This window comes from Cetorhinus maximus, chromosome 20, assembly GCF_964194155.1.
Source record: "Cetorhinus maximus chromosome 20, sCetMax3.hap1.1, whole genome shotgun sequence".
Taxonomy (NCBI): domain Eukaryota; kingdom Metazoa; phylum Chordata; class Chondrichthyes; order Lamniformes; family Cetorhinidae; genus Cetorhinus; species Cetorhinus maximus.
Window position 1 is genome coordinate 47,894,878 of NC_135898.1, and position 239,571 is coordinate 48,134,448.

The 239,571-nt window shown below is 42.0% G+C and overlaps 5 protein-coding genes and 1 long non-coding RNA gene across 12 annotated transcripts; 3 read left to right on the forward strand and 3 right to left on the reverse strand.

The window, feature by feature from the left end:
* The first annotated feature begins 978 nt into the window (after nt 1–978).
* Nucleotides 979–51,528, forward strand: LOC144695094 (uncharacterized). The gene is made up of 3 exons (XR_013579862.1): nt 979–1,134; nt 1,302–1,571; nt 51,345–51,528. It is a non-coding gene; the product is annotated as an uncharacterized LOC144695094 (long non-coding RNA).
* Nucleotides 46,261–79,020, reverse strand: lgi1b (leucine-rich, glioma inactivated 1b). The gene is made up of 8 exons (XM_078566024.1): nt 78,546–79,020; nt 78,097–78,168; nt 73,510–73,581; nt 73,347–73,418; nt 60,923–60,994; nt 51,001–51,170; nt 48,776–48,940; nt 46,261–48,687 (listed from the first exon to the last, which is right to left on the reverse strand). The coding sequence occupies exons 1-8, from the start codon at nt 78,737–78,739 to the stop codon at nt 47,867–47,869; spliced, it is 1,638 nt and encodes a 545-aa protein (XP_078422150.1). The 5' UTR covers nt 78,740–79,020; the 3' UTR covers nt 46,261–47,866.
* Nucleotides 79,021–84,714: 5,694 nt separating this feature from the next.
* Nucleotides 84,715–176,695, forward strand: fra10ac1 (FRA10A associated CGG repeat 1). 2 transcript variants are annotated; one of them, XM_078566009.1, is made up of 14 exons: nt 84,715–84,813; nt 87,519–87,598; nt 89,223–89,318; nt 89,786–89,831; nt 94,158–94,234; nt 97,256–97,339; nt 98,157–98,241; nt 99,366–99,411; nt 104,549–104,662; nt 105,129–105,171; nt 108,108–108,217; nt 109,070–109,117; nt 111,680–111,764; nt 176,612–176,695. In XM_078566009.1, exons 1-14 carry the CDS (start codon nt 84,778–84,780, stop codon nt 176,664–176,666), a joined length of 1,005 nt encoding a protein of 334 aa, XP_078422135.1. In that variant the 5' UTR covers nt 84,715–84,777; the 3' UTR covers nt 176,667–176,695. The 2 variants fall into 2 exon arrangements, with proteins under 2 accessions (XP_078422135.1, XP_078422136.1); XM_078566010.1 differs by lacking the exon at nt 176,612–176,695 and adding an exon at nt 114,713–115,442.
* pde6c (phosphodiesterase 6C, cGMP-specific, cone, alpha prime) lies at nt 126,012–165,776 on the reverse strand. The gene is made up of 22 exons (XM_078566007.1): nt 165,300–165,776; nt 154,846–154,998; nt 154,667–154,756; nt 152,465–152,605; nt 152,259–152,333; nt 152,092–152,156; nt 151,932–151,998; nt 143,822–143,869; nt 142,511–142,660; nt 140,665–140,808; nt 140,511–140,576; nt 140,252–140,398; nt 139,529–139,636; nt 139,299–139,408; nt 137,371–137,458; nt 137,140–137,240; nt 135,813–135,920; nt 135,655–135,718; nt 131,407–131,481; nt 131,035–131,118; nt 129,768–129,921; nt 126,012–127,671 (listed from the first exon to the last, which is right to left on the reverse strand). The coding sequence occupies exons 1-22, from the start codon at nt 165,774–165,776 to the stop codon at nt 127,568–127,570; spliced, it is 2,619 nt and encodes an 872-aa protein (XP_078422133.1). The 3' UTR covers nt 126,012–127,567.
* Nucleotides 176,696–178,147: 1,452 nt separating the features above from the next.
* rbp4 (retinol binding protein 4, plasma) lies at nt 178,148–203,311 on the forward strand. 6 transcript variants are annotated; one of them, XM_078566017.1, is made up of 6 exons: nt 178,148–178,477; nt 178,931–179,068; nt 179,148–179,281; nt 179,397–179,503; nt 183,960–184,172; nt 203,125–203,311. In XM_078566017.1, exons 2-6 carry the CDS (start codon nt 178,946–178,948, stop codon nt 203,136–203,138), a joined length of 591 nt encoding a protein of 196 aa, XP_078422143.1. In that variant the 5' UTR covers nt 178,148–178,477; nt 178,931–178,945; the 3' UTR covers nt 203,139–203,311. The 6 variants fall into 6 exon arrangements, with proteins under 6 accessions (XP_078422143.1, XP_078422141.1, XP_078422140.1 ...); XM_078566015.1 differs by having other exon boundaries at nt 178,167–178,816; XM_078566014.1 differs by lacking the exon at nt 203,125–203,311 and adding an exon at nt 199,584–199,653 and having other exon boundaries at nt 178,167–178,477; nt 183,960–184,194.
* On the reverse strand, nt 203,129–218,385 carry LOC144695088 (free fatty acid receptor 4-like). Its single transcript, XM_078566011.1, has 3 exons — nt 216,777–218,385; nt 208,580–208,708; nt 203,129–204,197 (listed from the first exon to the last, which is right to left on the reverse strand). Exons 1-3 carry the CDS (start codon nt 217,314–217,316, stop codon nt 203,787–203,789), a joined length of 1,080 nt encoding a protein of 359 aa, XP_078422137.1. The 5' UTR covers nt 217,317–218,385; the 3' UTR covers nt 203,129–203,786.
* Between the last annotated feature and the right edge of the window lie 21,186 nt (nt 218,386–239,571).

Below are 239,571 nucleotides of genomic sequence, written 5' to 3' on the forward strand. Positions count from 1 at the left end.
GCTATTTACACCCCCAGGTGTAAACAGTGACTAATTGGGATTATTACAACAGTACCCCCTCCCCCCTCCTCAATTATCATGGTGACAGGTTGTTTGTCCAATTAAGGATAGCAAGTGGGTTCTCAAATCTAGAGGGCCCTCGACATGGAGGCATGCTCTTTCAAATTTTTTGAACTCATGTATTAAAGAAGTGCCTCTTGCAGCCAGGCCAACACTGTGGGTGGGGGTGGTTCTCAGGTGACAGGCAGACCCCTCTATAGGACATCCTGTGACTGCTCTCACACCCAGGCGGGCAGGGCAGACCTTTCAGGATCGCTGGAAAGCTGCCACGTTGCCCGATGCCCACCTCCAAGCACTTAAACTTGTCCCCGCTGGTGGGGGAGCCTGGAAGCCAACAGGCTCCTTTAATTGGATGTAATAAGGCTCCTAACGCAGCTAATCATCTACTGCCTGTAAAGTTAATTATGCAGTTAATTTTATTTCCTGGAATTTTTTTAAAGCTCAGTTTACAGAGGAATGTGGCAGCAGAGATGTCTCTGGTTACACGTAGTTAGGTGATAGGTTGCAGCAATGGTATGTAACACTACTGGGGAGTGATGTGTCATATGGGCTCCCAAATTTGGGATGTGGGAGCATTAGGGATATAAAGATCTAGACAAATGAAAAGGAAGCTGAAGGAAAATATCTGTTTTAAACATCCCTAGCGACAAGAAGAACATTAACACAAAAGAGAACTTTAATGATGACTAAACCACATTAAACTGGAATCTGAGACTGGGAGGAGTGTGAAATGAAGCTGGTCAGGATCACTGTGAAGCAGACCGGAAGGAGTGTGAAATGGGTCAGGATCACTGTGAACTGGACTGGGTGGAGTGTGAAGCAGGACAGGAGCACTGTGAAGCGGGCCGGGAGGACTGTGAAGCAGGTCAGGGTCACTGTGAAGCAGACCAAGAGCAATGTGAAGCAGGTCAGGATCACTGTGAAGCACATCAGGAAGAGTGTGAAGCAGGTCAGGGTCAATGTGAAGCAGACCGGGAGGAATGGGCAGCAGGTCAGGATCACTGTGAAACAGACCAGGTGAAGTGTGAAGCAGGTCAGGATCATGGTGAAGCAGACTAGGAGAGTATGAATCAGGTCAGGATCAGTGTGAAACAGACCAGGTGAAGTGTGAAGCAGGTCAGAATCATGGTGAAGCAGACTAGGAGAGTATGAATCAGGTCAGGATCACTGTGAAACAGACTGGGAGGAGTGTGAAGCAGGTCAGAATCACTGTGAAACAGACTGGGAGGAGTGTGAAGCAGGTCAGGATCACTGTGAAGTAGCCTGGAAGGAGTGGACGGCAGGTCAGAATCTCTGAAGCAGACTAGGAGGAGTGAGCAGCACACGTAAAGCAGACAGATCACTGAAGCAAGAGAAAGAAGAAAATATCAACTCCTAACATCATAAGAAGGCTGTGAGTTCTAAAGAACAAAGAAAAGTACAGCACAGGAACAGGTCCTTCGATCCTCCAAGACTGTGCCGATCATATTGCTCGACAACTAAAACATTTTCCACTTCCGGTTGATTGGCAGGTGAGTATTGTAGCTTTGTTTCCCTTCCTCCAAAGTTAGGCAATTAGTCTAAGGAGTCAGACTATTGGAGAAAATTCTGAAGGAGAAAATCTATCTCCACTTGGAGAGGCAAGGTTTGATCAGAGATGGTCAGCATGGCTTTGTCAGAGTGGGGTCATGCCTAACAAATTTGATTGAAATTTTTGAGGAGGTAACCAGGTGTGTAGATAAGGGTAGTGTAGTTGATGTAGTTTATATGGATTTCAGCAAAGCCTTTGACAAGGTCCCACATGGGAGACTTATAAAGAAGGCAAATACACATGGAATACAGGGTAATTTGATAAGGTGGATTCAAAATTGGCTTAGTTGTAGGAGACAGAGGGTGATGACAGAAGGATGCTTTAGTGACTGGAAGCCAGTGTCCAGTGGCGTACCACAGGGATCTGTGCTGGGTCCCCTATTATTCATCATTTATATAAACAACATAGATGACTATGTGGGGGGTAGGATTAGTGATGACACAAAGATTGGCCAGGTAGTTAACAGTGAGGTGGAGTGTCTTGGGCTACAAGAAGATATAGACGGGATGGTCAAATGGGCAGATAAGTGGCAGATGGAATTTAACTCTGAAAAGCGTGAAGTGATACACTTTGGAAGGAGTATTTTGACAAGGAAGTATTCAATGAACGGCATGACGCCAGGAAGTTCTGAGGAACAAAGGGACCTTGGCGTGTGTGTCCATTGATCTCTGAAGGCAGAGGGGCATGTTAGTGGGTTGGTGAAAAAGGCACATGGGACACTTGCCTTTATCAATTGAGGCATAGATTACAAAAGTAGGGAGGTCATGTTGGAGTGGTAGAGAACCTTGGTGAGGCCACAGCTGGAGTACTGTGTGCAGTTCTGGTTGCCACATTATAGGAAGGATGTGGTTGCACTGGAGGGGGTGCAGAGGAGATTCACCAGGATGTTGCCTGGGATGAAACATTTAAGTTATGAAAAGAGGTTGGATAGACTTGGATTGTTTTCGTTGGAGCAGAGAAGACTGAGGGGCGACCTGATCAAGGTGCACAAGATTATGAGGGGCATGGACAGGGTGGTTAGGGAGCAGCTGTTCCCCTTAGTCAAAGGGTCAGTCACGAGGGGACATAAGTTCAAGGTGAGGGGCAGGAGGTTTAGGGGGGAATGTGAGGGAAAACCTTTTTACCCCGAAGGTGATGACAGTCTGGAATGCACTGCCTGGGAAAGTGGTGGAGGCGGGTTGCCTCACATCCTTTAAAAAGTACCTGGATGAACACTTGGCACGTCATAACATTCGAGGCTATGGGCCAAGTGCTGGTAAATGGGATTAAGTAGGTAGGTCAGGTGTTTCTCACGTGTCGGTGCAGATTCAATGGGCCGAAGGGCCTCTTCTGAACTGTGATTCTGTGATTCAATGCTGACTGACTCGTCATTATATATACATCTGATTATAATGAACTAATCAATACCCAACACCTGTTCACCTTTGACCTTAAACTACTAGGTATTTAAAATCCATCAACAGAACCTATGGGATATGATCAATTATTTGGCTAGCGCTAAGGAACAAAACAGGCGCAATTACATTGCACATAGTAGTTTATAGGCCACCAACAAGTGGGAAATATGTAGAGGAACAAATTTACAAGAAATGTTCTGAGAAGTGCAAAAATTATGGAGTAGCTATAATGGGGGACTTTAATTATCTAATTATAGCCTGGGGTAGTGTAAATGGCAGAGAGGGGCAAGAGTTCCTGGAGTGTGTTCAGGAGAATTTTCTACAGCAGTCTGTTTCCAATCCAATGAGAAAGGAGCATTTCTGGACCTGGTTCTTGGGAATGAAGTGGGTCAAGTAGATCAAGTTTCAATAGGAGAACATTTAGCGACCAGTGATCATTGTATCATAAGGTTTAGGTTAGAAAAGGATGAGGAGAAATCCAGAATAAGAATAACTAACTGGGGGAAAGCCAACTTCAATGGGGTAAGAATGGATCCGGCCCAGATAAATTGGAATCAAAGATTGGCAAGCAGAATTGTAACTGAACAATGGGCTACCCTTAAAGAGGAGAGAGTTCGCGTATGGTCAAGGTATATTCCCACAAATGGGAAAGATAAGGAAAAGAAATCCAGAGCTCCATGGACGATGAAAGAGATGGAGAGTGAGATAAAGCAGAAAAAGGGTGCATATGGCAGATGTCAGGTGAAAAATACAATCGAGGTCAAGGCTATATATAGAAGGTTCATTGTGGAATTGAAAAAGTAAAAAAAGAAGCAAAGAGAGGGTACGAGAGACTGTCAGTTAACATAAAAGGAAATCAAAAAGTCTTCTATAGACATATAAATAGGAAAAGAATCGTAAGAGGAGGAGTGGGGCCGATTAGGGACTCAAAAGGGGATTTATGCATGAATGCAAGGGGCATGGCTGAGGTATTAAATGAATACTTAGCAGATCTTTTTACCAAAGAAGATGCTGCCCAGGTCTTGGTGAAAGAGAGGGTACTTTGGACTTTTGAAGAGTTTAAAATTGATAAGGAGGAGATATTGAATTGGCTGGTCTCTCTGGACTGGCCTCTCGTGGGACAAGCAATGAAGGAAGTGGGGAATAGGAATCAGTGGAGAAATATTGCTCATAGTGTGGCCAACCTCAGAATGAGGGTGGATGAAAGACATGACAAGATTTTGGATAGACTGTACTTGAAAGTTGATAAGGCACCAGGACTGGATGGGATGTATCCAGGGGTAATGAGCAAAATGGGAATGGATATTGTGGAGGCACTGGCCATAATTTTCCAATCTTCTTCAGACTCAGGGGTGGTGCCAGAGGACTGGAGAGTTGTAACTGTTACATCCTTATTCAAAAAAAGGGTGTAAAGATAAGCCCAGCAACTACAGGCCAGTCAGTTTAAAATCGGTAGTGGGGAAGCTTTTAGAAACAATAATTCAAGACAAAATTATTAGTCACTTGGGAAAATATGGGTTAATTGAGGAAAGCCAATATCGATTTGTTCAGGAAAAATCATTTTTAACCAACTTGCGTGAGTTTTTTGATGAGATAACAGAGGATTGATGAGGGTGATGCTGTCCATGTGCTGTAAATGGACTTCCAAACGTCACTTGATAAGTTGCTGCACAGCAGACTTATGAGCAAAGTTAGAGCTCAAGGAATAAAAGGTACAGTAGCAACATGGACACAAAATTGGCTCAGTGACAGGAAACAAAGCGGGGTGAACAGTTGTTTTTCAGACTAGAGGAAGGTTTATAGTGGAATTCCTCAGTGATCAGTGTTAGCATCCCTGCTTTTCCTGATATATATTAATAACCTAGATTCTGGTATACAGGGCATAACCTCCAAATCTGAGGATGATATGAAACTTGGAAGTATTATGAACCATGAGAAGGATAGTGTGGAACTTCAAAAGGACATAGGCAGGTGGAATGGTTGGACAAATGGCAGATGAAATTTAATGCAGAGAATTGCAAAAGTGATTCAATTTGTTAGAAAGAATATGGAGAGAGAATATAAAATGAAGGGTGCAATTCCAAAGGGGGTGCAGGAGCAGAGGGACCTGGGTGTATGTGTACATAAGTCATTGAATGTAGCAGAACAGGTTGAGAACACGGTTAATAAAGTATACAACATCGTGGGCTTTATCGATAGGGGCATAGAGTACAAAAGTAAAGAAGTTGTGTTAAACCTGTATAAAACACTGGTTCAGCCTCAACTGGAGTATTACATCCAGTTCTGGAGACCACACTTTAGGAAAGGTGTGAAGACATTAGCCAGGATGTAGAAAAGATTCGCATGAATGGTTCCAGGGTTGAGGAACTTCATTTATGTGGATAGATTAGAGAAGTTGGGATGTTCTCCTTGGAGAAGAGAAGATTGAGAGGAGATTTGATAGAGGTATTCAAAATCTTGAGGGGATTGGACAGAGTGGATGGAGAGAAACTATACCCATTGGTGGAAGGATCAAGAGCCAGATGACACAGATTTAAGGTAATTGGCAAAAGAAGCAATGGCGACATGACAGAAAACTTCTTCACGCAGAGAGTGGTTAGGAGCTGGAATGCATCATCTGAGAGTGCGGTGGAGGCATGTTCAATCGAGCTATTCAGAAACAAATTGATTCATTATCCAAAAAGGAAAACTTTGCAGGGCTACAAGGAAAAGGCAGGGGTGTGGCACTAGATGAATTGCTCTTTCAGAGGGCAAACACAGGCATAAGGGATTGAATGGTCTCCTTCTATGCTGTTACCATTCTATGATTCTGAGAAACAAAAATATTGAGGACCACTTAACAGACATTTGTTTGTTGTACAAAAACAGCTGGTAGCCAAGGACATATCTTCAGTTGTTATGGGGTTAGCAGAAATTGGCTGGTACTATCTTGAGATAAGACCTCTTTACACTTCATGACATGTATTGAGGTAGCACCACTAAACTTTGGGCTGACCATGAAAAATAAGGGGAATATGCATGCCCGCAGGAACCAACCATTGAGACATGCATTTGTAAATCACAGAGGAAATTTAGACATAGAGAATATCAGAATTTAATAATTCCAGCTCCTTTACTTCCGTTGCCTCGGGCAAACCAATGGATAGAAGACATTTATAGATTCAACAGGTGATCGTTGGTTAGTCCACCTGGTGCATGAAGACTCCAGGACAGATCTAGATGTATTTTTGTGTTTAATCCATGTGTCAGTGGTTAAACAAAAGGTCTCTGTGAGAACTAGTGCATTTGTGTGCTTCTGTTAAGATGGATTCAGGTCCATGAACACTTCCCAAACACCCAATATGTGTAATGTGAAATTCCCACCATTGGGCCACGGCTGGCACATGATAAAAAAATAGAAAATAAGACTTACAAGTGTTTAGCAGCTTTCACAACATCAAGATATCACAAAGTTCTTTACAGCCAATGAAGTATCTTTGCAGTGTAGTCACTGCTGTAATGTAGGAAATAGTGGCAGAGTGTCAGAGCACAGGAGTGATAGTGGCAGGTGAATAGCACCGGAAAAAAGGACAAATTTATAAAGCACCTTTTGTGACCACAGGGCATCCTGAAGCACTTATAGTGAAGATATAGTATAGACAATGAAATACCTTTTGAAGAGTAATCACTCTTGTAGTATAAAAAATGCAGCAGCCAATTTGCGCACAGCAAACTCCCACAAATAGCAATGTGATGATGACCAGATAATCTGTTTTTGGGATAAATATTGGCCAGGACACCAGGGATAATTCACCTGCCCTTCTTCGAAATAGTGAAAAGGAATCTTTTAAGTCTATCCAGAGAGCATACTAGGTCTTGGTTCAGCATTTCATCCAAAAGACAGCATCTCCAACAGTGCAGAACTCTTCAGCACTAGTCTTGGAAAGGGACCTGAACGCACAACTGATTCAAAGGCAAGAATGCTATCAACTGAACCATGGCTTGCACATATGATTCAATGGTGGTGATTGGCAGGGGTGGAGTGCAGGAGCTTTGGCGCGGAGCGTCTCGGTTCATGTAGTAACAATGGGTCAAAGCTCTAGGGTGAGAATAATGGGAGGTGCATTGCACGATGTCACTGTCAAAAACACAAGAATAAGAATTTTCTTGGGGGTAGCTCAGCAGACAGGAGCAGGGGAGAAGACATGGGCAGAGGAGAAAGTATGGTTGACTAGCATAGGGAGATGAAAGCAGCAAGAGGTGGAAGGAAAAACACAGCAATCAGAGGGAGGAAAAGCACCAGTGCATGAATAGCACAGAAGGGAGAGAAGAAGAATTATTTGCCCCCATTCCAGAACTGTAAAAATGAGTTTCCTTAGCATTGATTTAAGGGAAGCTCTGTTATTTAAACAAGATAACGCTTAATATTTACCTTAAGCATCCTCAAATTGAACTTGCTTTTGACTTGATGGGCTGTTTTAATGAGCTTAATTAGCATTCGCAACAGTGTAAATATGTTCCATAACCAGCAATCTGAAATTGAATTTCTATATGTGAAACTCTGTTGTGAAAATAGGATCATATTCTGATATGCAGAAACCAGAATGCCATATTTTTTACAATTACTGTTATATATCCTGGGATAATTCATTATTAATTGTTAAAAACAATTTTATACTTTGAGTTTTAAACAGGAGAGAACTAATAGGGAATAAAGATTGAAGAGAAAATGGATAAGAAAACAGAGAGAGGTTGTTACGATCCATAAACCATAAACCAAAATAACCAAAGTTACCAAACAACCCCCAACTGAAGAAATTAACAAGATTCCACTTTTTGTAACTTACTTTAATAATAATCAGAAACAACACAAATTAAACATGAATTAACAGGCAAAGATACTTCAAATAAAAAGGTAAATTTCACTTTAAATGGTCGATACAACAAAGATATGTCTTACACAAGCATGAACACCCACATGACTCCCAGCTGACATGTGGCACTATGTAGCTACACAGTTCCACAATATGCTGTTCTTTGCAGAGTAGGTCAAGATTCCTATCCAATAACAGTTTTCACCTTCGAGTTTCATGGTATGATTATCATCAGCAAGGCATAGTCCTACAAACCTTCTGTCCTTGGTTCACAACAGTCCTGATGACGTAGCTTTGAGTTTCTTTTCAACTGATCAACCAATAATACCCCGGTCCATGGGTTGGCTATTTTTGGGTGACATTAGTGTGTCCAAGCTATTCACACAGCTTTCCAAGCTTTAGACCTTTTAGCCAGCTTGCAAAGTGCCTACAAGTATTCCTGTCTACTTTTCGAAAACTGACCTCTTCCTGACAGTGATTTGCTTCTTCTCCTCGCAAGAACTTGGTGTGTTCCTTTTTCTGTCTGTCTCTTTCTCTTTGTGTCTGCATCTGTGCCTTCACCCTCCAGCTCCTCTGCTTGTAGTTCTCCTTTGTGTCTGCAGCTCCTTTCCTGTCTGGTCTTAACTTCCTCACTATTGGTACTGCTTCTAGGTCAAGGTCGCCAACTCACATGGACCAATATTTCTTATTATCTAAGGAAATTGCAATTGATCCCTTTTTAATTAATGTAAACTCTTACAAGTCTTTTTCAAACATTCTTAAAAATAATTCCAGATTCCAAGAATATTTAAAATTAGGTTTCCTTACTCTACTGCTTCCAGGTCAAAGGTCATTGCATTACCCACAGCTTAGTTCCATGCTTCTATTAACCTCTTAATAACCCATCTGTTTATTACTGGCACTGGAGTTAGGTGGGGAGCAGCAACAGGAATGACTAAAGCTGGCAGGCTCTGAGCTCCCACCTGCCCCCCTGTACTGAACATATGGAAATATGGCCACTTATTGAGTTCTGAGACATGTGCCAACAATATTCCAGGCAAAAACACTATCAGCTTTCAGCTGCTCAAAGCTAGAGAAGCACGGGCTGTCTGGCCACAGGTTACTCAAAGAGGTGCCATCCTTGGACTGGGGAAAAATAGACTTCAGAGCCAGTTCATGCAAAGTGGAGAATTGCTGATGGTGTTTGGTTTGAGGGTACAGATGCAGCCTTTGCCGATAGCGAAACTTGTGCATTCGTTCACTCACAAGATTCACATTAGGTAAATCAAAAATGATACCAAGTACATGTGTTTAATGGTATGATTGATTTTTTTTTTACAAAGTGCTTGTGCTTTGTTACAGAGGGTCTGTGAAATTTTTATAACACAGAATGGGGGCCTCATTATGAGAATTGGTGCAGGAATAGGCCACACATCCCAACAAGCCTGCTCTGCCATTCAATACAATTATGGTTGACCTTCAGTCTCAACTCCATCTTCCCACCAGCTCGCACTATCCCTTGATTCCCTGAGAGACCAAAAATCTAGCTATCTCAACCTTAAGTATATTCAATGATGGTGTATCTACAACCCTCTGAGGTAGGGAATTCCAAAGATTCACATCCTATTGAGTGTAGAACGTTTTCCTCTTCTCAGTCCTAAATGATAAGCCCCTCATTCTGAGGTTGTGCTCCCATGTTCTGGGTGCCCCAACAAGGGTAAAAAAAAGACCTCTCACTGTCTACCTTTTCAAGCCCCTTCAGAGTCTTGTACCTTTCAATGAAATTACCTCCCATTCTTCCAAACTCCAGAGAATAAAAACCCAATTTACTCAGCCTCTCATCATATGGCAATCCTTTTATCCCAGGAACCAGTCTAGTGAACCTTTGCTATACTGCCTCCAATGCAAGTACACCCTTCCGCAAATACAGCACACAGTGTTGTAGGTCCCACCAAAGCCTCATACAATTGTAGCAAGACTTCTTTGTTCTTGTACTCCAACTCCCTTACAATGAAGGCCAGCATGCTGTTTACCTTCCCAATTGCTTGCTGTACCTTGCTGCATGCAGAAAGGGTGCGTGGATACAAGACTATGTCTGAGTGAGACATAGATTGAGTGAGGAGTTGGGAATTTGGTTCAGGTGGGAATTCAGAGCAGAAGGAGAAAGCGGTGCTCCTTTACCTACTTTTTTGCAGCCTCCAGTGATTGGTGAGTTTCCTTCCTTGTCTCCAAGCTAGGTGATTGCAACTTTCTATTACTTTATCTGTGTAACTTATTAACTAATTGACTAATTAAATAAATAAGGTTGGACAGAATTGGCAGGGCTGCTGGTGTGCCATGGCTGCAGTAATTGGGGATCTGTGGAATGCACTGCAATCCTGGACAACTATGCCTGCAGAAAGTGTCTGCCGCTTAGGCAACTTCGGCTCCAAGTTGCTGAGCTGGATTCTGAGTTGCAGAAAGAGGTTCTGCATAAAGAGTATGAGGAGCTAGGCACTAAATTGGAAAGCAGAACCTCAAAGGTAATAATCTCTGCATTTATAATAAAACAGATAAATTGTCAGCTCAAATAGAAATTGATAAGCATGACCTGATAGTCATTACAGAGACTTGGCTGCAAGGAAACCAAAGTTGGCAGCTGAATATCCAAGGGATTGTGACATTCAGGAAGGACAGGAAGCTGGGAAAAGGTGGCAGGGTAGTGCTGTTAATTAAAGAGAGCATTAGTACTGTAGTGAGAGATGGCCTTAGTTCTAAAGATCAAGACATAGAATCGGTTCGGGTGGAACTAGGAAACAGCAAAGGGCAGAAAACATTGATGGGTGTTGTTTATAGGCCACCAAACAGCAAGAGTAATGTAAATCACAGTGTAAATCAGGAAATTAGAGGTGTGTGTAACAAGGGTAATACAGTCATCATGGGGATTTCAATCAACATATAGACTGGGTAAACCTAATTTGTACTAATGTTGTGGAGGACGAATTTTTGGAATGTATGTAAGATGGTTTTCTAGAACAGTATATTGAGGATCCAACTAGGGAACAGACTATTTTAAATCTATTATGGTGCAGTGAAAAATAGCTAATTAATAATCTTGTTGTAAAGGAGCCTTTAAAAAAGAGTAACCATAATATGATAAAATTTTACATTAAGTTTGAAAGTGATGTAGTTCAATCAGAGACCAGGGTCTTAAATCTAAACAAAGGAAGCTCTGAAGGTATAAGGGGAAAATTGGCTATGGTAGATTGGGAAACTATGTTAAAAGGCATGATGGTAGACAGGCAATGGCTAACATTTAAAGAACTAATACATAGTTTACATCAAAAATACATTCCTTTAATGCACAAAAACCCAGCAAAGAAAGTGTCCCAACCATTGCTAATGAAAGAAATCAAGGATTGCAATAGATCGATGGAAAAGGCACATAAAATTGCCAAAAAAAATGGCAAGCCTGTGAGTTGGGTGCATTTTTAAATTCTGCAAAGGAGGACCAAGAGAAAGGTTAAGAAAGGGAAAATAGAATATGAGAGACAACTAGCGAGAAACATTAAAATACACTGTAAAAGCTCCTGTAGGTATGTGAAAAGGAAAAGATTAGCAAAAACAAATGTGGGTGCCTTACAAGCAGAGTCAGGAGAATTTTTAATGGGAATAAGGAAATGTCAGGGAAACTAAACAAATACTTTGTGTCTGTCTTCATGGAGGAAAATACTAAAAGCCTCCCAGGAATAATGGAGAATCAAGGAACTAGTCTAAACAAGGAACTGCAAGATATTGATATCAATAAAAGAAAAGTACTAGAGAAATTGATGGGACTTAAAGTAGGTAAATCCCCTGGACCTGATGATCTACACCCTAGAGTGTTGAAAGAGGTGGCTGTAGAGATAGTAGATGTATTGGTGGTCACCTTTTAAAATTCTATAGACTCTGGAATGGTTCCTACAGATAGGAAGGTGGTAAATATAACCCCATTATTTAAGAAAGGAGGGAGAGAGAAAAACGTGGAACTACAGACCTGTTAGTTTGACAACAGTGGTAGGGAAAATGTTAGAATCTATAATAAAGGAAATGATAATAGGACACTTAGAAAATAATGGTAGGATTGGGCAGAGTCAACATGAATTTATAAGAAGGGAAATCATGTTTGACAAACCTGTTGGAGTTTTTTGAGGATGTAACTAGCAGAATAGATAAGGGGGAACCAGTGGATGAGGTATATTTAGATTTTCAGAAAGCTTTTGGTAAGTTCCCACACAAGAGGTTAGTAAACAAAATTAGAGCATATGGGATTGGAGGTAATATACTAGATGGACTGAGAACTGGTCAATGGACAGAAAATAGAGAGTAGGAATAAATGGGTCATTTTCAGGTTGACAGGCTGTGACTAGTGGGGTACAAGTACAAGGATCAGTGCTTGGCCCAGCTATTCACAATCAATATCAATCTATACCAAGTTTGCAGATGACACAAAACTACGTGGAAGTGTGAGTTGTGAGGATGCAAAGAGGTTTCAAGGAGATTTGGAGAGGCTAAGGGAGTGGTCAAAATTTTGACAGATAGAATACAATGTGGAGAAAAATTAGGTTAACACTTTGGTAGGAAAAACTGAAATGCAGAGTACTTCTTAAATGGTGATAGGCTGGAAAGCATTGAACTTCAAAGGAACTTGGGTAACCTTGTTCATGAGTCACTGAAAGCTAACATGTGGGTACAGCAAGCAATTGAGAAGGCAAATGATATGTTGGCCTTCATTACAAGATAATTTGAGTATAGGAGTAAAGATGTTTAACCACAATTATATAGAACCTTAGTTAGATTGTACCTGGAGTATTGTGTGCAGTTTTGGACTCATCACCCAAGGAAAGATATACTTGCCGTAGTGGCAGTGCTCCAAAGATTCACTAAATTAATTCCTGAGATGGAGGGATTGTCCTATGAGGAAAGATTAAATAGACTGGGCCTTTATTCTCTGGAGTTTTTAAGAATGAAAGGTGATCTCATTCAAACACACAAAGTTCTTACAGGGCTTGATAGGGTAGATGCAGCAAGGATGTTTCCCTTGGCTGGAGGATCTAGAACCAGGGGGCACAGTCTCGGAATAAGGAGGAGGCCATTTAGGACTGAGATGAGGAGGAATTTCTTCACTCAGAGAGTGGTGAATTTTCAGAATTCTCTGCCCCAGAGGGCTATGGAGGCTCAGTCGTTGAGTACGTTCAGGACTGAGATCAATAGATTTCTACATGTTAAAAACATCAAGGGTTACGGGAATAGTGCTGGAAAATGGTGTTGAGATAGAAGATTAGCCATGATCTCATTGAATGGCAGAGCGAGCTCGAAGGTCTGAATGGCCTACTCCTGCTTCTATTTCTTATGTTCTTATGTACCTGCATGCTAACCTTCACGTGTTCATTGTATAAGAACAGCTTCTGATCATTAATATTTACAAGTTGCACGCCTTTTAAAAATTTTCTGCTTTTCTGTTCAAATGACCAAAGTGAATAAAGTGACTTCTGGCTGGGGCGCCGCCTTGCCTGCGGCAGGACCTGCCTGCGACAGGGCCGGAAAATCCCGGCCTATTTCTCTTTGCAGCTTCTTTGTGTCCTCCTCGCAACTTACATTTGTACCTAGCTTTATATTGCCAAACTTTGATGCATTACGTTCATCCAAATCATTAATATAGAATGTAAATAACTGGGACCTAGCACTGAACCTTGCACCAAAAGGTTGGGAACCCTTGCACAAGAGGGTAAGACTTTCTATCAGATAAGGTCACATTTAAAAATTAATTGATTGACCTCCATAAAAATGCACCTACAGGAATTTGGTGCAAGTGTGTTAAACATTCATATGTGGACTTCACTTTACTGATCAGGAATTATACCTTCAGATCTTGCTACCGCTATGTGATTTCCAGCTTTCGTCCTTCTCTAATCATTTTTAAAAATTCATTCATGGGATGTGGGTGTTGCTGGCAAAGCCAGCATTTATTGCCCATTCCTAATTGCCCTTGAGAAAGTGGTGGTGAGCTGCTTTTTTGAATGGCTGCAGTCCATGTGGTGTAGGTACATCCACAGTGCTATTAGGGAGGGAGCTCCAGGATTTTGACCCAGCGACAGTGAAGGAACGGCGATATATTTCCACATATAGCCACATAAATACTGTGGCTACAAGAGCAGGAAAGAAGCTAGGAATCCGGCGACGAGTAACTCACCTCCTGAATCCACAAAACCTGTCCACCATCTACAAGGCTCAAGTCAGGAGTGTGATGGAATACTCTCCACTTTCCTGGATGAGTGCAGCTCCCACAACACTCAAGAAGCTTGACACCATCTTGGACAAAGCAGCCTACTTGATTGGCACCACATCCACAAACATTCACTCCCTCAACCACCGATGCACAGTAGCAGCAGTGTGTACCATCTACAGGATGCACTGCAGGAACTCACCAAGGCTCCTTAGAACGCACCTTCCAAACTCATGACACTACCATCTAGAAGGACAAGGGCAGCAGACAGATGGGAACACCACCACCTGAAAGTTCCACTCCAAGTCACTCACCACCCTGACTTGGAAATATATCACCGTTCCTTCACTGTCGCTAGGTCAAAATCCAGGAACTCCCTCCCTAACAGCACTGTGGGTGTACCTATACCACAGCGGTTCAAGAAGGCAGCTCACCACTACCTTCTCAAGGGCAACTAGGGATGGGCAATAAATGCTGACCCAGCCAGCAAAGCCCACATCCCATGAATGAATTTTTAAAAAAAGTCAGGATGCTGAGTGGCTTGAAGGGGAACTTCCAGGTGGTGGTGTTCCCCATGTATCTGCTGCCCTTGTCCTTCTAGATGGTAGTGGTCATAGGTTTGGAAGGTGCAAGCCTCTGACCTGCTCTTGTAGCCAAAGTATTTATATGACTAGTTGAGTGTAGTTTCTGGTCAATGATAACCTCCACGGTGTTGATATTGGGGGATTCAGTGATGGTAATGCCATTGAACATCAAGGGGTGATGGTTAGGTTCTCTCTTGTTGGAGATGGTCATTGCCTGACGCTTGTGTGGTGCAAATGTTACTTTCCATTTGCCAAGCCTGGATATTGTCCGTATTTTGCTGCATTTGGACATGGACTGCTTCAGTATCTGAGGAGTCGCGAATGGTGCTGAACATTGTGCAATTATCAGTGAACATCCCCACAAACATTGTGCAATTATCAGTGAACATCCCCACCTCTGACCTTATGATGGAAGGAAGGTCATTGATGAAGCAGCTGAAGATGGTTGGACCTAGGACACTACCCTGAGGAACTCCTGTGGCGATGTCCTGGAAGTGAGATGATTGATCTCCAACAACCACAACCGTCTCCCTTTGTGCTAGGTATGACTCTCATTGACTCTAGTTTTGCTAGGGCTCCTTGATGCCACACTTAGTTAAATGCTACTTTGATGTCAAGGGCAGTCACTTTCACCTCACCTCTGGAGTTCAGCTCTTTTGTCCATGTTTGAACCAAGGCTGTAATGAGGTCAGGAGCTGAGTGGCACTGGCAGAATCCAAACTGAGCATCAGTGAGCAGGCTATTGCTAGGCAAGTGCCACTTGATTGTACTGTTGATGACCCCTTCCATCACTTTACAGATGAGCATGAGTAGACTGATGGGGCGGTAAATGGCCAGGTTGGATTTGCCCTGCTTTCAGTGCACAGGACATACCTGGCCAATTTTCCATGTTGCCGGGTAGATGCCAGTGTTGTAGCCGTACTGGAACAGCATGGCTAGGGTGTGTGGCAATGCTGAGGACCCCTAGGGCAACTCATTCTCGACCTTATACCACTGTGTCACCACCTGTGATGGGCCTGTCCTGCCGGTGGGTCAGGACATACCCAGGGGTGGTGATGGTGGGGTCTGGGTCATTGTCTGTAAGGTATGATTGCGTATAACTGTGTCAGGCTGTTGTTTGACTAGCCTGTGAGACAGATCTCCAAACTTTGACACTGGCACCCAGATGTTGGCAAGGTGGACTTTGCAGGGTCAACAGGGCTGAGTTTGCCACGTATGCAAAGATACTTCTTTAAACAATGATTTTTGCAGTTGAAAATTAAACAGTAAGGAAAATATAAATCAAGATGCCCTGTCATGATGATATGCACTTTTCAATTGAAAGCAGTTGATGAAATGAAACAGAAACTGTACTTGTTGCAGTGTGGCAGCTGGTCAATGAGCAGATTTCATGGCCAAACATATTCTGTGATCTTGAACATTTACAAAGATCAGAAACAGCATTGTGGTGCTTTCAAATAAAAAAAATTATATGTATTGTACCCTGCTCAAAAAAAGATAATGGAGATTATTGTTTATCACCAACTCCCACTAACCTGTAATTCAATAAACAAAACTCTCACCGGTCTTTGTGCATGTAATACACACACAGTCCAGTACAGTAGAAACGAAACTGGAGCAAGCAGTATTGAATGACAATTCTTATAGTGTAACAACAGAATCTCACCGATGTGTCCAAGATATCTTGTTATTATCATATCTGTATCACTGATAGTCTTAAATGGATTATGAAACCAGGTAAGTGAAATGACTCACTCACTGTATCAAAGGCTGCAGATAGGTTGAGCAGGATGAGGAGGGATAGTTTACTTCTGTCACAGTCACATAGACTGTCGATTTTGAGAGCTGCTCAGTATTGTGGAAGGGGCGAAAACCTGATTGGAGAGATTCAAACATAGATTTCCAAGAAAGATTGGAATGGCTTTGGAAGGCGGCAACATATTCCAGGATTTTGGAGAGGAAAGGGAGGTTGGAGATGAGGTGGTAGTTTGCATGTATGGTGGAATCAAGGGTTGTTTTTTTGAGGAGAGGAGTGATGACAACAGATTTAAGAGAGAAAAGAACAAAACCTGAAAAGAGAGAACTGTTAATAATATTGGCCAACTTGGGGGCCAGGAGGGGAAATTAAGTGATCAGCAGTTTAGCAGGAACAGAGTTGAGGGAGCAGGAGGTGCATCTAATGGATAAGGTGAGCTCAGAGAGGACATAAAGGGAGATAGGAGAAAAACTAGAGAAAGATGCGAGTTCAGGGCTAGGGCAAGGGATTGTTAGAGGAAATTTGGCTCGATGGGCTAATGGAAGGGAGAGATGCAGCAGATGCAGCTAATCGAATGGTCTCAATCTTAGTGACAAGGAAATCCAGGAGCTCCTCACATTAATGGTTGGAGGTGGGGGTGAATGAAACAGGGGATGGGCGGAGGGGGGATTGAGTAGAAGGGTTACATTTGAGAAAGAAAGCCGGAGTTACATTTGTGTTCCAGGATGATTCTGGAATAGTGAGCAGTTTTAGCAGGTTTTAAGTTGTCCCACCGGATCTGGCGGTGGATAACCAAACCAGTTGTCCATCATGTCCTGTCAAGCCTGCGTCTCTTGGACTGAAGGGAGTGGAGATGAGGGCCATAAAAGGGGAATGGCCAAGGTGAGAGAGAGAGTGTAATGATTTTATTTGTGAATGGAACATCAGAAGTGGAGGTGAGAGTACAGCTGAGCAAATCATTAACTGCAGAAACATTGTGCAAACTGAGGGCCAAAGGCTAGATGGGTGGGATTTTGATAGTACAGTAGTAGGTGAATTGGGGGAAACGTTTTTTCCGGGGAGGGATACAGAATGAGGTAAGGGTGGGGTGTGAAGGGGATTGTGGTGGAGAGTGATGCAAAGAAGTGGTCAAAAATGACCTTACCTGTGATTGATACAATAGGACTAGCAAGACTACATGAGACAGCAAGGTCAAGGGGCCAGCTTGGGCAGTTTACATGGAGAGAGATTTAGGGAGGATATGAAGGCAGTGTTGGGTTCCTACAATATGATAAGAACTCCAACACCATATGTTCAAAACTTTATCCTTATTGCTATTTTAAAAAATGGACTTTTTGCTGAACCAAAAAGATGGCTTCTACAAGTCACCTGACCACATAGTTGGCCCTTTGTCTGAGAACCACCGTCAGGAGTTTCAAGAACAAAAGAATTCTTATCTCAGCTTCTGGAATCTTACATCTCATTGTGCAGACCCCATGTGACCACAAAAACCAGGAGGCTTGCACATCCAACCGTGTTATGCCCGGAGAGCTACTAACACACTTGGGACTGTCCAGACCCACTTCAAAGGGACCAGAGGGATCTTATTTACATATGATAAGTTCACCTTGCTAGCAGAGTCAGTGGATCTGCCTAGACAATGGCTTTCCAAACACCAGACCCTCAACATAGATGGTATCTCTTTCAACAACTAATGACTGAGACACTATCAGCTGTAAAATTAAAGCTAATTCCAGACACTGGGTAAACATCCCTTTTTAAAGCCATTGTGGAGAAGTTTTATAAAAACCTATAAGGCTCTGTGGTCTTATTACTACTGAATTCAAAGGCCGCATCTCGAAACATACAAATTGCAAAAATAATTGTGGCAGTTGTCTCAAGTTTCCCTCTGGGATTTGAACAAATCAGCATTTACCATCGGCTGTGCCATAACAGGGATGCAGCCATCACAGTAGACAGCTACGACCTCACCCATAGGCCTGCAAACTCAGGCAGACCCTTTCCAAACCATCCCAATGACTATTAAAGATAAGCAGGGCGATATAGATAGGAAAGACCTTCCACCCTGAAAGGAAAACACAAATGAGGGTGGGAGCAGCCCTCCTGCACCAGAAAAGAGAGCACCCGGCAAGTGGTGTGCTCCCATGCAATAAAATAGGCCACTCATGATCTGAATGCTTAAGGTTGAGAGGGAAACCTTGGGTCTAATAGCCCGAAGGACACCCCAATGGGCAGTGCAGCAAAGCAGGCAGGGATCCTCACTCCGGAAACTTACCCCTTAGAGGTCGTGGCCCTATGTGTGGCTGAGCTGGATAAACTCCCAGAGAGCTTTCGGAGTTTCATCCTTTCAGGCACAGTGTCCCTGCACCTGTCCCGGGATGTGAAAAGGTACGTTGTAGTGCTCCGGGAAACAGGGGCCACTCAGTCCTTAATGTTCAAGGGAAACATAAGCCTACCCCTGAGTCCTCCCTGAAGGCCAAGACACTGATCAATGGAGTGGGAGGAGGATCCTTTTTGTCCCCCTCCAAGGGTCCATCAGAATGTGACCTAGTCTCAAGCCCTGTATCAGTAGGAATTGTCCCCCAACTACCAGTAGCAGGAATCAATTTCCTCCTCAGAAATGATTTGGCTGGCAGTAAAGTGTGAGCTAGTGGAAGAAACGAGGCCAACATCAGCCGGCAGGAATCTGCAGGAGTGCGTGGAGCTGGAGAATGTTCTGAAGCCCTAAAAAGTGAAATAGAATTGCCAGAAGTATGGCTGGTAGAAACCTTCTTTCCAGATTTAAATAGGAACAAAAGGTGTTCCCAAACAGACAAGCAGATAGTGAGTGAGACACCTTACCCAGTTGAAGAGCGATCAGGGAGTACATCAGGTGCTGAACCTCCACTTGGGGGCAGAGGTGTTCCAGCAAACATGGAACATGTTAGGGGAATGCCCATTCCCAAATCAAAAGCACAAGCTAATGAGCCAATGATTGGTTTAGCCAATAGCTTTATGGCAGATGTAAATGGTGACCAGGGAAATTCCCAAAGAAATCAAGAAAGAGTGAGGGCGATACCTCCTTTAGTTGAAGAGCAATAGAGGGTTACAGCAACAGCTGAAAATCCACCAGAGAGCAGTAATGTTCCAGAAGATAGGGAAGAGCTCAATGGCTGCAGTTTAATGGTTCTACACAGTTCAATGTCTCCATGCAGTTCAATTGCTCCATAGAGTTCAATGGTTCCAAAGATGGCTCAAATGGTTCAACATAGCTTCAGCTATATTCAGAGCGCTGGCAGCACTTTATATATGATGCCAGCACCTCCAGCAGTGACACCTGATGCTGTTGCAGCCACCTTACTGCCCATCTCAATTCCAAGACCTATCACCACCAACCCCCCCCCCACCCTCCACCTCAGCCTGCCTGCAAGCTCTTAATTAGCTGGCTGGCATGAAATTGCTTCTCCCAGTTGATCAACTTGAGATCAGCAGCAGCACCTGCTTCCAGTCCCAGCAGTGGGACCACAAGCCAAATTCCAGACAATGATTAAAAATAGAAAATGCTATCATTCGTAGTTTCAATAACAGATGCTTTACCCCAGTTCCACCTCCTAATCTTGACAAATAAACATTGAGACATGGAAAAACAGATCAAAGAAAGAATAACATTATAACCTCATAAAGGTTTCAATCAATCAGGTGTCTGATTGACACTTTGATAAGGTTGTAAGAGCAGCAGTTCTCCCAAAGCAGATTTCTGAATGGATTTTATCTTCATGAGCATTTCAAGACGTGTTATTATATGGCTTATTGGTTCCGTACATAATACATACAGGGGGAGGGGCCTGGGGGGGACAGGGAGGAGGTATAGAGGGCATAGGGGTATGGAAGGGCATGAGTAAGACCTTTTAAACATACCTTTCAGACTATGGTTCACAATTCCTCTGAGGGACCATGAACCATGAGACATGAAGAAGCTGGCCAGACTCCACAAAAGTTGCAGGGAGGTGGTCTGAGTTGCCTAATCCCCTAATGGACCCAGTCAGGTTGGGATTGCAGGGTGCAAGCTTGCCGGTGCAGCATAGGGGTTGGAAGCTCTCTACTTGCACTCATATCTCGTGTCAGCGAAAATTGCCAGCATCGGGAATGGGGCGGAAATCCCAGAATCGGGTCACACCTGCCATTTTTAAAGGCCTCCAGAATCAGAATGGCAGGGTGGAAGGACAAATGCTGCTTTCCTAAAGGATGACAAAAGGTTCATGTTCCACCATGCTCCTTGACGTTGAAGGTGAGGTGGGGGATTGTTGGTGAATGGGGACTGGGGATTGCAGTACTGGTATTACACCCAGATGAACTCCTCATGGACAGCATAGGCAAAAAGGGGCTGTCTATGTACCTCCTTTCCTCTTCCTCCTCCTCCTTCTTCTCACCCTCCTCCTCAGCTACCCACTGAATAAATGGTAAGGACTATCCCCTCATGATGGTCAAGTTGTGTAGCATGTAGCAGGCAAAATCTTTTCAAATGTTAATGGTCCATAAATGGATCGTAACATTGTGCATAGGTAAATTTGAAAGAAACATGAGCCTCTCTGATTCTGGAATCGATGTAGCTTCCAAGCTTCTTATCACTTGTTTCAATATGGACATAGTTGAATCAGGGGAAGAGTCAAACAACTGCTGTTGCAATACTGATAAATCCCAACACCCAGTCTGAATTTATGTTCTAAGTAAATATTTGCAACCAGCATAATCATTTGCAATCTGCTTTCTGGCAACCTCACTTGGCATTTGCTACACACTCGTACTGAGATATAAATATATACACTGAGAGGCTGTTTCCCCTGGCTGGGGGATCTAAAACATGGGAGCGCAGTCTCAGGATAAAGGATATGGGGAGGTGGGCAGGGAAAGTGCAATTGATGTCCATGATCAGCCATGATCATAGTAAATGGTGGAGCAGGCTCAACAAGCTGTATGGTCTACTCCTGGTCTCAACCCTTGTGTTCTTGTGCTCTTCCATAGAGAACAAGGCAATGGTCAGAACTTTACAAAAGTGCATGGACATTGACTGTAAGGATTTTTTAAAGTGAACTACAAATCAACTGGATCATTGGATTAGTAGGAGCAATGAAACATTCAACTGCTGAGGGACATTTTCAATTTAAGAGTCTGCTCTTGATGAGATTGTGGTTTCACTCTCTGAGTAGATAAAAGCAAAATGCAAATAAACAGCATAAGGCCTCCCCGTGAGATTGCTGGATCTGCCAGCAGATTTTATAATCAGCCTGTTTAAACTGAATTCTGTGATTGCAAATTTGGCCTATTGTATGAAAAATTCCAGAGTTAACCTTACATCATAAGTAAAGTCTATAGAACTTGTTTTTGCAACTCACCTGCCAGAAACAAATGTAAGTTTTAACAATTCCTGAGTACCATTATATCCAAGTACCATTGAACCACCAAACATTAGACATGGACACCATATGCTGACCTTGCCTATGTTGCCCACATCCCATGAAAGAAATTTTTAAAAGTTGATCGTATCAACGACTGAAACACAGGCCGGAGTTTTCCAGCCCTTCTGGCCGGCGGGATATTCCGGTCCTGGAGGTTTCAATGGCTCACCGGCCCTGCCGCGGGAGAACCTGCCATGGAGGTGCTGGAAAATTCCAGCCACACAACCTAAACAATTGTTCAAATTAGTTTTCAGATGAAATAACACACAGAATCATAAAGACGCTGTCAAAATACCACACTGCACAATCTTCTTCTATGATAGTCCCTGGGATTGAGGATGACTTGCTTACTCCAGTTCGATGGGTTCTGAAATGGCTGATAAAAAGCCAATGTGCGATCTGCAGACTCTGCCACATGTGGGGCTGGTGATGTTTGGAGTAATGGGCAGATGGGCTTGTAGTAATTATAGTTTTGATAAATGTAGGACTGTAGATTTAAGAATAATCTTGTGTTGTAAAGTCACATGATCTGTCTAAACCAATGAGTTAGCAGCGCAGGGAACCTTTAGTGGAGAGTTCTTTTTTCGTTATGGGCCGGGATTTTCCGGTTCCGTCGTGGGCAGGACCTGCTGTGGGTGAGGAAGCGCCCCAGCCAGAAGCCCATTGGCTTGTAGCGGGACCAGAAGATCCAGGTGGAGGGCGGGTGTGGAAAATCCCGCCCATGGAGTTTGATGCACACGTGTAGTTGCTGCTGCTGTCTTGTAAATAAAGTTAAATGTGTCTACTAAGAAAAGCTGTCTGGATGATCAACTCTATAACAGGGTTGTTTGGAGGTTTGTGCGCTCCCTCCAACACTTTGACTTTGCCTTTGCACATTCCCGATGAAGTTTCTTGATGTGTTTGGTGCCTTCCCAGCTGAGCATTCTCCATTTTGATTGGTTATAAGCCAGGGACTCCTATGAGTCAGTAGGAGGTTTGACCTCTTCAGAAAAGCATCTCTGTTGTCCCCCTGTGAGTCTCTTGCCATGACTGAGTTCAGGTTGGAGTGATTGTTTCACCACTACTCTCCTCCGTCTGGCTGAACTTGTTCTCACACTGAACAATTTCTCCTTTAACTCCTCTCACTTCCTCCAAATAAAAGGTGTGGCTATGGGTACCCGCATGGGCCCCAGCTATGCCTGTCTCTTTATGGGGTATGTGGAACATTCCTTGTTCCAGTCCTACTCCGGCCCCCTCCCACAACTCTTTCTCCAGTACATCGATGATTACTTCGGTGCTGCTTCATGCTCTCGTCGGGACCTGGAAAAATTTATTAATTTTGCTTCCAATCTCCACCCCTTCATCATTTTCACATGGTCCATCTCTGACACTTCTCTTCCCTTCCTTGACCTCTCTGTTTCAATTTCTGATGATAGACTGTCCACCAATATCCATTACAAGCCTACCGACTCCCACAGCTACCTCGACTACAGCTCCTCACACCCCGCTTCCTGTAAGGACTCCATCCCATTCTCTCAGTTCCTTCGCCTCCGTCGCATCTGTTCTGATGACGCTACCTTCAAAAACAGCTCCTGTGACATGTCCTCCTCCTTCCTTAACCGAGGTTTTCCACCCACGGTCGTTGACAGGGCCCTCAACCGTGTCCGGCCCATATCCCGGCATCTGCCCTCACGCCTTCTCCTCCTTCCCAGAAACATGATAGGGTCCCCCTTGTCCTCACTTAACACCCCACCAGCCTCTGCATTCAAAGGATCATCCTCCGCCATTTCCGCCGACTCCAGCATGATGCCACCACCAAACACATCTTCCCTTCACCCCCCCGACGGCATTCCGTAGGGATCGTTCCCTCCTGGACACCCTGGTCCACTTCTCCATCACCCCCTACTCCTCAACCCCCACCTATGGCACCTTCCCATGCCCACGCAGAAGATGCAACACCTGCCCCTTCACTTCCTCTCTCCTCACCGTCCAAGGGCCCAAACACTCCTTTCAAGTGAAGCAGCATTTCACTTGCATTTCCCCTAACTTAGTCTACTGCATTCGTTGCTCCCAATGTGGTCTCCTCTACATTGGAGAGACCAAACGCAAACTGGGCGATCGCTTTGCAGAACACCTGCGGTCTGTCCGCAAGAAAGACCCAAACCTCCCTGTCGCTTGCCATTTTAACACTCCACCCTGTTCTCTTGCCCACATGTCTGGCCTTGGCTTGCTGCATTGTTCCAGTGAAGCCCAACGCAAACTGGAGGAACAGCACCTCATCTTCCGACTAGGCACTTTACAGCCTTCCGGGCTGAATATTGAATTCAACAACTTTAGATCTTAAACTCCCCCTCCCCCCATCCCCACCCCGTTTCTCCCCCTCCCTTTTTTTTTTCAATAATTTATATAGATTCTTCTTTTCCCACCTATTTCCATTATTTTTAAATCTAAAACTAAAACTTTGTCAGTCTTTCCACCCCACCCCCACTAGAGCTGTACCTTGAGTATCCTGCCTTCCATTCTTAATTAGCACTTTTCTTAGACAATATCACCACCTTCAACACCTCTTTGATCCTTTTGTCTGTGACATCTTTTGATTATCTGCTCCTATCACTGCTTGCTTATCTCCACAATCATCCCACCCTCAACTTCTCTCTCCCCCTGCCCCACCACCTTAGACCAGCTTATATTTCACCTTTCTCCTAACTATACTCAGTTCTGCCGAAGGGTCATGAAGACTCGAAACGTTAACTGATTTCTTCTCCACTGATGCTGCCAGACCTGCTGAGTTTTTCCAGGTAATTCTGTTTTCGTTTTGTGATTGTTTCAGGAGTCTGGTGTCGGATATATGAACTACATGTCACACCCAGAAGAGCTGGCTATGAGTGATTAGTGCCTCAATGTTATGCAAGTTGTCTTGGGAGAGGATGTAACTGTTGAAAAACCTGCTGCACAATACCTACATGAGAGAATAAAGGGCGTTAATTGTCTCTTTCAGAAAGTGGCTTTTTTACAACCTGTTTAAATGCTAAATTCCTTTGGTTGAATGGAACACAGTTTTCTCTTGAACAAAAACAAAAATACCTGGAAAAACTCAGCAGCTCTGACATGCTGAGTTTTTCCAGGTATTTTGTTTTTGTTTTGGATTTCCAACATCTGCAGTTTTTTGCTTTTATCTTACAGCTTTCTCTTGTCTTGGTATCCAGACCACAGTCTTTCAGGGAGATGAGGTACTACAGGAAGAATATACGAGTCTCAAATTACTCACATAACCTGGGTACCTTTGTGAGAATGTGCAGACAGCACTAGAATGTTTTACCCATGGACTCCTCTACGTTGGGAAGTCAAAATGTTAGCAGGCTTCATCATGGTTTATAACTCCTGTTTCATAATTATCCACCTGCCTTCCTGCATCACAGTAACCTGCTTCTAACTTTCAGTTTCCCCATCACAAAAACCTGTTTGCAGCTATCTGTTTCTCCCATCAACTGTTTCACACTAGACAGTCATGGGTCATTGCATACTTGCCTGACAAACCAGATACATGTAAATTATAAACATCCATCCAAGCCATTAAAGTAACTTTACTTCACATGTCCGTCCTTGGCTTGCTGCACTGTTCCAGTGAAGCTCAGCGCAAACTGGAGGAACAGCACCTCATCTTCCATCTAGGCACTTTACAGCCTTCCGGACTGAATATTGAGTTCAACAATTTTAGATCATGAACTCGCTCCTCCATCCCTACCCCCTTTCTGATTCCCCCCCCTTTTTTTTCCAATAATTTATACAGATTTTTCTTTTCCCACCTACTTCCATTATTTTTAAATGTATTTCCATCTATTGTTTTATCTCTACCTTTTAACCTTTTTTGATTCCTTCACCCCACCCCACCCCCACTAGGGCTATCTGTACCTTGCTTGTCCTGTTTTCTACCCTTAATTAGCACATTCCTCAGATAATATCACCACCTTCAACACTTCTTTGTTCTTTTGTTTGTGACATCTTTTGGTTATCTCCACCTATCACTGGCCCTCTATCCAGCTCTACTTGTCCCACCCCTCCTTAAACCAGCTTATATTTCACCTCTCTTCTATTTTTACTTCGTGCTGTTGAAGGGTCATTCGGACTTGAAACGTTAACTGTGCTCCTCTCCACAAATGCTGCCAGACCTGCTGAGTTTTTCCAGGTATTTTTGTTTTTGTTTTGGATTTCCAGCATCCACAGTTTTTTGCTTTTAACTTTACTTTAACTGATCCCTAATCAAAAAGCACTTCGACTCCTCTCATGAACTAGGTGTTTCCTCCTTTCACTTGGTAACTAGCCAAGGGCTTCTATTTAATGCCTAAGTACTTGAAACTATGTGAGAAATCCCTATTTTTGACATATTGACATCCTATTACAATATGCTGAAAATTTAATGAAATACTGCATGCTCATTAAATCATAGAATCATAGTGGTATTGCAGAGAGTTTTAAAACAACGGGATCTACTGGATCTTCTCCCCAATCCTGAGAGATTCCAAGTTGCTTGTAATGTATATGTTTAGGATAAGGGGCATAAGGTGAGATGAGGAAAATTTTTGCACAGCAAGTTGTCATGGTGTGGAATGCACTGCCTGAAAGGGTGGTAGAGGCAGACTTAATACAGCCCCCATCACTTAAAACAGCTGCTCATGATGGCCAAAGTGCAATAACCATTAGCTGGTTGCATTAAAGCTAGTTCAAAGTTGCCTTTTAATTACTCCATTTATTTCGGACTTACTTTACCATGTTAAATCTAAAGGTATCAATTTCCTGTGCCTGCAGGAACCAGTTTCTATTTATTAGGTTATTTTTGTGGCAACAATTTCATGTGTCAACTGGCTGCTCTTTGAGAAGATCATTTCCCAGCTGAGCTCCACTGTGTCATATAAGGGCATGGTTGCTGTACTGCTAAACCTTATTGGGAAAAGAGATACACTTTTACCAATGCATGACTTATAGGTCCTCATTTTCCTGAATTTACGTGTTCTGTTTTTTGCAGGTTGTTGGGTTACTTACCATGAGGCAGAATTTAGCATTTCACGGGTGGGTGCGTGCCCTACCCAAACGGGCGTAAAATCGCGCAGGGTGATGTCGGGCGAGTGTCCCGACTTCATCGCGCACTTGCGCGATATTTCGCTCGGCGGGCACACGTAGCAGTTCGAAGAGCACCCGCCAACAATTAAGCGGGCAATTAAGCTCACTAACCGCACAATTGTAAGCGATTTTTCACGGACCGTCCAACCTTAAGGTTGGCGGGCGGGCCAATCGGCCTTTACATTTTTGATGAAGCCTCATCCAAGGGCGGGATGAAATCTTTGTTAGTATATAAAATAGAAAGAAATATCTGGGAGCATCTGCTTTCAGGTGCTTGACTGTCCTGCGTGGACATTTTTTGTAGCATTTTTGTGCTTTCTTTTATTATTTGGAGGTCTGCAGCTCCCGGAGGCAGCTGTTTGCCTTCAGGGAACTCAGTGGAAGCGCTCACCAGCATTCACGGTGACATCAGCGCCCACACTCTTCCCGCCCCCACCAGCAGTGCTGAGCCTTTCTCTGGGCGCATTTCACGCTGGCTGGCCATTAATTAGCCAGCCAGTATGAAATTGCAGTTGGGGGCTGATCACGGTTGGGTGCCCATTTCCTGTCCACTCCCAGGCCCACCAATCGTGCATGCCTGACAAGCGCAAAATTCAGGCCCATCTGTTTATATGTGGAGTAAACCAACCTGCTTATAGTCCTTTTCAAATGTATCCATTCAATGGCTCAACATATTAGTATACATAACCTATTTTGGCACGGGGAAGCTTTCAAAAAATGTATCACATTGCAACTGAAAGGATTTTAAATTTTGGTTAACGCTACCATGTTATACAGAGCATTGCACCCACCATAAGGAGTGGGGGCTATTGTAAATTTCAAAAGGGAATTAGATAAATATTTGAAAAGGAAACACTTGCAGGACCATGGGAAAAGTGTGGTCCTCCTTCTGGGCTACAAGATTCTATGATTCTACAACCTTTTCTTCTGTGAGTGCATCAGCTTAAAGTGCTGCAGTGCAGTGGTTGTCAATACTATTAGTATTTCAGTGACACTTTAGCTTCTTTTTTTGTCTTTGGTGTGCACTGTGTGGGGAATGTGTGGGGCAATCACAATGCCTCCCTGATGTGGTCAGTGAGAGTCCATTTTGATGCTTAAGTGTCATTTACATTGAATCTGCCCATCTGTTTTGAACATGTATAGACAGCCATAGGAGGGCTGTAAGTCCATGGATGCAGCCACAGAGAATAGGCCTGCAGCAGCATGTTAAATGGAAGAGCTGGGCAGGTTAGGATGTTGAATGCTGGAGGGGATTAATTATGGGGCTGAGGTACTCTGATGGAGGTACAAAGAAAGGATGCGGAAAACTTCCCAAACCATCAATTATTAAAACCGCCACACCAATTTTCAGCAATTGCTGGCTCAGGTTGTTTCCTACACTGCACCGTGGACAGGTTTAACCCTGACCAGCTGCCTCACTGATAGTCACCAAAATGACATTGGCGTCCTACCCATATAAGTCCCAATGTGAGTACAGCAAAAAGACCCAGCCCCTATCTAATGGGAGCACTGGCCACCTAAATCGAGGCCTGCCCAAAAATCGTGACAGGAAAAAGGCTGTGGCTTTATTTTTGCCAGGTGTATGGCTAGAATTTTACCGGCTCCTGTGTGGCAAGCTAGGAAGCTCGGGTCCAGTAAAATAGTAAGAGCTGCATTGGTACAGCTCCCTAATGCAGTCCCGCCACCAGGGACATTTCCCAATGGCAGGCTGCAAGGCTGATGGGGCTGCCTGCTCCAAGGAGATGGGCAGCTGACCTCCATGATTAAAGGCGTTTTTAAGGGTAATTTCAGAGGGCTGTCGGCATTCCTGACTTGGAAATATATCTTCTTTCCTTCACTGTCAAAATACTGGAATCCTAACAGCACTTGTGGGTGTACCTACACCACATGGACTGCAGTGGTTCAAGAAGGCAGCTCATCACCACCTTCTCAAGGGCAATTAGGGATGGGCAATAAATGCTGGCCCAGCCAGCGATGCCCATATCCCATGAAAGAATATAAGAAAGGGCTGCCTGCCCCCCTCCAGCCCCCCGAGCCTTGCCATAGGGGAAGGCTGCCAGCTTCATGGCAGCAACCTCCATGTGGCAGCCCAGGAAGCCATCGAGAGGAGCCCAGGGGCTCCATGGCGCAAAGATGGGGAGGCGGGCAGAAATGGCAGTCTCCATGGCCCCGCTGATTCCTCCCCTCACCACCCCGAGGGATTTCCCCCACGACCCTTCTGTGAGTGGGTCAGCTTAAGTGCTGCAGTGCATTCATTGGTTGTAAATACTATTAGTACATCAGTACTAAAAGATTTACTCTGAGGCTGTGCCTTCGTGTCCTCGTCTCTCCTACTAATGGAAACATCTTCCCCACGTCCACTCTATTCAGGCCTTTCAGTATTCTGTAAGTTTCAATCAGATCCCCCCTCATCCTTCTAAACTCCATCGAGCATAGACCCAGAGTCCTCAAACGTTTCTCATATGTTAAGCCTTTCATTCCTGGGATTGTTCTCGTGAACCTCCTCTGGACCCTCTCCAGGGCCAGCACATCCTTCCTGAGATACGGAGCCCAAAATTGCTCACAATATTCTAAATGTGGTCTGACCAGAGCCTTATAAAGCCTCAGCAGCACATCCCTGCTTTTATATTCTAGTCCTCTCGAAATAAATGCCAACATTGCATTTGCCTTCCTAACTACTGACTCAACCTGCAAGTTAACCTTAAGAGAATCCTGGACTAGGACTCCCAAGTACCTTTGCACTCCAGATTTCTGAATTCTCTCCCCATTTAGAAAATAGTCTATGCTCTATTCTTCCTACCAAAGTGCATGACCTCACACTTCCCCACATTGTATTCCATCTGCCACTTCTTTGCCCATTCTCCTAACCTGTCCAAATCCTTCTGCAGCCTCCCTGCCTCCTCAATACTACCTGTCCCTCCACCTATCTTTGTATCATCTGCAAACTTAGCCAGGATGCCCTCAGTTCCTTCATCTAGATCATTAATGTATAAAGTGAAAAGTTGTGGTCCCAACACTGACCCCTGCGGAACTCCACTAGTCACCGGCTGCCATCCTGAGAAGGACCCCCTTATCCCCACTCTCTGCCTCCTGCCAGACAGCCGATCTTCTATCCATGCTAGTACCCTGCCTCTAACACCATGGGCTCTTATCTTACTGAGCAGCCTCCTGTGGGGCACCTTGTCAAAGGCCTTCTGGAAGTCCAAGTAGATAACATCCATTGGCTCTCCTTTGTCTAACCTACTCGTTACCTCCTCAAAGAATTCGAACAGATTTGTCAGGCATGACCTCCCCTTGATGAAACCATGCTGACTTTGCCCTATTTTACTATGCACTTCCAAGAATTCTGAAATCTCATCCTTAATAATGGACTCTAAAATCTTACCAACGACCGAGGTCAGGCTAATCGGCCTGTAATTTCCCGTCTTTTGCCTCACTCCCTTCTTAAACTGAGGGGTTACATTAGCGATTTTCCATTCCTCTGGGATCCTTCCTGACTCCAGTGATTCATGAAAGATCACCACTAATGCCTCCGCTATCTCTTCAACTATCTCCTTCAGAACTCTGGGGTGTAATCCATCTGGTCCAGGTGATTTATCCACCTTCAGACCTTTCAGTTTTCCTAGCACCTTCTCCTTGGTAATGGCCACCATACTCACCTCTGCCCCCCGACTCTCTTGAGCTTTGGGGATGTCACTAGTGTCTTCCACCATGAAGACTGACGCAAAGTACCTATTCAGTTCCTCTGCCATTTCTTTGTTCCCCACTACTACTTCTCCAGCGTCATTTTCCAGCGGCCCAATGTCCACTTTTGCCTCTCTCTTATCCTTTATATATCTTAAAAAAAACTCTTGGAATCTTCTTTTATATTACTGGCTAGTTTACCCTCATATTTAATCTTCTCCCTCGTTATTTCTTTTTTAGTTGTCCTCTGTTGGTCTTTGTAGGCTTCCCAATCCCCTGGTTTCCCACTGCTCTTCACCGCATTGTATGCTTTCTCTTTAGCTTTTATGCTGTCTCTGACTTGCGTTGTCGCCAAGGGAGTCGTCCTCCCTTTAATATGCTTCTTCTTCCTAGGGATGAATTTTTGCCGTGTCTCCCAAGTTAATCCCAGAAACTCCTGCCATTGCTGTTCCACTGTCTTTCCTGCTAGGCTCATCTCCCAAGCAATTCTGGCCAGCTCCTCCCTCATGCTTCTGTAGTTGCCTTTATTCAACTGTAATACCATTACATCTGATTCCAGCTTTTTCCTCTCAAATCGCAGGGTAAATTCTATCATATTATGGTCACTTCCTCCTAAGGGTTCCTTCGCCTTAAGCTCCCTTATCAAGATCTCAGAGCTTCCCACTCTCTAATTGAGCCAGCAGCATCAGGACCCTGCCTGCAACCTTGGACAGCTGGCCTCCTGTGGTAAGATCTCCAAGCCAGTCCTGATGCTCGCCAGTGCAGCCTCAGGACCACTTTCTGCCCTAATGTCGGTGTCCTGTAACCCGTGGTAAAATTCAACCCTTATTTCACACTACCTCCCCATTCTCAATGTAAATGGGGTGGTAGACAGATGACAATCGGGGCTCATGTTAAATAATGAATAAAAAAGATTTTAATGGTATAAAATAACAACCATGCAGAAAAAGTTGTTTGGATTAAAATAGTTAATCTCAAAAAAGGTGGGAAGGACAAATCAAGAACAAAGTTTCACTAGAGGGTATTGTTTCTCCAGGGGATTTGTAGATTAAACAATAAAACATTCATTTGGCTCTTTGTTTTCAGACAAGAATAAGATTAGGCGGGGTTCATTTTAAGATCAAAAACAAAAACAGAATTACCTGGAAAAACTCAGCAGGTCTGGCAGCATCGGCGGAGAAGAAAAGAGTTGACGTTTCGAGTCCTCATGACCCTTCAACAGAACTTCTGTTGAAGGGTCATGAGGACTCTAAACGTCAACTCTTTTCTTCTCCGCCGATGCTGCCAGACCTGCTGAGTTTTTCCAGGTAATTCTGTTTTTGTTTTGGATTTCCAGCATCCGCAGTAGTTTTTTGTTTTTATTCATTTTAAGATCACTATTTAAAGTTTTACACCAATACTATTGTTCAGGAAACCACAAAAGGTACTATGGGCTGTCCAACAGGAACAATTACTTGCTATGAAGCTAGGAAGTATCGAATAATTTATGTGTGAGCCTTGACAATAGCATCGGCATGGTTTTCTTGCCCCGGTGTTAATATAAATGAGCACAATCCTGTCCCCAGCCTGCTGAAACATTGTGCATTGCCTTTAGTTTGGCTATATAGAATATTATCTAAGCTTTATCTATACCATTATTTAGACCCTGATTTTAATTCTGTGACACATTGGGCGCAGGGGGTTATCAATAGCGAGCAGGAAGCTCAGAAATAAGCATGTCAGTGGCTTTTTAATACAGCCACTTCATTATAATTTTACCTCCAGGCTTCCTGTTCAGTCAGAGGCAGCGGGCGTGATGTAGATTCCCCATGATGCAAACTCAACTCCACTATTTAAAGGGACACTCCAAACAAGCAACTTGAATGAGTTTGTGGTTGTGAAGCAAGTGCCCCAATAGAGTCCAGATGAGCAAAGTCTGCATATCATTTCAGTGAAGCCTCCATGGATGTGCTGCTGGGGACTGGGAGGAGTTGGAGAGAGATACTGTTCCATAGCAACAGGAGGAAGACGTCTTCAGCGGGGACCAAGAAAGTGTGGTTGGAGGTTCCCAAGGAGGTTTACAGCAGGAATGTGGTGCCACACTCCTAGATTCAGTGCAGAAGACGTTTTAATGACCTAAGCAGGTCAGGAAAGATGAGTACAGTGGCACATTCACATACATTCTGCTATGCGCATCACCAGATCAACACCTCATTTTTAGGTTTACCTGTTGCTGCTTTTGGCATGCCTTTCTGCACTCTTCATTGAATCGGGATTGATCCCCGGCTCGATAGTAATGGTCGATTGGGGAATATGTTGGGCTTGAGATTGTAGATTGTGGTTGAATACAATTCTGCTGCTGCTGATGGCCCACAGTGCCATCTGGATGCCCAGTTTTATACTTGTACAAGGATATGTCCTTTTCTTTCACAAGATATAGCCACCACTGGCAAGGCCAGCATTTATTGCCCATTTCTAATTACCCTTGAGAATGAGGTAGTGAGCCACCTTTCTGAACCACTGTGTTCCGTGTGGTGAAGTGCTGCCAGTGTTGTTACGGAGAAAGTTCTGGAATTTCTTTGCACAGGTGTTGATGGAATGGTGAAATATTTCCACGTCAGGATGGCGTGTGTCTTGGAGGGGAATGTGCAGGAAGTGGTGTTCCCATGCACCTGCTCCCCTTCTTCTTCTAGATGGTAGAAGTTGTAGGTTTGGAACGAGCTGTCGAAGAAACCTCCGTGAATTATTGCAGTGCATCTTGCAGATGGTACATATTGCTGCCGCTGTGCATCAGTGGTGGAGGGGAAGAGTGACTTGCATGGTATTTTCTGGTGATATGGATATACTGGTGCAACCTAAGTGAATCTTACATTAATATGGGCATCCCAGGCAAAAATGTGATCAGCTGAGGGTACATCACCCTGCCCCGCCTCTTCTTCCTCCTCCTCTGAATTGTCCGAGAGGAAATCAGAAGCTGTGGGATTTGAATTTAGTGGAGTTTATTATTAAGTTCAAGGTCAGGAGATGAACACGGGAAAAGGGAACCGAGAAGTCATCCCTCAAATTGATGACATTAACAAGGGTTTCAACAACAGTTGGGAAGTGCCATGGGTAAAGCGGGTGATGCTTCGGAGGTTTTGGTACTAAACCATTCAAGAGGAGAAAAAGTTCAGTTTGTGCAACATGAGATTTAGCTTCTGATGGTGATTACAGTTCCAGCCCACTCCAGATATTGTTTCTTGTGTGAAGGATAAAAGTCTACTTGCATTTGCAAAGCTTCACTAACTATGAACTGAAACATGACCTTATGCAGAAAGTAACCCGGTAAAAGCATATTCCAGGCAAACAATGAGCCTGTTATTCAATACCAAAAAATATGTAGGAGTTCCACTACATCTCACGTTACTTCAACAGATGGATGATTCAGATATGCCAAACACTTCTCATAACAGATTTTAAAATAAATTCTTAAGATTTGGATGACATGGACAAGGGCACATTTATTGCCCATTTTGTAGCCACTCTGAGAAAGACAAAGGGTGGAATTTATTGTAGGCAACGGGGAGTCTCACCCGTTGGCTGGAGAACAGGCGAGAGCCCCACCTCTTTCCGGAAGGCCAGCTTCATTAAGGGCCAATCAGGCAATTAACTGGGCAGTGGCAGAGCTTCCCTAGGATCAAAAACTTCGGGGACGCAAGTCCCGCCACCCCACTCCCTCCAACCCCAGGAGCTGCTGGCCGATCACCCAGCCAAGGCCTTTAATCATCACTGGATCCCAGGCCACAGGTGACTGATGGCGGGCGGGGAATTGTGGGGTGGTGGTCACAGGGGAGGGGGAGGGGATTGACAGCAACAGCAGGGAGCTGGATCACAGTGAATCCCTCCTTCCTGATGCCAGGTCCTTCAATCTGGCACTGAGTACCTTTAAACGAGAGACTGCTCCCCTGGAAGCCTGCAAACAACCCCGACAGGCCGACTTCCCACCCGCAGCTGGGTGAATACTTAAGGGCTTCAATTTTCAGCATAACAGTAAGGCTGTCCATGAGCCTTCCCACTACAGACTTAATCGGGGTAGATGCCGGAAGGCAGCAGAGTTCTCAAAGGCCACCCCCCTGCCCACCCGATTAAATGTTCCCCCCACTCCAAAACCCAACCTGGAGGGAGGCATTAAATTCTGCCCAAAAAGACCAAATTAGCAACAGGATAGAGATTTCACAGAAACAACAAGATATTGAATCTGGAGACTGGAGACAGTTCACAGAGTTAAACAGACAAACCAGTGTTCTCTGGAAGGGAAGGCATGTAGGAACTGGCAGGAGAGATGTGTGGGTGCTGGTAGGAACTGAATAATGTGACTATGATAGTCCAGCATGAAGCTAAAGGAAATTATGAGGCAGTCAGAACTTGATGTTAGCTGCGCTGTTGAAAAGTATTATAACAGCCTTAAGTCAGGCATGGGGGCAAAGGTGTAGAAATTCAATCAAGCCTGTTAATGTTATGAATATGAGGGTGTCAAAATTTGATAGCACCAAATAACAGGCATGAGAATCATGTTGCATGATTAACTTGCACTCATTCCTTGCAATGAAAGCAGCACACAAACTTTGTGCTGCCTGCTCATTTTAAATGATTGTAGCGCGCAGCCAGTGCTAACCGCACCGAGGGGCTGCACGCCTGAGCAGAGGATGCAAAGACGTGAGAGGTAGCATAGGTTCAAGCCAGCCTGCACCAATTAAAGGTGAGACGTATCCTGGCTGCAGTAGCTACTGGAAGTCATTCTAGAAGTTATGCCTGACCTGGGAAGGACATAGAAATGATATCATAACAGAGAGCAGGGCCTGAATTTTTTGGATGGCGAGGTCTTGCTTCCTGCCATCCAAAGAGTTGGTGGGGGAACACGTCCCTGCCAACTCTGAGTGCCCCGCAGCTATTTCACGCTGGAATGAGCATTAAGTGGCTGCAGGCAGGACTTCCGCCCCTCACTCGGGAGAGAGAGCTGCCGGCTAATCTGATTGGCCAGCAGCTCTCCAGTCCCTGCAGTGACAGCACTGCAGTGGACAGAAGAAGGAATGCAGGAGGATGTCGGAGCCTAAGTCTGGGCACTGGAGGTCCAGGTTGGGGTGGGTAGGGAAGTCCTCACCCAACTTCAGAAGGGAGCTTCTGATGGAAGCACCCTCCCCAACCCACTTCCCGTCCGAGATGTAACTTCTTTTTTGGGCCTCCCCATAGAAGTTCAATCCTCCCACCAGCCTAAATATTGAGGCTGGGTGGTAAACAGCCCTTAAGTGGCAAAGGCCTCAACTGGGGCAAGGACAAACTTCCTGCCCAAGGCCTTGCCCGCTGCAGCATAAAATTGCTGTGTGATTGGAGCGGGTGGGAACCCATAGGGAACCCTGTCCCTTTAATTCACGCTCCCACCCTATCTAAAAACACACCACTGGGGGAACATAAAATTCTGGCCCAGATTCCAATCTCTCTGACACAGTACTGGTGGCTTTGGTGCAGGAGGTGAACAGGAGGAGAGGGGCCAGGGGGCCAGACAAACTCTGAGACGGCAGTGGGAGCAGATAGCCGTGCAGGGTGATGCCTGAAGTGATGTTGCATGGACCTGGATGTAGTATTGAAAGCTGTTCAATGACCTTACATAAACAGTCAAGATCAAGCCTTCTAATTCCATATCCCACCAACTGCACCATTAGACTCACACATTGCCCAATGCACCATGGCCCCATCACTCACCTACCAATTATTTTCCATCATACCTCATTCACAGCTTCACCTTACCCTCATACAAACAGTGCTACTGCAAGCCTCACACCCACATCTGCACACATTGCAAGCTGTTCAAGCATGACACTCACATCACCCAAACGTATTGCAACACACTCTCTCACTCTTACAGTGGCTCACAATGCAGACAGCAGCACCTACCCAGTATAGCACAGGCACGCCTCCATTTCCTTACTCCTATGAAGGAGAAAATGCTCGGTATGATTGAGGAGTGGCCTGCAGAGGGACTGAATGCATCGAAGATGATGATATGCCCATACCTCCTTCTCACATCCCACTTCACTTTCATCACAGAATCTCTTTTGAGATATGAGCTGCAGATGGTGTAACCATGTACCTCTTGCTTGCCTCACCACAACCCTAGCCTTGTGCCTTTCCCCTTTTAAATGCCCAAGAACTGTCACCTCGCCAAGAAGCGGTGCTCGAGTGTGCAGTGCAAGAGGAGGAAAAGGCTGATGGCGATGTACCACCTTCACTTGATCCACCAGATCTGATATTGACACTATCTACTTTAAAGGGTAGCATAGAGGTCCACGAGTGTTCATAGAGTCCGCGAGTGTTCAGCTGTTCCTAATCCCTCTGCCTGTGACCCCCTCAGCTCCAGCTCCACAGGCCGAGGAAGGTGCACTTCCCTCAAGACAGGACACCCCAAGCAGGCCGGGGCCCTTCAGGCTTCAGCCCTCCAGAGGATGCCCTCCAAGATTATCACATTCTGTAGGGTGTAGCAGTCAGCAGCTGCCTCCACTTCTGCTGTGGATATTGGGGATGCACCAAGTCTAGCGGCAGGGTAAGAAAAAGTAAGAAATGCTAAGTGCACAAAAGTGACACAGGTGTTCACAATCTGTATATAATTTACACATATGTAAGTAGAATTTGTAACTGTCAACTTCTTATCTAGTGTATGTCTCTTCAATCTGATGATATGCTCCATGGTCAGCCAAGTGTAACAGATGCCTCCCTCCTCACAAATATCCCGTTGTGTGCCTCAGGTTTATGGTGTCTCGCACCATTTCATACAGTGCCTGATCGTTCTTTGCGCAGCGTCGACATGAATGAAGCCTCTGGCTCTAAGAACTTGGTGGTTGGGCAAGGCATTTCTGAAACCTGCTTCAGAGGTTCATATCATCTTGCCTCATGAGTTTAGAAGTTGCAGGCTGGTTTTGTCTCCTGATGCTTCTGCACTGAAGAGTGCTCAATGTGGATCTTAGAGGATTGAATGGTGACACGTATTACAGTCAATCTTAGTCAGTGCATCTTTCATTGGCCTACATGTAATGTCCATCAGCTTTAAGTGTGGTTTACATATGCACCAAAACTCAGGGCTGTTATGCACTTCTAGCGGCCTGCAGCATTATCTCATGTCCACCTAGACATCTAAACAGCACCTCAAAAGTAGTCCCCACTTGTCCACCTCCATGCTGCAGAGCTATGGACCTTACTGACACATATTAAGCCTTGAGATTCCTGCTAGAGGGTTAAAACTATGCGAGATTGGAGGTGTGTGTAAAGGCCACAGATGCCAGACTTTGACATGGGAGGATGCTGTGCTAGGCCAGAAGGTCTGGCTAGTGTCTCTTGGCATTAACCCTGTGCCAGCTCTCAGATGGTCAGTCGACATGTTTATGTGCTAGTTACAATGGCATCAGTGTGCCTGGTTTCCTTGTGGATATGTCAGACTGGTGGAATGAAAATGTGGAGGCCTCAAATGGGATCAGAGTGAAATTCCAATACACTAATGCATGCACTTTATGATCAAAGGTTAGAGTATTCAATGCCTAAATAGAGTGTCAGCACTTTTGTGCCCACAGATGCCAAGGCTAAGCTGTACAGGAACTTGGGAGACTCCAAACAAAGGCATAAGTGCTGGACAGAGATCAGACTATGATGCTGCTGAAGCTTTCACAGTCCACTGAAAGGTGAGCTGAAGTGCAGGCTCACATCCATGACTGAGAGTTACAGATGATTGCGTCCTGAAGATAGATCTCACACTGGGGACTCAGTATGATGATGAACCTAAACACTTCTCTTGCATGAACGATTGCCTGTGCAGAGATACTGCAGTGTGGATTCAGATTAGACCTCACACATCAAGATGAGAACCACTGAGTGATGACTGTCCTCCTAGAGGTGTCTTGCTACACTGCAGGCATACTGCCATGAGTGCACCGAGGATTGTCGTGCTGCTCCTGCCTCTTGAAGGCTCTGAGGTATTGAAATGTTGGTGAGATGTTTGAAGAGGCTGCTCACAAAACGTGTTGTTGGAGTTATTATGCCATAACAGAAAGACCATATGCTCCAGAGGCTGTCTTGCCTTCCAAGGATGAGGACATTCATGATAAAAAAGTGTAACTACTCATTCAGAGATTGATGTGCTTTATTGAGATGATGAGGGTCACAACAAGGGTGTTAAAGTAGATCCAGCATGGAGGGCTCTGGTGAAAGAGACTCGTATGAGCTAGTCATCATCATCCTCCTGCAACCTGGTGGCTATAAGCATCTCACATGCATGCCTGTCTCGTCTGGTCTGTGCTGTGGCCTCATCCTCTGGAGCCTCAGCTCCCTCGCCCTCATCGAGCTCAGCCCTCTCAACTTCCTCCTCATTGGAGGAGACGTGCAGCTCCCCCATCTTTCATGCTGCCAAGTCATCCCCACTTTGGAGCGCCATCTTGTGTAGAGTGCAACAAGCCACAATGGTACAGGAGACCCTCTGGGGAGAGTATTAGAGCACGCTGTCTGACCTGTCCATCAAAAATGCATCTCAAGATGTCAATGGTCTGCTCAATCAACGAGCGTGTTGCAGAATGAGCAGTGTTGTACCCCTCCTCTGAAGCACTTTGTGGCTGCCGAATGGATGTCACAGCCACATCTTTGCCTTTGTCACTGAGGAGCCAACCCTGGATGCACTGAGGGCCTTTGAAGATCTGTGGCACCAGCAAGGGACTCAAGACATAGGAGTCATGGGAGCTTCCAAGATATCTTGCACATACCTGCATAATCTGCTATTGGTGGTTGCAGACCAGCTGCACATTGAGAGAGTGGAACCCTATCCTGCCAGGGACCTCTTAAAACCACATGTGTGCAGTCAATGGCACCCTACACCTATGGGAATCTGGAGATCACTGCAAATCCCACTGCTCTGGCAGCCTGGCTGTCCTCACCTAGGGAGATCTGGGTGTAATTTTGCACCTTGCTAAATAGGGCATTGGTAACCACTTGGATGCATTTACGAGTGGATGCTTAAGAAATCCCACAGAGGTCCCCAGTGGAGCCTTGGAACGAGTCACTCGCAAAAAAGCTCAGAGCAGCAGTCACTTTGAGAGCCACTGGCAATGGATGCCCTCCCAGTCCCTGCGACGTCAGATCCTCCCGGAGAATGTGGCAGATTTGAGCCACCGATCCACTGACAAATGAAGGCATCAATGGCACTGTCTCTTGCTCATCTGCAAGTATGAGGCGTCTTCAGTATACCCTTGGTATGCCAAACACATCCGTTGAATGGGTCTGTCAGCCTCAGTTTCAGGGTCCTGAGGGAGCCTTGCTGGTGCCTCTTCATCAGGGTGAGGTTGTTGCCCAGCCTGAAGGCGACGGCAGGGAGAGGTGCATGCAAAGCCTGAACCTGGCAGCTGTAGGTTTTAGAGCTTTTTGGGCCATTAGGCAAATGCATTTTGGCCTGTTGCCCCTTTTCAGTTGGATCCTTCTGACACTCGCGATTTCCTATGAGAGGGAGAAAGGAACTTTGGAAGCCAATCCAAAAATGGCACCGATTGGGAATAGGCTCTCGCAAGGATGCGCAACATGAGTTAAGGCACCACAATCCCTAAGTTGGCATTTGACTGTTTCTAACATTTCTCAGTTGTGCTTTCCTCTCCAATTGGTAAAGCAGACATTAGTTGGGTACCCCTTCAATCAGTCCACAAGTACTGTGGTCGGCTCCTCCCATAATCTGATCCTGGTCCACCTCTCCTGGTGATTTTTTTCATAGTTTGTTTTCCAACTGTGTCATTGGGTCATTTTGAAAAATGGTGGCGCTGAGGTATTACTACAAGACCAGATTCCACCGCTCTCACTCCCCATGACAGTGGAAGTCCCTCCCATCATACTGGAAAAGCATCAAGAATACATTTCCCTCCCTCCAATCACTCTTTCCTCCCACTCTAATCCTTGATCCAATAATCATTGTCGTTGATATCCTTGTCCTCCCCCCATGAATCATTTGATGTTGATGTCTCAATGCCCCACGTAAACCTGACTCCTCCCCATCTTGAGGCTCAAAGCACTGTGACTTACTGAGATCCCCCCTTATGAGACCATCAAGTGCCCCTCCCTCCTACATTACCTATTCCCTGTGTACGGACTGCAGATGCCTCCCCTGACTGACTGTGCCCATCTGCAGCCTAGTATCACAGAATCACAGTGCAGAAGAGGCCCTTCGGCCCATCAAGTCTGCACCGACATGTGAGAAATGCCTGACCTACCTACCTAATCCCATTTACCAGCACTTGGCCCATAGCCTTGAATGTTATGATGTGCCAAGTGCTCATCCAGGTACTTTTTAAAGGATGTGAGGCAACCCGCCTCCATCACCCTCCCAGGCAGTGCATTCCAGACCGTCACCACCCTATGGGTAAAAAAGTTTTTCCTCACATCCCCCCTAAACCTCCTGCCCTCACCTTGAACTTATGCCACCTTGTGACTGACCCTTCAACTAAGGGGAACAGCTGCTCCCTATCGACCCTATCCATGCCCCTCATAATCTTGTACACCTCAATCAGGTTGCCCCTCAGTCTTCTCTGGTCCAACAAAAACAACCCAAGTCTATCCAACCTCTCTTCATAACTTAAATATTTCATCCCAGGTAACATCCTGGTGAATCTCCTCTGCACCCCGTCCACTGCAAGCCACCAACCCCGAGGACCAACGTGTGTAAGGGACTGACCATGCCCTGCGCACCATGCTGAGCACGACTAACAAAGGAGTGACAGATCCTCCCGCTCCCTGGACTGGGACTGGGACATGCATGCCAAGCTATCCCTCTAATTGCAGCACAAATCCACAGGACTGATTATGTTTTCTGGCTCCGACTACCTCTTGCACTATTGCCCACGACTGACTTGCTTTCTGGCCCTGACTAATATCCCTCCCACCACCCCAGTCATGTGCCTGTGTGCTCCCTTCCCCAGTCATCCTACCCCCCACCACCCCCCAACCCCTCCACCGTCAAGCCTTTGCCTTTCATCTCCCTTTGCCTCGGTCTTGTCTCACTACCCCAGTCAACCTTTGCCTTCCAGACGCTTCCTTTGCCTCTCTTTTCTCACTCCCCCAGTCAAGCCTTTGCCTCCCAGCACCTTCCCTTGCCTCGCCTTGTCTCACACCTCTCCCCCACCTCCCCAACCAAGCCTTTGCCTTTCAACCTCCCACCAACCTGCCTTCCCGCTGGTCTCGCATGAGAAGCCTTGACTCTGAGCACCCACCCCACTACACTTACCACTAGTGTTGCCTGAGCAGCCTTGGCATGGAGTTGGAGCAGCTGCAAGCACAGCACAGTGAAAGGTAGGCGAGCATTGCATACACACGTCGAGGTCGGAGTGAAGTGCAGTTTGCCAGGTGCACGTCACTTATATCTGGTCATGAATTACGCCGATCTAATTAGCCGGTGGTGTGGCCATTTGATCTGGCGTTGGGGTGTGGCTCCAGCAAGCTGGGTTTTTAATGAGTATGAGATTCAAATGCATGCAAATGCGATTCCTGACATAGTGCACCAGGCTACCTGACCTGCCATGAAAGTCAAGAGTGGAAAATTTCAAACCATTTTTATGCTGGCGGAAAACTGGCTTTTGGATGTTCTCCAAATTTTCCTGTCCTGCCCGCCATGACACCTACCACTGACGGGACCAGAAAATCCCTCCTTTTGTGTCTGTCTTCACAGGGGAAAATACTAAATATATCCCAGAAATAATGGAGAATCAAGCCTAAACAAGGAACTGCAGGATATTAATATTGGTTTAAAAAAAAGTACCAGAGAAATTAATGGGTCTTAAAGTAGATAAAACCCCTGTGCCTGATGATCTACATCCCAGGGTTTTGAAAGAGGTGGCTGTAGAGATAGTAGATGTATTGGTGGTCATCTTCAAAATTCTATAGACTTTGGAATGGTTCCTGCAAATATAACCCCACTATTTAAGAAAGGAGGGAGAGAGAAAACATGGAACTACAGACCTGTTAGCCTAACATCAATAGTTGGGAAAATGCTAGAATCTATAATAAAGGATGTGGTAACAGGATACTTTGAAAATAATGATAGCATGGGCAGAGTCAACAACGATTTATGAAAGGGAAATGATGTTTAACAAACCTCGAGTTTTTTTGAGGATATAACTAGCAGAATGGACAAGGGGGAGACCGGTGGATGTGGTATATTTACATTTTTCAGAAAGCTATTGATAAGCTCCCACACAAGAGGTTGATAAACAAAATTTGAGCACATGGGATTGGGGGTAATATACTGGCATGGACTGAGAACTGGTCAATAGACGGGAAAGGGTCATTTTCAGGATGGCAGTCTGTGACTAGTGGGGTACTGCAAGGATCAGTGCTTGGGACCCACCTATTCACAATTTATATCAATAATTTGAATGTGGGGATTAAATGTAATATTTCTAAGTTTGTAGGTAACATGAAACTAGGTGGAAGTGTGAGTTGTGAGGAGGATGCAAAGATGCTTAGGGGGATTTGGAGAGGTTAAGCAAGTGGTCAAAAATTTGGCAGATGGAATGCAATATGAGAAATGTGACATTATCCATTTTAGTAGGAAAAGCAGAAATGCAGAGTATTTCTTAAATGGTGAGAGGCTGGGAAATGTTGAACTTCAAAGGGACCTGGATGTTCTTGTTCATGAGTCATTGAAAGCTACCATGCCAGTACAGTACAGTACAGTAAGCAATTAAGAAGGAAAATGTAATGTTGGCCTTTATTACAAGAGGATTTAAGTATAGGAGTAAGGGTGTCTTACTGCAATTATATAGAACCTTAGTGAGACTGCACCTGGCGTATTGTGTGCAATTGTGGTCTCATTACCTAAGATATACTTGGCATAGAGGGAGTGCAGCGAAGGTTCACCAGACTAATTCGTGGGACAGATGGATTACTCTATGAAGAAAGATTAAATAGACTGGGCCTTTAATCTCTGGAGTTTAGAAGGATGAGAGATGAGCTCATTCAAACATACAAAATTCTTACAGGTCTTGATAGGGTAGGTGCTGGAAGGATGTTTCCCTTGGCTGGGGTGTCTAGAACCAGGAGGCAGTCTCAGAATAAGGGGCAGGCCATTTAGGACTGAGATGAGGAGGAATTTCTTCACTCAGAGGGTGGTGAACCTTTGGAACCCTCTGCCCCAGAGTTGTTGGCTCAGTTGTTGAGTAAGTTCAAGGCTGAGATCAATAGATTTCTACATATTAAAGAATCAAGGGATACGGGGATAGTGCAGGAAAATGGTGTTGAAGTAGATCAGCCATGATCTCATTGAATTTTTTTATTTTTTATTCACTCATGGAATGTGGGCATCGCTGACATTTATTGCCCATCACTAATTGCCCTTGAGAACTGAGTGCTTTTCAGAGGGCATTTAAGAGTCAACCACATTGCTGTGGGTCTGGAGTCACATGTAGGCCAGACCAGGTAAGGATGGCAGCCAGGCCTGCTGAGTTTTTCCAGGTATTTTTATTTTTGTTTTGGATTTCCAGCATCTGCAGTTTTTTGCTTTTATCTTTGGGTTTTTATGACAATTGGCAATGTGGTTATCATCCAGATTTTTATCAAATTCAAATTTCACCATATGTCGTGGTGGGAATCTAACCTGGGTCCCCAGAGCTTTACCCTGGATTGCTGGACTGGTGACAATACCACTATGCCACTGCCTCCGGGTGGGGAGCAGACTCAAAGGGCTGAATGGCCTACTCCTGCTCCGATTTATGTTCTTATGAAACAGAAAGATGGTTGCTGAATGGGAAATTGGGTTTGTGTTCATTGGCACTGCTGTCAGGTGAGACAATCATGGACAGCCCAGCCAGACAGGGCATGTGCTAGTCATCTTTTCCCATCCTTTTCCTCAGCTGTCTGTGGCATACCAGTTGGCAATAGCTGTGCCCACATAATGGGGAGGTTGTGCAAAATAAAGCAGATCACGATGAATCATGACACACGCTCTGAAGAGTACTGCAGGGCTTCTCCAGAAAGGCCCTAACAGCAGAACCATTGGCTAAGCATTGAGATGGTCTACTCAATGACATTCCATGTGGCAGCCTGGCACTCATTACACATGCTGTCCGTGTGTGCATGGGTTGCACAATGGAGATCAGGGAATAGCCCTCATTGCCCAATAGCTACCACATGGCTTCTCTTGGTTGCTCTATTGTCAATGGTACAGCAGATTAATGCAAAATAAAGGCACAATGACTGCTGCCAGGACAGCGTGCATTAACCTGTGCACTGTGCATGGTCACACACCAGCTGCACACTGAGGGAGCAGAACCCTTTGTGGTTGTAGTGCATCTCTGAATCTAGATGCAATGCCTACAAAGCAGCGTGAGCAGTCAATGACACCCTGCCATGGAAAAGGCCGCTACCCTGTCTCAATTCAAATCAAATTCCAACAAGTGGGAGCACAGTGTGCTCACGCACTGCATCAATCTCAGTCCCTCCATTCTGTCTGCATTCGTAAATAATTGAAATATCAGCACAGCCTGATTTTCATAAACAATGCTGACTTGGCCAATGCTGGGCTGGGGAATTAATGCTGGCTCCCATTTAACAACCAGAAAATAAAAGTTATCCCAACAGTTAAATCAACTTTGAATTAAGATAAAAATTGCGTGTGATCTGCAAAGAACACTTGCCCACAACACATATTAAATCTGGCTTGACAGTACATTGGAGTTATGCTACCCTGTTAACTTCCTTGCTCTTCTTCAAAATAGTGCCATGGGATCTTTTATATACATCCAAGCAAGCAGATGGGGACTTGGTTTAATGTCTCATCCAAAAGACAGCATCTCCAACAGTGCAGCGCTCCCTCAGTTCTGCACTGCATTGTCAGCCCTGATTTTTGTGCTCAAGCCCTGGAGTGGGATTTGAACCTGGAACCTTGTAACTCAGAGGTGACAGTGCTACTAACAGCCACAGCTAGGAGGATGAAGGATAAAGGGTTGAAGGGATATAAGACTGCCACTTCCAAGAACCATTGAATGGTTACAGCACAGAAGGAAGCCATTTGACTAGTCATGTCCCGTGTCGATTCTCTGCAAAAACAATCCAAGTAGTCCCACTCCTGTTTCCCCATAGCCCTGCAATTCTTTGCTCTTCAGGTCCTTATCCAATTCCCTTCTGAAAGCCACAATTGAATCTGCCTCCACCACCCTCTCAGGCAGCACATTCCAGATCCTAACCACTTGTTGCATAAAAACATTTTTTCCTCATGTCGCCGTTGGTTCCTTTGCCATTCACTCTATACTGGTGTCCTCAAGTTTTTGACCTACTGACTGACCTTCTGCCAATGGGAACAGTTAGAAGTCTTATACCACTTCTCTATGGAGTCAGGACAACCTTATATCAAACATTTCACTGTTATTTTAGTGTTACTGAAAAATGACAACCACTTTGCAAAGACACTAAGGGGGTGTGTTTATACTACAATTCAACACAATAGGAAATTCTTAATCCAGTATTTGGTAAAGAAATCTTGTTTAAGCTACTTCTGTATATTTTTGATCATAAGCAAATTTGTTAATCCATTAGTTTGTCTGTGATTACTTTATTATTGAACATTTTTTAATAAAAATGCATTGGTAAATTCATTTATTATACAGTTATTTTGAATTTGTACATCACAGTTACACATAGAATCAAAAATGGGCTAACATTTTAATATTTATCACTGTAATTGATAAGTTACTAAATATTTATAGTTTGTATTGCCAAGTTAGCAAGCATTTGATCATTGAGCAGATATGAGTAGTTTAGTTCTTCGAAGATCACTGTTATTTCTTAAGTAGTTCTTTAATTATAGTTCTCTAAATTCAAATTCTGAGGGGGCATCTTTCAAAATAATGTGAACTCCAACTCAAAATCAGCATAAGTATTATCATTTATGAGAGGTTTTTTAATCTATCAGGGTTTATCGATATCTCTTCTGAACAAGTGCAGAATATTCCAACTACATGATAAGGATATTTGGTGGTGATATCTGAAGCTCACAGGAAAACAGCTGTAAATATGGCAGATGTTGGGAATCCCCTCTCTTCAGAGGAAAGCATATATTTTTAAAACTAGTGATCTGCTTATAACTTTAAAAGAAGCAAAGGCAATGGATTTGTAATAAAGCTGAGATTTTACATATACAGCATACACAACATATACAGCAATCTTAGAAAATTATTACAATTCCAGTTAGTGAATTTCCTGTTTGGGTCTTTCCCATTTATCCAACCATAACTTCAGCAGAAGAGGCGTTCAAATTGCAGAATAACAGCAGAAATTGAACCCAGTATGTTTAGATACAGATTTCTATAATAACTTTCATGCTAAAAGATATTTGTGATATCTATGGACTAACACTTAATGCAATCATAAGGCACTCCTCCATCTTTTATTTTAATACAGAACTAACATGATGATTTAAGTGGGTTAAAGTCTCTCTTAAAATAGTAAACAGATGAATGTCACATGAATGCATTAACCTTTCATCCACTGATAATATCAACATTAATTTCTAGGCTTAAGTCATGGCAATGACTGGGAATGAGGAAAGGGGATGATGAAATGGTAAAGAGTTACTCTGGTCATGTGTAGTGACATTGTAAATCAATTCAGAAAAGAATCATTATGATTTCACTACATAAAGTGACCTAAACAATTTGATCCTTGTTACATTTAGTCTTACTATCTACAGTAAAAAAAAAGTGATATACATTTAATATCTGATTTGTGCACGTAATCATAAACATGGTGATGCTTCAGTGGCCATTTTACAGATCTCTAGTTACTCAACACATCTGGGGATAAGATGTAGTTGCATGAACTAAGGCATCCTTAGGTGACCAAGCATAATTGATCATATATTAACATAATAATACCATAAATTTTAATAGCCGTCCTTGACAAGTCCCACCCACCCTTGGTGAGATTCTGCATAGAGGTGCCAACTGAGTAAGTATAAATTCATCCAATGATGATCCGCTTTAAGTGCTGCACATGTTACTTTACTGTAAGATTAGGAAAAGTAACAGAGAATATTGTTCTTGCAATGTTAATTACAACAGCTTTCATTTTAAAATACAGCATTACAAAATCATGCATGGACTTCATTAACAAATGCAGTTATACACGTGCATTTACTGTTGTTTCAAGAAGTCTTCTGGTATGTGAACACATCTAAGTCAGTATTCTTATGTCCCACTTGTGTCAATTATGATGTGTTCATATATTTGTGTATTTCCTTTAAAACTTGAGGCAAACAGAAACTCACGGTTATCTGCCAATACAGAAGTGAATGCCCTTGGAGCCTGGATGATGACTTCATTAAATTTCATAAATTTTCCTTTGGCGGTGTCCCATTGAAAAATCTCAGTAAATGAATAGTCATTTCCCAGAATGGCATACTGCCATTTATTTAATTTAAGTGGCTGCAATACCATGGATCCTCGTGATGGAAATGTCTGTACTTCCACAAACATGGAGACATTCCATTTCATTATTGTGGAGTCACCAAGGAATCTTGTTAAACAAATATACAAATTGTCTTTAATTTTAAAATGTTTAACCGCATATACATTATCTGTCTCAGGAATATCAATACGCCAAACAAATTCTTTCTTCCCTTTGTTCCACTGATAGATAATAGGACGTTGGAAAAGACTTAATAAGATTAAATGTGGTTTGTTAGCTATTTCAAGGTACTCCACATCTATATCTTTGTACCAACGATGCAATGATTGGTGTGAGTAAAATCCATTTCCACTCCATTTATACACAGTTGTAGTCCCACCCTTGGAGCTATCAGCAACAATGAAGAACCATTCCCCATCTATTTGAAATGATTCAATGTCATTTGGCTTTCTGATTTTTAAAGCATCTATATCCTGGATTTTAATAAACTTGTTGGCAGAAATATCCCTTTTGTATACATGAGAGCCACCAAAGAGCCGGGCAACAATTACAAACAGCTGATCCTCAATGATCAATGGTTTACAGACTACTGTAGAAGAGCCTGTGTAAAGAATCAAAAAAAAAAATCAGAAACAATGCACAAAGAGACAGTAATGATATTTTCCACGTTAAATGAGAGGCATTCATACCAGTAATGTTGTCGAAACTCCTGAAGACCATTTCTACATGATCCCATTCAAGGATGCCGCAGTTCCCAGCCACAGGTTGTGCAATTGCTACATAAATATCGTCCATGTAAGTGAAGCTTTCAATTGACAAAGACTGAAATTTTAAGGTCTGGTAAACAACAAAATCTATGAAAAAGAAAAAAAACCAATTATAAAATTTATCTATTCATCAGAATTTAACTATTCATACATAACTGAAGCCAGGATAGGAAAATTGAGCTATGATCTTCTCTGTTAATTAGTTCACCAGCTTAAAATATTCAGGATGACTGAAATTTACCTTTTAATGAAATTAATTTTTGTAATGCTGTAACCAATTGGCCCTAAGGGAAGGCCATTAGGCACTCGCAAGCACTAGTAGGCACTAGGGGATGGACCATTCAGGATAGCACCAATAGGCAGTATGCACAACCGAAATCTTTACAGCAACAAACTCCCCAGCCACCGACTTCATACCTCTTCCTAACAACCATTTGAGGCTGAACCAGATTGTTTGCAACCTTGGTGTCTTATCTGACCCAAGGTAAGCTTCCAACCACATATCCGTGTTGTCACTGAAACATCCTATTTCCACTTCCGTGACATTGCCTAGCTCAGCCGCTGCTTCAGCTCATCTACTGTCGAAACACTCATCCATGCCTTTGTTACCTCTAAACTTGTCTATTCCAATGCACTCCTGGCTAGCATCCCACGTTCAACCACCCATAAACCTGAGGTCATCCAAAACTCTGTTGCCCATGTCCCCACTCCCATTCACCAAAAACCCTGACATTGGTACCCAACTAAGCAATGCTTAGCTTTAAAATTCTCATTCTTGGTTTCAAATCCCTCAGTGGCTTACCCCTCTGAAATCTCCTCCAGGCCTATAACCTTCTGGATATCTGTGCTTTTCCAACTCTGGCATCTTGAGCATTCCTGAATTTATTTGCTCTACCATTGATGGCCATGGCTTCAGCTGCCAAGACACTAAGCTCTGGAATTCCCTCATAAACTTCTCCACCTCTCGACTCTCTTTCCTCCTTTAAGATACTCCTTAAAATCTACCTCTTTGACCAAACCTTTGATATTTGCCTGAATATTCATGTGGGTCAGTATAAAATTTTGTTTGGTAATGCACCTTGTGACATTTTACTACATTAAAGGCATTACATAAATAGAAGTTGGTGTTCTTGGTACTGTCTAACAAAGTATAACCCAAACTGCAGTCCTATGGTGAGAAAAAAGTAAAATAATCTTATAATTATATAAATAAAAGTAAAATAAATAATTAATTTTTAAAAATTGAAAGAAAAACAAAAGGTTTGCTCTAAGAGTGTTAGACTCTGGAGGGTAAGAATTCAGACAGGCGGAAAGCAGCTCTGAACAATGGGGTTATTTACAACTAATGGGTGCGGTTTTCCTAACCACTACCATCATCATAAAGGGTAGGCAGAGCTCTTCAACCTTAGCTACATCCCACCTAGAAGGTACTGAGAAGATAAAAGCCATGAGGAACGTAAGAATAAAAGATTTTAGTTTCTCTTCCCTAGTAAGTGGCTCAAGCATGTCATCCCTAGAGCAAAACACAATAGACAGGTTTGTAAGGTAATGCATATTGGAATGAGAACAGAAAATGTGCATGCTGAAGAGGCGGTTTTTTGAAACAAGCCAATCTAAATGTCGGGTTAGGCAAGCCTAGTCCGACAGGGATACCCCCCAAAGGGGCGAGGCTACTAGAATTTTCTGACGATGCTTTGCCTCAACCAAACAGATGTTTATAATAAAATTAACTAAAATGATCAAACTGAATCAAAATGGTAAATTAAGAAACAAATTATTTAAGAATATCATACAATAGCAAACTACCTCATCTAACATTGCATGAGGGAGGAAGAAATACTGAGAATCAGATCGACAACAGTGTTCTGTTGATCAATCATGTCAGCATTAATAATTGCCAATGGCAACATCTAGAGCCCAGATTGGTCTGCCTCCCACCAGAAAAAAGACCAATGGTGGAAGCCAACATCAGGCATCTAGAGATAAATAGTAGAGGGGAAGCGTAATAAAATTTCTCAATCAATTTTTGTTCATCCAACTTTGTCTGAAATTTGTAAATTTTGAACCAAATGGGTAAATAAAATTTGGAAATTCCAAAACTAGCACTGTTCATAATACAAGGATATCTTTGTGTCTTACTGAATCACCTGCAGTCAAGCAGTCAAATTCTTTCAGTGGGAGGTGGTTTATTTTTGTTTCATTATACTTCCCTGGACTTGCACAATAGGTCTGATCAACTGTTGCGTTGGTGCTATTCAACCATCCTACCAACCATTTCAGTTTGCAATCACAGTGGAAAGAATTGCTTCTAAGATCTCTGTGAAGAAAAGCAGTTTTAATTGGTGACTTATAAAAAATGCACAGTGAAATACTGCCATAATAATGGCTGATAATAATATATGATCTTATTTATTTTCAAAATAGCAATAAGAATACTGCATTTATTTTACGAATTGAAGTATCCCAAAATTTTGTTTCATATATGTGTCAGCCGTGGTTCGGTGGAAGCCGCTCATCACATCCCTGCCAGACAAAGAGCAGCCAGCCTAACCCCACCTTCCAGCTTTTGGTCCATAGCCATGTAGGTTACAGCACTTCAAATGCACATCTAAGTATTTTTAAATGCAATAAAGGGTTTCTTCCTCTACCAACCTTCCAATCAGTCAGTTCCAGACCTCCACTACCCTTTGGGTGAAAATAAATTACACATCAACTCCCTTCTAATCCTTCTACCAATTACTTTAAACCTATGCCCTCTGGTTATTGGCCTCTGTTAAGGAAATGGGCCCTTCCGATCCATTCTATCCAGACCTCTCATAATTTTATACACATCACTTAAATCTCCACTCAGCTTTCCCTGCTCCAAAGGAAACAGTTCCAGCCTATCAAATCTCTCTTTAAAGCTAAAATTCACCATTTCTGGCAACATCTTCATAAATCTCCTCTTTACCCTCACTAGTGTGACTATGTCCTGTAATGAGGTGGCTAGCATTGTACACAGTACTCTAGCTGAGGTCTAACTAGTATTTTACCGTTCTAGTATAACGTGCCTGCTCTTATACTCTAGGCCTCAGCCAATAAATGAAGGTTTCCCATATGACTTCTTGTCCACCTTATCTATCTGTCCTGGTACTTTCAGGGATCTGTGGATATGTACTCCAAGATCTCTTTGCTTCTCTACACCTTCCAGTATCCTACAATTTATTTTGTACTCTCTTGTCTTATTTGCCCTTCCCAAATACAATACCTTACATTTCTCTGGATTGAATTCCATTTGCCACTTTTCTGTTCACCTGACTAATCCATTGATATCTTCCTGTAGCTTTCTTCCTTATTATCAAACACATAGCCAATTTTGTATCATTTGAAAACTTCTGAATCATGCCCTCTTACATTTAAGTCTAAATCATGAGATATACCCCAAATAGCAAGGGATCCAGTACTGAGCCCTGGAAAACGTCACTGGGAACAATCTTTCAGTCACAAATTCACGCACCAACCTACCCTTTGCTTCCACCTCTGAGCCAATTTTGGATCCAACCTGCTACTTCCCCTTGGATTCCATGAGCTTTTATTTTTTGACCGATTTGCAATGTGGGACCTTGTCAAATGACTTGTTAAAATCCATGTAGACTACATCAAATGTAGCACCTTCATCAACCCTGCTTGTTACCACCTCAAAAAATTCAAGCAAGTTAGTCAGATTTCTCTTAACAAATCTGTGCTGTCTTTGATTAATCTGTGTCTTTTTAAATGATGATTTATACTGTCTCTCAGAAATTTTTCCAATAGTTTGCCCAACATTGAGGTTAGGCTGACTGGCCTGTAATTTCTTGGTCTATCCCTTCCTCCCTTTTGAAACAACAGTACAACAGCAGTCCTCCAGTTTTCTCATGCCATGCCTATAGCCAGAGAGGATTGGAAAATGATCTGAAGAAGAATCATGCGGACTCGAAACGTTAACTCTGTTTCTCTCTCCACAGATGCTGCCAGACCTGCTGAGCTTTTCCAGCATTTTCTGTTTTTTGATTGTTCAGATGGGGATATGAAGATGTGCCTGCAGAGACAAGATGTATTGGTCTGAGGAGTGCTGTGCAGGAGATTGCTGGGAAAGTCAGAGTATAGAGGTTGGCACCTCAAAATGGGATGCCACTCACCTTTCCTGCCATTATTAGATCATTGAACCTCTTGGGGCACTGTACCCAGGTTCAAGGGACCACACTCGTGTTGCTCACTTCCTCGGCCACTTCCATCTACACTTGCTTGGTTTAAGAGACCGGCCTCTTCCTTCGTTCTATAGGAAACAGCACTTCACTTCAGTCCTCCAGATCCCGCAGCAGGGCCTCCAGGGAAGGGTCAGAAACTGAGGTACTTTTAAGTAGAAAAACTTTCCTTGGACAAATTCAGGATGTTATCATGTGATTGGTCAGGAAGCCACGGCTGAGTTAAAGAGTTATGGCAAAGCTGACTACTAAATCAAGCAGGTTCCCGAGCTGCCCTGTGCTGCAAATGAGTCTATTTCAATAAGGTTCTGCCCACAGTAACCAATCCCCTCACTTCCTCTCAGAGGAATGGAACAAAGGTCTGGAAATCGGCGCACATTGCACCGTTTTTTCCCCAAAAACATACTTCATTCATAAAATTGTAAACATACATTACGAAGTATTTTAACTTGAAAATTACAGAAAGTACAATGTAATTTGACTTGTGTCGTTATTGCTGATAAAGAGACATATCTAAGCTTTCCGTCTTGCACTCATCAGGACACTGGCAAGAATATCAATATAAGGGGGAAAACAACAAGCTGCCTGGTTTAAATTTCAAACAATGCTTGGCATTTAACTGTCAGTCACCATCAGCGGTGCATTCTCTATGGCAACACCACTTGCCAACCAATCAACCACTCTCTTCACATACAGTATAAATTGTTGTTTTCTCCCTTATATTGGTATTCTTGTGAGTGTCCTGATGAGTGCAAGGCGAAAAGTTTCAACATGAGAGACAGAGACAGAAAAAGAGAAAAAAGGAGAGAGAAGAAAAGGGAGAAAAAAAGAGAAGGGAAGAAGGAAAGAAAAGTTTACATCACCTCCACAAATGAGGTGAAAGCTACCCCTCACAGCTAGTGTACTATTCATATCTATCTGACCAGTGTGTCTCAAAAGGACAGTCCACATTAAAGTAATATACAATCACATATCCCAGACAAAAGTATTGTAAAGCTCAGCCTATGCTAAACAGCCTATGCAGAATCTATCCGAAGCAACAGTTTTGTAATACAGTACTCAACAAGAGAGGGAGAATATAAAGAGGGATTCAACTCTCAAAGAATTCAATTGCACATGTGGTAAAAGGTAAAAAATAAATAACCATAGGGTTTATGTAAAACTTCCGACGATTAGTGCAGTTTGGACATAAGATACAAAGATATTGGCATAATCAACAAAACTTATTGTGTAACAGAACCATCACACATAGTTACCTAATTAAGCATTGAGTACTGTTTTGTCCTGGGTGAAGTCACGATACGACTTATTAAGAGAAGCTACAATTGTGTCCTTGAAAAGGGCTGAACCTTCTAATGGTGTGTTGAAAATCTTATTCACTCCGTTGAAAGTTACATGCAGGCGAGCAGGATGGAGAAAGCCATATTTAAGTCCAGCTTCATGAAGTTGGGTTTTAACAAATTTATATTCTCCACGATGCCACGCTAAATCCACACTAAGGTCAGGGTAAATGAATATCTTGCTTCCACAAAAGTGTAGTTTACCCTTTTCTCTAGACAGACGCAAAATTTCCTCCTTCACTCTATAGTGATGCAGTCTTAGTATTAATGGCTATTGGGGGCTTGCCATGCTGTGGCCGCGACACCAAAGAGCAATGGGCTCGATCCAATACCAGCGGTGAATTGAAACTCTCCTTGCCAAAAACCTCCAAAAGAAGTGCCTCAGTAAAAGTTGCAGGGTTTCCCTATTCCACACCCTCGGGCACCGAAAGAATCCTTAAATTTTGTCTTCGACTGCCATTCTCCAGGTCATCCACCTTAGTCAACAACTTAGTATTTTGGGCTTCCAGCTGGGTGCAGCAGGTCTCCAGATCTAATTGGAAAGCTTTCCAGTTCCCACCCATTGATTGAAACTGTGCTACTGATGTTTGTGTTGAGCAGTTGAATCCGACTGCAGATTCTCTCCCCTAAACCCATTTTGGAGAGCACATCCATCATGTAGGTGTGCAATATTCTGTCAAAGGACTTCTCCTGGTCCAGGTTGATGAAGTGGGTGTCCACACCCCTGCCCTGTACCTAGGCAATCACACCCCTGAGTAGCATGAGGCTATCAGAGATCTTCCTGCTGGGTACACTGCAGGTCTAGCCAGGGTGAATCACCAAATCCAGAGCAGTCTTGGCCTGATGTCCAAGGTAAAGACCTTGGACAGAACTTTTTATTCCACATTCAGTAGTGAAATGAGTCACCAATTTATACTTATCTCCCTTTCCCCCATCTGCTTGTAGATGTGGGCAATGATGCCTTTCTGACATGCTGCCAGCTAGAAGCATACTTTTACACACTTGCAGCAGGTCTGGGTTGATCCAGTTCCATAGAGCTGAATACAAGCTGTCGCTTCCGGAAGCTTTTCTCTTCTCAAAGTGCTTGAGGGCCTTAGTTAGCTCATCCAGAGTTAGCGGTTTGTCCAGACTCTCCTGCATACTGTCATCTAAGACCTCCATGATAAAGGATAGGAAGGACTGGGAACCCATGCTGTCTGTGGGCTTCATGTCATACAGTTTGGCATAAAAGGATATGCCAATCCTCAAAATGTCAGACTGTGATGACGTTACCGAGCCATCTTCTTCCGTCAGGCTGCTGATCACACAGCTCTCTCTGTATACCATTTAGAAGAAGAAATGCGAGCACGTCTCATCCTGCTCCACCGAGCAGACTCTAGACCAGAAGATGATCTTGGAGGCCTTTGAAGCAAAGAACAAGGGTTGCTGACTTTTCACCTCTTGGTGATTCTTCTTGACATTGACTACAGCCGGAGCAGATTCTGCATGCTTTTCTGGAGTTGGGATATTTCCTTCTGTTCCTTTCTAGCCTTCTGAACACCATTGAGGTTGAAAAACCTCTTGATGCTCACCTTGATCACTTCACTCGACTCAAAGAGGGGTTTCATTGTTCTGAAACCTTTGTAATCCCTTTTGAGTTTCTCAATGTTTTCTGGGGTCAACAGTTTCACATTCAGCTTCCATGTCCGCCTGCCAACCCTTTGGTCTTCCTGTGAGTGACAGTTAGCCAGTAGGAGGCAGTGGTCAGAGAAGAACACCAGCTTGATGTCAGTGGATCTGACCGTGAATGCTCAGGACACAAACAGGAAGTCTATCCTGGAACGGATGGACCCGTCCGGTCACGGACAAGTGTATCGACATTGCACTGCATCTGCAGGGTTGCTGAAGACATCATGCAGCTTGGTATCTTTTACTGTTTCCATCAGGAGTCTGGATGTGGCGTCCAGTTTGTTGTCGGTCCTGCCAGATCATCCAGCCACATCAATGATGCAGTTGAAGTCACCAGCCAGAATGACCGGCCTGGCTGTTGCCAGCAGCAGTGGGAGATGCTGAAGGATGTCCAGCCATTCACTGTTTTGAGCCAGGGTGTACACGTTAATTAACTGGAGCGGAGCATTATTGTACATTACATCTGCTATGGTGAGGCGCCCGCCCGCCACCTTCTTAACTTCAGGGATGATGTAGTTGCCTCCCCACAGCATAATTCCCAGGCTGGAGGAAAGTGAGTCATTTCCACCCGACCAGATTGATGGCCCATGGGATCACAATCACGACCATTGCCTGTAGGGCTGAACAGTGGTATCTCACCCATAAAAATAGCTGGTCAGCTTTTACCTTGGCAAGGTAATCCAAGGTCACAACACATAGCGTAGTATAATTAACGCTACGCACATTAATGGAAACAATCTCCACGCCCATTTTAAAGCGTTTTGTCACTTACCAAACCTGTTATCTTTGAAAGTTCCAGTCCTTGCGTCTGCTCTGTAAACCCATAGTGTTCACAAATTGTCTCACTTGTGATGGACTGAGAAACGCATTAGAATTTTTTCGCTCAGGTGACGTCAGGGGGTTCATGCAAGGAGCAATGGTTGGACTGTTTTCTGTTGAAGAAGTCTTTCCCATCCATTCCCCCTTGGGAGCATTGCTGCTCCCAGCTTCCCGGAGCTGCGGTATGCAGAGTGCTTCACTGCTCCTGGCTTCTTGGAGCTGGGGTGCACTGGCCTCCTCACTTTGAGGTTGAAGTTGGGGTGAGCTGGCCTCTTCGCTGTCTCTAATGTTTTGGAGCTCGGATGTCTCCTCCTCCAGCTTCCTAGAGCTTTGCTGCCCCTTCTGTAGGTGCCGCCCTTGTCCTTCCTCCACTGAAAACGGCAGCCCCTGTCGTCTATGTCAGATGGGAGTCGCCTCTTGCCGCTCGGCACCTAATTTACTGGTGCAAATTTGGCACTGAAGAGTCCAACATGGCAGGCAGCCTGTGCACGTTCATTGCACGACACAAGAGTGCTACCTGCCTTATTGGTGAAAGTTCCTCCATCAGTGTCCAGGCTGCACAACTGAAACAGGCGCTAAATTTCGTTCATAAACAATTAGGGGGCCTAATCTTATTTATGGCAGCCAGTTAGCTCAGTTGGCTAGATGGCTACTTGTGGTTCAGAATAATGTCAACAGCGCGGGTTCGATTCCCAATCCGGCTGAGCTAGGGACCTACCTCCTTGCCGTGCCCTGAGAGTGGAAGGCACCACCACTGACAAAAACTGCCAAGAAAATGACTCAAGCTGAAGCACCAGGAGACAATGAGCCAAGAACCTGTCTTCGAGTAGAGTACTCATGGAATGGAATGCCTGATTGTGGCCCACTATGTAAAATAAAATAGTTGTGGAGACTGATATGATATGCATTGATCTTGAAGTAAGATTGAGGGCAGTGACAGGGATCCTGCTTTTGCCAGAGCGCTGGATCATATGCATGACTGTTGTGCATTGAATATTTCAGGCACTAAATTTTGGATTTCTTAAATGCCCTCTGAACGAAAGGTTTATTCTACAGATTTCTTTTTTGGCTCCTGGTTGTGGTTCATTTCTCCACCAGGCTCCCAGAAATAGTATAAAATGGAGTAGACTGTAGAAATACGGAATAACTTACCTGGGCTATACAGCGACTTTCCCTAAATGGATCAAAGCATCTTAACCTTTGTCTCAAAATCTCGGTGTTCTCTGCAACACAACATTGATAAATGTGTATACCTCACTGTGTCTTTCTTTAGGTTTGACCCTGGATGTGTTAAGAAAAATATGAACTGGGTTCTTGGGAATTCCTTAGTTTCCTAAGGGGCATCCATAGGTAAAGTAATGAAATTCACAGAAACACAAAATCACACAATGCAGAAGAGGCCCTTCAGCCCATCAAGTCTGCACCGAAATTGCATAGACAGGCAACAATTGAGGTGTAACCTGCATGGTGCAGGTGCAGGCTACAAATTAGAAAATTTGTCAGGTATCTTCTGTTACTTGAAATGATTCAGTGGCAAAATAATTTCAAGACAGCAGCAGCTCTTGTCCCCAAAGAGGTTTCGAGGTCTGGCTGCAGCAGACCATACACTTCTGTCAAATTCTATAGTGAATCAAAAAGTAAAATACTTCAGATGTTAAAATTTGAAGTACAAAACAGAAAATGCAAAAAATGACCTGTGGGTCAGAAAGCAGCTGGGGAAAAAAGGTAGGATTAACATTTCAGGTCTATGATTCTTTATCAGCTCTGAAGTTGACCCAGCCTGACCTGACCCAACTTGAGTGTTTCTAGTGTTTTCTGTTTTAATTTCATATTTCCAGTTTCTGGAGTATGAGCTTCTTGCTTTTTTGGTCAATTCACTGTCGCATCTCTTCCAGGGATATCCACCTTGAAGAATCTCTGCTCTTCTCTTCAACATGATTTTTGTTTGCCTCTTTTGAATTCTTCACCTTTATTGCTACTTATATCTGTTTCTGTTTGGCTTCTGACAAAGGGTCATGGATCTAAAAAAACTACCTTCCTTTCTGTGCAGATGCTGCCTGACCTCCTAAGACACAGAACGTAACCATAGTTTGCAGCGTTAACTGAGTGCACCATGAACAGAGTGGGAAGTTTAGAATTTGTTAAATAGTCCACGAGTGATTAAGACTGAAATCTAGACTTTATGAGCCAAATCTTCCTCTGGTCTCTGGAAAGCCCAACCGCATGCACTTTCACGGCTCACAAACTGCACATCTAACCCATGTGTGACTTCATATTCTATTTTTGTCTTTTCACAACAAGATCAGGTTCACAGTGCAGCTTGCAAGGGTTTAAAGGCCTGTCTCAGTTCTCCAGCACAGTATCACAGCTCCTAACGATGCTAAAGGCACCCTAAACCTCTCCCCTTGCTTCTCTCCCATCCCCCTGCCAGCTCATGCACCCTCAGATTGCCTATGCCACCCCATGCAACCTCTATGTCTCTCATATATCCTTCATAGCCACTCATCCAGTATGTACCATGTTCGGTCCTCAGATTCCATGCAATATCAATTAAATTGTTTTACATTCCTTGGGGGAAAAATAAGCCTCTCACCATCTAATAAATGCCTCCATTTCATTGATACTGAGAAAAATGCATTGTGCTGTGTGGAAAAAGAACCTTGTACTTGCAATCCTATTAGCTTGTGTCAAGAAAACAGAAACACATTAAAGTCACATTCTGTCATTACAACTTCTTTAAACTGTCATTCATGCTCAGGTGAATGGAACACCTACTGCGCTGAAATCCACTGACACTTGAAACTCAGCCAAGCATTCAGAAAGGCCACAACTGTCCAAACATTATACTGCTCTCTAGGAAGGAAAGAACTAAAGGTGCTCATTTCAATTTCAAAGCAGAGTGCCTGTCAAGCAACGTAAGTGAACAGGTGGTTAGATTTTTTCAAATGTAGATTTTTTTTTCAATGTCAAAACCAATCTTTCTTTAATCAGCTAGAGCTATTGAAATCACAGTAGAAAAGATGACAGCACAGGCTGACAGGGCATTTTGTAACACTTTTCACTGCATTATCGTGTTAAGCATGTGAAAAAATACATAATACAAGTCAATGTAAGGGTCAACTGATTTGTCAGTCATGATCTAGTTGAATGGCAGAACAGGCTAGAGGTGATAAATGGCCCATCATGTTTCAACGACCCTGAATGATTTATTCCTTTGAATAAATCATTAAGCCTACAAGCAGATCTCAGTCATGTGACTTGGCCTGTTGCCATGGGCAGCAGCATATAGATAGCTTTTTCTTGAATGCCCATGGTGAAAAGACCCTTGCCTTGAGTGCCTCCACTCATCCTCTTCTTCCAGATAGAGATGACTCTGCAGCGGGCTGGGTACAATTACAGTTCCCTTGTCAAATACAGCAGATGAGAGATGGGTTGCTGCTTCAAGAAAGTGTGCACACCTTCATTACTGAGAGCAGAGAAATACAAAGAAGAAACCCAAATTGTTGGGTCAAAATATGTGTACATCTCACAACGAGGAAGCAGAGTCCCATTTGAGGAAAAAGCCCAGGCATGGTTGACTTTGGGGCTTAGCATTCTGCACCTGTTTCATGTGGGTGCTAAAATCTATTCAGGCATTATAAGGCCAGCACCTCAGTAACATTTTTTGAGCCTTTAATGAATCTACAACATCTCTGAACTGCAGATCTTTGGTTTATCGACAGGAGGTCTGCAAGCATCAGTGCTTCATAATATGGATAATCTGTGCATGATGTACTTAGCACAACTGACTCAGAGCAGATATATTCACACCTATTGATAAATATACTATAAGCATTTAATGCACATCATTTCTCTCTCCAGAATAAAGCTGCCCTTAGTAGTGCTGAATTAACAACTGAAAATCCATTTTAGAACATTAATAGAGCTCCGTTCAGCAACACTGAAAATTTCTATATACTCGAGACTTCCTGTACAAAGAATATACAAAATATTATGGAATGAAAATATAACTCTCTTACATATTAGTTAATGCATCCAAGCCTTTGAATAAGTCTTTAGGAAGGGTTTGAAGATTGTTATTCGCCAAACTTCTGTTGAAAGCAAACAAAAGTGAAAGACAATATATTAGTAATATATAATTCTTAAACTGTTACCTCAGCAAATTTTCCTTCAACACTCATTAAAATGGCTTAAGACAGCAAGGGGAAAGTATGAAAGGTACCTTGGACCATCATGTTTCTCATTCTAACGCTTAAAAATTTTGAAAGACCAGTTGATCTCCTGTTTTTACTGCGTTCAGGTTTTTTTTAAATTGAATTTGAGTAGGACTCAGCAGCTAGCATTTCTTAACTCTGCCTGTTCATAAATTCAATCTTGGGTAAATCAGGAGTCTAGGCCTTCAAGTTAGCTGGAACTTGAAATTTTAATGTTTACTGTTACTTTAGCAAAGTTAAATGTTGTTATAGCAGCTAAATGAATAGACTTATTTCTACCTACTTAAGTTTCCAGCTTTGGTCCAGAACTTACATAGCTGCCTTCTGCGCTAGTTGTGAAGTGCATCCCTAGTAATCATACGATCAACAAAACTACTTTGGTCAATCGGAAAGCAAAAGAGATCCCTAATGTCATGCTTCAAGGCTTTTGACATTTGTCATAGATTTAAATAAATTACTTTTTTAATGTTTTGTTTTTAAAAGGTTTAATTTTTTTTAAGTGTGCTTACACATTTTTTGGTAAAAGCTCTTGAGGAAATAGGCAATTAAAACATTATTTTTTTCCAAAAATAACTTTATTCATAAAATTTGTAAAAGTACATAACATAAGTTCAAATTTGACATTACATAAAGTGCAATAAAGGTCAGTTTCTCTCAATACAGTACATGAGGTGGCTCAGTAAGCCTGCCATTACAAGTTATATTTATAATGTACATTTACATTTCATGTCAAATATTCTCTGGTGCGTAACGCCCCATGGTTTCCAGTCCCTCAATATACTATGGCAGGAAGGCCTTAGACCGCAATTAAAACTTTAATGAGCTAGCATTAATGTGGTTTTCCCTACAGGATGTGAATTGCAACCAACTCATCAGATCATCTTGGTCATCAAGAAACGATTCACAGCCAGTGACATATTTGATACCTTTTCTGGCTGTGAACAGTGGGATCAATGCAGGTGAATCAAGTACAACATGCTGTGAGACAGTCAAGCAGCAAATGCTAATAAAAGGTTGGTCTGCAGGAGTAAACAGGTGGCAGAGTATTTTTAAAATGGTGATAGTTTGGGAAATGCTGATGTACAAAGGGACCAGGGTGTCCTTGTTACGCCAATCACTGAAAGCAAGTATGCAGGTGCAGCAAGCAGTGAAGAAGGCAAATGGTATGTTGGCTTCATTGCAAGGGAATTTGAGTACAGGAGCAAGGATGTCTTACTGCAGCTATACATGGCCTTGGTGAGACCACACCTGGAGTATTGTGTGCAGTTTTTGTCTCCTTACTTAAGAAAGGATACACTTGCCATAGAGGGAGTGCAGTGAAGATTCACCAATCTGATTCCTGGGATGGCAGGATTATCGTATGAGGAGGGATTGGGTCGACTAGGCCTGTATTCACTGTAGTTTAGAAGAATGAGGGGATCTCATAGAAACATTTAAAATTTTGACAGGGCTGGACAGACTGGATGCAGGGATGACATTTCCCCTGGCTGGGGGTATCCAGAACAAGGGGTCACAGTCTCAGGATACAGGTTAGGCCATTTAGGGCTGAGATAAGGAAAGATTTCTTCACTCAGAGGGTGGTGAACCTGTGGAATTCTCCACCACAGAAGGCTGTGGAGTCAAGTCACTGAATATATTTAAGAAGTAAATTGATAGATTTCTGGACTCTAAAGCTGTCAAGGGGTTTTGAGAGAAAGCAGGAGTATGGCATTGAGATACAGGATCAGCCATGATCACAGTGAATGGCGGAACCGGCTCGAAGATACGATGACCTACTCCTGCTCCTATTTTCTATGTTTCTAAATAATCATGTTTAACTCGGGTCAGATAGCCCTCCGATATGACGAAGTATGAATGTTCTTCATTTTGTATTATGTTAACATAAGTTGTATTGTCTTAATAGACTGCTGTTCTGCAGCTTTTTAGCTTATCGGTCCATATCAGGGCCTGTCTCAGATTGACGAAACGCACTTACAAAAGACATGAATATTCAGTTCAGGTCACAGAGGGTACTATTGTTACACTATAAAGTATATAGGGCAATGTGAGTCATGTTCCACAAAAATAAAACTCTTGACTTGATTTAATGCTGATTTTAATGTTCAGCTGTTTCCTTATACTCATTAAGCACTGTGCGGACACTGCTCCAACAGATTTTAATTTATTTTTATTTGTTCATAGGATGTGGGCGTCACTGACTAGGCCAGCATTTATTGCCCATCCCCTAATTACCCTTAAGAATGTTGTGGTAAGCTGCCTTCTTGAATCACTGTAGTCCATGTGGTGTAGGTACACATACAGTGCTGTTAGGTAAGGAGTTCCAGGAATTTGATCAGTGAAGGAATGGCGATATGTTTCCAATTCAGGGTGATGAATGGCTTGGAGGGAAACTTCCAGGTGGTGGTGTCTGCTGCTCTTGTCCTTCTAGATGATAGTGGTCATGGGCTTAGAAGGAGCTGGCTAGGGAGGGTTGGTGAGTTCCTGCAGTACATCTTGTATATGGTACACACTGCTGCCACTGTGCGTCAGTGGTGGAGGGAATGAATGTTTGTGGATGAGGTGCAAATCAAGCGGGCTGCTTTGCCCTGGATAGTGTAAAGCTTCTTGAGAGTTGGAGCTGCACTCATCCAGGCAAGAGGAGAGTATTCCATCACATTCCTGACTTGTGCCCTGTAGATGGTGGACAGGCTTTAGGGGGTCAGGAATGAGTTACTCGCTGCAGGGTTCCTAGCCTCTGACCTGCTCTTGTAGCCACAGTATTTATGTGGCTAGTACAGTTCACTTTCTGGTCAATGGTAACCCCCGGGATGTTGGTAGTGGAGGATTCAGTGATGGTAATGCACTGAATGTCAAGGGGCAATGCTTAGATTCTCTCTTGTTGGAAATGCTCATTGCCTGGCACTTGTGTGGCACGAATGTTACTTGCCACTTCTCAGTCCAAGTCTGGATATTGTCCAGGTCTTGCTGCATTTGGACATGGACTGCTTCAGTATCTGAGGAGTCGTTAATGGTGCTTAACATTGTGCAATCATCAGCGAACATCCCCACTTCTGACCTTATGTTGGAAGGAAGGTCATTGATGAAGATGATTGGGCCTTGGACACTATCCTGAGGAACTCCTGCAGTGATGTCCCGGAGCTGAGATGATTGACATCCAACAACCACAACCATCTTCCTTGTGCTAGGTTTGATTCCAACTAGCGGAGAGTTTTCCCCTGATTCCCAATGACTCCAGTTTTGCTGGGACTCCCTGATGCCACACTCAGTCAAATGCTGAATGCTTGATGTCAAGGGCAGTCACTCTCACCTCACCTCTGGAGTTCAACTCCTTTGTCCATGTTTGAACCAAAGTTGTAATGAGGTCAGGAGCCAAGTGGCCCTGGCAGAACCCAAACTGAGCAACAGTGTGCAGATTATTGCTAAGCAAGTGATGCTTGATAGCACTGTTGATCACCCCTATTTAGCAAACACAGCAGAGAATATTCTCATTAGTTGAGGCTGTATTCAAACCAAAATTTCAGCTTCCAGAAGTAAAATTATAGTGTACTGAGTCAGAGGATACTGATGTCTAATTTATGCTTTATTTATAGCTTGTGATTTCTACTCTAAATTTAAGGCTGTACACCCATTTGTATTGTAGGTCTAAATCTTGAGACTTTTTTTTTGCTGTATTGCAATGAATAGGTAATTTATTTGATTACTGAAATGAACATGTTACTGATATAGAACAAAACTGTTAGTTGTGAAATAATCCAACAGAATATAAACAACTCAGTTGAGGGTAGCATGGATTGGGCAGAAATCAGGGGATATTTCATTCGTGAACTGATCCCTAAATATTAAATGTCTGTCAGTAATCTTCTGCCACCAATGCAGTATTACGGAGAATGTTCTGTTACGTTACTCGGTTTAATGTCTTAACCAGGAAATGGTAGCTCTGACAGTGCAGCACTGCCTCAGTACTTCACTGAAGTACTGGCCTAAATTATATGTTCAAATTCTGGTCTGTGACTTAAACTCATGATCTTCTGGTTAAGATGTGAGAGTTGTGCCAAACTGACATGCAGACTTTGCATATCATGATTTTCAGAAAGCTTTTACAACATGCTGCATAGACAACTACTAGAAAAGATTATATAATATGGTATTGCTGGTCAAGGAGTATGCTGCATTGGTAATTGATTGCAACCTTGCAGGGAGAGAGTTGCTGCCATTGTGGGGGACATCAGGAGTGGAGTTCCACAGGGCTCTAAATTAGGACCATTGCTGTTCTTGGCTTTTTGAAGATTTGGATTAGAATATTCATTGAATCTTTCACAACTATTCAAATGACAAAAATGGAATTTGTACAGGTGTTGGGAATTCAGTCCCGATCAATAGTTAGCTGCAGGATTTAGGGAGGGAATGGGTTCAAGTGCAACAGATGACCTTGAATTTGGCAAAAATGCAGTGTTATGTACTTGGTTTTAGGAAACTATATAATTGAATAGCATGAAGGGGTTCCTGCTGATGGTTGTGGATCAGGAGGGACTGGAGGATCATAATTTATAAGTAATTAAAGATTTACAAGCTACATAATAAGACTATTAGATAAGGCAAACATAATTTTAGGCTGTACTGCTAATACAGTACTGACCAAAGAACACGCTACTTGGAATACTGTGTCCAGTTCTGGTCCCTACACATAGTGGGGAAGCAGCCTGGGGAAGATAGAGAAGATGGTGACCAAAATTATATTATGTCATAGCTATCAGGATAGGCTTAATGAAATGGGACCATTTTCGCTAGAGAAATGCAGAAATAGAGAGAATATGACTGTAGTCTTTAAAACAATGAAAAGATAAGATTCTGACAGTTGGATTGGCCATTCAAAATTAATGTACAACTAAAGGGTCTGCACATAAAGGCAAAGAGTTAGACTTTAGGAAATGTTCCTTCAGAGTGACTGCACTCAGGGGCAGATTTCCTCATGTCTATTTCATTAATTATAATTACACCTTTTAGGGGTAAAGCTTCTACTTGCCCAAACAAGGTCAAATGATCTCCCAGTCTAGATGTTTCATTATCCCTAGCTGGATGAAAATGAGCAGATTTGTCATTCACCTTGCTTGGGGGAGAGGGCACAAGCCTGGAACTCAACCTGACACTCCCCCCAATCCCATCTTTGTAACATGGGCTGATGGGAATAATGTGGAAATGCTTCCAAGGGTACCCTGGCAACCTGTCGGCTCCTGAGACATACACCTGTCACTATCCACATTTTGAGGCAACTTTCCTTTGGCTGACATTGAAAATGCACCCATAGTGGTGCAATGCTGAGCTCCATCCAGTTTATGCAAACTTTGTCAGAATCGCCAGTGGTTTTGCTGGGGATCAAAGGCCCATCAGCATTTAGGTCAACCTCATCAAAGAAATGTAGTGAAATGATTTGCTCCTTCTGCAGCTATCCTAATTGCCTAGTTAAAGTGCTTTTCCAAATGATCCCTTTTGCTATTCATCAAAGCCTCAAACATTTGTTTCATGTTCAAAGGAATTAAGGCTCACATTTAAAAATTAATTTGGGTGTGGTCATACTTGGTACATGAGGACCAATGGAATGACATAATACAACATGGCGGGATTTTTCCCCCTATAAAATTGACATAGCATTAAGTGAATTTGTGAACTCGCCTGGGAAGGAATTCTATTCTAAGGCAAATGCCCACTTGAACTAGCCAAGTTATTAAGAGATACGGGTAAGGATGCATCAAACACACAATCTTAGAACTCTCAAAAGCATAATTCTAATATTGTTGACAGTTATACTTTGCCAGTTCATGAAGTATCATAGGACAGAATTTTATGTATGACGTGCAGGTGGCGGAGCCTGCATGTCAGCGCTTAAAATGTCGCGCGCTGACGTCGGGCGAGCGTCCCGACATCAGCGCGTGCCATTGCGATATTTAGGTGGGCAGGTGCGCTATAAAGCGCGACGTGCGCCCACCATTAATTAAATGCCTTATTAAGGCCCTTAACTCGGCAATCGACGCCGAATTTGAGGCTCCCATGCGATCTTTGGCTCGGCGCACGGGCAGGCGGGTAAGTGATTTTTTAACAAACTTCATCCATGGGTGGGATATGTGCGCTCAGAGGTGTTGTTAATGTTTTATCTGAAGTATTTATTGCAGAAAATGTTTTAAACTTGCCTGTGTGATTGTTAGCAGTTCAGATCGATTTCCAACAGCTTTTTCTGTACTTTGAAGCTTCAGCTCACCAGTCTGCAGACAGTAACCTTTTTCGGGCCTGCAGCTTTCCGGAGGCCTCCATTTAGCCTGGGTATGGGTTCTGACATCACCACTGGAGGCAGCTCCTCTGAGGAGGGAGGGCTAGAATAAGGAGAAGGCCAGGGGTGGACAATCAGCCTCCAGGGGAACCACCTTTGGGAGGCCAGGCGCAGGTACAAGGGGTGCAGGGCGAAGAGGTTGTCCAAGGTGGAAGGGGCCGCAGAAGATGCTACTATCCTGCTGCCAGGGTATACAGGCGGCGAAGCAGCTACCTCAATATGACCGAGGTGCAGTGCCAAAGGAGGCTCCGACTGTCAAGGGGGACAGTGAACTATATCTGTCAGATGATTGGCCCTGAGATATCTCCTAACTGTGTGGATGGATACCCCACGCCAGCGGCTCTGAAGCTCACAGTTGGCCTCCACTTCTATGCGCCTGGCTCCGTCCAGGGCTCGGTAGGTGATCTTTGTGGTGTCTCCCAATCAGCTGTCCACACTTGTGTCAAGCAGGTTACAGGCGCTCTGTTCAGACGTGCATTGACCTTCATCCACTTCCGCTACGGCCAGGCAAGTCAGGCACAGCAAGCCAGGGGGTTTGCGGAGATTGCTGGCTTCCCCCGCGTCCAGGGTGCAATAGACTGTACACACGTCAAGGCGCCAGCAGGTGAACCCGGTTCCTTCGTCAACATGAAGGGCTTCCACTCCATGAACGTGCAGATAGTGTGTGATCACAGGATGCAGATTCTACAAGTTTGTGCAAGGTACCCAGGCAGCTCCCACGACGCCTACATCCTCAGACACTCCCAGGTGCCGGGGCTCTTCAGTGCTCCAGCTCGGCTGTTTGGATGGCTGCTGGGTGACAAGGGCTATCCCCTCAGAAGGTGGCTCATGACGCCTCTCCGCCATCCAAGAACAGAAGCTGAGCAGCGCTATAATAGGAGCCACGGCACCAAAGGGCTGTGGCGGAGAGAGCCATCGGTCTTCTCAAGATGCGCTTCCATTGCTTGGACCACTCAGGGGGCGCACTCCTAGATTGCGTCTCTGTGATAGTGATAGCATGCGGTGCTCTGTACAATCTTGCGCTGGAAAGGGGGGGATGCAGTTGACGATGAAGACCTTGATGCAGTGGATGAGGCTGCACATGATGAATCCAGCAGTGGCTCAGAGGATGAGGAAGCACAGGGCAATGATGAGGGGCAGCACGCCGACCCGCTACTACACCAAGGAGGCAGGAACATCTGGGACACTTTAATCCAACGAACCTTCAGCTAGCTCCACACACATGTATCTGCAGGATCAGCATTGCCTGGCGCTTCCACACGTGGCACTTAGGTGCTACATCTTCCACCTCATCAGCTGCAACTAAGGGCTTAGTACAGAAACATCAATGTCCACTGAAACACTCATGATATGTCTGTGAAACACAAATGCAGCACAAAGGAAACACCCTCAGCCATGGTCAGAAATGTGGACTTTATTGCCACCAAAATAAACAACAAACGTCGCTCTGACGCAGATAATGAAACATTCCCTAATCTAGGGCCATCACAAAATCACCAGTGACATACCCGTGGAGTGCCTCATGTGCCTTATGCTTACATTTGCGGGAGCTACATCTTGGTGCTGCCCCATTGCTCGGAGTGGCTTCTGAGACAGCCTGCTGACTCTGCTGTCCTGTTAGCCTCAATGACCTTGGCGGCCGTCCACTAGCCGGTGGAGCCTGTGCTGGCCCCGCCTGGGAGGGAGTGGCCAGTTCCAGGACTGGCACCTCCCCAGTTGTCGCAGCCTCAATGGATGCAACGGTCACTGGCAGAGGGGCGGAGGAGCTGCTGCCCTCATCCGGAGCGCCCTGAGAGGAGCTCGCAGCTGCTGCACCGACGTGAGGTCACATTGGACCTCCCTGCTCACTGCAGATGATGGGCGCCGAGCTGGGACACTTGGTGCCCAGAACATCTCCCACATTGCGACTGACCACCTGTGGCCATTAACGTTGTGAGGGCTTGCAGGTCCAAGCGTAACCCAATCAGATGATTCTCAATCTGTTGGAAGCCCCTCTCCATGAGAGTCGCCAATCTCTCAATGGAGGAAGCCTGAAGCTCTGTCCTGAGGTTCATGCCATCACTGACACTCTGCCTGGATTCCTCCATGACAGAGACCAAGTGAAGCACACCCTCATGCAACCCTGCCAGATGCTCCTGCGCACCCTGCCGCTTGTCCTGCAGCTGCTGCATGGCTGATATCTCCAGAGGCACGTCATCACTGCCCGACTCAGCATGTGCCTGGTCCCCTGCAGTCCTCCAGCTGCTGGCGCCATTGGCACTCTCTGTCCCTGCCATCTCCTCCAGCGATTGTGAAGTGCCCTCTCCACTGTGCCCTGGGATATTAGCTGACGTCATAATCCCCACCAATGTGGTAGTCGCTGCGCTGGTGCCTGGCTGGCTGAAATGATGTGACGCAAGTTGCAAGTGATGCCCCTTAGGTGTGATGGGGGGCTCTGGACTTGTTCCTGACGGCCATGTGGTGGTGATACTGAAATTGACAACAAGGACAGTGCATCAGTTAGCATTCAGTCAGTAACACCGTTCATCCCTTTTTCCCCAGGCTCAAAATGCACTCAACCTTCAAGAACCTAAGGAGACGAACATTGGTGTGGTGGTAAATAGTCAAGAGGAGGCCCAAACATTACACGCGCATATAGACAGACTGGTCAGATGGCCTAAAGAATGCCACATGGAATGTTATGTGGATAAGTGTGCGGTTAAGCACTTGGGCAAGACAAACAAGGTACGGGAATACATGAGTATGGTAGGACCGTGGGAAGTCACGACGATTACAGGGACCTTGCTGGGTAGACCCATTAAGGTAGCAGAACAGGAACATAAGGCGTTTAACAAGGTCAAAGCCAGACTTGCCCTTATTAGCCGAGGAATAGAATGTAGGAGAAGGGAGGTCATGTTGCAAGTGCAGAAAACGCTGTCAAGGCCACATCGACACTTCTGCGTTCAATTGTGACCGGCGCTTCATGGGAGGGATGGCATCGGAGTGGGGAGAGTGCAGAGGTTCCTGACCTGGATGCATGCTGGCCTGGAGAGCTGGTGTTATGAGGAAACATTGCATACACTTGCGACATTTGCTGTGGAGCACAGGAGATTGACGGGTCACATTATTGACCTTCATACCATTATGAGGGGCATAGAACGGGTGGACACAAAGCAACATTTCCCCTTCGTGCAGGGATGACTCACGTGGTGGCATTTAGTTAAGTTGAGTGCCATGAGGTTGACAGGTGAGGTGCTGAGGATCTTTTGGGCAGAGTAATGTGGGGTGCACTGGCTGAAAGGGTGGTGGAGGTACAAACCCTCCTAAGATGCAATAAGTCTTTGGATGTGCAGCAGCGATGCCATGGCATGTTAGGCCATGGGGATAGTGGTCACAAATGGGATAAGGTGACTTTGGAAGGTGCTAGAGATGCGCATCCTCAAGGGGCCGAGGGACCTTTGTGTGTGACCCACACGTCTGACTGTATCAGTCTGTGAATGAGCAGTGTTGCAGCATTAATGATTGCAGCAACCATCAGTGCTTTTGGATGGTGGGGAGACAGAGTGGATGGGACTGTGGCCCTCAAATACCTGGCCGCTGCACCCCAGCCTCGCCGACACCTGCTGACCTGGCCGCCTGCCTTCTCCACAGCTCCTTGGCCTGCTCCTCATATGTGGTTACGTGCTGCAGCACAGCGTGCCCGCCACCAGTCCGCAAACGCTCCCAGCTATTGTGCTCTGTTTTTGCCTGCAGAACAGAGAAGAGCATTTATTGGGGCTGATCGCTCATGTACTCTGCACGCGCACGCTGCACCCCAACCACAGTGGCCCATCTGAGGCCTCCAGCGGCTCCTGTCCACACTACTGGTGATCAGTCACCAGAAGATAGTACGGCTGCTCCCAACTCCCTCCCCCAACGGACACCTTGGACACATTTGGCGTCCATCACTTTGAATAACACACGGGGTCTTAGAGCCCATGGCAAGGAGGCACAACTAGGTGTGGCGCCGATGCTAGCAGATGGCTCTTGGCCATGACACCTTGAGGCTCCCCTTCCACCATCTCATCACCATCAATATGACATGTGTTGGAGTTCTGAGTATGTGTCTAGCTGCTTCCCCTGCAGGTTGCCCCCAGACTACACAAATGCGACAAACACCAACATATGCTGCGGGGAGAACCCATCTTCTCCTCAACCGCTAAAGCTGATGTAAGCATGGTCAGTACCCTTTTCCCCACCCAGCGTGCGCCAAATGCCCAATGCAGTAACTACACTAAGATGTGGGGCGGGGTGGGGGGGGGCCTCAAAGGCTAAGGCTGTCTGCTGGGATAAATGGCCAAGGCCGACATGGTACTCACCCTTCCAGAGCGCAACAAATCATTGAAGCGTTTGCAGCACTGGGTTCCTGTGCGCCGCATAGCATCTTGAGAGCTTACTGCCTCCACCACCTCCTGCCACGACTGCCTGGTCATGTGGGGGGCCCTCCTCCTCCCAATCTTGGGAAACAACACCTCCCGACGATTTGACACCTCTTCGAGGAGTGCAGCAAGGCAGGCATCGGAGAACCGAGGGGCACATTGGCCCCCCGCTGGCCTACCCTGCAGCCTGTCCCCCTCCTCCTCTGCCCTGACCTCCTCTGGAGCCCGGTTGCTGGCCATGGTGAACTGCCTAAAGGATGCTGCCTGGCCTTTCTTTATACAGACTGCTGGTTCCCCATTGGAACCTGCGGTCTGTACACGCCTGCTGCACATTTGAATTTCCCGCTCCACACGGGAGTCTGAAACCCGCTGGGCGGGCCTTAATTGGCTTGCCCGTGCAATATGGCGGCGTGGCCCGTTTTGCTGGCGGAGATCGGCTATGCGCCCGCCGCCGATTGGGTCGGGCCCGCCCACCCAACAAACATAAAATTCTGTCTATAGTGACTGGCCATATGCTACATACCTAATCCATTTCAGTGGCCAGCAAAAGAATCATGCTACCAAAGAGCTATCTATATCATAGTTGGGCAATTTTCAACTTCACCATCTGGTTGTGAGGTGATGGGGGTTGGGGGGGTTAGTGGGTGGGTCAGTTTTCTAAACCAAACTTGCAGACCATTTGCCTACTGGAAACAGCACGCAGATGCAAACAACTTTTGACACCAACTGTAAAACCTGTTCTCCTGCATTATACTTTGCCTGAAGTTTTGGGATGCTTCTACCCTACTTCATCCTGCATTGATCCTTATAAAGTAGCACACAACACTTTTTCCTTCACATTTTGCTTCACTTGTCTCACTTAAATGGATTACTCCCATTGGACTTCTTATTTAGAGCTAAAGCAAACCTACTGCCTAATTTTAGGGCCATCTGCCTATGACACCTAGGGATGGCGACTGCTAGAAAGGTGATAATTTTATTGCTAATTTTGAAATCTATGGTTAATTTTATTTTTCCAATGTTGACTGCCCATGTGTGCCAAGTATCATTTCGTGGCTCTTGCTTTGCCATTCACCAAATGCCAATAGACCTCTGTTGTAAATGAGCTATTCCGAGTAAATAAGGCTACCCTGTTCAAAGATAATAAAACTGGATTTAGGGCCCCTTAATCCAATAATGAATTCTCTTTTCCTGAACTCAGCAGCATTAAAAGCAGAAAATTGATCGATCTGGGCAAGGCAGTTCACCACTTGAATACCTGCTGTAGTAAATTATATGCTGATACTTTAGATTTAAGAAATCAATTAGTATAATTATGTATTTCCAGATCATTCAGTGAAAGGCTGGGACTATTTGGCAAATTCTCACAATATAAATAAATAATTTAATGTAAAATATTAAATAAAGGTGAAACATTAATCTAGTGACTTCAATGATTTTGTATTCATTTTAAATATTAGAACCAAGGTTATTTGGACATTTACTAATTAAATAACAGCAACATACTTACAAATGAGTAAGTGCCCTGAGGCCTCGGAAAGCGTGCCTTGAAATGGACTGGATTTTATTGTTCTCTATAAAACTGGAGAAATATTAAGTGTTATACCATATTGATTATTACAAAAATCACGCTAATGTGCTTAATTTTCATTCCAGTAGGAACATTTACTTACAGATATTTCAGGTGATTCAGACCCTTGAATGCATCATCAGCAATCGAATAAAATGTGTTTGAAGTAAACAAACTGTCAAAAAATTAATAGCTGATTAAAGTTTATAAAACCATACATAATTTTAAGCTTAATATTATTCATAACCAATAAACTATTCCTATTTCAAAGCTACACCAAGAAGAATTTAAAGTTGACAAAAAAAGTGTATCATATGAAACATGACGGTAAATTTGTGCTTCCTGACCAAAACCTATACAGCCTAAAAAACTGTTATGCACTTGTACACCATTTTGATGGTAGTATATTGATTACATTTCTCCCAGTTTTGTGATTCTTCCCCCAACCCAGCATATTCTTTATTGACTGAGCCTAACGCCTCTGCAGCAAATAGGCATGTGGCCTATTTCCAGATCAGTGAAGCCAAGTAAGGACCACCCAGGTATAACCATCCCCTCACACCTGCTAGGCATCTCTTGCTTATTCATGCAGATCAGATCAACAAATGAGTGGAGTGGGGCCTAAATTAGCATCTGTTACTGCTCTGTGGCTTTCCATCTGAAAATTCAGCATCACCAAGCCCATCGTACACTTATACTATGCAATGTCTGCTTTGATAATGACTCGTTTCCAGAAATTGTAGCTTTATGTAATTCTTTATGCAAAAACGACATCACTCTGCTCAAAATGTTATAAGTAGATTGGAGTATCCAAACTATTTGATGTTAACAATTATTTGACACCAGTAGAATTGACTTTAAATGAACTCTACTGATGATCAGATCCACAAGTCTTAAGAAGCCCCATAACAACTGAATAAACAGTATCTTAAATAAATGAGCTGTGTTGATTACAAATTAATTTTAATGGCTTGATTAGATGGGTTCATTACAGTAACTGAAATTTAGATAACATTAATGTTAAAACATTGCTTTTCATACCAAGATAGGCTCAATGTAATTACTTGTGAAGTACTGTATTTCAAACAGCTGGCATTTATATAGCACGTTTAATGTAGGAAAATATCCCAAGGCATTTTACAGAGCAGTAAGAAAAGAAAAACAGATGCCGATCTAAAGAGGGAGATATAAGGAAGGGTGAACAAAAGGAAATCTGTAAAAGAAAAGCTTACATAGTCCTTATAAGAGAAAAGATGGCAGGAGGTGCAAATGGGGCATAAACACCGGCATAGACAGGTTGGGCCGAATGGCCTGTTTCTGTGCCATATATTCTATGTTTTGAATGCTGTTACAATCTACATTTTAGGAAAACAACAAATTAATGCTACTTTTGTATAATTCCATATAAACACACAAGGACTGATATAGAACGGAAGACACCTGGCATGCTCAAACATGTTAATTCTCACCGGTCAAAAGATTCTTGAATAGAGATGTGAGACCACTGTGGCCCCAGTGAAGCCAGAAAGTGAAAAGGAAGACAGGAGCCAGGGTATAAGGTGTACACTGTGTTCATTAGACCCTGTGCACTAAAATTGTGCACCTTCTATTAATAGTATATTAATTATATCTGACTGTATGCAGGTAGTGGGCACTAACTTGGGATTCACTTTGTGCTCTTATAAATAGACATCTACTTGAACTGGTGGGGGTGGGGTTAGGAGGTGTATGATTGTAATGTGTAAATCTGTAAATAAATGTTTATAAAAGTGCATATAGGTTGGCTTCAGTTCTAACATTCACCAACTGGCTTCCTGGAATATGAACATTATAACAAAGAATGATTGCTTAAAGATGACAGTTGGAAACTCAAAAAAAAAGGAATTTTCAAACAAAAAACTAAAATCCTAGGGGACATTGTGGAAAACAGCAGAAAACAAGTGTAAATTGAGAGGGTGTGATTATCCTCTGATGTTCTCAAGAGTCTGAACCATATGACTAGTGGAAGCATAAAACTGATCTATGAACATAAGTTATGTTCTTCTAAAGAGGAAACGAGGTATAGCCTTGATGTTGTTGCCAAAAGCAAATTCAAAAGTAAAGTATTTTGTGAGATGGATACTCATAAGTTGGATAATGATGAAGGTCTGGACCTTCTACCAGAGTTTATGGATGAAACCTGCAAGAAAGATGATGTGTTAAATGCTCACGTGTTTTGCGATGTAGGTCCTGAGGAACAGAATATGGTAGATCAAGGGCTGGAGAGTGATGATGCGGGTAATCATGGCACTCTTAACAGAGCTATCACACACAAAGGTCAACTGCCCAGAGTGAGTGCTCAGGTGACATATATTCCAGAGGGGTCTAGTGAATGGAGAGATGCGACAATTATGGGACGAACAAAAAAAGCTACTGACAAGTTTAAATACTGGCTGAATATTTAGACTGAGGCCAAGAAGCAAGGTCAATGGACTGGCAGGATGGGATGAAAGAGTGCAGAGTAAAAAAGCATAGTGCAAGGATTGATAATCACTCTGAAGTGACTCTTGCAATAGAAAACTATCATGTATGGGAGAAAGGACCTCCACTAGTGCGAGGGGGAGATCTCTTGTTAGTAGTCCTGACAGGTATAAAATTGTAAGTAGAGGCAGTATGTTGAATGGCTCAGACAATGAAATAAAGACCACAGAACAGTCTCCAAACAGAACTAGAAGCAGAAGTCCTCACGATCGTGAAGTTCTAGTAATAAATAATAAGACAGGCAAAACAGAGGGAATTAAATAATTGGGGAGAGTTTGGAGTTTATTCTGAAGTACCATATAAGGGTCAACCAGTTTTGTCAAATAGATAGATTTGTACTGAAAAAATCCCTGTAGATGGGATTTCTGAGACTAAAGCATTACAATAGTGACTACATTTCAAAAAGTACTTCATTGGCTGAAGAGTGCTTTGATACACTTTGGTCATGAAAAGCGCTATATAAATTTAAATCTTTGTTTTTAAAGCGAGATCCTAAGGATTTTAAAGAGCAACTAAATGGCACAGGTGTCAGAGTGGATTCTCCTACTCTCCATTACAAAAGTAATCTTGAAAATCTTTTTTAGTTCTTTTGGCCAGATAGTCATGGGATTGTAGGCCATTCAACTTAAAGCCCACATTTCTGCAGGCAATACTTTTCAGAGAGAAGTGTTTCTGAAGCCGCTCAAAAAGGCAGCAGATGTTGAAGAAAATTCTATGGAAACTAAACAAATGCCTTTATGGTCTGAATGATGCTTCCAAGCTGTGGTATTTTTTGGCATGGTCTGTTTTGCTGAAAATAGGCTCTGTTCAACGAAAAGCAATGTGTTATTAGTATCATAAATGGAAAACTTTCAGGCATCTCCATGATGCATGTTGACGATTTCTTATGGGATTGTACTGTGGAACTTGATAAGATTAATAAGATTAGAGTAGAATTTAAAATTGGGATTCAGGCTTGTGAGGTTTTTAAATATATCAATTTAGATTTTAAGTGGAGTTTCTCTGGAATAACTTTAAATCAATAATCCTATTTAGAGCGTGCTCTAACACTGGCTATTATGGAGACAATGGATATGGGATTCTATTTGTCAAAAAAATTAAGTGAAATTCTGTACAATGGGTGTACTTCTTGAATGTTTTGTAGATACTGGTTCATTGTGGGATAATGTACACTGTACGAAAAGTGAGTGAGAAATGTTACAGGTTGACCTTGCTGGCTTGAAACAAATGCTGGAGAGAAAATAAATGTCGAAAAAGGGCAGATGTAAGTCATCAACTGTCTGATTGTTAAACAAAAAGAAATTCTTGTACCAACAAATTGTTAAGGGTCCTAGAGGACGGATGCTCGCAATGTAAAGTTTTGTACAGAATATGGAGGTTTTTGATTTAATTTGTTTTGAAATTTTGGTTGTACATATAAACTCTATTTTCATTTAAAGAGAGGGAAGGGAATCTGTTAATTGCATATTAAATGTTTGTAGGCTGTGGGTGTTAACTAGACTCACTGTGCCCCTATAAATAGACACAGGCTGAAATTGTGGTTGTTGGGTTAAGATCTGTATGATTGTACATAACTCTAAATAAATGCTTATAAATATTTGTAAAGGTAGGCTCCAATTCTATCCTTCATCAACTATCTTTCTGGAATATTAAGAGCTACCCCATAACTTGATTCTTGATTGCTGCACCTAAGTTGCAGCCTCTATGCTTGTGTCCTCCCTTGAAACCCTACCTATTGGTCTGTCCCCTCCCGACAACAAAAAGACAATCATGCCTAGTACCCTTCTCCTTCACACTGGGAAAGTACCCCACATACAACAGGCAGCAAGTAACCATTCACTGGCCTCTACTGCCTAATATCACATCTCTGGCATTCCCAGTATATCACGAGAATGGTACTGAGTGACAATAAAGTAATGCGCTAACCTCACATTATCTAGTGGGTCATGTAGAATCTGCGTAGTGCTGGCAGCAAAGCACTCAGCAGCATTATAAGACCCTGAGTAAACTGATTGGCAAAGGTAGGATAAACTAGCCCCAGTCTGAAGCATTAGTAACTATAGGTGCAGCAATGCTGAACCATTACCAGATAATTCATTCTTATTCTCAAAGAGCACATAGATCCACTTCAGAATGATACCAAAAAATGCAACTTAAGAATCAATCTCACAGAAGCTGGAGGAACTTTATGTTCACAAAACTTCTTTCTGGAATTTCACTGAAACCGGACTTCATGAATGACCTAAAAACAAAATGAACTCATAAATCAGAACAAACAGATACTTGCTGCAACTAGTAAATCTCACTGCACTGGAGCATCATAAATCTAAAACAAAATTGCACACAGTATCAAATAAAGTAGAGTTTGGAAATTTCAATTAAATGTCTGTTCTTTCATTGATTTAAAATAACTCAACTCTAATTGTACATATTCCTTTCCAAAGAAAGCAGCTATCAGTACATTTACTATTTATTGCACATACAAACCAAACCAAACACCAGGGAATCTCCACTTACTAAATGTTAGTTACATGTATAGATACATATGTACATACGGATAAGTTTCATTACACTCAGTTTATAACAAAATTAATGCAGTTCTGGAGATGTAATACTTACAAATGAATTATTTCAGGGGGAAAACTCTGAGGAATCAATTTTCTGTTGTCACACTGGGCGGTTTCTTCAGTACATATACAACTTTCAGGGCATTTCACCGGTCTAGGTCTTCTTGCACCCATTTTAAAAAAAAGGAGGCTCAGTATCCATAATAAGAAAGTGAATCTTACTGCAGATTTACTAGCACTTTCCATTATGAATCCACTCAGCACAACGACTCTGCCAAATATTCCTGAACATAAACAGTTCTTGATGTTTTCTATTTCTTGCTTTCTGGCAAAGCAACTCTTCCTTTGAATGTTTTGATCAATCTGCAGTAGTTACACAATGCACTATGCACACATTAAGCTCCCGTTAGCTCCCTCTCCATTATGATGCACAACTTATGCAATTGAAATTTTCTCTACTTATAGCACAGGGGACGTTCTATTCACAATTCCTTGCATATAAAACCAGTTATGTGAACATGCAAAAAAAAAATAGCCCTTATCTCAACCAATGTAAGTATCCAGAACCACCCCCAGTATTTGTGTCAGTTCAAAACTCTGGAATGGATCACAGAAATTGCAACTGAAAACTTCAAGCTGGTTTGAAAACTTGGAAGGTACAATGGAAAAATAAAATATACAAGTCTGAATGTGATTTATTCTTTTGGATCTCCTCAAACACAATAAAATCACATTTTTCTTATTTCTAAACTTTCAGGTTTATTTTAAAAAAGTCGTTGTTTCCTGTAAATTTATTTTAGTGTGGTCTATTGAACGGACTGGTCAAATGGGAAGCCTGATCACAAAATGTACGACAGTTCCCTACTACCCTGATCATTTATTATTTTCTACCACAATTTACAGCTCAGTCAGCAACCAAATGAGAGTAGATGCAGTGAACTACTTTAGAAATTATTCAATCATGGCTGACCATATACAAGTCAAGGTTACTGGACTCAAATTGCATAAACCTACACTGAATTGGCAATAACAAACAGAATGTTTATCTTCATCAGCAACTCCGCCTATTGCTTTATGATCTAAAAAATCCACTAACATTTTCACAAACAAGGGAATAATAAACATTGCCAGATTACTGTTTTGTCACCAAGTTCAGTTGCTGAAACATGGACCTGGCTGATGTGAATAGGGTATTTTCAACTGCTAATACCTAACAGTCTCATAGGGGAATCATATGACTGAACTACATCCCAAAAAGGGAAAACTCCCTTACACAGATGCTATTAATTTATTTGCTTTTAAGTGTAATTACACATCATCCCCTTGGCAGTGTTTTGAAATTAACAGAAAAATCTGAGAGTAGTTTTCAGAATAAACATATATTTGGTATCTTCTATAGGTCCATTATGTACAGATGATTTTGGTAACCATTGCCCTCAATGCATGCTGATAAAGGGTAGCTTTGTAAAACTCTACATTAACACTCCTAAACTATTTGAAATGTAATTTGCAAAAAACCTCCAAAGAAACAATAATTTGAAGATTGCTGCTGCAATGGAGGGATTAACTGACAATTATTTTTGATTTTTGAAAGTTGCAAAAGTGTTTCACTTACAACTTTACAGTTTTCAGTGAATAAGCAAAAGGTCATTTTCCATGCCTGGAGAACAGATAAGGCAAGAATACAGAAAAAGCAATAGTTCTCATGAACTGAAACATTGGGCAAGGATGTCGGAAAAGGCAGTTCAGAAACTATAAAATTATTTGGGCAGGATAATGTTGTATGAAATTTAATTGTTACACAGAGGAAAGGAAAATAAATGGCACACATGTTCCATGAATGGTACAGAAATAGCTAAAGACTTAGTATCAACATATCCAAGCCAGATAGAGCAGCAACCAAAATATAAGCTGATCCTAATTACAGAATGATACTTATTGTACCTGTGTTTTGCTTCAGTTTATGGTCATTCTATTATAGGATTGTTCAACATACGGCCCACAGGCCACAATCCGGCCCACCATGTCTCTCTATCCAGCTCGCGCACTCGTTGTTCAAAGTGTAAATGAAAGATCTACAAGGAGCTGTTCCACCAATCACAGGCCAGTTCTCTCCCACATTTGGTGCTAATAAGCTCACCCATAAGCCTATCAGCAGCAAATGTGGAACAGAAACAGTCTGCGATTGGAGGGGCAGTGTGAAGGTGAGTAGCCATGGTGCATTCTCTCTTCACCTTTGGTCACGCTCTCTCTCTCTTGTCTTTCCATGCTGATACCAGCCCATTAAAGGAAATCAGGGATCAAGATGGTGGAGCTAGGCAGGGAGGCCATGAGGAACAGCAGTTGCAGCAACAACACCCGCCTGGGGCAGCTAGAGTCTCAGAGGAGAGGAAACGGGTCTCGACACCTTCATAGCAATCTTGAATTCTGCCTCGGCGGTAAAATTTCCAAACCGCGCAGGCCCAGGCGGGGAGTGAGTGAGCCTGAGTGATTGTGCATGTGAGAGTCTGCGTGAAAGTGAGATCCCTGCAACTGGGAGTGAACTGGACACACGCACACCCTTCCCCTCCTCCTACTTTATCCCCAAAAACCTTTCCACAAAGTAGACTGGGAGAGGAGGAAAACCTAGGCTTAAAGACAACCATCTTCTGACTCCCACTTTCGTACGAATTCTGCTGAAGCCAGCTCAGTGTGTACCACCAGAGACAAACGCAAGGTCACTGTTAGTTAAACCCAACTCCTTAGCTCAGCTCCAGTCCCTAACCCTTCCCTGGTGACCAGGACTTGGGGCCTAGTCTGTCTCTCTAGCTCTGCTTCTTAAATAATAAGGCAAAAAAAGGTTTTATTAGTTAGCTCTGCTGCTTGGCACCTTTTAATTGTCATTTTTATTAATTTTTTTTCTTAATTATCAATTGACATTGGGTTTTTTTATTCATGCTTAATGTTGAGCCAAACTTTATCTTACAGAAAATTGCTTATCAGCCCCTTGAGTGTGAAAAAAATTAAAATGCAACCACAGAAAGGTACGTTGGACAACCTTATTCTATAGCTACCACGAGCCATGGCTGCTGAAGATTCTTTTGACCTTCCTTTAAGATTTTCTTCCCTTGCAAATAAGTTTGAGATATGAAGCAAAGTGTAAAGTGGGCATTCAGCATTACTGTCTTCAGCTGATCCAACACCAGCTATACAGACAATAAAATTTCTTTTGATGTGCATAAAGCAGTAACCCAAATGACAACATGCATACAACTGTTAAGCCACTGAGCTCTTGTAAGCCAGCAGATCTGCAGGGTTGCATTGTTTCTACATTGCTGTCATTGGTCAATTGCAAAAGGGATCACTGGCCTTGTTGTATAATGTACCAGACTGTCAGGAGAACAAGGCATTTGGTGACTTTGGTAATTTCCTGTAGGTGTCAGATGTTGTTTGGTAATCTTCCTAAAGATGGTGCAGTTCATCAGTCTGTGGATAAACTCCAGCCCCTTTAAGACATATTACTGCTACCATTTCCAGGTAGCAATGACTGGTAGGTATATTTACACAGCATCAGTATCCATTTTTCTTAAGTTTCTCAGAGATTTATAAGGTGCACCTTGACTTCAAGGCAGCATTTGACTGAGTGTGGCATCAAGGAGCCCTAGCAAAACTGAAGTCAATAGGAATCAGAGGGAAAACTTGCCAGTGGTTGGACTCATACCTAACACAAAGAAAGATGGTTTGTGGTTGTTGGAGGCCAATCTTCTCAGTCCCAGGACATTACTGCAGGAGTTCCTCAGGGTAGTATCCTAGGCCCTTAATCCCCTTGACAGTGTTGTGAAATTAACAGCAAAATCTGAGAATAGTTTTCAGAGTAAAAATATATTTGGTGTCTTCTGTAGGCCCAACCATCTTCAGCTGCTTCATCAATGACCTTTACCTCGCAATAAGGTCAGAAGTGTGGATGTTTGCTGATGATTGCACAATATTCGGTGCCATTCGCAACTCCTCAGATACTGAAGAAGTCCATGTTAATATGCAGCATGACCTGGACAACATTTAGGCTTGGGCTGAAAAGTGACAAGTAACATTCACGACACACAAGTGCCAGGCAATGACCATCTCCAACAAGAAAGAATCTAACCATCCCCTTTGACATTCAATGGCATTACCATCACTGAATCCCCCACTATCAACATCCTGGGGGTTACCATTAACCAGACACTGAACTGGACCAGCCATGTAAATACTGTGGCTTTAAGAGCAGGTCAGAGGCTGGGAATTCTGAGGCAAGTAACCCACCTCCTCACTCCTCAAAGCCTGTCCATTATCTACAAATACTCTCCACTTAGCTGGATGAGTGCAGCCCCCAACAATACTCAAGAAGTTCGACACCATCCAAGACAAAGCAGCCCTGATCGACACTCCCTCCACTCCCTCCGATGCACGGTGGCTGCAGTGTATATCAAATACGAGATGTAGTGGAGCAACTCACCAAGGCTCCTTCAACAGCCTTCCAAATCCACAACCTCAACCACTCAGAAGGACAAGGGCAGCAGACAAATGGGAACACCACCACCTTCTCAAGGTCATTTAGAGACGGGCAACAAATACTGCCCTTGCCAACTTTTAAGCAGCTTGGGTTGTTAGCCTTACATTAAAGGCACTGTGTAAATGTAAGTTGTCATTGTTACATGATATACTGCAGTGCTTCCCAAACTTGTTCCCAGTGTGATCCCACTTTAATGCCCCGGACATCACATGGCTCCAGAGTGAAAATTTGGGGGTATGAGAGTTGTTGAGAGGGGGGTGGGGATGAGTGGCGAGGGCGTGGCTGCTTCAGCTGCTGAGTGGGGCGGTGGGGGTGAGATTGAGCATGGCAGATTGAACATGAAGTGTTTAAACTGCAGGGTTTCTTAAAAAAAAACCTACCCTTTCACAGCCATCTTTTTGCAGCGGAATTAGGCCTCAAAGATCTGTCCGTCAGGTCACCCACCATTAGAAAAAAACTCAGAGGGTTTAAAGGGGCTTGCAACTGTTGGCACTTAGTCCAAATTCTATGGCAGCCAATGTTGCCTTGGAGCTTGCGACCCAAAATCTCGTCTCGAAATCCCACCATTGATCACGACTCCCAGTTTGGGAAGCCCTGATATACATATCTGCCCTTATAAAACAGCACATTCTCTTACTTAAGGCACCCAAGGTCATGGAATATCCACTATTCTAATGAATTGAGACACGTCTGGATTATTTTCACGAGGAAGAGGGTGAACAACTCATCCATCCGAAATAAAGAATTACCCCTGTCATCTGTCTTCTCCTAAAGGCCATTCAATTACAATCTCATAGCAGACGTGTCGAAGCTTTTGATCACCATGTGCCCCTTGGATGTGCATCACTGTGCTTCATAAATCATCGAGTTTAGATCAATGTTCCTGTTAATTTGCTTAGAACCTAAACTGCTGCAACTAACAGAAGTTGCATTCTGACATAGCATTTATCAATTAATCAGGCAACATCATTAGTCACAACTGTTTCCAAACATGAAATTCAAACTGGGCAAATTAAATGAGGGAGAAATACCAGCTTTCATCAGCCTGTTTCCGAGGACTTGGGGGGCTGAAATGGACCATGAATTACAGTTGGGACATTCTGCCATTGACCACCTATACCATAGCCATGATGTAGACAAACCCTTCAACACTGAGAGTTGTGTATCTGATGTGGAGCGACTTAGGATGTTTTGACGCATTTTAGGGGGAGTTGGACAAGCATGTGCGAGAGGAGAGAATAGAAAGGAGTTAATTCGATCGAATTAAATGAAGAAAGACAGAAAGCAGCTCGATTGGAACATAAAAGCCGGCATGGTGGGGCCCTGATAGCCTGTGTAAACACAAGTTGTTATTGTGTGGTCCAGGATTGTCACCTCTCCAGTTCTGGAACAGCCAGGGGAATGGGACGGGGGGTATCCGGATGGTAAAATACAGACCAAAAGTCAGCTTTCCCATTAAAGTCTCTCCTGGAACTCTAAACATCGGCGCGCTCCCGCGACACCGGGTCCCCCCGCCGCCGCACGCGCGCTCCTGCCTCACCACCCGCCGCACGCGCGCTCCTGCTACATCACTCGCCGCGCGCGCGCGCTCCTGCCTCACCACCCGCCGCACGCGCGCTCCTGCTTCATCACCCGCCGCGCGCGCGCTCCTGCCTCACCACCCGCCGAACGCGCCGCGCGCGCGCTCCCCGTCGCGGCTCGATGACGTCACCGACGGCGCCAGTGGCCGCGCCGCCATTTACCGGAGGGGGCGATGAGCGGCCAAGCAGCGAAGTTGGATCTTGTTCAGGTTGTGAGGGTTCACGGACTGTCTGAGATGGAGTGGAGGCAGCGAGACGATAAAGGGACCTGACAGTTATAGGCTTAGCCTGGAACAGCGCTGGGTTTGCCGCTTTAATGACTGGTCTCATTAATTGATCATTCCCCGTTCAGATAGTCTCCCGAAGGTTACTGTTTGGAAAATAGAAGCAGAAAGTGCAGGAAAAACTCGGCAGATCTGTGGAGAGAAACAAGAGTTAACGTTTCAGGTTCAATTTGATACTTATTATTAGACTCGAAAGGTTAACTCTGTTTCTCTCTGCACAGGTGTGGCCTGCTGAATTTTTCCAGCGCGTTTTGCTTTTATTTCAGATCTCCAGCATCCGCAGTATTTTGTTTTTATTATACTATTTGGAAAGTCTGTTTTCAGACAGTTATAGGGAATTTCCAGGAGGAAGGGGGCTGTGCAACCTTGGAGGAGAAAATATGCAATTTCTTATGGAGTTAACTAAAGTACATAATACCACAGCTGAGAAGAAGGAACAGCTGTGTAAAAAATGTATGTATTTATTCTTAAAAGTTGCTTAGTTCCAATTAGTGGATAACTTTTTGTAACTCAATTATCAGAAGATGACTATGTACAAAGTACTAACTCAACTACAGTTCCAGAAATGTTAATCACTGCTGCCTTTGCTTGCCCCATTTCAACTTAATAAATTTGTTTGAAATTTTAAAGCCTAAAATATGGTCTAGTGTGGAGTTACTCTGCCATTTGAAAACCTGAATGACCAGGGAAGTACCATGGAATCACTAACTGAAATTATCTAGAAAGGACTATTACTCCGGGAGTGATGTGAAGCTTCCTTAGATATCTGGGGTAGGTCAGCACTCTTGAAGATGTAGGGAATTGACTCCTCTCCCAAGAGAATAATCTAGAACCAAAAATATTACAAAAGCAAAATACTGCAGATGCTGGAAATCTGGGGGCGGGGGGGGGGGACAGAAAATGCTGGAAAAACTCAGCAGGTCTAACAGCATCTGTGGAGAGAAAACCAAAGTTAACTTTTCAAGTCTGTATGTATGAATCTTCAGAGTTCCAGGGCCAAAAGCTCTGAAGAAGAGATGCTGCCAGACCCACCAAAAGTATTATGATCAAACTGAAAAATGTAAAATTTTTGTATTAAGTAGTAGCTTTAATCAAATGTTAGGGGCAAACACTGATGTGCTGAGAAAGCTATAATCATGTCAAATTGCATCGCAAAAATATAATTGTGTTCAAAGTGAAATGCTTGTTCTCCCTTCCCATCGACCATGGATCGATTTTAGTTTGCTGGAAATGTGTTGACAAGGCTGATGCGTTTGCCTGTTACAGACAATAGGCTCTTTTTATTATGCAAATTGGGATCCTATGGCTTAAAATGGGATCTCTTGCCATTTTAGGAGTATACAGCTTCAGACCTGTTTCAATGGTGACGTTGGTTCTGAAAATCCAAGGTTTAAATTATTTTTGTATGGTCATGAGGAGTTGGAAGCCTCACAAATGTAATCTGTGCAGCTGCTAATGGGCTACCTCGCTGTCATATTGCTGGACTCCATTGTGCTCCTCAACCCCTGGAGCTAACTTGCTGCCAATGTGATGTCCAGGCCAGTTTGAATCTGGCATGTTGTGTCAATATATCCATCTGGAACAATTGGTTTGCTGGTGCCATTTAAATTAGGTGTCATTGGGCAGGCTGCTGGTGCTCTCTGCCAGTCACCTACCTAAAAATTGAAATGCCTATTTAGGGTGGTGCCTCTTTTTGTTTTAAGTAGAGTGACTGTTTAGAATGAAGACATCATTCTTTCTTATGAACTAACTTCAGCCGTAGACCATTTCATCCTATATGCAGTTAGAATAGCAATCAGAAAATAATTTATAGACAAGATATTGTGCAATATAAATAATTTTTAAACTGAAACAACGGCTTACATTTATACAGCACCTTTAACGAAGCAAAATGTTCTAAGGTACTTCACAGGAGGGTTATCAAATAACGTTTGATGCTGAGCTACATAAAGACATATTAGGACCCAGAGTCAAAAGCTTGGTCAAAGAGGTAGGTTTTAAAGGGTGGTCTTAAAGAAGGAAAGCGAGGACGAAAGATTTAGGGAGGGAATCCCTAAGCTTACGACTTAGGCAGCTGAAGGTACGGTGACCATTATAAAGTGATTGAGATGCAGAAGAGGCCAGAATTGAAAGAATGCATTGATCGCAGAGATTTGGAGGAGGTGACAGAGATGTGGCAAGGCAAGACTGGAAGAAGTTTAAAATAAGGATGCGCGTTTTAAATTTGAGACGTTGCTGGACTGGGAGCCAGCGGAGGTCAGCGAGCACAGTGATGGGTGAATGATCAAGATTTTGGGCAAAGTAGCACCAGTCTTTACTGAAAAACTCTTAGAATGAAATATCAAGGAAATGTTGAATGTTTGTTTCTTAAATAAATGTTACATTCTTTAAATTCAACTTAATACATGTTTATAGCCTTATTGTGATTTTATTTCAGATAATTTGAAGAGATATCTATTTTGGTATTAAAGCATGGTGATGGAGACTATTAATCAAATGAACTAAAGTTTGAAACTTCTATGCACATAATAAACAAAGCTTTAAAGTCCTAAAGACAGACATGTGATAATGAAATTAAACTATGCAATACTGCATCTTTGTTGAAATATTGCTGCTTTTCTTTTCAACAGGAGCATGGCCTTGGGGGCTATGATTCAGAATTCAGTGAGGATGAAAATGAAGCAGAGACATCCAACTGTAAAAGTCAAAGGTACAGTGTGTTTTGACCAAAAACACACAAGTACATTGCTTGAGCTTATTTTAATATGTTAATTAATAACAATAATTAGTTTAGTAGTTGCAAGCCTCAAGCATTTATTTTCAAATGAGAACGTAGTTTTGGTTATAAAAATATTCTCAAGAGTTTTAACTTCACTTTTTTATTTAGAAGACATTGTTTTGACCGAAGAATGATGGCTTGAACATAACCGAATTATAATAAGCAAGGAAATCACATGTTATCCGGATAGTAGTTTATGACATCTTGTCTTGGCTTTTTTCTATTAAATAACATAAAAGACAATGCTTGCCAGATTTTCTTTTAAACACCAAAAAAGAGATTGAAAGTAAATGAGAAGCACTGAAAAGGAAAGGAGTAAAAAGAGGTGAAAAGGAGATAAGAATGAAGTAAAGCCTTGTGTACATATGCAGACAGTTGTTTGTTTGAATACACTGGGGAGGAAAAAGAATGATGGACAAATATTGTTGAAGACGAGAGAGAGAGAAGAAATCCTTTTGGCACGCAGCTGGAGTTGGGGTAAAAAAAGAGGGAGATATATCATATTTCATTGTAACTGCTGATGCTGAACAGGAGAACAACACATTCCCACTGGCACCCACTCTGCTTGCACATGCACAGTTTCTCCAACTGTCATCGCTGTGCGCCCATTATCCACCGCCCCCTTGTCGCCCCTCCCCCAAGCCCTCGTGGTTAGTGGCAGCTGAGACTTGAGAGAGGGGTAGAATGCAAGGTGGCGAGGGGTAGTGAGCGCTCAGGAGAGGGGCAGCAAGGGATTAGGAGAGGGGCAGTGAATGGCAGGCAGGGAGGACACTTCTGTTCCAGCTGAGTTTGGTCTGTGCCATCTTTGATGAAGGCACCGCAATTGCATGTGTGGGGAGTGTGCCTTCTGCAGTTGTGGTGTCAGCAAACACAGCCATCGTATTTGAGCATTAAGGAAGCTACTCTAGAGAATTTAAAACTTCACCTGAAAATTGAGAGTTTTACTATAATGGTAAAAGGGGTAATTTTGGAAGATTTCATTTTTTAGAACGTTTTGATTTTATTGCCTGATGAAATTAGTCAAGTGCCCATACTTTTGTTTCAACATCTTACCAAGAGTTTCAATGCATCAAATGCTCGATGTATTGTAAAATACATTCATCTTTTAGAATCACTACTGTCAATATCTGATGATTTTTATTTATAAAACATCATCCATATATATTTATAGTCACTTTAATATAGTTAAATAACCCAAGGTGCTTCACAGGAGCATTATCACTTTGCCATTTTGTTCTAAGTAAAATAAGTGATTTTTAAGCCAAAATACTTTTTAAGTCCCTGGAATTTATTGTGCCTTAATTACTCGGAGAAAAAGAGCGATTTTAAGCTATAGACGTTTAGTTCTTATTTTTATAAGGCTGCAAATATGAACAAAGTAGTGCTTATGATTTATCTTAAAGCATGCTTTTCCTCAAGTCTTGCTGAAGATTTGTAGTAACCAAGTTCATTATTGAGTTTAGATTGTATTTTTTTCAGTTTCATGCCTTCTGTGCTTTATCATCATTCAGTGTGATCTGTTAAGTAGTTTGACATATTTGCTGTTTGCATCTAGGGCAAATAAAGATGCTGCACTACTTACAAAGCCATTCCAAAAGGGAAAATATGCTCAGTTGGCTCACAAGCAAGTTGCAGCTCATGAATGGGACAGGTAAAGATAGTTTTGGAACTTTGGAGATGTCTGTGTGTATATATCTATATATATATATATTTTTTTAAATATTTGGTTTCATTTTAAAAGTTTATCTTTGAAGTTTAGGACTTCCAGACAGAATTTGAACACATCATCTAGCTGACGCTTCAGTGCTGCATTGTTGGAGGAAACCTCTTTTGAACACTCTCTGCCTGTACTGGTAGATGTGAATGATTCTGTAACACTTTGCCAAAGAGCGGGGAGTTCTTCCTGTATCTTGGCCAACATTAATTCCACAGTCAAATTCAGTAAAACAGATGAACTGATTGCTGTTTGTGGGAACTTGCTGTGCACAAATTGGCTGCCACATTTGCCCCCAAAACCAGTGACTATATTTCAGAAGTAATTTTTTGAATATGATAATATGAAAGGCCTGATATAAATGTGTTCTTTCTGTAATTTGTAAATTTTTTTTCTTTAAACAGGGAGGAAGCAAGAAACCGTCGTTTCCACCTTATTGCCATGGATGCTGTATCCTTGAAATCGGGAGAAACCCATCAGAATACAGGAGGGGCATGGGGCCTTGCCCTCAACAGAAAACTAACAAAAATATGTCAATCTCATATTCCCATAAACGTGGGCATTTACATAGAGCATATCCCTATTCAAATGTGCAATCATAACTAAACTGCTGTAAAAAATAAGAAGACTGGACCAAAACTGAGCTTGCAAAATAGATATGCAACTGCTTCAATGCATTTTATTTTACAAAAGCACAGTGAATGATCCAGGCCTTGTTGCAGGACACAAGCAAAGTGAAAAGAGTAAAGGAAATTAGGCAAATCAGGAAATAATGAGATTTGACAAGCTTGAATTTTTCAGAACCCAAACATTGTGGGTTAAAAAAAGATGAGATTGGTAACTTGGAGATCCTGGTAGAAGATCAGCAATGATCTCATTGAATGGTGGGGTGGACTTGAAGGGCTGAATGACCTACTCCTGCTCCTAGTTCTTATGTTTTTAATAATTTAAAAAGGAGACTTCAGTTTCAATATATTGTGGTTATGAGCTAGAAGAAGGAAGCTCAGAAATGCATTAACTGATTATAGTAGTATTGATATGACAAGAAGGATTATGACAGAGAAAAAGGTGGGGGAATGGCGATGGGCAATTGTTTGCCAGGTGACCATTTTTTCTTGTATCTTGTCCAGGTAAAATAGGTGCTATAAGAGTTATCATAGATCTGAGAGTAGTAGTTGAGTCTTGGATATTCTTGTGCTTTATTGGATTTGACATAAATGAGGCTGGAAGATTCACCTAGCTTGTGCTAGAGAAAGAATTACCAGGAAAGAAACCTCACTATGAAAGACAGTTCTGAGATTAAAAGTTCCAAGGCCGAGAAAGGAAAATAACATAAATTAACCCTTGGGAGCTAAGAACCTTAGACTGGCCCCAGGCAAATAGAATATCTACTTACAAGACAGTGTAAAGTATATCTGTCGTGTGTTTTTGGTTTTTCAAAAGAAAAAGGGGATGTTGTGTTTTAAAGTATAAGTTGCCTAGTATTAAGCAAGGAGTGATTTTAGTCTTTTGTTGCAGTAAAAGTCTTAAAACGTAGTATCTTGTGTCATCCTTTCACCTATTAATTGGAAGTTAACATTTCTTTGTTTTTGGTCTCTGTGGAGATTGTAATAAATGTCAAGAGGTGAAGAAGGCAGAGAATTGACTCATCAAAGATATGAGGTCGTAGCTGTCGGTTAGACTTACATGTAAGGATTGAAATAAATAAACTACTTTGCCCTATTGCAGACCATGGAGGAAACTAAAATTTTAGATTGGGATCTTGACCAATTTTGTGGATCCAAGCTCCTGTGATTTGTAGCTTTGGACCCCACAAGAATTTGAAATTATGGAAGTGATGCAACATTGAACGAAGTTCATTAGAGCATAAACAACTGCACTTTGGACCTTGTTGGATCTCCTTTTGTGAAGTTGCTTTGCCACTGTCTGAGATCTTTTCACTCAACATCAAATTAGTGCAAATTTAATATGTAAAATTGGGTGATGCAGATAATACAAGTATAAAGAATACAGTTATTTAAAAGATTGTCGATGTCCCTGTTCTCTTTAAAGAATGCAAGTCAAAACAAATAAAGTACTTTAAGAGAAATGAATGGTTAGCCTTGTGTAAAATGCCACCAAATCTTGAAAATCAGTGACAATTCTTACCGAAAGGAAAACACTTATCTGTACTAATGTTGTTGATGGCTATTCTGGAGGCTCTACCATTTGTTGCATAACTTATAAATATTTTTCAAGCAATACTTGGACATATGATCGAATGAGATGGTTTGCTATTAAGGTTGTTGTGTTCCTCAAATATCTACCAGCAACGTTACAAGTAAAAGATGAGCTTTGCAAAAGTTAGCACACGCAATGATGGAAACTTTGAAAGGATTTTTTGTAATGTTTGGTATACTGCTCACCGGGAAAATGGTGGAAAGTTCATCCTGGATTTAGGTGAATGGACTTCAACGCACAGGGAATCATAGAAGATATATTAATTTTAATGCTTCTACAAAATCAAAACTGTATCCAGCTGCTTGAAGTGAAGTTAAAATCATTTGGCCTCTGTCAATTGGCATTGTTTGCATCACAACTTCAGTTGCAATACTTGTTCAAAGAAGGATGTAAGGGTTAACCCAGTAACTACAACCAGTCAGTTCAATCTTGGTGGTGGGAGAGCCTTTAGGAAGGGATAATCCGGTACATAATTAACTGTCACTTAGATAAGTAATTAAGGAAGGCCATTTGTTAAAGGCAAATCCTGTTCAACCAATTTGATTGAGTTTTTTGATGAGGTTGAGGGTAATGCAATTCGTGTGGTGTATATGGATTTCCAAAAGGTGTTTTACAAAGGGCTGTATGGTAGGCTTGTCACCAAAGTTGAAGCCCATGGAATAAAAGGGGCAGTGGCAGTGTGGACCCAAAGTTGTCTGAGTGACAGGAAACTGAGTAGTGGTGAACTGTTGTTTTGCAGATTGGAAAAAGGACCAGTGGTGTTTCCCAAGGGTCAATACAGGACCCCTGCTTTTCTTGATATATTACTGACTTAGACTTGACTGTACAGGGCACAATTTCAAAATTTGCACCTAACACAAAACTTGAAAGTATTATGAAATGTAAGGAGGATAATGATAGACTTCAAAAGGACATAGATTGGTGGAATGAGTGGACACGTGGCAGATAAAATTTAATGCAGAGAAGTGCATTGTGGTAGAAAGTACAAGGAGAGGCAATATAAAATAAAGAATAGAATTTTAAATGAGGTGCAGGAACAGAGAGACCTGGGGGTTTCTGTGCGCAACTGTTGAAGGTGGCACGGTAGGTTGCGAAACTGGTTAAAAAGGCATACGGGATCCTGGGCTTCATACATAGAGGACAGAATACAAAAGCAAGGAAGTTATGGTGATCCTTCATAAAACACTGGTTCAGCCTCACCTGGAGCATTTTATCCACTTCTGGGCACTGCATTTTAGGTAGGATATGAAAACTTTAGAGAGGGCATGTAAAGATTTGCAAGAATAGTTTCAAGATTTCTGTTATGTAGACGAGTTAGAGAAGCTGGAGTTGTTCTTTGAGAAGAGATATTGAGAGGAGATTTGATAAAGATGTTCAAAATCGTGAGGGGTCCAGGCAGAGGTGATAAAAGAGAAACTGTTTCCATTGGTGAAAGGGTAGAGACCAGAAGACACAGATTTAAAGTGATTGGCAAAAGAATCAAAAGTGACATGAGGGAAAACATTTTTATGCAACAAGTGGTTACGATCCAGAATGGACTATCTAAAGGGTGGTGAAAGCAGATTTAATTGTGGCTTTCAAAAGGTAATTGGATAGCGCCTGAAGAGAAAAATTTGCAGGGCTATGGGAAAGGGCAGGGGAGTGGAACCAGCTAAATTACTCTTGCAGAGAACCAGCACAGGCCTGAGTGACCAAATGGCCTCCTGCTGTCCTGGAGCCATTTTGGATGCTTGGAAAATATCTGTTGTCAAAGTCCTTGCTTGGTTATAAGAAACAAGATGAAGGAGCACTGGTTTAATGATTGAAGTAAAATACTGAAGAAAGCAGAAGTCATTTTTCAAACACAGTTGTAGATACCTTTCTGCCTGCAATTGCTATCGTCAAAAAAAACTAATGTCCTTGTGATTTTGAATCTGACATTTCCAAATACTTCAGTTGCAACAAGTGAGCCTGATGGAATATTACTAGATGGAAGAGATGAATCTGGCAGTGCAGACAACTATTTCACAACAGATAATTTGCCTCTGCATGCACAACTCTAGCAATTTGGCAGTGGTAGAGTGAGCAATATAATTTTTCGCAGCAAGCTTTGGCAGACATGGAGATCTTAGCTACAGAGATTGTCTAATCGTCTCTTCGCACTTCCAAATCTCCAGCTCAAATGTGCCTTTTCAGCAGCTAGAATAATTTTGCAAAACACAGTTTGCAATTGGATGATGAGATGCTTAAAATTCTGCTTTCTGAGGAGCTTTGTCCTACTCCAAAATAAACTACTGTGGATACCCTGTGTTATTTTAGGTGGGTTTTTATGATTGATTGTTAACATTTGAAAATTGTTGTTTACAAGATGTATTACCCAATAAATGTATGTGATGGTATTATACTTCTTGGTAAGCTGCCAACCTTGGTTCAGTGGCAGCATTCATGCCTGAGTCAAAAGGTTATGGGTTCAAGCTCCATTCTTGTTGCTGTGTGTTGCATTCTAATTACAGAAGTAATATTGTGTGACATTTGCTGCCATCTGCAGAATTGTGACATTTTTCTTAACTTTGTAAGTATGCACGGCACAAGAAATACATCAATGACTATTTGCTATATTACGGTGGCTCAAAAGAAGACTTAAAGAGATCAACGTAAGTAATCAAATTTGTAACAACTCAATTCTTTCATAGAGGATAATGCTTGGCCTCTAATGTGTCCTGACACGTCAACAATTTGAAATATAATCAACTATGAGAATATTGAATCTGTTCAGCAACATCATCCCAACTCCCTAAATGTGTTACTACCTTAGAATGCATTTATTTTCATTTTACTAAGTTTTGCACAAACTTGACATTATTTACCACGTTTTACTGTTGGCCCTTTGCTGGTGGAAATGTTATTGCAAACTGCACAGAAGATTTATTAGAAAACCCATCATCAGGAATCATTTCAGTACATGTTACAGGGAATATCAAGTTATTTATTTGTATTATGCATACCCTAATGGTGTATAAAATTCTAACTTCGTTTTGAATTACCAGCATTAGTTGGTTGAATATTTGGCTTAGTCAAATCCAAAATTATGCTTTGTTTAAAAAATGTAAATGATAATGTTACTATATACCTTTCAGTAATTAATCTGTAAAGAAATACAGAAGAAATAAAAATAATGTTGAATATGCTAGGAACCACAGGAACAGATGTAGGCCATTCAGCCCTTCAAACCTGTTCCACCATTCAATTAGATTATGGCTGATCTATTTGTTAACTTCATCAACCAGCTTGGTTCTGTAACCCTAAATACCCATGCCTAACAAAATATATCAATTTGAGTTTTGAAATTTTCAATTGACCTAGCCTCAACAATATTTTGGGGGAGAGAATTTCAGATTTCTACTACATTTTGTGTGAAGAAGTGCTTCCTGACATTATCCCCGAATGGCTTAGGTCTAACTTTAAGGTGATGCCCCTTTTCCTGGACTCACCCATCAGAGGAAATAGTTTCTCTCTATCTATCCTATTAGTTACTTATCTTAAACACCTCAATAAGATCACTGCTTAACTTCAAGGGAATTAAAACCTAGTTTATGCAACCTGTCCACATAATTTAATCCTTTAAACTCAGGTATCATCCTGGTAAACCTGTGCTGCACCCACTCCTAGGCCATTGTCTCCTTCCTCAATCGTGATACTCCAAACTGAATGCAGAACTCTAAATGGGGCCTCACTTAACATAACTTTTACCCTTTTCTATTCTAGGCCCTGAGAGAAAAAAAAGGCTAACATTTCTTTAGCCTTTTAAATTATTTTTCGCAGCATCAGAGCTTGAATTTAAAATCAATTGAATAATGAATATATCTATATATTTATTTGCTGGTCTGCAGCAAAAACAACTAGATCACCAGCAAATTGATGAAATCAGAAAAAAGTTATGTATGAATAATGTTGCAGTTTATTTGTTTATTACTAATATAACAATGTGTAATTGATCTGAATTGAAAATTACTGAGGAGAAACGAGTGTATTATGTAAACTTTGACGTCAATCACCGCAGTCTGTGCAGACAAAGTTCTAAAATAAAAACCTCACCCAAGCACATACTGGGTCTGGTGCTAAGATGCTTCAACTCAACATCTGAGGGATAATTTACCTTTGTCACAGTCACATTGGCTGTCATTTGTGACTTTGGTAAGTGTTAGGGACAAGGAAGAGAGAGCAACTGAAACTCCCAATTGCCTTTCCCTTCTGTTTATAATCAGTGTAATTTAATTTTGATAAGGCTGATGTATGTTCCAAACCCTTTATTAGTGTGTGGTCAATTTCAAAGTCACCAGCAGCATATTTTCATGGTTTTAAACATGGAGTATTATTTATCCATACACACACCCCAGAAAGTCTAACATTGCATCAATCACATATCACACAAGAAAGATGCAATTAAAGAAAGGAGTGCATTTCTACAAGTATTAACAGCAAACAGAACAGTTAGCAGTTCATGTATCTTTGAGAGTCCAGTGAAGGAGGAAGCTTTTCCCACTCTGGAAATTAAGTTCAGGTGGCTGGGGTCAAACTCAGATTAACTGCAGGGTTCTTTCAAAGTATAGATTGTTCAGGTCATGTAGATAGGTCCTGATGGCTGTTGTAACTGGAGGTCCAATTTCTTACAGGTGAACTCGGAGTTGTCCTAAACAGATTGGAGGAGGCCTTTAAAAGACTTGAAGCCTCACAAGCCCTGAAAAGGCAAGATGACACAGCCTTTTCTTTGTAGATGTGTTGTTGTTGCTGGTGGTATGCAGACTGCCCAGTCTCTCACTCAGTTTTTGGATAAAAGGATTTCAAAATCAGAGGGCAGTTTCAATCACATGATGAATGACCATTGATACATGATGGAAGGCAAATGATGGTCTTTCATTGTGAAAAAGGAATTTCAGTCACATGGTCAAAAGCCAATTATATACAATAGAAGGTAGATGGTGGTCTTTAGCACTTCATTGTGAATACTCAGTCTCGATAGCCCTCCTTTGTTACATGGTGTACCTGGACTGAGAGAGCCTGGGACTTTAATGTCTCTGTATTTTGGAGTAGGCCTTGACAGTAGCAGGTGTGAAATTTCACAGAAGTATGCTGTTTGGCCTTGTCCATTCAAGGGAGATCCCTGCCCAGTATCACCCAATTTGGAGCTTTCCAGAAAGCTTGCTAAGTTGTTGATGTTGCAAAACTCAGGTGACCCCCTTGGCAGCCATCTCACAGTTCATCAGGGTACATTTTCAAAAGAATACTTTTTTAAGGTATGTCTTCATGCCTGCTCTGGCATGAAATTAAGACTAAAAGAAAATGTTCTAATTTAATCTTGTGTGAGTTTCTAACCTAAGAAGAATGGCTATGGAAGGATAAATTTCAAACTTCAACACTTGAAGATACTTGACATTACCAGTGAGGTAAAATAAGCAAAACCTTAACTACCAATGTCTTGTAAAGACATATGTGTACCAGAAATCTTGCAGGGCTGCATTTGACTTATGTTGCTGGACAAATTAATCAGTTTCTCTACTACACTTCTGTGGCCTTGATGTAATGTACCAGTTCTGTTTTTGAACCCTTCAATATGCTTTATTTTGTTTTTGCATTTTAGCATGATTACTGAGTCCACTGTACATTTTTGTTTGCAGAGCGAATGATAAAACAGACCGGGACGTAATAAAAGAAAACCATAGGTTTTTATGGACAGAAGATGATGAAACTGATATGACTTGGTAATTGATACTTTTTACCAAACGCTTATAGATAGTTTTTGTCTTTTAATCTTTTATATTTACTGCTTTAGTTGCTGTTTACACTCTGCACCCTGCTGGAGATAACACATGTTTGGGATAACAAATGTAAAGGGAAAAATAAGTATTTTGTACCATTTTAGCTTGAGTTGTGAATTGGAATTGATGTACTGATATATCAGTTCTGGTACTGAAGCTGTTGGGCAGTTCCACTGTTTGTAACTGGAATTGTAATCTACTGATCTCTTCAACAAGCTCCTAGCACACATTGCAAACTTGACAGTAGAAGACACTTGGTAAAATCACACTGCCACGTTTCATGATAAATAGCTTAATAGTCAGAAATTAAAATAGGCAATATCCAACCACCTTTTATTGCTGCTTCAAGCTATTTGAAATCTAATATAAATTATTTCAAGATTCTTGATCTCTAGACTGAGTTTTTACCTAAGTGTACGCCTTGACAGTGCCTCATCACAATGACCTGATAATATGGTAGACCTGATTTAATTATAGACATAGCCAGTGGCAACTTGTATTTACCCCTCGAGCCCTCAGGAAGAGAAGGTCTGGGACCAGGCGTAACTTGGTTTGCAGTGGATTGAGATCTGATAACTTTGGAGAAAGAGACTGACACTTTAAATGTCTAACTGGTTGGATATCTGCCTGCTTTAGATCAGGGAACTGAGGGGAAGCATGTTGATTTGAAGGAAATTCTAATTTTACACGGAAGAATATATAAATGAAATTGGTTTCCTTTTGCTTTAGATTATCTAAACAAGATTTCTCCATCTTTTAGGGAGAAAACACTTGCAAAGAAATACTATGATAAATTATTCAAAGAATATTGTATTGCTGATTTGAGCCGATACAAATACAATAAGGTATGGATCTGAAAACTGTCATAGTTTTGTTTATAAATATGCATAGGTTGAAAATGGTCATTTGGAGATTATAATGGCCTGAATTTTACAGTTGAATAATGGTGACGCTGTCAAATAGCTCAATAAGGATTCTTCAGAGTGTTTGATTAAGGAGATAGGCAAGAACAAAATACTGTGGATAAAAAAATAAAAACAGAAAATGCTCAGCAGGTCTGGCAGATGTTGGAAGGAGAAACAGAGTTAACATTTCAGGTCTGTGATCTTTCGATAGACAGTTGTTCACCAAGTTCGCACAGATCCCAAACCCCCAGTAGAGGGCACTGCACCATTTTGACTCTCATAGAAACTTCCATGCAAAAGCCTGTAGAGATTCTTTGGGTAAGCATAATCAGTGAGTGGTGCCATTCATTCACTGCTAACTGCAAAATGCGAGCCAATCACTTTATAGATAGAAACAAAAATAACACTTTCATGCTAAAACATTGTTATAGTTGAAATGTTTGATAAACTGAGAGCAGAAAATGACTCAGAGTAAATAAAATTGTGAAATCTGTATCAGCAAAGCTGATGGTCTCTGGGAGGGAGTTCCAGGATTTTGATCCAGAGATAGTGAAGTAACAGCAATATATTTCCAAGTCAGGATGGTGAGTGGCTTGAAGGGGAACTTCCATGTGGTGACGTTCCCATGTGTCTGCTGCCCTTGTCCTTCTAGATGGTAGCGGTCGTGGGTTTGGAAGGTGCTGTCTAAGATATTTACACCCACAACATAAGCATTTCCCTGCATCCTCTGACTGTGTGCTAGACACAAGATCTTTGCCAACATGGAAGATAGATATCTAATGGTATTAGTGATATAAACCTTTATACCTTACAATGAAATATCTTATCCCAGTAAAGCTAGCCCTAGGACTGTGCCACTAAGCAGTACAATCAAAAAGTTACACTTAAATAGAAATTCAAAAAAGAATTGTGATAATGCTGTTTAAATGTGTATCAGTAGTCAAATGGTTTTAAGATAACCTTTTTTAATTCAGTCAATTTAACCAGTATACTCTTTTCGTGAATGTTAATTATATACACTATAGTATCGTCCATTTTACTAATATAATTTCCTTATCTGACAGTTTGGATTTCGATGGCGAGTAGATAAAGAAGTAATTTCAGGGAAAGGTAATGTTTTTCCAATGTTAAAACAAACAATAGGGCTTAGTTTTTTATTCATTCATGGGATGTAGGTGTCACTGTCTAGGCCAGAATTCATTTCCCATCCCTAATTGCTCTTGAGATGGTGATGGTGAGCTGCCTTCTTGAACCACTACAGTCCATGCGGTGTAGGTACATGCACAGTGCTGTTAAGAAGGGAGTTCCAGGATTTTGACCCAGCAACAGTGCAGGAACGGCAATATATTTCCAGGTCAGGATGGTGAGTGCCTTGGAGGGGAACTTCCAGGTGGCAGTGTTCCCATGTGTCTGCTGCCTTTGTCCTTCCAGATGGTAGTGGTCGTCAGTTTGGAAGGTGAGTTTGTGCAGTGCATCTTGTAGATGGTACACACTGCTGCCACTGTGCGTCAGTGGTGCAAAGAGTGAATGTCTGTGGATGAGGTGCCTATCAAACAGGCTGCTTTGTCCTGGATGATGTTAAGCTTCTTGAGTGTTGTTGGAGCTGCACTCATCCAGGCAAGTGGAGATTATTCCATCACACTCCTGAATTATGCCTTGTAGCTTGTGGACAGCCTTTGGGGGATTCAGGAGTTGGGTTACTCACCACAGGATTCATAGCCTCTTACCTGCTCTTTTAGCCACAGTATTTATATGGCTGGTCCAGTTCAGTTTCTGGTCAATGATAATCCACAGGATGTTGATAGTGAGGGATTCAGCGATGGTAATGCCATTGAATGTCAAGGGGCCATGGTTAGGTTCTCTCTGGTTGGAGATGGTCATTGTCTGGAACACTTGTGTGACGTGAATGCCTCTTGCCACTTGTCAGCCCAAGTCTGGATATTCTTCAGGTCTTGCTTCAGTATCTGAGGAGTCACAAATGGTGCTGAACCTTGTGCAGTCATCAGCGAACATCCCCACTTCTGACCTTTATGATGGAAGGGAGGTCATTGATGAAGCAGTTGAAGATGGTTGGACCAAGGACACTACCCAGAGGAACTCCTGCAGTGATGTCCTGGAACTGAGATGATTGACGTCCAACAACCCCAAACATCTTCCTTTGTGCTAGGGATGACTCCAACCAGTGGAGCGATTTCCCCCTGATTCCCATTGACTCCAGTTTTGGTAGGGCTCCATGCTGCCACACCTGGTCAAATTTTGTCTTGATGTCAAGGGCAGTCACTGTCACCTTGCTCCTGGAGTTCAACCCTTTTTTCCATGTTTGAACCAAGGCTGTAATGAGGTCAGGAGCTGAGCGACCCTGGCGGAGCCCGAACTGAACGTCAGTGAGTAGGTTGTTGCTAAGCACTATTGATGACCCCTTCCATCACTTTACTGATGACCGAGAGTTGATTGATGAGGCAGTAATTGGCTGGGTTGGATTTGTATACAGGACATACCTAGGCAATTTTCCAAATTGCCATAGATGCCAGTGTTGAACTGGAACAGCTTGGCTGGTAGTGCAGCAAGTTCTGGAGCACACGTATTCAGTACTATTGCCAGAATATTTTCAGGGTCCATAGCCTTTGCAGTATCCAGTGCCTTCAAACATTTCTTGATATTACATGAAGTGAATCAAATTGCCTGAAGACTGGCATTTGTGATGCTGGGAACCTCCGGAGGAGGCTGAGATGGATCATCCGCTTGGCTGTTCTGGCTGAAGATTGTTGCAAATGCTTCAGGCTTATCTTTTGTACTGATGTGCTGGGCTCCCCCATCATTAAGGATGGGGATATTTCAGGAGCACCCTCCAGTTAGTTGTTTAATTGTCCACCACTATTCACGATGTGGCAGGACAGAGCTTAGATCTGATCTGTTGGTTGTGGAGTCACTTAGCTCTATCACTTGCTGCTGATGTTTGGCATGCAAGTAGTCCTGTGTTATAGCTTCACTAGAATTACACCTCATTTTTAGGTATGCCTGGTGCTGCTCCTGGCATGCCCTCCTGCACTCTTCATTGAACCAGGGTTGATCACCTGGTTTGATGGTAATAGTAGAGTGGGGGGTTATGCCGGGCCATGAGCTTACCGATTGTGGTTAAGCACAATTGCTGCTGCTGATGGCCCACAGCACCTCATGTATACCCAGTCTTGAGCTGCTAGACCTGTTCGAAATCTATCCCATTTAGCACAGTGGTAGTGCCACACAACACGATGGAGGGTATCCTCAATGTGAAGATGGGACTTTGTCTTCACAAGAACTGTGCGGTGGTCATGCCTACCGATGCTGTCATGGACAGATGCATCTACGGCAGGCAGGTTGGTGAGGATGAGGTCAAGTATGTTTTTCCTTCTTGTTGGTTCCCTCACCACCTGCCGCAGATCCAGTCTAGCAGCTATGTCCTTTAGAACTTGGCCAGCACAGCCTGTAGTGGTGCTACCAAGCCACTCCTAGTGCTGGACATTGAAGACCCCACCCAGAGTACATTCTGTGCCCTTGCCACACCCAGTGCTTTCTCCAAGTGGTGTTCAACATGAAGGAGTACCGATTCATCAGCTGAGGTGGGGTGGTATGTGGTAATCAGCAGGAGGTTTCCCTGCCCATGTTTGACCTGATGCCATGACAGTCGATGGGGTCCGGAGTCAATGTTGAGGACTCCCAGTGCAACTCCCTCCTGACTATACCATTGTGCCACCACCTCTGCTGGGTCAGTCCTGCTGGTAGGAAAGGGCACCCAGGGCTGGTGATGGTGGTGTCTGGGACGTTATCTATCAGGTATGATTCTGTGAGTATGGCTATGTCAGGCTGTTGCCTGACTCTCCAAATTTTAGCACAAGCCCCAGATTTTAGTAATGAGGACTTTGAAGCGTCGAAAGGGCTGAGTTTGCCGTTATTGTTTCCAGTGCCTAGGTCAATGCTGGGTTGTCCGTCTGGTTTCCTTCCTTTTAAACTTGCTAGGCCATTTCAGAGGGCAACCACATTGCTGTGGATCTGGAGTCACCAGGTAAGTTCTGCAGATTTCCTTCCCTAAATGACATTAGTGAACCAGATGGGTTATTTAAATTTTAATTTTAAATTTCACCATCTGCCATGGTGGGATTTGAACCCAGGTGCCCAGAGCATTACCCTGGGTCTCTAGATTACAAGTCCAGTGACAATAGTACGCCACCACCGCCACCCAGTTGGTGCAATTGGCTGGATACTGGCCTTTCATTTCTGAGATCCGATTCAAGTACAGAATCCAGAAGGCTAACATTCTAGAAATTAGACTGGGTAACTGCTTTGCGGAACACCTCCATTCAGTCCACAAGCATAACCCAGAGTTTCCTGTCACTTGTCCTTTTAATTCACCACCTTGCTCCCACTCTGACCTTTCTGCCCATGGCCTGCTCAGTTTTCCAGTGAAGCTCAATGCAAACTCAAGGAGCAGCATCTCATTTTTTTATCTTAGCACTCTACAGCTTTCTGAACTCAATATTGAGTTCAACAACTTTAGTTCATAACCTCTGCCTCCATCTTGTTCTGTGTATTTTTTCTGAAGTTTTTTTGCTATCTTGTTTCCTTATCACTTCATGTTGCCTTCACACCTCATCTGGACACAGCCTTTATTTTCTTACTATAACCATTCCCACTCCCTTTGGCTTTTGCATCAGGGAATGCTAGTTAATCTCTCCTGCCTTCCATCCTATCACAAACCTTCCCTTTTGTTCCTCCTGCCCCCTCCCTCCCTCCTCCTGGCTCAACAACTCTTCTATGCTGATGAAAGGTCATCGACCTGAAACATTAACTCTATTTCTATCCCAAGATGCTGCCTGACTTGCTGAATATCTCCAGCACTTTTTGCTTTATTTCAGATTTCCAGCATCTGCTGTATTTAGCTTTTATATTGTCCTGCAGTCTTTATGTACATTCACATATTTTCCATATAGAAACAAAAGCAAGAAAAGATCTCTGTCAGTATACAGTAAGCAATATAAAAAGGCCCCAACACTGGCATAGCCAGAACCTCCCTCATGTAGAAGTTCTTAAGAACAGAGAATATTTCTGATCTATCAGACAGTAGATGCAATGCACAAGTGCTTAATCCGACCACTTTTATTTCCATTTACCATTAAAACCAGTGCTGCTTTTACATGTGCTAATTTGTTTTACATTCATAGAAATGTTCCTGCTCATATTTGTGTTAACACAATTGTAAGCTATATCAGAGCCATACTGAGTTTGTATCACTGCATTTGTTTTATGTTATATGTCCTGCAGGCCAAAAATTCTTAAATTTGCATAGCTTAAAAACAGAAATGACTCCAGCATAATATCATGTTGTCCAAGTAGTCCTGCATTTTCATTTTCTTAAAGTGGCCTCAAAATTTGAACTTAATATTTTAATAAAGTTGGTAGATTTAATGGTAATCTTATTTGTTCGGTGATTTGGGGACAAGAGTGTGTTGTTAAAGTCAGTGATAAACCCAAGAGTAATTTGAAATTGGATTGGCACTACTCGTAGCACTAGAATTAAATGAAGATTTACAGCAGAGCCCTTAGATATCCAAGGACAAGTACAAGCCAATAATTGGCAGCTTGCAGCTTATATAAACGCAGCAGTCAATCTGGGACAAATTCAGTTTGTGCTGTTCGGAGGGTTACTGAAACCTGATGACGTACAGCCTGCTAAATACTGTTAAATGGACATTTATGCTCAAATTAGTCATTAGAAATATTTACTTAATCAATATAAATTTAGTTCTGCTATATAAAAAATGTCAATGTCTTCTAATTTATGCACTTTTACAAATTTTCTCAAAAATCTGAATGACCATAATCCCTAAAGTGGCAATGCAGGAAAATTCAGAGTTAGGTGGAGATAGTTGGTCTGTGCATATAGTAAAATGTATGTTCTGAGTAAACAGTCTTGATTTACATGTTAGTAGAAATTAATGCTACATGTGTTTGATTTTTAAAAAAAGTAGAAATTGATTTTCTAGCACTTGTTTTATATACAACACCTGAAATTAATTGACAGCTTTCAATTTTGGAAATGTCTCAATTCTTCCAACTTATTTATTGCCATTGTAATGTCAAATATCATGACCCCATTCATTCTACACTGTTGAAGTACTGATTCTGTTTCATGCCTACAAGAGCAATCGAGAAAATAACAATGTTTCTGTGAATGAGTTAAAGTTTGTTAATATAATTTCTTCCACTTCAGGTCAATTTTGCTGTGGTAACAAACACTGTGATGAGAAAGAAGGACTGAAAAGCTGGGAGGTTAACTTTGGTTACATTGAACATGGGGAGAAAAGAAATGCCCTTGTGAAACTGAGTAAGTCACATCTTTATCATTTTGTTGGGTGTGACAGGAGTTTTATTAGTCTAATTTGAGATCTGGAAATAAATCTGTTGTGCTGATCCACTTAGTTAATCTGTGGGGCCAGGTGGTCATATCTTGTTTATACTCTTATTTGCCTGATCAGCTGAATTCGTGCTGTTAACCATTATACTTGGTTGATTTATTATTGCTTACTAATTTGATTATTCGCTTAAATTTAAGATGCAAAAATATTTAAGCTATGTGACTTTGACTTCCAGTACCAGGAAAAGGTAACAACATGGTCTTCTCTGGTTTCTAAATTCATGTGGATTAGAAGACAATATGTAACATTACGTATTAAGTTCATGAAGATCCATGTAGACTAAATTTGGAATTTGTTAATTTTTCTATTTGATAGTCAGTTTTGTCAAATCTTTCTGAAATTATATTTTAACTGAAGTTTATATTTCCTTTATAGGATTGTGCCCAGAATGCTCCTATAAACTGAACTATCACCACAGGTAACATAACTTATTTAACAGCATTGCTTGAAATAAATTCAAAGGAAGATCGATATTAATTGCCATACTATACCTGCTGTTTACAAATTACCAAAATTGATAACTTTTAAATAAACATAAGTTGGTTATATGATTAAATTACAGTTGCAATGAATTGGGAGTTATTTGCATATACTTTCTCGAATCAGCATTTTTTTGTATGTAAACAAAAATATTGAAATGCTATCTATCTATATATCAAATTAACACTGTTGCGTAGGCCATGTGTAATTGAAACCTGTGGGAATTTCAGTTTTAAAATATAAACACACTTATCTGTAACACTTGCCTGAAACTATTATTGAAACATTGCTAGTTAGGGCTTTAATGGGAATTCTGCTGATAAATGACAGCAATGACCCGGAACAATTATCTGTTAAACCAATACTTGCTGTTATAAATTTTTTACCACAAATTACACAATGTTTTCTGGAAAAGTGTTTATCTGGCTTTTTTTCTTTAGCTAAAATTTCTAATGTACATAACGTACTTTCTAAACAATTGGCTCATTTCACAATATAATTATGCTTTCCCATTGAATACCTTAATGCTTAAGTCTCTCACTAAAGCCTGAGCTTGGACCTGATATTTTTGTCTAGATTTGTGACTATTTGCTCGATACAAATTATGAACTTTGAATCTGTACAAATTACCTAATTTTCCATAGGTACCTTTTAGTCAGTTAAGCTGCTAGGACATTTTTCTTTAGCTGCTAGCAGCTTCTTCTCAGTTACTTTTCAAATGATATCAAGGAAAGTTGGTTATAAGGCCTGCTGTCTCTTGTCTTGCTCTCTTTGTCCTACAACCCATTATGCCCATTACCTCTGGCTGTGCATTCTTCCTATTGAGGATGGAAGTGTCCCCTTGAGTTTCCTGTTGCTATGCTGACACGCACTTCTGTTTCCATCTCACATTTTTTCCTGTTGTACTCCCAAACCTGCAGCCATCCACTAAAGTTAAAAATGCCCTCTTGAAGTTTCAATATTAGACTCAATTTCAAACCAGACTCCAATCCGTATCTCTGTTACCAGCCAACACCAGACCTGTATCTCTTTGCTCAGCCCTCTCACATACCATCCTCCTAGTTGTCATTCTGCCTTGTCATTCAAGGCCGAAAATGCCCACTTAAGTTTCACACCCCTGCACCCCCACCCTGCCAGCGAAGCCCTAGGCCCTGACTCCTACCCAACCTCTACCCACATCTGTAGAGAATTACTGCTATAATTTCAAAGTAGATTGCAAAGTAAAACTGAAATCTAGTTTAAAGATTAAAGACAAATATGGACATAAGCCTAATAAATTATAGTGATAAATCTAACTCGAGCGCATGTGAGTCTGCAACCTGAAGCTTTCACCTTCTGCCTTGCAATAAAATATAATGAAGTTAAAAACACTCATGCCTCCCAAATCAAAGGACTTCTGTTTCTTTGGACTTAAGCCATGTTGAGAAACTGCCAGAGGCTATGAAGTCTTCAGAAATGAAGTTAGTAATGTTTGGATAAAGAAAACAAACCCCCCCTACCCGCCCCCCCCCACCTGTTGTTATATTTTTCCAGTACTTGCATATTCAGTGCTGGCACGTCATAAAGCATCAGTATCTTGCTGTCTAACCGTTTTAATCCATATTTGTAACTAAGTAAATCATAATTTTTGAAAAGAATAAAGCAAAATGTGTACCAGAAAAACATACTCAACTTATTTATTTGCGTACAGTATTAATTACAAGTGTAAGAATTGCTGATAAACTTCAGGAATGTCCCCCTAGAACTTCCAGATCCTGAGACCCTTCTCCCCACTTCTGACAGATCTTGGGTGCATCATCTTCCCATGCTTCTCCCGAGACCTCCCTTTAAGTACTGTTTGATGTACTGTTGAATTCCAAGACCCCTCCCCCAATTTGGTCACATACTAGGATCTTTCTAATGCCACCTAATCTCTGGCCCCTTTACAAGTACCACTAGGCTTTCAGATTGCCCTCATCAGTTCAACCTACGACTCTTCCCCAGTGACACCAAAACCTGAGCTTTCCCATACTGTCACACCTTTATGGTACCATAAACTACTACATTTGAAGTCTTCTCCAGTATTTCCAAACCCTGGTACCCTTTTGATTTAGCCGAAACTCACGTTCCAGCTCTAATTCTGCTAAACTTCAGATCATCTCTTAAGCATAATTTAAAAACTTGGATCCCCAGTGAGTACTTACAAACAACAAGACTTTCTTCAATGCTTCCAGAGCACACAAGATCCTGCTAAAGAATAAACCCCTCCTTGTGCTTACTAAATCCCATATTCTTCATAGTGCTTCAAGATCATAGAAGCCCCATAAATCTACTGCCAAACTTCAGGATCACCCTTCCTTAGTGCTGCAAAGTCATTGCCATTATCTCAAACGTTTCACTGAAAACGAATCACTTTTTGAAATGTCGTCACTGTTTCAGCGTAGGGAAACATGTTGACCAATTTGCAAACAGCAAGGGACCCACAAACATGAGTGAGATAAGTGATCATAATTTTTTTTACAATTTTTCTTGAGGGTTAAATGTTGGCCAGGACATTCAACAACTCCCCAGTTCGTTCTTGAATAGTCTCATGGGATCTTTCCTGCCCACCTGAGAGAAGGGACTGGGGTTTAACAACTCACCCAAAAGATGGCCCTCTGACAGTGCAGTGCTAAACTGAAGACACAGTCTAGATTATGCACTCAAGCCTCTGGAGCCAAGCTTGAACCCATGGCCTTTTGACTGAAGCAAGGGGCTACTACCTTGGTTCAGTTGTAGCACTTTCATCTCTAAGTAATAAGGATTTTTCTTTTATATGTGTAAAATGTAAACTGTGCAATGTTTGCAGGAATCAGTATTTTTATATTTTGCTATTATTACTAAAACTTGATGAAGGAGGAAAGAAGTGAAAGCTGTAAAAAGAAAACACAGAGAGGAACACCACCAAGATGTCCCAGCAGAAAAGAGAGCCAAGACCACAGAGAAGAACAGTTGTAAAAGCAAGGGTAAGTGACAAGAAAATTATCCTCTGTCAGCAATTTTAATTGACGATAATCTTGTACCAAAGCACAGGGTGGTTGAAATTTGATATCCGAGCTGGAAGTGCCATCTGCAGATAATTTCCACAATGGGCACAGAACTTACAGTGGCAGTCATATTCTCATGTTTGGATCCTTGTGATGTTACAGACAATTTGCGGTCCACAAATGTATCTAATTGCTGACTGAATTGTTGTCCAGCAGAGCAAACGTTTTCATTTACTTTCCCATACTATAGCAATTTGGTGGGCTGCCCAATTTCACCAAGTTGTTGGATTTCCAAGAGTCCAGGGAACATTAATATCCATGTGGCCACCTGAGCCTAAAGGTACAGTGTTATGGCCTTTGTGAGCAGAATGGAGGTTGATTTCGTCAATGTGAGACTTATTACTGACCAGTAACACTGTCATACTTGTCAGTGCTTGATTCCCAGGAAACAGTCACGACACATTCGTTTTTGGACTGTGCCCAGCTTATTTGAAGGCAAAGACAAAATGCAAGGAAATCAGGGCACTCTCTTCTCTTCTGGCTAATGACAACCTTGCAGCAGTCACTGACGGATGCAGCATATAGATATAGTAAGATCCATGCAGTTGCCAGGATTACTATAGAGCATAAGACTATTTAAGTATCCCTTTTGGAGAAGCTCAAGTATGAATAACAGTTCAAAGTGGGATTAAAGATCTGGTCTCTTGGTTGAGAACCTACAGCATAATATAGGTAGAGGCTTTGCCCTGTATCTCATTAAATTATGTAACTGAATCTCATATTGAAGTGGTTACCAATTGATGCAAATGATTTTTTTTTCTATCTATGTAGGCAAATCTTCCACAAGCAAAACAGAAAACAATGACGATTCTGACCAAGGTATTTTTTTAATAAACGGTGCCTGCTCTGCAGCAATAATTTGTTGATTTTTTTGCTTTTAGTATTACGTAACTCTTTTGAAAGGTCATCAATTTGGAAAGTTGACTCTTTTTTTCTCTTCATATGTACTGCCTGATCAGTATGATGAGTATTTCCATCATTTTCTGTTTCTATTTTTGATTTCGACAGAACCCTGTAAAGGTTTAATCTGTTAAAGCAATTTGTGTATAGAATGTCAGCTTTGCTTCAGTGGTAACATACTCACTTCTGAGTTCAAGGGCTATGAATTGAAGCCCTACAACAGAACTCAAGCATATAATCTACTAGGATTTCCCCTAGTGTTCTGACCATTTAATCCTGACCCAACATTTCAAAAAACAATTAACTGGTCCTACGTATCACTGCTGTTTGTGGGGCCTTGCTGTGCACAACCTGGCTGCCATGTTTGCTAATGTAACAGTGACTATATTCCAGAGGTACTTCACTGACTGTGAGGCACTTTGGAGAAATATGAGAAAGATAATGGAAGCTAAATATCTAGCAGTTTCTACCCACTGATATTTTTACAAAAAAAAAAATCCTAGATGTGTGAAAAAAATGAAATATTTTGCTTGTGTAGTCTTGGTTTGGTGGTTAGTCCTTTATAGCCAGTCATAATACATAAGCAGCTTTCAGAAAGTTCAAGTTAGAATTCTTGTACAACGCATAAATCAGTGCAATATTTCTCCTAAATCTTTTTCATTTTCTTCCTGCATCTTTTCTCCTTTTTCTCTAATCATCTGACATATTCTGTATGGGCCTTTTCCTGCCTTTCTCCACCAACTACTGATAGATATTTTTATGCTTTTAAAATCTTTTCAGTAACTCACTGAGATGATATGTAATGCCATCTAACAGATTCCTGCTCTTCTGTTCAACCTATTAACAGATATTCTGATCACAGCACAAAATTCTTATTTCTCGCATGGCTTCTCCTCTTTTCCATACTGCTCCTCTGTCCCCCACTTCATTTCTCCCTCCCCTTCACTTGCCCCTCCCCCCCACTCTCCTGGCTCCATTCCCCATCCCCCACATGGTTACCCCTCCCTGTTCCGTTACCTCTGCCGCTCCGTCACCCCTCCCACCCTGCCCCCCACCGGCTCCGTCACCCCTCCCACCCTGCCCTCCTGGCTCCTCTCAGCTAATGGGAATAGTTTTTCCTTGTCTACCTTATCCAAACCTGTAATAAACTTGTACACCTGTCTTAAATCTCCCTCAATCATCTTTGCTCCAAGTAGAACAACCTTAGCTTCTCCAACCTAGCCTTGTGGCTACATTCCTCCATCCCTGGAACCATTCTGGTTGCAGCCTAACCAGAGCTTTATAAAGGTTCAGCATAACCTCCCTGCTTTTATACTCAATACCTCTATTTATGTATACCAAGATCCCACATGTGTTGCTAACTACTCTCTCAATATGTCCTGCACCTCCAGGTCCCTCTGTCCCTGCAGACTCTTTAGAACCGTGCCATCAAGCCCATATTGCCTTTCCTTATGCTTTCTGTCAAAATGCGTCACTTCACACTTCTCTCTGTTAAGTTCCATCTGCCGCTTTTCTAACTATTTGCTAGCCTATTGCAATCCTGTTGCAACCAATTTGTATCATCCTCCCTATTTGCCGCTTCTCCAAATTTGGTATAATCAATTTCAATTTTAAAATTTTACTCTATATTCCAATATCCAAATCATTTATATATATCAAAGAAGCAGTGGGCCTGGCACTGCCCCTGTCTACACCACTGTCTACCAACCTCCCATCTGAAAGATAACCATTAACCATGACTCACTGTTTTCTGCCCTTAAGCCAGTTTTTTATCCAAACTGACACTGACCCTCCTATTGCATGTGCCACAATTTTGTTAACCAACCTTTTGAGGTATGTTGGCAACAACTTTCTTAAAATCCATATAGACAACATCCATTGCATTCCCTTCATCAGCTTTCATTGAAACAAAAAAATTCAATTAGATTAGTCAAACACAATCTGTCTTTTACAAATCCATTCTAGCTATCCTTAATTAACTCAAACCTCTCCAAGTGTCTATTGATATTTTTCTCTGATTAGTGTTTCTAAAACCTTACCCACCACTGATGTTAAACTAATTGGCCTGTAATTAACAAGACTACTTACACCCTTTCTTGACTGTGGATGTCACAGTTGCCACTCCCCAATCCTCTGACATCTCCCCCATATCCAGGGAGGATTCAAAGATTAAGGCAAGCTCTTCCGCTCTCTCCACCGCACTTTCTGTAGCAACCTGGGATGCATGCCATCCGGACCAGGTAACTTATCCACTTTAAGTATAGCCAGCCTTTCCAGTACCTCCTGCCTCTCAATTTCACCCCATCCAAAACCTCTACCAGCTCTGCTTCTACCGATATTTTGTCAGCTTCCTTTTCATTAGTAAATACTGATACAAAGTACTTATTAAATCCTGTTGCTATTTCTGTCATGATATATTATTGAAATGTGACTACTCAGTCTGTTCTGGTACTTATTTGTGAAATGTAATTGTTAAATCAGAGACAGAAGATAAGCAGGATGCAGATGATCCCTCAGAGGCTGAATACTGGAAAGGGCCAGCTCAGGATGTTGAAGATAAAACCAAGTATGTTTTGCTATATAAATTATTATATATATTTAAAAAGCAAGGAGCTGACATTAATATTGCATTTCAAATTTTGCTGTGGTTTATCTGAAAATAATGAAATTAAAAGCCCAGTGTTAATGATAATTAAAAAGGATGTGAGCCATGCAACAATTCAGAATGATCGCATAAGCATGAAGTTGTCACAACTGTTTGCCTTCGCTGTCCCCCAAAACAGTCTTCTCCCCCCACCACCCCCCTCCCCCCCCATTCATTACCTTGTGTGGATGGAAGTTAAATCTAAACTGTGTTCATCTTCCCTCCTCGGAGTTTTTGGTTTTGCCAAATAATTTATTAGGGTTCAGATTTTATCTGCCTCAGAATCTTGAATACAGTAATAAGATCTTTTTTTTCCCCAGTGTAAGCATTTTCAGTTGCATTTATCTTTTGAAGCTGAATGCCCAAACCCTGATATCAGCTTAGCTACTTCGTTCTGTACCTTCTCCCAAGCCGGGAAATCCCCCCTGCAATATGGTGACCAGTATTGCACACAGTCCTTTATGTGCAGCTGAAATGGTTTTCCTATACAAGCACAGTATTAACTTTTTTTTAATATATTTTTTCATGGGATGTGGACGTCGCTGGCTAGCCCAGCATTTACTGCCCATCCCTCATTGCTCATCGCCACCTGGAACCGCTGCAGCCCATGTGGTGCAGGTACACCCACAGTGCGGTTAGGAAGAGCGTTCCAGGATTTTGACCCAGCGACAGTGAAGTGCCAGCAATATTGTTCCAAGTCAGGATGGTATGTGGCTTGGAGGAGAACTTGCAGGTGGTGGTGTACCCATGCACCTGCTGTCCTTGTTATTCTAGGTAGTAGAGGTTGCGGGTTTGGAAGGTTTACTGCCACTGTGCATCGGTGGTGGAGGGAGTGAATGTTGAAGATGGTGGGCGGGGCGCTAATCAAGCGGGCTGTTTTGTTCTGGATGATGTCGAGCTTCTTGAGTGTTGTTGGAGCTGCACTCATTCAGGCAAGTGGAGAGTATTCCATCACACTGCTGACTTGTGCCTTGTAGATGGTGGACAGGTTTTGGGGAATCAGGAGATGAGTTACTCGCCACAGAGTTCGCAACCTCTGGCCTCCCTAAGACTTGTTGCCAATGTCTTTAGTTAGCTCTGAAGAAGAGTCATATGGACTCGAAACGTTAACTCTGTTTCTCTCTGCACAGATGCTGCCAGACCTGCTGAGTTTCTCCAGCACTTTTTGTCTTTAGTTATATCCCCTGAGATCTTGTTTGTTTTCTTCACTTGTTGTATGCTGCACTTGGTTTTAATGAACTTGTGCATTCAGCAGAAGTAGATAACACGAGTGCCATAGCTGCCATTGTGCCAGGCACAGGTAGCTGAATATTCTTCTTCTGTCACAAAATTTCTTTTAATCTTTGACATACAGACTGATGCTAATTGTTCACTGTTTTCCTGTATGGATTGGTAGGTTTTTTTTAATAATTGCCATCTGTTTTATTCCTGCCATGCTTTTATTTAAGAAAAAATGTCCGGGGAATAAGTTGTGTCCAAAATATCAAAATTGTTATTAAAGCTGAAAAAGGCTTATGACACAGTGGAAAGAGCATCTTAGATACTGTTAACATCAATGTGAGATAAAAGAACTGAGAATAATTATCCAGGGACTTGCATTGTGCAGAAAAGGAAGAATCAAGCAATTCTGTCTCTGATGTCACTTCAAAAGAAAGGCTTAATGGGAACTTTACCTGGTTTGATCGGTGAGCTGCCAGTGTGTCAATTGTAATGAATGGAGAAAACATAGTCAACATTTTTCTCCACCCCCACCACACCAGCCACAGAAATCAACCTATCACCCCCTAAACAAATTAATAAAATAAAACTGGATGAAAACTATTGTAGCTGGTGTGTACCCATCTTAAAAAAGATTGTGTTTTGTATCCAAACGCCATTGGATCTTGGGAACCTGCTATGTTCTTCACTATTAATATATTATTCGTCATGTCGTTACTGGGGCAAATTTCCTACTCGCAATCAAAGTCTCCACTGTCAGCCTCTCCCCATCCAAATGACCTCGGTGAGGAGCGTTGTGCACTCCTGCCTCTTCACAGTCCCAGCCAGCTGATGGAGCCAACCTGTCTTCTAATGCAATGACAGCCTCAGTGTGAAGCCATATGTTCCTCAAGTGGATGCAAAAGTTCAGTTTGAGTTCACAGCAATCCCAGGTGCTGACCTCTCCCATCTAACCTTGTCAGTATGGATGAGTGGATTGTACCTCTCCCCACCATATCCTTCCCACATCCAGCAGAAGCCCCAAGCCCTGGACTCCTTTTTGCTTCCCAGCCCACCAGTTTCTTTCTCATCTGCCTGTTCATACTACTTTTTTTTAAGCACTGTAATACTGTTCTGGCTGAAGATTCCACATCCAGCCTGATATCTACAAAAAGACTATCCAGTCTGAAGTGATGGTCACATGTGCATTATCCCTGCCTGAGCTTTCCCTTTATCCCAGTCATAGACCCTGGCCCTCTTGCTCAAACCAGATTTCACTGGGAGGTGCAAATCTTTTCAGTGTTTTTCAAAAAGGAGCAAGCAATGGGTGGGACTGCAAATATATAGAGAGGAAAATGGAAAAAGAGTGACATAGATGTATAGTAGAGAAAAGAAATAGTTGAGACTGAGAGGTGATCAAGGGAAAGAGAGACCTTAGAAAGAGCATGAATGGCAGTTGGAGAGAGGCACAGTGATGATAGCTAGAGTGCGAGATAAGCATGGAAAAAGGCAAAAAGCGTGGAGGTCAAAAAAAGCAGTTGGAAACAGAAATAGAACAGAGGTGAGTAGAGACAGGTGCAGGAAGAGTGTGATTTGTTCCTATTCATGAACAATGCCATAAAAGGTTCATTTATAAAGTGAAAACTATAATGAATCCTGTCCTTCATCTGCAGGGAGGATGAATTTGATGAATATTTTGAAGACATGTTTCTGTGAGCTGTGCTTTGAAGAGGATGTCAAAGATTAATCACTTCATACAATATGTCCCAGAAGAAGTTTCCTCAATTGTTACTTAAATATCTAATTTACCTTTTAGGAATCAAAGTTAATTTTTACAGGCAACAAATTTTATTTTTCACATTTAAATCAAAACATTGATAAACCCAGGAGAATATGAAATTTGAAAGCTGAGAATCCAAAACACTCAATTGTGAACATGACTATTATAGCAAAATATTTCTAGTTAGCTATATAACAATTATCACAGAAGAAGAGTTTCCACCTGCTACGTTTAGTAATTTGGTGCAGTCATCTTGGGAAATCAAAGACATCGTCAATAATCCACTTTGAATTGTTAAGTTTTAATTGTATGAATACTCCAAATGACAGAAAATGTATTTGTTTATTAAGCAGGGCAGCAAGATTAAATTATTAACTTACTTGCTTACTGTTTTTAGTTATTCTGGTGTGTGTGGATAAGGGATTCATCAGTGAAGTCCTATAACATAACCGGTGATTTGTCAGCTTATTCTATAAAGGGAGCATTAAATTAGCTTCTTTATTCTTTTAAATGAAGAACTGATTTATATAGGTGCAAGCATTCTGTTTCTTTGTATTTTATTTTTATTTTACTGTTATATGTTCCCTAAATAAACCACACATTTGAGTTTTTTTAATTAAATGTATTTTTCATAGTGTATAGCTAATCTATTTCTCATCTGTTGTCCACAATCTCATGAGATAAAACACTCTTTTTCTCTATGCCCACAAATGATTTGGCATCAAAGATGGAATTACTGATTGCCAAATTAGAGAATGGCAAAATGTGAAAGATTTTAGCCAAATACACGCAAGTTGAGTGATTTGGTAAATATATGTCTAATATAGTTCAAACCTAGATAAATGTAGAGCAATATGCTTTGGGGGAAGAAGAACGTAGAATATAAATATGTCCTGAGTTCTGATATTCTCATTGTAGTAGAGGAACAAAACAGCCTGGTGAACTTTCTCTGAACTGTTTCCAATGTAAGTATATCCTTAAGTAAGGAGACCAAAACTGTACACAATACACCAGATGTGGTCTCACTGATACTCTCTACAGTTGTAGCAAGACTTCACTACTTTATACTCCATCCCCCTTGCAATAAAGGTCAACATTCCAATTTCCTTTCTAGTTACTTGCTGTACCTGCATGCTAACTTTTTGTAATTTATGTACAAGGACACCCAGATCCATGTGTACTGCAGCACTCTGCAGTCTCTCTCCATTTAAATAATATTCTGCTTTTCTATTCTTCCTGCCAAAGTGGACAATCTCACATTTTCCCACATCATACTCCAAATGTATGTGCCAAGTTTTTGCCCGCTCACTGAATCTACTTATATCCCTTTTGCAGACTTTGTATCCTCCTCTCAACTTGCTTTCTTACCTATCTTTGTATCATCAGCAAATTTGGCTACAGTACAGCCAGCCCCTTCATCCAAGTCAAAGAACTCTAATAAATTTGTCAAACACAATTTCCCTTTCACAAAACCATGTTAACTCTGCCTGATTGTATTCTGATTTTCTAAATGTCCTGTTACTACATCCTTAATAATGGATTCTAGTATTTCTCCAATGACAGATGTTAGACTTATTGACCTATAGTTTCCTGTTTTCTGTCTTTTTGAGTAGCAGTGTTACATTTGCGACTCTTCAATCTGCTGTGACGTTTATAGAATCTAGAGAATTTTGGAACATTATAACCAATGCATTCACTATCTCTGCAGCCACTTCCTTTAAAACCTTAGGATGCAGGTAATTGGGCCCAGGGGACTTGTCAGCCTTTAGTCCCATAAGATTTCCTAGGGCAGAATTTTCTGGTCGACGAATGGAGGCGGGACCTGCTCGCCGACACGTAAAATGACGTGTGGTGACGTCAGGCGTGCATCCCGATGTCACCGCGTATCGTTTAGATTGTCAGTTCGGTGGGAGCGCAGCTGTGTTGGCTGCGTGCCTGCTGAACTGTCAAAGGCTTATTAAGGCCATTAAGAAAGTAATAAAAGTTGTTAAGAATGCTGCCTGTCCAACCTGAAGGTTGGCGGGCAAGCAAAGAGCCCAGGAGGCCTTCGCATTTTTCATGAAACCTCACCCACGGGCGGGATGAGGTTTCAGGAAGGGTTTATTAATTAAATAAAAAATTTTGAAAGAATTAATGGACATGTCCCAGCTCATGTGACAGTTTCACATGAGGGGACATGTCCTTAAAAATTTTTTTTTCCTTTATTAAATTTTTCAGAACATAAACTAATCTCCCTGAGGCACCTGCGTGCCCCCTGTGCAACACCCCCGACAGGGGTAGAATTCAGCCCCTAGTACTTTTTCTCTAGTGATCATGATCGTTTTAAGTTCCTCTCTACTTTTTCACCCCTGCTTTTCTATTCTCGGGATGCTTTTTGCGTCTTCTACCCTGAAGACAGATACAAAATACTTGTTCAAAGTCTCTGCCATTTCCTTGTTTCCCATTATTAATTCCCAGTCTCGCCCTCTAAAGGACCAATGCCTACTGTCACTGCTCTTTTCCTTTTTATAGTGGAAGCTTTTGCTATCTGTTTTTATATTTCTTGCTAGTTTTTTCTCATATTCCAATTTCTCACTCTTTATGAATTGTTTAGTCATCCTTTGCTGTTTTGTAAAATTTTCCCAACCTTATGGACTGCCACTAATCTTTGCTGCATTGTGCATCTTTCAATTTGTTACCTTCCTTAACTTCCTTAGTTCTGAAATATCAAATACCCTTGAATATTCAGGTCCCAGCTGTCGTCGCTTTGCAGCCATGTCTGTGTAATGACTAACATACTCATTTATTTCTAATTATGCTATCAATTCATCCATCTTTTTACAAATGCGTGCATTCAGATGAAGAGCTTTTAAAACTGTCTTTTTACCATTTTTTCCTACTGTGACCTTATTTGCTGGTGCATTCTTAAGTTTGTATACTTTGTCCCTTCCAGTCACACTTTGGTTATCATTACCTACATCCCTGTCTGCACTATTGCCTTGTCCTTTCTCTTTAACTTTCCAAATCGACCCTCACGTTCCTCCCCTAGCTGTTTAATTTAAAGGTCTATCTACAACTTCATTACTCGCCAGCACACTGATCCCAGTGCGGTTAAGGTGAAGACTATCCCAACTGTACAGCTCCTTTTCCAGTACTGATGCCAGTGTCCCATGAATCGAAACCCATGCCCCCACACCAATCTTTGAGCCGTGCATTCAACATTCTGATCTTATTTTCCCTTTGCCAATTTGCTTGTGGCTAAAGTAGTAATCCAGAGATTTGTGGTTCTTTTTAATTTAAATCTTGGTCTATATTTCACTGTCAATGAACTGTCTTCCGTAATCTTCTATTTCTAACACAACAGTTAATTATGACTTGTGATATTGATGGTAACCAATATACTTTAAATAATATTTTATCACTTTGTTGTACCATGCATGTGGATTAGCACTCAGCTGTGATATTTCTGATCTACTTAGCACAAAAAGGTAAAACTAATTCACTAGGCCCTTCTTAAAATGTAATCCTATTGTGGAAGATTCAGAATAAAAGCGCAACATATTGTGATACTACAGCAACATGGTAATATTGTAACAGCAATTCTGTGGAATTCCTTGGCATGTGACCTAGTGTTCACCAACATGGATAGAGCAGAATTGCCACCTGACATGTTTTCAGAAAATTACTTTTAAGCTTATTTCTGTGTCTGTTGGTGTGCAGAATGAACCATATGTGTAATTAAAGGACAGCAATTTGGAGAACTGGCTTCCATAATAGGATTTTCCTCATAAACCTGTCTAGAAGATTGACATCAGAAGGAACATATTTATTAATTAAATTAAGACAACCAGTAGCCTTAAAAACTATGCTGTAAAAATAAAATATATTTCTGAAGGGCAGCTTATAATAAAACATCTTCCTATTTTTCATCAAAAAACATTGTCTCATTCAACAGTTTCTATACATTTATTGCTAATATATTAAAAATCTTAGACTGTGAACACTTTCCATCTACAAAGTCTTACTCGTGTCATGTTTCTGTTGCATTTTTGTGTTGACTTTTTCCATCACAAATTCCTCTGTTCCCTTTTAGATTAGAATGCCTATGTAAATTTGGCACACTGTATTTACATATCCTACTAATGTTGGAGTCGTAATTGCATATCCCAGCCCTTGAACCTGTACTCCATAGAAGCCAGAACCAATTACGGCTTCCTAAATTGTTATAACTTATGCTATTTCCTTGAAAGTATTAAAATGAAATAAAACTATTTTTGATCCAGATCTTAAAAATCCAGTCTGTTGCTTAGGAAGGGTAAACACTGGTTGTTTACAGCTGAGAGTCGAGATTCTAAATTCTAACACGTTATGGGTCAGAGAGATGCAGACAGAAAGATTCAGTCAAACAAGTCTTTCCTTGTTCTACTTTTTAAAGTACAATTTGAATATTGAAGGCAAACAAGCCACCTTGAAAGAAAGGAGGAAAAGGAGCAAAGAAAAACAGGTTAAGAACGACAGAACCTCTAGTCCCTTCTCACCTGCCTTTGATGAGGTTTGAATGGGGGAATGGATTGAGGGTTAAGGGTGAGGTAAATGACAGAGCAGAAGGAGAGAATACAAGGATAGAGTACGTAGTTGAAGTGATTTTAGCTAGGGGAATTAATGGCATTGAGGAGTGGTAGAAGCAAGATGAAGGGGTTGGGATGATTAGAGGGTGAGATGGGAAGGGAGCCACAGAAGATCACTTTTTCACCAGCAACACCAAACCTATCTTTTAATTAACATACAATGCCATGCAATATCCCCCACCCAAAAAGGAACAAAATAAGAAAAATACAAATTGAGGCAAAAATGAAAGTTGTGGGGAGAGAGAAAAAAGAAAAAACAGAAGAGCTGAGACAGAAAAATAGCAACACAAAACAGGTAAGACAGAGACCATATTATGGCTTAAAGTATGTAATGTCATGGGAGATTGACTAGTAGACAACTCCTATTATAAATTCCTATGCCTACATTTATAATGGAAACTATACCTATAAAAATGTTATGCTGTAATTACTTTTTTCCTACTACTGGTGGTATTGTTACACCTAAGTTTTGCAGCTCCCAATTCATATATAAACTTGGATTGCATGCCATGAACTTGAAATAGTCATAAGTTAAAGCAATTATATCAAATTACTCATGTATGTTGTAATTTATAATAACAAGACTATAAAACCTCAATAATCCAATTTGCTGGCTGTTGGAATTGGCACAAAAGTCTTTCCTTTGCATGAACATTTTTCGGAGCCCAAGTGTAATCATGATGACTGTGTTCTCCTGCAGTGCTGCATGTTTTAGACCAAGGAAAAAGTTTAAAAAAGAAAATTAACCTTACCTTTCTAGCCAAAATCAATACTGCTTCAATGGATTTCAAATACAGTTATAAAATAATAGGTGTTGTGCACTATTAGCATAGCTGAGAATGCCAGAAGCATATAGTGGTTATAGATCAGGCTCTTGGAATGCTTTTGTTTTCCTGTTCAAATGCAAATGTGCATGTGCATCTGAAAATGTGCTGTGTCCCTTATGATTTGATCACTATCTCTGGGTATTTCCGTCCTTCTGTACAATAACAAAGGCCAGATTTAGTAATCTGACAGCAGTAAATGTGTACTTTATGTAAGGTTCCTAAATAGTGGAAAGTACTGACCATCAAACTAGATTCATCCAGGCTAAAACCATAAATCTCACATATTTATACTTTAATATATAACAGCAAAATTTGAAGTCCAAACAATATTTTAAACTACACACATCACAGAGAGGATCAATTAGGTCTCACTCCTCATTGTTCCTTTGAAGAATCTCTTGAAGTGAAGAAATCTCTTGAAATTAATCTCTTGCCATGCACCTCATTAGGGAATGTTGCATGAAATATATAAGGTGAGCAGGCATTAAGCTCTTTACTGGTTAGAATTTTGCTTAAGGACTAATGGACCAGTATCCACTTTAACTCCTTTAAGGAAGGAAAAATTCAATGATAGTTATGCAGTGATGGGGAGACATTTTTGTGAAATTAACAGCAAGTTATTTTAGTGCTGCCAACAAGCAGAAACCATATTCTGCCTGATATTAAATGCATGTTATTAATAAAGCTGTATATACACTTGTAGGATGCTATTTGTAACAGGATGTAAATTTTCATACTGTCGAAGACAATTCTTTGCCTTTAATGAGACACCCATTATGTTAAAAAAGGGGCGACGGTTGAGACCCTTTTCAATAAAATAGTAACTAAAAACTCAGTCCAAAACCATTATCACGTTCAAAATACAGGGAGTGATATCACCGTTGAAGTCTGCTATTGTCACTTTAGAATTGGTAAGTTAATCTTCACTAGATCAAAGGCCATTCTTTTACATGGGAAAGAAGCAGTCACCTTTTTTATACCTTCCTATGTTAAGTAGGATGGATTTCGTGCATAATTTGGATAACAGTGAAATGCGTTTTCCGAAACGCCCTTGAAGATAAATATCACCAACCTTCTCCATGAGATTAGGTTATATATAGTGTACTTTGGGTAAGCAGGAGACTTAAGGACTAAATCTAAGTCCATATTTAAAGCTTGGTTAAATTCCCAATCCATTGCAAAGAAATCTGCTTATGCCCGCACATGTATATCTCAATTACTTTGATACATCCTATTCCACAATATTATACACACTTTCAAATTTGCAATAAGCAGCAGTCCTAAGACTGTCATCAAATCAGAGCGCTGAAGCCAATGCTATTTTAATCTGACAGACCTAGACTCTATCATCATTACTTTGGTAATGAAATTGTCCATCACTCATTGTTAGATTTTCCCAATTTTGCTATGTAAATGTGAGCCATGATTTTATGCTTCTGTTAAAAATTGGGGCTGTGATCACTCCTGGCTGGGTGTACCAATTCTGGGATAGGCTGCAATGAGTTCTGCAATCTAAGATCAGTATAATACACCTAGGCACCCTGCAAACAGTGTCCACAGGGAATCAAACCTGTTAACTTAAATTTCTGACAGTCACAAAATCAGGCCAGCCAAAGTATCTAAATGTAAGATAGCACCCCACTCTCCCGCCTAATTAGGTTATATTTTCTTCCAAAAAGCAACATTTGCACTGCTGAATAACTCCTGGAAATATCAATGTGGACAAAAAGACCTCTTCAACTACTACAACTTGCATTTACATAGCATCTTTAACAGTAAAAATGTCACAAAGAAATTTAAGGGGAAAAATGGACAGAGAGGGGTGATCAAGAGCTTGTCATAGGTAACCAAGGAGGCTCCTAAAAGGAGAGAGGGGAAATTTAGGGATGGAATGCCAGGGAAAAATCCTAGGAAAGTGTTGTCACCAATGGTGGGGTGAAGAGAAGGGGTAAGGTAGGGAATAGCCCAGATTCAGAGGAACAGGCAGTTAAGGTAATGGGTTGTAGCACAGAAAAAGTAACAGATGGGCTGCGGTGAACTCATGAAAGGGGTTAAACACATGGAAATATTAGTTTTATGGCCTCAGAGTTAATATAGGTCAGTGAGCACAAAGGTGATGGATGAGTGAGATTTGCTGTGAGACAGGATATTAGCAGCAGAGTTTTGAACAGGTTGAAATTTATGGAGGTTGGAAGGACAACCATTGCAATAATTGAGTCTAGAGGTGACACAGCAAGGACGAGAGTTTCACTGGCAAATGGGCTGAGTTTGGGGTGGAGATAGTCACTGTTACAGAGGTCAAAGAAGAGGCTGTATTTGTGACAGAGAAGACATGAGGCTGAAAGCTTAGCTGAGTCAAAGAAAATATGAAGGTTTTAAACAGTCTGAGACAATAGGTGGGGGAGTGGAACCAGTAGCGATGGTACAAAGTTTATAATGGGTCAAGAATAATGATTTTTGTTTTCCCTGTGTTTTCCAATAGCTGGATGAAATTGTTGCTCATCCAAGACTATGCTGGGCAAGCAATCTGCCAGCCCAGAGCAGTGGAGGGGTCGAGAATATGTGGAAACTGAACATCATCAGCATATGTCGGTGATGGATCCATGTTAACAAATGTTGCCGTGAGGCAGATGAGGAAGGAGGGAGCCAAAGATGGATTCTTAGGAAATTCCCAAGGTGATGGTGCAGTGATGAAAAGAAAATTAATTGGTTGATAATATTCTAATATGTTTGGATAGGTTAGACTGAAACCACACAAGTGCACTACTAACAAGATAGACACCTTGTAGTAATCAAGGTTCGGATGCCTAGGTACAGCAAAAGAGATGCTAAGTCAAAGCGGACATCTTAACAAGGCTGACACTTTCATAAATACCATATTCATGATCTTTAACCATCCACATTTCACACAATCATTAGTGTTTCTGGCACCAATTTCTGCTGTTTTCATTTGGGCGTACAATTTTAAACTGCCTACCAATGTATTGTGGACACTGCTGCAAAGTATTAGGAAATGGAAACAGTCTAAGTAAGCTATATTGGTATTTGTGGGCATTAGGAATGAGTTTTAGCTTTAATGTTTAAGTTTGATTTGTATTTCTGTATTTGTGTTAAGGTCAAATTGAGTTTTAGTTTCATTTTTAAAAGGTGCCGGCATTTCTAATGAGGTTTTTTACAATTGTTGCAGCTAGGGTAAACAAGCAAAAATAGAAGATTTGGACTGTTGCCTAACAACAGGGGTCCAGAGAGGCAGGTCTCTCCCACAGACACACACACAAAGACTAAAAAAACAGCAGTTTTAAGTTCAGTTTGAAACCAGGACCCCAGAGAGACTGGACACTGGGAGAGGAAGCTGCAGATTTCCAAAAAGAACCAAAAGATCCCAACGCCAAAGGAGTGAGATGGAAAAAGGGGAAAGTCCCAAGCGGACTTTCTAGTCAAAGGAAGGATAGGAACCTGGAAAAGGTCCTGTTAATGAAGTTAAGAATGAGGGCAGAGAGAAAGGCTCCAAGCTTCAGTTTAAAGAGACAAAAGCTGCAGAAAGCAGATTTAAAGCAAGAATGGCTTGTAAGAGGCAGGAAGATCCAAATAGACAACTGAAGGTCTATAACTCTTTGCTATGGGATGTGAAGCAGTGGTACTGTTGACGGCTTAGTCGGTGAGAGTGTGTGGAAGACAGCTTGAATGCATGTGGTGACCCGAGTAAGAGGAACATCAGGAGAGTTCGAAACTCTGGAAGTGAACCCTTGTAGAAGCTGTCTCAGAGAAAGTGTTGGTTTGGGAGAAGATTCCAAGGAGAGTGGAGATTGGAAACTCTCATGTGAAGGGTGGACTTCAGTGAGACCAGTTGGCGCTCAGTGTAACAAGCATCGGGTGGGGGGGGGGTTAGTTGATGAGAGATCCATAGCATCTGTCTGGGGTGGCATTTGTCTCTTGGTTTCAGACTGTGGTGTGACTGACCACAGGGTGCCTTTTAATGCATCTATTCTTGCAGTAAAATGCATAGAATTGCTTTGAATGTGGAGTTTGCTGATCATAACTGTTGATAGTGATGTGACTGCCAACAGCAGAAAACTGGTGTAATTAGAGAGATAAGTGCTGGCAAAAGTCTCCAAAACCAGCTTAGCTTTTTGAAAGACAGTGCTCAACAAATTTATTGGGATTATGTCTATAATGTAGAGGATGTGATATCTGTAGTGTTCAGAAAATACAGACAGTCTTTGGTGGGGTTCAAAATATATTACTTTATGATTTTGAAACTTTGCTATGGATTGTTGTTCTATTGCCCAGCACCAGTTTTACATAGGGACAAGAGTAGACTATTCAGTCCCTCGAGCTTGTTCCACCATTCCATCAGATCATTTCTGATCTATACTTCAACTCCATCCTTGGATCCATTTCCCTTGATACCATTAGCTAACAAAAATCTACGCTGTCAATTGTGAAAATTTCAATTCTCCCAGCGCCTGTGGGTTTTTAGTGGAAAATGTTCCTGCTTTTTACTTACCTTTGTGTGAAAAGTGCTTCCTAATCTCACTCCTAAATGGCCTAGCTCTAATTATAATACATTGTCCTCTTGTTCTGGATTCCACCAACAGAGGAAATATCGATCAAGTTTATATAACATGTCCTCATAATTTAACCCTTTAAGCTCTGGTGATATTCTGCGAATTTGCACTGTACTCCCTCCAAGTCAATAAGTACTTCGAGGTGTGGTGTCCAGAACTAAACAGTCCTCCAGATTGGGCCTGACCAAGGTTCTATACAACTGAAATAAAACTTCATCCCCTTTGTTTTCTGACCTCCTTGAGAGAAAGGCCAACATTTTATTAGACTTATCATATCTGCCCACTAGATTTTAATGATTTCTGTACATGGAACCAAGTAGGTTTGTTCTTCCACAGTTCGTAGTCTCTCACGATGAAGAAAACATGCCAGTTTCCTTTTCTTGGATCCAAACCTCTCACTTCCCCACACTGAACTCCATCTGACATTGTTTTACAATTTCCTTAATTTGTCTTAGTCCTTTTGCAACGTTCTGCTTCCATTCTGCACAATTTACTGTCCCTCTTCCTTTAGTTCATTGGCAAACGTGGATACACAGATCACTGTGGAACACCACCTATCATACCCTGCCAATCAGGATTCCCTTCATTCTTTTCGCTCCTACCTGCAATTACTAAATCATGGTACAAAGCTACCTCTTAATTGTGGAGTTTTATTTTTGCTAATAATCTGTTATGTGGAACCTTATTAAAAGACTTCTGGAAATCCAAATAGACAACATCCATAGACAATCCCCATCCGTCATGTTAGTGGCCTCTAAAAAAAATTTAGCTAGTGTAACCAGACATGACCTACCTTTCACCTACCCAATCATGCTGACTCAGATCAGCTCATACTTGTCAAGTGTTTCTTTTAATACCCTGGTGTAAAAACCATCAGGTCTTGGAGGTTAACGTTCCATTCTTTTCCCTATTACTATTTTTTAAAACTTACATTAAATCCAATAAGCTCCCTTTTACTTATTCTTCGGTTCCTTTGTACATTTTGTAATGAACATTGAACACTGTCTAGTCAAGCATAGAATACCAAGCCATGGTTCAGAACAAAGCTTTCAACAATGTGCCTTAACCCTAATTTCACAAGTTACTGCTTCCATGTGACATTTCCACTTCCTACTTAACCATTCTTAATGGCCAGTCTGACACTGTCAATTTAACATGCTAATTTAAAAAAAAATTAAAACACAATTTCTGAAATTCATGATGTTTAATTCATAATGCAACAGAAGGAATATCGGATTTATCTGCAGCTTATATCATAAATCATAGCAAGTTCATGTCCCAGTGCACTCCCATTATAACTATCTTTTTTATGTTATATATGAAGCCATTAGGTTTTAGATTTCATGGACAAACAAATTGAATTATGGGATATATTCCCAAAATATTAATAAAAATCTTGAAATCCAATGTAATAAAAAAATAATTGAACTAATTCTGTTACCTTGGAACAGATCTGTTGCTCTTAGGATTTTAGTCAGGGTTCTATTCCAGTTATAAATTGTTTTTAGTTTTCTTAGTGTGTGCCAGCTTTTTCATGCTTTATGGTGGTAGTGGTGGTGTGTTCCAGATTACTCAGGGAGTCTAAGTTGTTGTGGCAATATACACTTTTACATGCATGTTGTAATCTGGAACTATGGATAGTGATGGTAGAGGCTGCAATATTCTTTCTATCATATGGCTGACCAGGAGCCTCTCCTGGTCTTACCACCTGCTATTGGGTTTACAGGTTGACACCCACCCTGTTTGGCCATGTTATGAATGCACCTTCCTTAACCCACTGAGTCTTGGGGTGGGACTCGAACCCACTCCTTCTGGCTTAGAGGAAAGGACACTACCCACTGCACCACAAGACTGCCATGCTTTGCAGGATGTCATAAATGCAAATTCAGTAACACTCCAATGCATCTATCAATTAGCTTTAAACCTCGTAACTATAAAATAAATGCCTATCAATTTACTGAAATTAATAGATTCCAAAGGCTGAAGTGCTGAAGGGAAGGTTTACTTTCTGATGTGGATAATTACACCACATATAAATAATGGACACAATCAAATGAAAGTTTATTGATTACTTGACTGGAGTAGGATTGGATTTTTGTTACAGTGAAGTAACAGGTTGTTCACTATTATTTTTGAACTTGGTAAGGGGATGGTAGTATACTGGTAATGTTATTGGACCTGTAATCCAGAGGCCTGGGCTAATGCTCTGGAGACATGAGTTCAAATGCCAGCATGGCGGCTGAGGTATTTTAAATTCAATCGATTAATAAATCTGGAATAAAATAATAATCTCATTAATAATGATTATGAAACTGCTGGATTGTCATAAAAACCCATCGGGTTCACTAATGTCTTTCAGGGGAGGAAATTGGCCATCCTTACCCAGTTTGACCTATATGTGACTGCAGACCCACAGCAATGTCATTAATTTTCAACTGCCCTCTGAAATGGCATTGCAAGCTATTGAGTTGTATCAACTGCTACAAGAAAAAAGTACTGTGGGTGTACCTACACCACATGGTTCAAGGAAGCGGTTTACCACCACTTCCTAAAGGACATTTAGGGATGGGCAATAAACACTGGCCTTGCCAGCGATGCTCACACCCCAAGAAAATATTTTTTAAATTATTGCTTAAAAGTTTGTTGAACATGTGCTAGTAAGCCAGTGAATCTTTTGGTGGGTCATTGTTAAACAGTTTGCAATGTGCCTAAGATGTGAAGTTGTGAATGTTCATTCACAAAGTTTTTAAAATATTTCACATGTTCTGGATTTTCCTCCACGTTTCCCTTCATTTCCTCCACGTTTCCCTTCATTTCCTTCGACTCCACCTCCTACTTCTCCATTTGCTGCTGCAGGAAGATAAAGTGAGTGAAATCTCTGTTTTGTTTACATTGATTTTATACATAAACTCGTCCTAAAAAGCTCAAAGTGAAAACATCCTGCCGCAATATGATTATGAGATATAAACTATGTAATTAGAAAGATCTAAAAAGACTTCTTCATTTGTTCTGGGGGTGAGTGTGTTGCTGGAAAGACCAGAATTTATTGCCCATACCTATTTATCCTTGAGAAGCTGGTGGTAAGCTGCTATTGTGAACCGTTGCAATCTGTGTGGTTTAGGCACGCCAATTATGCTGCTAGGGAGGAAGCACCAGGTTTTTGACACAATGACAGTGAAGCAATGGCGATGTCGATGCAAGTCAGGATGGCGTGTGACTTGGAGAGGAACTTGAAGGTAGTGGTTTTCCCATACATCTGCTAGATGGTAGAGGTTGTGTGTTTGAAAGGTGCTGTCGAAGGAGCCTTGGTGAGTTTTTGCAGTGCATCTTATAGGTGGTACACACTGCTGCCTTTGTGTACCTTTTGTGGAGGGTGTGAATGTTTAAGATGGTGGATGAGGTGCTGATCAAGCAGGCTGTTTTGCCTTGGATAGTGTTGAGCTCCTTGAGTGTTCTTGGAGCTGCACCAATGCAGGAAAATAGAACAGAGGCAGTGTTACTGTGTGTTATACAGTTTGAAAGAATAGAGGACTGAAGACGGGAAGAGCAAAGGATTGTGGATTGCTGCTGTTTCAGTGTTGCCAGAGCCAGCCAGACCATTTAAAGGATATGGGAGCCTCTAGGGATTCTGCGTCATCAGGACCTTTGTAAGTCAAGTGAGAGAGGATTCATAGACGTGCACCCTGTTGGTGTGAAAAGTGTCTAGGGACTTCAGATTGAATGTGGCTCCTGGTGAGTGTGACTCAAGGGCCAAAACGATTAGATGGGAAGTGAGAAATCCTACAAAATGGAGGCCGATTTGAAAAGACTGAGAGATTGCACATGGTGTTACATTTGTGTGGGAAGTAATGCAAGTGCTTGTAACCACGTGAGGCACAACTTTGTTGTATTGGCTATTTTAAAGTGAAATTTACCTTTTGATTTGAAATATCTTTTGCTTGTTAATTAATGTTTGAATCATGTTGATTTTAGTTGGTTTTTTGCAGTAAAAGTTTTTTAAAAATGAATCTTGCCCATCAATTTTCTTTCCATTGGCATTGTGAGAATTCCTTTCTTTTAAAAGTTATCGGTTTCTACAAGGATCCTAACATACCTAATAAAACTTCTCTAAACAATAATCGTACTTTTCACATAACACTCCTGATTTATCTGTTTTTTGGGTTCTGCTGTTACCAGTGCTGAGACAGTTTGGGTTTCTGTCATAAAGCAGAAAAAATACATTTTGATTCAGCAATTCACTCTTAACATATTGTGTTTGTATTAAAGAAAAATTGTATTCCATCACCCTGCTCTTACATTTCAACACAGGTAAGTTTGAAAATATATCAAATAATTAGTCACGCTTTCTCTGTTTCTGTCTCCTACTCTGTGACCACTATTAAAGTATGATCAAGAATTTGACCTTAACTTTTCTCTGTCTATTTAAACTATTTTCTTTGTCTCCTCACTTCACACCTTCATGCAGCCAGGGAAGAAGGCATCAACTTTGCCTGTCATTTTCTACTGTTTTCTTCTGGACATAACTAACTCATTTAATGCACTAATTAGCACGTAAGCAGTTCACACTAAAACTGTGCAGTGCACAAGTCTCCCAGGATCATAAGTCCCACAGAATGAAAGTAGGAAGTTGTTTTAAAATATTGAGACCACTGGCTTTACAGAAAAAAATAATTAACTCAGCAAGTTGGCCTTCTTAACACATATACTCTTTGGACTTCCAAGTTATGCTGTGATGTTAGTCTATGGTAAATTTATATAATAAACCTACAAATCCCAAAGTATTTCCTCAATTTCAACATTGCTAGAGCAATAGGTTCCTTTGCTGTTTTGAACAAAGTAAAAATATACCAATTTGGGTAAATTAATACTGGGAGCACTTAACTAAAGTGAGTCTCATTGGAACTCAATGGGAGGAAAAAAATTAACAAATTGAAGAATCTCCTAACCCTTTTTGACAGCCATTTCTTCTTGTTCCTTCCTTTGTTCTTCAATCAGCTTCATCTTTTCATCATACTCATCAGCTCGTAATTTCCATTCAACTCTGTTGTTTTGGAGTCCCTCATACATTGGTGTTATTTCTTTATGGAATCTTGAAAATTCCTGCAAAAGGCACCCAGCTATCAAATGTCAGTTTAGTGATAATTTGATGGTGTTAAAAAGTTAATGGATAAGTGTGCATTATCATGGTAACTAAAACAGAGATCTGGCTCAAAAAGGGCAGGACTGGGTACAAAGTATTCCTAGATATTAGATGTGCAGAAAAGATAGGAAAGGGAAGAAAGAAGGAGAGTTTGCAGTATTGATCTAGGAGAATATTATAGTGCTGGAGAGAAAGGATGTCCTAGAGGAATCAAGGACAGGATTTATTTGGTTAGAATTAAGAAACAATAGAGGTATCATTGCACACCATGTGCATTCTATAGGCCACCAACAAGTGGGAAAGATGTAGAGGAACAAATTTGCAGGGAAATTACGGAGAGATGGATGGAGTACAGAGTAGTAATGATATGGGATTTTAATTATTCTAATATAGACTGAGATAGTAAAAGTCTAAATGCAGATAAGGGGAAGAGTTTCTACAATGTGTTCAGGAGAATTTTTTTGATCAGTATGTTTACAGCCCAATGAAGGGGCATTGCTAGATCTAGTTCTGGGCATCGCACTTTAGGAAGCATATGAACACTTTAGAAAGGGTGCAGAAAAGATTTATGAGTATAGTTCCAGTGATAAGGGATTTTAGTTATTTGGGTAGGTTGAAGAAACTGGGATTGTTCTGTGGAGAAGAGAAGGCAGAGGAGAGATTTGATAGAGGTGCTCAAAATCATGAGGGTCTAGATAGAGAGCGAGAGAAACTATTCCTGTTGGTGGAAAGTCGAGAACCAAAGGACACCAATTTGAGCTGAATGGCAAAAGAACCAGAGGCAGTATGAAGAAAATCATTTTAACGCAATGAGTGGTTAGGATCTGGAATGTAGTGTCTATGAGAGGGTGGTGCAGCCAGATTCAATCATGGCTTTCAAAATGGAATTGGATAAACAACCGAAGAGAGAAAATTGACAGGGCTAAGGGGAAAGGGCTGAGTAGGACACTAATTAAATTGCTCTTGCAGAAAGCTGACACAGATATGATGGGTTGAACGTCCGCCTCCTGTCTGTAACCATTTCATGATTCTAATTCAGACCAGATAGGGAATAAAACAGCCATTGTACTTACCTTATACACAAAAGTACACACAAAGTCGATGAAACCAACTTGTAGTTTGGGGAGTTCACCCCCTTTGTTTCTGTCCATCATGGGCTGTTTAAGGAATAAGCCAAGATTTCAAATTTGATATATGTATTTCATTAGTGAAGCTTTATTCATTGGTATGAAACATAATACTACATTATGCATTCTCAAAGTTATATATGCTGTGCTGCTATATTAGTGTATTATAAAAGTTTAATTCAGAAATGTATTAGTAGTGTTTTGTTGCATTTTTCACAGCTAATTCTTCTTGTAAGCATATATCACTAATTATCCAAGAAATCTAACTTAATTTGAAACAAAGTTAAGTTGGCTTTAATTTAAGTATTGAAATCTTACAATTGGCTGTTGCTGTAAAACTGTTCGTTCCAGATCACCCTGCTCCCAGAATTCATTAGCAACCATTAGTGCAACCTGGAATGAAAACATTGTATGAAAGACAAGTGAAGAAAATATTTAATTGCCAATTTGATGGTATAATGCAAGTAGTGCTCTTGTAGAACATGGTTTTAATCAGGCTTTAAAGAATCACATAGCAAAGAAAGGACATATTGAGGGCATCTTTACGCTAATTTGGCATAAATTAAATTCAAGGCCATTTAAATTCAAACAATATATAAAATTCTTTGATACTTTTCCACACATCAAAATCTGAAAGCTTGAGCTTCTTTTTAAATCCTTGATTCACAATTTCATGAAGAAGTGTTTGACAAACCATCAACACATTTGTTTGTAAAAGAGATGTAAATCACAACAAAATGCATCATCCTGGCTTTTGTAAAGGACACCATGATAAAAATTAAGAGCTCTTTATACACATACTTCTGTCTAAAATACAAAATGGTTTGCTAAATCTCTACGATTCTAAGAAATTCTGGTTTATGAAGATTGAGAAATTTTCATGGAATAAACTCAAGGCAATATTTTTTTGAAATTTTCTTTCACCATGAATTCCTATCAAAAAACACTGACATCCATGTGATCAAAGACGGGCATTGAGGTATGCTAAAACATTTGAAAGAAGAGTAAATCTTTAAGATAGTTGGGGAATTTCAAAATAAATATAAATGCCCTCCAAGTACTTTTATTTTTCATGTTGTTACACTCACACAGTAGAATCTTATAAACTATAAATATGAACTTCTGAAGTATAAATCAGAAATGGACACTTTCCTGTAACACAAAATGGAGTTGAGAGGTCCGGTGACCTCTTTTGCCAACACATGGAACTGTAAGAATACTGAGCTTATTTGCATTTCTGAACAAGTCTTTGTGAATATGCAAACGACCCTTCCTGTGATAATGACTCCATCTAATTAAAAAGACTTCAAACTTGAAATTCAGAAACAATGAGTGTGAAAAGCTCTATTTTATCAAGATGGTATGTGCATGAGTATTATCTGGACTCCATTGTCTGACAATGGCCTAACCATCAGAAACTATTTATGAGGACAATGGGAAGAGATATTCTGGTCACATGACAGAGACAAGGTTGCTAGTAAGGATTTTAATAAGACACTCATGCTCTCATCTGGACCTGTAAAAAAAATTATCAATTTTGCTTCCAATTTCCACCCATCTATCACCTTCACATGGTCCATCTCCTACCCTTCCCTTCCTTGACCTCTCTGAAATCTTTTCTGGCGATAGACTGTCCACTAGTATTCATTACAAGCCCACCGACTCCCGCAGCTACCTCGACTACAGCTCCTCACACCCTGCTTCCTGTAAGGATTCCATCCTATTCCCTCAATTCCTTCACCTCCGTTGTATCTGTTCTGATGATGCCACTTTCCAAAATGGCGCTTTTGACATGTCTTCCTTCTTCCTTAACCGAGGTTTCCCACCCACTGTGGTTTACAGGCCCTCAGCCGTGTCCAACCCATCTCCCCTGCCTCTGTCCTCACACCTTTCTCTCCCTCCCAGAAATAAGATAGGGTCCCCTTGTCTTCACTTTTCATCCCACCAGGCTCCGCATTCAAAGGATCATCCTCCGCCATTTCCGCCAACTCCAGCATGATGCCACCACCAAACACATCTTCCCCTCACCCCCCCTGTCAGCATTCCATAGGGACTGTTCCCTCTGGGACACCCTGGTCCACTCCTCCATCACCCCCTACATCTCAACCCTCTCCCACAGCACCTTCCCATGCAATCACAGAAGGTCAACACCTGCCCCTTTACCTGCTCCTTCCTCACCATCCAAGGACCCAAACACTCCTTTCAGGTGAAGCAGAGCTTCACTTGCACCTCCTTAAATTTGGTCAACTGGATTTGCTGCTCCCAATGCGGTCTCCTCTACATTGGAGAGACCAAACGCAGACTGGGTGACCGCTTTGTGAAACACCTGCAGTCTGTCTGCAAGCATGACCCAGACCTTCCTGCCACTTGCCATTTCAACACACCATCCTGCTCTCATGCCCACATGTCCGTCATTGGCCTGCTGCAATATTGCAGTGAAGCCCAATGCAAACTGGAGGAACAGCACCTCATCTTCCAATTAGGTACTTTACAGCCTTCCGGACTTATCATCGAGTTCAACAACTTCAGACCGTGAACTCTCTCCTCCATCCTCACCCCTTTTTTCAAAATTCATTTTTATATTTTATCCACTTATTTTTATTTATTTTTATTCATGTTTTGTCCCCTTTTTATCCCCCCTTTTTATCCCATTTTCAATCCTATTTTCCCAGCCACCACCCCCTCCCTCCATTCCACCCCCACATAGACCATCTATCACTTCTTCATGTTGTTCTTTTCAGAGTGCTTACCCTTGTTCTGCTATTATCACATTCTGCTTTCTTACCTTGGCCACTATCAGCACCTCCTTACCACTACCATTAACACTCCCTTTGTCTTTTCATCCATGACATCTTTGTCAGTCTCTCCTTTACCCCCACCTATCACTGGCCCTCTATCCAGCTTCACCTGCTCCACCCCTCTTAAATAGTATAAATTTCATCACATTTCTACTTCTCTTTAGCTCTGAAGAAGGGTCATATGGATTTGAAACATCAACTCTGTTTCTCTCTCCACAGATGCTGTCAGACCTGCTGAGTTTTTCCAGCATTCTCTGTTTTTGTGTTAATAGGAGATATTCTGGTCAGACAGGCTGAAACATCTATGCCAACAAACGGAGAAGACCCTGCCTAAGAACACCTGCTCTTAAGCCACATTTGGCAGGGACTCAAGCAGGCCTTGAACTCTCTTCCTAAGGGACCACATCAGGGTTCCGAAATTGCATTTTGATTGGAGCATAATAAGAGAAATCTGCTGCTGTGAACAAAAATCAACAGTTTTTAATCCATTCTTCTAAAGTACTAGAACTGTTCTTAAGTGGACAAAAAGGATTACAGGCCTGGATCATTTGAAGTCTTCATCCCGGGGGAAAGCAAGTGTGACAAAGAACTCTTGAAATCATAAAATATAAACACATGCTACTTTTATGGTCGTGATCTTTTCCTGTGTGTATGTGTATCTGTATGAGTGTGATGCAGTTCCAGTGTTAAACAATAAACATTTACCTTTCTTTTAAAACTTATAAAAACCTCTCATTTGCCTGTTCCTGACAATTAGAGTTAAAACACCATTTTTTAAAACTCGCTTTCTTCAGTCAGTGGGTAGATGAAAAACAAAAGGTAGTCATGCTTATCATCACTCCATCTGTAACAATGTTGACATTTCCAATACAAATCATTTATTGATTTAGGCATTTGTTAATAACTTAAAATGTAATATTTTGTTCTCACTGTGCTAAATTTTCCAATGTCCAGTTCATTGGAGATTGGACATATAACTGAAGATGAATGCCAAGACCAAAAAGAAGTCCTGACACATGGACCTTTGTGGGAATTGCCCATGAAGTTTAAACTTCCGATGGGTAATTCCCCTGTTCCCTGGGACCCTTTGCGAATGTCTCTGACTTTGAGCTGGAGTAGGAAATATTAAACAGATTAAAACCTGGTCTAACACCTGGTTAACTGCATAACCAACTAACCACCCCCCTGCCCCCACCAACACAACCCCCATCACCTCCTGAATCCCCGACTACCCCCCAACACCCCACTCCCCTCCCAACCACCCCCCCAACCACTCCCCCGCTATGCCTGAACAGACCCAATTACCCCCTGACCGTCCGAATGATGACGTGACCCAACTACCTTCCCCGCCCTCACCCACCCACCCTCACCCACCCACCCTCTCACCCAGTCACCCCCTACCCACCTACCCACTTCACCCACTCATCCATTCACTAACATTCACAGATCTGGATCTTTAAACTTACCATACAGCAGCTGATACTGTAAAAAGCAGGCATGTTCTGTCTTCCCTCAACTCTATTCCCAACGGAGTTCACAAGGGATGCTGAGCTGCATATTTCTTTGACAGCCGGGATTGAAAGATCCTGGAAGAAATGCAGCAGCATCGGGTTGGGAGAATCTTTGAGCACAGCAGCAATCCATTCACTATTGCCACTGCTCAGAAGATTCAGGCTATTGTCTCTTCAGACATGTCAACGTTGTTTAGAAATTCAGAGTAGTACATAATGTCAACTGCATTCAGATTAAGATTGGCGTTTTTGCATACCTTGCTTTGCACTTCCCAAGGCTTGGTAATGGCAGACAAGTCACATCCTGTCATCATCATTGCCCTGCAACAGGATGAGAAGGTATTGGGCCAATAAAGCCATAAAAAACAAATTCGGAGCAAAGTAAAAAAATATGTATGAAGAGCAAAATACATACATAACTATTTCTTTCTTGGTTGGGTCGGAAGAAATGTACTTTATGGCCTCTTCTTCATTCTCTGTTTTTTCGACATGGTCCACTATCTTTTGAAACATTGTCCTTTTCCTATTAAACATTTCAAAAATTATATTGTTAAAGTAGCCCATTTTTCAATTCTACTCCATTTAATTTGTTTCCACTGAGAGGATGCCACAGTGTATAGATATCTGGGAGTCATAAATGATTCCATATTCTAGTCGTTTCTTTCAACAAGATGGTTTTCTTAATATCTTCTAAATTTATTTCCATTTGTGTCCTCTTTTGTTGGTTTACTTTGAAATAATTTAGTTTAATTTATCTATACTGTTTAATATTGTTTATACTCCTGTGAAATCCATCTTTACAACCTCTTCTTTCCAGGTTTGTGCTTCTTCTATCTTTTCTCATAGCTCATCCCCTCAAACTTAGGATCAGCCTTGTTGCTCCTTTCTACACATATTCAAATGTAAGCTTTTTTTTCTGTGGGGAAGATAGTGAACAAAGCTGAACATAGTGTTCTAAGATTAAAAAGAAAAATGTGACATTTTGGAAATAATAGCGGGTAAGTCGGTGAAGAAATAGATTATGACACTGGAGTATGCAAACCTTCATCAGAACAGTATTCTAAATGTGAACAACTACTGCAACGCAACACCTTAATATAACTTTTGTAGAGGTTATATTTATGTTCTGAAATACATACTCCTAGATCCATTTGTCCTTTTAAATTGTTTCATCTGATTGTTTAAATACAGATCATGAGTCGCCTATTGATTTTTTCCCCAACTTTCCTTGTTCTAATTCAATGCCTTACCTAAGTTTACTTTGTCCATTCTTTTCCATTGACCATTGATAAACTGTGTCTATCAATTATTCGACCATTGAAAATTCTTTTGCGAATCCATTCCCAGGCTCCAGCAGGGTTTGTGAACTATGCTTTAAATTCCACATCATACCCATCACAAAAAATGCTTATTTCCACATCAGTAACATTGTGCACTTTCACCCCTACCTTGGCCTCTCCATCACTAAAACCTTAATATATCCCTTCAACATCTCCAAACTGGACTCTTCTAATGCTCGGGATCGGGTCATCATTTAGCTATCGACACATTGCCAGAGCACTGCTTCGTGCGTGTCCAAAAAGTTTTGGTTTCCTAGTAGGATCATTCATTAGAATATATTTTATGACTAAAAGAAATGTTTATCTCCTACAATCTCCAGTCATCTGAAAATATGGCTCTTGCACCACTTCAGCTATCGAATTATTGAGTAACAAGAAAAGGTAACGAAAATGAGCGCTTACTTGAAATACAAGGCCAAGTCAGTCGCAATTATAGCAACTTCCATCAAATGGATGACTGTTTCATGTTGACGTTGATTCAGGTTCTGAAAAATGTTTACGCTCTGCCCATTGAGAAAGGAAAGGAAAAGCAGTAACATCAAGATGTTAATTCAGTGAATATTTAAGATAAATAACTTCTCTTTTGTTGTAAGATATCCTGCTAATATATTCAGAAATATTTGGCTTACTGACCTCATCCTGAAGCAGCGTTTTACTGTATTCAAGGTGATGTCTTTCCAAAATAGAAGACCCATGCAATCTTGCTAGAGGTGCTTGAGATCTGTGGTTGAGGATCATTTTAATGTATGATTCAGGATTTATGATATGCTTCATATATCTCAGTATTGTTAATCAGTAATTGATTAGAATATCCTGGCAAAGATCCATGGCAAACATTTTTTTTGTGTGTTTTGGAGAATAGGAAAAGAATTTAGAAGCTACTGGCCTGGATTTTGTGGTAAGCGTAATAGTGAGGCTGTCAGCACTCACCATTATTGAGGAGTAAATCGGACAACAACCTCTGGTATCTGCACATGTTCGATTAAACACTGATATGATGAGGTTGCTGTTTGAGTTGCCCTGATTCTCCACAAGCTTTGCGACATGGATACCTTACCCAGAAACTCTCCATTGAAACACGTGGAACACTTCAGGTTATGATATTTACCACTAGTAATAAACCTGCCAGAAAAAGTTAGGGCTTGTCCATGAATGTAAGTGAATTTTTTTTACAGTATCTTAATTACTACCAAGCAACCTCTCTAGCACTAAAAAATAAGGAATCTCATTCCTTCAGATTTTTCAGCTTGTTGAATAAAGAATTTAGAAGGTATTGGCCTGGATTTTATAGTAAGAATAATAGACTATCAGCACTCACCATTATTGAGGTGTAAATCCTCATGTAATTTTTAAAAAACTTTTTCTTTCTGTCTCTTCCATCTTGCTCTCTTATTAACATCTTTCTTTCCCCCTCTTCATTTTTCTTTCTGTATGTGATTTTACATTGAATTGAATTTCTAACTTACACTTTTTGGTTTACACTTTACATGTATCAGTATGGATTATTCAATGTGATTAGTGAAGAAGTTTGATAAAGGATAGATATTTTCTTCTTCATTAACATTATATTTATTTGTGCTTACAATGAAGATTCTGTGTAGATTTTGAGTAGACACTAAATCGCCCATGTACACCCAGTCCCAGGCCTAACTACCTTCAGCTGCTTCATCAATGACTTTCCTTTCAGCATATTGTCAAAAGTGGGGCTGTTTGCTGATGAATACTCAGTGTTCGGCTCCATTCACAGTTCCTCAGATAATGAAGCAACAACAGGTTTGTCTGATAAGTGACAAGTAATGTTTATGCCACACAAATATTAGGTAATGACCAATTCCAACAAAAGAGAACGTAACCATCTTCCCTTGACATGGCAAACTCTGAATCACCTGCCATCAACATCCTGGAGATCACCATTGACCAGAAACTGAACCGGACCAATCACAAAAACAGTAGCTACTACAGGTCCGAGGCTAGGGATTTTGCAGCTAGTGGCTCACATCCTGACTTCCCAAAGCCTCTCCATCACACTCTTGACGTGCCTTGTAGGTGGTACAAGGATGGGTTTGCCTGGATGGGTTTGGTTCCAAGAACACCCAAGAAGGACAAACAAAGCAATCCATTTGATTGGCACCCTATCGACTGGCTTAAACACCCAGTTCCTCCACCATTTGTGTACTGTGGCTGCGGTGTGTAATACCTGCAGCATGCACTGCATCAAGTCGCCAAGGCTTATGTGGCAGCATCTTTCAAATCTGTGAACTCCACCATTTAGAGGGGCAAGGGCTGCAGGTGCATGGGGACATCGCTACTTCCAAGTTCCCCTTCAAGTTACATACCATCTTGAATTTGAAGAAACTATTATATATTTCTTTATTGCTGGGTTACAATTCAGAAACTGCCTACCTAATAGCACTCTGCAACCGCGCAGTTCAAGAAAGAGGCCCACCATCACATTCTCATGGGAAATTGGGGATATACAATAATACTGGTCTTATCAGTGACTCTCACATCGCAAGCATGAATTTTAAAAGCCATTAGAAATTAACATCAGTTCCACTTACTTCAACTGGTACAAGTTATTGGTGCCTCGGTGATCAATATCATGGCAAAATGCTGCCGTAATCATAGCGAAAGCTTCTAGATCTGAGTAGTACTTCTTTATTTTACCTGTCTGCAGAGTAGATTTGAAAGTTTTTAAAACACAATGAACATTAAATTAAAGTAATATCCTTTCTTAATGGTTGTGTGTTGAAATTGCCAACCCTGATCCATCTGCAGCATTCTTTCTTACCATGAGAAGTGTAAACATAGTTTGTCCCACATTGAATCCATGTCGCCAGTTATGGTAGGTGATATCACGGTAACCTTTTCTGACAGTGTACATCCATCGAGTCAATACCTGATGCAAAACATAGAGCATTTCTAATGAAGATGTTAAGTGATATGAAAAGATAGTGTCTGAGAAATTCAGGCATGCCCATCTTTGGCCATGCAGGGAGAGAAACAGATTAATCCCTCTGCCTGAATGATGAGGCCCAAGGCACCCCCAATATTAGTCTTCAGCTTCATTTACATTGAGCTGGTGAGCTGCGGAGAGCAACAGGCTATAATTACTGTTCTCTAGTTTCCATTAAGGAATCTGCAGAAAAGCAGAATCAAAGGATCAGTGGCAATCGATCATCCCTTTCTCATTAACATCTAAATGTACAAATGAGAAAACACCAAAACCACTTTCATGATGATCCTCTAATTCAGATTCTTGGAGTTTTGTCTATTTGAGCCAACTCTTGGTGTTAAATCTGTACCCTGTAACAAACTCACTGACCCAGCTTTATCTGGATTTAAGAGTCTGCCAATGGACTGCAAGATAACCCAGAATACGGACCTCTGACCCCAGAGACTGGGGCCTCAGAATCCAAATTTAAAGATGAAAGTCAAAAGCAGATAAGATGTGGCCTTCCAAAGTAATTAGTCACATGAAGAGGTACAATAAAACTGGACTGAAAAGACTCACATCTGCTGGTATTTTGAACTTTACAACTGCGTTTATTTCAAAGAAGCACCGAATTCCACTCTTGATTAGGTCAAACTCTGAAACATCCAAGTCACTGAAGTGGAATTCATAGAGCTCAACATTACTTGGATCAGGTAGTTCTTCTTTCTGAGGGTAAAATTCAAGCTACGGTGAGGTATTTGAAGAAGGTTCATGTTCTGCTGTTCCTTTATGCTACTGGACAGCTGGTTTTGTACAAGAGATTACAAATCTAACTTACCAAGATCCTAATCATATCCTGCTGTTCACAATCTGCAACATCCTTGTCCAACTTCTCTTTTGTTTTCTGTGAAAAAAAAAATATTGTCGCAAAGATTTCAATCTCCCTTGTTCTTTCATACTAATTAATGCAAAGAGGCCATTGCTGCACTCACCAAAATGGTCTGAAGTTCTCTGTCGGTGCACTTTGATTGATACATTAGCATTTCTGAAGCAATATCTTTCCTGCTTTCCAGTTTATTCATTTTATCATAAGTATCTGTGTTAAGGAGTGACCATCCCAGGAACTGTGTCAGGGTCTGAAGCAAGCAAACAACTACATTTAGTAAAACTGATTTACAGTTCAAGCATTCTCAAAAGACAATGCCCTAGAATTTCCTGTCGAGAGGTAATCAGCAAGTTGCGCCAAAAGTTTACATAAACTTCACACCCATTTTTCCATCAGCAATTTACAGCAAAATGTTAAAGTTTGAAGCCATCTAAACATTTATTCACATTAGGCACAAAGCGTGTTTAAGAAATATTAATTGTGACAGTGTTTTAGTTTTTAAGTCTGCTACAGTCTGATGCCATAAAAATATTCAAAATGCAGGTTTCACTGGGAAGAAAAAGAAACAATTTTTTGAAAAAAAATCACCATTAGGTTTCAGAAATATGATTGTGGATCCTGCTACATTTAAAAAGTTGGGTTTAAATTTCCACGCACTCTGAACCATGTTACTTTCAGAAAATTCCCATTTTTCACCTCTTATTTGGGGAACAGGACAATAATAATGAATAGTACAGGGTTTTGATGAAGTTTATGAAGAAATGGTGGAAAAGATTAAGGAAATTTGGATGTAACAAGAGAACACGCATAACTTCACTTACAGTCTTCAGAGCTGGAAATTGTATGATAGCACAATTTGTTTGAGCACAAATTTACGGGAAATTTCAAGCCAATATGTTTGATTGTGCTTATTGATCTTTATATATCAATATTTGTGTTGATACATTATGAGCATTTCTTGATTCCCCTTACTTTAATATCAGGATTTGTCTTAGTTCTTCAGAGGTGGTCCTTATCGTTCAATATCTGACAATGTATAAATTACGCAATTAGTTTTGTCCATACTACATCAGTCAGGAGCCTGCATGGTGGACTTATCAGCAGACGCCAATGTTATGTATAAAGTTGTTTACAATTGTAAGCAAATCATTCCCTTGTATTCAATCTTGGATTTCAATGAACAATGAGTTGAAATAAAAATTGTACATTTCCTTTTTGGTTCAATAATGCTACACCACTGTTCCCAGTATCTCCACCGTAATTTCATAAAACAACTGAAAAGAGTTTTATTTAAGTACATAGCTTCTGAAAGGTACGATAGCCTGGGATACAGTGAAATTGATCACTGCCTCTTTCTTGTCGCCCCAGGATTTTCAAACCTTTTTGGGAGGGGCAGTCATGATGCTCCTGCAAGTTTGGGGCCCAGGCAAAGAGTGCTGAGAGAATGTGGAGGTTTGTTCTGTGCCCAAGCCCCCGCTGACCAAAGGACTGTGGGAGTCCAGAGAGGCAGATTGAAGATTCCAAGATCAGACAATGATTTTTAAAGTTTCACACTCCCTGCCTTGCGCACATGCCAGCAGCCACCCCACTAGACTCCCCCCACCACCCACCAACAATTCTGTCTGATTGGGACCTTCTGTCTGCTGATCTTCATCAGAAGAATTCATTCTCAGTGGGCTGTCATGTAGCTGCAGGTTCATGTTTCAATTACCTACTATTTCCATTGACACTAAATCTGTCAATAGGTGAGCATGCTCCACCACGACCACCCCAGGACCATATTATTGGATCAGGATTAGAAAAGACAACAATTGTGGACCTCATCATGAGCAGACCTGGACCCTTGCCAACTAGGGGGAGGTGTCAAGAAAATGTGCCCTCTGAACTCTGAAGTGACAAAAATGTCATCATGATTTTATAAGCCATGTTAAAACATATTCAGTGGTACCTACTTCAGTGATCTGTTCATCATACTCATCAAATGGTTTTCCATCCTTTCTGTTGTAAAATGTAGCTATGCCCACTACCTCTTCTTTCTTATTTACAATTGGCAATGACAAGACATTTTTTATAACCCAGCCTGTTTCATCCACTGGTTCTTTCTATCAAAGAAAACCATGAGAGATTCAGCAAGTGATTGTACAGTAATGAGTTCAAACGATGAAACGTGAGAAATAAAAACACGTAAGCCTAAATAATAAACCCAATCTTTACCTTAAGAACTTTACTATAATAAATCATGACACAAATGATCACGTGCACTATTATTTTCATCTGTTATGCTCAACTGGCAGTCAGTGAAAGTTAGTAACTTGTGTGTCAGAAAATAAATTTAATTTACACTTATTTCAAATTGGAAAGATGCTATTATAGTATGAGAAGAGATGCAAATGTTGAAATGTTTGCTACAATTACAGTTTCATTATTTCTGTAATGCCAATGACAAGTTCAGTAGTGGAAGAGAATCATACCAAATGTACTCAATACATGGATACATGTATTTAATCTATCTGTTTAATTTGAATATATTTTGCCCTTTCTAACTTAATGCAATATTGACCTGTTTCTAATTTTAAACCATACATTACTTCATAATTGGGATATTTTACAATCCTTCATGACACATCAAAAGTAATTAAAACATGAAGTGTGGGAGGGACAGAACCATTTTGCCCAATTCGCTCAATACATTGTGTATGGATCTGCACAAAATGGAATCTGACCTCCTCAGAAAGTTAAGATCCAGAGATAAAATCTCTCTCTGATCCGCAAAATATAATTAAGCAAAAATGCTGCCTAGCATTACAGGCTGTGATATTCAACCATGAGTGATCGTAATGATTACATGACATTCCCAAGTTCCTAACAGGATTGGATCCATAATCGATCTTGTCATAAAACAAATAATCATCCAGCTCCATGTTAAATGAGTAATTGACACAGCATTAACCATTAATGATAGGAAACTATTGTGTGTGGAAAGACACGTATTTAATTTCTAATCAAATTGAGACTTTTATGTTTTGATCATCAGGCTTACCATTCATTTGCATTTGTCTACATAACAAATCCCATTGCATCTCAAAGTAATTTACTGTATGTGAAACACTTGGACCCATTACTTTGAGACATAACAAGATGTTATATCAACAAAAATGTTTTCTGATTATTTGGTTCAATTTCTTGAAATAAAACTGCATGAATTTTAATGACATACAACCATCTGACATAAGTACATAAAACAAATGTATTCTTGCACTCACTTGGAAAGTAAAGTACTCATCATCTGAGGCATTCATCATGTTGCAGATCTGCCAAAGTTCAGATTAATGACAATTAGATAAGCGTTCATACAATGCTGTGTAAAGATGACTATTGCACTTTTATTGCAAAATTAGTACCTTGAATTAGCATTTTGTAAAGGCACGATAATTTTGATAAATTTACCAATCTTTGTTCGGAATCCCTGTGAATAAAAAAAATTGTAGCATAGAACAGGAAGGTTGTGAATGTGAAAACCCTTCCCTCCTGCCTCAAACATTAAAGGAGAGCAGGATAAATCAGGAAATTACAGACTGTTGATCTCACTTCATTTGCTTAAACTATAGAATCATTAATACGGCATCAAATTAGCAAGCATTTAGAAAAGCAAGATGAGTCAGTTCAAGTTTCTAAAAGGTGCTTGGCTAAATGTATAAAATTAACAGAAGAAATAACAGAGAAGATAAAGAAAGGAAATACAGTAATGTGGTTTATTTGGATTTTTAACATGAGCCACCACCTGAAAGGCTTCTGACAAAGATAATGGCAACAAATTAAGAAAGCAGTAGCTACATGGGTAGAGAGGAGTTGGAGGAAAGTAAACAAAGGGTAGAGGTTAAAGGAAGATTTGTTGGACTAGAAATATGTAGCAGGGGCTGGTATAATGCAGTGACAAAATCTGGATGTAGGAATTGAGGGAACATCTGTGCTATAATAATCTCTTTACTTCTCATATGAATGAAGGTAAAGAATTGAATGCTGTCTGGTTTGGGTCCCCAATAACAGCATCAAGTACTCTTATGCCATGTACAGCATTGGCAGGAAGCTGAGTGAGCTCCCTCTACTCTGTGCAGCAATATGCCTCAGAAAAGCACAACCTGCATCTAATTGTCGTTTTTGTCCCCCCCCCACTGGCTATACATATAGGATCTTTGAGAAAAATTGGGACTTAGTATTGAATTATGAGCAGTTTTAGGCGGTGAGCCCATGCACATGAGGAAATGTACGAAGGCCACAGAAACTCAATAGCTTTGCTAGTAGCCTTTAGAGGAAGGACATTTACATTTTGTATGTTTGTATTAGACAGGGCTGCTTTCAGGCTGAGTAATGGAAAGGAAATCTTCTGACTCACTCTAATTCACATGGTCCTTTATAGTTTTAATCTAGCAGCTAGAGGAAATAAGGTGGACACTTTTTCTAATTGATTGAGCACTGCTGTTGTTAGTTGTTTGTAAACCACTTTCAAGTAAGCCTTTTTTTACAAGGAGATATCACAGAATTGGTTTGTTTAATAATTTTGACTTGCATTTTACTGTAATGATATCCATTCATGACTTATACTAGCTACATTTCAATCTGAGTAGATTCATCTTGTTTAATTGAAGGGGAGCTGCTGTATGTCTTTCAGTATAAACATAGTTGTTTTTGCGATAGGGTGATACATTGTAGATCCTGAGTACTCTTCCATAAAGTGGTGCACGTAGATCAATGTCTGTAACTTCCCAGAAGTTAAGAACTCATTCTCAGCCATGGCTACATGAGGAGGTGTCAAACTCAGAGATATTTCTTTGTCGAGAAATAGAGAAAATCAGACAATTAATCTCCTGCACTATTTTATGTATGTAACACTTGAAGCTAGAAAGAGGAAGTTATAAAAAAGATTAAAGGAAATAGTTTAGCTCGGGAAACCACAAAAAACAAATAGAAGAAAAAAACCTTGCGAAGAAAGTAACATATGATATTTACCACATGGTGTGACAACACCATGAATGGAATGGTTATTCCCCAAGCCCCTCACTTTACAGTTGATGTTTGCTGGAAGTGTCACACTCAAAAGCTGCAGAATGTTGATTTAGCACCATATTTTAATATTTTGCTTTTTGTTTATGCACATCAAGAATCATGGAATGGCAAAATACCAGTTGACCCAACCATTCATTAATTTCATAGATCTAGTGGCAGGGCCATTTGGGGATGGGGTGGCGGGGGCAGGGGTGGCAGGTGATGATCTCCCCTCAATCCTTTTGAGGTTGGCCAACTTGGAATTGGAGAACACTGTTGTCACTGGATGGATTCAATTTACAGATCACTGGATAGGCCTCAGGTGGCGTATTCTGTACAATTCTAGGCACCAAACTTTAGGAGGAATGTCAAAGTCTTGAAGAGGGTACAGAGGAGGTTTACTAGGATGGTACCAGGGATGAAAGACTTCAGTTATCTGGAGATATTGGAGAACTGGGATTCTGCTCCCTAGAACAGAGTAGTTTAAGGAGAGGTTTTGCTAGAGCAAGTAAACCAAAGCTATTTCTCCTGGCAAGTGGGTTGATAGCCAGAGGTCATAGTTTTAAAATAACTGGCAAAGGTACTAGAGGGGAAATGAGGAGAACTTATTTCACACAGACGGTTGTTATCATCTGGAACACACTACCTGAAAGGGTGGTGGAATAAGATTCCACAGGAACTTTCAAAGAGCAATTGGTCATGTATTCAAAGAGAACTAATTTGTCGGATAAAGCTGGGGTGTGGGATAAATTGGACAAAGAGCGGGAAAAGACATGATGGCCGACTGACCCCCTTCCATGCTGCAAGATTTTAAGATTCTAATTGGGAAGGATAACCTTGGGTTAAAAGGGAAGAAATATCGGAGGTTTGGAAAGGGGAAAAGGAGTAATACTGGAGGACAGAAGGATGCAGGAGACTGTAAGGGGTTTGTGTTGCCGAAAATACAAGTGATGGCAAGAGAAATGCAGAAAGAGATATATCTTGGCTGCAGAGAGTAGAATTGGCACCAGTTGAGCAAGAGTGTGGACCGGTGATAGAGATAGTGGGAGAATAAGGTTTTGGGGAGATCAGACCACCCATGGGCCAGAGGTAGTGGGAGAGGGATATTAAAAGCAGCCAGTCATCAAATGTGGACAGAAATGAAATGATCTCCCAGGATGCAGGACTTCACTGTGAAGGACCAGGAATTAGCATGGAATGCACAGCACATAAGGGCAGTCAGTCAGGGGCTGCTAGGAGAAGACCTATTCTAAATCAGAGGAAGAAGCTGAAACTGCAGAAGGCACTGAGGCAAAACAGAAGGATTCAAACTATTGGCATCAGTAACCCAAGGCAAGAGAATGGAGAGCAGACAGATTGGACAAGGAAGAGTCTACATAATGGAGATCACAGATAGAATTGTGCCTATAGGTGGTGACCTCCATGGTATCAGTTAATGTGAATGGGCTGAGGGGGCAAGATAAATTGCAGCAAATAGTTCAACACTTTAAGAAGGCTAATTTGCAGGAAACATTCTGGGAATTGGGCCTCACAACCTCTTGACACTGAAATAATACCACATGGGAGCACAGAGTTAGAATCACGTGAAAACGAGGGGTAGCAATAATAGAATGGCATAATGAAAGGACCAGAGGGTATTAAACGTATACATTTAGGTCAATATGTAGAGGGTCCAACAAGGGACGGTGCAGTGCTGGACCAAATTCTGGGGAATGAAGCCGGACAGGTGGCTGAGGTGATGGTGGGCGAGCATTTTAGTGATAGAGACCACAACATGGTACAGTTTAAGCTTGTTATGGACAAAGAAATAGACAAGTTGCAAAAAAATGTTTTGGATTGGGGGAGAGTGGATTTTGGTAAAATAAGGCAGGATCTGGCCAAGGTAGACTGGGAACAGCTACTTGTGGGGAAATCTAGAGGAGCAGTGGGGGGTGTTCAAAAAGGAAATGGGGAGGGTACAGGCTCAACATGTTCCCTCTAGGGTGATAGGAAGGAGTAACAATCCCAGAGAACCACGGATGACCAGAGATATTCAGGATACGATGAGAAGGAAAAGAGAGGCTTTTAGCAGGTACAAGGGGAGTAAATCAACGGAGGCATTAGTGGAGTACAGAAAGTGCAGGGTGGAGCTTAAGAAAGCAATTAGGAGAGCAAAGAGGGGATATGAGAAAGCTCTGGCTGGTAAAAGTAGGGGAAATCCCAAGATATTCTATAAGTATATCAATGGAAAAAGGATAACCAGGGAAAGAATAGGGCCCATTAAGGACTAAGGGGGCAAACTATGGGTGGAGCCAGAGGACATCGGTAGAGTGTTGAACGGATACTTCACATCCATCTTCACCCAAGAGAATGAGGATGAAGGTATCGAACTCGGGGAGAGAGACTGCGAGGTTCTTGAGCAAATTGATATAGGGAGTGACAAGGTATTGGAGGTGTTGGCAGGCTTAAAAGTGGACAAATCTCCAGGTCCCGATGATTTGTGTCCCAGACTGCTGAGGGAGGCCAAGGAGGAGATCGCAGGGGCTTTGATCCAAATTTTTAGTTCCTCTCTGGCCATGGTGCCAGAGGATTGGAGAACAGCTAATGTGGTTCCGTTATTTAAGAAGGGTTGTAGAGTTAAGCCAGGGAACTACAGGCCAGTGAATCTCACGTCAGTGGTAGGGAAACTATTGGAGAAAATTCTGAAGGAGAGAATCTATCTCCACTTGGAGAGGCAAGGTTTGATCAAGGATAGTCAGCATAGCCAGTCAGATAGTCAGAGGGGGGTCATGCCTAAAAAATTTGATTGAATATTTTGAGGAGGCGACCAGGTGTGTAGATGAGGGTAGTGTAGTTGATGTAGTTTATGTGGATTTCAACAAAGCCTTTGACAAAGTCCTATATGGGAGACTTATATAGAAGGCAAATGCACATGGGATACAGGGTAATTTGATAAAGTGGATTCAAAATTGGGTTAGTTGTAGGAGACGGAGGATGATGACAGAAGGATGCTTTAGTGACTGGAAGCCAGTGTCCAGTGGCGTACCACAGGGATCTGCGCTGTGTCCCCTATTATTCATCATTTATATAAACAACATGGATGACTATGTGGGGGGTAGGATTAGTAAGTTTGCAGATGATACAAAGATTGGCCGGGTAGTTAACAGTGAGGTTGAGTGTCTTGGGCTACAGGAAGATATAGACAGGATGGTCAAATGGGCAGATAAGTGGCAGATGGAATTTAACCCTGAAAAGTGTGAGGTGATACACTTTGGAAGGAGTAATTTGACAAGGAAGTATTCAATGAATGGCATGACACTAGGAAGTTCTGAGGAACAAAGGGACCTTGGCGTGTGTGTCCATAGATCTCTGAAGGCAGAGGGGCATGTTAGTGGGGCGGTGAAAAAGGCATATGGGACACTTGCCTTTATCAATTGAGGCATAGATTACAAAAGTAGGGAGATCATGTTGGAGTTGTATAGAACCTTGGTGAGGCCACAGCTGGAGTACTATGTGCAGTTCTGGTTGCCACATTATAGGAAGGATGTGATTGCACTGGAGGGGGTGCAGAGGAGATTCACCAGGATGTTGCCTGGGATGAAACATTTAAGTTTTGAAGAGAGGTTGGATAGACTTGGGTTGTTTTCGTTGGAGCAGAGAAAACAGAGGGGCGACCTGATCGAGGTGTACAAGATTATGAGGGGCATGGACAGTGTGGATATGAGCAGCTGTTCGCCTTAGTTGAAGGGTCAGTCACGAGGGGATATAAGTTCAAGGTGAGGGGCAGGAGGTTTAGGGGGGATGTGAGGAAAAACATTTTTACCCAGAGGGTGGTGACAGTCTGGAAAGCACTGCCTGGGAGGGTGGTGGAGGCAGGTTGCCTCACATCCTTTAAAAAGTACCTGGATGAGCACTTGACACATCATAACATTCAAGACTATGGGTCAAGTGCTGGTAAATGGGATTAGGCAGGTTGGTCAGGTGTTTCTCACGTGTCGGTACAAACTCGATGGGCCGAAGGGCCTCTTCTGCCTGTGTGATTCTATGATTCTGTGACTTCAGCGTGTGTGTATATTTCCCCAGGGAGGTCTCCTGTTATCCCTTTTATAGTTTGCACACAACCAGTGAAAGATATGAACAGACTCACAAGAGACTTTCTGCAGCCACTCAGCTATGTGCAATGATCTCTTAAAGCTGAGATATTTGAGTTCTTTGCATTTGTTTTCGGACCTGGTTTCTTTGCCATTCTTGGGGTTCTTTTTGCCAAATGACCGTAATTGCAACAAGCAGTTAGCAAAAGTTATCCAATAATAGGAAAAGAAAAGCCAAAGAAATTGTTGCATGTTTTTTAAAATCCTTTTGACTGCTCCGTTGAATTCTCACTAGTTTAAGGAAAATAGCACTGGAAATGAGGTTTGTAACATAAAGACTCAAACCTTACAAAAGAATTATTAATCTGACCTTTTTCATAGCATTTTCTCTGTTTAAAATGGGTCTAGCAGGGCTTTCACTGGAGCCATTAAAAGCAAAGACTCAAGTTCATAGTTCAAAGGCACTAAATGTTTTTGTTTAATTTTGTGACTACAGGCTAATGAGTGCAAAGATCAGCATAGGTTCCTAATCTTAATCCCTGCTACGGACATGTGTAAGCAGGATCCAATTCTTTTGTGGTGTGGTGTAGTTAAATAGGTTGTGGGCATTCATTGGGCGGATACGCACCTGAAAACAGCTACTTGGGTAAGACACCAGGGGATGGGTAGTGCCGTTAGCAACTGTAACTCAGCAACCCACGGGAACAGAGGAGAGAGGAGAAAATTGACAGGAATAACATTTTGAAACCTTTGATTTAGAAAAAAAGAGTGGCACATTCCAGTACCCATGACGGGATTGGCTGGAAATAAAGGGTAACTTTAACCTACCCAAAACGAGTTTCACATACCACCTGATTTTGTTCTCCATTATCTTCAATCAGAAGTAAAATTGCTGAGGGTGAAAACCAGCTTTGAACCCAATCCATTCAGTCTGGGCAGGTGGGGCTAAAATTGTCCCCATTAGTCTCTGCTATGGAATGGTCCAGGATGTAGGGCAAATCCTCACAAAAGTGAAATGTAAAGGATGAGTGAGAAAACCTCTTTCAAACTTAGGGGAAACTTTACTTACTGACTCAAAGATAGAATATGACTCTTTATAAGCAATTGGAGCAGTCAATGAAACTGTGAACTTACAGACCACCCCACTGTGATAATGATAGGTTGTGGAAGCAGTTGTGGAAGCAGTCAAGCAGCCCTTATCCTATAATGACAGCCTTCAGGCTTTGTCAATAGACAACTAGTGAAATTGCAAGCAGAGTCACAGCAGGCTGTTTTTTTTTTCTCAAAAATTTAAAGGGTGGGGATTTAAATGGCTTGACAGTTTGACAATTCCATGGAGCGTATCCACTTATTATGCACATTCATGTCCACTCTTAACAATCCCAAAAGGCACCTTACCTCTCCCAAAGGGGCACCTTAACTTTATTTTATTCATTCATGGGATGTGGGCTTTGCTGATTGGGCCAGCATTTATTGCCTGTCTCTAGTTGCCCTTGAGAAGGTGGTGGTGAGCTGCCTTCTTGAATCGCTGCACTCCACGTGATGTAGATACACCCACCGTGCTGTTAGGAAGGGAGCTCCAGGATTTTTACCCAGTGACAGTGAAGGAACGGCGATATATTTCCAAGTCAGAATGGCGAATGGCTTGGAGGGGAACTTCCAGGTGGTGGTGATCCCATCTATCTGCTGCCCTTGTCCTTCTAGATGGTAGTGGTTGCGGGTTTGGAAGGTGCTGTCTAAGGAGCCTTGGTGAATTCTCCCAAAGGGGTACCTTACATCTCCCAAAGGGTACCTGGACCTTTCCAAAAGAGTACCTTACCTCTCCAAATAACTCTGGCAGCTTTAGACTGTTTCATCTGAATCCCACGAGTTGTGCTTTAGACATTCCAATAACAAAAATTGCATCTGTTTGAAGGCAGCTGACCACCATGGACCCCATGGATGTCCAAACTACATCCTGCACTGGCCCCCACCCTTGCACACCTCGGTGAAAATGGTGGATGCCAGGTTTGGGAGTGGGACTTCTGGAATCGGGGCTCTGGCACCATTTTCACGAAAATTCAGTCCTTAGCTCTCATCCAGTTTTATCACACTACAGTTCTCGTAACAGAATAATGCAAACCTCTTTTATACAATGAGCTGAATATTTATTGTGAATGCCAATGGCTATTGTAGTCAACATTAACCCATGGAGTGGTCATAGAAAAGGAAAACAAATAATACCAACCAAATTAATTATTGCCATTATAAATTGACTTACAAAGCCATTTTCAGCAACGTAGGTTGGCAGCCCACTCACAAGGGACCAATGATCCATAGGAGGTGACCTTCAAGAACAAAATGAATTAAAGTTATGACTTATTGATGACCTGCTGAATAAAATATGCTTCACCAGATCGTAAACATCTGGTAGTACTTACGGGATGACTTTGATTTCCTCTTTCCCGACCAACAAATAGTCAATGATCTTATAAAAGTTGATTTCCTGCACAGTTTGAGAAAGAGTTGTTTGTTAGTGGTGCAAAAACACACAATGTGTTTCAGGGATTGTGCGTGAACTGACGATGAAATATGTTTATAAACTTACTCTGCCATCTGCGGTCTTTGGGCCTTTGTAAGGGGGGACTTCACCCATCAGGATTGGCCATTCATCAAAGAACTCCTAAGGTAGCATTTCATTAGATTTTATTTATTTAATCAAACAAAGTGTAATCATCCATTTTAATTGTGGTTGACATTTTTAAATAACAAATTAAAAGAAAGATATGACATTGTGACTGGCAGTTTATCTACCTTCTGCTTGGTCATATCCAGAAGAGCAACTGAATATCTTTCGACATTTAAATAGATTCGGACTGTGTACAGAGCTTTGTGAAACTGGCGTTCGATGTCTGTAAGTTCTTCAAATACCTTGTTGGCAGACCACAACAGAACCTGTCGATGGGAAGCAAAGAGAAATTTACAGAACCTAGGGGAAAAAGGCATTTTGTCACACTCAATCTGATAATTGCATCTTCTAATTCTTTCATGGGTTTTGTGCATCGCTGGTAAGGCCAGCATTTGTTGCCCACCCCTAACTGGCCTTGAGAAGATGGTGGTGAGATGCTGAGGGTAAGTACACCCATTGTGCTGCAGTGATGGGATCATACTGTAACTACAGATTGAAGTATCAGTATACAGACCTAGACAACTCTTTACAGTGAGGGCATTGAGGTTGTCTGTTGGGAGTAATGCATAATCATATGGATACTGAAGGAAGCAAGATGTGGAAACATGGGAACAGGAGTAGGCCATTCAGACCCTTGACACTATTCTGTCATTCAACTGGATGATGTCTCATCTGCACCTCAACTCAATTTATCTGCCTTTGATCCATATCCTCTGAACCTTACCCAAGAGTAGATGACATGGTGTCAACATAAGATCTAACCGCATCCACCCACTTTGGCAGATTTGATAATCTGATGCCAAACTGGGAAGTCTGCAGTCAGGTGAAGTACTATGAATGACTGACCAACCTGTTTGGCTCACTAATAGGATATAGAGGGATAGATCCAACAATGGGAACTGGCACTCCTGCCACTCAATGCCAAACAACTTTGCAAGATGTTACCCTCAGATACTATGATCCTAATTGAACATCTTACCTGTGCTCTATGCTGAATTTAAATTTTAGTAGTCCCCTTACACAATTAGTGGTTCCTAAAGCCTTGGCTTTGCCAAGCTGTGTTAAACTCTAGGCTTAGCTAAATAGGATGTATCCCTACAGGATTACAGTGTGCACTCTTTATTAAATATAAACCTGTGCTGCTTTCTTAGTTGCTTGATTTGACTCTTAAAAATACTGAGGATTTTCATGTGTATCAAACAAGCTCCGCCCAAATAAAAATTGTGCCACAGTAAGGCTATGTTTCCTATCCTTGCTAGTAAGGCTAGTTGTGCTCACATCTACGTACATTGTAGTGGTCTGTAACCATTAGATTAAGCAGATGTGATGCTGATCTGAGGGGCTTAGAGGCCAGTAATAGTTTTGTAGTTTCTAAGGCTACAATAACATTAATTAGCACCCAGCCTGACTCTTCCTTTGTTCCAGAGTCAGGTCAGACCCATATTATGGATTTATACTATAATTTTAGCACAGCGAAACTGCCTTGTATCTGCGCAGTGTAAATGTTGCCTTTGTCTGCTATCCAGGGAGTTAGATCCAAGAGCTAAATTATCAGTAAATGTGTAATGCTGTTCATATCTGACTATAACACTCCAACACTTGTCTATTAGTGAAAGGTGGAATTTATGCAGCTGATCTGGGATATGAGATGCTTAATTTATAATGCTAAATTGGCTCTCTTGCATTCTGCTCCCTGTACAGTAATAAGAGTAAGGCTCACACTACATAGCACCAGACAACTCAAGTTTCTACATGTGGAGCAGAGGGAAAAAATGTCTTGGTGAGGAGTTTTACTTTTGACCAAAAAAATGATAAAATAGAGCAGTTTCTACAACACATAGCCCAGTGAACAATTGGTCATGCCTGCTCCTCCTGGCCCCACAAAAATAAAAGATGAAAAGATTCGGAGCTTTTTTGCAGAGCAGCCACCAACAGTGCCTTTAAGGACCACTGGTTAGGCTGTTCACCACAGAACCAAAGGGCAAAGAGGTCACTGAACATTGAAACACTGATCATGCTTATTAGTGTGTTTAATGATTTGATAGAGAACAGTTTTGTTAACTTGTATTGAAAGTCAAGCGAGGATCCCTCAGATAATTCTTGAGCAACATGAATGGAGAACAGTTGATCCCTGAGAATGATTACATGGCGATTATATTATATTATTTACAGTTTACATTACCAACTGCAAGAGTGAAGTTTCAGGTGTTACTACTCTGACCTGGACCACCATCCCCATTGGTGAAGAACATCAAAATGTAATGTGTGGGTATTTGAGAAAGAATCAAGTTTTCAAAGAACTTATTTGAATCTAACACAAATATTACCTGGGACCGTCGTAATTCCACATTGTAGAGGTAATTTATATGAGAGTATCTCAGTGCTAAAGATGCAAAATTAAGATATTTTGTAAAAACCTAGAAATATAAAATGAATAGGTTACTGCTCAATAGATTTGATTTTCTTTAAACTTGCACAAAAATCTAAGATAGTCGTTTCTAGTTACCTCTTGGTCTTCTGTTGTGAAATGTGGTTCTCCAATTTTGTTGATCACCATCAAGACTGCTAAAATCTCCTTCCCCTGCACCACTGGGGCAGCTAGCATGTTCAAAGTTGTGTAGCCAGTCTGTTTATCAACAAATTCAGAAAAATGGGCATCCTAGGACAGAACCACAAAGTCACATTTCTATTTGTCTCCAACACATGTTATGGGTCATTTTTTGCAATAGTGGTGTCCTCGTAATTAGATGTCTAAGTAAATGTTCATGTACTTCATTTAATTATGTTGGGAAAACCAGGAAGTTCTCTCTGTTCATGATGTTTGATAACACAGCCTTTATTTTTCTCATTTTAGGGTGAAAATTGGGGGTGTGCTAAATCTCCCAGGAATCTGTTTTTTTTATTAACTAAAATACATTAATTGTTGAACTGCACTCTATGAAATCTCTATTAAAAGCTTGCCAGTTAAAAATGGGAAAAGTCAGTCTATTAAAACCTGGAACAGACCTGCTTTGCTGATGGAATGGGTGAGACGTTAATCAAGGGAAGCCGGCAATGCTGCACCCACTTACATCCTGGGTGAGATGAAGTGAAACTTCTTTAAAACAGTTGCTGTTGATTGAAAAACCACCTGGATCATCTCAAACAGAAATTAAACCTCAGATTTTCTTTGACTCTCTTTACACGCATCAATGAGAATTTTCTCACACTTCCGGAGAAGTTACAGTGCACGGTAGTAGAAAATCCAAGGAAATTCAAGGCCACAGTAACAGATTTCAGATTTACTGGCCAGTTATTAGTGTGACAGCTTTTCCACAGCTAAAATTACAGAAGGGCTTCTATTATTTGCTAAAGCACAAAGCTCAACTTGTACATTACAGGCATTGCAGATAACTGAACGTTTTCCATAGTAATTTTAACTTTCACCAATAGTCTAAAGTGGCCAATATTCAATGGGCAATGCATTATACACCAAGCTCAAGTCTGCATTCCATTGAAGTCAACTGAAAACACAATCAGGGCAGGGTATATAACTATCCAATGCTGTTTGTTTTATATCTTTTCCAAGAATTAAAATAACCAATTTTCTTCTCAGATATATGACAAACAATAGGTAATCCATTGCATTAGTAAACACCAGAATCAAAGACTGCAGCTAAGACTAAGCTTTAGGTACCAGTGTGTTCCCATCTGAGAAGTTGCTTCCTACGTTCTGACCATGTGACAAACAGAAATTGCAAGGGCAAGGCAAGTCCTGAGAAATGCATAACTTTGTGATCCTTCTCAATCTTCACCTCAATCAATCTTATGAGTCTAGAAAGGTTATCCATCAGAGTCTTGATATAGCAGCAAGTGCTTGCAAGTCAATAGCTGTAGTGTTTGACTTGGCTAGTTATATACCCTACCCTAACTGCGTTTTCAATTGACTTCAGTGGAAAGCAAACTTGAGCTTGGTGTATAATGCATGGCCCATTGAATATCATCTGCCTTAGACTATTGGTGAAAGTTAAAATTACTATGGGAAATGCTCAGTTATCTGCAAATGTCTGTTATGTACAAGGTGGAACTGCTCTTCCTGATGGAACATTAAAAAGACCTGTTGGTCCATGCATATAACTGATACTCTAATTATATCATGTTTGATTATTTATCTAGTCTTGTACATTTACATTAAACGTGAACATACACTAAACATGAATATACAATTATGTACATATACCCCTGAACATATGCTATTCACTATATGTACACTATGCATGCAGCTACATAACCTATTTGCATGTTTGCTACCCTATGCACATATATTGCCAATGCAAACATGCTATCCACAAAAATATACTACCCATATAGATAGCTGCCCATGCATATACCTAAACACACACATACACTACTTTTATAAAGTATAAGAGCTCCAATGGTTGCCTGAGCACTTTTTAAGTCAAGCTTGATACAGGTTTAGAGCCAAAAACTTTGCACTTGTAAAAAAGAAATACACCCAAAATGCACAAAGTAAAAAAAATGCACACAGAAGTATAACTCCATCAGACAAATCTATTCCAACACAACTGAAAAGTGTTCTTAATGATATTTTGGTTTAAGCAATATGGGACAAACATCGACTGAACCGCAATACAAACCTGGCTGCTGTACATTTTTTCAAGAATAGTGAGGGCTCAAATCTGAACTGTTGATTTAATGAAGGAAGTACTACAGTCTCGCATTAATAATTCTTATCCTTATGTTGAAATCCCTCTATGGCCCCGCCCTCCAGCACTACAACTCACTGAGCTTTCTGTGTTGATCCAATTCTGGCCTCCTGTGCACCCCCAATTTTCAGAGAACCACCACTGACATCTATGCCTTCAGCTGCCATGGCATCAAGCTCTGGAATTTCCTTCGTAACTTCTCTACCTCTCCCTCTTCCTTTAAGATGCTCCTTAAAATCTACTTCTTTGACCAAGCTTTTGCTTATCTGACCTATTATCTCTTAATGTGGCTCAGTGTCAAATTGTGTTTGATAATGCCCCTCTGAAGTGTCTTTTGTTCTATTACATGAACAACGTTATATAAATACAAGTTGTTGATGTATTTCAAACTACAGGGTAACTCAAAGAAAACAGACATAAGTATCACGTTGCAAAAATGTTACAATATATTATATGTGAACGGCATCAGTGTCTGGAGGTGCTTTGTGCAGACAAAGCCCATCTATTCTAAAACACTGTTGGCTATCAATGGTGGACCTAAAACGGCATTTCGAAAAATATTACTAGTGATTCAGAATAGAGCTCTCGTCTTTCTCCAAAAAGTCACAATTATCAGAATCCTCTGTATTGTGATAAAACCTTTCAGTTCTATTGGATAATGGTTTTCTAATGGAATACTACTTTTGGATGCTTTTCTATTACCACCATCATGTCAATGCAAAGCACCTTCTACTATGTGTAGTTCCATTAGAATGTCAAACTGGGTTTAAAAAGCGCCTGCTCAGTCAGTCCAATGGAGCCCCTGTGGTTTGCAAACTTCCAGCACTCTATTTAAAGTTGTGAGAGAGCAGACATATCCACATTTGTACTGTCACAACTTTAAAAGTTCCAGCTAGTGGGCAACATTCTGCACATGCAACATTCAACACACTCGAGTTAAAATTACTTTATTGGCAAGACCAGGGGTTGTTTATTTTCTTGGAGAATTAGATTTTGTGCAGTTGTGCCTTATATTATCATCTATCTGTAATGTAATTAAGTTCTGCATCTACTGTACATTTCTTGAGCAATTTCCATCATGCCTGCTAGCTAGCTTTAATCCTTAAGATATACACACAATTACAATTACACTCATCTTTCAGGTTTCTCAATCGGAGGTGATGATGTTGCTTTTCCAAACTCGAACCGCACGGGTGCAGACCTCCTGACACTAGGTGGCAGTGCTGTTCCTTCCTGAGGTCCATTATTGTACTTCCAACTAATGTTGGTATGTTTTATTTATTTTTAATAATTTCTTTTCTAGTTTTATTTCTACCTTCCCTATTGTTTCACACCTGCAGCACCTCTCTTCACAGCCGCCTCCAAGAACACACGCTTTAAGCTGCAGTCACAAGCACAGGCCTGAGGCATCCTTTCTCCTCTTCCTGCCAACATCCCACTCCCAATTCCGCTGACCACTTTTGGATTACTGCCCGTTACTCACTGCTCCCACAACCTCTCTGTTGTCGTTGGTACAGAATTTTTCCTTAAAGCCATCCTCCTAGTCAACATGTCAGCACCTTTAAGAACCAAACTGCTGATTTTTCAACTCACTGCTAGGAAATTGGTGAAATTGAAGGTCAAGGGAATTGATGGGGATGGGTGGGGGATTTGGTGGGGAATTGGTGGGGGTGGTTGGGGGGGGGGAGGGGGGGGTGGCGGGGGCATGAGAAAGGGAGCGGGCAGTTCTGAAATAGTCGACAGGACAAGGTAGGGTCATGGGTGACGGAACACGAAGCTTAGGGGAAGCTGCTAAGAGGCAATGCAGATGAAGAGAAGAAGCGTAAAAGAGTTGAAGGGAGGAAGATTTGAAAGATGGGAGGGTCGGGAAGGGTAAAGGAGTGAAAGAGAGGTGCACCGAGCAGACAGGAGATTGGAGGAGAGCAAAAGGAGACTGGGAAAGAGAAAATAGGGGAAAGGAGGGAATTGTGAAGCAGGAAGAGGGGGATAAGGGAAATAGGATCAAGGAAGGGATGAGGTCAGGAGGCATGGTGAGATTATTAGGCATGATGACTGTGAGATGTGGTGAAGATGGACAACACAACAGCGGATGAAGAATTTGAGAAAATATGAAAGGGAAAACAGAAGTGAAATGAAGTGGTTACAGATTGACCCCTTTCACACTGCTTTCCACTCAAACTCTGCACCAGCTCTCACCTAAACATTGCCCACAAGCTCCTGGTAACTCTCACCTAAACATTGCCCGCAAGCTCCCTATAACTCTAACCAAAACTTTACCCGCAATTTCCCTGTAACTCTCAGCGAAACATTACCCGCAATTTCCCTGTAACTCTCAGCGAAACATTACCCGCAACTCCCTGTAACTCTGACCTAAACATTACCCGCGAGCTCCCTGTAACTCTCAGCGAAACATTACCTGCAATTTCCCTATAACTCTAACCAAAACTTTACCCGCAATTTCCCTGTAACTCTCAGCGAAACATTACCCGCAATTTCCCTGTAACTCTCAGTGAAACATTACCCGCGAGCTCCCTGTAACTCTCAGCGAAACATTACCCGCAATTTCCCTGTAACTCTCACCTAAACATTACCCGCAATTTCCCTGTAACTCTCACCTAAACATTACCCGCAATTTCCCTGTAACTCTCAGCGAAACATTACCCGCAACTCCCTGTAACTCTCACCTAAACATTACCCGCGAGCTCCCTGTAACTCTCAGCGAAACATTACCCGCAAACTCCCTGTAACTCTAACCAAAACATTACCCGCAACTCCCTGTAACTCTCACCTAAACATTACCCGCGAACTCCCTGTAACTCTCACCTAAACATTACCCGCAAGCTCCCTGTAACTCTCAGCGAAACATTACCCGCAATTTCCCTGTAACTCTCAGCGAAACATTACCCGCAATTTCCCTGTAACTCTCACCTAAACATTACCCGCGAGCTCCCTGTAACTCTCACCTAAACATCAGCCGCAACTCCCTGTAACTCTCACCTAAACATTACCCGCAAACTCCCTGTAACTCTCACTTAAACATTACCTGCAAACTCACTGTAACTCTAACCAAAACATTACCCACAATTTCCCTGTAACTCTCACCTAAACATTACCCACAATTTCCCTGTAACTCTCACCTAAACATTACCCACAATTTCCCTGTAACTCTCACCTAAACATTACCCACAATTTCCCTGTAACTCTCACCTAAACATTACCCACACACTCCCTGTAACTCTCACTTAAACATTACCCGCAAGCTCCCTGTAACTCTCACCTAAACATTACCCACAAGCTCCCTGTAACTCTCACCTAAACATTACCCACACACTCCCTGTAACTCTCACCTAAACATTACCCGCAAGCTCCCTGTAACTCTCACCTAAACATTACCTGCAAACTTCCTGTAACTCTCACCTAAACATTACCCACAAGCTCCCTGTAACTCTCGAGGGAATTCAAAATTGGATCCAACTGCTCTACACTAACATCAGTAGCGCAGTCTCAATCAATGGGTGGGAAACAGATAGCTTTCCGATTAAATCTGGAGTCAGGCAGGGCTGTCCTCTCTCGCCTATTCTTTTCATGTGTTGCATAGAACCCTTTGCCGAGTCCATCAGGAAGGATCTGGGCATAAGAGGAGTGACGATCCCAGGCAGTGGAGGCACTCAGGTAAAAGCCTCCCTGTACATGAATGATGTCGCCGTCTTCTGTTCGGATGCGCTGTCAGTGCGCAGACTGATCCACATCTGCGACCAGTTCGAACTGGTCTCGGGAGCCAAGGTAAATCGTGGGAAGAGCGAGGCCATGTTCTTTGGGAACTGGGCTGACCGATCCTTTGTCCCCTTCACTGTCAGGGCTGACGGCCTGAGGGTGCTGGGGATATGGTTCGGAGGGACCAGGGCATGCGTTAGAAACTGGAAGGAGCGAGTGTCTATGGTGAAAAGGAAACTGGGCATGTGGGAGCGACGCTCCCTCTCCATTACGGGCAAGAACCTGGTCATCAGGTGTGAGGCACTCGCGCTGTTGCTGTACGTGGCGCAGGTCTGGCCCATTCCACACTCCTGCGTGGTGGCGATCACTCGAGCCATCTTCCGCTTTATCTGGAGGTCAAAAATGGATCGTGTCGGCAGGGACGTGATGTATAAGCCTCTAGATAAAGGGGGAAAAAACGTGCCCAACATCGCCCTCATACTGATGGCCACCTTTGTGTGCGGCTGCATCAAGCGGTGCGTAGACCCTCAGTACGCAAACACCAAGTGTCACTACATGCTGAGGTTCTACCTGTCCCCAGTGTTGCGAAGGATGGGTCTGACCACGCTGCCGCGGAACGCTCCAAGTAGTTGGACCGTGCTGTACCACCTGTCCCTCATAGAAAAATTTATGCAGAAAAACACCTTTGACCACAAGTCCATCAGGCAGTAGTCAGCACGTAACGTCTTAGAGGCCCTGAGGGAAAAGGAGAGGGTGGATCCTGTGGGATGGTTCCCCGAGCAGACTGTCAAAGTCATTTTGCAGAATGCCTCATTGCCAGAGCTTTCCAACAAGCACCAATACGTGGCTTGGCTGGTGGTGAGAAAGGCCTTCCCCGTCAGATCCTTCCTACACGTCAGGAGTCTCACCCCCTTGGCACATTGCCCTCGAGTTGGCTGTGGTGGAAGAGACCGTTGTTCACCTCCTTGTGGATTGTGCCTTTGCAAAGAAGGTCTGGAGAGAGATGCAGTGGTTGCTGTCGAGGTTCATCCCGAGCAGTTCTGTGACATAGGACTCTGTGCTCTACGGGCTGTTCCCAGGGACACACATCGAGACAAACACCAACTGCAGCTGGAGGTTCATCAACTCGGTGAAAGACGCGCTTTGGTCTGCCCGAAACTTGTTGGTCTTCCAGCACAAAGAGTTGTCCTCAACCGAATGTTGCGGACTGGCACAATCCAAAGTCCAGGACTACGTGCTGAGGGACGCACTAAAGCTTGGGGCAGCTGCCGCAAAGGCGCAATGGGGAAGGGTCGCTGTCTAAGACCTTTCTGCCACAGCGCACCGAGAGACTGGGAACTGTTTAAATCCCCTCGGGCTGTACAGCTCAAAATGAAAGGCTGTAAATGATTGTAATATTGTTTGTACTGATGCACCTGGTGATACATTTTGTAAAAGTTGAACCGGATTGTACCCTTGTAATGGTGTTTTTGAAATGGTTTGGAATGTGGTTGAAGATATTTTATGAATAAAGTATATTTTTCAACAAAAAAAGTAACTCTCACCTAAATATTACCCGCGATCTCCCTGTAACTCTCACCTAAATATTACCCGCGATCTCCCTGTAACTCTCACCTAAATATTACCCGCGAGCTCCCTGTAACTCTCACCTAAATATTACCCGCGAGCTCCCTGTAACTCTCACTTAAATATTACCCACGAGCTCCCTGTAATCCTCACCTAAACATTGCCCACAATCTCCCTGTAACTCTCACCTAAACAAAACCCGCAAACTCCCTGTAACTCTCATCTAAACATTACCCGCGAGCTCCCTGTAACTCTCACTTAAATATTACCCGCAAGCTCCCCGTAACTCTCAACTAAACATTACACACAAACCCCCTATAACTCTCACCTAAACATTACCCACAAACTCCCTGTAACTCTCAGCGAAACATTACCCGCAATTTCCCTGTAACTCTCAGCGAAACATTACCCACAAGCTCCCTGTAACTCTCACCTAAACATTACCCGCAAACTCCCTGTAACTCTCACTGAAACAGAACCAACAAACACCCTGTAACTCTCACCTAAACATAACCAACAAACACCCTGTAACTCTCACTGAAACAGAACCAACAAACTCCCTGTAACTCTCACCTAAACATTACCCGCAAACTCCCTGTAACTCTCAGCGAAACATTACCCGCAAACTGCCTGTAACTCTCATCTAAACATTACCCACAAACTCCCTGTAACTCTCACCTAAACATTACCCGCAAACTCCCTGTAACTCTCACCTAAACATTACCCACAAACTCCCTGTAACTCTCACCTAAACATTACCCGCAAACTCCCTGTAACTCTCACCTAAACATTACCCGCAAACTCCCTGTAACTCTCACCTAAACATTACCCGCAAACTCTCTGTAACTCTCACCTAAACATTACCCGCAAACTGCCTGTAACTCTCACCTAAACATTAGCCGCAAACTGCCTGTAACTCTCACCTAAACATTAGCCGCAAACTGCCTGTAACTCTCACCTAAACATTACACGCAAACTTCCTGTAACTCTCACCTAAACATTAGCCGCAAACTGCCTGTAACTCTCACCTAAACATTACCTGCAAACTGCCTGTATCTCTCAGCGAAACATTACCCACAATTTCCCTGTAACTCTCACCTAAACATTACCCGCGAGCTTCCTGTAACTCTCACCTAAACATTACCTGCAAACTCCCTGTAACTCTCACTTAAATATTGCCCGCAGTCTCCCTGTAACTCTCAGCAAAACATTACCCGCAACTCCCTGTAACTCTCACCTAAACATTACCCGCAAACTCCCTGTAACTGTCACAAAAACACTACCCGCAAACTCCCTGTAACTCTCACTTAAAAATTTTACCCGCAAACTCCCCATAACTCTCAACTAAACATTACACGCAAACTCCCTATAACTCTCATTGAAACATAACCAACAAACTCCCTGTAACTCTCACCTAAATATTACCCGCAAACTGCCTGTAACTCTCACTTAAACATTACCCACAAGCACCTGGTAACTCTCACCTAAACATTACCCGCGAGCTCCCTGTAACTCTCACTTAAATATTACCCGCAATCTCCCTGTAACTCTCACCTAAACATTACCCGCAAACTCCCTGTGACTCTCACTTAAACATTACCTGCAAACTCCCTGTAACTCTCACCTAAATATTACCCACAAGCTGCCTATAACTCTCACCTAAACACTACCCGTAAATTCCCTCTAACTCTCACCTAAACATTACCCGCAAACTCCCTGTAACTCTCACCTAAACATTACCTGCAAACTCCCTGAAACTCTCACCTAAACATTACCCGCAAACTCCCTGTAACTCTCACCTAAACATTACCCGCAAACTTCCTGTAACTCTAACCTAAACATTACCCGCAAACTCACTGTAGTTCTCACCTAAACATTACCTGCAAACTCCCTGTAACTCTCACCTAAACATTACCCGAAACTCACTGTAGCTCTCACCTAACCGTTACCTGCAAACTCCCTGTAACTCTCACCTAAACATTACCTGCAAACTCCCTGTAACTCTCACGTAAACATTACCCGCAAACTCCCTGTAACTCTCAGCGAAACATTACCCACAAACTCCCTGTAACTCTCACCTAAACATTACCCAAAACTCACTGTAGCTCTCATCTAAACATTACCCGCAAGCTTCCTGTGACTCTCAACTAAACATTACCTGCAACTCCCTGTAACTCTCACCTCAACATTACCCACAAGCTGCCTGTAACTCTCACCTAAGCATTACCCTTAAACTCCCTGTAACTCTTACCTAAACATTACCCAAAACTCACTGTAGCTCTCACCGAAACATTACCCACACACTCCCTGTAACTCTCACCTAAACATTACCTGCAAACTCCCTGTATATCTCACTGAAACATTATCCACAAGCTCCCTGTAACTCTCACCTAAACATTACCCGAAACTCCCTGTAACTCTCACCTGAACATTATCCGCAAGCTGCCTGTACCTCTAGCTGAATCCCACCCCTGATCATCTACTGTCACCACCAAATGAATAAGGACAGGGAAGCCCAATAACGAAAGACAAATCACAGAGAAAGGAGAAACAGAAAACAATCACGGAAAGATCACAAGAAAGGAGAACACAAAGGTACAAAGCACAGGGAGAGAATTAAACAAAGAGAAGAGGACACAGTTAATAAAAACGTATGGAGGATGCACACAACTCCCAGCATGAAAAGACACCAATTGATGTTCAAAACGGCAAACTCCAACTTCACAAGAACGCCACTAAAGATCCATTCGGATTGTTTTCCACCTGTCCTGTGTACCATCACACACTTTGCAGTGTTCGTGTGTGTGGGAATAAATGTAGGATAATTCAAACTTCTTAAACAATAATTCCTAGTTAATCGTTTCAGGAATGCTACCTTGTATAAATCATACTGATCAGATGCCACTTCGAATTGCATTAGAATGTAGCTGCTAAATATTATTGAATGCATGTCAGTTGTTCAATAGCAATGTACCTTCGTAACATTAGGAACATTCTGCACCTTCTTCGTACGTGCTGTCCATCCCACTACCCCCACATCCAATGGAAAAACTATCTCACTCTGTGGAGACACAAGATTATTCTCAAAACTGGAGTCTCTGGTCACATTAAAAAGTCTCGTGGCCACTTCTGCCATGCCATTCCTCGACCTGAATAGAAACATGCTGCCTCTATCTGCATTGACCAGGGTGACAATCCTCTGGAGTACCTTGTGCATCTGATTCTCCACATTGCAGTCATCCTGCATCTCTTTGACCAACTCAAACACAATGTCAGACTCCTCCAGCTTGCACAGGTCTTTGAAGGAGGCCCAGTCCTTTAACTCTGCCTTTGCATCCTTGAAGATTGCACCAATTGTCTCTGGCCTGAGTTTCCTGTCAAAATATTCCTTGGCGAATTGTGGGTTGTTCTCCAAGTATTTCTCAACAACTTCCTTGCTAATGTCTCCCATGTTTGCTGCTACTTTTCTTTTTAGATTTGCATCACTGAAGGTTGGGAGAGAAAGGGTGAAATCAGCAGTCCTTCTTTGGTAGCTGCAGGACAAGGTTAGTTCGAGGCATCAGGCATCCCATTTGTCATGGCAGGTCTGGCCAGTTGCTTCCAGGGTTGACAGACGGCAACGATTAATGATTGTGAAAACTTCCAGACTGCTCCTCGCCCTGACGTCAGGACTTTAAATCCTAATGAATGCATTAGATCATGAATCCTTATCTTCATTCGAGAATGAGCAATCCCGTTACTGAACCCGATTAATACTTCCAAAGATCACTGCTCCACGTGAGACAACCACAATCAGTTTAGAGCTTCTTTTCGCCTCCAAAGCTTATTATGTGTGCAATATCAGCTGACTTTTAACGTGTGCTGTGCCGTTTGGGAACCCATGCCTTTAAACGCCCGCAATGTTGTGCTTTAGGAAGTTTCAACTTTAAATAAAGCGATGTAAAGATAAATGGTTAACATTCTGTGTGAACCAGAAGCGTGTGGACACCGGCTGCCTGACAATGCAGCTGGACTTAGGCTTCATTTTTAAAAAGGCAGTTCGCTTTTTTCCCCCCTTATAAACTAATCTGTCCACGGAATATTCAAGCTACTGCTTTCAAGAATAAATATACCTGTTAATTTTGAGTAGGTTGCATTTTGGGCCCACGTTTGCATGTATTGTCATCCAGCATAGTTTACTGTAAAGATTGCAGATGATTTCTACCCCATCATAAAACAACATTTTGCGATTTAAACGCATTGGGCTGACCCCAGGAGCTTTGAAAAGAAATAAAAACAGAAAACGCTGGAAATAGTCAGGCCAGGCAGCATCTGTGGGGAGAGAAAGTTAATTTTTCAGCTGAACCTCTGGCTAGAACTGGAGGAAGCTCAGGCTTGAAGCAAGTACAGAGGCAGGGAAAGGGTACATGATTACATTTCTCTCCACAGATGCTGTCAGACCTGAGTTTTTCCAGCAATTTTTGTTTTTGTTTCAGATTTCCAGCATCCGCAGTATTTTGCTTTTAACAAAAGAGGAGATATGTGATTGAGTGGAAAGCAAGTGAGATTAAATGATAAAAGGGATGATGGTGCAAGACAAAGTGGGATGGTAATGGGACTAGTAAAGAAACAAAGATGTGTCAAGAAGAGGTGTAAATGGCAAGAGCAGAATCTGCACCAACAGTTGCTATCCAAACAGTGTGAGTAATGGTTATAACTGAAGTTGTTGAACTTAATTTTGAATCTGGAAGACTGTAAATTACCTAATTAAAAGATGAGGTGCTGTTGCTTGAGCTTATACTAAATTTCACTGGAACAGTGTAGGAGGCTGAAATCAGAATGGGAGTGGGGCAGAGAATTACAATGTGGTTGAACGAAAATGCGGGATTACACGTGTAGACTGAACAGAGGCATTCCGCAAAGCAGTTACTTAATCTGCATTTGGTCTTCCACATTGGGAACTTTTCACCCTTTCATAGGCCTTCCCTTTTGTTCTTACACCACCCACCCTTTACCTACCTCTGCACTTGTTTAAAACCTGTCACATCTCTAACTTTTTAAAAATTCTGATGGTAAGTCTAAAATATCCTAAAATGTCTGTTTCTCTCTCTGGGGACGCTGCTTAACTGCTGAGTGTTTCTGTTTTTATTTCCACTTGTGTGCATCTGCGCTATTTTGCTTTTGTTTTGAGGAGAAATGTTGGCGAATGTTACAGCATTGGGACAGTGGAGGAGTCACATTGGGAAAGAGATAAAACCTCTTGCTTCCTGTAATTCCCCATAATACGATCAACAGTGTTGCTATTTGCACCTTGGATAGTAGAGCTTTCCTTAATATACTTTCTGAATTTAAAGTATTGGAAAATATGTTTAAATTTAGCTTGGTGGGGAACCTATCAGGAATCAAGAGGAGTTAAAAAATGTTGTAAATATTGAACAATGACATAAATTCAGTGGTTCTGATCAGCACTGTTCAGGTGGAGAGTGTCTCCAAAGTTAAAGCTTTTTTTAAACTTGTTCTTGGGATGTAACACTCTTACCTAGTAAGGATAGTCCAATAGGACAAAATCATTCCCACTGAGCCAAGATGCAGTTGAAGGCAAAAGAATTTCACCAACCAGGTGGCTGAAAACCAAGCACATAGTCCTTGCAGTAATATGATATATGAGAAATGAATATGAATAATGTTCTGTCTCATGGTTGTTTTCACCATTGGATAGCTGGCATTTTACTCCATGTATTTTCTATTTGGTTTCACATGGGTTTTCATCACTTCTCTGAAGATACTAGGTGCAGGAATCTGGGAAGTTCGGGTGTGACTTTTATAAATGTGTATGAGCCATCAAGCATGGCCAAGAATGTCTTTTATCCAAATTCCATAAGTGCTTTCTGCATTCAGTATTGCACAACTAATTCAGTAGGTTTATGTGCATGTCAATGCCCAGGGTCAATGGTCAAATGGATCTGTAACCTTTATGAATAACAGTATGTATGATTAAAATGTATTTCATGACATAACCATGCCATAGGAACAGGAATAGACTACCCAGCCCCTCAAGCATGTTTTAATGTTCAGCTGGATAATAGCTGCTCAACTCCCTCTACCCACATTGGTTCTGCAACTCTTCGTCTCCTTGCCAAACAATAATCTATTAACTGCATAATCTGGCAAAGGATCTATACTTGAAATGTTAACTGGCCTCTTCTCTGCATAGATACTGATAGAGCTATTAAGTATCTTCTGTTTCTGTTTCAGATAGCTAGCATCTGCAGTTTTGTGCTTATTATAGTTTTCTCACAATTGGTTTTCCTTTAGTTTTCTTCTAGGAGCTTATAATATTTCATTCCAATCCATTATATATGTAATGACATTTCAGAAGGATTTTTGTAGAGAATCTGCCTAGCCTTTTTCAGGCATTTTCATTATTCGCCTCATTAATTAACGTTCCAGCTAAATTAAACAACCTAGCAAAACTGGAATATAATTTCAGTTAATGTAAGGGATGAAGGTAGGGATGCTAAATTAAAACAAATTTAACCCAATTATGTCTGGAGTTGAAGGAGCAGCTTCTGCATGAAAAGTACTTTGCAAGCTTTTTCCATTTCTTACCAATGGAAACAATAGCATTATGTTACTGGACTAGTAATCCTAATCACTGAATCACAGAATCACAGTGCAGAAGAGGCCCTTCAGCCCATCGAGTCTGCACTGACAGGTGAGAAAGACCTGACCTACCTACCTAATCCCATTTACCAGCACTTGGCCCATAGCCTTGAATGCTATGACGTGCCAAATGCTCATCCGGGTACTTTTTAAAGGATGTGAGGCAACCCGCCTCCACCACCCTCCCAGGCTGCGCATTCCAGATCATCACCACCCTCTGGGTAAAAAAGTTTTTCCTCACATTCCTCCTAAACCTCCTTCCCCTCACCTTGAACTTATGTCCCCTCGTAACTGAACCTTCAAGCTGCTCCCTATCCACCCTGTCCATGCCCCTCATAATCTTGTGCACCTCAATCAGGTCGCCCATCAGTCTTCTCTGCTCCAATGGAAACAACCGAAGTCTATCCAACCCCTCTCCATAACTTAAATGTTTCATCCCAGGCAACATCCTGGTGAACCTCTTCTGCACCCCCTCCAGTACAATCACATCCTTCCTATAATGTGGCGGCCAGAACTGCACATTATACTCCAGCTGTGGCCTCACCAAAGTTCTATACAACTCCAACATGACCTCCCTACTTTTGTAATCTATGCCTCGATTGATAAAGGCAAGTGTCCCATATGCCTTTTTCACCACCCCATTAACATGCCCCTCCGCCTTCAGAGATCAATGGACACACACGCCAAGGTCCCTTTGTTCCTCAGAACTTCCTAGTGTCATGCTGTTCATTGAATACTTCCTTGTCAAATTACTCCTTCCAAAGTGTATCACCTCACATTTTTCAGGGTTAAATTCCATTTGCCACTTATCTGCCCATTTGACCATCCCATCTATATCTTCCAGTAGCCCAAGACACTCAACCTCACTGTTAACCACCCGGCCAATCTTTGTGTCATCCGCAAACTTACTAATCCTACCCCCCACATAGTCATCTATGTCGTTTATATAAATGACGAATAATAGGGGACCCAGCACAGATCCCTGTGGTACGCCACTGGACACTGGCTTCCAGTCACTAAAGCATCCTTCTGTCATCACCCTCTGTCTCCTACAACTAACCCAATTTTGAATCCACCTTATCAAATTACCCTTTACCCATGTGCATTAGCCTTCTTTATAAGTCTCCCATGTGGGACCTTGTCAAAGGCTTTGCTGAAATCCATATAAACTACATCAACTGCACTACCCTCATCTACACACCTGGTCACCTCTTCAAAAAATTTAATCAAATTTGTTAGGCATGACCTCTCTCTGACAAAGTCATGCTGACTATCCCTGATCAAACCTTGCCTCTCCAAGTGGAGATAGATTCTCTCCTTCAGAATTTTCTCCAATAGTTTCCCTACCACTGATGTGAGACTCACTGGCCTGTTGTTCCCTGGCTTCTCTCTACAACCCTTCTTAAATAGCGGAGCCACATTAGTTGTTCTCCAGTCCTCTGGCACCTCCCCCGTGGCCAGAGAGGAATTAAAAATTTGGGTCAGGGCCCCTGCGATCTCCTCCTTTGCCTCCCTCAGCAGTCTGGGACACAAATCATCGGGACCTGGAGATTTGTCCACTTTTAAGCCTGCCAACACCTCCAACACCTTGTCACTCCCTATACCAATTTGCTCAAGAACCTCACAGTCTCTCTCCCCAAGTTTGATACTTTCATCCTCATTTTCTTGGGTGAAGATGGATGTGAAGTATTCATTCAACACTCTGGCAATGTCCTCCAGCTCCATCCATAGATTGCCCCCTTGGTCCATTATGGGCCCTACTCTTTCCCTGGTTATCCTCTTCCCATTGATATACTTATAGAATATCTTGGGATTTTCCCTACTTTTACCAGTCAGAGCTTTCTCATATCCCCTCTTTGCTCTCCTAATTGCTTTCTTAAGCTCCACCCTGCACTTTCTGTACTCCAGTAATGCCTCCGCTGATTTACTCCCCTTGTACCTGCTAAAAGCCTCTCTTTTCCTTCTCATCGTATCCTGAATATCTCTGGTCATCCGTGGTTCTCTGAGCACGTTACTGCTTCCTATCACCCTAGAGGGAGCATGTTGAGCCTGTACCCTCCCCATTTCCTTTTTGAACGCCCCCCCCACCCCGCTCCTCTGTAGAGTTCCCTGCAAGTAGCTGTTCCCAGTCTACCTTGGCCAGATCCTGCCTTATTTTACTAAAATCTACTCTCCCCCAATCCAAAACATGTTTTTGCATGGTCTGGAGACTTGAATTTAAATCCTACTGTAGCAAGTGTGGAATGTAAATCCTGTTAATTATATACATCTGGAATAAAAGGCTAATATCAGTTATAGTGACCATATAACAACCAGATTGCTGTAAAAACCCATAGGTTCACTATGTCCTATAGGGAAGGAAATCTTTCCTTACCCAGTCTGGCCTACAGCAACATGGTTAACTCTTAACTGCCCTCTGAAGTGGCCAAGCCAGCCAGTCAGTTGTATCAAACCGCTATGAGAAAATATAATCAGAAGAAAACTGACAGACCACCCAATATTTGACCTGAAGGAAAACCCAATAAAACTTTGAGATGACCAGTACTGGTCTGAACTGGAATGCCATTTTAAGGGGTACAGGACCAGTTCAGACCAGTATCAGCCATTTCCAAGTTTTACTGGGTTTTCCTCTTGGGTAGGCATCAGATTTGGACTTGAAAAAGACAAACCCAGCCCAATCTACCCTGCAAAATTCTCCTCACTAACATCTGGGGACTTGTACTAAAACTGGGAGAGCTGTCCTACAGACTAGTCAAGCAACAACCTGAAATAACCATACTGACCAAACCATACTTTACAGCCAATGTGCCAGGCACCACCATCACCATGCCACATGTATGTCCTGCCACACCGGCAGGATAGAACCACCAGAGCTGGCCGCACCGTGGTATGAAGTCAGGAAAGAGTGGCCCAGGGAGTTCTCATCATTGAGCCCACCTCCGCAAAGCCTCATACATCAGGTCAAACATGGACAAGGAAACCACCTGCTGATTGCTACCTGTTGCCCTCAGCTAATAATTCAGTATTCCTCCAATGTTGAACATCACTTAAAAGAAGCACCAATGGCAGAACGGGTACAGAGTATAGTCAGGAGGACTTCAATATCCATCTCCAAGAGTGGCTCAGTAGCTCCCCTTTAGGACATATCTGTCAGACTGGGCCTGCAGCAGATAGTTAGAGAACAAACAACAGAGTCTGTCGTCTTGACCAATTTACCTAAGACAAGTGACCTGTCCACAGCACAGTACGGTTCTATTGGAGACAGAGTCTATCTTCACGCTGAGGACACCCTACATTGTGTTGTGTGGCACTACCATCATGCTCAATGGGATAGATTCAGAACAGATCTAGCAGCTGAAAACTGGGCATCCAGAGGTGCTGTGGGCCATCAACAGCAGCAGAATTGCACTCAATCACAATCTCTAACCACATGGCCTGGCATATCCCCCACTACCATCAAAACAGGGGATCAACTCTGGTTCAATGGAGAGGTAGAAGAGCATACAAGGTGTAGCACCATGCATACCTAAAAATGAGATGCCAAGCAGGTGAAGCAACAACACATGCATGCTAAACAGCAGAATCAGCATGCTATACACAGAGCTAAGCAATTCTGTAACCAATGGATCAGCCCTGCAGAATGGCCAGATGCTGTGTTAAATGGCCGTGGACAATTAAACAACTAAGGCGGGTGGGGGTTGGGGGGAGGGGGGTGGGGGGGGTGGTGTGGGCGTGAGGTGAGAGGATCCATGAACATCGCCATCCTCAATGATCGCAGAGCCTAGAAGGTCAGAGCAAAAGATGAGGCTAAGGCTTTGGAACCACCTTCAGCCAGAAGTGCTGAGTGGATGATCCATCTTTGCCTTCTAGCGAAGTCCCCACAATCACAGAAGCCTGTCTTCAGCCAATTCAATTCACACCAAATGATGTAAAGAAATCATTGAGTTCTTCGGATACAGTGAAGGCTTTGAGCTCCAATGACATCCCAGCTACAGTGCTGAAGACTTGTGCTTCTGAACTAGCCCATACACCTAGCCAAGCTGTTCCAATACAACAACAACACTGGCATCTACCCAACAATATAGAAAATTGCACAGAAATGTCCCGTTCACAAAAAGCAGGCCAAATCTATTCCAGCCAGTTACATTCAGCCTGCTTTCACTCATCAGCAAAGCGATGGAAAAGATCGTTGATGGTCCTATCAAGTGACACTTACTCACCAATAACCTCTTCACTAATGTTCAGTTCTACCAGGACCACTCACCTCCAGACATTATTACAACCTTGGTCCAAGAATGGACAAAAAAGCTGAATTCTAGCAGTGAGGTAAGAGTGGCTACCATTTATATCAAAGTAATATTTGACCAAGTGTGGCATCAAAGTGCCCTATTGAAGTCAATAGGAATCAGCGGGAAAACTCTCCACTGGTTGGAGTCATAGCTAGCACAAAGGAAGATGGTTGTGATTGTTGAAGGACAATCATTCCAGCCACAGGACAACGTGGCAGGAGTTCCTCAGGGCAGTGTCCTAGGCCCAACCATCTTCAGCTGCTTCATAAATGACTTTCATTCCATCATTAGATTAGAAATGGTGATGTTTGCTGATGATTGCACAGTATCCAGTGTATCTTGGACCAATTGTATTAGTGGAGCCCTCCTCATAGAAGGGGGCACTAATCAGTAACTGATGGTTACTTTCACAACTTCTCAGGTAATGACTCCATGTCCACATGCAACAAGATCTGGATAATATTCATGCTTGGGATGGTAAGTGGCAAGTAACACCCACACCACACAAGTGCCAATGAAAGAAAGACCAAACTCCTCCCATCGTATTCAATTACATTATCATAGCTGAATTCCCCACCATCAACATCTTGAGAGTCACCACACTGCAGCGGTTCAAGAAGTTGACTCACCACCACCTTCTCAATGGCAAAAAATGCTGGTATTGAAGACAATGGCCATATCCTGTGAATGAATGAAAGATGAAATGCAAACCATACTAGTGACTAACAATACCAATATGCAGGCTCTAGTAATTTACATCAAAGAGACAGAGAGTATTAGCTTTTATTTTGCTGCATCCAGTAAACTGGCATCAGTTTCTCCTATTTCCAAAAAGTAACCATCAGTTTCTGATGAGTGCCCCCTTCTATGAGGAGAGCATTACTAATACAATTGGTCCAAGATAAACTAATAGTATATGAGGGTCCCTGAATGCAAAACCTGAAAAATCTGTGGAATAATCAAGAACATCTGCAAAGGTGATCCAGTATGTTCTGGGATCAGGAAAGTCATTGGGGAGATGAATGAGGATCAATAGATTGTCTTTATCCAATTACAGTCACTGATCTTAAAGTTGTGAGAGTTTCTGATGAAGTAAATTGGAAGTTACTATTTCCATTGGTCATGAGTAATGCAAGAGCATAAATTTCACATCATCGTCAAAAGAAAAAAGAGAGGTTAGGGCATTTTTGTTTATATGCAGAGCATGTTTAGAAACTGAAAGACCCTACCAGAAACAGTGGTGGAATCCATAGTATCTTTTAAGAGGGGAAGGGATAAAAATATGAAAAATAGGAATTTTAAATGGTAGCAGGTTTGGGACCGAGTGGATAACTCCTTAAGAAACCTGGAATAGGTGTGATAGGCTGAATGGTCCTCTACCACTCTATAGAATTTTATGATTCTATATTATTTTTCTATTCACTAAAGCCTGTGCTCTGTCACAACTAAACCTGGACTAGTGCTAATGGTTTCCATTGGAGGGCGACTACACAAATGAACTGCAATGATACCAGGGCTTAAAGAGTTCAATTACGCAGTGAGCTTGAACAATCTTAGCTTCTATTTTCTTGAGTTTAGAACGTTAAGAGGTGATCAAATCAAGGTGTTCAAAATGATTAAGGAATTAGATAGTGTAAATGCAGAGAAACTATTTCCTCTGATGGAAGAGTCCAGTAAAATAGGGCATGATCTTAAAATTAAAGCAACACAATTAATCCAATGTGGTGTGGTGCATGTACCCTATTGACATCAAGGAATGGTAGCAATGGATTAATGGGCTGAAGTTTTAGGATGGTGAGGTTCGCGGCTCCAATTTTACGGTCTAACGAGTGTTGATTGGCATAAGGCGGGACTTCTGCCCCTCAGTCGGAGGAAGTCAGCCTTGGGGAGCTGCTGGTCAATCAGATTGGCCGGCAGCTCTCCAGTCCCCCCAGCAACAGCGCTGCTGGAAGAAGCACCCCACAGAACTGTCAGACTGAAGTCTCAGGAACCAGGGGCCCAGGTAAATGTCAGAGGTCCCAGGGTGGGGAGGGCAGGAAAAGCCTGTGGGGGTTGCAAGGGTGGTGATCGGGGTCCCGTTGGATAGGCCGTGGGGAGAGGGCGGTCTTGAGGTCATCTTAAGGGGAGGGTGCCCCCAGTCAGAAGGGGGCTTCTGGCGGAGGCGCCCACCTCCCCAACCTTCCCACCTGAGTTCAACCTTTCTTCATTTCCTACTTCCCCGCACCCCTCCCCGCCAAGCTGTCATCTGTCCGCCAACCCAAAAATTGAGGCTGGGCAGGAAATGGCTCTTAAGTGACCATTAATTGGCCACTTAAAGGCCTCAATTGGGGCAAGGGCAGGCTTCCCATCCGAGGCCTTGCCCGCTCCAGTGTAAAATCACTGCAAGGTCGGGGCGGGAACTGGGAAGGAATCCTGTTCCTTCAATTTCACATTCCCAACAACCCCCCCTTCCCCTTGAACCCCACCTCCGAACCTAACGCAGTGGGAGCGTAAAATTCTGGCCAATGTACCTTTTGATGAGTTGTACTACTTATCAGATTTCTCATAAGAAGCTCCTTGTATGTGGTGCCTATCAAATTCACAGATGCCTGCTGAACAGCTAATGGTTATCCTCCTAATGTGTGGGACAGGGACAAGTGGAGAAAGTGAGGCTCAAAGATGACGCACCTGGTGATAGAATCTCAGAACCATGTCAACTTTCTGTAATAGACCCAATAATCCAGTGCCTGCACTGGACAGGTCTATAGTACATCAGGACATTACTAATAAGCCAGCCAAGCTAGCTCACTAATGGAACATGGAGTGGTAAGCCAGATTGTACTCTAGATACAGAAAGAAGAAAGAACTTGCTTTTATATAGAGCCTTTCACAATTAAAGGACATATACCCTGCGAACTTAAACACTACTGTTAAGATGATCCTAGTTGCATGGGTTATTTGATTATTTGATGCAGTATTCCTGTGCATATCGTGGGATGACCAGAAAAAAAAATCAACAACACTGCAGTGACTTGTATTTAAATGTAGCGTTCCTAGGGTCCAGGATTCTTCTTACTTGGCTCCAGTTAAGCCTCAAGCCAATGTTCTAACAGGTAATGGTGGTACTAGATGGAAAAGTAACAGCATTATGAAAATGATGTACAGCTCTTCCTGTTTCTCTTCTACATAGGGAAATCTGTTCACCTAATATGTTTTCAGGAAGGTAATATAACCTTAATGGGCTATATTTAAAATACATTATACTTTACTGATTTTTTTATTATTGCAATAGCAACACACAGTCATACTTCCATAATTTGTAGTTTGCAATGTGTCTCAGTAATGTATGCTGCTCTTTCTTTCTTCTTATGCACAGTCTCCAGCCAATGGGTCTCATACAGCTGCAACATCCACACATTAAATTCATCTGATTGATTAAGACTGGCAACTTGGTCCAGAAGGTGAGTTTTTCTTTAGGGTCAGTCTTTCCAACTGTTACTATTTCCAGTAAACAACAACAGCCTGTGTTTATATACAGATTTTAAGAAGAAAATTACCAAAGGAATCCTACAGATTTAATTTCATTTAAGTAGATTAGCAAAAAAACCAGAGTCAACACAAGGAAAAACCTTTTTTCTCTTCAAAAGAACTGGCACAGTCCCGGTGGGCTGAATGGCCTCCTTCTGTGCTGTGCTGTGCTGTTCTATTCTATTCTATCGGACTTCATAGACAAAATCAGCCAAGAATTGACACTGAGCCCGGACAGTAGATAACAGGACAGATGATCAAAAACTTGGCCAAAGAGATTGGCTTTAAAGGAGGAGTGAAAGTTGGTGGGGTGGCAGGTTCAAACTAGGCATTCAAGAGGGCATTAGATGATTATTTGAATGTGCAAGGGTGCGGGGGAAAAGCAGGAGAATGACACCAATTCGTGATGCTCATTTGGAGAGCCAGTGCAGAAATGATGGGCCAAATGGCTTCCTCCTGCTCCGTAACAATTCTGTGACTCTGAAATGTTTAGGGAGGGGATTCCAGAGCTTAGGGTCTAGATAGCTGAATCCGTGGCACCAATGGTGGGGTGAAGGGAGTGCGGGATAGACAAAAGGTCTGAGATGGAGGAATGCAAAGTTCTTGGAGGGTTGTAGGGCTGAAAGACGTGACAGAAATAGGGAGGATCAAGTCCATGCAAGGCTTGTGCTGTTCAGTGGCAACATGATTCCTGTAGTAGCATCACAATGTCAGAATATACTATATACTGGGATCCATATGGAGACCAGACATCTTGTTAGAATGTAGGCCATGGCACCTTGTGGCATTACATGAATTCACATATTATCTACATATACCTAACTGGAAAATCTATGGTTCACTATCCAAGCTAGGATATGAAGAGCAACCTGACCAATGTTCTGCAGCACTGTTGGGACCTGTAGTCCAGCACAAATTACCACCTTCTCAACAGGAAGGATGAGGAGAAAATATAGTTGGAGAAAAGCATGACCCACGCTGGCTGTCATTATGCCGCTAAGGTTCAAAGATAAAAAAGGAATTCTTCAAGATGCTCTTGTGGGCTGAGGATCCCAGTGTTGCACCAGCATGTTGAGGAATTATAAATATTTATTCCAGAGAAGCACTTCCGCCCTGATGAAATAACAAAGGCCCAGTTACATAAAAAGCAAAACACTGTGTATCCTGCAAATCTGAAGTTATATCATTTTATGATGACGATCCAATTTAATTAATGAACTAAAATGCTTAGGTATAAACTCAGCAGCACATTGAACTTGATAAACCTTTTGTCCCAGAGTGCGTTTACTTGCACAAACTAAAGTCAGTGTGCAAATAATATCCCTTTAACAAATATTCCTGGTACAAAGTGCAATAAGATTTCAGCATATGGCACTGACCCAGTTCCAGCAAGTCCCACACACATCTGTGACTACTGCACAGCCAGGAGCTGTCAACATGAGTGCCAATTATTTGTGGAATAGGGAATTGTGTAAGGGAAAGGCGATGTTAGAAGGAAAACAGTTATGAAAGCAACTTATAAAACCGTCCCAAGCATTTGGAGTGCATCTGCGTTCCGTTAAGAAGTAGACGCCGCCCCATTCCTTTGTTGATGGCTGCCAGATGTGAATTGTACAAACTGAGCTGCTTAAGGACTATCTGGGGAAGCAGAACTTTACTCAGCAATGTAGCTTCACTTTGACAATCTCTCGTCGAGTTAAATGAATGTGAAAAAGTAAATCAGTAGTCTGTGTGTGTTTGTTGTGCGTGGAGGATGAGCTGGTTCTGGATAGACTATCATTGTGCAGTTATGTAACTGTTGAGAATAGGGTCTCTGTCAATGATTTACATTCCGAAGTCTTTTTCTGTTTGGGTGGAGGAGGGGAGGGTAGATTACGAAAGATAAATGACACAGGATGGTGGGGGGTGGTAGTGATTGGTGTATATATAGATGTGGGTAACTTTTCGCGAGTTGCTTCCAGCGTTTTACTCACAATTGTATGAAAGGTAAATTCCTATTTTGATCGAGACCTGAATCCGAGTGAATTGAGATTTGTATCACACGCTGTTGACGGTAAGCAGAACCTGAGTTTGGTGTTTGAGGACATTGCCAGCAGTTGAACCAGGCTGCCTAAAGCCCAGGGGGAGTTTGTCTTCTTGCGCTTAATGTGTGTTTGTTTGATGGCAGAGAATCTGAAGGACGATGGTGCAGTGCAAGATCTTGGGGCTCCTTGTGGTCGTCCTTTTTTCCACTTCCAGCTGCTTGGCCAAGTCCGACTGCATGGTGAGCAATTTCCAAGTGAAAGAAGACTTCAACAAGACCCGGGTAAGTTGATGCCTTTGGTGTTATGAGGAGTAGAAGGAGATGATCTCCCCTAGCTGACCGTCCGCCCTGTCTCTTGCAGTATGTGGGGAAATGGCACGCGTTCGCAAAGAAGGATCCGATGGGCATTTTTCTGGAGAGTAACATTCACGCCGAGTTCAAGGCTGAAAACGAGACGATGACCGCCAAAGCGACAGGATTGGTCACCTTACTGCCGTAAGCACCGGTACCCCCGGGCCAGCCTTTACTGAGCGCCTGTCTCCACTCCCTCCCCCACCTCTCTCTCTCTCTCTCTCTTTGTTCTAACTCGGTATTTTTTTTATTCTTGCAGCGAATGGATCGTGTGCGCCGAAATGTTGGGAACGTTCAACAATACCGAACACCCCGCCAAGTTCAAACTGAAGTACTGGGGAGCAGCCGAGCACCTCCAGCAAGGCAGTGAGTAGGCTGTTTGCACTCGCCATGCTGCTTGGTTTCACAGTGAAAGTCAAGCCCTATTTTATCCTCCCCCAGGCTGCATTGAAAGCTTAAATCCCTGTTCGTATTTATTTTTATAGTCCTCTAGTTGCTGGTTTTAAAGGATCCAGGCATTCCAAAGTACAGCCCTTTCCAAACCTTCCCACCCCCACCACATTCAAACAGGATAAAGCGGTGAATACAATTATAGAATGATTACAGCACAGCCGCCACTCGGCCCGTCATATCTGTGCTGGCCCTCTGAAGGAGCAATTCACCTAGTGCCACTCTCCTGCCTTTTCCCCACAGCCCAGGCAGCGCATTCCAGATCCTAACCAGCACTGATTTGTTAAAGGCACATCATGTTTAACTAATTTGCTTGAATTTTTTGATGAGGGAACAGGGAGGGTTGATGAGGGTAATGCTGTTGATGTGGTGTATACGGACTTCCAAAAGGCATTTAATAAGCTGCTGTGCAACAGACTTGTGAGTAAAGTTAGAGCTCATGGAATAAAAGGGACAGTAACAACGTGGATGCAAAATTGGCTCAATGACAGAAAACAATGTGGTGAATGGTTGTTTTACATGCTGGACGAAGGTTTATAATGGATTCCCTAGTGATCAGTTAGGACTCTGCCCTTCCAAATATATATCAATGACCTAGACCTTGGTGTACAGGGCATAATTTCAAAGGCTGCACATGATATGAATCTTAGATGTATTGTGAACCATGAGGAGGGTAGTGTAGACAGGTTGGTGGAATGGGTGGACAAGTGGCAGATGAAATTTAATGTAAAGAGGATGAAGTGACTCATTTTGGTAGAAAGAATGCAGGGAGACAATATAAAATAAAGGATGTAATTCTGAAGGGGCTACAGGAGAAGAGGGACCTAGGTGTACATGTGCATAAATCATTGAATGTGGCGGGACAGAATCAGAGGGCAGTTAAGAGAGCATTTAAAAAATATTCAGGAGATGTGAACATCGCTGGCTAGGCCAGCATTTATTGCCCATCTCTAATTGCCCTTGGGCAGGTGATGGTGAGCTGCGTTCTTGAACACTGCAGTCCTTGTGTTGTAGGTACAGCCATAGCACTATTGGGGAGGGAGTTCCAGGAATTTGACCCAGTGACAGTGAAGGAACAGCGATAAAGTTCCAAGTCAGGATGGTTTGTGGCTTGGAGGCGAACTTCCAGGTGGTCATGTTCCATGTATCTGCTGCCCTTGCCCTTCTAGGTGGTAGAGGCTGTGGGTTTGGAAGATGCTGTCGAAGGAGCCTTGGTGAGTTGCTGCAATGCATCTTGTCGATGGTACACACTGCTGCCACTGTGCGTCAATGGTGGAGGGAGTGAATGTTCATTGTGGGTGCCAATCAAGCGGGCTGCTTTGTCCAGGATTGTGTCGAGCTTCTTGAGTGTTGTAGGAGCTGCACTCATCCAGGCAAGTGGAGAGTATCACTCTCCTGATTTGTGCCTTGTAGATGGTGGACAGGCTTTGGGGCATCAGGAGGTTAGTTACTCTCCATAGAATTCCCAGCCTCTAACCTGTTCTTGTGGCCACAATATTTATATGGTTAGTCCAGTTCAGTTTCTGATTAATGGTAACCCCCAAGATGTTGAAAGTGGGGGGATTCAGTGATAGTAATGCCATTGAATGTGAAGGGGAGCTGGTTAGATTCTCTCCTGTTGCAGTTGGTTATTGCCTGACACTTGTGTGGTGCAAACGTTACTTGCCACTTATCAGTCCAAGCCTGAATGTTGTTGAGGTCTTGCTGCATATGGACACAGATTATTTCAGTATCTGAGGAGTCGTGAATGGTGCTGAACATTGTGCAATCATCTGCAAACATCCCCATTTCTGACCTTATGATGGAGAGAAGGTCATTGATGAAACAGCTGAAGATGGTTGGGCCTAGGACACTGCCCTGAGGAACTCCTGCAGTGATGTCCTAGGACTGAGATGATTGGCGTTCGACGGCCACAACAATCTTACTTTGTGCTAGGTATGATTCCAACCAGTGGAGAGTTTTCCCCCTGATTCCCATTGACTTCAGATTTGCTAGGGCTACTTGATGCCACACTCGGTCAAATGCTGCCTTGATGTCAAGGGCAGTCACCCTCATCTCACCTCTTGAGTTCAGCTCTTTTGTCCATGTTTGGACCAAGGCTGCAATGAGGCCAGCAGCTGAGTAGCCCTAGCAGAATCCAAACTGAGAGTCAGTGAACAGGCTATTGCTGAGCATTCGGCATCCTGGGCTTTATCAATAGAGACATAGAATACAAAAACAAGAAAGTTATGTTAAACCTCCATAAAACACAAGTTTGGCTCAACTGGAATATTACATTCAGTTCTGGGACCACACTTCAAGAAGGATGTGAAGACATTAGAGAGGGTGCAGAAAAGATTCACCAGAATGGTTCCAGAGATGAGGAACTTCAATTATGTAGAAAGAGTGGAGAAGTTGGGACTGTTTTCCTTGTAGAAGAGAAGGTTGAGAGGAGATTGGATGGAAGTATTGAAAATGATGAGGGTTCTGGATGAAGTAGATAGGGAGAAACTGTTCCCATTGATGGAAGTATCGAGAACAAGAGGGCACAGATTTAAGTTGGGTGGCAAAAGAGGCAACAGTGACATGAGGAAAAACTAATTCACACAGCAAATGGTTAGGCTCTGGAATGCACTGTATGAGAGTGTGGTGGAGGTAAGGGTAATTGCGACTTTCCAAAGGGAGTTGGATCATTATCTGAAAAGGAAATATTTGCACAGCTGCAGAGAAAAGACGGGGGAATGGTGTGCCTTCAGAGGGCCAGCACAGACATGATGGCAATGGCTCCTGTGCTATAATCATTCTTGGATTCTAATCTCCTATGATACATTGTTAGTGATAAACTGGACAATTATTAAGCATTTTCTGTGTGCTTCACCCTAATGCTGTGTACGGGAATGATTTTAATCACCATGATGTTGCAATGTTTGAATCCCACCAAACCTGTTCACTTTTCTAATCACTGCTGCACATTGAATACATAGCACATGTTATCAAAGGGCCCACATACCAACTTAATTCTTAAAGGAGTATTTTAACTTAAAACCAAAGGAATAAAATCACAAATGGCACTCATGCCAGAAAGTCCTTCGTGTTTGTCCCTGGTTATTTGCCTGTCCTTTTTGTTATTATTTTATGCAGTGTATTTGCCTGCATATATGAACCACTCCAGTTGGCTTATGTTAAAAAAGATTATGCTGGTAAAAAGGAACAGAGTCTCTTTTGTTGTGTTGTGCAACACTTTAAGGGATAGCACCAAACTTCTCCTTTACCAGATCCACTTAACAAGCATGTATTAATAACAATGTCCAAGGACACCATGTCCAACCTGTAAGGCCACAGTCCTAGTGATATATTTCCTCACTGCTAGGGTAAGCCACTTAAATTGGCTGAATAATTTCCACAATCAGATTCATTTACAATGCTGAATGTGGACCTTACATTTGCAAATAAGACAAGTTCCTATATCCTGTTATTCATTGAACTGCTGACAGAATCCCTCTTTACATTACCATATGATAAACTAAAATTCTATGCATTTTCCTTGTTTCCCTTTACCTAATTCCTGTGTCATTTTCTTTCTTCCTGCTATTTTACTTTTTAAGAACAAAATAAAAAATACTTTGGTAAAGTAATGATGAAACAGGGAGTAACAGACAGACGCTTAGCAATGTTGGATTTTCATCTTTATGGACTCTCTGCCCTGCAGCAAGTGGGGATGGGCCTTTGTACATGTGTCGCAGTAAAGAGCACACATCAGGGGACTTCTGGGAATCCTGCTCTCCTGCTACTAGAATCACTTGATCTGGCTTTACAGCTTCACACATGTGAACTGGAATCAGGCAAACAATGTGAAACTAGTATCAGTAACTTGCATTTATATAACATCTTTTAACACAATGAAATGTCCCAAGGTGCTTCACATTATTAAAAAAAATTTGAAACACCTGAGGAAATATTAGGACAGATAACCAACAGCTAGTCAAGCAGGTTTTTAAGGAGTATTGTAAAGCAGGAGAGAACAGCGGAGAGGTTCAGCAAGAGAGTCCTAAGGCCCAGGCAGCTGAATGGTGGAGCAGTTAAAATTAGGGATGCTCAGGAGGCCTCAATTGGAGTAGCACAGTGATCTTGGAGGGTCGTAGGGCTGGAGGAGATTACAGAGGTGGGAAGGGGGTGAGGCCGTGGAGGAACTTGAAAACAAGGAGGAGAAGTTTAACATTGAGGTATTGCCAGACCACGAGCTAATGCAGGTCAGCAAGTACAGGGGTGAAGGGTGAATGGGGACTTGGCTGTGAGAGTGTTGGAATAATCAACCATTTTTGTAAGTAAAGCAGCCTAAGTTACATTGTAATTCATTAGGGTAAAAAAATACTTTGCAACTTGTTTCTTTCAGATGATGATCATTGGATTATTGACACGGATTACGATAACTATGCCATTACGTATACGTGTCGAAAGCTGAATGATAACGGAACTTGTGCAGACAGTTACTCATTTGTATTCTCGCGGAGTCCTAAAGGACTGACCTCTGAAGCACAGCGCATTGTCCGAAAATGGCAGGATCATCTCTGTCTGGCTTACAAATACAGGCGTGTTGCTCAAACAGGTAAATGCAACAGAATTCTAGAGTCATCTTTGAAAGAGAAGTTGTGCCTTGTCCCACATCCCCGCGGTTTGTCTGAAACGCTGTAAGTTCCTCATTGTCAAATATCTGTTCAACTCCCTTTTAAAATTATTTTTGAAATTGGCCTCCACTGCCTACTCAGGAAGAACATTCCAGATCTCGACAATTCTCTGAGTGAAAACATTTCTCCTCATATCTTCTCTAGAATTTTTTCAGTGATTTTGAATCCTTGGCTCCTAGTTATTCTAGACTCTCCAGAGGGAATAACTAGTTTTCCTCTATTTACTTTACCAAAACCTCAACAGGTTACCTCTTAACCTCCACTGTTCCAAGGAGAATAGTCCTAACTTTTCCAATCTCTCCTCATCCCTGGTAACATCCTGGTAAACCTTCTCCAGATCCTTTCTAATCTTATATCTTTAGTATTGCTGAAAAAAGAGACATGCTATTGAAACTTTTTGTCTTGCACTCATCAGGACAAACGTATAAATTAGAAGCAGGAGTAGGCCACTTGGCCCATTGAGTCATTCAATAAGATCATGGCTGATCTGACTGTAACCTCAGCCCCACATTCCTGTCTACCTCCAATAACCTTTCACCCTTTTGTCAATCAAGAATCTATATAGCTCTGCCTTAAAAATATTCAAAGACTCCGCTTCCACCATCTTTTGAGGAAGAGAGTTCCAAAGACTCTCAACTCCCTGAGAGACAAAAAAATTCTCCTCATCGCTGTCTTAAATGAGCGACCCCTTATTTTTAAACAGTGACCCCTAGTTCTAGATTCTCCCACACGAGGAAATATCCTCTCTGCATCCATCCTGTCAAGACCCCTCAGGATCTTAAAGATTTCAATCAAGTCGCCTCTTAATCTTCTAAATTCCAGTGGACACAAGCCTAACCTGTCCAATCTTTCCTCGTAAGACAACGTGCCCATTCCTGGTATTAGTCGAGTAAGCTTTCTCCGAACTGCTTCTAATGTATTTACACCTTTCCTTATATGAGGAGACCAGTACTGTACACAATACTCCAGATGTGGCCTCACCAGTGCCCTGTACAACTGAAGCATAACATCCCTACTTTTGTAATCAATACCCCTCACAATAAATGATAACATTCTATTAGCTTTCCCAATTACTTGCTGTACCTGCATACTAGCCTTTTGTGATTCATGCACTAGGACACCCAGATCCCTCTGAATCTCAGGGCTCTGGAATCTCTCACCATTTAGATAATAAGCTTCTTTTTTATTCTTCCTGCCAAAATGAACAATTTCACATTTTCCCACATTACCCTCCATTTGCCAGATCTTTGCCCACTCACTTAACCTATCTATGTCACTTTGTAGCCTCCTTATGTCCTCTTCACAATTTACCTTCCTTCCTATCTTTTCGTCGTCAGCAAATTTAGCCACCATTCCTTCTGTCCCTTCATCCAAGTCATTTATGTAAATTGTAAAAAGTTGAGGACCCAGCACTGATCCCTGTGGCACACCACTCATCACATCCTGCCAGCCAGAAAAAGACCTATTTATGCCAACTCTCTGCTTCCTGTCAGATAGCCAATGTTCTATCCATGCCAACATTTTACATCCTACACCATGAGCATTTATTTTTTGTAATAACCTTTGATGTGGCACTTTATCAAATGTCTTCTGGAAATCTAAGTACAGTACGTCCACCAGTTCCCCTTTATCCACAGCACATGTGACTCCTTCAAAGATCTCCAATACATTGGTTAAACATGATTACCCTTTCACAAAACCATATTGACTCTGCCTGATTGCCTTAAATTTTTCTAAGTGCCCTGTTAAGGCATCTTTAATAATAACTTCTAACATTTTCCCTATGACAGACGTTAAGTTAATTGACCTGTAGTTTCCTGCTTTCTGTCTCCCTCCCTTTTTGAATAAAGGAGTTACATTTGCTATTTTCCAATCTAATAATTTTGGAAAACTAAAACCAATGCATCAACTATCTCACAATTCAAAAGATACCAAATCTCAAAAGGAACAATTTATACTGCATGAGAAAAGGGTGCTGATTGGTTGGAAAATGGAGTCTGATTGGTAGAGGTGTTGCCATGGAGAATACTCAAGGGAACAGTTAACTGCCAAGCTGTGTTTAAATTCAAACCAGGCAGATCAACTCTGGTTGGTCAAGACATTTCCATGGGGAATGAACCAGGAAATGGCTGTCCCCAAGCTTTTGTTTAGTTGAAAAAGGCACAGTGTGTGGACATGTTCTTTCTGTTTGCAAAGGACAGAGCCCTGTATGTGAATATATGTAGCTTCTAGCATGCATAACTGAACCACATTGCAAGCCAACTGATAATCTTAAATTGGTTGTCACTGTTATTCGAAGTGTCATGTTGGACACTATGTTTTGAGTTTTGCAAGCATGGGCTGGTTGGTTATGGTCAGTACTTTGCCTGTTATGAACAGCCAAAGGGACATGCTGTTCTTTCCTGAAGTGTCATGCCCAGAATTGTCCACAATACCCAAACTGAGGCATACCAGTGATTTATAAAGTTCTAGCATGACACTTTTGCTTTTATACTTTATTCTTCGATTTATAAATCCAAGTAATCCATATGCTTTTTAACCACCTTATCAACTCGCCTTACCACCTTGAAGGATTTGTGTATATGGACACCAAAGTCTCTCTGCTCATCTACACTTTTCAGATTAACTCCATTCATAGTTTACTGTCTTTCCAGATTAGTTCTCCTAAAGCCCATCACTTCACACTTCTCCACATTGAACTCCATCTGTCATGCTTTTGCCTAATTCACCATTCTGTCTGACACCCTAAAGCCTACAACTGTTCTAATTATTTACTACTTTGCAAATTTCATATCAACTGCAAGTTTTATAATTTTGCTTCCTGTCTAGGTTGTTTTCAAAAGTTAAGAGTAATGGACCCAAAACTGACCCATGGGGAATACCACTGCAGACCACTCCCCAGTCTAAAAATTATCCATCCACACCACTACTCTCTGCTACATGTCACTGAGCCAATTTTGTATCCATATTTTCCCCTTAATTCCATGGGCTTTTATCTTCTTAATAAGCCTCGCAAATAGGAATTTTTTGAATGTCTTCCAGAAGTCAATATACAATATCTTCTACAGTACCTCCAGCAACCTTTTCTGTTACCTCATGAAGGAATTCAATCAATTTATTCAGATACAATTTGCTTTTAACAAATCCATGTTGGCTCTCCAAGATTAACACATGCCTTTCCAAATTAAATTTCATATAACCCTGATAATGCTTTCCAGTAACTATATCATCACTGATGTTGGGCTCACTAGCCTGTAATTTCCTGTCTTATCCCTCTCTCCTTTTCTTCAATAGTGATGTAACATTAGCAACATCCAGTTCTTTGGCACTACTGCTGTATCCAATGAGGGTTGAAAGATTGTGACCAATGCCTCTGCTATCCCTACCATTGCTTCTTTCAGCAACTGAGCTTGTGTTACATCCAGACCGAGTGGCTTACCAATGTTCAATAATTCTAATCCTTTTAGTATGCCTTCTCCCACTATTACTATCCAGTCTGTAATTTCCTTCTCCTCTTTTAAGTGTAATTTTCACATCATCCATTTTCTTTGTGCTCATTTAACACTTTTACCCAGGTCCTCTGGTTCTACATGAAGATTTTCCTTTGTGTCCTTCATAGGCCCAGCTTTTTCCTTAGCAAACTGCTTACACGTCTTATGCTTATAAAATGTTTTTGGGTTTAATTTAACGTTGCCTACTTAACCGTTCTTGTAACCTGTCTTTGCCTCCTGTGTTACCTTCTCAATTCACTTCTGTACTTTCCATAATCTTCCTGGTTATTAACTGAATCTTGCTCCACACACTTGTCATAAGCCTCACCTTACCATTTTATTTTAACTTCTATTTCCTTTGTCATTCAGGATGCAATAGCTTTGGATGCTCCAACGTTTCCCTTCAAAAAAAAAGTCTAGTTTGTACCTTAACTATCTCTTCCCTGAATGTTCTACATTGCTCCATTACTGCTTTACCCTGAAACCACCTTTTCTAATCTATGTTATCCCAGCTCAGGCTAACCCTGGTCAAGCCTGATTCCAGAGTGGAACCCAGCTTGATAGATCCTAACTTTTATTTGTTTGTTTAGATATGTGGAGAGTATCTACTGAACAGAATCACAGTAGGCAGCTGATAAACTTTTAACAAAAGAATAAAACATTTATTCAACAAAAAAAATGAACTATATTACAATACTCTTTCACCAACAACTATAGCTTTACAGATATATACAGATTTGTAAAGATAACACAAGTTACAAAAACTATCTTATACTCTAATGTTCACAGTAAGTACACAGTCCATGTACCAATAGACACCCTGTGGTCAGACACACCACACTGAAACCAAGGACAGAATTTTCCCCCCATCGGGGGGGGATGTTCAGGAGCAGGTGCGTGGAGGTGCACCTCTGATTGGGGGCGTGCCGCCATTTTACGTGGGCATGCCACTTAAGGCCTGCCCAGTGTGACGTCCACCAGGAAGCGCTATGCGCTCCCTGTGCGGGTGAGGGTGGGGATTCCCTGAGCCTCAGGGAGATTGGCTCCACATTAAAAAATATTAAAAATTAGAAAAAAAAATTTCCCTGACACTGTCACATGAGTTGAGACATGTCCATCACTTTTAGTTACACTTTTATTAAATTTTTAAAAACTTACATGAAACCTCATCCCACCCGTGGATGAGATTTCATGCTTTCTCTGAAGCCCGCCAGGGCTCCCGGCCTGCCCACCAACCTTAAGATTGGATGGGCAGGTCCATTAATTAATTAATTAATAGGCCATTGACAGGTCGGCGGGTGCACAGCTAATTCGGCTGACCCCCGCCGACCTGAAAATTGAAATGAGGCGGGGTGATGTCGGGAGTTCCGCCCGACATCATCCCACATCATTTTATGCGTCGGCGAGCGGACCCCACCCGCCCGCTCGCAGATCGAGAAATCCTGGCCCAAGTGACAGATGCCTCCTCAACCTGAAGCGATGGCTCTCTCATCAACTCCCCCCAGATATTTGTCCCACTCTGAGCCAACCGGTCTCACTGACCTCCGTCTTTCACATGAGGGTTTCCAATCTCCACTTTCCAAGAACTCGCTTTGGAATCTTCTCCCAAACCAACATTTTCTCTCAGACGCCTTCTGCACGGTCTTACCTCCAGGGTTTCAAACTCTCCTTCTGATCTTCCTCTCCGCTGGGTCACCACATGCATTCAAGCTGTCTTCCACACACTCTCTCACTGACTCAACCATCCACAGTACCACTGCCCCACATGCTCATAGCAAAGAGTTACAGACCTTCAGTTGTCTCTCTGTACCTTCTTGCCACTTACAATCTGCTCTTGCTTTAAATCTGCTTTCTGCACCTTTTGTCTCTTTAAAACTGAAGTTTATAGCTTTTCTCTCTGCCCCTCATTCTTAGCTTCATTAACAGGATTGTCATGAAGCTATTAATATATATAATATTTTGGAAAATATTTTTCTTTTAAAATAGAAGTTTAGTCTGTGGGTGTGTCTTAATTGGATTAAAGCCAGCCAGTCTGGGTGCTTTGATGGGTACTAATTTTGATATGCAAGAGAGATAGCATTCAAGAAATGGGGTGAAAACTTGACGCCTATCTAGCAGATACCAAGCAATATGTTTATATTACTAATAAAATTGGTACTATGAAAGGGGTTTCATTGTTAAAAGGTGAAGTTCAAAGAGGCTGGGGAGACAATGAGAATCTGAATTCAATCATTGGCGGTAGGTATAACTTCCTCAGTTTTCGGGTGTGCAGAGCGGAGGCAATGTAAGATCAAAAGGCAGCTGCAAGCCTCTAACTGGCTCCACAGTGAAAAGAACCTCATTTTGAATTTGTAAAGTGAAAATGCTTTGCCTGGTGTTTGGTTAAGTCTATGGGTTGCTGTTGCCTTAATGGAGATTAGTTTGGGAATTTGTTATAAGTTATGATAGTAATTTGTAGCCATTTGTATATACATTTTTAACCTGTAAATTAATAAATTGTTTCAATTAGTTTAATGTAAAACCTCAAGAACTGATGGTCTGATTCCTGAATTTAGAGTCGCACCTCAAACATAACACTTAAAGTTATAGGTTATGACAGTTGTTTAAGGTTTCCCTTTGGGATTTTTAAATAACTCCGCTTTACCAACTGAATCGGTCATAACAGGACCTTTTCCAGGTTCCTGTCCTTCCTTTGACTAGAAGGTCTGCTTGGGACTTTCCCCTGTTGCACTCCCCTGGATTTTGGGATCTATTCTTAAGCTTGGGGCTGGCTATCTGTCCCCTTTTCTCCAGTCTCTCTCTGGCAGCTACTTTCAACCAACTTTGGCTTGGGACTGGCTATCTGCCCCTTCTAGGTTGCTTCTGCCTGGCAGCTGTCTTCGAAACTGCTGAACTCCAACAGCTTCCAAACCAAAACTGCTGTCTCTAACTTTTCTGTGTGTGTGCCTGTGGGAGGAACCACCTCTCTGGAACCCTGTTGCAGCAACAGCACTTTTTTTTCTACTCTTGTTTGCTTAACTTAACTTACAGTAAGCCTCATTAGAAATGCAAGCACCTATTATAGTGAAACTAAAACTCCATTTGACCTTTCTTAACACACAAATACAGAAATACAAATCAAACTTAAACTTTAAAGCTACAACTCATCCCTAACACCTACAAATACCAATTTAACTTACTTAAACTATCTCTGTTTCCTAATCGCTATCAAATAACTGAACCTTTCCCCAGTTGAGCAATTTTACCTCGGCTATTTTCTGGTCTTTTTCTGCAATTACTCTAAACAAATAATGTGGTCGCTATCTGCCACATGATCTCATTCTATGATGCACTCCACTGGTCTTTCTTTCCCAGAACCAGATGCAAAGTGGCTTCCTTCCTTTTTGGACTGGTGACACATTGATCAAGAAAGTTGCCCTGTGCACATCTTAAAAATTCTTCTCCTTCCCTACCTTAGCACTATGTTTTTTTTTCCCAGTCTTTTAGGGTAATTCAAGTCTCCTAACATTACCACACTCTTGATGTTGCATAGTATTGGAACTTGCTGATAAATTTGCTCATTTATCTCCTTCTCACTGTTTGAAGCTGTATAAAAAAACTCCCAAAAATATAACAGCTGCCTTTCTGTTCCTCAACTCAAGCCAAAGATTCAGTCCTAAAACCCATCTGGCAAATACTTTCGATTTAGAACTATAACTGTAAGAGCTTGCAGAGGGATTAAGATGAATGGTTAATTGAGTAGGCAAACATTTGGTAGATGGAGTATAATGTGGGAAAATGTGAGGTTGGCCATTCTGGCAGGAAGAAAATAAAATTATTTAAATGGAGAGAGATTGCAGAATGTTCTGGTACAGAGGGACCTGGGTGTCCTTGTACATGAATCACAAAAAGTTAGCATGTAGGCGCAGCAAGTAATTAGGAAAACAAATGGAAAGTTGGCTTTTATTGCAAGGGGATCGAGTATAAAAATAGGGAAGTCTTGCTGCAACTGTACAGGGCATTTTACGACCACATCCAGAGTTGTCTTTTATTCATTTACGGGATGTGGATGTTGCAGGCTAGGCCAACATTTATTGCCCATCCCTAAGTGCCCTTGAGAAGGTGATGGTGAGCTGCCTTCTTGAACCGCTGCGGTCCACATGGGAACACCACCATTTGTACAGAGTGTTGGTGAGACCACAGCTAGTGTACTGTGTACAGTTTTGGTCTCCTTACTTAGGAAAGGATATAAATGCATTAGAAGCATTGAGAAGGTTCACGACTGATACCTCAGATGGTCGGGGGGGTGGGGCGGTTATCTTGCGAGGAAAGGTTGGATAGACTGGGCCTGTATTCGTTGGAGTTTAGAAGATTGAGAGATGATCTTATTGGAACATATAAGATCCTGAAGGGACCTAACAGGGTGGATGCTGAAAGGATGTTTCCCTAATTTGTCTGCATATTTCTTCCTCCAACTCCCTTCCACTATTAGCTGCTCCTTAGACTGTACCAATTAGTGTGATTGATCCTTTATTATCTTTTAGCTCTAGCCATATGAATTCTATTTTTGTTTTAATGATAACTGTGTCCCTTTTTTTATTGCTGCTATTATGTTATCCCTGATAACTATAGGTACTCTACCTCCCCTCTTTCCCTCTATATCTTTTTGAAATGTTATACCAGCAGTGTTTAATTCCCAGTCCTGATGTTTTTGTCGCCAAGTCTCAGTGATCCCTACTATGTCTGATTCCACCCAATGCATGACTGCCTCCAGCTCCCCTGTTTTATTATGGACACTGTGCACAGGCATTTTAACTCATTTTTATTAGGATTTCCTCCACCTTTATGTTTAACCATCTTTTCAGACTCCTGTTCTACAACTCTATTTATTACAATGCCACTAATCTGTGTGCTCCTATGGCAATTTGCACATGATTCATGCACTAATCCGAGGTTAATATGCTGGAGATCCTGCTTTTTAATTTATAGTCTAACTGCTGATACTCTTTCAGCAGGACTACCTCCATGGTGTTTGTTACAATATGAGCCATGTCAACTGGATTTACCTTTTCAAGTTCCTCTCCAGCCACCATGAGATAGCCCATACTCTGGCAGCGCAACACAACACAACTTTTGGGATTCTCATTCTTGGCTGCAGAGTTTGCTATCTAGCTCCCTAATTAAAGAGTCCCCTAAAACTACCACCTTTCTGTTCTACTCTCTCCCTGCCCCTACCCCTGCTCCACTCATCCTGGACTGCCTTCTGAGCCAGGGTGCCATGGTTTGCATTCTGTTGTCCTCCCCGCAGCCTGTCTCCTGGTCCTCACAGGTAGCGAGTACATTGTACCTGTTGAACGGAACTAGCATATGCAGGACTTCATTCTCAACCTCCCCTAAATTCCTGCTACCCAGCTCCCTAACAGTCACATCCTCCCTTTCCTGAACCTGTTTTCCTCTGGGTGTGACTATATTCTGGATAAAACTTTCCAGGAATTTCTCCCCCTCCCAGGTGTGCCAGAGTCTGTAACTCGCACTCTAGCTCAATGACAATATATTACAGTGACATATCTTTACATTTCTTTCACAGATTTCCATGTTCAGCTCTTGCTCGCTGACTTTCTCTCTTTGATCTCACTGTCTCTCTCTCTCTGCTCTTTGTCTTTCTCTCTCCTCCATCACTCTCTCTCTCCACTCTCACTGTCTCTCTCTCTCTTCTCTCTCTCTCTCCTCTCTCACTATCTCTCTGTCTTCTCTCTGCTCTCACTTTCTATCTCTGCCCTCTGACTGTCTGTGTCTCTCCTCTCTCACTGTCTCCTCCCTCTCTGCTCTCACTGACTCTCCTCCCCTCACTGTCTCTCCCCCGTCACTCTCCTCTCACTGTCTTCCGCTCTCCACTGTCACTGTCTCTATCTCCTCTCTCATTGTCTCTTTCTCTCTGCTCTCACTGTCTCTGTCTCTGCTGTCATTGCCTCCCTCTCACTGCTCTCACTCTCTCCACTCTCACTGTCCCTCTCTCTCTCTCCTCTCACTGTCCCTCTTTGATAAAGTGCCACAGCAAAGGTTATTGCAGAAAATAAAAGCTCATGATATAGGGAGTAACATATTGGCATGGATAGAAGATTGGCTGGCTACCAGGAAGCAGAGAGTAGGCATAAATGGGTCTTTTTCAGGTTGGCAAAATGTAACAAGTGATGTGCCACAGGGGTCAGTGCTGGGACCTCAGCTGTTTACAATTTATGTAAATGACTTAGATGAAGGGATGGATGGAATGGGTGCTAAATTTGCTGATGACACAAAGATAGCTAGGAAAGTAAGTTCTGAAGAGGAGGCCATAAAAAGATATATATAGACTAAGTGAGCGGGCAAAGATTTGGCAAATGTAATATCATGTGGGTGTTATGGCACAGCTGATGGCAAATGCTGAATTGTTCAAATCCCAAAGGGAAACTTTAAACAACTGCCACAACTTGATTTATAATTTGTATAAATTTCGAGATGTATGCCCTAAATTCAGTAGTAATAAGACTACCAAGTCTTATAGATTTTTACAAAACTAGATTAAACATTTATTAATAGAAGAAATGACTTTAAAATACATACATAGATCTAAGAATTACTGCTATGATAACTTCTAAGTCCCCTACTTAATCTGATTCCCAGTTACACCTTTGTTAAGGCAACAGTAAGACACACAATTTTAGAAGATCCAGGAAAAGTAAACAATACCCTGAACAGTCGAATTCAAAGTGAGTTCTCTTAACTTCAGTCGTTGAAGGCAGCAGTTTGGTACATACAGGCTGAAGGCATTTCACACTTGTTGAATCTTAGACTTCCTTGCCTTCGTTCATTTATACATATTTTCCCCTTTGAATGCAAATACCCACTGTTTCATTGTCTTTGGGCATCTTCCTGATAATAAAAATCTCTCATAGCACTAAGTTTACCAGTAATCTTTGGGAAAAATAAGTAAACACTATTTCTTACTACTTCTGCTGGCTAAGTATCCATTACACCCCCACTTTTGAATTCAAGCCACACCACTTTTGTTTAAATAATTCAAGTTTCACCCTTTACACTTCACATTTTAAAACTTCCCCATGTTTACCTAATTAAGACTTCAAACCTAACTTCTCTTCTTTTTCAAAGCACCCAGACTAGCTGCCTCTAATTCTATTAAGTCTCACACAGACACATATAGACACAGACTCTATTTTACAATAAATTCCAATAACACCATGGACATTATTATATCTTCCTGAGAGGTGGAAAAAGGTGAAGTTGTACATTTTGGCAGGAAGAATAAAAGAGAAGCGTATTATCTAATTGGTGAGAGATTGCAGAGCTCTGAGGTACAGAGGGATCTGGGTGTCCTAGTGCGTGAATCACAAAAGGCTAGTATGCAGGTACAGCAAGTAATTAGGAAAGCTAATAGAATGTTATCATTTATTGCGAGGGGAATTGAATACAAAAGTAGAGAGGTTATGCTTCAGTTGTACAGGGCACTGGTAACATCACATCTGGAGTACTGCGTACAGTATTGGTCACCTTATGTAAGGAAGGATGTTACTGCATTAGAAGCAGTTCAAAGAAGGTTTGCCAGACTAATACCTGGAATGGGTGGGTTGTCTTATGAAGAAAGATTGGACAGACTATGCTTGTATCCACTGGAGTTTAGAAGAGTAAGAGGTGACTTGATTGAAGCATGTAAGATCCTGAGGGGTCTTGACAGGGTGGAAGTGAAGAAGATGTTTCCTCTTATGGGAGAATTTAGAACTAGGGGTCACTGTTTAAAAATAAGGGATCACCTATTTAAAACAGAGATGAGGTAACATTTTTTCACTCAGATGGTCATGAGTCTTTGGAACCCTCTTCCTGAAAAGGTAGTGGAAGCAGAATCTTTGAATATTTGTATGGTAGAGGTGGATAGATTCTTGGTAAGCAAGGGGGTGATAGGTAATCGAGGTTAGGTGGAATGCAGATTTCACTATCAGATCAGTCATGATCTCATTAAATGGTGGAGCAGGCTTGAGGGGCTAAATGGCCTACTCCTTGTTCAAATGTTCGTCTGTTTGGTCTCATTGTCTCCCTCTCTCTCCACTCTCACTGTCTTTCTCTCTGCTCTCACTGTCTCTCTCCTTTCAATGTCTCTCTCTCTCTCTCTCCACTGCCACTGTCTCTCTCTCCTCTTTCACTGTCTCTTTGTCTGCTGTCATTGCCTCCTTCTCGCTCTCTCTACATCTCCACTCTCACTGTCTCCCTCCCTCTCCACTCTCATTCTCTCTCTCTCCTCTCTCACTGTCTCTCTCTCTCTCTGCTCTCACTCTCTCTCTCTCTCTGCGCTCACTCTCTCTCTGCTCTCACTGTCTCTCTCTCTCCGCTCTCACTGTCACTCTCTCCTCTCTCACTGTCTCTCTCTCTCTGCTCTCACTCTCTCTCTCTCTGCTCTCACTCTCTCTCTCTCTCTGCTCTCACTCTCTCTCTGCTCGCACTGTCTCTCTCTCTCCGCTCTCACTGTCACTCTCTACACTCTCTCTGTCTCTCTCCCTCTGCTCTCATTGAGTCTCTCCATTCTCACTGTTTCTCTCTCTCTCTCTCTCCACTCTCTCTCTCTCTGCTCTCACTGTCTCTCTCTTTCCTCTCTCACTGTCTCTCTCCATGTCTCTTTCCTCTCTCTCCGCTCTCACTGACTCTCTCTCCACTGTCACTGCCTCTCTCTCCTCTCTCACAGTCTCTCTCCTCTCACTGTCTCTCTGTTTCCACTCTCACTGACTCACTCTCTGCTCTCACTCTCTCCTCTCTCACTGTCTCTGTCACTCTGCTTTCGCTGTGTCTCTCTCTCCGCTCTCACTGTCTCTCTCTGCTCTCACTGTTACTGTCTTTCTCTCTCCTCTCTCACTGTCCCTGTCCCTCCACTCTTACTGTCTCTCTCTCTCTCTCCACTCTCACTCTCTCCTCTTTCACTGTCTCTATCCCTGTCTGTCTCCTCTCTCTCCCTGCTCTCATTCTCTCTCTCTCTGCACTCACTGTCTCTCTCTCTGTTCTGTCTCTGTCCACCCTCACTGTCTCTCTCTCTCCACTCTCACTGTCACTCTCTCCACTCTCACTGTCTCTCTGTGTCTGCTCTCATTGAGTCTCTCCATTCTCACTGTCTCTCTCTCCACTCTCTGTCTGTCTTTCTGCTCTCACTGTCTCTCTCTCTCTCCCCCCTCACTGTCTCTCCCTCCGCTTTCATTGAGTCTCTCCATTCTCACTGTCTCTCTGCTCTCACTGTCTCTCTCTCTCTTTCCATGTCTCTCTTCCCTCTCGCTCTCTCTGCTCTCACTGACTCTCCACTGTCACTGCCTCTCTTTCCTCTCTCACTTTCTCTGTATCTCTGCTCTTCAATGTCTCTTTCTCTCTCTCCACCCTCACTGTGTCTCTCTCCGTTCTGACTGTCCCTCTCTCTCCATCCTCACTGTCTCTCTTTCCATTCTGACTGTCTCTCTCTCTCCACTCTCACTGTGTCTTTCTCTGCTCTCACCATCTCTCTCTCTCTTTCGCAGATGCTCTTCTCTCTTGCTCACCCTCTCCTTTCTTGCTGACTCGCTTTCACTGACTCTCTCTCGCTGACTTTCTCTCTCTCTTGCTGGCTCTTTCTCTCCCTCATTGCCTCTCACTCTCACTGTTTCTCCCTTTCTTGCTGACTGTCTCTCGTGACTCTCTTCTCTCGCTGTTTCTCCCTCTCTCGTTAACGCTCTCTCTCTCATGACTCTTCTCTCATCGAATCTCTCTCGATGAACCATTGCTGACTATCTCCTAAATCGCTAACTCTCTCCTGCTGACTCTCCTCTCTTGCTGATTCTCTCTCTGAATCTCTCTCTGTCTCACTCTCTGCTCTCTCAATGCCTCTCTGTCTTGTTGACTCTCCCCTCTCCCGCTGACTCTGCCTCTCCCGCTGACTCTCATCTACACATTCTGCCGCTTTTAACCTTGTCCTTTCGCTCTCTGTTCTCTACCTAACAAATCTTTATGTGAATTCTGCTCCATTGTAAAATGCTATGTAAACACTCCTGTGGAACCTACATCTCATGTAAAATGTCTACAGGGAGCTGTGATGTTTCACTCATACTCAGAGCTACTCTAATAGGATTACCAATGTTAATCTGATCACTGAGCTATAATGGCTGCCTGGAGCACCACACTTTAATCAAATTCCTTCCGGTCTTCTGCATGGAGTTGCAGAGTTTCCACCACTGGGGGTACTGTAAAGTCTCTGTCCAGTCTACCATCCATCGGAGTGCTGCTGTAGGCTTCCATTCATCAATACTCAATCCTTCTTTGCACAGAAATAAGTAGGTTTTTCTTTTTGAAATTCACTTTTAAAATATTCTTTTGGCATTTTAGGAGAGACCCGACCCCTGCACCTGAGAAATTAGCTGCCAAAGCTGGAATCCTGGCTGCTGCCAATTACTCACATAACCTTCCTTTTCCCACTCCTCTCCCCTCAGCCGGTCCACTCATTTCCAATGGCTCCTGCAGTAGCCCCTGGCCTGTTTCCTTTGAGTTGACTGCCCCTTGTGTCTGCCTCCCCCGTTCTTTCCCTCACTTCCACACCCCACCCCCAACCTCCAGCCATGCTTCACCTTGGCATCTACCAGTACTCGTCCTCTATCCGGCCTGCCCCACTCCCTGCTCACCTCAAGACTGGCCTTCTGACCTCCCTGCCTTTCGACCTACAACCATGCTCCCTCTCCCTGCAACCCAGTAACCTGCCAGTCTCTAACTATGGCCTATAGTCTCTAACTGTGGTCTCCAGCTCTCTCAAACTCTGAAATCACAATTAAACAGGTTCAGGACATAGCAGTCCACGACTGATAAATGGGAATGCGAACCAACAATTAAAAATTGCTACTCTGAGAATAGTTTCCAGTCAAAGTATAGCCAATCAGGTAATTCAAAGAATATTTTTGAAAATAGTTTTGGTTACCATTTTGTTTATCTGTTCGCCTGAGCAACACTGCACCAAAGGACATTTTCAATATACCAAACACATAAAAATATATAATTCAGAACAAACGTCATTAAGCACATCCATATCTGTTTCATGCCATTGTAGAATTCTGCACAATATGCCTCCTACTGCCCTCACCAGGCCTATCTGCTTTCAGTATAACCAAACCATTGGGACCTCTCCCTGCCCAGCACTCTCAGAGTCTGGGTTTCTCTCCATAAGGCTTCTAGATCTTGGGTCACTCCCCCCACCCAGGTGCTTCCAGACCCATGATTCCCTCACTGCTGTTGGGTTCCACGAATTTCACCTTGTTTGCAGATGCTGAGTATATCATAAATATTCCCAGATTCTTAAACCCCTTCCCCAGCACTTCCAGATTCAGGAACTCTTCTTCCTAGTATTTCCAGACAGAAGAATTCCTCTCACCCACCCATTCACCCTCCTCTTCCCATCTGTTAGATCCCATCCCCCTGCGCCCTATACAATTAGACACTAAGATTGACCAGTGTAGCCAAGAAAGAAATCAACCAAAGGAAACCAAAGCTAAGCTCATCAAACAACTCAATGTCTTTTCAAAAAAAACTTTCATTTGCTATTTTTCATCACCTCAAATACCCAGAGCTCAAAACAGCATCTTAAGAAACTTAAAACTTACATTTTTCATGAAGTAGTTTTTGTGTTTTTTGATGTTTTCATTAGTGTTTTTACTCAGGGCCTCAGGTTCCCTCAAAATCCTAAACTCAGGATTGATATCACTCAAAAGTTGATATGAGTTACTAACTGCCCCTATGCCAGCAGTCCCTAGGATGTCACTGTCTACATGTAATGCAATGTGAAATATTTTCCAGTGTGCATCAATGTTATTCTCTCAGGACATGTTGTAGAAATAGTTTCTATGTTCTTCCAAATGATTTGAAACCAACTTGAAGAAAGAATTTGAATAGCTGGAAGAAGATAGATCTGGTGAGGGCAGGAGGAGGCATAGTTTTCAGGATTCTACAATGGCATGAAACATACATGAGCATGTTTAATGTTGTTTGTTCTGAATTATATATTTTTATGCATGTGATATATTGAAAATGTTCTTTGGTGCAGTGTTGCTCAGGCAAACAGACAAATAAAATGGTAACCAAAGCTATATTCAAAAATATTCTTTGAATTACCTGATTGGCTATACTTCTTTTATTGGAAACTATTTCCTAAGTACCAATTTTTAATTCTTGGTTTTCATTCCCATTTATTAGTTGTGGATTGCTGTGTTCTGAACCTGTTTCATTGTAATTTGTTGGTATTTTATGAAAACAATACTTAAATAGAGCAATTACAAAGGTGATTCCCACTTTTAGATCTGATACTTTGAATTATGGCATGAGATATATGAAAGTGTGACTAAACATGCATGTCTCTGTGACATTGCTAATGTCTACTCTAGTGATAATTGTAAGGTTTAGCTGCAAACCTTGCTACGGCCATGGTTTAACTATTCCCTCTGAAAAAATGGGTCCAGCTAATTGTAACAGTTTGAAAACTTGAGGTCACTCAGAGTGCAATTGTCACAACTTATACGTTTCAGATTCCAAGTTATTAACTGTTTTCTTTCTCTTCATTTTTGATTGTTTTTCATCTTCAGTAAATTGTGTTTTCTGAAGTGTGATACCTGTGTGCTGATGTGCCATTTACAAATAGAATAGACATAGCAATTATCTACAAGGTTTTGGTCAACATTGTTCCATTAAAATGGGCTGCATTTTACAGGATGCCATGTTCCCCATCTCCCCAACAAAAAGTTGGTTGGGAGCCCATCCGTGCCCTGCAGCCATTTTACATGCAGCCGGGTGTTAACTGGCTCAGGGTTTTCACCCCCTCATCTGGGGAGGAAGCCCCACCTTAAAGAGTTGCATGCCAATTGGATTGGCAGTATTGGTTGGACTCAATGCTTATGTGTGCGTTTCACTTTCACGTCCTGAATCTGTTATGGAGAAAGTTCCTTTTCCTCATTTACAGGCTGAATAAATAAACAGAATAGTATCAGTTATTCACTGATGGTAATTCATCATTTAAATACTGCATTTTCAAATTGCTGTGACTGTTGAATTCAATAAAAAGTGAGGCTGATTTCATCACTACGTTTAAATTCTCCTCCTTGTGGCCCACTGGCAAATGATGTACTAGCCAACATCACAACGTTAAAGGGATATATGTTCCCTATTGGATCAGTGACATTGGGCTGGATCTTAGACTCCTCCACTGGTGTGTTTGAAGGTGGGGATTACACTATGAAATGTATAAGTTGTGACAGCTGCACTCTGAGTGACCTCAAGTTTTAAAGCTGTTACCATTAGCTGGATTTATCCATATGGACCCACTTTTTTCAGAGGGCATACTTGAACCATGGTCTTAGAAGCTGTGTAGCCCCAGCAGTACCAGGTTTGAGTGGTGGCTACTGCTGGGACTACAGCCAGTCCCCGAAGAAGAGAAGGTAATGAAGGTATGTCTGAGATATTGGCAGGTGTAGCTGGCAGACTCCAGTGAGGGGGTGAGGGCTGGGTTTGGAAGACCAGAAGGGGTAAAGGGAGATTATGACTTTGGGGTGCCTCCAATAAGTGCAGGGGACTCCCCCCAAAGGAGGCGTTCGCCCCACCCACCCTTTGCCTGATACCAGCCTGCCCAATAAAAGCTGGATTACCTGCTTGGCATGGGCCTCCCCCTGTCACAGGTAAAATTGTGACAGGGGCAGGAAGAGGCACTTGAATGGCCATTAATTGGTCACATAAGGGCCTCAATAGACCCAGGAGTGGGCAGGGTGCCCGTCGCCTCCGCCATCCTGCCCTTAAAAAGGGAGACAGGTCGGGTGCAGGTGATGAGAAGCCCACGCACTGAATTTTACAAGACTCCCACCTTCAAACATGCAGGCGGGGCAGTGTGAAATCCAGCCCAACATCGCTAATGTAATAGGGAACATATATCCCTTTAACATTATGACATTGGCTCGTCCATCGTTTGCCAGCGAGCCACAATGTGGAGAATTGAAATGTGGTGATGAAATCAGTCTCAATCTTCATTGAACTGAGCGGTCACAGCGATTTGAAAATGTAGTATACATCAGTGAATAACTGATTCTGTTTATTTATTCAGTCAGTAAGGAAAAGGAACTTTCTCCAAAATAGTCAGAGGACTTGACAGGGATACACACCCAGGCAGTGAAACCAACAATAAAACTCACCCAAACTGACAACAACCTAATAACAACTGCAACTCTCAGTTTCTCTTACTAATTGCTCTGACTATTCATGTAGCTGCTTTGCTAGCTCTCTCTCTGTCATTCTCTCTGCTCCTTCCATCTCTTTCTCAGTTGCCTTCTCTCTGGAATACTCACTTTCTGCAATCTCTTTCCCAATGATCCTTTTTCCATCTGATTTTATCCTAATATCCTGTCCCTGCATTCTGTTCACCAGCCCTGTGTTTAATGATTCTATTCTCACTGTCAGTTTGTTCAATGTTGAAACCTCTATGAATAGATTAAAATTATTTTTTTATATTTTGAAATTCTTTTTACTTTATAAGTTATTTCATTTAGGTATTTACTGTACATGCACGGTATTTAAACTTAAATTTTTTTTCTGATGAGAAATGACCAAAAGAACCTAAATCCAGTTTATATTTTAGTCCCAATGGGAAATCTGATTCGAGTAAAGTCTCAGGAACATGACTAGGGTATTAAGTGAGCAATTACTGTATAATATATAATACTTCTGAATGCATGCGTTTTTTATAGATAATAGTCTACATATATATAAAGAAACATTTTTGTTATATATGTTTATATTCTGTTTATCAGTTTTTCCTATTCCAAATTCCTATGTCCGTATTGATAGTGGAAATCGCCAATAGAAACTTGTAATGCTGTCATTACACCCAGTGGTGATGCTGTGACTCAGCCTGTGTTACAAAGAAAAGCAAAATACTGCAAATGCTGGAAATCTGAAATAGAAGCAGAAAATGCTGGAAATACTCAGGAGGTCTGGTAGCATCTACGGAGAGAAACAAAGTTAACATTTCAGGTCGATGGATCCATCTGAATCATTAACTTTGTTTCTGTCTCCACAGATGCTACCAGTTCTGCTGAGTATTTCCAGCATTTTCCAATTTTATTTGTTGAAGAAGAGGAAACTTCTCTGCTCCAACCATTGTATTTGGTTTCACATCTGCCAGAGCGTATGGAAATGTTCACAGATTGCACTGTTAAATGCTTTATGATTTACCTGTTTGTTTTGCACTTTCTTTACTTTCAATGCTTATATCTTTGTTGAAAGGAATATTCACTGTTAACTGGAAAAGTCCATCAGAGTCCGTGCTTGTGGTTGCTGACTTTATGATTATGGTATTTGACTGTACCTTTTGCTTCATGTACAGGTGCGTGCCCTTAGATCCACTGGATTATTGTAACTTTGGCAAAGGCTGTGACTGCAAACATCAGTCTGCAGCACTGCACCAGGACCAGCTTTCGTCACCTTGTGAATATATTTTTCTAAAACTCGCATTTTAAATACAAGCGGATTTCCAGTCATGTATTGCTCTTCCAATAAAGTTATGACAAACATTTGTGTATAAATATTCTTACAGTTTTAATTGTTGAATCAATTTTGTGGGTCTGGCCAACTATAGAAGGAAGACAAATGTTTAGTAAAAGAACCGTATCATTTTTTTACATTGTCACAGAATGTGATATCAGGATGGTAGAAGGCAAACCACATCATCTTTTTTCATCTTGCAATCCTAGCTTCCCATATGAGTTGTGTCGGGAGTTGTCAGATCTGCCATTAATTAATTTGTATTAATCCTGCAGCAAAAGTGTCACAAAGAACAATCTCCTTTAGTGCCGTACAGATTTAACAAGAGTAAAGAAAAACTTAAAGCACCAAACACAATACACACAACAATTTGTGCCTTTGGGGTCCATGTGACTATTATACTGCACCTTGTTTTCCCACCTAAATACATAATCAGAATCCCTTGATCCAGTCATATAAATTTACTCTATGAAGTTCCTTTTCTATATTTCCCTTGTTGAAAATTTAGCCACAAATAACAGAAGGTGCTGCCTGTGACTCTTGCCCTCTGACATTTGTATGTGTAAGTTCCGTAGCTCTTTTGTCACTGCTCTTAAAATGGAAGAAACAAAGCACATGTCGCCATTCGCCCCGAAATTGAGTGGCACCATATAAAATAGGATTCAGAGCTGAGTTGGTGAGTGTAAAGGTACAGACCCAGAAAAACACGGTGGGGGTGAGGAACACCTTTTTAAAGTTCTGTGCTAGAATCAAGAAGATAATTAGATAAATAGGTGTCCACATGATAAAGAAAGATATCATGAGTATCAGGAGAGTCCGGAAGAGCCAATATTCCTGTTTGGAAACTCGAATTTGTTGTTGGTCAACTGAACACGTCCTGCTGGCCTGCAATCTTTTGCTGGCGGCTTTGGTAATCTGTGTGTGGAAGAGATCATATAATTACACCATCAAAGAGTTAAAGGGAAATCTTACACTCAATGTATGGTTACAAACACTATCCATGTCTTCTCATTCAAATAATGTTATTGACACCAATAGTGTTATTACAGTTACACTAATATCACAGGTCTTGCAAACAGGGCAACATTGAACAGTGCCACCTCATTCTCATTTGACAAGTCACATTCAATTTCTTCTGAAGCACAGTGAGTATTCTTAGAATCAAAGGAAACCAAAGTACAGAATGCATGATCATTGTATGATGTGCCTGCATGCCACTGTAATGTAAAGGTGCTCAGCAGAGCAAGGGTTAACGTGGGGCTGGAGAATAGCACCACCCACAGTATTGGGAATAGAGTCACATGGTAATAGACTGAGAGAACGGTCTAGACAGAAAACTCTGGAACCAGCCTGCATGCAGGTAACAGCACTATGCATGATACTAGCCTGGGATCTGTAAATAGTTGAAGGTTAACAATAAACTGATCATGTTAAAATATACAAGTCTCAAGATTTAATCACTGAGACATCTAAAGAACCCATAATACAACACGGTGACAGCAGTGGGATATCACCACTATCAGCATAGTGCACTGCGGTTGACAGTGGTGATCGCTTCTACAAGATGTCACATCAGAGATAGTACCATAATCCGACATGGTGATCCAGAGTGATATGAAAGGTGGCAGCTAGATGCATAACCCCAAAACAGCATCACAAGGTATGAAAAACTAGAAGCAACTGAAGCCTAACTAGAGAGATGCGTACCTAAGAAGAAAACTTGAAGAAGCTTCACTACATACTTGAAAGTGAGGAATCCATCAGAATGAATGGAATCCATTACAGAAAATTGCAAGAGCCTGAGTGACACAGTTCATGAGATGGTGAGTGAAATGACAAACAAATGTAGCTGTACTTACGTTTTAGAATAGGTGGCAGTCTCAAGGGCCCAGCATCCAGAGGGCAGCTGGAAGACAGCTGCAGTTAAAAAAAAGTTTAAAAGACTGGCAGAGTTAAATAGAGAAGCCTGAAGAGCATAGTAAGAAGAAAAGAAAAAGACTGCAGAGTTTAAGAAAAAATGGCTGCTGCTCTGAAGATTTTTTTACAATGGCAATCAATGCATAAAGAAGTGCTGTCCCTACAAGTTTTCAAAAAGGTGCCCTGATCGGACCTTGAGCCCATCAAAACTCCCAAAGCATTCAAAAAAAATGGAACTTGCAGAGTTTGAAAAAAAGAAAAGAAATCACTGCAGTGGCTTTAAAAAAAATGAAAAGTTTAAAAGTTTAAATAAAATGAGGTGGCCAATCACCATTGAGCCTGCCAAAAGTGCAGGAAATTCACTACAAAGAAAGCCGATAGCTGACGACAGCCTGAATGTAAAAAAAAGGTTACTGTACTCACAGTCGTAAAGAGGCAATGCAATTTAAAGCTGTAACTACAAGAAAACAACCATGGACAGAAAATTGGAAGAGACCCCAGAGTGAGGGCAACTCCACTGAGGCCAGCAAGATACCCCAGAGAGAGGGCAACTCCACTGAGGGCAAAAGGAGACCCCAGAGCGAGAGGACAACTCCACCGAGGGCAACAAGAGACCCCAGAGAGAGTGCAACAAAAGACCCCAGAGACATGGAAACAAAAGACCTCAGAGAAAGGGTAACAAAAGACCTCAGAGAGAAGGCAACAAAAGGCGCCAGTGTAGGAGCAACAAAAGACTCGAGAGTGAGGGCAGCAGAAAACCATAGAGGGAGCCAAAAGACCCCAGGGCGAGGGAGATAGATGGCAGTGCAGAGTGAGCAGATGGCTATGAATGAAGGAAAGCTATCTGAGGTACCTCAAGCAAAACAAAATGTGCACAAGGTGAATGAAGCTGTTCTACAGGAAAATGTTTGCATCAGAGCTGAACTGGAAGATTTGAAATGTAAAATTCAAACTCAGTATATACCTTTGAAAACACACAATAAACTGAAGTCTTCAATGAATCAAGCTGTTCGAGATCTGAACAAACAAATTTTAGAGATGACACAAAGGCAACAGGAGGAGATAACGACCTTCAATTCCACAGTTAGCAAATCAAAGCAGGAATTTAGAAAACTCAACCAAATGTACAGCCAGGCAAAACAGCAGGCAGAAAAGGCATGCAAAGAAATTGTAACCCTGAAAGATTCCTTGAATCATATGTGGCCATGGAAAGACATGAGCTAGAGGGGATGTTGAATATTACTTGAGAAAAAAGTTGTGTTGGAACTATCAGTAGCAATGAAATGATGCACTAAAGCTCAGATTGAGTTGGCAAGAGGTCAACAAGAAAATAAACTTTTGAAAGAACAAGTGATTGACCTTCAAGATCAAATGCAAAAGGAATGAATAACTATTCAGCAACATGAAGAAATGAAGACTGCCGTAAACAGCAGAATGGAAACATGGCAGAAGAAACTTGAAGCGACTCTATTGAATTACAGGAAAGCTCAAGATGAAGCAAATGAGCTTTGCAAAGAAAAGGAAAACCTGTTGACAGACCTTCACACGCTACAAAAATTCCTTACGTCAAAGTTTATTCTTCTGGAAAATTACAAAGAGAAGGAAAATGAATTTAACATCACTCTGATCAAACTGAGGATCCAATTGGCAGAGAAGACTCAGCAATGTTCTATATTCCAGGAGGAAGCTGAAAGCTACAAGAAAGAGACTGAAGAGCTGAAGAAGCAGTTGAATGGAAAAGAGGAGGCATTGAAAGGAAAAGCCATATAACTTTCTAAACTGTGAGAGCACAATGAAACCATGAGTAGCACAATTACAGAACTGAAACAAGACTTCACCGGAGACAGACCTGGCCAACAGTGAAACCAAAATGATAGACAAGGGCAAAGTTCTGTTGCACACAGAGAAAGTAAAGACAGAAATGAGATCAGAAAATGTAAATACGACAAGGAACTAGAAGAAGAAAAAGCACTAGATGCCTCAGAACCATTGAGCTGAATTAAAAGATTCGTAAGCTGCAAAACAATTTGAAAATAAAACAGCAAATAAATGTTTGGCTGAAATTGTGAAACAAGTGGAAATGAAGCTTCCATTTGCAAAACATCCATGTCAAGCATGAATATGGCAGACATCATGGAAAAAGAAAATTCGACTCAACTCTAGGAACAAACGGAATGCACATTCCCCTCAGAAGGAACGGGACAAACCCACAGTGTCCAAAAAAAGGAGACAGCTTGTTAATAAAGAGAAACGCAACTTGAAGGAGCGTAAAAAGCAAATCAAATGGGGATGACCAAGTACCAGAAACACAAAATACCACTACCATTCCTTCAAATGTGACAGACTGAGATGTGGAAGAACTGTCAAGACTCAAGACCATCAGATTTACAAAGTCAGAGACTTGAGATGGGGGAGCAGCGATAGCAAGTAAAGATTGCATTAAAAATTTACTCTGTTGGAAAGGAAAGTTTTCTTTGGAGAAGGGGGGAATTTTGTATGATGTGCCTGCATGTCACTGTAATGTAAAGTTGCTCAACAGAGCAAGGGTTAACATGGGACTGGAGAATAGAACCTCCCCCCATGGTATGATGTATAGAATCACATGGTAATAGACTGAGAGAACAGTCTAGAAAGAACACTCTGGAACCAGACTGCAAGGAGGTAACAGCACTATGCATGACAGGAACTATTTACAGATCCCCGGTTAAAGGTTAACCAGAACGGGTTCACGTTTAAATATACAAGTTTCAAAGTCTCATAATTGAGACATCTAAAGAACCCATAATACAACAATTCTCATTTTTATCAGGCCACACTTACGTTCCAGTAAGAATTTTTTGGGCTGGAGTAAACTGACTGAAAATCATTTTGGTTGTGCTGACTTAAGCTGTTATGATGGAGCTGATACCCCATATAAATACATGGCCAGGACTTAAATTTGTGTTGGTTCTACCAATTTTCTCCTCTTCCTTTTACCTCTGCTGATTGCTCACTCAACAAGAAGAGTATCAATGTCAAACCTGATCCTGCCCCCACCCAGTGTGCAAACGGACACATTAGTAGCAAAGGCAAACAATGCTTCGCGAGCACAGTAATTGTACTATCTGAGCTGGAAGCTTGGAAAAATCAGCAGAAAGATGATAATTTCTTTGGACCTGCTGACAACCTAAGAATGACTTTCAAAACTTTTGTTATGTTCCTAGTACACAACTAAATTCTAAAGTATAATGTATTTATGCTTTTTGACTTCTAAGCTCACTAAGAAATCCACCACAAAAACCATTCGTCATTAAATTAAACAAGTGTTTTGATAGAAATCTTAGATGTCTAAACACTTTAAATGTGACAGGAATTAGGTCAGTTGAATGAATAGCAGACACCTTTAATATCTTTGTGTAATTGATGATAACGATCAACCCTGGAATGGCGAAGCTCAGCAGGCCATAGGACACATCCCAGATGATCTCTTGCACAGTACTTGGCCACTCCAGTGTGCAAATCTGACACTCCTGTTTAAACATCAAAAACAATGCTTTACTTGCAAAGTGGATTTATTCCACTAACCGATGAACCTTAAGATAGACAATGATGAAAAATATTTACATTGAGACTACTATTGGTGCCGTGCAGCTATAAGCAGGCAAACTCACCTCAGCCTGCATAAGTTAATAATGACTACACTTAATGCAGGGAAGTGAGAAGAATATATTCAATACCAGTAGATCACCCATGGTATTACTGATGGATAATCCCAAGACCTGATCTCCAATTTCTGATACTTATTACAGTCTAAACTTGACAGTGGTCTGGTTTCACTGTAATGAAGTCAATTTATTGAAGCAATTCATCACATGATGAATGGAAAATATGAAATGTTACCAATACCAAAATACACACTCACTGATATGATGCCTATAGCACTTTTTATTTAATACTTTATAAAATGTATTTAAAAGCAAGCTACATTTCTGTTCTTCCCTCACCAATATTATTTTGTTATTTACATTGTAAAATATATTTCTGCCGTATCTCCTACAGTGGATTTGAAGTATTTACTGAAAAGTTAAATACCTTTATTTAATTCCTTATTATTTCCTCCTTACTCACCATAAAATTTTCTCAATTATTTACATGATTTATAAAAGTTATTGTTTCTCCCACTTCTTTGGGTGGGGTTGCAGTTCTTACTGAAACACCCTGCTGGAGCACTGAATCAAGGAGGTTTTTCCAGTAACCAGTACTTTAACTCAGTTCACTAACTGCGTGCAGCCTGAATTTAGCACTGAACAGCAATAAATAACTCCCTGTGTTACCACTGCAAATATCAGTCCTTTTCAATGACAAGAGAAACCTCAACCAATGGCAACCACTTAAAGATCGCCACGAAAATTGTTTGAGCAATTTGGTTGGTAGGTTTTGTGGTACTTAGCACTTGTGAGTGGCAACAGTTGAAAATAAAACAATTTGCTGGCTTTTAGTTTTTCTTACTTGTCCAATGAATGGAACTCAGTTTTTTAGTCTCTTCACGTTTAGCCAATGAGAGATTTGAGCCAATTAATATAGCTAACATAATCGACAAAGACTATTTGAGCTGATTTTTAGCCTTCAGACATTTTGAGCTATTCCTTATAAAGCACAAAGAAATATAAGTGAATAGCACATGTAAATTGAAGAGAGACAATTGAATTCATTGTTGAGTTAGGTTGATATTCATCAAACCACTGTTACTAATTAACCTGTGGGTACTGTTTTGTCATTAGTACCTGGGTAACAGAAGTGCCAGCTAGCAGCAATGATATGTCTTATCAGCTGCACATCAGTCTGTGTTCTGGCAGAGGTTGGTGTGTATTTAAACACAGGCCTAAAGCTCAAGTCATCAACATCCAAATGCCAGTGACACTTTTAATGTTCCTGGAGAAGTTACAGTCCTGTCAGGTCTTTAACATTAAACATGTAAAAACAGCCAAACTACCCACCTAGCATCTTATTGTGGTTCACTTTTATAGTTTAAAAACATGGCTTTACACTGGCTGCAATCATGCTGCCAAATTTGAAAGCAGTTTCAATTGTAACATGAACAAAGCTATATTGTTGTTTCTGAATCGATGCAATTTTTACATGTCAAATCAATGCACAAGCTTCAGAGTTTTATTTTACAATTCAGTGAAACACCTCAGGTTGAATGTGTCTATGAATACTAGTTGTTGTATAACTGTCCTGTTAAATCATCTTACAAATAAATATGTTACTGTGTCACTATAGCCAACATGAATGGGGGACAACCAATTGATCCCCAATTAATTCTGGATGGGCTCCTTCATATCATAGGCAACAGCATAAGTCTTAGGCCTGAAAAGGGTTAGTCGGGTACTCAGAAACAATGGGCTGAATTTTACAGAGTGAAAGTGGGGCTGCTGTGGTCCATTGAAGCAGAATATCCTGTGTGTTGCACCACACTGGCCTGCAATAACACGATGGGTGTGCAGGCTCTGAAATCAGCAGCCCACCCACCATTTTGAAATTGATTATTAAAGGCCATTTAAAGCAGTTAGCAGTCTAATTGACAGTAATAATACCTTCCCAAAACGATAATAAGGTGGGTGCTCATGAAGCACACCCAGTGGGAAGCTCGGTTTTTTCCATGTTCTACTGAAAGGACGGATTTCAAGGCTGGAGGTGGGTCCATGCCTGACTTTTTAAAAATTTATTCTTTGATGGGATGTGGGCGTCGATGGCAAGGACAACATTTGTTGTCCACCCATAATTGCCCTTGAGCTGAGTGGCTTGCTGGGGCCATTTCAGAGGGCAGTCAAGAGTCAACCACATTGTTGTGGGTCTGGAGTTAGATGCAGGCCAAACCAGGTAAGGAGGGCAGATTTCCTTCCCTAAAGGACATTAGCAGGAGAAGCTGCTGACAGTTATTTCGTTAGGAAATCTTCATAAACCTCTAAATATAATTGGAGCTATCCCTCAGTGGAGTGTCCAGAAATGTGTTGATCCTATCATTTTTCATCACTGCAACTCTTGTGCTGAAGAACGGTGTCCACTATGGGATCTTTGGGAGATACACCTTCCAGTGAGGAGGAGGAGGAGATGGAGGTGGCCTACTGTCCAGGGATAGGAACAACATGATTTGGAGGAAGGTGGCCAAGCTGCTGAGAGTGAGAAGCTGTGGAAGGGAGACAACAGCAAGCACTGGGAGTCACCTGCCAGTCATGTTTACAGAGTGCAAGTGTCATATTTGCAGCTTACAGTGTCAACACAAGCCACTGTAATATCCCTATGTGATATGCTTGCCCCTGAGATAGCCTCCAATTGTGTGGGTGACCACCCGATGCCTGGGCATTAAAAGTCACAGTGGTGCTGAATATTTCCACCTCTGGATCACTTCAGGCTGCCTGTGGAGACCTGAGTGGGATCACCCAGCCTGCAGCTCATCACTGCACAAAGCTTTTCACAGATGCCATGTTTCACCATTTCTTCCATTACGGACAACAATTGTCAACTGGAAAGAGACTGAGGCTTTGTGGCCATGGCTAAATTCCCAAGGGTGCAAAGAGTCATTGATTGCACCCAGGCAGCAATCGAGGCACCAGCAGCGCAGCCAGGGGCATATAAAAACCACTAGGGGTACCACTGCATCAATGTATAGATAGTGTGTGACCACCAACAACAAATCATGCAGCTTTGTGCAAGGTACCCAGGGAGCAGCCACTGCTCATATATCCTCAGGCACTCCCAGGTGCCAGGGATGCTCACAGGCCTCAATGTATTGGATGGATAGCTGCTTGATGTTAAAGGTTATCCCCTCAAGAAGTGGCTGATGACTCCTGAGGTTCAGATGCCTCGACAGATCAGATGGATCGCTCCAATATGCACCAGCCAGGGTCTCTGTCATGGTCTGCTGTGTGCTACACGACCTGGCCATTCAGAGAAGGGAACCCCTTTCAGAGGATGAGTCAAGGGAGATGGCCCATTCCTCTGATGAGGACTCAGAGGAAGAGGAGGCTAAGCCACAGCAGGCAGATATTCAAGCCTCTCCCAGGGAAGATCTTGATGGCTTTGAGACACAGATAGCTCTCATCATGAGATGATTCCAATAGATGAGTCCCACAGCTTTAACAGAATCATGGCCAGTGGTTACTTCTCTGTGCTCCTCTATTACATGAAGTGCGATCCCTCATATGGGCAACGTCAACCAGCCAAATAAGGTCAAATGCCAGGACACACAGAATCACATAATCAAATAAGACAACCAATTGATTCCTTCTCCATACGTACAAACACATATTTTATAAATGAATGCAGCCAGGTAAAATGTGAATAACACCAATCATTTGTATACACAGAAAGGCAGAAAAATGTGCACATTTCACAAATGATGCAGACACTCATGCACCCATTGTGACTAATGTGGGTTTTTTTGAATCTTTTCCAGATATTGTGGCATGGCACTCCCCCCCTGGCCACCTGCTGTGTTTGAGACAGGTTGCTGACCATTACGTCCCCTTGTCTGAGTTAATTTTGGTGGCCGTTCTCTGGTCATGAGGACGTGAGGGCCCAGCATGGTGGGAATCTCCTGCAAAGTGGAGCATGCCCATCTGTCAATGTGGCACTCGATGGTATCTGTGCTAATGACAGAAGTGCGGAGGAAAGGCTGTCCCCATCAGAAGCACCCTAAGAGGTGCCCCCACAATGGCATCAGCTGCTGCTCACCCTCCGGCATGAGGTCTGTTTGGTCCCACCACCCCACTTTCCAGAGCGGGGCTGGAGCTGGATGTGTCTCCAGGCTCCTTATCCCCTTCTCATCCTGGCTCTTGGCCCCTGAGCTGAGGGACAAAGGCGATGGAGTGTAGGCCAGAATGCATTCCCACTATTGCTTCAGTGAGCTGCTGGGTTTGGCCCTCCATGACAGATGCCAGGCTGCCCATGGAGGAAGTCATGTGTTCTGTCGAGTTGGTAATTGCAGTGCTCATAGTCTGCAAGGACTCCTCCAACGTCCATGCCAGTGCACACAACCCCTCTGGTATCTCTGTCACATCTTCATGAACTTCACGCTGGACAACCAGCATCTGCCACCTAACCAACGACTCCAGAGGCTCATCATCAGACTGGGACGCAGCTTCTTGGTTGCATCCACCACTCCACCGACTGCCAGAGGCCTTCTCCATCTCAGTCTCCAGCAGCGGCACATGTGAATGTGATGCGCTTTCACCAGTTTGTTATCCGTTACTGCCGACGATGCATACCCCCCACCCCCCGAGGTGCCTGTATCTGCACTGGTGCTGGGTGCAGAACAAGGGTGTGACACTGCACCCTGAGGCTCCCTCCTTTACCTCAGAAGTTAATGCGGGACTCTGAGGGCTAGCAGCAGCTGCTGTGATGTTGCACCTGTGTAGAAAACAAAAGTAAGCAGTGTTAGCGGCATTTTCAATCTTCAAGGTGAGTGCACTATGCTCAACCTTCCTCATTAAAACCTCTGGAACCATTGTGAGATGTGACTCGGTGTTTGGACATTGCATCTTTGAAAGTTCATTCACACCTTCTTCTTCAATGCATGAAAGTTTTCAAAGTCACCAACCATCAATGATTCATTCCTGTCAACTTTTCAATCCTCATGCACCCTCCCCTCCCTAATCCTCTTAACACGTTTGTTGGTATTATAAAAATGTTCCCTTGCAATCTCACCACCCTAGGGCCTTCCCCCTATCTCGCCCTGATCAATGGCCCGATTCCAGTCATAGTCAGCCACTTGCAGCTCCTCCTCCTCAATGGGAGTAAATATGGCTAGGTTTGGCATACTGCCTCCGGTTCTGTTTCTTTCCTTGGCATTTGTGCGCCCTCTTCTCCTGCAATTAAAAAGGGACATTGTGATGATGATGATTCTGTGCTCCAAACATTCCCTCACATCTCCAGCCAATATCAACTCTATCAGCAGCACACTTTTCTCAATGTCCTCTGCAAACTAACTGGTGTGGTAATTCCCCACCACCACCACCACCCCTTCATAGCGCCCGTTGCCATGCAGCGTGGCATGTGTGCATCCTGCAGCCTTACACACTTGGGTAACACGCCAAGACAATCCCACAATGGAGCCAGCACATGTATTTCCATCTCTAGAATGGTGGCACACTCACACGGACATTGTGCATTTCCAGCACTGAAGCCAGGATGGAACCTGGCCTCAAGGCTGCTCACCCCCCCGCTGCGACTTCCATCCAGCCTGTTTTGGTCAAGCATCAGCAGGAACGAGGACTTCCCACTGATCACTCACAGCCTGGAGGAGGACTCACAGGGAGTCATCATCGAACCTTGGGGGCATCCTTGATCTTTTTTGTCCTCCCCAGCTCCTGGCTCCATACTCTCAGCCATCTGTGGAGAGAGACAGAGAGTTAACAACCTGATATTCAATATCTCCATAAATACTTGCTATTCATCAGGGGAATAGCTCAGCTACATTCTAATGTTACTTTTTCTCTGGCAAAGCTGCTGAATGCTTCCCAGCTATAAGAACAGTCATACATATTTATAAATAATCACTTACCTTCTGCAATTGTTTAAATAAATTCAAATTCACCAACACAACATTCTGCATTGCAAAACCTGTTTCCTGGTTCACCTGACACAGCCCTGTGCTGGGGTTCCTTTAAGTGAGTGGCAGTGACCTCCTCCTGAGTCACAACCTGCCGCCTCTGTACCTGGACTTCATTGTCAATTGGGCACGCTGCCCGCCAACTCATGAAGCTGTTGGCGAGATCCATTTGTCCTGTCCCCATTGATAAAGTTGCTTCATGTGAAGGGTTGTACCATCATATGTACTACCCAGAGCAGAATTAACTCTCAGAAAGCTGCAGAGGCAAGAGACAAGACTTTGCACATTGTCAACAAGATGCAATTTAGTAACTGGGCTTTAATTTCTATCCATGCATGTATTTACATATTTTAGCACTTTCACCACAAGAAAACATTTCAAAATAATCTGCATTTAATGTTTAATAAAATGTGAGATTTTGTGACTTTTTAGTGGGAATAAAACCATGGATGATTAAAAAGACCTTTTGGATTATGCATGTCAAAAATACTTGTAGGGAAATGAATGCGTCTGAGTTAATGAGTCATTGAATTCAAGTATGTCAAACAATTCACAAATTGAGTTGTTATGAAATAGACCATGTCACTGAGGTGATAAAGACTATGGCCCCTCCATTTTTCTCACTCCCCTCTCTATGGGGAACAGTGGAAATGGTTGTTTCTACAAAAGGGATTGGGGGTGTGTGCAATGTGCCTCAGTCATGTCCACCTTCCTCTTCCAGAAGTTGATGCCTATAAATTAAAACAGAATGTTGGAAGAAAACATCAACTCACTTAGCACAGGGAGAGAAAACAGGCTCATATTTTGGATTTTTCATGCTAATTTGATTTTTCCCTTTTTAAATCTGGATAGACTTTAATGTATTTCTAGAGTTTTCAGTGTTTATTACAGATTTGCAGCATTTGGATTATTGTAGCCCTCCACTAAAACCAATGATTTTCCATTCTCACAGAAAAATGGACAAATTCTTATTCAACCCCCAAAACACCACTAACAATTCTGGGACCCAATACAATAAAAACTTGAATTTGACTTAGTCCAACACAGTAATCCAGTTGTCCTGGCAACAGCCACTGGTTTGGATCCCTGCTACAGACATATGAACATAAGAGCTAGGAGGAGGAGTAGGTCACTCGGCCCTTTGAGCCTGCTGCGCTGTTCAAAAAGATCATGGATGATCTGACTGTAACCTCCTGCCTACCCCTAGTAACCTTTCATCCCCTTGTTTATCAAGAATCTATCTATCTCTGCTTTGAAAACATTCAAAGACTCTGCTTCCACTGCCCTTTGAGGAAGAGAGTTTCAAAGACTCTACCCTCTGAGAGAAAACATTTCACCTCATCTCTGTCCTAAATGAGGGACCCCTTATTTTTAAAGTTACCCCTAGTTCTAGATTCTCCCACAAATGGAAATACCCTCTCCACATCCACCCAGTCAAGACCCCTCAGGATCTCATATCTTTCAATCAGGTTGCCTCTTACCCTTCTAAACTCCAGCGGATACAAGCCTAGCCTGTCCAACCTTTCCTCATAAGACAACCACCCATTCGAGGTATTAGTTTATCAATCCTTTTCTGAATGGCTTCTAATGCATTTACATTAAATAAGACACAGATAAGAACAAAGTTAGCCGAGCACTTCTGCTTCAGAGGTCATCAGTTCCCGTCACCAACAACCTAAAAGCAATAAAATGTTTGGGATTGTGGAATTCACCAATATATACAGAGTTTTTAATGTAGAAAATTAGCCCAAAGCACTGCACAGAGGCTTAATCAAAATCTGTAGTTTACTTCAAGAAATTAAAGAGTTTCGAAGTGACCAGAGAATGGACAGGTCAGGATTGGTCCGCTTGTTTATCTTCAACAACAGTAAATGTTTCTGCGTTGATGTGGAAGTTTTCTGAAAACGAGGCAGGAAAAAAAAATGGCTTAAATCTACAGGTTAAATTTTGCTTCGTGTTTGACAGATTCGTTAGATTGGTCTTACCTCGTCTTTAACATCAATGGTGATCACCTTAAAATACATGCAGAGGGGCAGAGATGTGAAGGCGGAGAACAGCCAAATGGTCAACACAACTGCTATCACCAACTTGCAATGCAGCGCAGCTCTTAGGCGCATTTGGAGAATGGAGATAGACCGCTCGATGCTAATGACAGCTAAAGTGATAATGGTCACACTGCCACTCATGCTCATAACATAGACAAGAGCGTGACACGCAAAGGATCCAAGAGTCCATGATTCAGTCCAGCGAATGGTGATAATGACTGGAATGACCCCCACGAACACAATGTCTGCCAAGAAGAGATTCAGCACAAAGCACTGAAAATTGACGAGTTTCTTGCCCTTGAGAATGAGCGCGATCATGCATGCATTGGTCAGCAAGGAGATCAGGAAAACCAACACAAGGACGGCTGTCTCGATGCTGGCAGTGAGCATTTGGTCGGAGGACCTGAATTGAGAAAAGTACGTGAAAACGGACCCGTTCACCGCTTCGCTTCTGGGTGCATCAAAGAAACGAAATCCCATCTTTGGCTTGCTATGCACAGCGTTATACCTGTGCACAATTCTAGAAGTGAAACCGGCAAATATTGCCTCGGAAGTGACAAAGTTCTTCAGGTCCGTCCTGAATTAAGATCAGAAGAGCTGCTCTTTCGATTGGAATCCGGACAGTTTCAACTGATAAATCTACCAACACTGCAGCTCAAAATATCATGAGCACGATTCCCAAGAGTTTTTTTTAATGGATAATATTTCATATGCTAGTTCTTAGGATATTGCCTTCATGCTAATGCCCAATGAGGAAGTAAAAGTTGAAATAATCATAAATTAACTTGACAAACAGTGAGTAATCTGTTCATCATATTCATTAAGGATTATGACCCCCGATTGATAAGAGGCCTTTCCCTGGCTCTTACCCATTTAACTAGAGCCGCCCAGTAACATTTGAATGATGATATAACCCATCAGGACCTGCTTGTATTTATAGTCAAAACTTAACAGCAATAAACCATGAATAAAAGGTCACGGCTTGAACTTTTAGAATACATTACAAGATACAAAGACATCCTCAGAGTCTTTCCACGCTCGTTATATCTGTGTTCGTCCTCTTATTGCACTCACTGACTGCATGTGCAGGACATTAGCCCGTATATGGCAGGTTGTCCTTGATAAATGTTCCACTGGGGGTGGAAGGGCTTAATTGTAGTTGTATGAATGATCAGTCCGCCTGTCATAAAAAATCTCTAGAAGTTCTAGGCATGGGAACTGCAGCCTCAAGATTGGACCTCGCTAATTATGATTGCTTATGAACTCTGCATAAAATTGTGGCTCGGGCTTCTGACAAGGGTACAGGCCTCGCACAGTAAACATTGTTCAAATCATTTGAAACATAGAAAATGCTATTGCATTGGTTATGTTTATAAATGTTTTATTTTTAATGTCATTCTTCTGTTACACTCAGCTAATAACTGGTCATCGTTGTGGGAAAATAAGGATGTCAGCCATAGTGATTTGATTCCATCCCTTCCTCCTTCCTTTTATTGGCAAATTTTGCATGGGTTCATGTTTGGTTTGTTGCTTTAATAAATCCTTAGTAGTTATTCACTCCTCTCTTTTATTTATAATGCCCTACCTCTAAATGTTGTTGTGTGGCTGATTCAAAAACCATACATTGGCCCTGTGATCTGCATATAATACCTTCATTTTGAGCCAAGGTAACAACTGATTTTTAAAAAAAATCCCATCAAGTAAATTCCAGGAAAGTCAACAAGTAAAGGGAAAGGGTGAAAATAAACCTAACACTGAAAGTCAATGGTTTGTCTCCCTCGTGAAAATTGGATGGAATCGTAGAATGCTAACCCAAAATATTGATAATAAATCTCCAAATCCCCTGCTCCTCTATGACAAGAGAAAATGAAAAGTACTCAGCTCTCTTGGAATAGAGAGCCTCGGTAACCTCCATTTTGAAACAGACAGCAAACTGGGAGATGCTACAAGTATTGCCAACTCTAAAAGCTGCCCATGCATTAAAGTCCATCAACACGGTCACATACACAACCACTGCAATGCTGTCCTGGTCCTGCTCTGAATTTGCAGTTATTCCTGCAGCAGGTAGCAGATTTCATTGAGGACCTCGCTGTCCTTAATGAAGCACCAACATCATACTGTTCCTATCTGAGGTTCTAATGGGAGAATTACTCTCTGAGCACCCTTGGCAGTTATGGCCTCCTGCCGAAAGCCCTTCTCCCCATCTTTCTCCTTTCTCTTCCAGCAGCTTGTCTGTGTTGCCTCTGCTCATTCGCCTAGTTGCAGGGAAATGCAAACTACTGCATCATGGTCCATGAGCAAGTGGTTTGTGTAGAATCCTTGAAGCCAGGACAAAGTTCTTCAGCAGGTACTCAGCACTCTCCATAGACTTCAGCAACTTTAAACAAATCTCAAAACCACCAAACACCCCTATAATCAGAGTAACAGCGAGTAGAAATCACTCTTTGACTAATCTGAACATAGTTGATGATTACTTCATAAAGCATTGTTGATGGTAGTGGGGAGGTGGTGTTCCTTCCTGCTGCTAAACATGTGCTCAGCTAAGTGTGCTTAAGTGACTGTGTTAAGCTGGAGAATTGAGCTTTAAAATGACAGTGCTGCGTCAATCCAGTGTAACATGTTGATTGATAGTACAATCTGCCTTTTGTGCCTACACTGTATACTTCCAACAGACATTTCCTGCACACGCACTAACACCCTCACCCATGGCATCCGGCAGAGTGTGCATCAGAAATGTGAGTGAATAGCTGATGCTGAATTTTGTGGCTAAATTGGCACTCAAAGCACCAAAAAATAACTTTCACTAAGAAGCCGAATTTTGCAGATAAATATTGGCACAAAAATTGGCAGTTGGTTGATAGTGAAGAGGATTGCTGTTGTTTCCAGAATGATATCAATGGTTTGGTTGAGTGGGCAGAAAAGTGGCAAATGGAATTCAATCCAGAAAAATGTGAGGTAATGCATTTGGGGAGTGCAAACAAAGCAAGGGAATACTCAATAAATGGGAAGTTATTGAGAGGGGTTGAGGAAGTGAGAGACCTTGGAGTGCATGTTCACAGGTCTTTGACAGTGGCAGGGCAGGTGGATAAGGCGGTAAAGGAAGCATATGGAATGCTTTCCTTTATTGGGTGAGGTATTGAATACAAAATCAGGGATGTAAGGATGGAACTGTATAAAATGCTGGTTAGGCCACAGCTGGAATTGTGTATACAGTCTGGTCACATTACAGGAAGGACATAATTGCTCTGGAGAGAGTACAGAGGAGATTTACAAGAATGTTGCCAGGGCAAATTGCAGCTATGAAGAAACATTGGATAGGCTAGGGTTGTTTTCCTAGGAACAGAGGAGGCTGATGTGTGACCTAATTGTTTTGTGTTTTAAAAAACTGTTTCTCCCAGCCCAGATACAGAAGTAGAAAAGACAACAAAGTGGCAAGACCCCTGTGTGGGGCTCCCTCTCTCTCCATCCATCTTGTAAGCTTGGACCCTATCTGCTGTTTGACAATCCATGTGTCATAGGCAGAGATTATTTAAAGCACTTAACCCAGTAGCTACTGTCTCCAAAAGGACAAACAATTGTCTGTCTACATCTTTACACCGCCTTAACGCTGAAACCAGAAGGACCACCAGGCTAGCCTGGAACCATCCAAGTCATCAATCTACAAGATCCATATATCTTTAACTTTCATCAGACTCTAAAAAGTTCATCCTTCCACTCGGTAATTCATTGGTGTGTGTATGTAAACTTCAAGTGTGTGTGTGTTGTGTGTGTGTGTGTGTGTGTGGTGTGTGTGTGTGAATTTACTAATTTTCTTAGACCAGGTTAAGCACAATAAATGCAATCTTTTTTTAAAACTTACAGAGCTTATCTTACCCTTTTAAAAACCTGTTGCAATCAAACAAGGAGTGAGAAAAGAGCCATCCCACCCCTCCTTACCTGATCCTAACAATAGTAACAATAACAAATGAATAGCACATTACTAGGGTTATCTTTTAAGATTCACATAGAATCATAGAGTTATACAGCACAGAATCAGGCCCTTCGGCCCATCGTGTCCATGCCAGCCATCAAGCACCTATCTATTCTAATCCCATTTTCCAGCACTTTACCGTAGCCCTGTATGCTATGGTGTTTCAAGTGCTCATCTAAATATTTCTTAAATGTTGTGAGAGTTCCTGCCTCTACCACCCCCTCAGGCAGTGTGTTCCAGATTCCAACCACCCTCCTGGTAAAAAAAATTCCTCAAATCCCTTCTAAATCTCTTACCCCTTACCTTAAATCTATGTCCCTTGGTTATTGACACCTCCACTAAGGAGAAAGGTTTCTTCCTATCTGCCTTCTCTATGTCCCTCATAATTTTGTATACCTTTATCGCATCCACCCTCAGCCTTCCCTGCTCTAAAGAAAACAACCCTCGCTTATCCAGTCTCTCTTCATAGCTGAAACTCCAGCCCAGGCAACATCCTGGTGAATCTCCTCTGCACCCTCTCCAGTGCAAACACATCCATCTTACAGGGTGGCGACCAGAACTGCACACAGTGTTCCAGCTGTGGCCTAACCAGTGTTTGATACATCTCCAACATAACCTCCCTGCTTTTATATTCTATGCCTCAGCTAATAAAGGCAAGTATCCCATATGCCTTCTTAACCACCTTATCTACCTGTGCTGCTGCCTTCAGGGATCTATGGACATGTACGCCAAGGTCCCTCTGATCCTCTGTACTTCCTAGGGTCCTACTATTTATTGTGTATTCTCTTGACCTGTTAATCCTCCCAAAATGCGTCACCTCACACTTCTCAGGATTAAATTCTATTCGTCACTGCTCTGCCCATTTTACCAGCCCATCTACATCGTCATGTAATCTAAGGCTTTCCTCCTCCTAATTATGACATGACCAATTTTCGTGTCATCTGTGAACTTACTGATCATGCCTCCTATATTCACGTCTAAATCATTAATATACACTACAAACAGCAAGGGTCCCAGTACCGATTCCTGCAGTACACCACCCATCACAGGCTTCCAATCGTAAACACAACCTTTGACCATCACCTTCTGCCTCCTGCCACTAAGCCAATTGTGGATCCAATTTGCCAAATTGCCTTGGATCCCATGGGCTCTTACCTTCTTGACCATTCTCCCATGCAGGAGGCATGTTTTGTGTAGACTTATTAAAAGATGAAGCCCATAAGTAACTGGGGGCTACCCCAAAGATACGCTGGGTACCGCCCCCCATAACAGACTGTCCAACCTCCAACCTCAATGAGCAACAAAAACCCCCCCTGCAGCACAGCCCCACTCCCGACCAACTGACCCTCCCACCCCCTGCCATACAATCCTACCCACTTACCTTATAAACTTACCTTCTCCCTGACTTCTGAAAGTAGCTGGACCTTTAAACTTACCTGATTTACAGCTGACTCAGATTCTGCAGCCCTCGACTAAAGGCCTCAGGAGTGCACTGCCCTACACAGTTCTCACTTGGCCTGAGTTGGAAGGTCGGGTGACAAAGGATTGGCTGGATTTCCAGGTAGGATACTAGGAGTGGAGTGGCAATCCAACTCAGATTCCCACTCCACTGAAGCTCAGGCCCAATAGATCAAAAATAGATAAGAGATGGCACGTATTCATTTTATAACATATTTGTAATAACTAGAACCATATCCATTTGAACAGGGGAAGGTTAAAGAGAGACCTAATAGAAGCGTTTAAAATTTTGAAAGGGTTTGATGGATTATTTCCACTTTCTGATGCCTTAGTAAGAAGAGGGCATAATCTCAGGATTAGTAGAAAAATAACCAGGATCTTACAAGACATTTGTTCATGTGATGGGGTTAATAAAATTTAGAACTCATTACCACAAGTAGCTCCTGAAACCGAGTCAGTCATAATACTTAAGATCGAATTAGATAGACACAGGAAAAGACTAAATGGAATGCCGTGTAGTTTAACTCTAGAGCAGCTTTAATTCACTGTTCCAGCTTTTGAACTGATCAGTTCTCATCAGTTTCAATCAATCTATAACTGTGTAAAGAAATATATAATCTTTTTCAATATTACTGTGAGATACTGTGAAGCAGGCTTGTGGGAGCCATGTGTATGTGTGTGTGTTTGTGTGACGAATTTTATTAAACTGAAGACAGTCAGGCTGCAAGGTTTAAATCATCAAAGGGTTAGGTGTCAAAGTAGGCATGTTGAAGTGGAGATGAACAAGCTAAGCTGGGATACAAGTAAATACAGCATGAATAGGAATTTGCATTAGGAGATAAACGAGGAGTTGAATTCTTAACTGTTGAATTTCAAAGAGAAATAAAAGGAAGTTTTACAACTGGCAAAGATAATAAGTGAATAAAGCAGGTATTAAGTTTATTTTTTCCCAAAAGTAGTGGCCAAGAAGACAACATGATAGATTTTTATATTCTGGGAAAGTCTCAAAAAAAGTTAAGAACAACGGACAATGGATTTAAGGATGAAAGGGGAAAAACATATTTAAGGAAGGATTGAAAGCTATATGGGTGGTGTGGCCATGTGATATCTTGAAGATTGTTCTGTACGAGGACAGACCTGTGAAATAGGCAGCCTCTGGCCACTCCAGAGAAGTGTTTGTTTGTTTTGGTACAAGCCTTGGATTTCTATTGTCGAGTGAGAGCGAGAGAGAAGCCTGTGAAATACCTCCCCCATAGAAACAGTGGGTGCCTTGCAGTAATACTACTGGATTTTTTTTATAGATTAAGCATCTATAGGGACTGTTGCCTGAAAAAGAGTGTTTATTTGTGAGTCTAGCTAAGCAGAAATCTTTTGGGAAATGTTACAAGACTAAATTTAACTGTATGTCTAAGTTTTTCTTTTCTTCTGTTAATAAATGTGTAAATTTAATATTTAAAATCTCCAAAAGTGGTAGCGGAATCTTTCCTTCTGACTTCAGTACACATACCTTCTTGTAATAAAAATACAAATTGCAAATCATTGTGGCAGCTTGATCAAGTTTCCCTTTGGGATTTGATCAGCCAGGCAATTACCACCTGCCATATCATAACAGCTGTTAGCTGTCAGAGGGACGTTGGTTCTCACTGAGCTGGGAAGATATCACATCTAATATGTATCCAAGTCCATCATGGAGTTTTGCTGTTGCCAGTTTTGTCATAGTCTTGGATGTTGTTCAAATTTGATCTATCATACTGCCACCTTTGGCCTTATCACTCTGATAACTGACAAACAGGTGAGAAAGATTCAGAGGTATTAGGGGCATGCACAGTCTGTCTAGAATGTTGGAATCTATACATCCCATGCAAAAATAATTCACTTTCCATCAACTGGATGTTGGACACACAGACAAACGTCTTGCAATATTTAGGAATCTCCAAACTAACAGCTAGCTGGAGTTTCAATTTGCCCAACATACCCTCTTGTCCTGGGAACACATCCTACCTAACCAAGTCCCATTCAATGATTGGAAGAACCATAGCTTAGTGGTGCCCAAAATGGACAGGGACACTGCTAGAGTTTAACCAGACACAATTTTGAAGTTTAGCAGCACAAATCATTGATAAGCTTCCCACTGTTTCTCATGCCAGCACAGCCCAACTGTTTATACATTGTCTTTTAGCTGAATGTGATGAATCACAGCTCCTGTTGATAGGGCTGCCTTCATGTGCCACCATTGAAATTGACATGTTGGTGAATCATCAACAATGCCTGGCCTGGATGCCAAATTACAGAATCTGCCCCATAGAATTAACTTGGTTCTAATCTCTCATTACGTGGCATATTTAGAGCCGGCTTGACTCCTTAGAGACCTCATTTACATCCCTCCCATTTTCCCACACAAGCAGAATTGTCAAAAGCTGTTCAGTGTTTGTTGAATTTGCCATAATAGGAGCAAACAATTGTGCAAAGACGCAACTTAAACCTGTTGACATTGTATGGCTAATGGGTAACCAGGGTAATAATCCTTCCTTCAAAAGGTGAATTGGGCTGATTATCCGTTGCCTGTTACTTAGAAGAATTTGTGGTTTTAATAACATTGTCTAACTTTGCAATAGCATCTTCATGTCACCTCCCATGTGTGTCAAATAAAGAGTTGTAAGGGCAGCCCACCTCACAGAAAACAGTGCTGGATTTGAATGGTTTTATTACATCCTATTGAAAAGGTTATCCACCAGAATAAATAGCACAGGTGCAGACTGCAGATGATGGTGCTCCAAGCTAATCTGCTGACTGCAAGTTTACAGATAAGGGTTTATGGATATTGTGCTGTAAATGTAAATATATTTAGGGATAGAAGAGGGTGGAGAAACACGCGTCTATCCCAGAAACAACTGGACAGGGCCTTGCTGAGGACCTGACCTTAACTTTGCAGAGGTTTATAGTCTTTACACAAGATCCTGCCAGAGTTTTAATGAGAAACATATGAAGCTGATTCTGCTCCAAGGTCCCAAAGTTCCCATCACCCCTCTCAGCTGCTGGGTTGCAGAATTTCAGCCTTCTTTTGATCCTGGTTCAATTCTCAGGGTCACCGGCACATCAATAGGGGTTGTGCGAAAGGGCGTTGTGGTGGTGGACTGAGGCCATTTTGGGTGCTACTTAGGACTTTGCCTCACAAAGGGAAGAGGCAGATAATTGCTGCCATGATCTGCCAGAATTCAAGGGGGCCTGTGGTGCGATGGGAAGATGAACAATTTTTTTTTCATTTGCTGATTTCCCAAGAAGCCAGTTTCCACAATTCAATTGTCTACTCTGCCTTAAAAAAATTAAATCTGGTGGAGCAATTAAAATGAGGGAGGCCAGAATGATATGAGCGTAGAGATCTCTGAGGGATGTGAGGCTGGAGGAGGTTACAGAGATAGGGAAGAGGTGAGGTCATGGAGGGACTTGAAAACAAGGATGAAAATTTTAAAATCAAGGGAGCCAATGTGAGTTAGAGAGCACAGGGGAGAGGGTGAACAGAACTTGTCGTGAGGTAAGACACAGGCGGCAGTTTTGGATGATCTCAATTTAACAGTGTGTTGAATGTGGAAGGCCAGCCAAGACTGCATTGGAATAGTCAGGTCTACAGGTAACAAAGAGGTAAGTCCTTACAGGAAATCTGGATGTGTACCTCATACACTTTTATATACTTCAAATTCACTTATATTGTAATAAAATTACCCAAGATACTAAAATGCTTATCCTTGTTTTCAAATCTCTTTAAGGCCTTGCCCTTCCTTATCTCTGTAACCAGCTGCAGCCCTACAAATCTTTGAGATATCGGGCTCCTCTAATCCTGGTCTCTAGAACATTTTAATTGTTCCAGCATTGACAGTTGTTCCCTCAGCTGCCAAGGCCCGAACCTCTGGAATTACTTCCCATACCTCCTTCCTCCTTTAAGACGCTCCTTAATACCTACCTCTAACCAAGCTTTTGGTCATCTGATCTGATATCTCCCTATATGGCTCTGTGTGAAATTTTGCCTGAAAAATCTCTTGGAATATTTTACTATGTTAAAGGTGCTGCATAAATACAAGTTGCTGTTGTTTCTATTTTTTCTATCAAAGTTAGCCAGTTGCAATGGAAATACTTATAGCTGAAACAGTCGTGTCGATATGCAGCAAGACCTGGACGATATTCAGGCTTGGGCTGATGTGTGGCATGAATGGTACTTGTGATTTAGGTGCTAGGCAATGACCATCTCCAACAAGAGAGAATCTAACCATCTATCCTTGACATTCAATGGCATTCCCATCCTTGAAATCCTCATTATCAACATCCTGGGGGTTACTGTTGACCAGAAATTGAACTGGACTAGCCATTTAAATACTGTGGCCACAAGAGCAGGTCAGAGACTGGGAATTCTGAGGTGAGTAACTCACCTCCTGACTCCCCAAAGCCTATTCACCATCTACAAGTTACAAGTTAGGAGTGTGATGGAATACTCTCCACTTGCCTGGATAAGTGTAGCTCCAGCAACACTCAAGAAATTCAACACCGTCCAGGACAAAGTAGCCACTTGATTGATACCCCATCCACCACCTTCAACATTCACCCCACCACCGTTGCACAGTGGCAGAAGTGTGTACCATTTACAAGATGCACTGCAGAAACTCACCAAGGCTCCTTCCACATCACCTTCCAAAGCTGCAACCTCTACCACCTAAGAAGGACATGAGCAGACACATGGGAACACCACCACCTGCAAGTTCCCCTCCAAGCCACACACCATCCTGACTTGGAACTATGTAGCCATTCCTTCACCATCCATGGGTCAAATTCCTGGAACTCCCTTTCTAACAGCACTGTGGGTGTACCTACACCACAGTGACTGCAGTGGTTCAAGCAGGTAACTTACCATTACCTTCTTAAGGGCAATTAGGGATGAGCAACCAATGCTGGCCTAGCCAATGATGCTCACATCTCATGGGAGAGAATTTTCCACTCACTGTGTGGGCACATGACCGACCCAGCCGAGCTTAAAATGATGCGTATTGACGTCAGGTGTGCATCCCAACGTCAACGCGCACTCGTGCGATATTTCGGTTGGCGGGCACTCTCCAGAGTCAGCAGCGCGCCCGCCAACAATTAAAAGGGTAATTGAATGAAATTTTTCACTGCCCATCCAACCTTACAGTTGGCGGGCATGCAAAAAGGCCAAGCGCCCTTTGCATTTTTTAGGAAACCTCATCCATGGGCAGGATGAGGTTTCCAACAGCAAATAAAAATAAAATAAAAAATTTAAAATTTAATTAATAACATGTACCTGCTCACAGAGTCACATGAGGGGACATGTTTTATAACATTTTAGAAATCTTTATTTTTAATTTTCAAAACTTTTCATCTCCCTGAGGCAGTTCTGTGCTTCAGGGAGCTTTACCAATGTGCACCTGCGCGCATGCGTGAAGTTCGTGCTCGCCCTCCTACCCCCCTCCACACAGGCAGCGCTAAGCACTGCCACTCGCGGTTCACGCTGGGTGGGTCTTAATTGGCTCGCCAGCATGAAATCGCGGTCCGGCCCCAATCGCGGGCAACGGTCAGCTTCCCGACGGCCCCTGCCCACCCCAGCCGAGCCCGCCCAACGAGGGAAAAATCCTCTCTATGAAAGAATTTTTTAAAAATCAGGCCTTATTTAGATCCTCATGGAAGCAGCCTCTTCAGGGCCAGTATTAATGCCTACTTGGGTAACCAATAAAAAACTGGCACTGGAGAAACATTTCTTGGTGTTCAAGAATAGCTATGACAGAAGAGAAATTTGTTATACCTTGAAAATTATCAACAACATTCTTTAAATTGCATGACGTGCAGTAAATTTCACCCTAATCCCGAATCTACTGACTTTCTATTTCTTAACTACATTTCTGAGAATTCTTCATTGACAAATGGAGGCATTAAATACACTCTCACAGGTTTACGAAGTAACTGAAACTATATGAAGGAGCACCTGGCTCACACAGGGACATGGTGTAAAACAATAAGAAATATTAGAAAGAGACATTTAAATTACAAAAGCAACAAACAATAAAAAAAGGCAAATGAGCCGTGAGATGCTCATTAATAACAACAAAACAGCAAACTGTCATTCACTGGGAATTACTCCACTCAAAAACACATTATGAGCATATCATTTTGCATTCATTAAGGTGCAAATGAGCTCACTGACAAATGGACTATTTCTCATTTTTAAAGTCCCTGTAAACATTGAATATTAGACAGCACCAGTTAAGCTAGATGCAGTTTAGAACTGCATTAACTTTGTCCTCAGCCTCAGAAGAGTATCCCTGACAACTATAACATGGCATTTCCATTTCCCACATCAGCAATCACTGGACGTACGATTACTTATGTATAAATATGGAAAATTTAAAAGGAAAAAAAACCTTGCATTCATATACGACCTATCACGACCACTGGACATTTTAAAGTGTTTTACAACCAATGAGATACTTTTTGAATGTATTGTATGTATGTAGGAAACATGGGAGTCAATTTGCAGAGAGCAAGCTCCCACAAATAGCAGTGTGATAATGATCAGGTAACGGGCCGAAACTTCCAACTAGTGTCAGAAAGAGATGGCCTGCAGGAATTAGGAGAAATAAATATATACTCACCTGCCCTTGAAAATTATGCTAATACTTCTGATCGCCAGAGCTGCTTGGGGCCGGCATCGACAGACTCCTCGCAGGCCCCAGCGAAGTGCAGCTCTGGCAGATTAAAGGAGGCCAGGCTCTTTTTTTATGGCACTTGCTGCCGTAAAGCGGGTAAGTTAAAAGGGCCAGGGAAATTAACAGGCCAGGTGAGTGACTAAGGTAAGTGGATAGGATTTGGGGAGGGTGGGGTTGTCGGGTGGAAGTTGGAGGGGTTGGGGGGGTTTGGAGGTTGAGGGAGTGAGGGGTGTGGGGAAGTGGGAGGTGTGGGGTTGGGGAGGGGTCGGAAATCTATGGGGATGGGGGTTGGTTATGATCCGAGGTACAGAGGGGTGGAGGGGTGTTGGAGGCCTGGTGGGGTTGGGGGGGAGTCAGAGGTCCAGGGTTTTCGGGGTGTTCGGGGTGTCGGAGGTCAGGAGTGGTCAAGGGTGGGGGGCCCAGAGGTTGGGGTGGAGGGGGTGTGGAGGCAGTCCTGTTGGGGGGGGCTTGGGGATGTGGGCGGAATCCTCTAGGGGGGGGGTTCAAGGTGTGGGGGAGTCCCTTGGGGGAAGGATGTGGGTGTTGGTGGAGTCCCATGGGGGTGTCAGGGGTGTGGGTGTGTCCCCTGGGGTCCGTCTGGGTGTTTGCAACAGTTACCCAGAAGTTAGAAGTTTTAATTCTTCTAACTTTTTCTGAGTAACTATTGGTGTAACACAGTCGGAACCATCCGAAGCTTGTGATTTAAATAACATTTTCAGATGGTTCCCGGTGCAGTGCAATTATCCAGAGGAAGCGTGCACTTCCATGCAAATGCTTATCTGGAAATCTCCGAGAGGGATTCCCCAGCTCATCTTTAGGGTGTCCCCCAAATCCGACACTGGGGAGCTCAGAGGTTAGGGCCCAATTTTTTTTTGCGATATTGATTTAGGGATAAATATTGACCAGGGAATCAGGGATAACTTCCCTGTTCTTCTCCCATGTAGTGCCATGGGACCATTTACATCCAATTGAGAGGGCAGATGGGGCCTCAGTTTAACATCTCATCCAGAAGGCAGCATCTCTGATAGTGCAGCACTCCCTCAGTACTGCACTAGAGTGTCAACCTAGATTTTTGTGCTCAAGTCAGCAATGCGACTTGAACCCGGAAGCTTGTGACTCAGATGTGAGACAACAAGCGTGACACGGCCGACATTGAGAGAAGGCCATTCAGCCCATCATGTCCATGTTGACCAAAAAAGAGATATATAGCCTAATCCCACATTCCAGCTCTTGTTCCATAGGCTTGTAGATTACATCATTTCAAGTGCATGCCCAAGTATGTTTTTTTGAATACAATGAGGTTTTTTAACTCTACCACCAGTCAGACAGTGAATTCCAGACCCCACCACTTCCTGGGTGAAAAAAACACGCTTCAAATCCCCCCTAATCATTCTGCCGATAAATTTAAGTACATGCCCGCTCTTTATTGACTTCTCTGCTGAGAGAAATAGATCCTTCCTGTCCACTCTATCTAGGCCCCTCATAATTTTATATACTGCAAGTAAATCTCCACTCAACATCTAAAGAAAAGAACCCCAGCCTATCCATTCTTTCCTCATAAAGTTCGCTATTCCTGGCAACATCCTTGTAAGTCTCCTCTGTGTCTTCTCTAGTACAATCACATCCTGTGATAGCGTGCATGCAGTACTCTAGTTACAGCCTAACCAGTGTTTTATAGCATTATAGCATAACTTGCCTGCTCTTATATTATATGCCTTGGTTAATAAAGTAAAGAATCATATCATTCTTTAATTCATTCATGGAATGTGGGTGTTGCTGGCTGGGCCAGCACTTATTGCCCATCCCTCATTGCCCTTGAGAAGGTGCTTCTGACCTTATGATGGAAGGAAGGACATTGATGAAGCAGCTGAAGATGGTTGGACCTAGGACATACAATGAACTGATTTATATTGTCTATGGAATGGGGTCAAAAATGAGCACTCAGATTAATTGAATTTAAGATCATGTTACAGACAGGAGACTTACAATCAATTAATCTTGCTCAGTTCAAATCCAGGTTTCAGGATCTAATGTACCACTCTTTGCCCAGTTTCCTTTGACTTTTACAATACAGTTCAGCCTAGTGGTCAAAACTGATGCTTTTAGCAGCTCGAACCACTTGCTTCTAAATTAAATATGCTTTGCTTTACCATATGAGGCATTTAGAACTGATAAAGAGATCAATAACATTTTAATAAAGAAACAGTCACGATTCATTACTTACAACAGACAGCTGATGCATACTGGCATATATAGCAGCTGTTGTCACTATGTAGAAATACAGCTGGCACAAAACTAAAAAAAATGAGCGCAAATAAAGATTAATGTTTATATCATTGCTTCAGAGATAAACAAAGCAGTTTATTGGCTTCTTTCCATTTGATCTGGACCTGCTTCTTTTTAAGTTGAATTTTTTTTCATCATTCATGGGAGGTGGGCATTACTGGCTTGGCCAGCATTTATTGCCCATCCCTAATTGTCCTTGTTCAGAGGGCATTTTTAAGAGTCAACCACATTGCTGTGGGTCTGGAGTCACATATAGGCCAGACCAGGTAAGGATGGTAGATCTCCTCAGTGAACCAGATGGGTTTTTACAACAATTGACAATGGTTTCATGGGGCTTTTAATTCCAGATTTTTTATTTAATTCAAATTTCACCATTTGTCATGGTGGGATTTGAACCCTGAGTCTCTGGAATACCAGTCCAGTGGCAATACCACCACTTCCCCATATTTATACTTAAATACTAATCTGTTCATGTGACTAGGTTTTTCTTCAAATGGTTCAAATTCTATTGCTTTCAGTAAAGGATATGGACTGCGACTGCACAGCAAAGATAACATTTGTGGTGTCCATGTCATCATTGCTGGTCTCAACAGATGGCTTCTGCATACTACCAGTTTATAGATTAAAACAGCAATGTGTGCACAAATATCACAAACACAAGTATTACATACCACTATAGACAAAGAACAATTCAGTCAACAGGGTTAAATCCTCCATTTTTTCTCTCAGGTATGAGAATAGCATTTACAACAAACATATTAGGAGCATACAAAATTTCCTATTTTCACAATATGATTAAACTTACCTGTGAAATTATCTTTTATGTTTTGAGCAGCTTCAAAAATGTTTTCACTAGAAGAGTTCAGTCTCCACCCAAGTGCCTGAGCTTGGACTTTGATATTTTCCTTTCAAAGTATCATTCTGTAACCTGAAGGAAGAAGCCACAGACCGAGTACAAACACTGGGCACAAATCGAGGGTTCACCAATAGAATTTTCTCAGTGCAAATGGAAATTTCCACTCCTAATGGTGGAATACAGCTGAGTTTTCTTCAATTACCTAAAAACAATTACAATTTACTTTCAATAGTTTAATTTTTTATTCATTCATGGGATGTGGGCATCATTGACTGGGCCAGCTTTATTGCCCATCCCTCATTGCCCTTGAAAAGGTGGTGAGCTGCCTTCTTGAACCTCTACAGTCCGTGTGGTGTAGGTACACCCACAGTGCTCTTAGGGAGGGATTTGACCCAGTGACAGTGAAGAAATGGTAATATATTTCCAAATCAGAATGGTGAGTAGCTTGGAAGGGAACTTCTAGGCAGTGGTGTTCCCATGTGTCTGCTGTCCTCATCCTTCAAGATGGTAGCAGTTGTGGGTTTGGAAAGTTCTGTCTATGAAGCCTTGGTGAATTCCTGATGCGCATCTTGCAGATAGCACACAATATTGCCACTGTCCGTCAATGGTGGAGGGAATGAATGTTTATGGATAGGGTGCCAATCAAGCGGGTTGCTTTGTCCTGGATGGTGTCAAGCTTCTTGAGCGTTGTTGGAGCTGCACTCATTCAGGCAAGTGGAGAGTATTCCATCACACTCCTGACCTGTGCCTTGTAGGTGGTGGGCAGGCTTTGGGGAGTCGGGGGTGAGTTACTCGTCGCATGATTCCTAGCCTCTGACCTGCTCTTGTAGCCACAGTACTTATATGGCTAGTCCAGTTTAGTTGCTGGTCAATGGTAACCTCCAGCCTGTTGATAGTATGGGGGGAGGTGGGGGGTGGGGGGGGGGGTTCAGTGATGGTAATGCCATTGAATGTCAAGGGGTGATGATGAGATTCTTTCTTGTTGGAGATGGTCATTGCCTGGCACTTGTGTGGCACGAATGTTACTTGCCACTTGTCCGCCCAAGCCTGGATATTGTCCAGGTCTTGCTGCATTTGGACATTTAAAAAAATTCATTCACGGGATGTGGGCTTCACTGGCTGTGCCAGCACTTGTTGCCCATCCCCAGTTCCCCTAGAGTGTTCCAGGGTTTTGACCCAGTGACAGTGAAGGGGAGCTTCCAGGTGGGGGGGGCGTTCCCATCTATCTGCTGCCCTTGTCCTTCTAGATGGTAGTGGTCATTGGTTTGGAAGGCACTGTTGAAGGAGCCTTGGTGAATTCCTGCAGTGCACTGTGTAGATGGTACACACTGCAGGAATTCATGGGCTGTTTCAGTACCTGAGGAGTCGCAAATGGTACTGAACATTGTGCAATCATCAGCAAGCGTCCCCACTTCTGACCTTATGATGGAAGGAAGGTCATCGATGAAACAGCTGAAGATGTTTGGACCTAGGACACCACCCTGAAGAACTCCTGCAGTGATGTCGTGGAGCTGAGATGATTGACCTCCAACAACTATAACCATCTTATTTTGTGCTAGGTATGACTCCAACCAGCAGAGAGTTTTCCCACTGATTTCTGTTGACTCTAGTTGTGCTAGGGCTCCCTGATGCCACACTTGGTCAAATGCTGCCTTGATGTCAAGGGCAGTCACTCTCACCTCACCTCTAGAGTTCAGTTCTTTTGTCCATGTTTGGACCAAAGCTGTGATGAGGTCTGGAGAGCCGAGTGTCAGTAAGCAGGTTCTTGCTAAGCAAGTGCCGCTTGATAACACTTGATGACCCCTCCCATCACTTTACTGATGATGGAAAGTAGACTGATGGGGCGGTAATTAGCTGGGTTGGATTTGTCTTGCTTTTTGTGTACAGGACATACATGGGCAATTTTCCACATTGCTGGGTAGATGCCAGTGCTGTAGCTGTACTGGAATAGCTTGACTAGGGACGCAGCAAGCTCTGGAGCACAAGTCTTCAGTATTATTGGTGGAATATTGTCAGGGCCCATTGCTTTTGTAGTACCCAGTGCCTTCAGCCATTTCTTGATATCATGTGGTGTGAATCGAATTGGCTGAAGGCTGGCATCTGAGATGGATCATCCACTGGCTGAAGATTATAGCAAATGCCCTGATATGCTGGGCTCCCCAATCATTGAGGATAGGGATATTTGTGGAGCCTCCTCCTCCAGTGAGTTGTTTAATTGTCCATCACCATTCATGACTAGATGTGGCAGGACTGCAGAGCTTAGGTCTGATCCCTTGGTTGTCAAATTGCTTAGCACTGTCTACTACGTGCGTTCCAAAAAGCATAAGCAGCAAGTAGTCCTGTGTTGTAACTACACCAGGTTGACAGCTAATTTTTAGGTATGCCTTGTGCTGCTCCTGGCATACCCTCTTGCACTCTTCATTGAAGCAGGGTTGATCACCTGGTTTGGTGGTAATGATAGAATAGGGGATATGCCAGGCCATGAGGTTACAGATTGGGGTTGAGTACAATTCTTCTGCTGCTGATGGCCCACAACGCCTCGTGGGTGCCCAGTCTTGAGTTGCTAGATCTGTTCAAAATCCATCCCATTTAGCATGGCGGTAGTGCCACACAACACGATGGATGGTATCCTCAATGTGAAGACAGGGTTTCGTCTCCATAAGGACTATGCAGTGGTCACTCCTACCAATACCATCATGGATAGATGCATCTGCAGCAGGCAGTCTTGTGAGGATTAGGTCAAGTATGTTTTTCCTTCTTGTTGGTTCCCTCAACATCTGCCGCAGGCCCAGTCCAGCAGCTATGCCCTTTAGGACTTGGCCAGCTCGATCTATAGTGGTGTTTCCAAGCCACTCTTTGGGATGGACACTGAAGTCCCCCAGAATACATTCTGTGCCCTTGCCACCCTCAGTGCTTCCTCCAATTGGTGCTCAACATGGAGGAGCACTGATTCATCAACTGAGGTGGGGGTGCATCGGGGTATGTGCTAATCAGCGAGAGGTTTCCTTGCCTATGCTTGACCTGATGCCATGAGACTTCATGGGGTCCAGAGTCGATGTTGAAGACTCCCAGGGCAACTCCCTCCCAACTGTATAACATTGTACCGCCACATCTGCTCACAATGGTGATGGTGGCATCTGGGACATTATCTGCAAGACATGGTTCCATAAGCACAACTATGTCAGGCTGTTGCTTGACTAGTCTGAGCCAGCTCTCCCAATTTTGGCACAAGCCCCCAGTTGTTAGTGAGGAGAACTGCAGGGTCAACATGGCTGAGATTGTCATTGTCATTTGCAGTGCCTAGGTCAATGCTGGGTGGCCCATCTGGTTTCATTCCTTACTGACTTGATTTCAGAGGGTATTTTAAGAGTAAACCACATTGCTGTGGGCCTGGAGTCACATGTAGGCCATACCGGGCAAGGACAACTAATGTCCTTTCAAGGAAGGAAATCTGTGAACCAGATGGGTTTTTACAACAATTGACATGGTTTCAGTCATCATTAGATATTTCAGATTTTTTTTTAATTGAATTCAAATTTCACCATCTGCTGTGATGGGATTTGAACACAGTTGCCAGAGCATTTCTCTGGGTCTCTGGATTACTAGTCCAGAGACAATATCACCATACCATCCCCTCCACTATGCAGAAAGAAAGCACAAGTCACAGACAAGTGAGAAAGAGGACAAAGTAAGCAACTAAGCTTTACCTTGCTAGAAATTGGGAAGTGTTTTGAATTTGATAACAATAGCCAGGATTTTGTGATCAGTGGCAAAGGAACGGTACTCGCTGTTCAGTACACTCTAGAGGGGCTCTCAGGCTTTATGTGGATTTTTGAGCAGCAACTTGCTGTCATTAGTTGCCTAATCCAACACACGCCCTCTATAAAAGATCTATCACATGAGTAGAGCAAGAAATGGTGTGGCTCTTCCACCAGATTGAAGTCTTCACTGAGAAACACAAAATCTAAACCTGAAAATACAAATTAGTGTATTTAATTAATTATAAAATGATATCCAGAGAGTGAAAAAAGAGAAACAAAGGTCAGATTAAGGGAGAGGTAAGAGACAAAAAGAACTTTAAAATTATGATAATTAAATGCAAAAGGAATGGGGCTCTACACTTGCAAAGTTAAATATTCAGGGTCAGAGAGGTTGTTTGATGATAATTAAGACTTGTTATTGCATTAAAAATTAATTTACAACTGACGCAGCAGCCCCAATTTTTCTGGAATGGTTGATCGGTAACTAGCAGGCGAGTCCAACAATGTATTAAAATGTTCCGAGGAGCTTTATAAAACTATTATAAAGCAAAACTTGACACCAAGCCACATAAGGAGATATTAGGGCAGATGATAAAAAGCTTGGCCAAAGAGGTAGGCTTTGAGGAGTATCTTAAAGGAGGAAAGAGAGATTGAGAAGCAGAGGGAGTTTGGGAGAGAGTCCTAGAGCTTAGACCCCAGGCAGCCGAAGGCATGGCCACCAACAGTGGACCGATTAAAATCTATGATGTTCAAGGTTAGAATTGAAGACTGCAGATATTTCCAAGGGCTGTTGAAGGTTGCAGAGATAGGGAGGTATGAGGCCATGGAGGTACTTGAAAACAGGGATGAGAATTTTAAAAGTGAGGTGATTAACCAATGTAAGGCAACGTACAGTCAAATTACAGCAACTTCATGCCCTCACATGAATTTCAATGGTGAGTCAACTGCCCAGGTACATGTGTAGCACAGGTTGTGGAGTAGAGTAAATCAGACAACAAATTTGGGATTCCTGAGTTTAACTGCAAGTATGAATTCCAGAAGTTGCTGTCCAACTTATGGATAACTGATAACTTCACCATTATTGTCAACGTAAAATCCAGGTCAATGACTTTATTTTAGATAAATTGGTGTAAAAATGATCGTTGCTTTTATCACCTCAAAAAAGTATAGAATTGAATTCTGCAATGTTAAGGGAAACTGGGCCTGGTGAATAACATGCAGCTGATTTGATTACTAGTTTTCTGCCCTATCGAGGTTGAAAATGACCTCTTATCTTCAGAACTGACTTCTGCTTGGCACCACCACCACCACAGCCCCCTCCCCCATGCCTCTCCAATTGTTTTGGAAACAGACAAGAATGTACTTGGTAAAATGAGACCAGATTATAAATCATTAAAGAAAGCAAGTGAACTAAGAAAGTAATCAGAATCACTGAATTTAATAAGTACAATTTTTTTTGGGAATTATTACATAAAGTACAATACAGAAACAGGCCAAAAAATATAAAAGCAAAGGACTCGAAACGTCAACCGTGCTCTTCTCCGCCAATGCTGCCAAACCTGCTGAGTTTTTCCAGGTATTTCTGTTTCTGTTACAGAAACAGGCCATTTGGCCTAACTTGTCTATGCCTGTGTTTATTCAACATACGAACCTCCTCTCATCCTAAATCAACATACCCTTTGATTCCTTTGAGTAATGTTTATCTAACTTCACTTTAAATGAATTTCTTTCGGTAGTACGTTCTACTGTATAATACAAATAATAAGCACATCTCATGCAATGTATCATCTTGACTTAAAAAGGGTTTTTTAACCTTCAGTGGCTGGTGAAAGCCTATCTTTGCAGCACTTCTACTTAAAGACCGCCAGGATGTTTTTTTTCCCTATTTTCCACCCAAAACTTCATCCATTCACACCCTACCTCCCTTACCTCCACTCATAGCTTTTCAAAGAAGCTTTATGATATTTAATCTCTTTACTTGGAACACGGCAGCTAATGCGTGAAAAGGGAGAGTGGCTATTGCACAGATTCCCTTCGCTGATGTCTCCAAGGTTTCCTACGTTGAGTCAGTTTGGCAGGATCCTCCATCTGAAGATTGTCGAGAAAAAAAAATGGAGGAAGGCAAGTGTGTATTTTTTTTTGGCTGAGCGAGGTTGGAAATAGGGGCTCCGTCCCTGAACAGAAGATTGGGGCCGATAGGTGATTATCATTTACCAACAGTGGCTGTTTTCAGCATTTGAGTAAACAACTTCAATGTTTATCTTGTAACATTTTAACCATGTTTTGCTTCAGCTTTTTTTTTACAAAAAGTAGAGCAACTTTTTCTCACATGCTTTATGAAATAAAACAGTAAAAATAAAAATCTCAAGATATGAACAGTACAGCAGCAGGACGAAGCAATCATCGTCAATGGCAAGTGTTAAAGATTTGAAGATGGCTGTTTGAGAGTTTCTTTGAGCAAGTTCAGCAAGGCACATATCCAACCTGAGATGCCTTAATGGATGGTGCCCATTGGATTGACAGTATTATTTTACTCATCATATGCAAAAAAGAACTTTAGGTGGTACAGAAAATTGCTGTTCTACATCTATCACTAGAAAAAATATGGTTAGGCTAGTCAGCAAAGCTTTTATTTAGGTCTTGGGTAAGAGTTCGTTGGCCAACTGAACTCTAACTGTACTCCTTCCTATGTTTTCCTCAATTGCTGCTTGCAATCAATAACGAGGAGAGGCTGATGTAAGAATAAACAGTGATGGTGCATTGAGACATAGGGCAGAGCGCCAGATCATACATGCTCAAGTAGAAACCTCCAGAACTAGACTTACAGTTCTCAGTTGCCCGCACTGTACAGTAATTTGTCAGTGCTGTCACATGATCAGTACACTTGCATTCTCTTAAAGGGACAGGGTACCTCACTTTACCACAGCTTTTGGCTGCATGAATAAAATCAAGTTAGTGGAAAAATTGTGCAATATTGTCCTTCAAACAAATTCTAAAGAAAACCTATGATCAAAAGTATTTATGCAAGAAGTTTTTATCAGTAATATTGAGTAGTTAGTCATGAATAATACAACAGCAGTCATCCAGAATATACATCATTAGAATGTGAGATATTGCACTCAACAGTGGGGCTCTGCAACCCATCATCTAAAAACCAATATCAAATTGCAGTATTAAGCTTATTTACAAAAGGAGACATTAGGTGCATTTGAAGAAATGTCTAAGTAAACAGTACATTTCAACATGCTTTTGGTTTTGTTCCATTTCTTATATCTGAAATGTTAAAATTGTGAACTTAGCGAATTGGGGCAGGGCAGAGGTTGAAGGAAGCAGAACCAGAATTACTGAAGAGAGAAACATCGTTGACGTAGACTGTGGTTCCTCACACTATATACCTCAGGAACCCAGCTTTGAAAGTTGAAGCGATTTTTGTTTGTTATTTAAATAAGCAGTTTGCAAATACATAATGCTATTTAAAGAGCTAAAAATTACTAAAGTGACTTAATTTATTAGGTTAACTGTATTGAATGCTTTAAAAGTTAAAATTAAATTTTTGCACAATCTTCCCACCCCTTATTTGAGATGGGTGCTTCCAAAGAAGCAGAACTGACTTGATACTTAGCATAGATCATCAGTGGCACTCTCTTCAGATATCCATAAAGTTTCTGTGTATCAATGTGGAAAAGTAATTTTTACCATA

What these genes read in the sequence shown, in the direction of transcription:
- rbp4 (XM_078566014.1), top strand. Translation starts at nt 178,946, where the DNA reads ATGGTGCAGTGCAAGATCTTGGGGCTCCTTGTGGTCGTCCTTTTTTCC. An exon ending in AAGACTTCAACAAGACCCGG is followed by an intron (nt 179,069 to 179,147) that starts GTAAGTTGATGC and finishes TGTCTCTTGCAG; the next exon opens with TATGTGGGGAAATGGCACGC. An exon ending in CGAGCACCTCCAGCAAGGCA is followed by an intron (nt 179,504 to 183,959) that starts GTGAGTAGGCTG and finishes TGTTTCTTTCAG; the next exon opens with ATGATGATCATTGGATTATT.
- pde6c (XM_078566007.1), bottom strand. Translation starts at nt 165,776, where the DNA reads ATGGGAGACATTAGCAAGGAAGTTGTTGAGAAATACTTGGAGAACAAC. An exon ending in AGTTCAAAATACCAGCAGAT is followed by an intron (nt 139,637 to 140,251) that starts GTGAGTCTTTTC and finishes GTTTTGCATCAG; the next exon opens with GTATTGACTCGATGGATGTA. An exon ending in TTTTACAGCAACAGCCAATT is followed by an intron (nt 131,119 to 131,406) that starts GTAAGATTTCAA and finishes TTCCTTAAACAG; the next exon opens with CCCATGATGGACAGAAACAA.
- fra10ac1 (XM_078566009.1), top strand. Translation starts at nt 84,778, where the DNA reads ATGAGCGGCCAAGCAGCGAAGTTGGATCTTGTTCAG. An exon ending in CGAAGTTGGATCTTGTTCAG is followed by an intron (nt 84,814 to 87,518) that starts GTTGTGAGGGTT and finishes TCTTTTCAACAG; the next exon opens with GAGCATGGCCTTGGGGGCTA. An exon ending in AAACTGAACTATCACCACAG is followed by an intron (nt 105,172 to 108,107) that starts GTAACATAACTT and finishes AACTTGATGAAG; the next exon opens with GAGGAAAGAAGTGAAAGCTG.
- LOC144695088 (XM_078566011.1), bottom strand. Translation starts at nt 217,316, where the DNA reads ATGGGATTTCGTTTCTTTGATGCACCCAGAAGCGAAGCGGTGAACGGG. An exon ending in CCATTGATGTTAAAGACGAG is followed by an intron (nt 208,709 to 216,776) that starts GTAAGACCAATC and finishes ATGTTTAAACAG; the next exon opens with GAGTGTCAGATTTGCACACT. An exon ending in ATTACACAAAGATATTAAAG is followed by an intron (nt 204,198 to 208,579) that starts GTGTCTGCTATT and finishes TTCCACACACAG; the next exon opens with ATTACCAAAGCCGCCAGCAA.
- lgi1b (XM_078566024.1), bottom strand. Translation starts at nt 78,739, where the DNA reads ATGGAAAGTGCTAGTAAATCTGCAGTAAGATTCACTTTCTTATTATGG. An exon ending in CTGAATCACCTGAAATATCT is followed by an intron (nt 73,419 to 73,509) that starts GTAAGTAAATGT and finishes ATATTTCTCCAG; the next exon opens with TTTTATAGAGAACAATAAAA. An exon ending in ATTTGACTGCTTGACTGCAG is followed by an intron (nt 48,941 to 51,000) that starts GTGATTCAGTAA and finishes TCTTTTTCATAG; the next exon opens with ATTTTGTTGTTTACCAGACC.